The sequence below is a fragment of the Schistocerca piceifrons genome, chromosome 4 (genome assembly GCF_021461385.2).
Source record: "Schistocerca piceifrons isolate TAMUIC-IGC-003096 chromosome 4, iqSchPice1.1, whole genome shotgun sequence".
Classification (NCBI taxonomy): Eukaryota; Metazoa; Arthropoda; class Insecta; order Orthoptera; family Acrididae; genus Schistocerca; species Schistocerca piceifrons.
The window spans coordinates 75,437,428-75,713,540 of NC_060141.1; the positions used below are offsets into that span (position 1 = coordinate 75,437,428).

Here is a 276,113-nt window from a genome sequence, read left to right on the forward strand (position 1 = left end):
ATACTGACAGACAGATGCTTTTATGAGGATAGTACACGCAGTTGGCTGTGGCCTTGATGATAAAACATCCCACCATTTACTTGAACTGGTTTGGGAAAACTACAGAAAACCTAAATTAGGAGATCTGGCCAGAGCAAACTCCATCCTCTCTGGCATGGGATAAGTGTCTTAACAACTGCAGTGACTCATTCTGCTGGTCCCTACTGAACAATGTTCTTTTGTTCATTCATTAGCAAAAGATAATTTATATCATAAAATATAGTTTTGTACTCTTTCTGTGTTCCTTTGCATCTCTCTACGCTATTAATGTACACACTACAGTCACTGATGACTCCAGGACCACAGAAATACCACTATGCCTCTTGCACTCCTTGCAGTATGTTCAGAAAACTGACTCCAGGGCCAAAAACAGGATACTATGTCCTATGCACATTTCCATGTTTTTCTTTCAGAACACCTGATAAACTGAGTGAGCATATTGAGCTCGGAACAATGACAAGACGATATTGTGCACTATAGATGTCAGGCTCATGATTTTCTCGTAAAATACATTATGTAGTGTCCATGTATTTTGATGTGACAGCTTTCTCTAAGTTATCCTCAGTTGTTTAGTATGTAAAACTTTTGAAGTAAGTTTTAACATATGTATTTTAGTAATCTTTTCAATTTCCTTGGGCAGTTATTTGTGTAATTTTATACCCTGATAGAAAACATTGTTTTGGGGTTCTTTGTTTTTTGTTTTTCCGTCAGAAAAAGTAAGTTAAGACTGGCTTTTTCTCCTTAATTATGTATACAACTATTAGCAAAATACTAATATTTACCCTAATATGTACAACAGTTTTGTAGATGTACTTACGTAGTGCAGTAAGGATACCAAGTGTTTAAATAATTATGTACAGTTGGCCTGAATATTAATTTTAGTTGTTATTTATAGAGCTCTTTACTGTAATTTGAAGTTTTGTACGTTTGATCCACAGAAAAGATTACCATAGCCAAGAATTGAGTCTACATAGCTTCTACCATAGATACTGGTTCATATGAATAATAATAATAATTTCATTGACATTAGGCCATTACAATATTAGACAACATCATACTCATAGTATAACATAATAATTAATAATTTAAAAGAATCAACAGGGTAACTGTAGGCAACTTCACAATGACCATCATATCACATCACATCCCATCCCATCAAAACATTCTGCAATGCATTTCAAATAGTGGCATCCACATTGACTATCCCATCCCGTCACCTCACATCACAGCACCATCAAGGTTTCCTGGGAAGAAAGTTTTGATGGTTGACATCATCTGTCTGTTGTTTATCATGGGACCCACAAACTCATTTCCTACCAATAAAGGGCTATGCACAGATCTCCATATTTCATTTCATCGTTGTTTTCATGTTAGATATCAATTGTTTGTTGTTCTTATTTGTTATAAATAGTTTCATTCCGTTACTTATTTTTCTTAAAATTTATAATAAATCACAAAAGATTAATTGAAGCAGTGAGGTTGAAGTATGAACTGTACAGCATGAGTGCATTTAATTATTTGCGTCTACTACATTTAAAAAGTAGATTTTTATACATACTGTTACTGTATTTAATGTATAAAAACCCACTTTTTAAACGTAGTAGAGGCAAATAATTAAATGCGCTCATGCTGTTCAGTTACTGTTACTGTATTTGATCCCCCCCCCCCCATGAACCATGGACCTTGCCGTTGGTGGGGAGGCTTGCGTAGCTCAATGTCAAAGATAGCCGTACCGTAGCTGCAACCACGACGGAGGGGTATATGTTGAGAGGCCAGACAAACGTGTGGTTCCTGCTGAGGGGCAGCAGCCTTTTCAGTAGTTGCAGGGGCAACAGTCTGGATGATTGACTGATCTGGCGCTGTAACACTAACCAAAAGGGCCTTGCTGTGGTGGTACTGCGAATAGCTGAAAGCAAGGGGAAACTACAGCCGTAATTTTTCCCGAGGGCATGCAGCTTTACTGTATGATTAAATGATTATGGCGTCCTCTTGGGTAAAATATTCTGGAGGTAAAATTGTCCCCCGTTTGGATCTCTGGGCGGGGACTACTCAAGATGATATCGTTATCAGGAGAAAGAAAACTGGCGTTCTACGGATCAGACCGTGGAATGTCAGATCCCTTAATCGGGCAGGTAGGTTAGAAAATTTAAAAAGGGAAATGGATAGGTTAAAGTTAGATATAGTGGGAATTAGTGAAGTTCGGTGGCGGGAGGAGCAAGACTTTTGGTCAGGTGAATACAGGGTTATAAATACAAAAGCAAATAGGGGTAATGCAGGAGTAGGTTTAATAATGAAAAAAATAGGAGTGCAGGTGAGCTACTACAAACAGCATAGTGAACGCATTATTGTGGCCAAGATAGACCCGAAGCCCACGCCTACTACAGTAGTACAGGTTTATATGCCAACTAGCTCTATAGATGATGATGAAATTGATGAAATGTATGATTAGATAAAAGAAATTATTCAGGTAGTGAAGGGAGACGAAAATTTAATAGTCATGGGTGACTGGAATTCGACAGTAGGAAAAGGAAGACAAGGAAACATAGTAGGTGAATATGGATTGGGGCTAAGAAATGAAAGAGGAAGCCGCCTGGTAGAATTTTGCACAGAGCATAACTTAATCATAGCTAACACTTGGTTCAAGAATCATGAAAGAAGGTTGCATACATGGAAGAACCCTGGAGATACTAGAAGGTTTCAGATAGATTATATAGTGGTAAGACAGAGATTTAGGAACCAGGTTTTAAATTGTAAGACATTTCCAGAGGCAGATGTTGACTCTGACCACAATCTATTGGTTATGAACTGTAGATTAAAACTGAAGAAACTGCAAAAAGGTGGGAATTTAAGGAGATGGGACCTGGATAAACTGACTAAACCAGAGGTTGCACAGAGTTTCAGGGAGAGCATAAGGGAACAATTGACAGGAATAGGGGAAAGAAATACAATAGAAGAGGAATGGGTACCTTTGAGGAATGAAATAGTGAAGGCAGCAGAGGATCAAGTAGGTAAAAAGACGAGGGCTAGTAGAAATCTTTGGGTAACAGAGGAGATACTGAATTTAATTGATGAAAGGAGAAAATACAAAAATGCAGTAAGTGAAGCAGGCAAAAAGGGATACAAACGTCTCAAAAATGAGATCGACAGGAAGTTCAAAATGGCTAAGCAGGGATGACTAGAGGACAAATGTAAGGATGTAGAGGCTTATTTTACGATAGGTACAGGAAAATTAAAGAGACCTTTGGAGAAAAGAGAACCACTTGCATGAATATCAAGAGGTCAGATGGAAACCCAGTTCTAAGCAAAGAAGGGAAGCAGAAAGGTGGAAGGAGTATATAGAGGGTCTATACAGGGGCGATGTTCTTGAGGACAATATTATGGAAATGGAAGAGGATGTAGATGAAGATGAAATGGGAGATATGATACTGCGTGAAGAATTTGACAGAGCACTGAGAGACCTGAGTCGAAACAAGGCCCCAGGAGTAGACAACATTCCATTAGAACTACTGCCAGCCTTGGGAGAGCCAGTCCTGACATAACTCTACCATCTGGTGAGCAAGACGTATGAGACAGGAAAAATACCCTCAGACTTCAAGAAGAATATAATAATTCCAATCCCAAAGAAAGCAGGTGTTGACAAATGTGAAAATTACCGAACTATCAGTTTAATAAGTCACAGCTGCAAAATACTAACCGAATTCTTTACAGACGAATGGAAACACTGGTAGAAGCCGACCTCGGGAAAGATCAGTTTGGATTCCGTAGAAATGTTGGAACACGTGAGGCAATACTGACCTTACGACTTATCTTAGAAGAAAGATTAAGGAAAGGCAAACCCACATTTCTAGCATTTGTAGACTTAGAGAAAGCTTTTGACAATGTTGACTGGAATACTCTCTTTCAAATTCTGAAGGTGGCAAGGGTAAAATACAGGGAGCGAAAGGCTATTTACAATTTGTACAGAAACCAGATGGCAGTTATAAGAGTCGAGGGGCATGAAAGGGAAGCAGTGGTTGGGAAGGGAGTGAGACAAGGTTGTAGCCTCTCCCCGATGTTATTCAATCTGTATATTGGGCAAGCAGTAAAGGAAACAAAAGAAAAATTTGGAGAAGGTATTAAAATCTCCCATAAGTCCAACCCCTCGTCCAAGTCGTGGGAGATGGGCAACGGCACAAAGTAGGGGATTGCCTTTAGGGGCGATGTACAGCGGGGACTTCGTGTGCCCCAGGACCGCTACGGTAGCTGAGAAGGCCCTATGGGAACCCTGAAACGTGACGGCTAACGGGGCTCTGGTGAAGCTGCAATAGGCCTAGCAAGCCAGTAGTGGATAAATCAACTGCTTTTAAAAAGGGAACATGCCTCGGATCACGGAACGGATTTAAAGAAAACCGACCAAGCAATGGAAAAGGATTACGAGATGGTTTACGGCTGGGCACCTTAAACGTAAGGACTCTAACTGGGAAGTTAGAAGAAATTGTAGAAATGATGGAAAGGAGGAAATTGGACATCTTGGGACTTGCTGAGACTAGGTGGAGAGGAGTTGGTGAAAAACCACTAAGTAAAGGATGTAAACTGTACTGGATAGGGAATGAGAGGGGAAGAAATGGAGTGGCAATAGTGGTCAGAGAGGGTCTGCAGGAGGAGGTGGAAGGTATCAATGATCGAATGATAAAAGCCAGAGTACGGGTGAAAGGAAAAAGCATTGAAATCATCCAAGCATATGCCCCACAGGTGGGGTGTACAAAAAAGGAGAAGGAGGAATTTGAAGATGACATGCAAAAGCAGCTAAATGGAGGAAATCAGATTATAATAGGGGACCTCAATGCACATGTTGGCACAGACAGGAAAGGATTCGAGGAGATAATGGGACCAGAGGGCTGGGGGAACCGAAATAGAGAAGGAAAATTGTTGCTGGAATTCTGCAAGAGGAATGGGCTGGCGATCGCAAATTCCTGATACAAGAAGAGGAGTAGTCACAAAATAACTTGGTACAGTGGGGACTGGTCCCAAACTTCAGTAGTAGACTATGTACTAGTGGATAGGCAGATGATGAGCAGCCTCACAGATGTTAAGGTCATACCATCTGAGGCCTTAGACAGTGACCATCGGCTGTTGGTAGCCACCCTGAGAGAGAAAAAAGATAGGAGGGCAACAGATATACAGGAGAAAAGGTTGAAGACATGGATGCTGAAAGAGGATGAACGGAGGACCCAGTACCAGACACTGATCAGGAAGAAGCTGCCAAAGGAAGATCAGAGAACAGTGGAAGAAGAATGGGGCGATTTTAAGAGGGCTCTAGTTGAGGCAGCTGAGACTGTGTGCGGAAGAACTAGCACAAAGAGGAGAAGTAGGGAAACCCCATGGTGGAACAACATATGTAAAGAGGCAGTACTTCGAAAGAACAAAGCCTTCAGAGAATGGTTCCAGACCCGAACAGAGGAAGCTAGGGTAAAATATAAGGAAAGCAAGAAAGCGGCACAGACCATAGTAAGGGCGGAGAAGAAGAAGTGGATGGAAAAATGGACAAGAATGTTAGAAGAGGACGGTGAAGGGAACAAAAAAGTACTTTACACCATGGTAAGAAATAAGAGGAACGACAGAAGCGAGTGCCTGAGGATCATGGATAATAATGGAAGAGTTGTGGAGGAAATGCATGAGCTCAAAAAGATTTGGAAGGAGTACTTTGAAGATCTGTTGAATGCCGCCAAGCGGGTAACTAACAGCGATGGAGAGCCTAAGGCAGCAGACGATTATAATAGTGGGGAAATTGATGATCTAACATGGAATGAAGTGGAAGAAGCCATAAAGAGGATGAAAGGGGGCAAGGCAACAGGTTGGGACGAAGTAACAGTGGATATGATACGAGCAGCAGGAGAAGTAGGAACCCAGTGGCTATACAGAGTGCTGAGGGTGGTGTGGAAGGAGAACAGAATTCCTGAGGACTGGAAGAAAGGAATTATAGTCCCGATCTTCAAGAAAGGGAATAAAAGGAGATGTGAGAACTACAGAGGAATCACCCTGCCATGCCACTGTGGAAAAGTCTATGAAAAGATGCTTGAGAAGAGAATAAGAAGCAGTATTGAAAGTAGACTGCAAGAGGAGCAGTACGGTTTCAGACCGGGAAGATCAACAACGGACCTCATATTTGCGGTAAGGCAACTGCAGGAAAGGCACTATGAGTACGGGAAGGACTTAATCATGGCCTTTTTGGATATTGAGAAGGCGTATGACAGTATCTGTAGGGACAAGCTCTGGGATGTGCTGAACGCAAAAGGGATAGATGAAGAGATAACACGAAAAGTCAGAAAAATGTATGAGGGAAGTGAGAGTTGTGTGAAAGTGGGGAGGGAACGTACTGCATGGTTCAAGCTGGAAAATGGGCTGCGACAAGGAAGTGCACTTTCGCCTTTATTGTTTATTATTGTTATGGATGAAATCCTACAGCAAGTATCAGATGCAATTGAAGATCATAAAATGAAAGCAGTGCTTTTTGCCGATGACCTGATGTTATGGGGAAATTGCGTGAAGGAGGTGCAAGAGCAGTTAGATGCATGGGAGGCAACGGCAGCACAATATGGAATGCATTTCTCTGCAAAGAAAAGTGAAATAATTGTCACAACAAGGAAGAAGAATAGGCCAAATGTGGATATAACTTGTGGAGGGGAAAAACTACAAGTGGTAGAGAACTTCAAGTACCTGGGAAGCATGATTGAAAGTAAGGGGGGAAACGCAATGGAAATAAATGAAAGGTGCAGAAAAGCAGGGCAGTTCTACAAATGCATTAGGGGGCTTATTTGGAGCAAGGAGGTGCCACAGAAATCCAAGGGAATTATATACTGAACCTACTTTGTCCCCATATTGACATACGGAAGTGAGACATGGGTAATGCACAAAAGCGACAAAAGTAGAATACAGGCTAGTGAAATGAAGTTCCAGAGGAGCAGGTTGGGTGTAACAAGACGAGACAGATTGCGAAATGTGTATGTGAAGGAAAGACTAAAGGAGGAACCAGTACAGGATAGGATAGAAAAATCAAGACTGCAGTGGTATGGACACGTGAAGAGAATGGATGAGGGAAGAATTCCAAAGAGGATGTTTGATCTGCAACTGGAGGGGAAGAGGCCCAGAGGAAGACCAAGAGATAGATGGGTGAAGGGAGTGAAGGAATGTGTGATGAGAAGAGGAGAGAACTGGACGAAGGTGGAAGAAGGGGAATGGTGGAAAGACAGAACACGATGGAGAGGCTTGTGTTCCCGACAGACCCAGCCAGTGGCTGGAAACTGTCCAAGATGATGATTAAAATCCAGGGAGAAGAAAGAAAAACTTTGAGGTTCGCCGATGACATTGTAATTCTGTCAGAGACAGCAAAGGACATGGAAGAGCAGCTGAACGGAATGGACAGTGTCTTGAAAGGAGGGTATAAGATGAACGTCAACAAAAGCAAAACTAGGATAATGGAATGTAGTCGAATTAAGTCAGGTGATGGTTAGGGAATTAGATTAGGAAATGAGACACTTAAAGTAGTAAAGGAGTTTTGCTATTTGGGGAGCAAAATAACTGATGATCGTCGAAGTAGAGAGGATATAAAATGTAGACTGGCAATGGTAAGGAAAACGTTTCTGAAGAAGAGAAATTTGTTATCATCGAGTATAGAGAATAGAAGCTTTCGAAGTGTGGTGCTACAGAAGAATGCTGAAGGTTAGATGGGCAGATCACATAACTAATGAGGAGGTACTGAATAGAATAGGGGATAAGAGAAATTTGTGGCACAACTTGACTAGAGGAAGGGATCGGTTGGTAGGGCATATTCTGAGGCATCAAGGGATCACCAATTTAGTACTGGAGGGCAGCGTGGAGGTAAAAATCGTAGAGGGAGACCAAGAGATGAATACACTAAGCAGATTCAGAAGGTTGTAGGCTCCAGTAGAGACTGGGAGATGAAGAAGCTTGCACAGGATAGAGTAGCATGGAGAGCTGCGTCAAACCAGTCTCAGGACTGAAGACCACAACAACAACAACTGTATTTAATATTTTAGAATGAAATGGATTGCAATATAACTGCAACTTGTGAAGTGAAAAAAGTATGCAGGTAGAATTAGACTGATTGACAGGAGGAATTTATAATGTTGTCAAGCATCTGTAGAGTCTTATGTGGAAATGTACTAAAATCTTCAGATACTACAGATTGTTTGTCTAAACATGTGTTTGTGGCAGGCTTATTTATTGTTTAGTAGCATTCTGGAATGTGTGTGAAACAGTTTTGCAAGTGTCAGTGACAACATTTATCTAACCCCAATACAAATGAGGCGTTTGATCTACAAAATGCCAAACACAAGACGTAAAGAAAACCTACAAACCTTGAAGGGAAAGGTTTTTAGGGATATATGGCTATTGCACAAAAAATTGCACTGGACTAGCAGCTAAATTTAAACTTAAGCCAATTTTCCACAGAATGTGATGGCAGCTTGTAACAGTGTTCCGTTTCATAATTTTTGGTGTAATTTGATGTAACAAATGGAAAAGCTGATGCTTCGACTTTCTAAAATATAGAATGCAGATTTCTTTTCCTCCAGCTCCTGTGTGAAATTCCCCTTCTGTCCCATGTAATGAGATTTTTCGTACGCACACTCTTTTTTGTGTTGTTTTGCATTTCTGTGTTCCTATTCTAATTTACAAGCTATCCCTGAAAGATGCAAATCATTTGGGACCAATAAATATAATTTCATACAAATGTGCACTCTAGCTTTCACATATATAAGATACAAAGTTGTGTTACTGCACTTTGTGGCTTAAGTCATATCTAGATGACAGAAGGCAAAAGGTAGTATTGAACAATTCTGCAATGGCACCTACCTGCTCTGACTGGGGCATAGTAAAATGTGGAGTACCACAGCGCTCTGTGCTTGGTGCCTTACTTTTCCTCATCATTATAAATTATCTGCCATGCCATACGACAAAAAGCTGATAACATAATGATAATAATTAACAAAACACTCAGCTGCAATCTAGAGAACACTGAACTACTGTATTCAAAGAATACAGAGACTGGTTCACCTCAAATGGTCTGTCACTCAATGTTAACAAGACTCAATTCATTCAGTTTCTAACAGAAAATGAAAGTAGGAAAATATTGAAATAAAATGTGTTCACAAAGAAATATTGAGAGTTGAGTTATCCAAATTCCTGGGATTACACATAAACAACAATCTAAACTGTTCAGTTCACATCAATGACTTATGTAAAAGACTGAATTCAGCAGTATTTGCCATTCGCTCAATTTCATCTCTTTGTGACTTGGAAACAATTAAAGCTGCATACCTAAGATATTGCCATTCACTTATGACATATAGCATCATATTTTGTCACATAAAAACCGTATTGTACAGAAAAGAGTCATCAGAATTATGGCTGGAGTGCACCACAGATGCTCTTGCAGAAACTTATTCAAACAGTTTGGGATCCTCACCTGTGATCTCAGTTAATTTTTTCACTAATGTACTTTGTGAGCAATAATCATACCATTACAAAACAAACAGTGAATATTGTGATCATGATACAAGAAGTAAACATAATATTCGCAAAGATATAAAAAAATCTCCGCATTGTACAGAAAGGAGTACGTTATTCAAGCATAAAGGTATACAGAGGGGACCAAAATCCACTTTTTAAAAGTCCATAACTGGCAAACTAACTGACGGAGTTGTCACATCTTTGGTAGTGTAATAGTTTGTAGTTCCGGCAGTCGCCACGCAAGCATTGTATTGAGTTATTTTGTTTTGTCAGATGACAGTCGCCAGATAGTCCATGTTTTGTTCTTAGTTGCAGCTAGTAACTCGAGTAAATATGGCTGGCGCAAAGCTTACATTCTATGAAAGGAAGTCAGTTTTGAAGTGGTATTTCAAGTATGAAAACATTAATGAGGTTCAACGGCAATGGCGAAATGAGTATCAAACAGAGCCACCGACACGTTTAACGATTCGTTGCATTCGTGACAAATTTGAAGCCAAAGGCTGTGTTAAAGATGTACACAACCAACGATCTGGACGACCTGTAACAGTAACAAGTCCAGCTAACTCTCATCGTGTGTTACAACAATTCACTCACTCACCACAGATGTCTGTGAGACAGTGTGCCCATGAAACTGGAGTGAGTCACTCAAGTGTTCAGCGAATTTTGAAGACAGCAAAGTGGAAGTGCTACATCCCACGATTGCTACACGCTATGAACGAGGACGAGCCAGATCATAGAATGAAGCACTGTGAGTGGTTTACTAACATGGTATGCAACGATGAAGAGTTTGCAGAGATGATTGTGTGGTCTGATGAGGCACAGTTCAAACTCAATGGTACAGTAAATCGCCACAATCGCATCTACTGGGCCGCCGAAAATCCGAACGTCCATATAGACAAAGCCGTATATTTGCCAGGAGTAAATGTGTGGTGTGGGTTGTCTCACTGGGACTTGATTGGGCCATTCTTCTTTGACGGCACAGTTATCAGTGAGGTGAACCTTCAGAAGCTTCAGACATCCATTTTACCTGCCATCCAAGACTTCTATGGAGACCGGAAAGTTTACTTTCAACAAGATGGTGCCCCAGCCTACTACCAAAATCGTGTTAGTGCGCATCTTGACGAAAATCTACCAGAAAGATGGATAGGCCGTAGAGGTGCTATGGAGTATCCACCACGTTCCCCAGACCTAACTCCTCTGGACTTTTACCTGTGGGGAACACTAAAGGACGTCGTTTATCGACAAAAGCCACACACATTGGATGAACTTCGATAATCCATCGTACATTCATGTGCAAATATCCAACTGAACACGTTGCAGTCAGTAGTTCATGCCGCAGTTTGGTGACATCATTTGTGTGTGGTGTTAATGGTGACCATTTCGAACACCTACAGTGATATCTTTAGGTTGGGCTTTAAGCTACACTTTCACCAAAAATGAGACAACTCCGTCAATTAGTTTGCAAGTTATGGATTTTTAAACAGTGAATACTTTTTTTTTTAACCCCTCTGTACAATCAATTTCCGTTTCATGTTAAACAAGCCACAGGGGATAGGACTAAATTCAAAAAACAGCTGAAACTTTTTCTTTTGAACAGCTCTTTCTATTCTTTACACGAATTTTTTGTCAATGTGTGACAGTTAATACAATGTGTTTCATTTTAAGCCTATAGGAACTGATTATGTACCTCTGGCATATCAATTGATGACAGAATGCGATTTATATGAATTAGAATATAAGGCTTATAATATGTTTGTGTAATCATTATTACTACTATAATCTGTACTGCTGTTTAAACACTTGAAACTCATGTATCTGTTTATGATTTAGTTTGCAAGCCTCATCGCCATTTAGATATGGTTATTACTGTAATAATCTGATATGTTCTACATCCTAGCGATACGCTCGTATCAAGGATCCATGAAACACGAAAATGAATAAATAAACGTGACGTGACGGGCAATGTCAATGCACCTTGACATTATAATGCCATGACATGACAGTGCCATGACGGCCAGTGTGATTTGACCTCAGTGTTACAGGAGTATATTACAGTTGATAAATTCGTTTATGTAGTAGAACGAGTGGGCAGCTAACCACAAAGATTTACAGTGTGCCTTATATGGAGAATCAGTAATTCCCCTAACAGCTTTATTCTGCAGCATTAAGGCATCATTCACACAACTATAGTTTTCTCATAAAATTATACCATATGATATTAAACTTGGAAAAAGTTAAAAATAGGACTTTCTAACATTTTTGGTACACAGTGAATAAGTCGACTTAACAAATAAATTACTCTTCATAATTTACCATTAATACGAGGGTGGTTTGAAAAGTTCTCAGAATGGAATAGAAAAAAAGTACTTACATCACTGAAACTTTTTTATTTATCAACGTAGTCTCCTTGTAGATTAATGCACTTGATCAAACAATGTTACAGTGCCTCGATCCCATATCGAAAACGAGTTTCCTCCAGGCCTGCAAAATAGTTGTCAACTCCGGCTATCAATTCTTCGTTTGAAGTGAATCTTCGTGCACCAAGAAAAATTTTCAGTTTTGGGAAGAGATGGAAGTCTGACAGGGCCATATCAGGCGATTAAGACGGGTGTGGCAACAACTCATACCTTAGTTTATGTATTTTTGCCATGGCGATGGTACATGTTTTTGATCCAGTGTCAAGAGTCGGGGCACCCATCTTGCAGATAATTTTTTCATTTCTAATTCTTCAGTTAAAATGTGATAAACCCGTTCAGATGACATCTGGCAAGTGTGAGAAATTTCACGCACTTTCAATCGGCGATCCTCCATGACCATTTTTTGCACTTTTGCAATGATTTCTGGAGTAGTGACACATCTTGGCCGACCACTGCGTGGATCATGATCTATGCTCTCCCGACCAAATTTAAATTCATTTGTCCATTAGGTAACAGTTGAATATGAAGGAGCAGAGTCCCCCAGTGTATTCTGGAACTAGACATGAATGTCCTTTGCTTGCATACCTTTCTTTATGAAGTACTTCATCATTGTTCGAATCTCGATTTTTACCATCTTCACTAATCACTACGCGGGAACAACAACAGAGCCACGTCACCGTCCCAGTTCTCTTCCAAGAGCACTGACGTGTCACGTGTTTACAGGTAACAGTCCAATGAATATCACGTGAACAACTAGTTGCGCCAGCGCTGACCTCTCATGGTGATTCCAAGAACTTTTCAAACCACCCTCGTATATTGTACACGTTTTGACGTCAAGACAATTTAATAGAATAACTTGGATCATCTGACAGTCTTTTATACTTAAAACCATCCGATATATTTTCATGCAGCAAGAATACATTTGCTTTAAACCAGTAGGATGCTTGAGCAATTGTCTTTGCAACACAAGGCAGTTTTATAGTTTATGATATCATTGAAGTTGTTTCGTCTGCATGTACCAAAGGCTGGATTTTAGGAACAATAAAAAGATCAGTACAGATCTCTGTGTAACACCTATCATAAACTGTAACTTGTGGTATGCTGGATTATTTCTTGGTCAACACAGAAAACTTGCATACTGTTCTGTAGATACGATTGTAATAGTTCAGGGCGTATCTCTAAAACCGGGTTCACACGTACAACTAAATGTGGCGCCACAGCTACCGTTCCCACAGGACGGCACAAATTTTACGTAGTCGCGCAGCTTTCAACATGGAGTCAACTGAAAACATATGGATGGGTATTAACACAGTCTAATATGTGTTTAACTGTAGTATTGATGCTAGAATTCAGGTTATGGCATTATAGCTGTGGCAAGAGTTAAATGCAAAGAAAACGAAGCGCAAATGTTATACCCAAAAATATATTTCGCGCAGGGATAAATCAGGGGCCACAAAGACAATCACAAAAGAAATAATACTCAGAGGCGAAAATGCCGTCTACTGTTGCCATGGAGGTAAGAATACCTCCATGACTGTTGCTAACTAACCAACAGCTGGCATGTACATATCATCTGGAGACACGTCACTCTTCCAAGAAGCTTACCGTATTCGTTAATGTAGGCATTTCTGGTAAGTAGTTTTCAGTTTAACAGCTGACACATCACACTGCTCAGCTATTTCCCACACATAATCCACAATTTATACTGCACCTGATCTCACAAATCTTGAAGCTCATACGACTCGCTTTTTTTTAAAGATTGGGGAATAGGCACACACACACACACACATACACAGCTACAGAAAACTAAATGTAGGCTGTTGCTCTTGTAGTTCCAAAAGCTGGGAAAGCAGTTAAATGAAAACACACCGGAATCGATTGGAGCACTCCACGATAACAGCGACAGAATGTGAGTGTTTCGAAATACAGCCACCCGGGAGCAAGTGGAAAGAACATAAGTACAACTAAGTTGAGCTTTTAGTGGCAGAGCAAAAGTTACGTCTGTTGCGCTAGAGCAAACTGGCAGGCGACATGTTTGTTGCGTGTGTGAAGTCGGCTGTCAAAAAGTAACTTGAGAAGAACCTATGTCTCTAGTAAACATCGACTGTTATGCACTGATTTTAGAATGCAAACGCAACACCCTAATGACATTCGTTTGTGCTAGTGCCATTTAAAAGGCAAGTCAAGTGGATTTTACAGACGAATTTTACTAACTGTCGGGTCGGAACGCAGAGATATGTAAATATTATGTATAATATCTCAGATACACAGTACTAAGAGTTTGAAACCATATCGCGCGAAGTATTGAATTTGACGCCGTAAATTTGTATATGACAGAGCGTCGTTGACGTGAATTATGAGCTGTGTATTAGTATGTTTTGTATTGATGTACTTGTCAATGTCATGAGATAAAGCGATGGAAGACGGTAACGATTCCGACGCGACTGTGTATGGTATGTTTTGCTATTGCTCAGTTTTGTGTACAGTTTTCTACTTGTTGATTATTCATAAATGTTGTCTTATTCTGATTAACAGATGGAGATATGGAAACGGAAGAAGAGGATTCCGAGGTAGCTGTCGTGCATGAATCTGTTGCTTCAGGAACTGAGGTAAAATCATTTTGTCTTGTAAATTTACTTAAATGAATACCCTCGAAGAAACGTGAACATAGGAAGTGGAATATTTCTGCCAGTAGTTGAAGTACAGCAGGTGCCTACGTGGAATGTTTCCAAAATTGTATAAGTGTAACGTCTCTATACAGTTTGTTTTTTTTTGTGTGGAGTGCTAAGCTCCATGTACTAAAAATGTACCCATTAAGAATGCTAGTGCTTATCAACTAAGGTGAAGATACAACAAAAGAGAAGTGGTAAACGACATGAAACATGTCAAAAATATTGTCAGTAAAGAAAAGAAATAGTGCCACAGAGCAGTTGCTTATCAACAACAACAACAATTGGTATGTGGAAGAAGAATTGCCATATTATAGAAATGATGCTCATGTTATTCAAAATTGCACGTAGTGTAAAAGCAGTGTGCAAAATTTTGGATCATTTGATTTATCAGATGTCATTGTACAGATCTTATGATTCAGGAGAATGTTTAAATTACGTAGACATGCCCATGTAAAATAAATGTCCAGTGGTATCTATAAAAACTGCTTCCCTTGAGGAACCACATTGAATGTGTCATATCTCTCTTGCAGGTTGTTTCCCATGAAGGACCCCAATCAAGTGATACAGGCTCTCTTAAAGCTGATTGTCAGTCAAATGAAAATCAAGCATATGAACATAAAAGTAAGTATCTGTTATTACACATAGCTGGTACTTCTTTCTTGAGATGACTGTTTCATTTTTATGATTAATGAAGTATTTTCTTCTTTAGACCTAATTTTACATAATCATAATTGTAATGCCTTTCTAAACAATAAAATTGTGTAGCTGTCATTTGTATTGCCAGTACCTGCAAGGTGGACATTTTGTAAATTTAATTTACCAATTTAGTTAGTTGACAGAAAATTTTTAGTCTCCTTCTGCCTGAGTTCATAACATGCTAGCCAGTAGTGTCGAATTTTTCTTCACAAATATCTCACGCCAGGTAAAAGTTTACATACAGTAACATTTTTCTGTTTCATAATCATCTGCTAAATAACACCAAAAGCAAAAAACATGATAAGATCTATAGGTAGCCTATTTATCTGCAGTCATCACATTTTCTGGCACTTTATCCCAACCAGTTGTACTAAAAGATGCATTCTGGATTGCTTCGTTGCATGCTTAAGTTTTTGTTTTTAAATCTAAACTTGAGACTCTGAATGTTTTGTGTGTGTTCAACCATGATGTTTGAGTGTGCAGGACGAAGCAGTGATTTTGTGAAGTTCCGGGTCTTGTGGCACAACTGGCTAATAGAATCGAACTGAGCTGCTTTCATGTTGATTTGTTTTTGAAGCTAGCATACCACATTTGTTGCTTTTCATATTTATATTTGTTTATTATGAAAATTTTGTAGTTGAAATGATAAACAACCTTAAAGACCTCTCCGAAACAAGTAATTTTTAATACAGTTTGTTGTGCCAGTGTGTCGGAAAATGTGCTGGTGTATGAATGTGTCACTACGAATTATATGAACATGTCACTACCAATTATTAAGTACTTCCTTTAGTAGACCAAACAAGTAGTTACAACAAATTAATTCCTTCTCATTTATTAATGCAAATTTTGCTTACCTTAATTCATTTGTTTATAGATGAAATCAGTCCATCTGCCCTACAAAATGGCCCAAGTCCATTTCATTTAAATTTGGAGGATTCAGTAGTTATTTTTCAAGCCCATTCTCCATATTTTTGCCTAATAATTTGCACACTGCATTCATGTTGTGCTGTTAACAGACTTGCGGTATGCTGCAACTATTAGTAAGAAAATAAAAACTTACTAGAACATGGGCACGACACATACAAAAAGATACTTGGTAATAATGGTAACACGACATTTTTCACGTGTTTTTGTGCTGTTCATTTGTGAAACTGCCGCTAGGTAGTGAAACTTTGTAATCGTATTCTAATGTTCTCTGTGAAGAAACTCACAAAGTTATTCTTTCAGTGGATTGAATTTCCAATGATATGATCAAAAAACTATCTAAAACATCATCAAAACATTAATACTAAATGTCAATTAATGATGCACCAAAGCATAAAAGTGATATTTGGAGCCTGATTCCATAGAAGCTTCAGCCACTTCCTTCATTTATGTAAGCAGCAGAATGTGAAAATTGTGTGGAAATCTGTAGGTTACCATAAGGCTCTGCTAGTTGGGCATTTAAGGGGTACATAAGTTATATTCTGTAGAAGCAACACCTGTAAGGCTGTATTACATAGAGGTAATAGGCATTGCAGGGCACAGCCATAAGACTAGCTACTATGTGTTTGAGAAATATCAGTCGATATAAAGTGCCAAAAAGATTGACCTTCAGTATTCCCATGGGAAATATTCAAAATGTCGGATTATTTAAGTTATGTAATCATTTATTGAATAATTATTTTAATATATATTTTAGGGCAGCTCCACCTCAGGGCCTTTAGCTATGAGCTGCGCCTGATTATATGTACTGCAGGGGAAACCACAATATCACCACCTGGAGATGTGATTTTGGCAAGGAGCAACATATCTCAATATACATTGGTGAGAATGAAGCTGTCCTGAGAGACAGAAAACAATCTGCTCAAGAAAAATATCTGAGGCAGCTGATGGTGGAATAGTCATTTCTGAAAGAAAAGGTGGAAGAGATGGTACATGTGACAACTGAAATCTGTTTCTTATAAAATAAGTCATTATCAGTCGTAGAGTTTATACGCAACTGTACACTGTCACTCTGATTTTGTCCAAAATTGGTAATCACATTCTTAAGAAAACAGGTGAAAATGCTGTCAGGAGGATTCACAAAAACCTATCCCAAATGGTAAGAGTAATGAAAAAATGCTAAGTTTTTTCCCAGGCATTAATGCTTCATTCTGATAAGACAAAGTTGTGCAGATACTTTTGGGCTGTTTACTGAAAACAACCTGTGAAGGAGAAGGTGGAATGATATTTTATGCTATAAAAGCCCCATCCCTGTGGGAACATTAGAAACTACTACTCTAAAGATTGGAAGATGAAGAAAAATGTTGCCATGTTCTATCTAACTAAAAGTATGTTTCTTTTCCAAAATTGCTATGCCTATTTTAAACTGTCTTTGCAAAATATAAAGGCGAATTTGGAAAACACAGTAGCAAGGTAACACAAAGATACAAAAAATTTTAGCAGGGGATAAATTTGAGGCTCTTTCGGTGCAAATATGGATGTTGCTAGTTGACTTACTAACTAAAACTACAAAATATTGTTACCTTCTTTCTTATACAAAAGTAATGACATTTTAAAACACCTATAATGAAAAGTGTATATCCCAGTTAACACTATGAACTACAGATATATTCAACACTTGTAGAATTATGTTAGGTAACAATGTACAGATCTTACGTAAAATAAGGAAAAGAAAACCACTTATCTATAGTGGATCAATGCGCGGAGCATAGAAACAGGCAACAGAAAACTGCACTTACGTTAGCTTTCAAGCACTAGCTTCTTCTTCTTTTTTTCCCTCAGCGCATGGCTCTCCCTCCCCCTACACGCATGCGCGCGCGCGCGCCCACACACACACACACACACACACACACACACACACACACACACACACACCTGTGTGTGTGCCACGGGGGGGGGGGGGGCGCATGTAATAGTCTTTTTCGTTGTACCTGTCTGCAACTGAATGTCGTATTTACAATGAGTATCAGATTGTCCTTTTCATGATAAAGTTAATTTACAGAATTGGCAGTGGCATTAAAAAAGGGGCCTAATTAGCCTTCAGCCAAAAATCGCTGCCCATACACTCATACCAGGAGAGTTGCTCTCCATTGCCACATGTGGGAATTTGTAGAATCCTAGTAGACACAGTTGTCCTTTTCCTCTGCCATTCACCTTAACAGTCCCTTTGTCTCGCCAAAGGCTGCTTTTGTAAAACTTGGGATCGGTTTCATGTCACATTATGTGTACCACGCTGAATTCCATATGCAATCTTTGTCCTTGAAGTAGGCCTGTACAGTCTTTATTGCAGCTTTTCCTGAACCTTTTGTAGGCTTGTTCTGCTGTTTGATACTCTTTGGATCCTTTTCTTTGAGATTTAGTCACTGACTGCATGAAACATTGTTCGATAACATTGAGATTCTCTTCTGTAGTAACTGATTTTGGCCTATCTGAACAAGGTAGCTCCGCTACTGATCCAGTCTCTACAGATCTTAAATTTAATTTGTGAATACCTTGTCGAGATAGTGGCTGGATATTTGGGAAAAACTCCACAAACACCACTTAAAATATGGTCATGTTTCACCATATTTGCAAATCAAATACTTGCTGTTCTGTAGTTAACTTCCTATTCACTGTTTCTCAGATAACTACAAACCTCAAACTGCTTGTGTCAACTGACTGATGGGTATGATTCACCAGTAGATATCACTGTTGATTACCACTATGCTGGGCAAGACAGTCTAAGGACTGCTAGTGACAACTGACTTATAGCCCATCCTGTATATCATTTAATAGTCAAAAAGCATAGATATGATTCTTTATTTAACTGATTCCCATATAGAGTATTGTGTTAAACATATGTTAATTTCAAGCATGTTAAAATGTTCCTCGTTAATCTTTTTGCTGCATGTGATTAAATCGGCTGTCTTGGTTTCCACTAAGTTCATGAAACTCACCATCATGCTCCATAGTCTGAGTTTTCTTAAGAGCATAATTCTAACGTTGTGAATGCTTCTCACTCACGTTTACAATTGACATTTCTGTAGATGATGACTTGATAGACTAACTGTTGTATTTTCTGTGAAAAAATACTCAGTTTTGATTTGTGTTGCCACTGTAAGTGAATGGAAATAATACTCCAGGTATAACTATCTGGGGAATAGAATGGCATCATAAAAAGAATACCCTTAGTTGTATCTGGGGTGGCTGATTCTGTGAGTATATCAGTGAAAATAAACTTTTTTTTAAAACTTCCTTCAACTACTGATAAAACTTATTGAAAAGTATATGGAATCCAGTTCTACCATTACGTTCATTATCAGCAGTTTCTAAACTTGTACATGCCATACATAAACATTGTGAAATATGCATACACATAATGGAAAGTCCAGGCTGGAGTAATAGTAATACGGTAAGGATAGATTGCTGCTCTCCACCTAAGGTGTTGAGCCGCAAACAGGCATAATGAAATATTTAAGCTTTTGGTCAAGGTTCTCCATCAAAAGTAGAACTCCCACACAACTCACACACGCAGGGGATACTTCATCTGGGCACTAAGGCTGATATTCTAGTATTCTTTTCCATTGTGCGACTTTCTCACCCTTTTTTCTCATGACAGTCTTATCTGTCTAGTATTGTGCAGTTTAAGTTATTAGATGTTCCTGCTTTTCCTAAAGGTGTTGCTTGTGTCTAACTTTCGTGTACATCCTGTCTCTAATTTGAACATGTTTTACATCTTTTGTTTATCTGTGTTCACTGTCATAGCAAGTCAGGCCATCTAGCTGTCCCCCTCCTGTGTCACTGGTGGCTCAGGTTTGCAATAAGCCTTCTTTCAGACTGCTGCAATATTTTGTGGAATCGGTCCCATATCATAGGAGTACTGGTTTCCTGGTGGAGCTCCTGGGTTGGGAAACCTGTGGAGATGTGTGGAAAAGTCTTAATGCTCTACTCTGGAACCCATGAAGTTGATGAATATAGTGGTCAGCTATGTTTCTCCACACTATAGTCACATATTCTAGTTCTGCTTGGACCAGTGTGGAGGAAATGTAGACTCAGTATCTAGCAAGGGTGGAGATGCTTTCAGATGACCACATGCTTTACCCCAATCTTCACAGATGTATGATCCCCAGATCAGGTGCCTTTAAAGGGTTATCCTGAGGTATTTCAGTGTGTGATACCATGGGATGGGGCCTCCCATGATCTGCACAGGTTCAAAATCCAATGGCATTGTGCGCTGTAATTACAACAGCATAGTTCATTGTGACATTAAATTTCAAACACTACTTCGGCCCAGGCCCCTAAGATTCTGTCTGCAGGGGGGCCAAGGATGGACCCCTGTGGCACTCCCGCTTGTATCAGTCTTTCTTTCAAAATGCTGTCTCTGAATGCGAACATTGGAATGCTGTCTTCCATTTGTGAATGGTATGTAGGAAAAATGATTCAGTAAAGCTCCACAAGGCTTAATTTCTGTAATCTTCTCATATGTGTGGAAAGAAGTACTACATGGCCTTAATTTTCTTTGGAAATTTCATCGGTAAATATCTGTGATGCACACCCCTTCTCTTGTAGTGCCTGCGACATACTCTCTTTGAGTAAATGCACTAGGCTTTGTGGGATTTCTCTCCCTCTCTCCTATTAATCACACTTCGTAAGAGTCTGACTGATAAACAATCAATTGAACAGGTGTTTTGTAATCATCTTTGTGGATGAATTAAATTGCCTTAAGAATCTTCCAGTGAACCTGTCCGGTATCTGCTCTTCCTACTACACAGATGTCCAAAATTAAAGCAACAAAAGGAAATTTTGTGTTGTTGATTTTGCCACAAAATGGTATAAACTGGTGATAGTAAAGTAGAAACAATGTAAAGAATACAGAACATAAACAACTGCAACATGCATAATGCTAAACAAAAAGTTTTGTTTTTTCCAACTTAACAGGTTTGCCCACACGACAGCTGGTTAATGTGCTCCGTGTGGGATGTGACCACCTCTGGCAGCAATAAAGGCCTGATGATGTCAGTGCTTGCTGTGGATGATGTCATCAGTTTCATGTTGAGGCAGTAACATTCATTCTTCCTGCAGAGCTGCTCACAAGTTATGGATAGTGGTTGGTGAACACTGACATGATGCCATCTATCTCCCTAGTTCATCCCAGATATGCAGATATGCTCTGCGGGATTCAAATCAGGAGAGGGAGTAGGCTAGACCATGTGTGCAGTATCCTTAGTTTCCAAGAAAACCTCAACCACCCGTGCTCTGTGAGGTCAAGCGGTGTCATCCGTCGGTACGAAGTCCAGGCCCACAGCACCTCCCAACAACCACACATGATGTCCTAAGATCTCATCACGATACCTGACAGCAGTTAAACCTTGACGATTCACCCCACAGTTCCATAAATTGTTAGTGGTCAAAATAATCCCTGCCCACATCGTAGGGGATCTTTCTTGGTAATGGTCTCTTTCCACAAAGGTTGGGTCCTGAGATCATGTCCACATTTCCTCTAGATGCAAATCTGTTGAGAGTAACTCTCTAAACTCTCTAAATCACATTAGGACTCATCTGTAAAATGAACGCTTGCCCACTCTTCAGCTGTCCAGGTGGCACGTTGACGACTCCACTATACATGTTCCCTTCTGTGAAGACAAGTCAAAGGTACGCATGCAGCTGGTCTCTGACAATAAAGGTCACTCTACTGAAGCCTTGTGCACACAGGTAGCCTCGATATAACACATTCGGTTGATGCTGAGAGGACAGAGACCAGTTGCAGTGCAGTACTAAGGCAATACCGTCGTGCCCTTATAGCCAAATAATAGTGCTCTCTTTCTGTTTCACACTTGGTCGTCCTGCTCTGATCTTCAGGATATGCTTTCGGTCTCTATAAACTGTCGCCACATCCAAGAAGCAACAGAATGATTCGCATTAAGTCATCGGGCCACATCAGTTAGCAACTGTCCTGCTTCCATTCTTCCTATGGTCCTCCACTCAGATTCTTCCTATGGTCCTCCACTCAGATTCTTCCTATGGCCCTCCACTCAGATTGACTGGTAGGTGTCTTCTCAGTGCTTTATGCGGTTATTCCACTTTTGATCATTCTGGATGATTATTCACAATTATTTTATGATAGTTACTGTTTCTGTTGACCTGCCAGGGTAGCTGAGAGCGCTAACGCGCTGCTTCCTGGACTTGGGTAGGCGCGCCAGCCCTGGATCGAATCCGCCCGGCGGATTAACGACAAGGGCCGGTGTGCCAGCTAGCCTGGATGTGGTTTTTCGGTGGTTTCCCTCATCCCGCTATGTGAATACTGGGCTGGTCCCCATGTTCCGCCTCAGTTACATGCGTCGCAGACATTTGAAACACGTTCGCACTATTTCACGATTGACACTAGATGCAGCCAGCTGGGGTACACTGATTTCATCCCTGGAGGTACGGGGTGGCGGCAGGAAGGGCATCTGGCCACCCCTAAAACTAACCTTGCCAAATCCGTTCTAACCACGCCGACCCCGCAATCGCTGCAGGACTATGGCGTAAACGAAAGAAAGAAAGTAAGTTACTGTTTCCGTTGATTCGTCACTTATAGCATAAATGAACAGAAGTGGCTCTCTTCATCTATTTATTTGTAATACTTTGCAGTTTTCTTGTGTTCATGGTCAACAGCTAGTACCTGCACCAGTTGTCGATTCTCTGTAGGTCTTCCTACTTTTCATTACAGTGTTCTGACATTGCAGTCTTTCTACACACAACAATACAATCCAGAGTAGCCCCACAGTCTCTCCAACATTAGCCCCAGTTGATCATCATTAATGTAAATAGTAATGGCCCTGGAAGAGCCCCTTGGATAATTCCTGAAATTTCCTTCAAAGTCATCAGTTTTGTTCAGTTAAGGAAGTCCTTTGTCCAGTCACAAATTTATCAATGATATTCACCAAAAGCCTTGTAACTTAAGATGTTATTTTATTTGAAGGCTATAAGTTTCAGCATTTTGATATGCCATCTTTAGGACCCATATGCATCTCTCCAAGTAAATGAAAATGTCATATAGAGCCGTAAATTTCTGGATGTCATGAGCTCAGTCGTTACACTAGTGCCTTATTCAAAGACTTGCTATCAAGTCTTCGAATGAAGCACTAGTGTAACGATTGAATTCATGACACCCAGAGGTTTATGGCTCTGTATGACATTTTTGTTTACTTGGAGTGATGCATATGGGAACTGAAAATAGCATATTGAAATGCTGAAACTGGTAGCCTTCAAAATAGAATAATAAGTTACACAGCTGTTGGTGAATTTCATTGACAATTACTTAACCAGCCGATGTCCCCTGTCAATGATAGACCAACAGAGACAATCACAAATTTGGTTGAATTTTCTCTCTCTCTCTCTCTCTCTCTCTCTCTCTCTCTCTCTCTCTCTCTCTCACACACACACACTCACACACACACACACACACACACACTCTGTAAGCTCTTATTTTGCTCACTAAACGACAGTGCAGAGCTGTATTGAATGCATTGCAGAATCAAGGAATATGGTGTCAACTGGAACTCCTTAGTCTGTGGTGCTCTGGGTCTTGTCAATAAACAGAGCAAGCTGGTCTCCATTTTTGGTATCTGCTGATTTTTTATGGAGGAGATTTTAGTTTCCGATGAGATTTTCATTCTCAAAGAATGTCATAGTGCATGAGCGTAAAACATGTTCCTTAACTCTAAAACATACCGATGTCAGCAATAGAGGCCTATAATACATATTTGTGTGTCAGCATTTCTTAAAAATGGAAATTACCTGCACTTTTCTCCAATCGCTAGGTACTGCTTGTCGCTTTAGTGAATTGTGATTATAATAGTTAATCACTGTAGGTGATCTGCAGTTCGCGGATTTTCTGTTCTGCAATTTTTTATTTCAATACATTTTGGCAGCTGTACAATGACTGAAAGGAGGTATCATATTATGGTCTTCCAAGGTGAAACAACTATGGAAAACTAAATTCAGTATTTTGATCTTCTCTCTGTGATCTTCTTTGTCAGTGAAGGTATGATTGCTGAGTGGCTGAATAAATTATTTTAATCCACTTATTGTTCTTACTTAGGATTTTTAATCAAATTGTTTGGCAAAATATTTCTATGAAAGTCACTGGAAGCTTCGTGCAGCACTCAGCTTTTGCTTATTTTGGCTTCATTCACCTTCTGTTTGTCTACCAGGCTTTAACTCTGCTTAAATCTGAAATGCTTGCTTTGCTTTGACAACAACTTTCTAACACAGCTATTGAACCACAGTGAGTCTTCTCCATCCTTCACAGCTTTGCACAGCACATCCTTGTCTAAGATATATTGTAAAGAATGTTTTTGAATGTTACCCATTTGTATTCCACATATTCGTCCTCAGAGCTGGATATTTTATGTTGACTGCTTGGATACTCCGCTGTTCGTCTCCTGTCACTCTTGATAACCAAAAATATTTTCTTATCTTTTGTAACATTTCTTGTGACACCTGTAGTCATTGATGTTGTCAGTGCCTTATGATCTTAGATTACCTCCCCGATGTCAACTGATTTGAAGAGTTCACATTTGTTAGTTACTGAGAGATCTAAGACATTGCCCTTACATGTGGACACTCTTAACTATCTGCTGGAAGACATTTGGAACAATCTCTCTCAAATCCTTTTATGTGCCATCACTTTAAATTGAGTGAGTCTCCATAACTCCTTCAGAGTAGGGAACTGGGTTGAATGGTGGAGTAGGTAGCTGATCATGACTCTTTTGAGTAGGCTCTTTCCCTCACCTAATCATCTCGGGTCCTCATCGTTGGAGAGATAGCTTCAACGTTCTTCTATCTCACCATTTCTTGAAAGCTTGCAATCTTTTTACTACCTTCCTCAGAGGCAAAGTTTTTGCCCCATGCAAGCTTATGTTCACAGTGTAACGGTTCAAGAATTGCTTCCTACCCAAAACTGTCATTGCTATGAGCAGGAATGTGATTAGCTACTACTCAGATACTGTTTGACTTCAGTGGCTTTTCCTTATTTTCACTTGGATAAGTAATTCTTTTGCCTGGGCTATTCTATGTTAACATCTGTCATACTTCTACATTTACAAGACAGCAGCTTAATTTTCAAATTTTTAAAAATCCTCATGCTTGGAGAATTCTATTTATCATGGTGAACAGTTTTCTGATTTTTTTTTTTTCTTTGTTCGCAATGTTACTATGACACGTGTGAGTTTCGTAGCCTAGAAATTTTCTGGCCCACAGTGAAGTACAGCCTAGGAGGCAACAGATGTATACTACCCTAGCTTCACATCATCCTTAAAGTCAGTGTCACTTAAAAAGGAAGAAAAATGGTGTAAACATCCTTTATACCTCCCCCTATAGTGATAAAGGTTAGAAAAAAACTAGAAAAAGAAAAGCGAAATTTTTGTAGGGGAGTTTCGTCAGCTAACTTTTTTAGAACATCATGTTGGGTTGTCACCTTTTTAGCTTTTCTGTTGTGTTCATAGTTTAATTCTTAAATTCTTTGTGTATTTCCACAGTTTAATTCATAAATTAATTATGTTGTATCATATTTTATTGTGTACATTTTCACAGTCTGTAGTGGAGTAGTCGTTTGTTTGTTAGGGACTGTCAGGATCCATTGATAATAGAAGTCAGCTGTCAGTCTTCGTTGAAGCACAAGGAGACTACAGAGTCACATATTTAGCTTTTTCTGTTTGTTTCTAGTTTAATTTTTAAGCCAGTAGGATGGAAAGAGTGCGTGCATCCTGTGTCCAGCCACAGGAGCCGCTGGCTGCAGTTTGCAAGCTGCTGAAGGTGCTTACAGCCACAGTCAGCCATCTACAGGCTTCTGTCTCAGGGTGTAGCAGTGATGGAGCTTCTGGTGCGTTGTGTGGGACACCACCGGTGTTGCTCATTTCGCCCATGGGCTCTGCTGTTGGGGCATCTTGCAGTGTACCCGTCACAGGGGATCCATTCTGACCGCAGGCTGAGTTGTGGGTTGTAATGTGTTCACGTTGCTTGAGGAAGCAGGAAGTGCATGTAGAGGCTGGCCGTCTGGTCTTGCCAATTCGTAGTAGATTAGTGGCTACACCTTCAGCAGGGTCCAAACAAGCACGGGTGGGATGGGGGACTAGTTATCAGGATCTCTATTAGGTGCATTATGAAGCCCCTTAGGGAAATAGTGTCCAAGGCTGGAAAGAAAGCCAATGTGCACTCAGTGTCTGCTGGAGGCCTCATCAGAGATTTGGAGGAGCCGTGCCTGCAGCTATCAAGTGTGCAAGGTGCAGTCATTTGCAAGTTGTGGCTCACAATGACACAAGTGACGTTGCTTGCCTGGAATAAGCACTTCTGTGGATATTAAGCTACTAACGACGTAGTTGTAAAAGTTGTGCTTATCTGAAGAAAAAGAACAGAATTCTGAGAGAAAAGTTTTTCAGAAAGGCTGCATTTAAGGTTTTCATATCCTGAACCATAAACTTGTACCTAACTTACTAGCACTTTGGAGATGAGGACCTAGGTTGCCCTTTCTCAGCTTTCTAAATGTATTCCAATGTTTCTTACATCTCCTTGTATGAAGATACTCTATGATGGGTGTAATAACACAAAAGACGAAGATGGCAGCACCTGTCACTCATATTGGTGGGAAACAAATACAGACAACACAGAGTGTTACGTGCTTTGCAGCATTCATGTTCATCTTGTTGCCATGCATTGCATCTCACGAGGTCACACGCAGTACAAGGGCAGAAATTGTTGTGTGACAGACACATTGTATTCCTTTCCAAGATGACCTTACTGTACGATTATGAAAAGATCTAGTTGCCAAGTAGTGGGGAAAAATACTACTACTTTAATTTTGCAGATGAGACCACTTTCTGTTCGTGAAATGGAAAGACATGAGGAATGTGTTTCTTTTGATGACAAAACACAAAATGAGGGTATCCACTATCAGTGTCAGAACAAAATTAGGAGTGATAGATAAGATGAAACCTGACTGGTCCTAATACAAATTAGAATAAAAACAAGGCTACTGTGAGCAGATTCCCTTTAGACACAGAGCAAAATAATTTAGGGCAAGAAAGTTTTTTCCATGTTTTAGTGGGTATTTATTATTTATTTATCGTTTGATGATACAGAGCTTGGATCAAATACATAATTTTAAGAGTACACAGTGTAAGAAATGGCAAGCAAAATACAGGTGATGATTGTCTGTTAATATGTTTCGTATGAAAGTCGAAGCCTGCTAGCATCTTCTTCAATTTTTTACTGAATTGGGAGAGACTTTGGTGAACGAAGGAGGCCTGTTGGAATCAACATTCACTCAAAATAGTTTACCGGACAACAGAATTCAGTTTAAGAAATTTTCCTAAATTGCTTCCAAATAGAGAAGTGCCAAAATGGTTTTAAAGGAGATGTGCCGGCTGGAGTGGCCGAGCGGTTCTAGGCGCTTCAGTCTGGAACCACGGGACCGCTACGGTCGCAGGTTCGAATCCTGCCTCGGACATGGACGTGTGTGATGTCCTTAGGTTAGTTAGGTTTAAGTAGTTCTAAGTCCTAGGGGACTGATGACCTCAGATGTTAAGTCCCATAGTGCTCAGAGCCAATTGAACTTTTTTTTTTTTTTTTTTCTTCAAAGGAGGTGTAATGTTTGCCCAAAACGAAGCAAGTTAGTGGCTGGGAAAGTGGCAAGAAAAGATACCAGGTATCACTGTAGATAATGTGATGTAGTACTTAGTGTGAAAAATTTTTGAAGCATTTTGGAAAACTAAGGCAAATGTAAATAAGCAATATCAGTTAAAATAATAAAATTTCTAACAGTTGTATTTTTAGTACCAACCACTTCCTCTAGTAGGAAATTAATTAGGAAAAATAATTTGTTTGGTTGTGAACAAACACTTCATTTTAATATTAAAAAATTGGGACTGCTGTAAATCTGCACTATTTCAAAGAAAAACTGACCGCTCTTTCAAATGCAGTAAACTGACTTAAGTTCTGTTCAGAAAAACTGAAAAACACGGAATGAGCCAGTTGGATGACACTGTAGTTGCCAAATCCTCAGTGTTAAAGTCTATTTGTATTGCCAGTGCTTTAAGCTATCATTTCATTCCAAATTCTAAATTGCTTCATGCCTGTATAGCTATAGTGGATTTTGCTGCTTTCAGTGAGTGTGTGTATAAATGCTCAAATTGAAAAATGTGCAAAGTAGGTAACCTATTTTGTATGAATTGCAGCTTCTGTTTTGTGTCTATCATTATCCAAATAAATTCTATATATCTTCATTGGGGGATTAATCGAGCAATCCTTACAGTATGACATGTTTTATTACCGATGTAAAATACTTTAATTACTGCAATAATCACACATTCTTTCCAGATACAAAAGACGACCTGAATGCATCTGATGATGGGGATGATGGAAGTTTGTGCCCAATCTGCATGGATTTCTGGACCAATGCAGGAAGTCATCGACTGATTTCCCTAAGGTGTGGACATCTGTTTGGATATTCGTGTATTACACGCTGGCTTCAAGTTTCTTGCTCAGCTGGACAGAGGAGATGCCCTCAGTGCAATAAAAAAGCATCACCAAAAGACATAAGATTTTTATATGCTCGTAGAGTTCAAGCACTTGACACTGTAGAAAAAGAAAAATTGAAGTTGCAGGTAGAAAGCTTACAGCAAGAGAAAAATAGACTTGTTCTTGAATTAGCCCAATCTAAGTTGAACCAGGAACTCCACTTAAAGGAAATTTGGGAACTAAAGCGTAAGTGCGAACAATTGCTTTCATCTCAGTCACAGAATGCAGTGCACGGAAGAGAAATGTCAGCATCTCAGAGTAGCTCCCAGAGAAATATACGTATCCTACACGATCGCACCATAGAAGTTTGTAAAAGCGGAGGCTGCCGTGTTGCAGCATTCAGCCCGTGGCACAAGCTTCTAGTTGTTTCGCAAAGCTCTACAAATAATCTGTTTTCAGGTTTTGGTATCAAAAAGATAGATGCTGTAGATTTGCATCCAACACAATTTCTCTTCCTCCATCCAAAGCCAATCAGGGACATGGCATTTCATCATGAAAGAAATGAATTGCTTCTTACCGTTTCTCTGGATAAATGTGCTAAATTAGTGGATATCACAAGTAATTCTGTTGTACATACATATACAACAGACAGTTCTCTGTGGAGCTGTTGCTGGGATGTTAATGATCCAAATGTACTTTTTGTCGGAAGCCAGAATGGTGTAGTGTCCCAGTTTGATATGAGGCAAACGAGTAATGCAGTTGCACGTCATTCTGTACCTGGAGATACATCACCTGTTACGTCATTAGCTGCCTTTCCTGCCAAGGCAAATAGAACCTTGTCACGGGGAGGATTTTTAGCATGTAGGCTTAATTCGTGTTGTTCATACGAAAGAAATGCAGATAATTTTTCAGTGCAACATTTACCTCTTTCTGGACCTTTTACTTCTTTGTGCTATGATGAACACACAGATCATATTTTAGTCTCTACTAGGCCTAATGCAAGGGTTCCAAATTCTTGTCATATTTTGTGTCAGTTTGGGGCAGATGGCACAAGTGCAGTTTGTTGCCCTGTTCACACATTTATGGGAAGTACCACTCAGAGGCTTTTGTCAAGACCCTGCACTGTCTCCGTGCAGGGAGATACACTGGTGGCAGCCCACATTGAGAGCTCAAAAATTGTTGCCGTGTGGAGTGTATCTTCAGGTCAGCGTCTTCTCAGTCTTCCGGCTTCAGAACCTATTATCGATATTTGCCCATTGAACGTGGATGGAATACTTTATTTGTCAGCGCTCTCAGAAAAGTCGTTGCGGTTATATAGTGTAAAGCATACGTGAAAAAAGTTGTGCAAATTCTTACGGTAACTCATAATCTTGTAAATATAACAGTGTGTAAAAGCAGTAATTTTTGATACTTTTGTCAGTATGGTACTTTTTAAAGTATTCTGTGAGTGCTATAAATGTATATATGAATTTTGAAATAAATGTAAAAGTTCAGTTTTAATAATAAATTGTTTCCTAATAGTTAAATGAAATTGTTAAAATGGCACTATTGGATGAATGCCCATTATGAAACAGTTTATTCATAAAGTTTGAAGTTTAAATGTGAAAAAAAACTGAAAAGTACATTATGAAAGAAGCTCGTATTTTTGTAGATTAATTAATTCCAAAACACAGTCTACAAATGTTGATGTACACATCAAAATATAATCTAGGACTATTTCATAAATTAAGGAGAAAAGTTCTATTTTTGTTGTCCAGGTAAGTTGACGATTTCATATTTGTGCAAAAAATTGAATACTTCATGCAAGTGATGCAGACATATGTAAACTGTTGTCAACTATACCTGGAGAACATCACAACTTGCAGACTAAAGTCAGCGTTCGGGGGTGGGGTGTAAGATTTTCTCAAAAGCTAAAATTTGTATGTTATTTCTTGGTAGTTCTGGCCTTAAAGTAGATTTTTGTGTGATGCCCATCATATCATTAACTGAAAGTAATTAAGGCATTGAGACAGACATAAGGCTTCTGTAGGAAACATGGATAGGTGGGATGTATAAATAAATTGTAATTTTTGGCAAAAGCTGACATCCCCAGTGGTTGTATGATTATAACTTTTAATAATCTGATGTACATTCAGAGTAACTGGCAATGTAAAAGATCTGTTTTAGATGTAATAAAACTGATATTGATAAGGAGTGGCCGTGTAGGTGGTGATGAATAGCTAAGGTTTCAGACAGTTGCTGGCAATTAGATGGCAAACTTGAGTTTTGTATCATTGCCGTGGGTGGTGGGCAGATGAATTCTCATTAACATCCTCTGACTTTTGAGGATAGTTAAGGTGGCTGAGAACTTATGAATGAGAGAATATTCAGTGGAAATGGCCAGTAAAGGTAGTAGACTATGTAAAAAGAGAGTAAGAGCTATTTGCAGAAAGCTGAGCTCTTCATGTATACTGACAGCAACAAGGCAGAGTATAGTGTGCACTTCTGGTTGGTATTAGAATGACACTACTGCAGCTAGTAGTCATGTTTGCATTGTATTTGGTTACTGTAGTCCTTGTGTGCTGGGAAATAGCCCCAGATTATTTGAGAACAGCATAAAATGCAATTTGTTACTCGGATGCAGAGTGCAATTATAAGAATGTTTTCAGAGGAAGCAAGAAGTAGCCATTGCAGTAGATGCTGCCATTACTATAGATAGTAAGTAGTTAACACTGCAGGTTTGTCTTTGTGGGATGTAAGTGGAGCAACTGTACTTAATTCCTAGGTATCGCAAGCCGTATGTCGCTATGTAAATATGTATTTCTTATCTCATGTTTGCCTTCCTCTTGTGCAAACAACAGACTGATCGACTGTCAATTAAAACATGGAGATTTTAATGTGTTTGTTTGCTGCTCTCCTCCTGTAAGTGGGTACAATGAAGTCTGATCTGATTTTGGACAGTAAGCCATGTCGCACAGAACTGATTTTTGCATTGGGACGCTGCACCGAGGCAATTAAACATCCTGCAATTCCAATTGCTTTATTATGGTACCTCCCCGTAGCTCAGTACAAGAAGTGCCAACTTGACAGTTACCATTCATCGGACTTCTGCATGTTGTCGCCCCAGAGTGCTGACGGAGCGCAGCATCAGCTGGGCAGTGGCCCGTGATGCATCTGCTCCCGTCAGCAGTGACTTAAGCTCGAGGTGGCCTCAATTAGCTGCAACTGCGTGCATTGCGGGACAGCTTGCACAGCACACGCTGTCCAGAGGTGCCAGGCTGGTGAAGTAATGGCAGTGACCCACAGCCCCTGAGTCATTGCCAGCAAGCTGCTTCCCAGGACTGGTGGCAGCAGCTGCTCTGACACAGTCGAACTGTGGCCATCAATGGTATTCCAATAGTGGCCAAGCAGCACAGCTCTCTGGTGACTGAGCTGCAATATAAAAGTGAGTTCAGTATAATAAGGCTAAATATTTACGTGCTTCTGAGCTGTGCTCATTTGGATTTTGCTATGCCGTGTGGCACATCTATTAAACATTTAGGCGACTGCCAGTGTGGAAAGGCCTTTGTGCCATCTACTGCTCTGGGCACTGCTGTGTCAACTATTTCCACAGCCTGCAAGGCTGGTTTGCGACACAACATAGCGTTAAGCATAACACACACACTTGCATGTGTCTGGCACTGCAGCAGTTCACTTCCAACTTCAGGCATTTACAACGAAACAAGCTCAGTACACTACATTGCCCTCTTCTTTAACAAGACCCAGTCCCTTGGGTCACCTTAAACTATATTGTTGTTGTTGTGGTCTTCAGTCCAGAGACTGGTTTGATGCAGCTCTCTAAACTATATTATACTTAATGCAAACTAGAATGACAAGTTCCTTGGCGACTGGCCAAGGTGCCTTCAGTTTGCTCTTTCACTCAAAATTCCTCTTACCACCACATTTTCTTATGCACTGCTTATCCTAAACTCTGACAGTCCCTTTCTAGCTGAACTAAACTTAACTTATAGTTCCCTCTGTTGCCTCTTCAAGTCCTGGGAATCCAGTGAACTGGGATTTTGAACAGTGGCTGGGATCAAACTTCGTCTCATGTTCTGCTTCTTGTACATTTTTTTTACTGAGTATCCCTCACCTACCATGAGGATTTGCCCATCCTGTCCGTTAATAAGTTTGTCTGTGGACTGAATTAACTCCAGGGTTAAGTTGAGTTGAAAGATGTCAAATTCATGCCTGGTAACACTTTCAAAGTGTCTCTGGTCTTTACAACACAGGCTGTGAATGCTAAGTCCTGAAATTGTGGCAGGTAGATAGAAAGTAGGTCCCACTATCTGCATGATATCCTGTTTATTAGTATTCCACTTCCATCCAGTTACACCCTTTTTGATGACGTGAGCTTACCCTGTTTGTAGTAACTGCCTGCTACAATCACTTTATTGAAGGTAGAGTACAGCCAGCACACTGGAACCTGCTTGAAGTGCAACTCAGCCTGTAATCCAATTAAAATTACTGCATGATTGACTGACTGCAGTGGCCAGGGGCAGTGTTGCCAGTGTGCAATCGGCCACGCTTCACAAGGTGCTCAGAACAGGCAACACAGCAAGCACATGACGCTCGAGAAAGAACTAAGATTGGCTAGAGGTTGGCTCTATCGCCTGACTCGCTGAAACGTCAGTCACAAAGTAATTTTAATCGAAGTGCAATCCTTTCCTAGACTTTGACCCAGCAGTGACTTCACTGCACAAGAGTTCTCACTCTCTCACTACACTCTTTGAACAGTCAATCACATTATATCCCTGTAACACTTCTGTAACACCACTTCTATGTGCTTGCTCTTGTCATCTGCAATTAGCAACAACCACTATAACCTTACCCAGACAAACTTCAACACCCTCTGCTTGATGGGCGTAATGCCCCTCCCTTAATATAATAATTAGAAAACTGTTCTTTCTCGTTGCGACATTGCAGATTAATATCATTTTTACAACAGTGTACTTCCCATTTTAAAAAAGGTAACATCATACAGTTAACACTTGGTTTAAGAATCATGAAAGAAGGTTGTATACATGGAAGAACCCTGGAGATACTAGAAGGTTTCAGATAGATTATATAATGGTAAGACAGAGATTTAGGAACCAGGTTTTAAATTGTAAGACATTTGCAGGGGCAGATGTGGACTCTGACCACAATCTATTGGTTATGACCTGTAGATTAAAACTGAAGAAACTGCAAAAAGATGGGAATTTAAGGAGATGGGACCTGAATAAACTGAAAGAACCAGAGGTTGTACAGAGTTTCAGGGAGAGCATAAGGGAACAATTGACAGGAATGGGGGAAAGAAATACAGTAGAAGAAGAATGGGTGGCTTTGAGGGATGAAGTAGTGAAGGCAGCAGATGATCAAGTAGGTAAAAAGATGAGGGCTAGTAGAAATCCTTGGGTAACAGAAGAAATATTGAATTTAATTGATGAAAAGAGAAAATACAAAAATGCAGTAAGTGAAGCAGGCAAAAAGGAATACAAACATCTCAAAAATGAGATCGACAGGAAGTGCAAAATGGCTAAGCAGGGATGGCTAGAGGACAAATGTAAGGATGTAGAGGCTTATCTCACGAGGGGTAAGATAGATACTGCCTACAGGAAAATTAGAGAGACCTTTGGAGATAAGAGAACGACTTGTATGAATATCAAGAGCTCAGATGGAAACCCAGTTCTAAGCAAAGAAGGGAAAGCAGAAAGGTGGAGGGAGTATATAGAGGGGTCTATACAAGGGCGATGTACTTGAGGACAATATTATGGAAATGGAAGAGGATGTAGATGAAGATGAAATGGGAGATACGATACCGTGTGAAGAGTTTGACAGAGCACTGAAAGACCTGAGTCGAAACAAGGCCCCCGGAGTAGACAACATTCCATTGGAACTACTGATGGCCTTGGGAGAGCCAGTCCTGACATAACTCTACCCTCTGGTGAGCAAGATGTACGAAACAGGCGAAATACCCTCAGACTTCAAGAAGAATATAATAATTCCAATCCCAAAGAAAGCAGGTGTTGACAGATGTGAAAATTACCGAACAGTCAGTTTAATAAGCCACAGCTGCAAAATACTAACACGAATTCTTTACAGACAAATGGAAAAACTAGTAGAAAACGACCTCAGGGAAGATCAGTTCGGATTCCGTAGAAACACTGGAACACGTGAGGCAATACTGACCTTAAGACTTATCTTAGAAGAAAGATTAAGGAAAGGCAAACCTACGTTTCTAGCATTTGTAGACTTAGAGAAAGCTTTTGACAATGTTGACTGGAATACTCTCTTTCAAATTCTAAAGGTGGCAGGGGTAAAATACAGGGAGCGAAAGGCTATTTACAATTTGTACAGAAACCAGATGGCAGTTATGAGTCGAGGGGCATGAAAGGGAAGCAGTGGTTGGGAAGGGAGTGAGACATGGTTGTAGCCTGTCCCCGATGTTATTCAATCTGTATATTGAGAAGCAGTGAAGGAAACAAAAGAAAAATTTGGAGTAGGTATTAAAATCCATGGAGAAGAAATAAAAACTGTGAGGTTTGCCGATGACATTGTAATTCTGTCAGAGACAGCAAAGGACTTGGAAGAGCAGTTGAACGGAATGGATAGCGTCTTGAAAGGAGGATATAAGATGAACATCAACAAAAGCAAAACAAGGATAATGGAATGTAGTCGAATTAAGTCGGGTGATGCTGAGGGAATTAGATTAGGAAATGAGGCACTTAAAGTAGTAAAGGAGTTTTGCTATTTGGGGAGCAAAATAACTGATGATGGTCGAAGTAGAGAGGATATAAAATGTAGACTGGCAATGGCAAGGAAAGCTTTTCTGATGAAGAGAAATTTGTTAACATAGAGTATAGATTTAAATGTCAGGAAGTCGTTTCTGAAAGTATTTGTATGGAGTGCAGCCATGTATGGAAGTGAAACATGGACAGTAAATAGTTTGGACAAGAAGAGTATAGAAGCTTTCAAAATGTGGTGCTACAGAAGAATGCTGAAGATTAGATGGGTAGATCACATAACTAATGAGGTGGTACTGAATAGGATTTGGGAGAAGTGAAGTTTGTGGTACAACTTGACTAGAAGAAGGGATCAGTTGATTGGACATGGTCTGAGGCATCAAGGGATCACCAATTTAGTATTGGAGGGCAGCATGGAGGGTAAAACTCGTAGAGGGAGACCAAGAGATGAATACACTAAGCAGATTCAGAAGGATGTAGGTTGCAGTAGGTACTGGGAGATGAAGAGGCTTGCACAGGATAGAGTACAATGGAGAGCTGCATCAAACCAGTGTCAGGACTGAAGACCACAACAACATCATACAGTATGTCAAAAGTTTTACTTAAGCTGAACATGGTGTCTGCATCCAGAGGCTTTTCTATAGTGTGTTGTTTCAGTATCCATTGTTAGAGCCAGAGTGTTTAGAGACTGGGCATGAAGCAAATACTTTCCTTTGCGCAGAAAATATGGCTTCATTAACAATTGAATAGACTTGATCCTTACTCACTTTCTCAGATTCAAGACTCGAGGTTAATACACACAACTTAAGACCATTCACATTCTTTCACATCGAAATGAGCTACATGCATCTTTAAGCCACCAGCTCTAAGATCGATCTGATGCAATTAGCTAAGGGAACAATAATATAAGAAATACTATTTTTTTTCTTGAACACTCCTTGACATTGAGTCAGTGTAATGCTGATGTGACTTCAGATTTTATATTTTACATCAGATTTCATTTATTAAATATTTCTTGTGAATACATATTTCTTTAAAGATTTTTAAGAATGACTGCTGTTGATAATATTTATAAAATGTTGACAATAATCAACCAGTAACCTTCTTGTCATACATGGATTTCAGTTATATATCAGTATTATAAAAATAAAGATATAAATGGTAACATGTTTCGTTTGCATTTAAAATTGTATGGTAAAATAATAATAAAAAATGTAGGTTTGTTTTTTAGAGCATTTGCTGTTATTTGCAAATTAATCTTCATAGTGTATCCTCGCAATATGTGAACATATCCACACACAAAAAAAAGAATATTTAAGGCAAAATTGCATCCAACGACTGGAAAACTCTGTGAACACCCACAGCTACGGATAATGTAATTTACCTATGGAAATGAATCCACACCTGATCAGAATTTAGATGGTATCACATTTTTTGTTACATGACCAAAAGCTCTGTCAGATCCTGATTTATTACAACATCCCCCTCACACAGAATTTGTATAGCACTGTGTGACTTCAGGTATCACACATGAAAATAAATTGTCCTAAGGAAGATTTTTATCTATAGTTGAATATTTTGGAAGTTGTTTATTCTGGAAACTCTTGTAGCAACAGTGTTACAAAATTTGAGAATATACCAAATGAAGTTATGAAGATATTTGCATAAAGTCATAAGAAAATTTACATCTGCAACATTTTTTTGTGAAAATTGTTGATATTAAAGAAAATAGTCTAATTTCTTGTATGTTTCATTAATAAGAAGTGTGAGGATACTTGACTTCCATGCTTTTTACTTAAATATTTCTTGTACGATGAAAAAGTAATTTTTTGAGTACGAAGGAAAAATTATGTTTTAGAATATCGTTTCATATTTTGGTGTACTTTTGTAATACACTTAAAAGAATTGAAATATTTGATTTTCTCTCTTTGTTTAAACATAGAATAACTTTTTGAAATACCTATAATTTATGTTCAAGATTGTTGGTGGTATTCGTTATACAGGGCGAGTCACTAAGTACTGCCTCCGAAAGTATGATAGGAGCTGAAAAGTTTGTAGGACAAAAGTTGCATGGGACAGCGGGGGCCATGATATGACGTTGGTTTTTTTTGTTGCTAGGTGGGGTCGCTTCAGAGATGGTCAACTTTGTTTTTTTAAATAGGATGCTATAGTTTGGTACTTATTTTCTGATAGCAGCTATCGAGACGAATCCAGTGATGTGTAACATTAAGGTCTTTGAAGGTAAACGGAGGTCAAAAAGGTGGCATTAATGCCCATTTACAGAAGGTGTTCGAAGTGATGACCACTGGCAGCAATGCAGTGCTCCAATCTTATCATGGATTGAGTGGTATTCCTTCTCACATTGGCATTTATTGAAGCACATGCTCTGATAATTCTCTCTCGCATATCTTCAGGTGTAGTTGGAGCGTCTTTATAAACAATGTCTTTTGCAAACCCCACAAGAAAAAATCCAGAGGCGTCAAGTCTGGCGAACGATTCAGCCACGACACATCTCCCCCGCATCCAATTCAACGATCTGGGAATTCTCTCTCCAGTTCATTTCTAGCCATCAGCGAAAAATGTGCCGGACACCCATCGTGTTGATACCACATTCTGTTCCTTGTTCCTAAAGGTATTTCTTGCAATAACAGACCTATGTTTCTTGCAGGAATGTGGTGTACTTCCTACCACTGAGATTTCCTTCAATGAAATAGGGGCCTATAATTCTGTCCTCCAGAATCCCACACCATACATTCACCGACCAGTTTTTGGTGTGCAACTTGCCACAGCCAACGTGGATTTTCAGTTGCCCAATAATACATGTTATGCAAATTGACATTTCCATGGTTTGTGAATGTAGCCTCGTCAGTAAATAGAATCAAATTAATAAATGTGTCACCCCTCTGAATCTGAAGTTGAGCACGTTGGCAGTATTCAATGCGACACATACAAACTGTACCAGTTAATTCTTGGTGTAGACTGATATGGTAAGGATGATACTTAAGGCGATGCAGAACACGAACAACATTACTCTGGCTCATGCCAGATTCCCTTGCGATTTGATGTGAAAGAACACAAAGACCTCAAACCATGGTGGCAAGAGTACAAATTTCCATTTCCTTGGAAGAAACTATCCTTTGCCGAATTTTTTTTCTGATGCGTTAAAGATCCAGTTGTTCTCAATTTATCATACACATATTTAAATGTAAGACATGTAAGGTCAGCATGTTGAGGATATCTTTCAGCTGTCGCTGAATGTCGCTGGCATTCTCCGTAAACGAGAAGCTATCGACTTGTTCTTGATTCAACGATATTAGTCCTACTGTTCCTATAAGTGTTGTACTGTGAAACCATCAAATGGCGTTTGCATGTCAATGGCACGTTGGATGGATACGCCGTATTCGGCGAGTATTTAATCGTGATAAGATTGCAGCACTGCATTGATACCAATGGTCGTCACTTCGAACACCTTGTGTAAATGGACGTTCATTCCACCTTTTCGACCTTCAAAGACCTTACAGTTATACATCATTGGATTCGTCTCAATAGCCGCTATCGGAAAATACACTACTGGCCATTAAAATTGCTACTCCATGAAGATGACGTGCTACAGACGCTAAATTTAACTGACGGGAGGAAGATGCAAATTCTTAGCTTTTCAGAGCATTCACACAAGGTTGGCGCCGGTGGCGACACCTAGAACGTGCTGACATGAGGAAAGTTTCCAACTGATTTCTCATACACAAACAGTAGTTGTACGACGTTGCGTGGTGAAACGTTGTTGTGATGCCTCGTGTAAGGAGGAGAAGTGCGTACCATCACGTTTCTGACTTTGATAAAGGTCAGATTGTAGCCTGTCGCGATTGCCGTTTATCGTATCGTGACATTGCTGCTCGCATTAGTCGAGATCCAATGACTATTAGCAGAATATGGAATCGGTGGGTTCAGCAGGGTAATATGGAACGCTGTGCTGGATCCCAACGGCCTCATATCCTTAGCAGTAGAGATGACAGGCATCTTATCCGCATGGATGTAACGGGTCGTGCAGCCACGTCTCGATCCCTGAGTCAACAGATGGGGACATTTGCAAGACAACAACCATCTGCACAAACAGTTCGACGATGTTTGCAGCAGCATGGACTATCAGCTCGGAGACCGTGGCTGCGGTTACCCTTGACCCTGCATCACAGACAGGAGCACCTGCGATGGTGTACTCAATGACGAACCTGGGTGCACGAATGACGAAACGTCATTTTTTTTGGATGAATCCAGGTTCTGTTCACAGCATTGTGATGGTCGCATCGGTGTTTGGCGACATCGCGGTGACAGCACATTGGAAGCGTGTAGTCATCATCGCCATACTGGCGTTTCACCTGGCGTGATGGTACGGGGTGCCATTGGCTACATGCCTCGGTCACCTCTTGTTCGGATTAACGACACTTTGAACAGTGGACGTTACATTTAAGATGTGTTACAACCCTTAGCTCTACCCTTCATTCGATACCTCCGAAACCCTACATTTCAGCAGGATAATGCACGATCGCATGTTGCGGGTCCTGTACGGGCCTTTCTGGACACAGAAAATGTTCGACTGCTGCCCTGGCCAGCACATTCTCCAGATATCTCACCAATTGAGAACGTTTGGTCAATGGTGGCCGAGCAACTGGCTCGTCACAATACGCCAGTCACTTCTCTTGATGAACTGTGGTATCGTGTTGAGGCTGCATGGGCAGCTGTACCTGTACACGCCACCCAAGCTCTGTTTGACTCAATGCCCAGGCGTATCAAGGCCGTTATTACGGCCAGAGGTAGTTGTTCTGGGTACTCATTTCTCAGGATCTATGCCCCCTAAATTGTGTGAACATGTAATTACATGTCTGTTCTAGTACAATATATGTGTCCAATGAATACCCGTTTATCACTGCATTTCTTCTTGGTGTAACAATTCTAATGGCCAGTAGTGTAAGTACCAAACCATAGCATCCCATTTTAAAAGAAATTTACCTTCATATCTGACACGACCCACCTAGCAACAAAAAACCAACGTCATATTATGGCCCCCTTTGTCCCACACAACATTTGTCCCACAAACTTTCCAGCTACTATTGTAATTCCAGAGTTATTCTAGGTGGCAATAGTTAGTGACCTGGTATAACAGCATAGGTTTAATATGTCACACAAAAAATAAATTAGGCACTCATCTCTATCATTATTATTTACTTTTTATGGCCTTCATTGGACCACTCTAGCCCACTTTATACAAAGAATTTTTCAGTTTCCTGTCAGCCCAGTACTTCTTCATTCTGTCGGATCTCATCCTTCTTTCTTCATCGGAAATCACCCTTGCTATTGTCTGTTTGTTGATTCTCATTTGCAGTCTGGTTTGTTTGTGTATGAGTTTCCTGATTTTTGTCAGTTTTGTTTCTTAGGTCTTCCAGTGTAATATGTAGCTCATCCATATCTTCCTTGATATTTGTAGTCCACTTAATGTTGCACTTAACTATTCCACAACTGTTCTATTATTCTCCTGATGATTCTGTTCTCTGATGTTCTGATTAGATGTCCAAAAAATGAAATGCATTTCTTCCTGATTGTACTCATTACCGGTTCTATTTCCTTGTAGACTGTTTCATTTGTAGCTGCTTTCCCATGTCCATCCTTCTGGTATGATTTGTTGATGCACATTCTGATGATTCTTCTCTCTATTTTGAGTTTTTTGTCTATTTGTGCAGTGTTAGTTGTTTTGAAGATGGTTTCACTTGCGTATGTTATTTCTGGTTGAGTGGCTGTTTTGTAGTGTTTTAATTTTGTGGCTGTTGACACGCTCTTTTTTGTTGTAGGTGTTCTTGGTGATATATTGTGCTGTAGCCAATTCGTTTATTCTGTTATGCAATATTGGCTTTTTATTGAGGTTATATGTTATGATTTCTCCCAGATATTTAAAATTTTGATTTCTTGGTTTCCTATGGCAATTTTATTCATGAGTGATGGGTCAGTTAACATGACGTCTGTTTTTTTCAAAGGATATTCCAAGACCAATTTTCTGTGCTATTTCCTGTAGTGAGATAACTTGTTTGGTTTCCTGAATACTGTTGGACAAGACAACAAGGTCATCAGCAAATCCTAGACAATTTAAACTTATGTTGTCTTTGGGTCTTCCAATTTGGATGTTCTGTGGGTTAGTCTTGTACCTTTCCCTCATTATGTATTCTAAAGCACAGTTGAACAGCAAGGGTACCAAGCAGTCTCCTTGTCTTAAACCTGTTTTTATGATGACTGGCTCAGAGTCTTCCCCCCCCCCCCCCCCCCCCCCCCCCCCGAACTTTACTTTTGATACAGTGTTGGTTGAGGTGAGTTCTATGAATTTAATTAATTTTGTATGGAGCCCAAAATTTCTTAAGATTTTTAACATTGTGGGTCTATGGATACAGTCATATGCTTTTTTACAGTCCACAAAGGTTATTACAAGAGGTTTATTTCATTTCTTGTAATATGCTATGGCTAATTTTAAAGTGATGATCTGTTCTGCACAGCTTCTTCAAGGTCTGAAGCCTCCTTGGTATTCACCTAATTTTCCTCTAGTTGTTCTTTGATCCTTTTGTATAGGATTCTGGAGAAAATCTTGTATGTGCAGTTTAAGAGAGAGACCTCCATAATTATCTGGGATCTTTTGTCTCCTTTTTTGTGGAGTGGGTGGATTATTGCTGTGGTCCAATGTTCGAGGAACTTTTCTGTTTTGCAGATTTTTGTTAGGGCTATGTGTAAGGATGTTCGAACTGTGGTATCACTGGCATATATCCACATTCCTGCAAAAACTTGGTACTTATGCAGTTTAGCAGGTACGGAAAAAAATTATCAATTTTTTTCAAAATTTGATCGATTATAGTCAAATTTGATACGCTGATTACGAATACGATATTTATTTTCGCCCCAGTCAATTATTTACATCAAAAAAATTGTTTTAAATTTTTTAAAATTTTTTTATTTTTCAATATTTTGTCGATATAGTGAATTCTGATGCGCTGATTTCGAATATAACATCCATTTTCATTTTCCCTTGACCGTCGGCGATATCTTCTGCCCGATAAGCGCGGCGCTGCCGATGACGCAACATTGCGTGATACACTAACTAATCAGTATTTTCAAATCATAGGCGGCCGCTGCCGCGGCCGCATTCCAAAAAAAAAAACTCCCAACCTAACCTCAAGTGGGCTACGCTACAGATCACTTTATTTATGAAAATACAAAGTACAATCACCAACAAACTTTACATATTCACCCACAAAGCTCTCCAAGCCAGATACATTTGGAATGAAAAATTTTTTCCGTACCTGCTAAACTGCATAAGTGCCGGAGGATTTAAGGTCGGGACATACATGTCCTGACCGTGTCCGTGCCGAGACCGTCAGAGTATCGGCCGTCACACGGACAACGAAATACAACATTAAAACAAATGTAGCGGGCCTCACTTGACCGGGCCGTGCACGGCGAACGTCAACGGGCCGGGCGGGATTCGCCGTGTTTAATTTTCCACGTGACGGACACGGCCTGACGGTAGAATTCTCTTGTGAGCTGCGCAAGACTGTTCTGTGTACAAAACAAGGATGTGGAACGACTAATAGAAGAAGTTCGTAAGTTTCCTGTTCTTTACGATCAGGGAAGTGAAAACTACAGGAATATCGAGTACAAAGATAGAGTTTGGAAGACAATTGCAACAGATCTACAAGCCAAAGGTAAGATAAAAACTATACAAGGTTTAATACCCGAAAGATATTTATTTACTTTTTATTTTACAAACAGATGTTTGGTTTATGTCATCGTTATATCGCCTCGACGCGCAGGTCGCCGAAGTGGCGTCAAATTGAAAGACCTGCACCAGGCGAACGGTCTACCCGACGGGAGGCCCTAGCCACACGACATTTCCATTTTATCGTTATATCGCCAAGGCGACATGTTCTTGCCATTCCACAGTCCCTTGTGGTGAATTCAGTAATTTTTTGAGTTGTTCTCGTACAGCAAATGCAACATCTGTTGATCTCCCACGAATTCTAGGTAGGTTTCGAAGATTTGATGATCTTCCGGATCCTTCAGCAGTTTCCTTTTCATCCATTCTCTGTTGGGGCACCCTATAACATTCCATTTTTCGAATAAAGTTGTACAGTACACACGCAGCCGTCATTGTAAGGTTATTAGGTTCTCCCAGAAGGATTCTTCTAAATATTCGAAATTTCTGTTGCAATATACCGAATGCATTTTCGGATATTCTTCTTGCCCGACTCAAACGATAATTAAATATAGCCTTGTCATTTGTTAAGTTCCTGCCAGGATATGGTCGCATGAGGTATGTTTTGAGAGGAAAAGCTTCATCGCCTACAATTACCATTGGAAGTTCAACATCAGTTCCGGGACGCTAAGCGTATTGTTTTCCAATGACTTTCCAAGGTTTGAATTTACTAGAATGCCTCCATCAGAGTTTGTTTTCCGTACGCTCCCACGTCTATTGCAACAAAATTATAACATGAGTCAACCAGAGCAAGAAGCACAATGGAATATTTTTTTTGTAATTCCAATAGAGACTTCCTGAGTTGTTTAGAGCCTGTATTGTTACGTACTTTCCATCTAAAGATCCAATGCAGTTTAGAAACACCCATTTTGTCCAAAACTCCTCGGCTGTAGCATTCCATTTTCTTCATTCGGCACAGGCTTCACCTCTTCTAACAATAAATCGATAACAGCTCTAGAGGTGTCATGGACGATGGCCCCAACTGTGGATTTTCCCAACCTGTAGAAAATAGTTTAAAAGGAATCTCCTGTAGCAAGGAACCTGAAAAAAATTGAACTGTATAAGATGAGAAATACTGTATAATCTATAAACTATAAACTATTTGCAGCACTTTAAACCTTGTAATATAAATACGCGGTTTAAAATATTTTTGCTACAGGTGGAACAGAGGAATGCAAAAAAAAAAAAGGTATCTGTTCGTGACCAACTAAGGAAGACCCTGCAGAAAAGGAAAACTGTTCCAGGACAAGCTGCTGTTCATCAACATAAATATAAGTATGAACATCTCTTAAAGTTCCAGCTACCTTACATGGTAGAACGAGAAACAGTTTCCAATGTTCCTTACACGCAAGACAATAATGAGCATAAACAAGAATCAAATACAGATTTCCAAGAGGAGCAGTCTGTTGTTGAAAACGAAAAAGAGTCTATACAAGACGACATTGCAGATGAAGAATCGATCATTAAAACACAGGGTAGTGAAACAGAGAATTTGAGAGCGCACTCGGCGTTCCCAGACGTCCTCAGCTCATTCGTCCATCACTTCAGATAAGAACACGTTTATGAAACCACCACTGAAACGAAAATTTCAGCGTGAGGTTAAACCACAAGAATCTGCGTCAATCCAGCTCATGGCTTACATTTTGGCAGAAAAAAAGCTGAAAAACGGAGAGAAATACACAAACCAGTTGGTGGTTCTTTTGGCTGGTATAGCACCAGCCCTAAAATCGTTGCATCCACTACTTTTTCATCAAGATAAAAGTAGGATTTTTTTCAATTGTACAAGACTTTGAACTGAAGCAACTCATGAATGACGTATCAGTCCATCAGCTCACTCCATCATCCTCCAATTCCTCAGCAAAATCTGTCTCAACACCATATCCTTCACCTGTGGAAAGCAAATGAACAGAACGTACACAGCAGCGTTTGGATCTGCAAAGGGACTCCCAAAATTCGTATATAAATAACCAAAGCCATCATCCTCAAAGTTCCCCTGTATCCTCATCAGCTTCAGAAACTAATTCACTGAATAGTCCTCATTTGTTTTTCTTAGGTAGTAGAAATTTAACTGTATTATTTACTAACTTATGTATTTATCTTTCAGTTTCTAAAGAAATAAAATAAAAATGCTGTCCTTAAAACTTCTTATTTGTGTTCTGTGTACTTTTCTTTAACCTACCTTAAAAAAAACAGCTAGTCGTTCTTTGGGTGAAACTGATACTCTCCATAAAGTGTCGTTTCTTTCTCAGTCTTGGTTCTAGTTTCTTTAAAAGATCACAGAAGGTGTACTGCGTCATCCTAAAATATTCATAAAACTTAGTCTCATAATCTATGAGATGAGAAAATAGTGTTCGAAACTCTCCCTGTACTGGTCTTGTTTTCCACGCACTGTGGATCCATAATTTTCTTCTTCTTGTTTGCCTTCGTTCTTTTTCCTCTTCGTCTAAAGCAAGTGCTGTAAGTCCTAATTCACTACTACGAAAATTAGTGAACATGTTTTACAGCTTTGACAAACAGAAAAACAGATCACCGCGACCGAGTCACTACGAGGAACAACAAAGACATGGACGTGCCCCGGTCATGTGTGGCTCCTGCAGGAATGGACCGGAGCACGGCCATCACTCGTCGGATGCTCGGCCCTGACACGGCCAGGACGTGTGTGTCCCGACCTTTATGAGATCAGGTGGAGTCCTGACGGGTGTGTCTGTATTAATTGCTAGAAGTTCCTGGGGTTTTTCACAGTTCAAAAGTTTACTAAATGCTTTTGCCATGATTTCGGCATTTTCCTTGTCATTATGTGACATTTTTTCCATCTTCCCTTTTCAGCATTAATGTGGGAGGGGCAAATTTTTGTAATGGTCTTCCAAACATTTTGTAAAAGTCTCTGGAATTGGTTTTGTGGTAATTTTCTTCTATTGAGCCGATTAGGTCTTTCTGTGACTCTCTCTTGGTTTGCCTGATAATTTGAGTGAACTTTTTCCTGATATTTCTGAGGTTGGTTACATTTTCTTCTGTTTCGTGTGTTTGAAATTTTAAACATGCATGATGTATTTCGTCATTAATCTTGTCACATTCTGAGTTCCACCAGACATGTCTTTTATGTGGGTTCAATGGGGCTAAATTTTCTGCTTGTTGCCTGAGAATTTGAACCAGTTCTTCTAAATTTTCTGTTCGTTTTATGTTTTGTGTAAATTCACTATATTTATCATTTCTAATTAATTGGTGAGGATCGAAGTTTCTCTTTCCTTTATTGCACTTTGGTTTCTTTTTTAGTGGTGTGAATTTAATTTTGATTTTGACAATGTAATGATGTGAACTTGTACCTACCCCTCTTAATTTTTACCTTTTTCTCTTTTCCTGTGGAATGTATCTTACTTAATTTCTGACTCTTCATATGGTTTTACGCAAGGTGTATTCAACCCAGGAATTTTTAGAATTCCGGGAATTTTTCATTGTTTTAGTTTTTAGTTAAATTTTTGTAATTTTGTCTGCTAAGAACTGATGTCTAACAAAGGATATACTGTATCCCGCTACTACAGAATAATACTGCATCAATGAAACAAAAACAAAAGAAAAAACGAAAGTAAAACTTAAGTTGCAAAGGGAATGGGCCATTTACAACAAAATACAGTGCTAATACGAGCTTCTGCGAAGAGCAAAAGCGTCAAAGGCTGTAAGAAGACTATGCAATGCTTGATAACAAGTTTTCTACCGATGAGCGTGGCGTCACAACTGTTTACATTAATGGTGTGTTCCAACTTTGGTGATACAAGCTGCTTGAGTTTTGAGGTTGGGTGAGTTCATAGTGTAGCCAAACTTAAATATGAAGTGGGAAACGGAGAATAATGTTCGCTTTTTGGATATCTATGCTTTTCATAGGTGTTTGTGGGATTTCACTGATGCCGATTACAAAAATAAGCAACATAATGCTGCCACTGAGACTGTCTTGTGCGATCATAACATAGATGCTTTGACAATATCTGAGGTGCAGGGCAAAATGTATTGAGTTAGCAGCATATACACCACTGAATTAAGAAAAATACAACCAAGCGTAATTCGAGCTGTGGCAATGCTCTTGTCTACAAGACGGCCAAGTTGGTCAACTCCTTGTTAAGGAATATTGTTGACAGGAGGGAAGGCTGTACCAATTCAAGAAGCTGCATTCTTTATTCAGTATTCATCTACTTAAAACGTCACTGCAGTGCTCCCCATTCACATATCTTAGAATTTTGAAATATTGCCACTGTACAAATCTATCTTCAAGAGAGTAGTTTGCAAACCATTCTCTTCTTAATGCGGCTTGCTTCGAATAATGATTGTTGCTAATGTTAATAATTACCACTGTCAATGTTAATAACAATTGGCGTTAATGAAATAGCGTCATCACAGATTAAAACCGTATCTTACAGCATGCCTAGTGTTCTCAGTTGTAATGCATGTAATATGATACGTAATGTCAGTTGTGGCGCTAGTGCTTCATGGATTACAGTACCTTTATTCCTTATCGCATAATTAACTCTATTTAGAAGAAACTTGAACAGCTCTGGTTAGGTTACATTCTAAGATAATTAAAAGAACTTCCTGGATCTTCCGTTATAAATTATTTCAGCAAGGGTGCTGAGCAACCGAGCTGACGTCTTTCCTTCATCCAGTCATGAATCGAAACAGGTTTCTTATTTTGTTTCTTATGCAGTGATTCCACGCAACAAGCTTTAACTCCATCACAACTTGTGCGAGGTGCAGATGCCAGAACTTTCATTTCAGACACGACTCTGGGACCCACAAAACGACGAAACTGAAGTGTGTACTAGTGTTGCCGTGTCTACAGTCATATATGAAACCACTTGCGAGCAACTCATTCCACGCAACGAGTGACGCAACCCAATGTCGTCGTGTGAACTAGGCTTTAAGCTAGTTTACACGACGACATTAGGTTGCGCTATTCGTTAGGTGGAATGAGTTGCACGCAAATGGCTTGATGTTTGACTGTAGAGACGGCGCCACCAGTATACGCTAAAGTTTAAGCTTAGTTTACATGACGACACTAGGTTGCAGGCAACTATGCTACCGGCTACTGCACATGCGTGCCGCACGTTTGCGAATCTCGTTGGTGAAACTAAACACTTTCGGCGTTTTCCTGCTTTGGCGACACTAGTTGCATGAGTTTTGAGGTTGTGTGCTCGTAGAATGTAGACGAACTGAAATGAAGTTGGGGAACAGAGACTAATGTTCGCTTTTTGGGTATTTATGCTTTGCATAGGTGTTTGTGAGATTTCAGTGATGCAGATTACAAAAATAAGCAACATATTGCTGCCGCTGAGACCGTCATGTGCGATTATAACGTAGATAGTTTGACAAAATCTGAGCTGCAGGGCAAAATTTTGAGTTAGGAACACATAGACAATTGAATTAAGAAAAATACAAGCAAGTTTATTTCTAGCTGTGGCAATGCCCTCGTCTACAATACTAAAATCCCATCGTTCGAGTTGGCCAACTCTTTGTTAAGGAATATTGTTGACAGGAGGGAAGGCGTGGCAGGCAGCGAAAGACGTCCCCTCAGGCTGATCAGAAAGCCTCCCCGGTGCGTCTGACAAACAGGTTTCAGGCACTGTCTCTGTCTGATCCAGATGCAGCTCCCTGCCCTGTTTCAGAGGATGATTCTCAGTCTTCAACGTCCAGGCAATCACAGAGGGTGGGTTTATTGGTAGTTGGGAGCTCCAATGTTAGACGCGTAATGGGGCCCCTTAGGGATATGGCGGCTAAGGAGGGGAAGAAATCCAGTGTGCACTCCGTGTGCATTCCGGGTGGAGTCATTCCTGATGTGGAAAGGGTCCTTCCGGATGCCATGAAGAGCACAGGGTGCAGCCAGCTGTAGGTGGTGGCACATGTCGGCACTAATGACGTGTGTCGCTTTGGATCTGAGGAAATTCTCTCTGGATTCCAGCGGCTATCTGATTTGGTGAAGGCTGCCGGTCTTGCTTACGAGATGAAGGCAGAGCTCACCATCTGCAGCATCGTTGACAGAACTGACTGCGGACCTTTGGTGCAGAGCCGGGTAGAGGGTCTGAATCAGAGGCTCAGACGGTTTTGCGACCGTGTTGGCTGCCGATTCCTTGACTTGCGCCATAGGGTGGTGGGGTTTCGGGTCCCGCTGAATAGGTTAGGAGTTCACTACACTCAGCTGGCGGCTACACGGGTAGCGGAGGCTGTGTGGCGTGGACTGGGCGGTTTTTTAGGTTAGAAGGCCTCGGGAAAGTACGGGGTGGGCTGCAATCTCAAAGGGTTCATGGCAAATACAGGATGTGCTTGGATCATGGAACAGTCGGAATTGTAGTTGTAAATTGTTGTAGTTGTGCTGGGAAAGTCCCTGAGCTTCTAGCGCTAATAGAAAGCACAGAAGCTGAAATCGTTATAGGTACAGAAAGCTGGCTAAAGCCTGAAATAAGTTCTGCAGAAATTTTTACGAAGTCTCAGATGGTGTTCAGGAAAGATAGATTAGGCAGAATTGGTGGTGGAGTGTTTGTGTCTGTCAGTAGTGGTTTATCTTGTAGTGAAGTCGAAGTAGATACTCCGTGTGAATTGGTATGGGTGGAGGTTATACTTAACAGCCGAACTAAGTTAATAATTGGCTCCTTCTACCGACCCCCAGACTCCGATTATATAGTTGCTGAACAGTTCAGAGAAAATTTGAGCCTTGTAACAAATAAATACCCCACTCATACGGTTATAGTTGGTGGGGACTTCAAACTTCCCTCGATACGTTGGCAAAAATACTTGTTCAAAACCGGTGGTAGGCAGAAAACATCTTCCGAGATTGTCCTAAATGCTTTCTCCGAAAATTATTTAGAGAAGTTAGTCCACGAACCCACGCGAATTGTAAATGGTTGTGAAAACACACTTGACCTCTTAGCCACAAACAATCCAGAGCTGATAGAGGGCATCATGACTGATACAGGGATTAGTGATCACAAGGTCGTTGTAGCTAGGCTCAATACCTTTTCTTCCAAATCCACCAGAAACAAACGCAAAATAATTTTATTCAAAAAAGTGGATAAAGTGTCACTAGAAGCCTTCCTAAGAGACAATCTCCATTCCTTCCGAAATGACTATGCAAATGTAGACGAGATGTGGCTCAAATTCAAAGATATAGTAGCAACAGCAATTGAGAGATTCATACCTCATAAATTGGTAAGAGATGGAACTGATCCCCTGTGGTACACAAAACAGGTCCGAAAGCTGTTGCAGAGGCAACGGAGAAAGAATGTGAAGTTCAGAAGAACGCGAAATCCCGAAGATAGGCTAAAATTTACAGACGCGCGAAATTTGGCACGGACTTCAATGCGAGATGCCTTTAATAGGTTCCACAACGAAACATTGTCTCGAAATTTGGTAGAAAATTTTATTTTTATTCGCACGAAGTAATGTCCGCTGTCGACAGGGGATCTCAAGCTGATTCCGTATTTCTAGATTTCTGGAAAGCTTTTGACACCGTTCCTCACAAGTGACTTCTAATCAAGCTGCGGGCCTATGGGGTATCGTCTCAGTTCTGCGACTGGATTCGTGATTTCCTGTCAGGAAGGTCGCAGTTCGTAGTAATAGACGGCAAATCATCAAGTAAAATTGAAGTGATATCAGGTGTTCCCCAGGGAAGCGTCCTGGGACCTCTGCTGTTCCTGATCTATATAAATGACCTGGGTGACAATCTGAGCAGTTCTCTTAGGTTGTTCGCAGATGATGCTGCAATTTACCGTCTAGTAAGGTCATTCGAAGACCAGTATCAGTTGCAAAGTGATTTAGAAAAGATTGCTGTATGGTGTGGCAGGTGGCAGTTGACGCTAAATAACGAAAAGTGTGAGGTGATCCACATGAGTTCCAAAAGAAATCCGTTGGAATTCGATTACTCGATAAATAGTACAATTCTCAAGGATGTCAATTCAACTAAGTACCTGGGTGTAAAAATTACGAAGAACTTCAGTTGGAAAGACCACATAGATAATATTGTGGGGAAGGCGAGCCAAAGGTTGCGTTTCATTGGCAGGACACTTAGAAGATGCAACAAGTCCACTAAAGAGACAGCTTACACTACACTAGTACGTCCTCTGTTAGAATATTGCTGCGCGGCGTAGGATCCTTACCAGGTGGGATTGACGGAGGACATCGAAAGGGTGCAAAAAAGGGCAGCTCGTTTTGTATTATGACGTAATAGGGGAGAGAGTGTGGCAGATATGATACGCGAATTGGGATGGAAGTCATTAAAGCAAAGACGTTTTTCGGCGCGGCGAGATCTATTTACGAAATTTCAGTCACCAACTTTCTCTTCCGAATGCGAAAATATTTTGTTGAGCCCAACCTACATAGGTAGGAATGATCATCGAAATAAAATAAGAGAAATCAGAGCTCGAACAGAAAGGTTTAGGTGTTCGTTTTTCCCGCGCGCTGTTCGGGAGTGGAATGGTAGAGATATAGTATGACTGTGGTTCGATGAACCCTCTGCCAAGCACTTAAATGTGAATTGCAGAGTAGTCATGTAGATGTAGATAGCATAATTAACTCTGTTTAGAAGAAATGTGAACAGTTCTGGTGACATTCTAAGATAATTAAAAGAACTTCTTGGATCTTCCGTTGTAAATTATTTCAGCAAGAATGCTGAGCAACCGAGCTGACGTCTTTTCTTCATCCAGTCACGAATCGAAACACGTTTCTTATTTTTTTTTTTTTTTTGTAACAATTCCACGCAACAAGCTTTAACTCCATCGCAACTTGTGCGACGTGCAGCTGCCAAAACTTTCATTTCAGACACTACTCAGGGACCCACAAAACGACGAAACTGAAGTGTATACTGGTGTCGCCGTACCTACAGTGATGCATGAATCCACTTGCAAGCAACTCATTCCACGCAACGAGTGGCGCAACCTAATGTCGTCGTGTGAACTAGGCTTTAGATTCGTATGAGCAGTTGCAAGTGTGCTCTTGTGCATGCGCGGTTGTCGCGTATGAGTAGTACCTTCTCCCGTTTCTGGTTACAGAAGTGAGCTGTTGGCTGTATAACCAAGCAGCCAGGTGCAACCCGGAAAAATTTTACTGGAGTGCCCAAGCTTTTAGATTCGCGCATGCGCCGTCGCAGGCCTGGACCTGGGGAGGCGGGGGACAAACCTGAGTATCTGCCCCACGGGGCAATTTCAGGGGGGGCGTCAAATTCGTATTCTTGAGGGGAATAAACGTCAAAGCATCTAGCATCCAGCGCACGTTGGTCTATCAATTATTCATATGATTTTGAAGCGCATCACTGTTGGGTTTTGAACATTTTTGTACACATTCTAAGTTTATTTCTGAATGAATCATAAGTTGATTTTTGAATGCGTGAATAGTGTACGGGATGTGTCTGCCAGGAGAATCCCTGTCGCATCTACAAATAAACTTCCCTACAGAGAAAAGGGGATGGGGCTATACGAGCTGAGCGGAATAAAGACGACCGGGTGAATGCCGATCGCTGTTTATGTGATTGGGTTTGCGAATTATCAGCGTTGTTATAATTACTAGCGAAATCCATAGATTCAGACTACCAGAGTGAAAATAAACGACGAATGGGAATAACAGGTAAGAAAGATAACGTATTATCTTCTCCATGAATCCAAAAAAATGAAATTGTAACAGAAAAGATTTGGCCAGATCGCTACACTAGTAAGCGCCAGTTGTACAGTCTCTGGCTAGCAACCGCTTAAGTTCTATTCTGGGTCTGGTGCAAAAAACACATTGTACGAACACTTAATATCGCCTAACCGGAAAATAAACGCGGGATAGCTAAACCGGTAACTGTGACAGGGTTAGTGAACTTAACCAGAGAAAAAGTTTTGACACTGGCATTAGTAGTTACAGAATCAGTGATGAGAAGGTTGGTTGTTAGAACGAGGCAGGAGAAAAACTGGGGACACACAAATTGTGGAAGAATATGACGATTCCAAATTTACATAAAAATTTCGTACTACTACTTTTCGATTTCACGCTTGAGAAACTGGAGCGTATGAATGAAATGTGAAACTGTTTCCTAACACAAAGCTTTTTGCTTGTAGTAGACCTAATAGGTATTCGATATTGGTACTTTGTGAATTATATTCTGTCATGTTATCAAAATGACCATTTGTGCCGAAACATTCTCGTTTATTTGGCGTGCGTTACAATTTCTGCAATATTAGAAAGGCCTGTTTTGTTTTATCTGGCAGGCAGTGACAAAACAGAAATAATCAGATCGAGAAACAACACCAGTCTTGGGTACTATCTTTATTAACAGCTTTTTCAGTATTAGACGGCATTTCGATTTTTCATGTAGCACATCGTTTGACGACCTTTTGACGAGATAATTGATTCTTTTGGAGAAAGGAAAGCACGCCATGTAAAGCTGTAGTCAGAGAGAGAAAAATGCTAGGACATAAGGATTGAAGAAATGTGTACTGTGTTGCTTGTCTCTTGTCTTTACTGGTTTTATGTTTCCTATATTTAATTTTATGTCACACAAAAGAGAAAGTTATTAGCAAATAGGCTATAAAGAGTGCAGATCTTCTGAAGAGTTTTTGTTCTCCTGGTTACAAATACTCTCTTCCAGTATAGAGTGAGAATTTTGTTTTATTGTCAAGAGCGATAGAATGTCAAACCGGCCGACTGGAAGCAGGGGAGGCACCACAGGACATCATAATTTCCACTGTCTTGGATATAATTTGATGGCATCAATTACAAAATATACTCGTTTGAATTCCACAGAGCGAAATACAGTGACGTACGATAGAAGAATGCTGTGTGAAGAGGCGTGTCACCGCACTTTGGCACACTGAAGACCAAATAACATGCCTTACATTTCCTTGAACAAGTATCTCTTATTTATCAGACTCTACAGAAAGATATGCGCTACAAAATGATAACATTTTTGAAAAGTCGATTTTGTTTTTTAATTTTTGACGTCCTACCTGAAACGCTCGAGGAAGGATTGGAGGAGGGGGCGCCACTATCTTGTATTGCCCCGGTTCGGAAATGTGGATCTGGTGCTGGCGCGCGTGTTCACGTTTAGTGATTTTGCTGTTTCCTCTTCGTTTACTACTCTCACGTCAAATAAAAACAAAACGGATTTATGTGTCCGGTAGCTGTCAAGTTAATTAAATACCTTTACATAATTATGGAAGGCAAAAATATGTTAATAGTTTCAGGTTTTATTTTATTTCCACCTTTCTGACAGTCAAGCATTAATCGCCTACAGAACAATGAAGTTATTCTTGTCGGTTTGCTGAATGAATTTGGCTTTTATTAATATTTTCCGCGGAGGCAGTCAATTTTATCTGAAACGATGTGTTTAATTCTACGCCATTGGCTCGTTTCAACTGTTCGCTGCATTTCAGGTGCACGACTTCATTTTCTAGCACATATGGCATTATGCCATGACAAAGACCCAAACATGAGATAATACAGCACTGGTACTCCAAGAAACTTTACATCCCTAAAACCACACTGAAAAGCTTAATATCAGGTTGAGGCCAACTTTCCTGGTAATCTGGACATGTTCACTTTAAGCCGAATTGTGCATTTTAGTATGGTTCACGAAATTCTAATGCTTCTGGGGTACCCTCTGACGTCTCTTTTTCTTTTATGACATAATGTAACATCTTTTAATGTTCTAAACGTACGAACATACGGACTTCCCACGTCATCGTAGGTGCACAAGCACGGTGACGCCTGTTATCTGGAACTCTCTGGCAACTGCTGGAACGAATCTATTTCTAACAGGTCAGAGGAAAATATTGCTTATGGTGATTTGAAAAGCGTTACTTTCAAAGTAAATTTCCCTTTATGCAGGATGAACTGTTTGCGAGAATGTATGATAAACTCTTAAATCACAGAGCGCTTGACTTTCATTTAAAGCTCAACTCTTTGAGGACGACCGTTTAGAAGAATTTCTAGCCCAGAAGATTAGACATTTATTTCGTTATTAATAATTATACTGGCACATTTGTGTGATTTATCTGAAAATGTAATGCGTGCAGAAAGGATTAACATTATATGTGAAAGCTTTGCTTTTCTTGGAGCAACACTATGTATGTTAATTTAAACCATTAACTTTTCGTATTTGTGTGTTCGCACTTCTTAACAGTGATGTTGCTATTGGCTGACTACATCACGTGTCCTATACTCTAAATATCGGCTGTCATCCGCTGGCGAGATCACGTGACATGAACTATGCCTGGCTTACAAAAGCGCATCGCAATCTTGATTTCAGTGCTTCGGGAAGTAACATGCGGTGTTTGGTGGTATTCGAATTTATACTTTTGTAATACAAAAATATGCAGCGTACTTGTTGCTACTACCAAAGATCTATCCAAAACGTGTTTTTTTTCCCCCTGGGTTTCGTTTTCTAAAGATCTGGGAAATAATATGCATGTGTATGAAACCATAACTATTCAAAGGATTTATAAGTTATACAGTTCCTAGGGAAAGTATACTGTCACTTAACATGGGGAAAGTGTATTTTTAACCGGAAAAAAATCCGGATTTTTTTTCCCTTGTACACCTGTACACCCTGTAGCTGTTTCCATACATTGTGGTCTTCGCACAATTTGACTTATTAAGGAGGAATACAGTCATTCTTCCTTCACATACAAATGTTTTTATATCCTACCTCTCATTTGGTGTGGATGCTCAATTAAAAAGTAGACTAAGTCACATACAAAAGGATGACATAGTAAAGTTCTCATCACATAGATGCATGGAAAGTGTACTAAAAGAAAATATTTTCGTAACTTACAGAGAAAGAAATCTCTTGTCTCACTTGTTCCCTAACAAACAGCATAAGTGAGGCGTCAAAAAACATGCAAATAAAAATTTCAATCCAGTGCTAAGATAATTGAATAAGATTTATTTATTCTCCCATTTTGCACAAGATGCAAACGCTGCACAAAGGGCAATACAAGGAAAGTTAGTTTCATACTTGGGAAATTATTATAAGAACTTTTATGTTTTGCTTTTCTTTTTACTGTTTATTTATTTATATATTTATTGTAAGTCTAGATGATGTGTCAGTTCTACGTTATCTGGAAAACAATATAATTGCTGCTGTAACCCTTTACAGAGAGTGCACATAATTAAACACCTTGTGCCTCCACAACCAGCTTACAGAGGCTGCGTCACAGACGGCTCAGCAAGTGTGCCTTAATGTACCCAGATTTCATGTGTTTGTACCTATTACTATGTTATTCAATATGTCTGTATTCTCCTTCACGTGGAAGTGAATTAAAAGTTGATTGGTGGGAATTCTAATGTAGTGTTTGTGCAACTTTAACATATTTTGGTGATGAGTGAGGTATTCTACTCAGAAAGTTTAGTTTCATGGTTCACTGTGGCCAGTGTCAGTGGAAGACATTCTTCAATCTCTTGTTGAACAACAGTGAGTTCTCACCAACCAGAAGCAGGCTCTTTCTGTGGCACTAAACAATTTGGCATCTTTGATGATGCACCACTGTTCACTGCCGTTGCCGCAACCACAGTTTCCTCTGTATGAAGATACTCTAGAAAATCGAGACGTGTACGAAAAACTTATTCAGCAACATTTCCAAGCTTTTGGTGTTTCCAATCCCAACGTGTGTAAAGCTTTCTTTCTGTCATAGATTTCTCCTAGTGTTTTATCACGTTGTGTGTCAGCTATCTCCTCTACAGAAACCTGGTAGTCTCTCTTTTGATGAGATGTGTCAGTTGCTCGCTAATTACTGTTGCAGATGTACTCATTATTGCTGCTTGCATTGAGTTCTATTATTGTCAAAAGCAGCCGCAAGACTCCCCAGAGCTTGGGCAGTGGAACTTCATGAATGTAACCGTCGTTGCCATTTTGTTACCTACACTCACTGGGACTCGTATGCTGTTTGATCTGTGTCTACATACATACTACTGTACCGTGCATGGTTGAAGGTAGCTGTACCACCACTACTCATTTTTTTCTCTGCCTATATGCCTCTAAAAGAGCCCTAATTTTTCATGTCTTATCTTCGTGGTCCCTACGTGAAATGTATGTTGGTGACAGTAGGATCGTTCTGCAGTCAGCTTCAAATTCCGATTTTGTAAACTTCCTCTGCAGTGTTCTTCAAAATGGATACTGATCGAACCTACCAGTAACAAATCTAATAGCTCGCCTCTGAACTGCTTCAGTGTCTTCTTTCAATCGCTTTGCAACTTTACACCCAGGTATTTAAACAACTTGGCCATGTCAAGCAGGACACTACTAATGCAGTATCCAAACATGATGGGTTTGTTTTTCTTACTCATTTTCATTAACTTAAATTTTTCTACATTAAGAGCCAGCTGCCATTCATCATACCAACTAGAAATCTTGTTTAGGTCATTGTGTATCAACCTACAGTCCACGTATCTTTGACAACTTCCTCTACACCATGGCATTGTCAGCGAACAACTGCAAATTGCTGCCCACCCTGTCTGCTAGATCGTTTATGTATATAGAAAATAGCAATCGTTCTATCACGTTTCCCAGGGGACCCCTGATGTTACCCCTGTTTTTGATGGACACTTGCCGTTGAGGACAACATTTTGGGTTCTATTTAAGCAGTCATTGAGCCAGTCACATATCTGGAAGCCTATTCTGTATGCATGTATCTTCGTTAACATTCTGCAGTGGGGTACTATGTATAAAGCTTTTCGGAAACCTAGAAATATGGAATTGGACTGTTGCCCTTCATCCATAGTTCGCAGTATACCATGTGAGAGAAGGGAAATCTGGGTTTCGCATGAGCAATGCTTTCTAAAGCCGTGCTTGCTGTTTTGTGGACATGAGCTTTGCGTTCTCTAGGAAATTTATTATATTCGAACTCAGGATGTGCTCTAGAATTATGCAGCAAACTGAAGTTAAGAATAGTGGTGTGTAATTTTGGTGTGAGCTCGTTCTTTTACCCTTCTTGTATATAGGAGGTGCCTGTGCTTTTTTTCCAGTCGCTTGGCACTTTGCACTGGTTGAGAGATTCGTGATAAATGCAAACTAAGTAAGAATCAGTGACGTAGAGTAATCTTTGTAAAACCGAACTGGGATTCCGCATATACCTGGCGCGTATTTGTTTTCAGCTCCTTCTCTACGTCAGGGATGCATATTATTATGTCATCCACATGGGACTCTGTGCAATGGACAAGCGATGGTGCGTTTGTACGATTCTCCTATGTGAACGGTTTCTTAAACGCAGCCTTCCTTTTGCTACCTACTACTGCCAAACCAGACAGGTCAACGAGTGACAGGATGGAAGCCTTAGCCCCTCTTAGCGATTTTACACAGAACCAAAATTTTTTCGGGTTCTCAGCCAGATCTTTAGCAAAGGTAAGACAGTGGTAGCTGTATGTTTCGCGCATATATATTTTCACAGGCGCACGAATCTCTGCTAATCTTTGCGTGTCATCATTTGCGCGCCTCTTTTGAATCGAGAGTGCAACAGCCTTTGCTTCCTCAGCATTTTCTGAATTTTGTTATTAAACCAGGGTGGGTCTATTCCATCGTTATTCCACATACTAGGCACATACTTGTACAGAGCATGATTTACATTCTGTTTAAACTTTGCCCATAATTCCGCTATGCCCATAATTCTGGAACTAATCGATTGCAGTTCAGTATCTAAGTGAGATGCTAACAACTGCTTACCTGCTCTTTTTAGAAGAAACACTCTCCTGGCCCTCTTGGCTGATCTATTAACTTTCGTAATCATAGTCACTATGATGACATCCTGATTAGTAATCGCTGTCTCTGTGTGGACACCATGGGTTTCCAAGCTAGCTGCTCAAGACATTTTCTTGAGAACGTCTACAAAAGTACTTCACAAGACTACCCTTCAATAAATCCAAACATGTCACAAAACGTAACTGCAACCTTTGGCTTTGTGATGATTTTAAAAAGTCTGTAAATTCACTGTCTATTATTGATACCTATTCCATATCCTGTCACGATGAACTGTTATCCCAGCTTTCTGGGGGGCCAACATTTTTCCGAAATAGACTTTTCTAAAGCCCACTTGCAACTGTGTCGTAGTGAATACGCCCTTTGGATTATACCAATACAAACACCTGCCATTTGGTGTAGCTAGCGCTCCTGTTATTTTCCATTGATTTTTGGTGCGACACACAGTCTTTGCACTGGGGTGCATTGACTATCTGGAGAATATTGTGGTCTCTGTTTCCTTCGGGCGCTGTACTCGGTGCTGCAGATGGCCGGGTTGAAATGTAACTTGGACAAATCACAGTTTTTTCAGCCATCTATCATTGATCTCGATTTAGAAGTATCGCTTGCTACCGTCAAGATGTTACACCAGCATGTCGATGCCATTACGACTGTACCGCATCCTATAGATACCAAAAACTTGTTGGCCTTTCTTGGGAAGATCGCTTACTGCCATAAATTTCTTCCTAATACAGCTAAGCCCCTTCTTGCTCTCTTATGTAGAAGCGTTTCTTTTCACTGTTTGCCCAGCTGTAATCATGCTTTTATGCTGTTGAAATCAAAATTACACTCGGCACCTTGCTTCGTTACCTTCCAACCGTGCCAATATCTTGTTTTGGCCACAGACGCCTTCCAGTATGGCCTTGTCGCTGTTCTTGTGCACAAGTATGCCGATGGTCCCCAGTGCCCCACTGCGTACACTTCCAAAACCTGGAATCAGGTTCAACATTTAATCCCAGATAGAAAAAGAAGCTCTTGTCATTGAGTACATGCTCAAAAAATGTTCATGATTTCCTCTATACTTCTAAATTTCATTTGATTACTGATCAATATGCCTCTGTGTTCTCTTTTCTATAATTCAGTGTCTGACCCAGACAAAGTGGCCCATCTCCTGCAATGCAGGGCTTTGTTTTTGTTGCACTATAACTGTGAGTTTCACTTCCACCCCATAGCTCCTGCTACATGCAGTTGTTAGTTGTTGGTTGCCGATTGGCCCCAATCCAGCATTTGATTAGGATGAACTGTTGTTTGCATTTGTATGTCAACATCCAAAACTATTTTTGTATATCTTGTAGGACATGGTCCACAGTACTGTGCAATGACTGCTATGTATCACTAACTATTATACTAGTATCATTAGCAAATAACATGATTCTAGCTTTTCTCTTTGACACCTGAATATCATCAACGTAAATGAGGAACAGCAAGGGGCCTAATACACTTCATTGGGGTACTCCTACTGAGACCTCCCTTGGATATGATCTTAGTTTAATTTTTTGGCTACTATTTGGTGCTGCAATTTCAACCACCTGCATCTTCTTTTCCAGATACGACTCAAACCACTTTTTTACCAGTCCTCTGATACCTATAGCTTCAAGCTTTTCCAAAAGTATGCTGTGGTCAACAGTGTCAAAGGCTTTTGACAGATCTAGATTTATCCCGACTACACTTTTTCCCTCTTCCAATTTACTGATTATTTCTTTTGTGTATTCCAGTACAGTTGTTTTGGTACTTCTCCCAGCTTGAAATCCATGCTGATTATTGTTTATCAGATTGTGGATATTAAGATAATGTGTGACTCTATATTTCACTAGTAAAACGTTAGAGAAAGTTGGGAGAAGTGAGACAGGTGTGTAGTTTTCTATTTTAAGCTTATAATCCTTTTTCAACAGGGGAACGACTTTAGAAATTTTTAGTTTCTGTGCAAACACGCCCACAGCCACTGACAAGTTTGCTATGTGCGCCAATGGTTTCGCTATTTGATTATCTGTTTTCGTTACTAGTATTATTGGCACCTCATCTGCTCCAGCTGACGTCTTGGACTTCAGACTTTTAATCACTTTTAAAACTTCCTATTCGTTTGTTGGGACTGCCATCATACTGCTGGCTGCCTTGGATGCTGCTCTCTTAATCTGCTCCCCAAAATTCCTGCTTAATGTCTGGGGCATATTTAAAAAGTAATTATTTATATAATTAGGCATGGCATATTTATCTACCATTTTATTCTCCTCATCTTTTAGAATAATTTCCTTATCTTTGATAGGTACTCCAGTTTCTTTTCTCACAATTTCCCATGCTATTTTAGTTTTATTTCTGGACTGTTTTATTTCCATGACATTACTTAGTAACTTTGCATTTGCAATTACTCTGCGATATATTTTCCTATACCTTTTTAAATATTCTATAAAATCAATATCTGCACACTCCCTCAACTCTGAATAGAGTTTTTTCATGTTTTCACATGATTTCTTAATGCCAAGAGTCGTCCAAGAACTTGGTGTTATGTGTCCAGTAGACTTGATTCTGGTCAGTTTCTTTGGAAAACACATCTCAAAGTTCATCATATAATTCGATGTGAATACGCTATATGCCTCATCTGTACTTGTTTGTTTCATAACATCTAACCAATTTTCATTTTCTAAGATACTTATGAACTGATGACAGCTGTCCACAGAGAAGTTTATTTTGTAAATATTATTTACACCTTAAAGGGATTTCAATGGTGAGAGCATTGTGGTCAGACAATCCTAAATCTATGTTTGTTATCTCTATGTCAGTTGTTGGCATATTTGAGAAAATGTTATCTATGAGGCTATTGGAGGTCCTTGTTATTCTAGTTGAATTGTTTATGTGTGGTGACATGTTGAAACTCTTTAATATGTCCAAAAATTGCCTTTTTTGTTGACTTTCAACTAGATGATTAATATTGAAATCACCGCAAAGAATAATCACAGTTTCTGTAAAAAATATTTAGCAACAATTCTAATTTATCAAAAAAGACTTCTATGTTCTCACATGGTGACCTATACACTGTTATGACTATGACTATTTTCATCAGGCTATATAGCTGGACAGTACCTGCTTCAAAGAACTTTTCAATACTTAAGTTCTCTGCTTCACATCTCTTTTTAAATTCTAACTCTTGTCTAAGGTAAATACCGACTCCACCACCTTTTGCAATTTTCCTGTTATAATGATTTGCCAGTTTAAATGGATTAATATGAATAATACTAATCATGGTCCCTACATCAGTGTTCAGTAATACACAAGACATCAGGTTGGTTGGTTGGTTGTGCTTGGGAGGAGACCAGACAGCGAGGTCATCGGTCTCATCGGTTTAGGGAAGGATGGGGAAGGAAGTCGGCCGTGCCCTTTCAAAGGAACCATCCTGGCATTTGCCTGGAGTGATTTAGGGAAATCATGGAAAACCTAATCAGGATGGCCGGATGCGGGATTGAACCGTCATCCTCCCGAATGCGAGTCCTGTGTGCTAGCCACTGCGCTACCTCGCTCGGTCAAGACATCAGGTTATTTACTGCTATTTCGAGTTCACAATATTTGTTCTTGAGGCACTGCACATTTAGAGTCATAATCTTTAAAACAGGGGAGTGAGCACCGATGGTATTTCTCCTTTCGTTTAACACTGTTAACTTGGAGTTTTCATTGAGGCCGGGTACCAAAAATCCTGTTGTACCACAGGTTTCTTGTTTCTGTTGCTTTTCCTACTTGAAATGGATGATGCTGATTGATTGTTTATACTAGCTGTGGCAGCTGATGACATTTTAATGTTAACTATAGCAGATGTTGATGTTTTTAGTGCTTCAGCAAACGTTGCTCTTGTCAAGGTTTTCATTTCTTCTGCTTCTGCCTTCATTTGGAGTGAGATTTTAGGAAACTTTTCTGTTGAAATACGGCTTATTTCTTCCAGTACCTTTTCACCCATCATCTTTTTTCCATAATAGTTTCTGCACTGCCCATGCCTCGCGAAATGATTTCTGTCTGAGCTGTTTGCATCTACAAACGTTGCACACTTTAAAGCACAGCAAATATTCTTAAATTTATTATTTGTTGACTTTACTTCTTTGTTTACACATGATTCCTCGATTAGATCATGTCTATATGGCACACTTACAACAAGCCCCTTTAAATTTAGAACTGACAGTTTTTTTTAGAGTTGTTTGAAGTGCCCTTGTCGCCAGTTGGCTTTCATTTTTGTATATGTCATTTGCTCCACGAATTAGCACACAGCATGTTCCAGTCTTAACTAAGTTTTCCCAATTATTTACTATTTCATTAAGGGATGCGCCAGGTTTGACAATGCCTGCTACTCTAAATTGGGACTGCCAATCATTTATTATTTGTGCCACACGCTTCACATGACTATCACCTAATACACAGACTTGATATTTGTTGTTCTCCAAGTGCCCTAGTTCCATTGGCTTCATAGTACACTTTCAAGAAACATTTCTCTCGTTAGAACACACAGATGATCTAGATTCACTTTCACTTGTCTTATTTTTTGAGTTCACATTTCGTCCTGGCGTGTCTTTATCGCCCGTTTTTCGTTGCACTCTATTTACTGACGATTTCATACCGTCAGAAATATTTCGTTCACTACGAGCAGAAATTTCGTTTGAAACGAAAATTGTCGGTATGTTTTCATTACATTCGTTTGTTAAATCGTTACTTTCTGTTGGTTTATCAGTTCCTCTAACTTATTTACGTAACGATTTATAAGCACAAGGTCTTGCTGAAGCGATGCAGTAACACTTTCTTCTATGCAGTTATCGCATCTTGACAAAGCTACCGTTAGTAGATCGCAGCATTCCATGCCAGTCACATTTCGCGTCCCATTCTTCCGTTCCCGTGAAACGCTTTGAATGAATCCATTTTTGCGACCCTGCACATAACCTGATACCTTTGGTGATGTAGTTATTGCACTTTCTACAATTTATACTCGATATGTAGCCGTTTTCCGTGGAACTGTTTATACACACTTCTATACGCGACGCCATCCTTCTCTTCCTATTCGAATGAACCTAGTCACTCCCCTCAGCCATTACACCAAGTAGAGCTTGGTAGCAGCGGGAGATAAGGCATGAAATGTTCCAACTTTAATATGTTTACTGGTTCAAATCCACTACCCTGCTGTGAAGAAACTTAACCCCATAATATTTGTAAACACTACTGGATGGCCAACATCACGCCAGCATCATTTTTTTCTCCATGAACATTTTTTTCGTAATGCGGGAAAATCATAAATACGTTGGAACAAAATCGTGTGCAAATGAACATTATGGACATATGAAATTAGACAAGAACGATAAAAAATGTCGTAAACGGCGTGAAAATATTAATTCCAGGAACGTAAATGTAGGGTTATACTGACTTTTGGCCACTACATAACAACATGATTATTAGACTAGTAAAAAGAAGATGGATTGACAGTGAGAAATAGTTGCAAAAAGATATAAAATGAGAAGAAGAAGACATGCAACACAGAAATTTGAAATTTTTGAAGAAATACTTTAAGAGCATTGTGATCCTGGTTTAGTTAAGATTAGATTAGATTAAATTAGATTCAGTTTTCATTTCATGGACCCAAAATATGAGACTTAACTGCTACCATTCCTCAACATTATTCTCTTGGTCTCCATACAGTTCAGAAACTGTTTCTTCTTAGTCTCCATCCAGTTCAGAAAATGTTTCTTCTTGGTCTCCATCCAGTTCAGAAACTATTTCTATTTCAAAACCAAGCCCAATTTTACCACTACTCTGTTCAGTGCAAACACAACACACTGCTAATAAAAATATCTAAACTTTCTTTGCACTGTAACAAAATGTATCTGGTAGCACTAAGTTTACGTAAATTTTTCCAGATTGCAGTTTGTAACTTTGTTGACCCATTGTTGAAGCTAACATTTGCACAAACTTCCTACTGATGAAGTTTTATTATTGTAATTCTCAGATAAAATGAAAGTACAGTAATTGTTTGTCATGCACGCTTTCAATGTATATTCTGCTCTGATTTCACATCTGCTCTTGAAAATTGTTTTCCTTACAGCTCTATACATGTATACAGCAATTTCTCTACTTTGTACAACAGGTAAGACAAAGTTCGGTGGGGTTGTGTTAAGACAAGCTTTTTGCACAAAAGCACTCCTCATTTCTGCAACTGCATGTTCTTTTTTACCAACTGGATTGGTTTCGCTGTCAGTTTGATTTGCAATGCTATTCAATAAAATATTTGAGTCAGTAGTTTGCTTGCTTGTTTATTCATGGTTAGCTTTCATAGTAGATTCTAATTTCCTAACTTAGAACTTAAATGATCTCTATTTATTTTTACTATACATTGTAGTTAGGTTTATAAAAAGTCACTGTTGGTTTTCATATTGTCCCTATTAGCTTTCATTTCTGTTTGCCTCTCTCCCTGTTCCCCTAATATTACTCGTAGCATCAACAGTATTAGGAAAAGGGTAGGCTGCTGCTCACCGTAAAGGTGAGACGTTGAGTTGCAGACAGGCACAACGAAAAGCCTGTTACAGATATAGCTTTTGGTCAAAGACTGTCCATAAAGAAAATACAGATTCATACAAGTAAGCACACCTCACATACACATGGCCACCATCTGTAGCAGCTCAGAACAGAATGCAACCGTCACATGAACGGAAGTAGCAATCTGGAGTGGGGAAAGAAGAGAGATAATAGATTACGAGTGGGGGGAGAGAAGAGCGCTGTCTGGCAGAGCATGTAGGGACTAGATGGAGGTATGACAAGACTGCTAGCCACAGTATCTGGAGGCTGTTAAGTAGAGAGGTGTGGGAGTGCAAAAGGAGAGGAGTAGGGGAGGGGAATGTGGGTGGTGTGTGCATTGACAGAGGGTGGCACACAATGAGGATGAGGGGACATGAATATGGAGGAGGTGATAGGGTGTAGAGGGGGCAGGAACTGCTGGATGTGTGGACAGTAGGTTACTTAAGATTGAGCCCAGGATAATATCAGGAGCAGAGAAAGCGTTGCAAGGACAACTCTCATCTGCATAGTTCAGAAAAGCTGGTGGTGGAGGGGAGGATTTGGATGGCCTGGGTTGTGACACAGCCATTGCAGTCAAGCATGTTTTGTTCAGGAGCTGCATATCGTGCCACAAGGTGGACTGCCTTGCTCTTGGCCACAGTTTGGCAATGACTGTTCATCCTGGTGGACAGCTGGTTGATACTCATACCAAAATAGAAAGCTGTGCAATGATTGTAGTGGAGCTAATATATGATATTGCTGCTTTCACAGGTGGCCCTGCATCTGATGGGGTAGGATAAGCCTTTGGCAGGACTAGAACAGGAAGTGCTGGGTGGATGAATTGGGCAGGCCTTGCAGCTTGGTCTTCCAGAGTGTTATGGTCCCTTTGGCAAGGGGTTGGGACTGGAGTGGCATAGGGATGGACTAGGATGTTGTCAAGGTTGGGTGGGTGATGAACTCCAATTTAGGAGATGTGGGAAGGAACTTGGCTAGGATGTCCCTCATGTCAGGGCATGATGATAGATAATCATGACCATGGCGAAGGATGTGGTTCAGTTCCAGTGCAGGATCGTACTGAGTGATGAAGAGGATATCCTTTGTAGCTGGTGCTTCAGCACGGTGGGAGCGTTGGGAATGTGTGAGCAAATGGTGAGGGAGATCTGTTTGTGAAGTAGGTCTGGGGCTAGTGCTGTCTGTGAAGGCCTTAGTGAGACCTTCAGCATACTGGGCAAAGAAGTTCTTGTCACTGCAGTTATGCCATCCCCAGGTGTCCAGGTTATATGGGAGGGATTTTTTGGTGTGGAAGCGATAGCAGCTGACGAAATGCAGGTACTGTTGGTGGTTGGTGGGTTTGGACAGAGGTATGAACAGAGCCATCAGAAAGGAAGTGGACAACATCCAGGAAAGTGGCACACAGGCTTGAGGACGACCAGGTGAAATGGATGGGAGAGAATGTGTTGAGGCTGTGAAGGAATGAAGATAGGGCATATTCGCCTTGAGCCCAGAACCTATGAAAGCAGCTATGTAATATACCAGCTCTGCTGTGATTATTGCACAGCTTATTATATTGGTGTGACTACCAACCAGCTGTCCTCCAGGATGAACAGCCACTGCCAAACATGAGTAATTTCAATGGATGCTTCACAAACTGGGCCATCTAGATCCTCCCCTCAATTACATGCTTTTCTGAACTGCATAAATGAGAGTATATTTACAACACATTCTCTGCTCCTAAAATTATCCCAGTCTCAACTTATGATAACCTGCTGCCCACAGACCCTCCACCCAACAGTTTATGCCCTCCCTCCCTCCTATCCTATAACCTCCTTCCTTTTCACATTCCCTCACCCTCTTTGTGCGACGCCTTCTGCCAACACACCCACCCCACTCATACCCTACAATCCCTCCCCCTCCCCTGCACCCCTCCAGCAACTTTTGCTCAATTGACAGGTGCATTCTGGTCCAAGCTGCTGGAGAAGGCGATCATGTGCATGTGAGGTGTGCCTGCTTGTATGAATGTGTCAGTACTACCTTTTCTGAAGAAGGCTTTGGCCAAAAGTCAAATACATAACAGTCCTTTCATTGTGCCTGTCTGCAACTCAGCTTGTCATCTTTATGGTGAGTAGTAATTTGTGCTGTTCCTAATATTATTGATATTCCAGTATTCTTAGTATGTCATTCTGACCAGTTTTTCTTTCAACACATCACATGAGTTGTCAAAAATATCCTGACTCACATCAAAATTCCTTCCTGGCCTTCACTTCTGGCTTCTTTATTTTCACTCATTTTAACATGATTATGAAATACTGTACTCCAAAGTACCACAAAAAGAGCTGAGTTCAGTAAATTCAGAGTGCTTATCTTGCTTTTTTCTTCCATAGTCTTGTGCACAAAGGTCCTCTGGTTTTTCTTGGTTTTCACTTACTCGTATTCCATCTACAAGTAAAATTCTTTTTTGATCTCCAATCAAATATCCACGTCTTTTCAGAGCATTTTACTATGAGAATCATAGATGTATATGTTCTTGTGATGTTTATCTGTAATGAGTGCTTCAGTCATATATGATCATGGCAAGAGCACGGACCTGTAATGCCTCTCCCTTAATACAGCATTTAGAAAATTGTTCTTTTTTTCTTTTTCCTCCAGGACATTGCAAAATAATGCAGATCATTTTTATAGCAATGTGTTTCCTGTTTTAAGGATGGCAACATTATACAGTATATTAAAAGCTTTCCTTTCAAATTTGTGGTGGCTTCAGCATCCAGAGTCTCTTCTGTAGTGCATACTTTTAATAGTAGTTATTATGTCCTGGATATGTAGTGGCAAGGTGTAAAGCAAATAGTTTCTGTTACACAAAAAATATGGCTTTATTCACAGTCACATAGAGCTGATCTCCATTCACTTCCACAGATCCAAGACACAAGAATAATACACACAACTTAAGATCATTTACATTGTTGCACACTGCAAAGAACTTCATGTACTTTCAAGCTACCAACTGCAAAATCAGTCCAGCACAGTTAGTGCTAGGGAACAATAACATGGCCTGATATTTTTTCTCGAAACTTCCAGAACATTTTAAGAGTCTACTCAATGCTAGTGGGATTTCAGATTTTATATTCTATCTCAGATTAAATTTATTAAATATTTGTTGTGAATACGTATTTCTTTAAATGTTTTTAGACTGACAGCTGTTGATAATATTTATGAAATGTTGCCAATAATCAGTTTATTATACAGGGATATCGGGTAGATTTCAGTATTATAAAAATATAAATAGCAGCATATGTTTTGCCTGCATTTAAATTTGTATGGTGAAAATAATAATAAATAATGAAGTTTTGTTGTTTAGTGCATTTGCTGTTAATTATTTGCAAACTAATCTTCATGGTTTGCAAACTAATCTTCGTGGTGTATCCTCACTGTATCTGAACATGTTGATACATAAACAAAAAATATATATTTACGGCAAAAAGGCGACCAATGACTGGGACACTGTGAACATCCACAGTTAGGAATAATATAAGTTATGAATGAAAATGTGTAGTATCACATATTTCGTAATCTGAGCAGAAGTTTTCAGATTCTGATTCATTTCAAGAGATACATATGGAACATGTAACATTGGCACCATACCTGCTTCTCTGCCACTGGAAAGGAGACTGAAATGTACACATTTGCTCCATCAGTCCTCACCTCCATCGTTGCTAGGTTGAAACAGAAAGGCAAGTTCTCATGGATAAGTTCCACGACCAACATTAATTTGGGTAGTAATTCTTTTTGTGCTTTCTGTAACCCCTCCAAGTACTGATATAGTATCAATAAGTTCAGTCGGAGTCACCCTCACAAAGTCTGCTGCGTGGCGTTTCGCAATTACATTTCTTGCGTACTTTGTATACGCTGTTTTCCAAGGACTGGAACCACTTTGGTATTACTGATTACCAGTCCAATATCTCCACTTCGGCTTGCAACGTCTTTATACACTCCTGGAAATGGAAAAAAGAACACATTGACACCGGTGTGTCAGACCCACCATACTTGCTCCGGACACTGCGAGAGGGCTGTACAAGCAATGATCACACGCACGGCACAGCGGACACACCAGGAACCGCGGTGTTGGCCGTCGAATGGCGCTAGATGCGCAGCATTTGTGCACCGCCGCCGTCAGTGTCAGCCAGTTTGCCGTGGCATACGGAGCTCCATCGCAGTCTTTAACACTGGTAGAATGCCGCGACAGCGTGGACGTGAACCGTATGTGCAGTTGACGGACTTTGAGCGAGGGCGTATAGTGGGCATGCGGGAGGCCGGGTGGACGTACCGCCGAATTGCTCAACACGTGGGGCGTGAGGTCTCCACAGTACATCGATGTTGTCGCCAGTGGTCGGCGGAAGGTGCACATGCCCGTCGACCTGGGACCGGACCGCAGCGACGCACGGATGCACCCCAAGACCGTAGGATCCTACGCAGTGCCGTAGGGGACCGCACCGCCACTTCCCAGCAAATTAGGGACACTGTTGCTCCTGGGGTATCGGCGAGGACCATTCGCAACCGTCTCCATGAAGCTGGGCTACGGTCCCGCACACCGTTAGGCCGTCTTCCGCTCACGCCCCAACATCGTGCAGCCCACCTCCTGTGGTGTCGCGACAGGCGTGAATGGAGGGACGAATGGAGACGTGTCGTCTTCAGCGATGAGAGTCGCTTCTGCCTTGGTGCCAATGATGGTTGTATGCGTGTTTGGCGCCGTGCAGGTGAGCGCCACAATCAGGACTGCATACGACCGAGGCACACAGGGCCAACACCCGGCATCATGGTGTGGGGAGCGATCTCCTACACTGGCCGTACACGACTGGTGATCGTCGAGGGGACACTGAATAGTGCACGGTACATCCAAACCATCATCGAACCCATCGTTCTACCATTCCTAGACCGGCAAGGGAACTTGCTGTTCCAACAGGACAATGCACGTCCGCATGTATCCCGTGCCACCCAACGTTCTCTAGAAGGTGTAAGTCAACTACCCTGGCCAGCAAGATCTCCGGATCTGTCCCCCATTGAGCATGTTTGGGACTGGATGAAGCGTCGTCTCACGCGGTCTGCACGTCCAGCACGAACGCTGGTCCAACTGAGGCGCCAGGTGGAAATGGCATGGCAAGCCGTTCCACAGTACTACATCCAGCATCTCTACGATCGTCTCCATGGGAGAATAGCAGCCTGCATTGCTGCGAAAGGTGGATATACACTGTACTAGTGCTGACATTGTGCATGCTCTGTTGCCTGTGTCTATGTGCCTGTGGTTCTGTCAGTGTGATCATGTGATGTATCTGACCACAGGAATGTGTCAATAAAGTTTCCCCTTCCTGGGACAATGAATTCACGGTGTTCTTATTTCAATTTCCAGGAGTGTATTACAATTCACTGATTCTTCTACAGCTTTTGTGTAGCTTGTTACTTCCCCAGTATCTGAAGTAATAACAGAGTAGTGTTTAAAACATATTCTCTAAATGTGCGACCTGTATTGTGTTCCACTCATTTGCTGCCTTGTTTCCTGTTACCCTTTGTTTCGCCACTTCCACTGCGTCATTCATTCTATTGACGTGTTCCTCGTTAGCTCTCCTAAACACCATTTTCAGAAGTTGACTTACTGCATCAGTCCAACCTTCCCTCTTGTATACAGTGTAATCCCCAGACGCTATATCATATTGTCTTTCAATTTCCATTAAGTCCCAGTGTAGTTGTCAACTGCTTCCTCTGGTCTTCTCAATTTGTTCTGCCTTCCCCACACATTAAATATCAACTGTTATACCCAGCAGTGACTGGTTATTACCACACTTCTTGATTAACCCTTTCAGACCCTGTGGCTACAATTGTGTACATTAATTTTCACGACGTCTTAACTGCAATAGAAATATTTTTCCTCAATGGGGAGCTGATGTACACATTTGTTAATGTTCATTCTTTTCACCGTGCACAAGTGCTGCCATCTGTTGTGCAGCGCTATAAACATACCAACAGATTAATGCAGCAGTGCAGAGCAGTTTGCGACCTGGAAAGTACCTGGTAGTCTTTGGTAAGCTATAACCCACAGTATAGTTGTTTTGCATGAACATTGTAGAATGTTCGATTTATTTATTACAACAATCAATATTTCAAAATCAGTTCTTTTAGTCAACAAAAAGAAGCGATGTTTTTCTGTGTGCAGAATTGTAGCCATGAGGTCTCAAGAACAATGTTTTACATAATATTTAGTATCTTGTGTTTCCTTCACATGAAGTGCTTGTTGGAACAGTTTTTTTATCCTGATGATTGTATGTGTTTTTACTGGGATTTATTCAAAACATATTAAGCATGATATGTTACTAGATATTGTTATGAGCAACAATTAGGAAAATAGACATAGCATTGAAGCTCCAGTTGATGACAATGTCGTTAGGTCTACTGTAAATTATTATTTTAGGGAAATACCTACCACTACTGGTATTATTATTTATGAATATTTCAGTCGAAGAAACAATATTTCAACATTGAGCGAGATGCAGATGCCATTTTAGAGATGCTGCTGAATGGAGAGGTGTCAGATTTCGATTTATCATCAGATGAAGAATCAGTTCCTGATGTAGAATACTACTGTACTTCACGAGAGAAGGAAGTGAGAATGGGGACTGACAAAATAAACAGGGGAGAAACCAATGATGAGTCAACTGCAAATAATGAAAGTGGTGTGTGCAGTGACAATGAATGATAACAATGATAGTGATACTCAAGACAGTGATCCACTTACCAAAAATGAGCTCAGTGATGTAAAATACATTTTGTCAGAAAAAAAGGACATAAAGTGGCGTCATCGTCCTCTCTCTATACTGGATTCATATTACGAATGGGAACAATGTATTGAAGAACAGGAAATACTTTTTCCTTATTTCAGCAAGTACATTATCAATAATCTGTTCAGTACTATGGCAGATATGACAAACCTATATGCCTTGCAGAGTGGAACAATCAGCAATTTCAAACAAACTACACCAACGGAACTCTAAATCTTGTTTGGGCTTCATATAATTATGGGAACTCTAAAATTTCCTAGAGTCCGGATGTATTGGGACACAACATTGAAAACGCAATTATTATTGGACAGTATGCCCAGAAATAGATTCTTCCAACTCTGAACAAATGTACATCTTGTTAACAACATGGCTATACCAGCAGACAATAAAGACAAGTTCTATAAAGTTCGGCCTATCCATACTGCCATCCGTAACAGATGTCTGGAATTATCTGTGAAGGAAGAGCTTGCTGTTGATGAGGCAATGATCCAATTCACAGGGAAGCTGCCAGTAAAACAGTATGTGAAGGGAAAGCCTTCTCTGTGGGGTATCAAAATGTACATGTTATGTGGTAAGATTGGACAAGCCTATGATTTTATTCTTTATCATGGAGCATCGACTGAATTTCATACATCTTTGTTGAAGGAATTTGGCCAAGGTCCAACAGTAGTTTTACAATTAGCCCAGAGAATAAAAAACCAAATAGAGCATAAGATATATTTTGACAATTTCCTTTCTTCATACAAGCTTTTCCAAGCATTCAAACAAGAAAAAATTTGTGCTGCTGGAACTGTCAGAGTTAATCGTTTTGCAAATCCTCCTCTAACACCAGATAAGGAGGCAATGAAGAAGGAAAGAGGATTTTCAGAAGAAATTTGTAGCGCAGATGACATAACATTAGTAAAATGGGATAACAACAAAACAGTTGCTCTAGGCTCTAATTTTATTGGAAAAGGAGAAATTGACAAAGTTGAACGCTGGGACAAAAAAGAAAGTAAATATGTTACTATCGATCGACCAGAGATTGTAAAATGCTACAACCATGGCATGGGCGGAGTTGGTCTTTTTGATCAATTGATGCCAAACTACAGAATTTTTATAAAGTCAAAGAAATGGACACTCAGAACTATTTTCCATGCTGTAGATTTTGCTGTGGTACAGAGCTGGCTCGAATATACGAAAAATGCCAATGCAGTTGGTCTACCAACAAAGAAAATAATGGATCTCCTACACTTCCATATGAAGCTGGCTGATGTCTAGTGTTAAGTGGGATGGATACCTTGAATAGAAAACGAGGCTGCCCATCTGCCACACCTCCAGATACACCTGTTTAAAGACAACGAGGAGAAACTAGGCCTCCTCAAGAGATTTAGTATGATGGAACACAACACTTGCCTCTTCATGAAAGTGGTGCACTGCCTACCAGGTACAAATTTCCGGGATGCAAGGGACGTTCACGAATAAAATGTGAAAAATGTAACGTACATATTTGTTTGTCAGAGGAAAAAACTTTTTCCGTTCATTTCATGTCAATTAGAACCACATAATGAACATAACTCCTGACTCATTTCATTTTTAATTAAAACAATGGTGAATTTTGCATTTTTTGTGTGTAAATGATTTCAAATAAATGTGTAATGTTTAAATAAATTAGTTGTGTCTGCTATGACTTCAGTGTTGATTGAGACCCAGTTTACACAAATGTGTACAAAATTTTTTTCGAAAATGGTAACATATTTCTTTTTATAAATGTTGCTTCTAAAATCATTAAAAATCGTCCAAGTCCATTACAGTATTTAAACAAATTTTTGGTCAGTTGTTCGAAGTAGCCACCTTTCAAAACCTTTTGTAATTGTTGGTGTTCTCAGATGAGCACTGGGAAGGACAAGGCTTTGGTAGAGTCAGGAACACCAGGAGTATCAGAGCCAGAGGCAGTCCATATACTGTTGGAAAGTGCAGCACAATTAATAGCAGTTAACAGGGGGCTGTCACTACAGTAAAATACGGATTTGTCAGCTGTGAGTTTAATTGCTTCTTTCTCTGGTAAGTCAACTGAGGATGTTCAAGCATTTGTGAAGGATCTTAGGATTTTGGCAGAGGTGGATGAGTAGCTTGATGCGGAACTTTTGAGGTGAGCAAAATTACGAGGACTTGGAGGAGAAAAATTTATGCTGGTTATACAGAGGCTCTCAAGGGAGCTGAAACATTTGAAGAAGTTAGAAGGAGGTTAGTTCAAAGGTATAAGAAGCCAAACCGTGCCAGACATTTTAGAGAACAACTAGGCTCAGTAACAGAGCAGCATGGGGAATCAGATGAACAATGTGCCAATTGCATGAGGAAGATCAATGGTTGTGTGTATGCATTTTTAAGTCATTTGTCTAGGAGATTGCAAATAGGGGTTCCCGTTGATCTGTGCATAGCTATTAGACTAGACCACCGAATGCGAGGAAATTAATGTGTCAGACAGGCAGTGCTTTCGGCCAATGTAAGGTGATATCGGTGTCGACAAACAGGGCATGTGTGGAAGCAATATCGCCAGCCACAAAACAGTGGGAATAGAGGCGGCGTCCAGCATGTTGGTAATAGTAGTTTTACATGTAGGGAACCAGAGAAGCACAGCAGGCATTAAGCACCAAAGGGAAGTAGCAGGTGTTAAACCTACGGGCATTCCCTGTAAAATTAAATTCTATGAAGTCGCGTGCAGAGGTGTATTGTGTGGTGGAAGTAATTGTGGGAAAGAAGAATTACAAGATGTTGTTGGGCACAGAGGCATATGAGTCACTTGCCAGTGGAGATCTGGTGGAACATAAGCAATGGGACACCCTACAATACAGATTGTATGGAGTGGGGAATGAATGTGTGACACTGTTGGAATTGATGGAGATAGGTATTTGTCTGGGTACACTTCAGTCCAGCCACTGTGTAGAAGTTGTGTCAGAGGTAAGTGAAGGCTATTTATTACTTGATTGTGGGATCAGATTTCTTGCATCAGCATTCTTCCAAAATCAACCTTCGGCAACACACAGAGAAGCTTGACAGAAAGAGATTTCAGTTGGACGAAACTGTTGCCATTGTAGCAATATTATGAGGGGAGTCTATTGAGTAAGGCAAACCGCTTAAACAGCGAACAGTCACACTAAGGCTCGTTTCAGACAACTGTGTACCTAAGGGTACCAGCGAATTGCTTTGTGTTAATGTCAAGTCTAACTTACCAGTCTGGATGTTGTATGTAGTGGAATCATTGGAAACAAATGAAATATTGGATCAGGGAAGTTGCTTAGTGAAAAGACGTGTTGAATGCGTACAAGATATAAATGGGGCAAAATTGGTACCCTGTTTGTGGATAATTTTAGTGCCAATGATTTAAGGGATTAACAAAAGCATTGTTAACTGATAACGAGATATCCTGGAGGAGGAACAGTGGGACACAAGTGATGTCGGCCACAAACAACAGCCAAACATCACTGAAACTGCATTACAAGAAAAAAGTGAAGCATTTACAGGGGTGTGATAAGGAATAGATGGTAAAATTGTTGTTGGAATTTAAGGATTTGTTTTTTCCACAAGAGCTGTTGCCAGCAGCATATATTACACAGCACTGAATATCAACAGTGAACGAATCACCGGTTTACCATAAACCATATAGGGCACTGAGATCCTTGCAGCCGATTCTGGGGGAATTGATCGATCAGCAGCTGAAGAAAGGGATTATTAGGGAAAATAATAGCCCCTTGTCAGGGATGGGGCACCAACCATGCCCAAAAAAATCAATGGCAAGAGTGTAATGAATGCTCACCTGTCGTCAAAAATCGCAGAAACCATAGACTATTTAGGCCAATGCAAGTATAAAACTATATCAACACAATTCTTAGGTATAATTATCATAGATTTTGATTCCCATCACTGTCTAGCCATGTGCCCATAATACGTATGCACAAAACATACTACTTATTCCTTACAAGGTGCTGCTGAACGATCTTCCAAGCTATACTGCATACATCTGACAGGTACTAGCCATTCATGTCCAGCATTACCTCTAAAATATGACTAATCCACCAGCTCCTTACTTTAAATATGAGGGTGGTGCCATAAGCACCCGGCCTGACTGAGAGAAGGCAGTCGTTGTTGAAAAATATATCCGGGTTAGAAAGTATACAATCTATGAAGCACATGTTTCAAGTCTGATGATACCACATTGTATAGCATTTGTTTGGCAGCCATCAATAGTGAACGTTGTGAGTGAACTTGTGAATATGGAGAAAATTGGTCATCATTATTATGTGATACAATTTTTTTTTTTGAAAGGCCTCCGTGCAACCGACATTAAAACTGAGCTAGATTCTACTTTAGGAGAGTGTGCTCCCTCATTGACAACAGTAAAATAATGGGTAGCTGAGTTTAAATGAAGCCTTACGAGCTGGCTACCAATATGATTATCGCAGTGGTCGACCAAATGAGGTGATGACTCCAGCAATGGTGAAGACAATCCACAAAGCTGTACTGGATGATCGTTGACTGAAAGTGCACAAGCTAGCAGACATAGTAGGCATTTCAAAAAGTGCGGTACATTGCATATTATCTGAAAATTTGGACATGAGAAACTGTGTGCAAGGTTTGTGCTGCGTTTGCTCACATTCGAGCAAAAACAGCATCGGGAAGATGTTTCAATTGAGGGTTTAGCAAAGTCTCGCAGCAACAAAGCTGATTTTTTGTACCGCTTCATAACCATGGATGAAACAAGGATCCACTACTTCACTCCCGAGACAAAAGAACGGTCAGAACAATGGACACAAATTGGAGAACTGACTCCAAAAATGACGAAGACCGTTTCATCTGCAGACCAGTCATGGCTTCGGTTTTTGGATGCGCATGGAATAATTTCATTGACTACCTTGAAAAAGGAAAAACTATCAATGGCGAGTATTATGCAGACTTATTGCAATGTTTGGGTGAAGAAATAAAGCAAAAACTGCCGCATTTGGCCAAGAAGAAAGTGTTCTTTCTTCAGGACAGTGCACCAGCTCACAAGTCCGTTATTGCAATGGCCAAAATTAATGGATTAAAGTTTGAATTGCTACCTCACACACATTATTCGCCAAATTTAGCCCCCTTGGATTATTTTCTGTTCCCAAACGTGAAAAAAAGGCTCGGTGGTCGAAGATTTTCAACAAATGAAGACGTGATGTCGACAGTTAATAGCTATTTTGAGGAGTTAGACAGTTCGCATTACAAAAAGGGCATCGTACTTATTGAACCTCACTGGGAAAAGTGTATAGAGCTGGAAGGAGATTATGTTGAAAAATAAATACTTTTTTCCCAAAATTTTTGTGTATTCTTTGTTGGGTTGGGGACTTATGGCACCACCCTCATACAGTGGTTAGCATACTGGACTTGCATTAGGGAGGATGACTGTTCAAACCCGCATCCAGCCATACAGATTTAGGTCTTCCGTGATTTACCTAAATCACTCCAGGCAAATGCTGAGATGATTCCATTGAAAGTGTACGGCCGGTTTCCTTCCCGATCCTCGACACAATCTGAGCTTGGGCTCTGTCTCTAATGAACTCGATATCAACGCGACATTAAACCTGATCTGCCTTCCTTCCCCAGGACGAACAATGACTGAAGAGAATCCTTAAACGTGACAGTAGTGCAACCTTCCCACAAATTGCTGTAGACTTCAATTCTGCGCCATCAGCAAGTGACAGCGTGCGAACCATTCAACGAAACATCATCGACGTGGGCTTTCGGAGTTGAAGGCCCACTTGTGTATCCTTGATGACTGCATGACACAGAGCTTTACATCTCGCCCGGGCCCATCAACACCAACATTGGACTGTTGATGATTGGAAACATGTTGCCTGGTTGGATGAGTCTCGTTTCAAATTGTATTAAGTGGATGGACATGTACGTGGGTATGGAGACAACCTCATAAGTCCATGGACCATGCATGTCAGCAGAGGACTGTTCAAGCTAGTGTAGGCTCTGCAGTAGTGTGGGGCATGTGCAGTTGGAGTGATATGGGACCCCTGATACATTTACATACGGCTCTGAAAGGTGACATGTACATAAGCATCCTGCCTGATCACATGCATCCGTTCATGTCCATTGTGTATTCTGACAGACTTGGGCAATTACAGCACTATAATGCGACGCCCCACACGCCCCAAATTGCTACAGAGTGGCTCCAGGAACACCCTTCTGAGTTTAAACACTTCTGTTGGCCACCAAATTCCTCAGACATGAACATTATTGAGCATACCTGGGATGCCTTGCAACTTGCTGTTCACAAGAGACCTCCACTATTATACTCCTACGGATTTATGCGCAGCCCTGCAGGATTCATGGTGTCAGTTCCCTCCAGCACTACTTCAGACATTATTCGAATCCATACTACGTCGTGTTGCGGCACTTCTGCGTGCTTGAGGGGCCCTACACGATATTGGGCAGCTGTACCAGTATCTTTGGCTCGTCAGTGTAGTTTCGGGAGCCGGCTGGAGTGGCCTTGCGGTTCTAGGCGCTACAGACTGGAACCGAGCAACCGCTACGGTGGCAGGTTCGAATCCTGCCTCGGGCATGGATGCGTGTGATGTCCTTAGGTTAGTTAGGTTTAATTAGTTCTAAGTTCTAGGTGACTGATGACCTCAGAAGTTAAGTCGCATAGTGCTCAGAGCCATTTGAACCATTTTTTGTGGTTTTGGGTGGAATTATATTAACAGTCCTTTCGTCGTCCTAAAGACAGAGCTGTCGTTATGTTTCTGCAAATGATAAGAACACTTCGACTACAAGGTTTTTTTTTGCAAGTGAACAGTCCTTTTTTTTAAATTTGTGGCCGTAATTTGTCTTGATGTTCCTGAAGACAGATGTAAATCTGTGGAAACAGTAATCCACGGATACTTATTCCTGGAATTGTTGTATAAGACTGTGTCAAGGCATTCATTCACTGTACAAGCGACCCTGTCAACCAAGGATATGTGCCTGCCGTCTTGTGCATATGCTACATGCTACATCTACTGGAGGGGTATGCATTTCTCCACCAAACTGGTAAGCTATGAATCTGGCAAATTTCAACATTTATTTTTAAAATACTTGCAGTGTGTCTTAGCAACTACAATTCTGACACTGTGTTTTTTTTCAGGGTATTTTTCCTGTATAAAAATTTCCAGGGCAAGTTTCAGCATGGATTGGGCAGTTCCCTTGTCAGAACCAACAAGTTGCAGTGATTTAGGTGTAAAACCAGTAATCATTGGACAGATGTTAGAAATGAAATATAGTGGCCATTTAGGTGCAGACCACAGAAGGAAGATATTGTACAGCAGAATCATAAATAATGACTCGATCACATTCATTCGTTGCTCTGCATAAGCCAGAGATATTGTGACCTGGCCTAAGTTTGCAGATGCATTTAACAGAGCGATGGTTGTGGCCTGCTACATTGGCAGCCACAGCTGGCCCTCCAACTGTAACAACAGCAGCAAAGAAGGTTCCAACTGGACAAGAAAGGACAGAGGTGACAGACTAGTCCATCCAACCCCAATGTGTCAGAGGGCACTACAAACTTCCAGCTTACTCCAGCATCTAGTGCCCCCATCAAGGTGGAGTTTGACAGCACTCATTGATGCAAGGAACTGACAGAATGGCAGACTGAGGAGTTTTTCTTCAGCAAACAATGTGAGAAAGAGTGCAGGATATTATTTGGTCTATAGTAGTACTAGAATGATTCGTTTAACATGTAGGGGGTGGATTGTAATCTCCAAATTATTGGCTGTTAATATGTTCATCAGCTCAGATTTTGAATTGCTTCACTTATTAAATTCCACATTTAGGTGTCCACATGTAAGAACTGTTTTTCGATTTGTTACTAATTTATTTAGTAAAGTATCAAGCCGAGTGTTGAATTTTTTAGGTGGGTATCTGGAGATCTATATAAAGGTATTACAATTAACTTGAATGCTAGAATTTCTATGCCTGATATTTCAAAATCTTTCTCAGTGTTTGAGGATTCAACATTGTCTAAGTTATTGAACTTGATGTATATGCAGTTCCCTCCATGTGTAAACTGATTTCTACAAGTTTGTTCTGCTAACACATAATCCGTTATTTTCACTGTCTTTAACTCATTTTCATCCAGCCACTGATCAGTTAAGCAAAGTATATTAACATATCTGAGTTCACTTGATAGCAAGATTTCAGGCTCTCTTACTTTATTCCTAAGTGACTGTATATTCTGATGAAGAAGAGTGACTTGGTCAAATTGTAGGTTTTTTTCTGATTGTACTTGGTTGACCACTTACCTTTATTCCTGAATTTACATTATGAGGGAAATCTTCATTCTCATCTAGAAGCGTGAGTTGTTTTTTTCCATTGGGCATAAGAAAATGTCCCGATGGTGAAAAGGGGGCAGTTCTCCATCTCTCTGATCATTTTACTTGTGTGGTTGATGTTGAGGTGGTTTCTGTTTTTCCTGCAGGGACTGCTAGTGGAGGTGGTGTTGATAGGTGCACTAGTTATCCTAATTTGGTCTTGAGGGTTTTTGGGAACAAAAAATATTGTAGATGACATGGTCGCCTTAAATTTCTTCTCACTGGAATTGCTGAACTTCCTCCTGTTGCTGGGGTGGTGGTAGTTGATTGTTGGTGTTCACTGATACATGTAAAATTAGATGTCCTTGGTGATATTTTTGAGAGTGGATCTGCTGATGTTCTTAGTGGGTCTCCTGTGGGTACTGCTTCTGGTTTCCAGTGCCCAGTTCTTCTTGTTATATCTTGAATATCTTCAGGTGTGGAACTTGGTTCTGCTGCTTTTTTTGGGTTAGATGCTTTTGCCAGTATCACAGCCTGGTTTAGTCGATGATAGTTTTGCTTCACTGTGTCTTCTTTGAGTGATGAAGATGTAGTACAGTTCTTTTGTGCAGCTCCTTGTTTATCTTTCATAACTATCGAGTTGGATAAGTCCGTTTTTGCTGCTGATTTTTCTAGTGTTTTCACTGTCATATTTGCTGAAAGGTCTTCACATTATATGTATGTTAGAGCTGGTATTTGCGGATTGGCACCTACTGCTAGATGTAAATGTCTACATAATTTCTCTTTGCCTTCCATTCGCATGTGAAGTCCATGCTTTGTATAATCACTTCTACTGACGAATATATTGATGTCAATTACCATTACATGCTCATAATTTTTTGCAGTCCTCATTGAGAATTCATTCGCAGCATAGATTCTGTTGTTCAGTTTTGGTACATCGTATCTATACGGAATTGTGCACAAGATAACTTTTGTATGGATTGTCTTATGAAGAGAATCTGTTAAGGCCCATTTGAAATCCTGAAATTTCTTTAGGATGTCGTTTGTCCCACCTAGAATGATGACACTGTCATTTTTCTTATATTCTTTCGTCTTCCCGTCTATGTTACAAACCACGCCCTTTAACTGTGCGTTAGGTTTTATTACAGAAGAGATGTAGTGTTTTTGATTTTTAGAACTGATCATAATGTTTGCACAGTGACGACCATGACTGTCAGAAAGAATTAATACGTTCTGTCTCTTGTTTTCAATGTGTATCATTTTTTGGGGCACCGGTCGATCGCTTTTTTTACAGTTTTCATTTGTATTAACGCTGTTCGTTTATCAGGGCACTTGATAAGACAAGCACTTGAGTCCTTCGCTGTAGTATTTTTGCTTCTGATCCACTCATTCTGTTTTTCTTTCTCACTGTTTACAGTTTTTGTAGGTTTTGTTTTGATTGGTGCACTCGATTACAGATAACCTAACAGTTCAGTATTTTCATTTCGAAGTTTAGTTAGATCATTCTTTAAAGTGTTAATCGCTGCTTGCGTACTTATGATACACTCTTTTAAATGTTCAATATCTGATACACATTTTTTACGTGGTATATTTTCACTTTCAACGCCTGTATTTCCGTGTGGTAGAACATTGCGCACATCACACTCGTGAGCCATTTCATTTGGGTTCATATACATACCAGTAGTTCACTATTTCTAGACCGAATTTCCGGACACTTGAGTTATAATATCACGCACAGTGCATTTACGATTGCAATATTCACTGATTTTTACGTATGTCGTACAGTTTTCGTTCAATTTACGTTTACATTTGTAGAGCTAACACACTCACAGTTTACACTTTGTGCCATCTTCAACTATCAACAGAAACTGAAAATTGTTTTACAAACTAATGATCACACTGTGCTGTTTTATCTGTTTACCAATGTGCCATCAACCAAGAATATGTGCCTGCCGTCTTGTGCATATGGTAGATGCTACACCTACTGGAGGGGTATACATTTCTCCACCAAACTGGTAAGCTATGAATCTGGCAAATTACAACATGTATTTTTAAAATACTTGCAGTGTGTCTTAGCAGCTACAATTCTGACACTGTGTTTTTTCGGGGTATTTTTCCTGTATAAAAAATTCCAGGGCAGGTTTCAGCATGGATTGGACAGTTCCCTTGTCAGAACCAACAAGTTGCAGTGATTTAGGTGTCAAACCAGTAATCATTGGTCAGATGTTAGAAATGAAATATAGTGGCCATTTAGGTGCAGACCACAGAAGGAAGATATTGTACCGCAGAATCATAAATAATGACTCGATCGCGCTCATTCGTTGCTCTGCATAAGCCAGAGATATTGTGACTTGGCCTAAGTTTAGAGATGTATATAATAGTGGCCTGCTACATTGGCAGCCATAGCTGGCCCTCCAACTGTGACAACAGCAGCAAAGAAGGTTCCAACTGGACAAGAAAGGACAGAGGTGACAGACTAGTCCATCTAACCCCAATGTGTCAGAGGGCACTACAAACTTCCAGCTTACTCCAGCATCTAGTGCTCCCATCAAGGTGGAGTTTGACAGCACTCATTGATGCAAGGAACTGACAGAATGGCAGACTGAGGAGTTTTTCTTCAGCAAACAATGTGCGAAAGAGTGCAGGGTATGCCAGGAGTGTGCAGAGTCATCAGAAGGTGAGACTCTGCAAGAACACAGGGAGAAGCAGACCAAAGAGTTACGTCTCGACAATGGGCATCAATAACACCACAAATGACAGGCAAATGCACCACATGAAGACGGTGAACAGAAGAAATGTGCCAATAGGATTCTGTGTGTCAACAGTGAGTGTAAGACGGACGTTGTGATCGCTATCTACACCTGTAGCCAGCCAAGCAAGTCCAGATACACATTAAACACGAGGAGTCATGCCAAGTTGCAACGCAGCAGCTTTGATGGCATCTTCACAGTCCTAGATGAAAGTGACGATGCTGCCTTGCCAGCAGTCACTGCAGATGCAGATTTTGTCTACAACACTCTCAGCCCACAACATTCCAAGTGGGAGGATGTGAGATCATCACTACCATCATTCAAGGGACAGATGATTATCACCAATCGTGCAATGTGCCTCACAGTGAGTCAAGTCTGATTTCATTGTGAAATAAGAAGAAAAGAATATGGTGTCGGGTAATATCTGCAACTGCAAAGACTACCTCTGCAAGATAGGTGAAGCAACCCAGTGATCGTTTTACACACTTGCCACACTACACACGTCCAGGCAAATCATCAAGCCTGTTTTTCATAGCTTCCTGCAGATGATACAGCCTGATCACCTTAAAGAAGAGCTGGAAGACCTAGGGTTCGTGGTATGCACCATTGTGATTATAGAATTCCCGAATGCAGGCAAAGATGACCCTCCCCTGCTGGCCACTGCTGTGGACAATTCGGAAAATCTTAAGTTGTTGCAAGTCAAGCTGATGGTTAAGTCAGTGGTCATTGTGGGAACCTTGAAATCAAGGTGAGTGTCGTGTCAATGCTTCAGAAGCCAGTACATTGGGCATGTGGCAGGCCACTGCTTCAAGCCTGACGTCTGTATGAAGTTTGCTGGTGGCCATCCGAGTCAGTGCTGCTCACTTCAAAGAGAAGTGAAGCCGGAGTGTGTGAACCATGGCAGGAAACATATGGCGAGTTATTGCAGCTGCGAAAAATTCAGTGCTGTGTGAACTATCCAATGTGGACTGCCTTACAGGATACCACAGAAGCAAAAGGCAGTCTACTCGTCACTGGCCACGCCCCAGCCAGTGGCGAGATGCCAGCAATACAGAGTGCTCCATCTACCATCTGTATCCACTTGCACCACAGAGTGTGAACAGGGCAGACAATATCATCAGTGCAGAACTACCGCAGACACCGGCCACAGACACAGTAGCTGGGGCTACTGAATAACATCAAAGACAGTGTGCTTGTGCCAGAATGAAAAGGGCAAAACTGAAGGCAGTCAAAGGTGAATGTACAACCTGATTTACGGGGACAAGAAACGCAGGACCTATGTGTTGCAACATTCGCCATAAGAAGCCTACAGGGGATTTCTGCGAAGACTAACCCAGTAGATACACATTGTAGAGGAAAAGTACTGCTGTAGAATCATAAACAATTATTCGATCATGTTGTTTAGAGAGAAATTGTGCGAATTGTACTGTGAAGAAATTTATAAAGCAGACATAGTAGATGGAAGTCTCAGCTATTTCTTATATATTTCTACAGCACTTTGTCCAGTTTTTCCATAAAACCAACAAGTGCAAAAGTGAACAGAAGCAAAGATTTGGGATGGATAACTCCTAGGATTAAAGTATCTTGAAATTAAACATGCCCTATGTTCTTTTACACAATTATGAAGCAATTTACAACTTTATGAAAACGACTTTGCAGAAATTAGCTTTGGTAGAAATGAAGACACACTAGAATCACTGGCACCAAATTCAATGATTACTTCTTCACAGTAGCAATAAACATTGCACCCACTCACAAACAACCAATTACAGATGCATTGGAATTACTATGGTAGACACTGTGTGGCAGGGCTCCTTCTGTTTCTCAAACACTTTCATCGAACGGTTCACCTACCTGTATATTTCTTCCTTCCGACGTCCCTTCACTCTGCAGTAGTAGATGCACGCTAGGCAGTGCAAAGCAGGGTTAATGAAACCATTACCTAATACCTACTACACAGAGGCCGCGTAGCTCAAGTTGCAAATCAGTTCCTGTAAGTTCATTTTCACAAATTTCGAGCAGTAGAAGAACGCAGTTTAATTTCAGTAAGCATTTGAAAATTCTATGAACGTCTTTTCATCCACAAGGAAGCACATGAAATGGCTATCAAGTCCATATTTAATAAGGCAAATGCTCTATCATTCCAAGTTCACCGTCTATACAACATATTTCACACGAAAAAGCAGCCAGAATTTCTGCAAGCCCGACCTGATTAATTTTGCGATCTAACAGTCACTGACCCACCACTATTAGCGAGTTGAAGATTCGGTCATTTCAGTCGTCTTGTATGTTAGAAGTACTCGTATTCCATAAAGAATACTGAATTTGCCACGTGGAATTGACTCTACGACCAAAAGATCACACGCTTGTAAAACTTCAACTAATTAGTTCCAAAACATCACACTTTCCTCAAAATGTTCCTAACTTGAACTGCTTTAGTCATGACATATTCTACTTCTAATGATCTCACTAGCTCTTCATTTTACATACTATTATCGCGGAGACATCTAGCACATTGTTACTTGGAGACAGGTTAGCAAGCGACTGTCTCGATGCTCCTCTCCTCTCCTCTCCACTCCTCTCTGCCTATCTAACTATCTGTACACAGGAACCGCTTAATTCTGATTGGCTACTGACCAGAATCCATCCAGATCATTCTCGCCACAAAACTTTCCTTAGCCAACCACTAATCAGATAGTCATTTACGTCATTACAATTTCAATTTCTTATATATTGTTTCATAAAATAGAACGAAATGCAAAATATTCTTTAAATTAATTTTGAAACTTATTCCGCTTCAGACTTCTATTCTGGCTGCTCTCTTACAAAAGCAAGCACACATCGACGTACGTCGTAAGCATTGTGGTTGCAACACAATTTTCCCACAGTTCAATTTCACAAGGTTTTACATAAAATGACGATAAGTTTTAACGAATGTCCCGCATATACTCTCTCATTTATTCCCATGTATTCACACAACAAAATAATAAGCAAATAATAATTTTGAATGATTTGTATACTACATGATGTAGAGTAATTAAAGTTTTGAAAAGAAAATTCCAGTTAAGTGATTTTATATACTGTGAGCTTTGTTATGACTTCAGATGACACTAAAAGACATTTGGTTATTGTTCCTAACTGAGTTTTGAAACATAAGTGTCCGTTTTAGGACATTTAAGTAATTTTCTCAATCTTCAAAACTATAATAGATAAAACTCTGAAATTTTAAGGTGATCCCTTCCTTAATATGAAAAGATTCCGTACCAATTTTGAACAAAATTGGATTATAATTACGATGGTTTATTTAGATTCGTAGGGGGTATGAATTTCTGTACCAACTGAATGTTACTTGAGACCGTTCTCACGGCTGGTAGCGTCAGCTGTGCTGTGAGTCAGAGAGAAGAAAAAATATAACCATCCTGAAGCCACCGTGCTACACAGCCGTGTGCCTTACTGCATCGAATGTCATCTCGTAATAACTTGCTACATTACAACTACATGCAACAAAAATTTAAAAATATGACCCATAAGGAGATTATATAATTCATCAGACTTTAAAAAAATAGTAAATATACTTCTAGCAGAAAACTAAAATCTCGTGTTGACTTCATAGGGCTACCCTGTAGTTATCTTTGTAATCATTCAATGACTTATAACATATTTCCAGACAAACTTAAATATGCTATAGTAACTCCTATCCATATAACCAGGGTTAAGCTAACCAACTTCAATTTCTGACCCGTTTCACTCCTTCCAGTTATTCTATAAGTTTTTGAAAAAGTGGCACTTGACAGTTTATGAAATATTGAATTGAACATGACTTAATGCCTATCAGTTCAGCTTTTGTTAAGTATTACCCACAGAGGATCTCACAGAACACGACTTGGTAGGGATAAACAGGACAAATTATCCTATTGATGTGTTTTATAATCTTTTCAAAGCCCTTGTGTGGATGACAAAATACTACCAACCAAACTGGCAGTTGCAGTGAGCTGGACTCGGTAGCTTCGTGCACCTTCCTCAACCAATCGTATAGCGCGATTTTGTAAATATAGCACCGTTTCAGTGTTGTCATATCTATACAGATGACTGTTGTTCCGCAGCTGTTAGCATTACCCAGCTGAAAGCTGGCAACAGTTTAATTAATTGTCAGGGATCTTCTTATGCCAACTTAGCTATAGTATTGTGGTATCTACATCTACATCCATATTCCGCAAGCCACCTGACGGTGTGTGGCGGAGTACCTCTATCGGTTTTCCCTTCTATTCCAGTCTCGTACTGTTCGTGGAAAGAAAGATTGTCGGTATGCCTTTGTGTGGGCTCTAATTTCTCTGATTTTATCCTCATGGTCTCTTTGCGAGATATACATAGGAGGGAGCAATATACTGCTTGACTCCTCCGTGAAGGTATGTTCTCGAAACTTCAACAAAAGCCCGTACCGAGCTACTGAGCGTCTCTGCTGCAGTCTTCCACTGGAGTTTATCTATCATCTCCGTAACGTTTTCGCGATTACTAAATGATCCTGTAACAAAGCGTGCTGCTCTCCGTTGGATCTTCTCTCTCTCTTCTATCACCCCTATCTGGTACGGATCCCACACTGGTGAGCAATATTCAAGCAGTAGGCGAACAAATGTACTGTAACCTACTTCCTTTGTTTTCGGATTGCATTTCCTTAGGATTCTTCCAATGAATCTCAGTCTGGCATCCGCTTTACCGACGATCAACTTTACATGATCATTCCATTTTAAATCCCTCCTAATGCCTACTCCCAGATAATTCACGGAATTAACTGCTTCCAGTTGCTGATAAAGGATCTTTCTTTCTATGTATTCGCAGCACATTACACTTGTCTACATTGAGATTCAATTGCCATTCCCTGCACCATGCGTCAATTCGTTGCAGATCCTCCTGAATTTCAGTACAATTTTCCATCGTTACAATCTCTCGATTTACCACAGCATCATCAGCAAAAAGCCTCAGTGAACTTGTGATGACCTCAACCCACAGGAAAAATAATTATCAAAATCTGAACTGTGAAGTCATCCAAAATACTAGTTGGAAAACCACACTCTTTGTTATACTTCTCAATTGGTCATGATCCCACTTTTTTTATGAACTGAAAACTCTAATATTCACGAGAAACTGCTCTGAAATTAACCTGAACCGACAAAATTGTGTATAAATTCTCTGAAACTTCAAAGACGTCTAAGACAATATCTGAAAGGAATTAGAAAAAGTGACAAAATTTCGTGAATCGCACACAACACTGTTAACAATCGCAAGAACACTGAGGGGGGGGGGGGGGGGTTTCACCATACATCTACCCACTTTTGAGTATAACCAGTGTCTCTTAATACTACGACTCGTAGCAATACAATATCAAAAACTTTTATTATTGGGTAAAGAGTCACTACGTGATTTGACAGCTGACATTTATAATTCCCGCTCATGTCGGGAAAAGCACCAATACGGGAATAGCAGCTTTTACGTTATTGGTTAGAATGCAAGCAATTATGGCGGTCGCTGTGATTTTCGCGCGAAGCCATATTTCGCGACAAAATACTCTTATTAGTCACTGTCATATATCTAGTCTCATAACAATACATAAAACTACATAAAATAACTACAATAATTTTGACATGCAATGTGAATTAGTCCTGATGAGAGGAAGAAGTTCATATTTACTGGTGTTTCAACAATCACTACCAGGCAACTTTTAATTCACTGATTGTAATTTTATTTTCGTTAGCAGAAAGCAAACAAGCTAACCAAAGAATTTAATTAAATAGAGTCTGTAATTCTTATACTTTTAATAGAGAAAGAAAGTTTCTAGGTCAGGGGATAGCGTTCGGCGAAATCCCTTAACTTTTTGTTGCATACGATGCGTTGCGTTAGGCAGCACGAAGTCGGCGGGTTACGATGATGAGAGCAGGATACAGACAGTTCCGCTGGTTAATCTTCTCCGGCGAAACGCAAATAAAGTTCCGGCACAGCTGTATCATTAACCCCGGGGTGATTAACAAACCACTAGACGCCAGTATACGAACGTTGTTGACATGTCCTCTCTTTCAAAGTACATGACGTAAACATCGCTCGTTTTTATACTTTATACACTGTCCGTGACGCTATCGTCCATAATTACACGGTTCGTCACGTTCATATAGTCTTAGCCACAAATACACAATTCATAGAATTGTTCTTGTGTGTGAAGCACACTGTAAACAATGTCCACTCTGTTCTCGCATTTCAAACTTCGACAACGTCACTGAAAGCCATTTATATTGCACAGTTAATTAGTCTTCACTTTCACGGCTTGATAGAATGTGATATACAACAGTTCCACCATCCAAAACCAATACCAGCAAAGTTCATTCGCATAAAAGCACAGTTCGAGTCGGCCACAACAAAGTAATGTTAGCGGCACTTTCACAGTCTGGTTTATTTGCTCTAAAGTTTGCTGGCGATGGCATTACCTACCGCAGTGATAAAGCGAATTAACAATCTGATAGTTCGGCGCCAAAAGTTGCGTCTTCAAAGATAATAATCGCAACGCTTACAACTGGGTGTGGTAACGTCTGTGAACTACGTCACTTCCCACGTTTCGCTGTCGCTAGAGTCTAGTATCCACCATCCCCACTACTACGCAACAACCTTTCGACTCTCGACATCACTATGGCTGTCCTCTGTCTATAGACGTTATATCTCTATCGTAAATTACATCAACCTTTATAAATGTTATTGACTGCATTTTTCACAATTAATAATATTCCAAAAGAGAACTTTACAAACTTTACCACAGGTACAAAGCAAGAAACATATTTATCCATTGGCAAACGAAATAATCACAATTACATCTTTACATTTAAAAACCACAGTAGAATGTTACATAATCACAATTATAAATGCCCATATGAACAAAAGAAAAAGAATAGAAATATAAAGAAAATCACGAAAAAAATTATATGCATAATTAGTAATGCCTTCACAAACTTACGATGTTATACACAAGGTCATTTATGTATATTGTGAATAGCAACGGTCCTATGACACTCCCCTGCGGCACACCTGAAATCACTCTTACCTCGGAAGACTTCTCTCCATTCAGAATTACATGCTGCATTCTGTTATCTAGGAACTCTTCAATCCAGTCTCACAATTTGTCTGATAGTCCATATGCTTGTTCATTAAACGACTGTGGGGAACTGTATCGAACGCCTTGTGGATGTCAAGAAACACGGCATCTACCTGGGAACCCGTGTCTATGGCCCTCTGAGTCTCGTGGACGAATAGCGCGAGCTGGGTTTCACACGGTCGTCTTTTTCGAAACCCATGCTGATTCCTATAGAGTAGATTTATAGTCTATAGTTCTTCACATCTGTTCGACGTCCCTTCTTGAAAACGGGGATGACCTGTGCCCTTTTCCAGCCCTTTGGAACGCTACGCTCTTCTAGAGACCTACAGTACACTGCTGCAAGAAGGGGGACAAGTTCCTTCGCGTTCTCTTTGTAAATCGAACTGGTATCCCATCAGGTCCAGCGGCCTTTCCTCTTTTGAGTTACTTTAATTGTTTCTCTATCCCTCTGTCGTCTATTTCGATATCTACCATTTTGTCATCTGTGCGACAATCTAGAGAAGGAACTACAGTGCAGTCTTCCCCTGTGAAACAGTTTTGGAAAAAGACATTTAGTATTTCGGCCTTTGGTCTGTCATCCTCTGTTTCATTACCATTTTGGTCACAGAGTGTCTGGACATTTTGTTTTGATTCACCTACCACTTTGACATAAGACCAAAATTTCTTAGGATTTTCTGCCAAGTCAGTACATAGAACTTTACTTTCGAATTCATTGAACGCCTCTCGCATAGCCCTCTTCACACTACATGTCGCTACGTGTAATTTTTGTTTGTCTGCAAGTCTTTGGCTATGTTTATGTTTGCTGTGAAGTTCCCTTTGCGTCCGCAGCAGTTTTCTAACTCGGTTGTTGTACCACGGTGGCTCTTTTCCATCTCTTACGATCTTGCTTGGCACATACTCATCTAATGCATATTGTGCGATGGTTTTGAACTTTGTCCACTGATCCTCAACACTATCTGTACTTGAGACAAAACTTTTGTGTTGAGCCGTCAAGTACTCTGAAATCTGCTTTTTGTCACTTTTGCTAAACAGAAAAATCTTCCTACCTTTTTTAATATTTCTATTTACGGCTGAAATCATAGATGCAGTAGCCGCTTTATGATCGATGATTCCCTGTTCTGTGTTAACTGTTTCAAATAGTTCGGGTCTGTTTGTCACCAGAAGGTCTAATACGTTATCGCCACCAGTCGGTTCTCTGTTTAACTGCTCTAGGTAGTTTTCAGATAATGCACTAAAAAAAATTTCACTGGATTCCTTGTCCCTGCCACCCGTTATAAACGTTTGAGTCTCCCAGTCTATATCCAGAAAATTAAAATCTCCACCCAGAACTATAACATGGACGGGAAATCTACTCGAAATATTTTCCAAATATTTCTTCAGGTGCTCTGCCACAACAGCTGCTGAGCCAGGGGGCCTATAGAGACATCCAATTACCATGTTTGATCCTGCTTTAACCCTGACCTTCACCCAAATTATTCCACATTTCGGATCTCCGTCAATTTCCTTCGATACTATTGCACTTTTTATCACTATAAACACGCCTCCCCCATCACTGTCCAGCCATCCCTGCGGTATACATTCCAATCTGAGTTTAGAATTTCATTACTGTTTACATCTGGTTGCAGCCAACTTTCCGTCCCTAGTACTATGTGGACATTGTGACCGTTTATTAATGAGAGCAGTTCTGAAACCTTTCTATAGACGCTCCTGCAGTGTACTATTACCACAATATTGTTATTCCCAGCATGGATGGAGTTTTTCCCGTATAACAGAAAGCACAGGATCTCATTCACCATCTGTCTCAAACTGGAAAGCATACCACGTGGTGTCCTACAAGAATTGGTTCTTGGCCCACTCTTGTTCTTAAACTATGTAAAGGATGGTTCAGTAACCATTTGCAGATGATGCAAGTATGTTAATAAAGGGCCAAAATCAATGTTGGAAGACACAGTTAACTGAACAGGCCTAAAACTGATTTAGAGCAACCAGTTTTAAGTTTAATCTCACAAAGACCTCGATTATGCAACTTCAAAATGCAAGATAAGCTTATTTGCATCTGAAGTACATATTAATGGTCATATATTAAATAAATCACTGCATCTAAAATTCCTTGAGGTCCCAGCATGGGCATCTGCAAAATTTTTCCATGAGAAGGTAAGATTCTAAAATGGCAATTTTTTTTTTATATATCCGATTTAGGTAGGTTGGAAAACGTGTCCTGCATCAAGAACTATTACTTACATGACATATAAAAAACTTTTGTCTAGCAATTTATTGTTATCCAATTAAGTAGATTACATTGATACCTAAACAGTAAGCATACTTCAATAGCACATGCAGAATAGATCTTTTATATTGTTAACATGAATATGGATTCCACACTTTTGATTCAGCAATCTTAAAGTTAAATTCTCATATGATTAAATTCAAGGTATCTAATGAGTTACAAATCTAGCTACAAAATATTCACAAAAAACTGTTTGTATTTCGATAGTGTTAGGTTGACAATGAAAATCTAAAATTTAAAGGAGTCAGAATAATGGAGAAAAATTGTGCTGAATATCAACAAAATAGCCAACATCAAATGCCACATTAATGCTCCTCAAGTGGAGAAAAAGGGAATAAACCTTAAAAATGTTTACTCAACTCTGACAACACTGGTTAAATACATAATTTCACAGCTCATCATGTTAATGGATTTATTGCATTACTTTCATGGTTTCTATTTTCCAATTCAAACTGACATATCTACAGCTGAAAAAATGTGTTTTGTAAGCTAAATGCTTATGTTATTCAATCTGTATATTGAACAAGCAGTAAAGGAAACAAAAGAAAAATTCGGAGTAGGTATTAAAGTCCATGGAGAAGAAATAAAAACATTGAGGTTCGCCGATGACATTGTAATTCTGTCAGAGACAGCAAAGGACTTGGAAGAGCAGTTGAACGGAATGGACAGTGTCTTGAAAGGAGGATATAAGATGAACATCAACAATAGCAAAACGAGGATAATGGAATGTAGTCGAATTAAGTCGGGTGATGCTGAGGGAATTAGACTAGGAAATGAGACACTTAAAGTAGTAAAGTAGTTTTGCTATTTGGGGAGCAAAATAACTGATGATGGTCGAAGCAGAGAGGATATAAAATGTAGACTGGTAATGGCAAGGAAAGCGTTTCTGAAGAAGAGAAATTTGTTAACAGCGAGTATAGATTTAAGTGTCAGGAAGTCGTTTATGAAAGTATTTGTATGGAGTGTAGCCATGTATGGAAGTGAAACATGGACGATAAATATTTTGGACAAGAAGAGAATAGAAGCTTTCGAAATGTGGTGCTACAGAAGAATGCTGAAGATTAGATGGGTAGATCACATAACTAATGAGGAAGTATTGAATAGGATTGGGGAGAAGTTTGTGGCACAACTTGATCAGAAGAAGGGATCGGTTGGTAGGACATGTTCTGAGGCATCAAGGGATCACCAATTTAGTATTGGAGGGCAGCGTGGAGGGTAAAAGTCGTAGAGGGAGACCAAGAGATGAATACACTAAGCAGATTCAGAAGGATGTAGGTTGCAGTAGGTACTGGGAGATGAAGAAGCTTGTACAGGATAGAGTAGCATGGAGAGTGCATCAAACCAGTCTCAGGACTGAAGACCACAACAACAACAACAAGCTACATGCTTTGGGTTGATTGGGTAAAGTGTAGCATATTGCCAATACATGACTAAATTAACATGGGAAATCTCCCAACACCATCCTCAAATTAGCCTGTGTCGTTTCTTCAGTTTGCACATCACTGTGGAGCCATGCCATCTGAAGTACAGAATTCGTAGTTCTGTCACTACATGTGCCACTGTGGTGCATGTCATGGAGTTTGAGTAGGCCCTAATTCCAGGATGGTACATCCTGTCTAAGTTGAAATTTCAAACAGTTTTTGTCCCGATATAACATCAAGCTCCGGCACGTCGGCATGGATCGTTACAGCTATGAGAGAACAATTAAGACGATCCCACGACAGGAGCAGCCCCGTCTAGCCGCAGCCACATTAGAAGCCGAGCCATCATCCAAATGCTTTAGTCGTGACTTATGAACTGTTGTGTTTTATTTGCACTGAAATTGTCTATACCAAAGGACATTAATTATTCACATGTCACGAATTGCTTGCGACATGTCTTTGTGAAAATATGAAGTTAAGTATTGTCAATTTAACTTACTGTAATAAACGCTATTAATAAGTAGAGCTTTCTGAGAAAATAGATTCCTAGGCACCCTATATTAGACGAGTGGGCAGGATACGACATTTGGCGACGAGTGATAAGAAAATCCAGTGCCTGGTGGCCACAGAATTTTCTTTTGTGTTTTGCTGGCACCTTAATTCTCTCTTATCTTTACTTTGCAGGGGTTTTTACTTGCTTTAACAATCTCTTATCGCGTTTTTGCTACACAATGTTTTCAGGTGGGCTTTGCAGAAATTTTCTTTGTTTTTGTACTTATTTTTCTTACTTGCCTTGTCTGTTTCTTGCATGTCTCTCTTCCAACATGCCACCCCACCTGTCCCTCCCCCTACTCCGGCGCCACAGCTGCCAGCGTTAGATGCAACACAGCTAATGCAGATGTTTCAGTTCCAGACTCCGCAAATATCTACACTGCTCCACCAACATGGTGCAGCAGCTACTGGCCAACACTGCGCCCCTGATGGAACAAGCAACATCTACAGCAGCTATACCGCCTTTTCGCCAGTTTCATGAGCAAAAAGAGGAATGGTTCGAGTGGTTGCAACAATGTAAAGTCCACGTAATTGCTCACAACGTCCAGGCACTGTGAAACTACCCTATTTCTTGTCCACATTAAGAAGTGCATCCTAACACCACTTCCCAATTGAACTTTTGTATGATCAGGTTGTAGATTAACTAACTATTATGACCAAGTGAATGTGGTAGCAGTTAGGTATCAATTATTTACTTGTAAAAATGGTCAGGACTAACTTATCCCAATTGGGTAACAGATTTGCAAGGTATGACGAGGAAATGCAAATTCAAATGTGCTTGTGGTGCTTTATATTCGGAAGTTATGTTGCGTGATGCGATCGTGTACAGTGTACCTGACGTCAAACTCAGAGAACAGATTTTGAAACAGTCCGATCCATCATTTCAGCAGGTAGTGCAAATACGAGGTCAGTACAATTCAGGTGCCCTGTCGGCCGATAAATTTGAGCAGCCAGCGATTTATCAGGTTGAGTCCCTTGTTTACGACCGGCCCATTTGGCAGCGGCAGCTTGCGCTCTCCATGGCGAGTAAACAATGCTTCACACCCCGTAAACAACTCCCTAAATAAGGAGCTACACTGGTGAACAGAATTAAGTCATGCCCTCTGTGTTATTCATGGCACAAACGCCAAGACTGCCCCTCCCGAGAAGCACAGTGTTATGCTTGTGGAAAGAAGGGTCACTATAATCCGTATGTTTGCAATAGAACAAAGATAAGAATTCAGCCTACTCACAAAAACCTAGTCACAAGGCCCATGGCATTAATGCAGTATATTCAAAGTCTGCACAGGCATTCGCAAAACTGGCACACAAGCAGTTTCTTCAGTGAATCGCCAGTCCAACGAACTTTTTTTTTCAATTGCTTCTTTGTGGTAAATTTCAGTTCGACATGGGTGCCTCTGTTACATCGTCCCACATATGAAATGTTAGGCTCCCCACGCCTGTCTAATAAAACTAGCACGCGACTGATGGCTTATAATGGACAAGATATTCCCGTTCTGGGAAAATATACTTTGCCTATCATGTATCGCTCACAAACATGAACAGTGACTTTTACGGTGCTATAATCATGCAATTGAGAGAACATATTTGGTCTTGACTCATTTGATCAATTTGGCTTTAATATTCAGGACAATGTATTGTCTCTCCTGCATTCCATGAAAAAAAAGTGTAGCTAGCTTGCTCAAAGAATTCCCGAAACTCTTTTCTGAAGGTTTAGGCAACGCTAACAATTTTGCTGCACGTATTACTCCGAAAGACAATGCTCAGCCAAAATTTTGCTGGGCCAGAACTGTTCCCATTGCATTACGGGACAAGGTTGCTGCTGAACTTCAAAGAACTGCAATATAGTGGAGCTATTTCACTCGTATACAAGCTAGTCAATGGGGAAGTCCACTGGTTTTGCTCCCCAAAACTTCAGGTCGCATTCGCCTCTGTGTTGACTTTAAGTCTACAGTCAACCCACAAACTGTGATTGACATTTATCCATTGTCACGCCCAGAGGATCTCATGGACAGATTATGTGCTGGACGCCACTTTTCAAAAATTGATTTGCGTGACGCATATCTTCAAATACCGCTTGATGATGAATCTCAAAAAGTGTGTGTCCCCAATACTCATTTTGGGCTTGTTTAAATATTTGCGTTTGCCTTTTGGCAGTGCTTCGGCACATGCTATGTTCCAACGGTATTTGGAATAGCAAGTGCCAAACTGTTCAAACTATTTGGACGACATTGTCGCAGCAGATCGTACACCTTAAGATCGTATTGCAAATTTGAGTGCTTTGTTTTGTGTGTTATCTGATGCAGGACTAACATGTAGACTGAACTAGTGTGATTTTTTTAAACCTGAGTTGCAGTATCTTGGTCATATCATAAACAGTCAAGGTGTAAATCCTCTTCAGACGCATTTGTTAGTCATACGAGATTTGCCAGTTCCTCACAGTGTCATAGAATTGCAGCCACTCTTAGGGAAAATGAACTACTATATACAATTCATACCCAATGCTGCACATGTTGTAGCTCCATTGCATTTTCGTCACAAGAATGTCCCCTTTGTTTGGACAGATGAGTTCCAAATAACTTTTCAAAAACTTAAAGATGCATTGCTCAGTGATTGCTTATTTCACTTTGATCCTGACAAATCAGTTGTGTTTGAAGTTGACGCTTCCTCTTATGGAATTGGTGCAGTGCTTTCACACAGAATTGGTGATAAAGACAGAATTATTGCTTTCGCATCAAAAGTGTCCCTTCAGTAGTGGTTGTTCACTGCCCAGAATCAAACAAATTCCTGATTGAATATTACTTGTTACTACAGGCAGTTCTGCATCCTTCCAGCAGTTGACAAAGTGTCCGAATCGCTCCCCTATGTTCTTTTCTCAAAAAGTTCCTGTCCCCACTTGACTCCTGAAGTGTTCCACTATTGTTTGCTTTTGCATTGGCTGAAGGCCATCCCCAACAAAATACATTGTTCTTACATCAGTTATTCTCAGATCATTTCCAATAAATAAAGGTAATAGCTAGTTAATAAATAAAAAGCCAGCATTCTTGCACAAGTGTGCACACAATAAATGACAAGTTTTTCATTAAATATTTTTTAAACAATTATTGATGCCTGCTTAGCAGAAGTGGCTTTTTGGCACTCTTTACAATAGTGGTGTCAGCTACCACAAGCGAATGACCACTTTTAATTTACCATGGTTTTTTAACAGCACTTGCAATATACATTTACATAAAGTTACTGGAAAAATAGTAAATTATTAAGTAAATACACAACTATGACAAAATATGAGGTATTCAGGCTGAATTATTTTCATTGTGTTATTGTGGAGAATACAGTGTTCTGACAAACAATCATACAATGAGAAAGATATAAAAGATACATTAAACCAGTAAATAAATTAGATACAGATACATAGCTTTCAGGGATGATAGCTATAGTGCAATGCTATCATCTGAGATCATTTGTTGAAATCACAAAGCGATTAAAAGTTGTTAATTCACATTTCCATTGTGTAAATGTCTTTCACTGTGAAATATTCACTTCTGCAGTTTTAGAGATATCGAATTATTGTTGTGGCATTGGACGCACCACATTATCTGAGATTGCCAATGTTTTCACATTTGTTTTAATACTTGAATGTGAATTATTATAGATTCCCAAAGAGCTGTACAAAGCCATCTTTCAGCTTGTCTGACACTCCACCATTGCTGAAGCATTATCTCCTGCACAAAGGCCATGCAAACGACAGCTGTCCAAAGTCCCAGCTTTGGGAGTTATGTACTTCCAGTGGCACTGTCTGTTTTTGTACCTGACTGACTGAAGCATTATCTTCTGCACAAAAGCCATGCAAACGACAGCTGTCCAAAGTCCCAGCATTGGGATTTATGTATTTCCAGTGGCACTGTCCGTTTTAGTACCTGACTGGTCTGTACTGGTTGCTGCGGCTTGCCCAGCTGTGGTCCTTTGGCTGAGGCTGCCATGTTGCGCTCGAGCCCCAGGCCCACACAAGCAAATTCCTCACCTCCTTACCAACCCTAGGTGGCCAAATCGCCCACCTACATATGCGTAACATTACACCCCCACAACAGAAAAGTCGTTGCAGTACTTACGTTGTATGCTTGCAACTAGACTTGTCACAGGGCTATTAGCCAAAACATAAATTATGAATGGCAACATCATAAGTAACGATTATCAATCATTTATTAAAATAATGTACACAACTATTCATTTTTAGTTAGATGGTACAACACAATACTGCAATAATAATACGGAACACTGATATGTCCTAAAATAGTGAAGGTGGATAACTAATCTGATAGTTGTTCAGTCTGGACTGTTAGTCTATTTGTTCAGGCTAGAATAATGATAAACACTTTGACACCCGGTGTTGGCCGTCCCGTTATCACTCACCAATAGCAACTGTGGATATGCTACAATTGGCGGAATGAAGCTCGGCAGCTACTTTTATCAAAAAATGGTTCAAATGGCTCTGAGCGCTATGGGACTTAACAGCAGAGGTCATCAGTCCCCTAGAACTTAGAACTACTTAAACCTAACTAACCTAAGGACATCACACACATCCATGCCTGAGGCAGGATTCAAACCTGCGACCATAGCGGTTCCAGACTGAAGCACCTAGAACCGCTCAGCCACTCCAGCCGGCTACTTTTATCAGCTGCACCATTACATATGGGCATTAATTATTATCATAATTGGCAAATAGGATAGGTATGTTGTTGATATCCTCATGGAGGTCATTAATGGACTCCAAGAAGAGCAGTGGTCCATGTACACTTCCCTATGCCAGAAAGAATTGCTTCTTCTCCCTGTCAAAGATGTAGTTATTGGTCCTTTCATCTGACATTCCTGCTTTCTCTTACCTGTCTGTCAAGTAAGATACGTTTGTGTGCATTGCCCATAACCCCATAGAATTTTACGTATTCTGTACCTCATGATTCACTAAATCAAAAACTTTGACAAATATCAAAATATCTCAATTGGTGATTCTTTACTGTTGAGTGCCTCTAGTACATAATCAGCAAGTTCTTGTTTTGCTGAGATAGTGGATTTATTTATTTTTATCCCCAGTTGTTTGTGTACTGTGAGCTGGGGGTAGGGGGAACTTTCAAGTTAATGACATTCTGTACTATCTGTTATTTGGTGTTACTTGCTTTTCTCATCATTATCTATATTAAAGTTCCTCTGTTTGGAAAACGAATTTAACAGAAGTTAATAAATAAGACTTTTCTATCTCTAAAAGACAGTGTTTTGTAGTTTCAGAATCATAAATAGCTAGTGTGATACAGACCTGACAAGCAGCTACAAAATGATACACTACTGGCCATTAAAATTGCTACACCATGAAGATGACGTGCTACAGACGTGAAATTTAACCAACAGGAAGAAGATGCTGTGATATGCAAATGATTAGCTTTTCAGAGCATTCACACAAGGTTGGCGCCGGTGGCCAATGTGCCGACATGAGGAAAGTTTCCAACCGATTTCTCATACACAAACAGCAGTTGACCGGCGTTGCCTGGTGAACGTTGTTGTGATGCCTCGTGTGAGGAGAAGAAATGTGTACCATAATGTTTCTGACTTTGATAAAGGTCGGATTGTAGCGTATCGCGATTGCGGTTTATCATATCGCGACATTGCTGCTCACGTTGGTTGAGATCCAATGACTGTTAGCAGAATATGGAATCGGTGGGTTCAGGAGGGTAATACGGAACGCTGTGGTGGATCCCAACAGCCTCGTATCAGTAGCAGTCGAGATGACAGGCATCTTATCTGTAACGGATCATGCAGCCAGGTCTCGATCCCTGAGTCAACAGATGGGGACGTTTGCAAGACAATGGCCATCTGCACGAACAGTTCGATGACGTTTGCAGCAGCACAGACTATCAGGTCGGAGACCGTGGCTGTGGTTACCCTTGATGCTGCATCACAGACAGGAACGCCTGCGATGGTGTACCCAACGACGAACCTGGTGCACGAATAGCAAAATGTCATTTTTTCGGATGAATCCAGGTTCTGTTTACAGCATCGTGATGGTCACATCCGTGTTTGGCGACATCGTGGTGAACGCACATTGGAAGCGTGTATTCGTCATCGCCATACTGGTGTATCACCTGGCATGATGGTATGGGATGCCATTGGTTACACGTCTCAGTTATCTCTTGTTCGCATTGACGGCACTTTGAACATTGGACGTTACATTTCAGATGTGTTACGACCCGTGGCTCTACCATTCATTTGATCCCTGTGAAACCCTACATTTCAGCAGGATAATGCACGACCGCATGTTGCAGATCCTGTATGGGCCTTTCTGGATACACAAAATGTTCGACTGCTGCCTCGGCCAGCACATTCTCCAGATCTCTCACCAATTGAAAACGTCTGGTCAATAGTGTCCGAGCAACTGGCTCGTCACAATACGCTAGTCACTACGCTGATGAACTGTGGTATCGTGTTGAAGCTGCATGGGCAGCTGTACCTGTACACGCCATCCAAGCTCTGTTTGACTCAATGCCCAGGTGTATCAAGGCCGTTATTATGGCCAGAGGTGATTGTTCTGGGTACTGATTTCTCGGGATTTATGCACCCAAATTGTCCAATGAATACCCGTTTATCATCTGCATTTCTTCTTGGTGTAGCAATTTTAATGGCCAGTAGTTTATTATAGAAGACAGTAATACAAGGACTGGACGCAAAGTAGTGGTAACACTACCGTAACATCAAACCAGTGAGTCGACGAGCTGCCATCTCTGTTGACACAACGAAGGCCTGTAAGATGAGTTCGTACAGTGAGCAGGGGCAGTACTCTGTCAATCTACTGCAATGTGCCAACTGTTGAATGTCATAGCAATAGTGCAACTGCCCTAACATCATGTTTACAAAGACAGAGCGAAGTTGTTGGCCAGAGTATGCAAGGGACTGCACGAGACATGTGGCGATGCAGCATTGCCATACAGCACAGTCACATGATGGGTTAAAGGGTTCAGATTAGACAGCGATGCATGAAGTATCAACCTCTGTATAGAATGATTCCATGTGGAAGACAATATAATCCAATTCCTAGATTCCTTGTTGGGCATTGATCACCATGGACTGCAAGTGAGTTAGCAGCAGAAGTCAGAGTATGCCACAAAATTGTGCTCCACATTCTGCATGACGTTGTAAGGCACCGGAAAATTGCAGCATGTTGGATACTCATAAAATGTCTGAGGTGCGACAATGGCACCGCTTTGCCACCAAACGGGATCTGTTGGGCTGGTACTAAAGGGAATGTAATGACTTTCTTCGACGCATTGCAACTATCGACGAAACCTGGATGTGCTGAACCAAACTTGAAATGCCAATCCAAAAAATGGAGGCATCCAGGTCCTGTACACAGCACATTCCAGCCCACCAACTTCAACCAGCACTCAGGTGAAAGTGATGACATTTAATGGAGTAGCACCCAATCATTACACATGGCAATGCATGATGCCACGTCACTGCTGCTGTTCAGGACCTCTGGTGCCATTGGCAATGGGAGAGTATGGAACATCCACCATTCTTGTCTGTCATGAGTCCCTATGACTCCAGTCTCTTTGTCAAAGTGAAAGAACTACTGCGAGAGACCCAGTACGACACCAGAGATGACATTAAAATCCATGCCATAGTCTAGTCAGTACAGGATGTCAACAGAAACAGATGCCTACATGGTATGTGCCGCCTTCTGGACATTTGGCAATAGGTCATAAATAACAGGGGCAACTATATTGAAGGTGTGTAACTATAAGTACCTTTGCCAATAAAGTCATTTCAGAGAAATATAATATTTCTCATTATTTTTTATCCAGCCCTTGTAGTCTTTTATTCTTCTGATTACATAATTATTATTTGGAATCAAACCTGCTGTTAATATTAGATTTTTGAAGCAGTGGATTGTTGCAAAGTTTATCTATTGCCAAATATTAGTTAGCCATTGCACAACTAGGAGCAATTGCAATATTTTGGAACTTTAAATCAGGGGAAGAGTTGCCCATCAAATTGAGATTTGCCATATGGGGCAACCCTGCAACACCTTTCATTGTACTTTGCTGACATTTCAGGTGGCAATAAAAGCCAACTTGTTTTAGCAATGTACTAGTTGCACCCGGCAGCTTATATGTGACATTCTGAGAAATTTAATATATAGTCAGACTGTTGTGTACTTGAATCAATTCTCTCTCATTTCCTGAGATTGCTTAAGGTCAGAGGACAGCACCAGCATGCAACACATTGGCTGAAGGATTCTTGTGTGACAGACAATGGCATTCCCTTAAGGAATAATACCCCGTGCAATGTGCAGGTTGTGACTACTGATGAATAACAAAGGAAGGAACTATTTTAAGACAGTGAAAGTATAATAATTCAAGTACTTTACTGGTGATTTGGAATACTACAAATGTATGTTTTGTTTATTTAGTCTGTTTCGTGTTCATTGTGAGGATTGGAGAATGGACAAATCTTCATGTTGAGTGGCAGGTATCATCATCTGGTAACAGTGCTCCCAAGTCGTCAGTCACAGAAGATAGCCCGATGCAACAAACCAGCCTCTATGATGACAAAAATGAAACTATGATAAATGTGAAATCATATTCTGTATTAGGTTCTGATCTAGCCACGATTGCTTTTGCTTACATATGGATTCACTTGGTTTCATGATATGGCAGCAGGTTGTATATAGTTCTGTGTAAGAAATGTGTCTGATATTCTGAAGAGTAGATAAAGGTGTTGGAGTCATGATTTCTTTTGAAATTACATGAAAGAAGATTTTGAAAAAATTACATAACTAGAAGAGTTGTTAATATTGGTTTAGAACCGAAAACGGAATTATGGCAATAAAGTGGAAGTTTGTTATCTCTGGTTGTAAAAGCTTACAACTGCTGGAAATTAATACTGAATATTTTAATGTTTGTAACAAAATCAGAGGCAGAGATTGTCTGAAAGTGCGAAGTACTATAATTAACTATACAGAACATGACGTGAGCACTAAATTCAAATAACAATCTGCATCTGCTTGAAGGTAACAATTATCTCTGAGTCATTACCTAGTTAATTATGACATCATAGTTATTCATTACATCAGGATTACCAGAATGACAGATCAACAGCTAATTTAAAATTATTTGATATCTATTAAGCCATCAAAGATCCATCATTTAATAAAACCGGCACCCATTAAATAAATCACACTTCTTACAGTTGCAGCATTAAGTGTCTTGCATGCAATCTGATGTATAAAACACACACACACACACACACACACACACACACACACACACACACACACGCGTCTCTGGCAACAAAGTTCGGTGAATAGTCCTGTAATATTAATACAGATGAACTATGAACTTCAGTTACCTTACTGTCTTTCACAATAACCACCTCCCATAACTATACACTGCTGAGTTTTGTCATATATGTCCTGGAAACTTTGCACTAAGTCTTCCTCTGGGATGGTGTTCAAAAACCGCATCATGTTTCGTTGGATGTCAGGAACATCGCCAAATCTCTTTCCCTTCAAAGCGAATCTGAGTCGAGGGAATAGAAAGAAATCTGGAGGATTGAGATCTGGCGAGTGTGGTGGATGTTCAAGTTGCACCACCCCCTTTGTTGCCAGGAACTGTTTGACAATATTGGCTGTGTGTGGGCGAGCATTGTCGTGAACGAAAAACCAGGAACCTTGTTGTGTGTACTGGGGCCGAACCCTGCACAGACTTTGCATGAAATGAGTAAAAATTTCAACGTACCATGCAGCATTCAACGTCGTTCCCAGAGGTAGAAATTCCTTGTGGATAATGCCTTGACTATCAAAAAAGGTGATGAACATCGCATTGATGCACGATTTTTCGGCTCTGACGTTTTCCCGATGAGGTGATGTCAGAGAATGCCATTCCATGCTTTGCCATTTCGTTTCGGGATAGTACCGGTGATACCAGGTTTCATCCTCCGTGACAATGTGGTTCAAGAAATTTGGTGCCACATACACCATTCCGAGAAAATCCTGCCCACCATTCCAAGAAACTCCTGCGATGCCTCTAAACATGTCTGCTTCTGATCATCAATCAAGTGATGTGGCACAAGACTACAACATATTTTCCTCTTCCCTAACTTCTTAGTCAGGATTTGTTACTCGGATTCACAGTTCATCTGCAGTTCATCCACTATCGTGCCCACAATTAATTGATGGTCGTTCATGATTAATGTCCTCACTTTCTGGATATTTTCGTCACTGATGGTGGTCGCCGTCGTCCGCTACGGGGATTATCAGAAACACTTTCGCGGCCTCCTTGAAAATGACCACTCACTCACACACTTCACGGACAGTGCTTGATCCCCATAAACATGTACCAGCAATGCCAGGGTTTCTTTCGGTGTCCTGCCAAGCTTCAAACAAAACTTTAAATTGATTGTTTGCTCGTTCATTGTCCTGCTCTCAGTTCAGAACCAATGCACTAAACAAGTACTTCATCCAACATGTCTAACACTGAACATACACGATGCTCAACTAAACTACCATGGGTGCACATTGTGAACACCAGCTGCTACGCAGGTGCAGTGTTGTGAGTCGCCAGTGTTGCTTGGTCGACTGTTCTGATTTCATTCACCGAACTTTATTGTCAGAGGTGTGTGTGTGTGTGTGTGTGTGTGTGTGTGTGTGTGTGTGTGTGTGTGTGTGCCCAGGATCTCCTCCCAAACCCCTTAACTGATGGTAACCAAATTTGGCACAACAGAAACAGAAGGTCTCATGAGCATCAGCGTGTAGGGTTTATAACCTCCTAGACCGATAAGGGAAAGAGAAGGAGATAAGGCAGAAAAAAAGTGTTTTTTCCGCCCCTGGCATATAGACTGCCCTGAATGACAGGCAAGTGTAGGAACAGTGTTGTCCTGCCATATCAACATGCTCTGCAGAGCAGCCCATGTCAGGGGCAAGAACCAGATTTCCGGGCTCTGGCATGTGGGCTGCCCAGCATGTTGTGTTGGAGTAGTATTGCCTGCTTTACTGACCTACTTTGCATGGCGGTCTGTAGGTGAGGGGCAAATAAATGATTTAATGCGTAGCCTGCCCTGCAAGACAGGTGTTTTGTAGTAGAAGTATTGACCTGCTTTATTGAACTGTATTGCAGGGGCTATATATGCCAATGAGTATGGCTAGAGACAAGTTTAGATAGACAGAGTGAAGAGGAGGAGGAGGAAGAAGGGGGGGCGGAGTAGATGCATGTGCAGGTGGAGGGTGTAGAGGGGTAGTGAGCAGATGGAAAAAGAAGAGTGGCTGGAAAAAATGGACGAAGGGGGAGTGGGCGCAAAGGAGATGGGGGGGGGGGGGGGGGGGGAGATACACAGATAGACATGGGAGGATGAGGGGTGGACACAGAGAGGGTAAAGCGGAGATGAGTTCAATATGTATGTTGAAAACATATGTGGGTGAAGCTAAGGGTTAAAGGGTAGTCAATAATCAATTAAAGGAAGTTGAAGTGCGCATCTACCAGCCCAATGTAGTATACACACTACATCCTCAAGCCAGAATGTTAACTTTATAGTTCTGAGGTACTGTAGTCGATTCCACATGTCAAATAACACCAAATGCAGTGCTTGAAAAAATTGTTACCTGTGGCTGTAATCATATGTGTCACAGTGAACATAATAAGGGCAGTGACTAGAAACTAGCAGTGACTAGAAACTAGCTGTCATCCTAATACAGCCATCCAGATATAGGTTTCCCTCTGTTGCTCCTAAATTACATCAGGCAAATAGAGTACATTTAACAATGGCCTATATTTTGCCCATACTTCTATACTGCAAGCTTGTGGCTGTCTCTATGACCTGATTATTCTGCTTTTTAACCATCCCTCACATTACACATTGATGTGGGCAAAGTACTATTATGCCCTAACCATTAATAGATAATTGAAGAATACCTGATCTAGCACCACGTGACTCATTTATTCTGCATTAAAAGGAACAAGATTTCAATCCGCTGCAGCAGTGGAAGGAAAAAAGCGTCATGCGTCATCATAGGGCTCACAGAGGAAGACTTCCAGCACTGTTTCCATCAATGGAAAATTCACATGGAGCATTGTAGGGACAGAGGAGGGGAGTATATTGAGGGTGGCAATAATTAAATATATATGTTTTTGAAATAAACATTTTTAACTGGAAATTTAATTATAATCACTTTGGATCTGGCTTAATCTTTAACCCTCAAGCAGGTGCGCTGATTTTTGTTATCACGAGCTTATGCACAGTGTACGTTGTACACATGTAAACAATAACTGTATGTTACCAAGGTACCATGTATGAGAAAAATCACGGTTTAAAATTCTTTTACTTTAACAATGATAAAATAAGCTTTATGAGCCAAATCTCTGTTTAATTAAACAATAAGAAAAGAAATTGTCATTATATCACTCTGTTACTGCATGCAACTGTTACCACATGATACTGAGTGATACTGAGCCACTTGAAGCATTAAACCGCACAGCTGCATCAGATTCCAGCCAAAGGCTTATTCAATTACTAATTACCTCATAAACAACTGCCTCACTGTGGGATTGTGCTGTTAGCTCAGAATCTAGAGCATTTTGTTGCGTGGGTTGTAAATTTTTTCTCACCGAGCTCACTGTTTATTTTATATTACTGGAGATTACTTATATGTATGACAACACAGCCTATCACGTGTAAGCTGAAGCAATAATGAAGGAATAGGTATGGGCTCACAATTGTACAACAACAGTGGAGCTGAACAGTACAACTTTGTGTCTGGTTGGTGGACTGCTCAAGGTTTAAGTTAAATGATACCATGTCTCACTATAAGAGACAACACCGAATTTGAAAAGACTACAGACAACAGTAGGCATCATCAAAAACTAAGAACATTTTATACACTGGAACAACGTTAACATTAGAAACCAAATTGAACCTTGTTAGTGATTCATAGATCATTGCAACAAGTTTTGTGGAGAAAAGGAAGAATAATGTACAACAGTCCAGCTATGAAGGCCTATAAATGATGAAATTCTTGAATAAAAAGATATAATGATAGCCTACCAATAGTGCAAAAATTTTTTTCCAGATGATTAACTGAAAGTTTTGGATTAAGTTTATAACAGAAGTGGCAGTGTAGTTTCAGCTCTCTAAGACTGCAGATGTGTGTGCAAGTTGCACTTGCATGAGTGTGTGTGTATGTGTGACTACTGCTGGTGTTTGTGTGTCTACTGCTGACAAAGGCCTTAATGGCTGAAAGCTATGATGTGTGAATCTTTTTTATTGTGCCTATCGTGGCTCAGCATCTCCACTATATGGTGAGTAGCAACTTTCCTTCTCTTGTATTGTAGCAAAAGAATAATATCATATATAGAATCAAACTAACATCTGTATTGTAATTAAAGTCAGAGGTATTGCCTCACAAAGCGCACTCAGATCCCAGCTATAGCAGGATTAACTTGATCCTGTGACAACTAGGTACTGCTACATTTTAGCTCACCTCTGCACAGCACGCATGGAAAATAGACGACAGACAATATTTCTTAGGCATGGTGGACAGTTGTTAATTTCACTGAATTTAGTGACAATAAGAAAGAGAAAAAGAGTAGAAAACACTTACAAAATGTACACTAAGTCAATGGTTTGCATCTAATGATAGGGAATTAATACTGAGGGAAGTGGAATTCAAGGATAAATGTGCTATTAGGCAGCACTTTCAGAATGCTACAAAGAAATATTAACTGTTGGGAAAACTACATGCCTTTTGTCAAGCAGGATTTGTGTTCCAGTTAGCACAGAAGGACTAAGGAAGATTATTCTACCCAACAACTCTCGTTTTTAAAAAGTAACACATTAAATGAGCTACAACATGTGAATAACAAAACATAGTTGGAAAGAGAGCATATTCATGCGTGTTTTATGAGAAAGTGAAGCACCAAAACTCTAAAAGGATTTATTTAGAAAAGATATAAATTCATACACCGAAAACGAATGCTGGCACAGTGAAAGATCAATTGTTGAACACAAGTGCCAATCAGCATTAAATTGTTCTAGACGTTTTGTGAGTGACCGTTCCATTTTTAATAACACGAGTATATTCTCTCTCTCTCTCTCTCTCTAGGCATGTTTCGGATACCACTCTGGCTGTGATGCTAGTTTACCTTACTGGGTAAACTTTCCCCAACATCCTACTCAGTTTTGACACAATATCACTATTCAACAATACAATCAAGTTTTAATACAATTCTTATAGGTTGTTGAGTGCATCATATTGTAAAATTCTGAACTAACAACATTTCAGTCACTACTGTAAGTAGCCTTTATCAGGTTATGTAATACCAATGGAGTAATGCAAATTAAACCAATTTCTCTCCTTAACCAAAAAGGTGTAACACTATGTAATAAAATTTTCTATATGACTGGATGTAAAGATAATGGTAGTTGATGTTTTTTATTGTTTTTCATTTGTGACAGGTTGTATTGGCTGACTGAGCATTTGCAAGTGAGTTGCTTTTTGTGATGTGGTGCTACTGCTACATCCAGTGGCTGTTATGATCGGTCACATAATTTTAAGCCTTCTGTGAGTTTACAGCCATAAATTCAGCGCAGCCTCACAAGCACTGTCTGTCCATGAACTACCTACTTATAGCAGCCAAGAAGGCAGTGGAAGCTTGTTTGCTTTCACCATGGTTTATGCTGGCAGGTTGCTCATCTATCTCAATCACCTCTTGTATCTTATTTAACTGACTGTCTAGCCAGCATGCAAGCCTCCTTGAACTATATATGTTTACCGCATTTGTTTTGCCACCACCAATTTTATTATGTAGCCAGAGACATTCGTGAAATTTGTGCTCTCCGCTGCACGCCAACAGGCTGCACCGTCCCACTGATGTAGGCTATTTCACACACACAGCCGATATCACAAACTTTACATGTGCGCAGAAAAATCTATGGAAGAACAACCATGTCTCTATGTTCATTTCTACAATTAAAGAAAGTTTAATGCACTGTTGGCAAAAAAATACTCCCCACACAATCGGTGACTTCCTGCACGTATAGAAGAAGAATGAGGTACACCTGTTTAACTCATCTTTGTCGCTCATGTTCTTTATACACCACTAATACTTTCTTCACAGCCATCAAGTACATTACTGAAAATGATAGACAGAGATGAGTGTGTGTTTGTCGGTGTGTCATCTTTGAAAGGCACTTAAAGCTTTATGTGCTATCAAATGCACAACTTCTTATGTCTGGGAATAACATAGTTAAGTGAACTGGACAAACAAACATTCTCAAAGATGGCAGTGTCTGTTCATAAGGAGCACATCGTATATGAAAGAACGTTGCCACACCTTAAGCTTACCAGGCACGAGAATAAAACAACTGTCATAACTGTCATTGAGCTGTTTTTGTTACTTTTCATGTGTTTCAGAGCCTGTGCTCAATCTTCAGGGGATGGACAAATCGCATAATTTGTTCTTTCAGTTTAGTTTATTGCCACCATAGCCTATATGGTTTTTGATACGAGAGAAAAAATGAGTACTTATGTTTTTCTCCTGTATTATTAATTAAAAGTTAAGTAACAGGTACAACCTACAACCAATATACAAGCATGTGGAATGGAAAGCTCTCAGTCCACCCTTGGCTATAGTTCTACCTTTTATGAACACTAAAAAGTTACAAAATACTCTCAAAAAACAATAGATGCGTGTATCATAGTCAAGTTGGTTCATACTTTCAATTACAGGTAGCAGCACAATTGTGATGATGGCTTAAAGTTTCAAGCAACAATATTCCTTTTCAGAGTAAGATTTCCTCATTCTGTAGGTTACACATTTCCTTACTATTTTCATTGTTACATTTTATTTTGATATTCATTAGACTTCTGTTTTCACACCTGATTAATTTCCGACAATGTGAGAACTCTCATTTGTTACTGTTTATGCAACCAGGTGGGCAACATTAGAAATACTGTTTAGTGTTATGTTAAGAAACTGGTTATCGGATATGGGAAAGCATTCAGGGCTGTGAGAAAAAAGGTAAATAAAATGTGCTGTATACAAAAAGACAGGAAACAGAGTTTTATATAATAAACAAGAACAGCAGCCAAGAACAGCAGAAGTTATATGTTTAACTTAACAAATAAACTTAAACTGTGTAATCACTGGTATGGAATGTTCTTGTTACAATAAAATGAGGCAGAAATAGCAAATTAGAGTTGCGTGTGTGTATATACAGTAAAACAATACAATCATTTTAATATTTGTGAATCTTATCATTTTCTGACTCTTTAAAAAAATGAGAATATTCATGGCTATTGCTTACAGCATAAACATCTTTACTTTTTTACGTGTAGCACTATCATCGGTAGTAACAACAGTTTCGTAACAAATTTCCAGGAAATTTTTTTCTTATGGAACAAAATTATAATAATTTCTGAGACTATGGTCTTCCAAGGTTTAATCTCTTACTCAACAACTACGTGTGCTGCAACTGGAAATACCTATTTTATTCTTTACATTACAGCAAAATAAAAACTTCAGTGTGTGTGTGTGTGTGTGTGTGTGTGTGTGTGTGTGTGTGTGGGTGCACGCATGTGCGCATGCGCATCACAACTGACATTAGCTAACAGATTGTTGTTATAGTGTTACTTAATTCAGTTTATTTAGTGTACAAATTCCAAAACAAAAAGAAAACTTAAAAATGACAACTTGCATACATGTAAGGTATTATATTCGTATTTACATTTCACATACCCTCCATCCATTTTCACAGTATACATACATTAGTAAACTACTTGACTGCCATGTGACAATGTTCCGTTTCATAACATGACTCGCATAACTGCACTTAAGGATGGATTCCAAAGAGGTGACAATATGAATATAACTATTTCACATCAGTTAATTCTCGTCATTTCACAGCTGACACTGTTAACTAACTGAAGAGCTGTTCTGTGGCTCTCTCGAGATCCCAGTTGTATGACGATAAGGCTACTCGTGCTTGATGATCTTCTATTCCCATATCCGTAAGCCGTCGTATTTTCAAGTCAAAATCTGAATTCCTGTGAGGACCTAGCAAAACAATAGATTAAAAATCAAAAGTTGTACAAAATGAAAATTTTCATAGACATATTTTGCACTGCATCTACCACCGCACCCAATTTTCAACTCTTCTTGAGTTTATGACTTCCTATTTAGCTATATGATCTTGCCAAACAGGATTAATTATTACATCAAACTTTAGAATTAAATTTTTAATAACTGTCCTAAATTATTCTCCTTGATCTTATCGAACAATATGTGCACTGGCTACACTTCACTTCAGATACTTAATTTGACTAATTTAACACAGTTTTTATAAAGCTCGCCACTTTGTGGAAACTGATAATCATATTCAGAATATTTTTTATTCGTAGACACTGCACTTCCTGTACTACAATGGCAATTAAGTTTGGATAATAAAACAAAAATACTGAATACCATAATCATGCATAGTAACTTGGCCATAATATTTAGTTAAACATGACATGAAGAAAAGTGAGACAAGATTTATGAAGCAGACAATATGAATATTAGATTTACATAATTTTTGTGATACTGAAATATCTGCTGATATTCCACTAGTCCTTTCATTTTCTGTATTTATATCACTATTTCAATATTTGTATTTATAAGCCTAACAACGTTTTGATATAAATTATTAAATGCAACTTTTTCCAAAACCTTGGCCCTGTTCAAGCTGCAGTATTTTGCTTTGATACCATCTCTTTCAACCTGAACTACATTTCTTTTAGAGCTCTGGCTTTCAGCAGCATAGAGCTAGTGAAAATATGGGAAAATAATGGGATCTGCTGGATACTGCTTTAAGCAAATGAGTGTGTGTCGTAATATGCCACAAAAGCACCACTAATCATGTGCTGACCATGGTACACATGATGTAACCATGTCAGTGGCAACACATCAGTCGCATCCCTTCCCAAATGATTACCCAAACATTACTTTAACACATTCCACAGCATGCTTCATCCAGGCAAGGGCTATTTGTATGGTTCGAAAACTAACATCTTCACATCAGTGTTAGTAGCAGTCTCAAATGTTTACCTAATGTTCATGCCAATTTCCTTTCCCAAATCACAAATGGCAAGGCTGAGCAAGGCACTTAGCCAAAAAACAACCTACCGAGCTTTGTATTAGTTCTGGCAATTCACTCCTATGACATAACTGTCAAAAAATATTTTGAAAATATAATTTAATTGGGCAAATAAAAGAAATCTACTCACCAAGTGATGGCAGGGAAAAACACATAATTTTTAAGAAAATGTGCAAGCTTTTCGAGCCAGTCCTCCTCCTGGCAGAAGGGTTGAAGGCAAAGGAAGAGGGATGAAGTAAAAGGACTGGTGAGAATTGGGAAAATGGGGGAGAGCTACGGAAAAGTTATCCAGAACACCGGGTCATGGATACTTACCGGATGGAATGAGAAGGTAAGAACAATTGTTGGTGATTGCACTGGATGAGATTTAAAAACCTGAGAATTTAAAAGTTGAAAACAGGAGAATAAGCAAGACAGAGATCACTGACAAAACAGCATGCAAGAGTTGACACAAGCAGAAAGCTATGTGCATTACACATGGTAGAGGTGGGTGGGGGGAATACATCACAAAATAAAGATATGTAGAAAGCAAAAAGGGAGTGAAGAAAGTAATAGTTGTGGAGAAGAAATCCTGAGACCACAGAAATTAACGTAAATGAAGGCTAGTTGGGTGGCGAGAACCAAGCACATGTTGCAATGCCAGTTCCCACATGTGGAGTTCTGAGAGACTCTTGTCAGAGGGAAGAATCCAGATGGCAAGTATTATGAAACAGGCAGCATGGTCTCACCTGCCACTTTGTAGAGCAACAAGATAATGGGTGTTGCCAGTATACACCTTCTGTCTACGCCCATTCATCCTAACTGATAACTTGGTGATAGTCACAACATAGAACCCCAAACAGTGTTTATGTAACAGCTGGTACACAATGTGTCATTCCACAAGTGGCTCTTCCTTTGACAGTACATGTTTTTACCAGTTACAGCGGTGGTGCAGGTAGTGGTAGGAGGGTGCATAGTCAAGTCTTACAGTGGAGACAGACACACATGTAGGAGCCACAGGGTAGGGAAATGGATGCAGAAGGAACATTGGGTCTGACCAGGATATTGCAGATATTGGGGAGACAAAAACAGCTATTCTAGGCATTAAGTCCTTCTTCATACAGGATGGTTACGGGACCTTGGCTGTTCAGTATACAGTGTCAAATCAAAAATACCTTCAGCAGTCTATACTTCCAATTTTATTTTAGTTTTGCTGCCAGTTTCCACACTATACAATCTTCAAGTCCCCTGAGTGACATGTAGGAAGAATCACACCTTTTGTACAATTATTTTTGAAAATGCCATTCCTTCGTTCATCAATTGCACAGTCTGCAGTTGATGAACACAGGGACAGTGTTGTTAAAAAGAAATCTACAGATACCAGTGACTATATGCTGGCCCGTATTTCGATTGTAAAGAGGTGGGATTCTTCCCACACACCAATCAAGGGCCTCAAGATGGCATAGTGTAATGCTGAAACTGGCAACAAAAATAAAATAAAATTGGAAAAATAGACAGCTGAAAGTGTTTTTGATTTGACATTTTATTCTAGGTGTGGTGGGCAAAATGTCAGATAGAATGGACCTCATTTCAGGGCATGATTTTAGGAAGTCATAGCCTTGTCAAAGTAGCTGATAAATACGTTCCAGAATAGGATAGCACTGAACGACAAGAGGTATACTCCTCCTAAGTTGTTCTTTGGAAGGATCAGCAGTACGAGGATTGGATGTGATGGCCCGGGAAATCTGTTTTTAAACTAGACCAGTGGGTAAGTATGTCAATTGAAGGCTAAAGTGGGAAGGTGATGTACCACTGTAGAGGGAATGCATCTAAACAAATACTTTTGCCTTGAATGCCAAGACTGTATAAAAGGGAACGTCAGAAGTGTGTAGCTGACCCTGTATAGAGTCCATAAATTTTTCACATCTTAGCCTCACCATGAGTCCATATGGCAAGGATGTCATCAATGTGTGTAATCCAACACAGGGGCTGAACATTCTTCGATCCCAGAAAAGCTATCTTCAAGCAATCTATGAAAAGGTTATTCAGAAGTATAAAATGGTTTAAGGTGAGCAGAAAGGATGTCATAGATTTGGAATCAGTCAGATGCTGCAGCAGACAGACAATGTACATGGGGAACGTTGGTATAGAGGGATATAGTGTCAATGGTGACAAGCAAGGTGTGAGGCAGGAGCAGAGGGCACACACAGATTTCAGATGATTTAGGAAATGATCGGTATGTGTAATATAGGATGGGAGTCTCTGTACTATAGGATCCAGGTGTTGACCAAATAAGGCAGATATACATTCAGTGGGTGCTTTGAAGCCAGCAACAATGGGAAGACCAGGGCAATTGGGTTAAGATGTGAGTGTGTGGTGTGCGTGGGGTAGGAAGTTCTATGGATTGAGGTGTTAGTCCTTATGAGGGACCTGAGGTTTTAAAGATGGACCATAGGTCTTTTGTTTTCTACCAGTCTATTGCCCCCACCCTCCCTCTCCTCAACACGTATAATGCACTTCTAATTTGGTTTCCACTCTTATGAAGTTGATTTTGTTCTTATGAATGATTCATTTTGTCATAGTGTTAACCCTTCCCTTTTGAAATGAAAGTGTCCCTTTTGAAATGAAAGAAAGAGTACCAGAATACTTGAAAACAATGCCACCTTAATTAAGCTTCTTTACAGGACTAAGATGTATCTGTTACTGAAATCATCTTCAGAACCATACAAACACCCATTCACACAGTCATCTGGATCTTAATTCTCATTAGGAACATCTGAATAATCATCATCAAAAACTTCTGAAAGTATTTCAGATTACATGTTGTTTTGTCAGTAATCTCTCCCTTAATTATTACGCTAACTTTCAGCTTTAAGTTCCCAGATTTTCAAATCTCACCTGGTGCAGTCCCCAGCAATTAGTCTTTCCTTTCCTTCTCGCCCCATCCATTGAGTCTCCCCTGACTCAGGGTCTTGGGTGACTTTCCCATAACTATCCCCATTTCCTAACCTCACTAGTCCTTTTCCTTCTTCATATCTCTTCCTTCCCCTTCAATCCTTCTGCCTGGAGAAAGAGCCACTGGCTCCGAAAGCTCATACATTTTCTTAAAATTTGTGTGTTTTCTCCTGTTGCTGCTAGGTGAGTGGATTTTTTATCTACCCAGTTACATTACAATAAAATATTTTGGTCTTCTTAACAGTTTCCTTTCTAGCCTTAGATTGCACCATAAGCCATCTCCAAAGCAATAGGACTATTTGGTATATCTAGACTCAAGTTGTAACACTTGCAAAATCTGAATTTTTTTCCCCACTGACTTTGAAAGCTTTCATGGAATCCAAGAAAGGATATTGTGTCATGATCATTAGAGATGAAACACAAGCTCAGATTTGGGATAGGATGTGCATGGAAATCGCCCCAGTCCTTTTTGGAAGGAATCATCACAGCATTGGTCTTAACACATTCGAGATGGTGCTCAAGTCTCACTCGTGCACTTGCACAGTCAGTGTCTGAGGAAGACTCTGATGCCATTTCAAACGAATCATTCACAAGGAATCACCTTCATTGGTATTGCCAGAATCAGTTGAAAACACTGCCCCCTTATGCTTCTTTATAAGACTAATGATCATGGAATCATCTTCAGAACCATACAAGCATTCATTCACACAGTCATCTGGATCTTCATTCTCACTACAAACACCTGAATAATCAAGTCAAAAACTTCTGAAAGTAATTCAGATTCGTTCATTCAATCATATTTGATGCATTGACTATTGGTGTAAACACCTAAACAGACAAAGTAGTTAAAACACCTCACAGTAGAAAACATGAGTTACTTCAAGATCTGTCTGTAACGGATGGCCTGCAAAACATGAGTAAACTCAAGATCTATCTGCAATGTGTTAAACAATTTAGGAAAACCACAGGAAACCTAAATCTGGATGGTTGGTCAGGGATTTGAACCACAGTCTTCCTGTATACAATTTCATTCTCTTACCATTACACCGCCTCACTCATTTATCATAATCCAGGCACCTGATCTAGCCCTAATACTGTTGCTCTTGTACCCATTCTCCTGTGCAATTGGCAAACTAGCTGGAAGTTTCAAAATTACATTTCCAATATTGCTTAGTGATAGCTATCACTGCACTGTCAATTGACAAAACTGACCTGCATCAATTTTCATGTTAATTGTAGCACAACTGCCCCCCACCCCTGCCCCTCCCATACAAGAAGTCACTGGAATCTCTGCTATGTCCAATTTTTGACAACTCCACACTTGACTATTTTAGCAGTATAAATTTTTAGTCGGATATCATGATAGACATATGTGGTCTGCCATAAGCACTATGGAACTTTATAGATACTTTAAGTGTTGATGGACAGAACAATTATACTGTTCCAAGGGCTGTTTCCAGTCATTCCTTAAATTAATAAGAACACACTTGCACTGATATTGACTGCAAACTGTATCTTTTAATCAAATAGAATGTGGGATCACACAATCCCTGACATGTAACATTTGCTTGTAATTTACAATAAAAAGCAGTACAGGTCACAATTTCAGCAACTGTTTTTGCTCTATACAACCATCATCAGACCACAGGCTCTGAGAAGTACATTTATGGTAACATTTTTCCTGCTAGAAACCAACATAAATGTAACATAATTACAGAACAATGTGTTTTCCACATTACATGAGGAACTAGTTAATGGAGCTGCTGTGTAGCATCTACTGTTGCCAGTCACACACTGTTAACTAGCTAGCAAAGGCGAGGTGTTATAAAGGAGAAGCCCTACCCACCATATCTCAAATGATATGTAGTACTAATGTTTAACATTAACAAATATTGTGTTTTTAAACAGAAAAAAGTCATAATGTACACAAAAATATGATGTAAAACTGCTTATAATCTACTATTACATTTAAAGACTTTAAAAGTTAAAAAGATTAAAAGTTAAAGATTAAAAGATTAGATTAAAAACTGCCTTCTGGTGTGTACATGAATAAGCTACTCAAACAATGGAAACTCCATGTAACAATATCAACAATGTAGGAGAAAGACAGATTGCTACTTACCATAAAGAAGACGTGTTAAGTTGCAGACAGGCACAATTAAAAGACACTTACATAAAGCTTCCACCCACAGCCTTCATCAGCAAGAGAGACACACACATCATTCATATACACCAAGCACACCTCATGCACACAAGACCACCAACTCCAAGCACCTTGGGCTGGAATGAACTATTCAGAGATGGAGACACTGCCTATGTGTCTAGCACTGCAGCCAAGCACAGTGCAGTTCATGATCTAAGTTCATGGCTTGTAGAAAATAAACTAATACTAAACCACAGTAAGACGCGGTTTTTAGAGTTTCTAACACACAATGCAGCAAAACCTGATGTTTTAATTTGACATTAATGGGCCTATGATTAGTGAAACTGAACAGTTCAGATTTCTAGGTGTTCAGATAGATAGTAAACTGTCACGGAAAGCCAACATTCAGGATCTTGTTCAAAGACTTAATGCTGCCATTTTTACTATTCGAACGGTATCTGAAGCGAGTGCTCGTTCAACAAGAAAATTAGTCTACTTTGCTTATTTTCATTCGCTTATGTCGTATGGTATTATATTTTGGGGTACCTCTTTCCATTCTGAAAGGATATATTTGGTTCAGAAATGGGCGGTTCGGGCAATAAGTGGTGTAAGTTCATGAACCTCTTGTCGACCCCTGTTCACGAGCCTGGGTATTTTGACACTGGCCTTTCAAAATTATATATATACACACAAAATTCAAGCTTTCGCAACCAACGGTTGCTTCATCAGGAAAGAGGGAAGGAGAGGGAAAGACGAAAGGATGTGGGTTTTAAGGGAGACGGTAAGGACTCATTCCAATCCCGGGAGTGGAAAGACTTACCTTAGGGGGAAAAAAGGACAGGTATACACGCGCGCGCGCACGCATGCACGCACGCACGCACGCACGCACACACACACACACACACACACACACACACACACACACACACACACACACACACACACACACACACACACACACACAAGCAAACATTTGTAAAGGCAAAGAGTTTGGGCAGAGATGTCAGTCGAAGCGGAAGTACAGAGGCAAAGATGATGTTGAAAGACAGGTGAGGTATGAGCGGTGGCAACTTGAAATTAGCGGAGGATGAGGGCTGGCGGGTAACGAGAAGAGAGGATATGCTGAAGGGCAAGTTCCCATCTCCGGAGTTCTGACAGGTTGGTGTTAGTGGGAAGTATCCAGATAACCCGGACGGTGTAACACTGTGCCAAGATGTGCTGGCCGTGCACCAAGGCATGTTTAGCCACAGGGTGATCCTCATTACCAACAAACACTGTCTGCCTGTGTCCATTCATGCGAATGGACAGTTTGTTGCTGGTCATTCCCACATAGAAAGCTTCACAGTGTAGGCAGGTCAGTTGGTAAATCACGTGGGTGCTTTCACACGTGGCTCTGCCTTTGATCGTGTACACCTTCCGGGTTATAAGACTGGAGTAGGTGGTGGTGGGAGGGTGCATGGGACAGGTTTTACACCGGGGGCAGTCACAAGGGTAGGAGCCAGAGGGTAGGGAAGGTGGTTTGGGGATTTCATAGGGATGAACTAACAGGTTACGAAGGTTAGGTGGACGGTGGAAAGACACTCTTGGTGGAGTGGGGAGGATTTCATAAAGGATGGATCTCATTTCAGGGCAGGATTTGAGGAAGTCGTATCCCTGCTGGAGAGCCACATTCAGAGAGTGATCCAGTCCCGGAAAGTATCCTGTCACAAGTGGGGCACTTTTGGGGTTCTTCTGTGGGAGGTTCTGGGTTTGAGGGGATGATGAAGTGGCTCTGGTTATTTGCTTCTGTACCAGGTCGGGAGGGTAGTTGCGGGATCCGAAAGCTGTTTTCAGGTTGTTGGTGTAATGGTTCAGGGATTCCGGACTGGAGCAGATTCGTTTGCCACGAAGACCTAGGCTGTAGGGAACGGACCGTTTGATGTGGAATGGGTGGCAGCTGTCATAATGGAGGTACTGTTGCTTGTTGGTGGGTTTGATGTGGACGGACGTGTGAAGCTGGCCATTGGACAGATGGAGGTCAACGTCAAGGAAAGTGGCATGGGATTTGGAGTACGACCAGGTGAATCTGATGGAACCAAAGGAGTTGAGGTTGGAGAGGAAATTCTGGAGTTCTTCTTCACTGTGAGTCCAGATCATGAAGATGTCATCAATAAATCTGTACCAAACTTTGGGTTGGCAGGCCTGGGTAACCAAGAAGGCTTCCTCTAAGCGACCCATGAATAGGTAGGGGGACAAGAGGGCCATCCTGGTACCCATGGCTGTTCCCTTTAATTGTTGGTATGTCTGGCCTTCAAAAGTGAAGAGATTGTGGGTCAGGATGAAGCTGGCTAAGGTAATGAGGAAAGAGGTTTTAGGTAGGGTGGCAGGTGATCGGCGTGAAAGGAAGTGCTCCATCGCAGCGAGGCCCTGGACGTGCGGAATATTTGTGTGTAAGGAAGTGGCATCAATGGTTACAAGGATGGTTTCCGGGGGTAACAGATTGGGTAAGGATTCCAGGCGTTTGAGAAAGTGGTTGGTGTCTTTGATGAAGGATGGGAGACTGCATGTAATGGTTGAAGGTGTTGATCTACGTAGGCAGAGATACGTTCTGTGGGGGCTTGGTAACCAGCTACAATGGGGCGGCCGGGATGATTGGGTTTGTGAATTTTAGGAAGAAGGTAGAAGGTAGGGGTGCGGGGTGTCGGTGGGGTCAGGAGGTTGATGGAGTCAGGTGAAAGGTTTTGTAGGGGGCCTAGGGTTCTGAGGATTCCTTGAAGCTCCGCCTGGACATCAGGAATGGGATTACCTTGGCAAACTTTGTATGTGGTGTTGTCTGAAAGCTGACGCAGTCCCTCAGCCACATACTCCCGACGATCAAGTACCACGGTCGTGGAACCCTTGTCCGCCGGAAGAATGACGATGGATCGGTCAGCCTTCAGATCACGGATAGCCTGGGCTTCAGCAGTGGTGATGTTGGGAGTAGGATTAAGGTTTTTTAAGATGGATTGAGAAGCAAGGCTGGAAGTCAGAAATTCCTGGAAGGTTTGGAGAGGGTGATTTTGAGGAAGAGGACGTGGGTCCCACTGTGACGGAGGACGGAACTGTTCCAGGTAGTGTTCAATTTGGATAGTGTCATGTGCAATGCAGTACGCGTCTCCCTTTAAACTCAGTATAATGCAGTTGACTAGACATATCCTGCATACTTGTATAGACAGACACTCTACTAATTAAAACATGTCAAACAATTTAATAACATCTTACAATAAAACCTGATAACAATTCAAACAAAATGTTGCCATCTGTCATGTATTTAAAAGAACTATTAGGTAGTGTTGCAATTAGTGTAGTACTAGCATGAAAAGCCCAGTTCTCTTGAGCAATAATTATGTTAAACAGGACCCACATGGTCAGACAAGATAGCCTTTATGAAGATACTGCATTGTCTAATCACAGCCTGTTTTACAAGAAGTACCTACCCACTGACATACCAACTTGAAGATAACATGTTTTGATGTGTGAAGAAGTCTGTAACTGTCTGCCGTACATCATCAACAAACAGGAATCATTGCCCCTTCAAGGGTTTTTTTATTTTTTATTTTATTTTATTTTAATGTAAAGAGAGAGAGAGAGAGAGAGAGAGAGAGAGAGAGAGAGAGAGAGAGAGAGAGAGAGAGAGAGAGAGAGAGATGAATGTCTACCGGTATTTGACTTTCGAAAGCCAAGGAAAGGACAACACATAGGTCTTGTTTAGACCCATTTGGTGATAACTTCATCATAGTTCACATTTTAGCACATACTGCATATATGTTTGACAGACAGAATGCCACACTAATCCCTTGCCTACATGCCAGTGCTTCTGTACCCACAACAGAGTCATGCTGTGTTGCATATACACTGCAGCAAATCCCTCAATGGAAACTTTTTGATCCCCCCCTTATATGATAAAAGAAAAGTGATTATAATGAATCATACCATACAAATATAATAGTTTCATAACAATTCCAAAAGTTATACTATTTGCTCTAATCTATTCCTTATAAATTTAATAAAATAGCATCTCATTATAAAACCACATTATTATGTGCACACACTGACACAAAAAATTGGTTAAAACTATGTTGCTTTCAGTGTGTCATACTATTTACATTAAAACATTTTCAAAACGTAAAATACACATGATATTTGTTAATTTTAATCATTTATATTACTGATCACATGAGGAACAGTGGGCAGATCTTCCCCTTTGTAACGTCTAGCCTTTGTTAGCTAGTTAGCAGTGTGCAACAGGCACAAGTAGGTGCAACACACCAGCTCCGTGAACTGGCTCCTCATGTCATTCGGGTAACACATCATTCTATTTTCTATCATAATTATGTTGTTTTTATGTTGATTTTTAGGTGGAAAAGTTTTGTTATACACGAGTCATTATACAAGGTGTCCCATTTATCTTGACCACCCAAAAAATCTGTTTGACCAGATGCAAATTACAAAATGTTTCAAGCAAATGTTCTTTAGCTGTCAGGGGGACATCAATCAGCATGATTGCCTTCATTGTAGCTTTGTTTTTTTACAAAGATATGAACAGTGGTAAGACTTTTTTAAATGGCACCCTGTATTTTTTATTTGGTAATTCATTTCCTCTTCTAAAGACCTATTCAAAAATGTATCACAGTGTACCATTCACTGAAACACAACATTATTAATTACATAACACAACACTGACTTTGAGCCCAGGATCACAAACTCGTCCACTTGCTGGAGTTGTCAGAAAACAAATGAAATCCAAGTAAAAGCATAACAGAAAATTGACTTTGACTCTCCTGCACCATTGTCCAGGAGTAGAACATTCAACGGTGCTCAAAGTGGTGACCCTGGACACCAATACACTGGTGCACTCGTTGAATGAAAGAATTATTTACTGCTTCCAGTGCCACCTGCTGAAGAGAATTACAAGCAAGCATGATACATTCCTGCATCTCCTCTGGAGTTGTTGGAATATCATGATAGACCATGTCTTTAATGCATCCCCAAAGAAAGAAGTCCAGAGGATTTAAATCCGGAGATCTAGCAGGCCAAGTAACTGTTCCTCCTCTAACAATCCATCTGGTAGGATACCTTTGATTCAGAACATGACGTGCACCCAAGGCATTATATGCTGGACATCCACTGTGTTGAAACCACATAAGCAGTCTGGTTCTTAACAGCACTTCATTCAGAGGAGGAGGAAGAATTCATCCATGCCGTTTAGACTACCATTGACGAAATAAGGGCCAATAATTGTGGTACCAAGCGTCCCGCACCAGACGTTAACTCTCCATTGACACTGTTGTTCCACCTGTCTAAGTGGGTTGTTGCTGGACTAATAATGCATGTATCTTGTATTTACCTGTCCTTTGTTTGAGAAGGAACATTCATCGGCAAATAGAACATTGGAGAAGTAGTTTGGGTTGGCGAGGATTTGCTGCTGTGTTCACTGACAGAACTGTACATGATTCTGGAAATCATTCTCATGGTATTATTGATGTAAGTGTACATGGTAAGGATGGAACTGGTGATGTGTAACAATGAATGTACACTGGTCTTAGGAATGCCAATCTCGTGTTCAAGCTGTCATGTGTTCACATGTAGATTCATAGCAACGGAAGCAAGAACAGTAATTTCGGCAGCTTCATCTGTGCGAGTGCTATGACAATTGCGCTGTCGTTGGTTGAAACTTCTCGTTTCCTGAGGCGTCGCAGCAAGACGAGAAAACAACTGTCGGGAAGTTGGGTTCTCGTCAGGATATCGCTGTCTGTACAATTCTGGTGCCTGCGTAGCATTTTGTCTACCTTCAACAACAACAATTAAAGAAACGTTATGTCAATGCAGTTTGTAGAAAGGGCAGCCTTTACTGTATGCCTACTCTACACGACAGTATTTAAAAGGATTAAACTACTGTACTAAATGTACCCGTACGTAAGAAAACAGTACTGCAATTACTGTTCTGCTAAATTACATTCCCCATAGATGAGTAGCATTTCTACCTTCTCTTCGTTGGTGTACATTCTACTCACACAACTCTTCAACTGACGATGGTTGACAGAATGACGGATATGCATTCTACTTACGTTTACATTTGTCCTCTGTCAACATCAGCATGTGGATGTGTTCCATTACCCCAAGTATCTGCACTAAGCGCTGGGGGCATTAATGTCAGTGTTGTGTTATGCAATTAATAACGTTGTGTTTCAGTGAATGGTACACTGTGATACATTTTCGAATAGGTCTTTAAGAGAGGAAATGAAATACCAACAAAAAAATACAGGGTGCCATTTAAAAAAGTCATACCATTGTTCATATCTCTGTAAAAAAACAAAGCTACAACGAAGGCAATCATGCTGATTGATGTCCCCTTGATGGTTAAAGAACATTTGCTTGAAACATTTTGTAATCTGCATGTGGACAAACAGTTATTTAGGGTGGCGAAGATAAATGGGTCACCCTGTATATGTTGTACATTTCAGAGTCTCTGGAATGAAGGTCATACAGACCAAAGCCAGTTATGAAATTAAAAATAATTAATTTATTGGGAACTGGACTGCTTTTTATTATACATATTAAGCATGATAGCATGTTCCTAAATAAGAGAAAAAATATATTAACTTACTTATACGCACAAGAAATTCGCAGTAATGTACCAACGAAATGAAGCAGTATGTGTAAAATTCCCTCAAGTACAAGCTACAAGAGATTATTGTGTAAACAGTATATTGCCAAGCTAATAAAGGAAGCCAGTTTCACTGCCTTTACACTCAGAAGGATCTGTCCTTTTGTTGAACTGCAGCTTAAAATGTTAGACTAATTTGTAAACTTCCACATAGTAGTGCCTCAGCAATAATTCCTGGTATACTGTACATAAAAATCAATTAGTATACATCATTTTAAATGTGGACATTGATAACACAGTGAAAGGTTCGTAGCCTACCTCTCAGTGGCCCCTCTCAGAACTCATAAAATCTTAATGTTGATTTCCAATATGTACACTTTTTAGTGGCACATAGGGCTAAAATTTAGGTCCATCTAGGCTGTACTATAGCACAACACTAAATATAAAAATCAGCAAGCCAAACTGGCCATGGTAGCAGCATAGTTTCATTTACACCCGAAAAGCAGGGGTTGGGGGGGGGGGGGGGGTTGGGGGGGGGTAGCAATAAAGGATATACTCAAGTACTCTTGCAAGTGGAGTCCTGGAACACACTACACACCTTTCAATGTCCCTGAATGAAGTGCTCATTAAGAACAAGAACAGAAACAGAAAGTATAAGGGGCATTCAAAAAGAAACGAGCCGGAGGCCTAATTACAGAAACCAGTACCTGTATGTTTGAAGTATTGACCCTGGCTGTTGAGACACTTGTCCCACTGTGACACAAGGCAGTGAATGGCTGTCTCATAAAATTCCCGGGGCTACAGTGTGAAGCAGTTCCGCATGTACAGCTGGACATCATTGTCCAGAGGAGATCGGGCAAGGTTATGCTGACATTGTTCTTTGACCAAGATAGCCTCCTTCTGATTCACTTCCTGCAGCTAGGGACAACAGCGAATGCCTAGCATTACTCGCAAACCTTGACCACCCTTCACCAAGCGATCATGTCAAAACGACTAGGCAATCTCGCCGATGGGGTCATTCTGTTCCACGACAATGCAAAGCCTCATATGGTCAACACAGTTGTGGTAGCCCTGCAGAAATTCAAATGGGAGGTTCTCTGCCACCCACCATACAGTTCAGATCTCTCTCCCCATGATTATGCCATTTTTGGTCCCCTTAAAAAGGCTCTGAGGGGGCAAACAATTCACCTCAGACAACGACATCCAGCTGTAAGTGCGGAACTGGTTCACATCGCAGCCCCGGGACTTTTATGAGACAGCCATTCACCACTTTGTGTCACAGAGGGACAAGTGTCTCAAGAGCCAGGGTCAATACTTATAACATACAGGTACTGGTTTCTGTAACTATGCCTCCGGCTCGTTTCTTTTTGAACACCCCTTATATAATATTTCTCACATTAGCTGCTAATGACATTTTGCTGACAGTATCCATCAAGCTATCTTCCCTGGTGATACTGTTATTTCCACAGCTGAGACTGTTGATTCATTGTCTGCTGTTTCAGTAACGGATGATGAAGCAGACTCTTTGTTTGAATATGTGTAGACTGATTTTGTTGTATTTTGAGTTTCCTCAGTCATCTAAGTCACGGCCAGTAGTCATCACACATATTTTTGGCATAATGAACAGCCTTTCAAGTCTTTTACTGTCACAACATTAAATACTAATGTCATGGCAGTAAGTGTAAACTGAACATGTGGGTTAGTCATTAGTGTTGTTGGCTAGCAACACTGAGGTCCTGGTTTTAATCCCCACTGACATCTACAATTTTTTCCAATGGAAAGGTCTGGATGGAGGTCCATTCAGTCTTATGAGGCCACGTGAAAAGCTACCTGAATAAAAGCTGTGAAATGGGTGTGCAAGTCACCAAAGTAATGTTATATCAAAACGCTTGCACCAGGTAATGTGACACAAAAAGTTTATTTATGAGCAGCACCATCAACAGCTGTTAATTTTTTGCATTAAGAGAGTGAGCAGCTGTCTGTTTACAACTACGGAATTCATTCTTTGAATGACTTCAGACTAATTCGGTAGTATTTAGGATTTGATAGTGTGGTGGCATTAGGCAGGGAACAATTCTGTTGCAAGATTTTGCCGGTGGAATAAAGAAGAGGGTGGTACCCCTTACTTAATGCCAAAAGTTCCCCTTTCCTTCTCTCTATGCATTTTTAACTTTTTTCCTGTTGATTTCTACATGACAGTCACAGTAAAGAGCATGAAACGGAAGTCTGTGCTGCAAATAACGAAATGTTGCCTTGGCACTGACATTTGACAATAACTGTTGGACAATGTCACTTTTCAACATTTATTCACAGTATAGTGTATTTGAAAAATAAAAGACTCATTTATTCAGCAATCTTTCAAAATCAAACCCCACAGATGGAACACTTTTTTCTCATATTTTCTTTGCTAGCCTGTTAGCCCAGATCTACTCAACAAAAGGTGTGAAATTTTTGTAAAGACAGTTTTCTTTGTATTGTCCATAACATAACCGAAATTGCTGTCTAATAATTTACGTATCTATATCATCAACGGAATATTTATTGTGTACATTTTACTTGTTCTGATTTGTGCCAGATACCTGAATCCTGCTACACTCAGCTGACACTTTCACTCATAATAAACAAACATAGTTTGTTATCTTGCCTGGTATAAGCCTTTTGACATAATGCTACTTTGGTGACTTGCATGTCCATTTGGCTGCATTTATAGTCAAGTAGCTTTTCAGTTGGGCTCATAAAGCTGAGTGGATCTCCTTTCACACCTCTCCCCCAGGAAAAAACGGAAATAGTCAATGGGAATCGATTCTGGAACCTTGGCATTACTAGGCAAAAAAGCGCTAGATCACATAGTCAACTTGCCTTTACTCCTGTGATATTAGCTTTTACTGTTGTGGTATTAGAAGATATGAAAGACTATGTACCATGGCAAAAATGTGTGTGACTACAGGAAAAGACATACTTTGACAGTCATAGAAACAGAATATAAAAATATAAATCAGCATAGTCTCTCTCCTTCCATAATTTGCACACAAATGACTAACTTACCTTTTGTTTGCCAACATTTGCTTGCACTTTCTCTTGCTTATCACGCCTCTCTCGTTTTCAACATTATTATGACGTTAACAGCAATTTGTTGCGGCTTCCCGGGAAGGTATTTTCCGCAATCACTTTTCACACTTCCATTACAAGCTAACAACGCACACTACTTTGAATTGGAACTTGATTGTACCTTGTCATGTGACCAAATTAGGTCCTCCTACAGCCGGGTAATAGTTTGAATCATGCCATAAAGTTCGTATTGTATTCTGTGTACCGGTTAACAAGTTCCCTACCTACACATGGCAGGAAACTGGAAATTATTAGTAATTAAAAATAGCATAATAATTTATCAGCTGTTCTAAAACCAACATGTTTTCTTGGAATGTAAATTTACCCTAGCATTGATGGGAATAGGGAACTAAGCCCCTATTCCTATATTCATGTGAAGTACAGAGTGGTAGACAAACCAAATTTACAAGTAGAATCAGAAAAACAATTATTACTGTTCCACCAGAGTGCCATTTTTGTTTACAGCACATCTGCTAACGTATTTCTTTGATGTATTGTAGAGCTCAATTCATCGAAAAAACCATGGAACAACAACATATGAGAGAATCAACTATGGAACTAACCATCAACACTAAACAATGGCAACATGAAACATATTCAGCTTGGCTCAGAAATGGTATTGATATTTTCAGTGAAATTTTATTTTTTGTTAACTTGGTACATATTCAGCAATATCTTGAGTATCTGCAGAATAGTTTTATTTATATGGCTCATAAATGTGTGTTGTTAAAAATCAATAAATTGGAATACAATGTAATTGCAAAATTATTTGTTATCATCATTTATAAACTACATAAATTTGCCCATATTTTTAAAAGTTTACAGCCAAGACCGGAAAAAATAATTTTACTTTTTGGAAAATTTTTGTGTTTTTTTCCCAATTTCAATGTTATTATCTGATGGCTTATTTTTCAATTATATTCTTTATGTTGGTTGTGTTCCATTACTTTTCGTTATTATGATTCATAGGGTTAGAAATCTGGAGAAAATGCTGTCTATGTGTTTACACGAGGCTTAACATGATATTCTCAAAAACAGCTTTCAAATACAATAACTACTACATCCTCTTTCCTTATACACAGAATGTGGACGGCATCTGCTACCTACTTTATGTGGTTGCACTGAAAAACGCAATACCAAAAAATTATTAATGTAGAGTAATGACATCTCAGGAAACATTTGTCTAGGTAACATACTTAAGTAATTAACATTGGAAAATCTGTAAGCACAAGATAAGTCATTACAAATGTGAAACGCTGTGTAACTGCCACAATATTGAATGCAAGAATATAAATGTGCATAAACTGTGCTGTACAGGTACCAGATGTCAGATCTTGGGATGGAGTTTCATGCCTGGTGCAGTTGGTTAGCCAGTGAAGGGATGATGAATGCTGTTTGAGAATGACACTGGAGTTGTCATCTGTTGATGTCCCATATGTCCTCGATTGGTGACAAATCTACTGATCAAACAGGTTACGGCAACATGTCGGCACTCTCAGAACGTGTCGGACTACAATTGCGGTATGTGGGCAAGTATTATTCTGTTGGAAAACACACCCTGGAATGCTGTTCATGAATAGCAGCACAACAGGTCGAATTACCAGACTGTACAAATTTGCAGTCAGGGTGTATGGGATAACCACAAAGTGCTCCAGCCGTTATAAGAAATTGGACACCAGACCATAACCCCAGGTGTAGGTTGAGTGTGTTGTACAGGATGGCAGCCAGTCAAGAAATGTTTTAGGGAATGGTATAAGAAATTTATTTCAAAGTTTTCTCCCAGAGTAATTCACACCGTGTCTACGTGACACAAGTCGTTTGTCTTTCGAAACTGAGGCAGTTCTGTCCAGTTAAAGCTGCCGAAAGGAGACACCCTGAGCCCTCTGCTGAAACTGCTAGTGAATTCATGCCAATAGCGTGCGCGGGATACCAATCACACGTGCGGACGCCGGAGCGTCCTGCGGTGCAGAACACACTCGCTTCTCTCTCTCGGAATCCAGACATCGAGGAGCACAGACGTCTTCTCGGAAGGCAGAGCCTCTGGCTCTGCTATTCGCAACTGGCCACCGACATAAGTCAAAATGAACCGTTTCCCATTTCATTTAATTGTTCAACCTCCTAGACTGGCCTAAACCTGCTAACTTCCGACCACAGGTGTGCCTTTTGTACTCCATATATTGAAATACATCCTCTCTATTGTACTTAATTCCCCGTTTTGACATTTAACGGCAGCCCCGGATGCCCACTCTCTAATCCTAACTGCTCGACCTACTGCACCCTGTCGTCACGAGGCGTACGTAACAACCGCCTCCCCCCCCCCTTTCCCCAACCTCGCATACATTTACAATCAGTGTCAGAAGTGCCCGTACACTCTACAGTGTGTACCACGCAGACAGGTCGGTTGCAGGCCTCCAACTAGTCTCCTCCTAACCAATTCACGGCCATCAATGGCGCTGAGGCAGAACCGGCTTTCATCAGAAAACACAACAGTCCTCCAATAAGCTCTCACTTGACACAACTGAAGTCACAAGTAGCGGTGGTTTGGGGGTCAGTGGAATGCAAACTACAGGACATCTGGCTCGGAGCTGTCCTTGAAGTAACTGATTTGCAACAGTTTGCTGTGTCACTATTATAGGATTTGGATTGGATTGTTTGGGGGAAGAGACCAAACTGCGAGGTCATCGGTCTCATCGGACTAGGGAAGGATGGGGAAGGAAGTCGGCCGTGCCCTTTCAAAGGAACCATCCCAGCATTTGCCTGGAGCGATTTAGGGAAATCACGGAAAACCTAAATCAGGATGGCCGGACGCGGGATTGAACCGTCGTCCTCACGAATGCTCAGATTGGTGGTGCAAATGCAGTACAATGTGCCAGAGCCACACGACAACCACGACGGTCTTCACTCTCTGTAGTGCTACACGGTCATCCCGAGCCCGGTCTTCTGATGTCTGTACATTCTCGTGACCACTGCTGCCAGCAATCACACGTGGTGGCTACATTCCTGCCACGTCTTTATACAATATCTCAGAAGGAACACCCGGCTTCTCGTAGCCGTATCGTGCAACCTCATTCGAACTCAGTGAGGTGTTGAAAGTGGCATCTTTGTTGCCCTAATAGCATTCTTGGCTGACATCAACTCACCACGTCCTATCTCAAAGGCGTCTAACACTCACAACCGTTGCAGTGTGAATTTGAAGTAAATCTGATTTGCATTCTCATAGTGGTGCTACTAGCACCGTTCTCATCCAACTGGTATGAAATTTTAATGGACATCATCTTTCAAATGTAGAAATAAGCTTACCAACTTTCATTTATGTAGCATCCTTCTCGGTGACGGGATTTTTCCCCCGTCAATGTTTGTGTATATTAGCAAGTAATACACTTCAGGCCAGACTGACATTTGTTCCGTGCTACCTTCGAGTTGGAGCAATTTTAACGGTCAGAAGTGTAATTTATTTTCATTATTGAAAAAGAGAACCTTAAACCTTATTAAATTTACTAAATTAAAGAACAAATAATGCACCAATCACACACTGTTTAAATTCATATACAGTGGATGTTCCTGAGACATACTGGGTCTCACCTTTATTTATTCAAATGATGTAGGCTGAAGCAATGAATTAAAATTTGGACCAGCACCAAGATTTGAACCCAAGTCTCCTGCTTACTAGGCAGATGCGATAACTGATGCACCACACTGGCACTTTGGCTACCACAGCTGCACAGATTATGCTAGTATGTCTCCTTCCCCGAAACAAAGTCGAATTCGTGCCTCGGCCCATAGCTATTCCCCTTTTTAAACTTGCATCAGTATTGCAGAGGTTCTCCAATATTGAAATAGCACCTTAGCAATGAGAAAAATGGAGTTATCCTGTCTGTACCTCAGGCGTAGCTGGTATACACAGTGCTAGCGTGACTCAGCGGTTAGCACATCAGTCTAATAAACAGGAGATCTGGATTTGAATCCCGGCACCGGTGCTAATTTTAATTCTTTTCTTTGGCCTATATAACTGATGTTTAAAGTATTTCAAAAGAAAATATTGTCACAGATCCCAAGTTTCAGTCTAAAACATAATGCCGTCTAATTGTCAACACTGTGTTACCATATAAAAATGCTGCTCGGACTCTAAACTTTGCCTGTCATTAAATTTGGAACGGATTTGTATACCTTCAGAATATCTAGATTGCAGAGACCTGCCATACTAGAGATACCGCAAGCTCTTTGCCGTGTCATCATTAAAAGAGCTCATCATTATCATCATAAGGGTGAAATGACAACCTTGGTCTGTGAACACGGACTAGTATCAATATGTGGTCATTAGAGTTGGCAACATTCTTTCACCTCTGCCTGAAGTCTTTGTCTTAAAGTTTCTGAAAAGTTTGCTAGTTTCTAGCTGGTGTGCCATATGTGAGCTTTTTCATATTCATACCTGCATGCTACAAAATTATCGAGTTTTACTGGTGCATCACATTAAAGATCTCTCCAAAAGATGCCATTTTTGCTATGATTTGTTGTACAAAAGCACTGGGAAATATGATGACAGACAAAACTGTTACCAACTGACACCATACTATGTACTAATTTTTTTTTAACTGGAAATGAACAGTCATTTTAAGGTTATAATTGGGTCTCAAGCCTTTAGGAAAAATTCAAGATCCGACTCCAACATTAATTAATCATCAGTTACTAAAATTAGTAAACTGCTGCCTTCACATTTACAAAATTTCTACACAGCAATGGGTAAAATGACAAACTTCATGACATTTTGTAAAAACTGCTGATTTCATGTTATTTGCCACATTACCATTTATTTAGAATTTTCCTGTCCCTATTTTTAAGACGTCTGCTCCTCCATTTTCAACAGTTACGAAGTGACCAGCAAAATTCAAACATTTTCATACTTCTCTTGAAGATGAACCACACAAAGAGAGTTCGAAAACTGCAATCAGTCGTGAAAATATTGAGGAATTTCATTAAGTGGCATTAAATGGGCACCAAGTAATTTGCCCAAAATCACCAATACAACTGCCATATATAAAGAAAGTGTACCATAAACTTTGTAAGTATTATTAACAACAATTAAGCTTTGAGCAACATTGTGGGTACAACATTTGCTTAACGCTGACCACAAAAGCAAATACAAAAATAAATTTTGCAGCAATGTTTGGTCTGTTTAAATAAAAGAACCTGCAGATTTAGTGTGCCAATTCATTACTATGGACAAGACATGATGTCAACAGAGAGAGGAACTGATGCAGTGGTGAAGTAAGAGACCCTCTACAATTAAGGGTGAAGTTTATTTCATCTGCCAGAAAGTTATGGCAAGCGTTTTCTGGAATGTAAAACAAATTCTTTTTACTGACTAACTTACAAAGGATGAAGCAATAACTAGCTAGTATTACACAAGTCTTTTGACACAACTATATTTTTAAAAAGTATGCAAGAAGAGACCTAGATTTAGAAAAGGGGGAAAAATAAGCATCCTTCAGGAGTATGCAACTGCCCACAAATGTGCTTCGGCAATTGGAAAATTTACAAGGATACGGCCCAAAAACAACTCAGGTCATAAGCGCCCATGTCATACAAGGTTAACATCATACGCTATAGACACAGCGGAGACCCAGAACCAAAGATTAAATGTCCTCCACCATACTGCTACTACGGATCAAAAATAAAATGGGGTCAACAACCTGCACATCATTCACTAAAATGGCCAATAATTCATAGAGTAAACATACATTAGAACGTAAGTTGTTAAAACAAGGGCATTCGGCCAGGAAATGGTGAACCGTCAAAGGCTGAGGACAATGAGCACAAAGTGGTGAGAGATCACCACTTAACAAATAATGATGGCTAGAAACACAATGCCCAATACACAACTTAGCTAAAATGATCTCACAGCGAGAGGACCGAGAGGAGGTCGGCCAAGCCGCTGGGAGAGGTTTAATTCCCTGGAGAGAAGACCAGTGGTGATGCTGAAGTGACACCACCTGCCAACAAGAAGGCAACATGGAGATGATCAGAAAGGATGGAAGAGCTAGCAGACTGAGGTAGGAGGACTGCAGCCTTCGCAGCAGCCTCATTTGCCATCAGACCCGTGTGACCAGGAACCCACGTGAACATCACAGCGGCTCCCTAAATGGAAGCTTTCTTGAGACTGTTTCACTAAGATATACACTATGTACAACACACAGAGGCTCTGACGGACACAGAGAGAGCTGGAGCATGTGACACTTAAAAAGCCTGTGTCACCACATACACTGAGTGACCTGATAGAGGGCAAAGTGCTCTGCTGTAAATATTAAGCAGTGTTCTGGAAGCTGATGCCAAAATTGGTCGATGCCAAAATTGGTCGATGCCAATAATGAAGGCATGCCTGACACCAGTCAGTCTTAGAGCCATCAGGGTATATGAAGGTGCTATCGTTAAGTTGGATGTGAAGTTTGAGAAACTTACTGCGATAGATCGAAGCCGGAGCAGCTTCCATAGGAAGCAAATGAAGTTCAAGATGAACAATAGCTGCTTAGCTGCTGCATGAAGCCAAGGTGGTGGAGGGTTCACACCCATTGGGAACATGGCAGGTAGGGTGAAGTTAAGCTGCCGGAGTAGGAGCCGAAAATGAGCTCTGGGAGGTAACAGAGAACAGGTATGCACCCCATACTGGTGGTCAAGGGAGTCATCAAAACAGGAGGCATAGGATGGGTAACCAGGCATGGCGGAAAAATGGAATGCGTATCTGCTGAGAAGAACATGATACTGGTATGGCAGCAGTAGTTCAGTAATGTCTGTATAGAGGCTCTCAACCAGGCTAGTGTAAAAGGCGCCAGTGGCAAAACGGATTCCATGATGGTGGATTGTGTTTAGAGGCTGTTAAGACGGATGGACATGCACATGCACATGAATAAACAAAACATCCATAGTCCAGTTTCAAACGGACAAGGGATCAGTGTAAATGGAGGTGGGTGGTCCAATCCGCTCCCCGGGAAGTACCGCTAAGGGCACATAGGACACTGAGAGACCAGGTACAGCAAGTGGCCAGGCCAGACATGTGGGATGACCAAGAAAGTTTCCCATCAAGTGTGAGCCCCAAGAATTTTGTAGTTTCAGGAAATGGCAGAGCAACAGGCCCAAGATTTAAAGATGGTGGAAGAAACCCACTGTGCTGCCAGAAATTCAAACAAACGGTTTTGTCAGTGGAAAATCAAAAGCCACTGTTGACGCTCCACAAGTAAAGACAATCGAGACATCGCTGAAGACGCTGCTCAAATGGACGTGTCCTTGGAAAACTGCAATAGGTTGCAAAGGTGTTGACAAAAAGAGAGCCGGAGATGCCTGGTGGGAGTCAGGCCGTAATAGGGTTAACGGCTATAGCTAAGAGGACACACCCAGGACAGAGCCTTGAGGGACCCTATTCTACTGGATAAAGGTGTCCAAACAAGGCCAAACCAACACATATCTTGAAAACTATGTCTTTTAAAAATTCCAGAAGGAAACAGGGCCGGCAGCACTAGAAGACCCACGTGTATAATGTATGGAGGATACCAGTCCTCCAGCAGGTACTGTAGGCTCTCTCCAAATCAAAAACATGGCCACAGTCTGGTATTTCTGCAGAGAACCATTCACAACACGGGCTAACAAAGTGACGAGATTGTCAACTGCAGAATGGCACACTCAAAATTCACATTGAACAGCGGTTAGTGGTTAGCGAGACGTGAGCCACTAGACCAGCCAGCCATGATTCATATATTCAATCAACTTGCAAACACAGCTGGTGAGATAAATTTGGTGCTAGCTAGAAGGATGGTGTTTGTCATTGCCAGGCTTAGGAATGGGTATGATAGTGGCTTCATGCCAGCGTCTGGGAAACAAGCTATCTGCTCAAATGAGACTGTACGTATGAAGGAAAAAGTGCTTGCCTGCAAGAGAAAGTTGCTGCAACATCTGAATGTGAACACTGTCGGGCTCTAGGATCGGGATAAAGTGAGAGCATGATCTAGCTCCCTCATAGTAAAGGCTGCACTGCAGCTTTCACGATTCTAAGAGGAACTGACTCCTTTCCAATGGAGGAAGGTGGGGTGATACGGATGGAACTTGAAATCTCCGCACAATAGAGGCCCAAGGGGTTTTAGATAGCAGCAGAGTCCACAATGGAATCATCTGCTATCTACATCTATATCTAACTCGATACTCTGCAAGCCACCATACGGTGCTTGGCAGAGGGTACCTTGTACCACTACTTGTCATTTCCTTTCCTGTTCCATTCGCAAATAGAGCGAGGGAAAAAGTGACTATTTGTATGCCTCCATATGAGCTCTTAATTTCTTGTATCCTATCTTCGTGGTCCTTACGCAATATTTGTTGGTGACAATAGAATTGTTCGGCAGTCAGCTTCAAATGCTAGTTTTCTAAATTTTCTCAGTAGTGTTTCTTGAGAAGAATGTCACCTTCCTTCCAAGGACTCCATTTGAGTTTCCAAAGCATCTCCCTAACACTTATGTGTTGTTTGAACCTATCGGTAACAAATCTAGCAGCCTGCCTCTGAATTGCTTCGATGTCTTCCTTCAATCGGACCTGGTACAGATCCCAAACACTTGAGCAGTACTCAAGAACAGGTTGCACCAGCATCCTACTATATGCAGCCTCCTCTACGAGTGAACCACTCTTTCCTATAAGTCTCCCAATAAACTGACATCGAACACTCACCTTCCTTACCGCAGTTCTCACATGCTCGTTCCATTTCATATCGTTACATTTAAGTGACTTGACTGTGTCAAGCAGAACACTAGTAATACTGTATCCAAACATTACAGGTTTGACCTTTCTAGTCATTTGCATTGACTTACATTTTTCCACATTTAAGGCTAGCCGCCATTCATCACACCAAATGGAAATTTTGTCTAAAGCTTCGACACCTTGCCACACACCATGGCATTCAGCAAACAACCGCAGATTGCTGCCCACACTGTCAGCCAAGTCATTTACAGATATAGACAGCACACCTCACATCACAGCATGCCTCAGTCCAACAGGGACCGGGCTGTGGATACAAGGGTAGAAAAATGGTAGACGGTGTGCACCAGCAAAATGGAGTCGATCATGTGAGGTATCATGAGACAACACGGTTGAAAAGGATCGAGTCGAGGAAGGAGAAGACCACTTATCTTCGTTTGATTTCTTTGAGCCTTTGTGTTGGTAGATGAAGACTCCGAGGTTTGTTGGCTGGAAGGATGTAAAAAGTTGTCACAGGAGTATTCCTTTTGTCCTTTCCGGCCTGCCAGTTGTGTAGCAGGTGATTTTGTTGCCTGAGACTAAGATTTGGTGGCTTGTTGCATTGCTGGAGGAAAAGAAGATGGGGCGCTACTGTGATACTGTATGATTTTACAATGCAGTACCGAATAGGAGGTTTCAGGTCTGTTTGGCTATGTACTTCGTGGAGCAAGGTGTAGCAAGAACCATACTATAAGTACCGGATGGTAAAATGCAGTGGCAGTGTAAGATACTTTTTCCTTCACCTGGATCTCAAGGATGGCCCGCTCATTGAGATAGATGGGACACTCACAGGATGAGGCAGCATAATCTCCATTACAACTGATACAGTGGGGAGAAGGAGGTGTGTAATCACCCTCATGAGCATCCCACAAGTAACACACATGAAAGTGTTTTCACAGGACATGCGAGTGTGGTTGTAATGTTGACACTGGTAACAACGCATTGGATTTGGAATGTACGGTCAAACTGTGATGATTTTGTGGCATCGAAAGGTCATATCGACCATGAAAAACATAATGTTTGGGACTCAGATCGCTCATCAGAGCCGCCATGTTAATTCAGTCTGTTCTTGTACCTTGTACCGTGTGCACGTGTATGATCATTGTCAAAATATACACTACTGGCCATTAAAATTGCTACACCACGAAGATGACATGCTACAGATGCGAAATTTAACCAACAGGAAGAAGATGCTATGATATGCAAATGATTAGCTTTCCACAGCATTCACACAACGTTGGCGCTGGTGGCGACATCTGCAATGTGCTGACATGAGGAAAGTTTCCAACCGATTTCCCATACACAAACAGCAGTTGACCGGCGTTGTCTGGTGAAACATTGTTGTGGTGCCTCGTGTACGGAGGAGAAATGCATACCATCACATTTCCGACTTTGATAAAGGTCAGATTGTAGCCTATCGCGATAGCGGTTTACTGTATTGCGACATTGCTGCTCGCGTTGCTTGAGATCCAATGACTGTTAGCAGAATATGGAATTGGTGAGTTCAGGAGGGTAATACGGAACGCTGTGCTGGATCCCAATGGCCTAGTATCACTAGCAGTCAAGATGACGGGCATCTTATCCACATGGCTGTAACGGGCACGAACAGTTCGACGACATTTGCAGCAGCATGGACTATCAGCTCGGTGACGGTGGCTGCGGTTACCCTTGACGCTGCATCACAGACAGGAGCGACTGTGATGGTGTACTCAACGGTGAACCTGGGTGCACGAATGGCAAAACATCATTTTTTCGGATGAATCCAGGTTCTGTTTACAGCATCATGATGGTCGCATCCGTGTTTGGCAACATCGCGGTGAACGCACACTGGAAGCGAGTAACCGTCATCGCCATACTGGCATATCACCCAGCGTGATGGTATGGGGTGCCATTGGTTACATGTCTCGGTCACCTCTTATTTGCATTGACAGCACTTTGAACAGTGGACGTTACATTTCAGATGTGCTACGACCCGTGGCTGTACCCTTCATTTGATCCGTACGAAACCCTACATTTCAGCAGGATAATGCACGACCGCATATTGCAGGTCCTGTACAGGCCTTTCTGGATACAGATTATGTTCAACTGCTGGCCTGGCCAGCACATTATCCAGATCTCCCACCAATTGAAACGCCTCGGCAATGGTGGCCGAGCAACTGGCTCATCACAATACACCAGTCACTACTCTTGATGAACTGTGCTATTGTGTTGAAGCTGCATGGGCAGCTGTACCTGTACACACCATCCAAGCTGTTTGACTCAATGCACAGGCATATCAAGGCCGTTATTACGGCCAGAGGTGGTTGTTCTGGGTACTGATTTCTCAGGATCTATGCACCCATACTGCGTGAAAATGTAATCACATGTCAATTCTAGTATAATATATTTGTCCAATGAATACCCGTATATCATCTGCATTTCTTCTTGGTGTAGCAATTTTAATGGCCAGTAGTGTATGTATGTATAGATGTAAATGGGGACAGTTTATTCTGTATACTGCTACTCGTATCCTGTTCCCGTACTGGTGACCCCGAAGTTTCTACGTCTTCCGCAACTGGTATTGTAAATCAACAGGTTATGCGCACGCCAGCATGGCCACCTCACCCAATGCTTTGTTCGAAGATTTGGAAGTACAACAACGATTTTTGAAATTTTTGAAAACATATTCAGTGATCTTAAAAATGGTTAAAATTAAAACACTGTTGATCACAATCTTGTTAAAATATTTTTTTATTGGAGTGAGTGACCGGTTTCGACTCTATGAAAGAGTCATCTTCGGACTCCGGAGGGGTGGATAGACACTGCTAGATGAGTTCCGTCGACCCTCGACGCTCGTGTAACTACAGTCGACGGAACTCATCTAGCAGTATCCATCCACCGCTTCGGAGTCTGAAGATGACTCTTTCATAGAGTCGAAACCGGTCACATACTCCAATAAAAAAATATTTTAACAAGATTGTGATCAAGACTGTTTTAAATTTTAACTTTAAGCACAACAATGATCGCCGGACCTCTTCAGTCCTTTGCCAACGACCAGTTCTACATTACTTTACTGTGTTTCGCGATCTCCAGCCATGTTAACCTCAAACTTTGTCGCTCTACAACGGTCGAGTGCTACAACGCTAACACAAACAATGGACTCATGTTTCGTGTCACCGGACTGTGCTCGCCAGCATGTGAAGTGTGAAGTGCATGATATTCAGAACTGTGTACCTACCGATCGATCGTATAATGCTCAAAGCGATCTACGTTCACACATGTACTTTGACTCTCAACGGGCTGCAACAACAGTTACTGTCGCACTGTGTGCAGTGCTGCCATTATTGCAAAATGCACCCGGCCACTATCAACTGCGACCTGTTCTGGGTTTGCTCACTGGCAGACTAATCAAGATCATTTTAGTGCATACATTTCTCCAAGCTCACTCCCCAAACCGGTTGCTCAAGTTTTCGACCACGTTGGTTCAAGTGCATCATTCGGTGCTTCGCCTTCCAGTGGCGTCTTAACCATACCGACGTGACTTCTCACAAGTTCCACTGGTCAGTTATAGTGCGACCTCACGGGGCGTGTTTTCAAATATTTCCGGGGTGGGTCAATTCAAATCAGCGCCTGTAGCCTACGGCCCAGTTTATGGGACCCCAAAGCCTACTGTGCAACCCCACATTCCCGTGGTACCAACCGTGTCAGCCGCGTAGTATTTTTGCAACACATCGAGGACAATGCAACTTGCCGTTGCTACGGACGTTTTTGCCAGAAACACAGCTGTGCCGGCCCTCTGTATAACTCTCCTGTTACAGACCAGCCGGTTTTCCAAGAGACACCAAAACCGCCTTCGTCCCCTCCCCCAGGTCGTCTGCTGAAGCTGCCACCTTTGTACGAGGACAATCCAGTGTCATGGTTTGAACTGGTCGAACATCTTTTCGAGTTGCATCACGTGTCCAAAACAACTCTAAATTCCTGTGCCTCGTCACTCACCTCCATGATCATTTGGACTTAATTTGCGATCTCCTCCTCTCGCCACCGCCTCCACCGAAATACGAGTTCACGAAGAAGACAATCACAGAACACTTTGCCTTCTCACTATAAGAATCAATAATCAAGATCTTGTATGAGGAACCCCTGGGGGACTGAACCCCATCACAACTCTGGCGCTGCCTTCGGCTACTTGTGAATGAGCATACCACGCCAGACATCACACTGTGTGAGGTATGGTCTGCCAAGCTGCCTACTGACCTACAGATCCACCTGCTACCACACTCCTTCGAGTCAATTGGCTCTCGTCTCCACATCGCAGACCAACTGTATTCCATGCTATGACAATGCCAGCTGGCAACAACTGCTCCCATTTACCAGCCGCCTGCTAGCAAAGGCAGGGCTTGCTCCGTCTCCACGCCTTCTACACCGCCTGACAGCATCCGCTCGCTCTCTCCACCATCCGAGCACTCCAGGATCGCCCAAGCACCATATGTGCTGGTATACATGCCAGAACAAATCAACGAGGACAAGCCTCCTCTACTGCCGCTGTCACCACCACCAGCACATCCGGCTCATCTGTACTGCTGGTACCACAATGTTTTCGGCGATAATGCTAAGAAGGGCCGGTACCTTGCCAGAAGCCAAAACGCTGACCTCAGCACCTAAAAGAGGCCGAGTCCTGGGACAAACATCACAGGCGTCCTCATACATTGCACTCCGTCCACTTGTCTGCCTGGCCGAGAGGTTGTTTGTACGTGACTGACATTTTGTCACGGCTCATTTTCGTAGTTGACATCGATGACTCCCCCCATCTTTTCACCAACGAGGTCACTTCTACGAGATGTCAATGCATCAACGTTACAAAACTCAGGCTCTGCCAAAGTTATGGCGCACCTATCTCCTTCTCTGGGTTTTCCGTGGACATTCTACATTGCTGACATCGATGAACCAATTCTCGATATGGATTTTTTGTCCCATTACTAACTCTCTCCGAATGTAGTTCAGGGCTCAGTGCTACACCATCCCACTAACACTGTGATCCTGCACTTATGTTCCACGCTCTGTTTCCCTCGCGACATGTGAGTTAGTATGCAAGTGCTCCGCCCTCGCAGGCGACATTGCGACCTGTGTCACTAACCTACTATCAGAATACGACTCGGCGGCACAATTCCGCCGGGAAAACGATGAGCTGAAACAACGCATAGCACACGCTTACAACAAGCTCATCACAGCTAGTACCTCGCTGCGAAACTGCAGTCCACAGTTCCGCCACCTAATCGAGCTTCTCCAGCAGACACGAGCTTGGACATTCATCAGGTTAGTCCAAAAACATTAATTGCATGTAACAATTCGTGTCTGGTAGACTCCGCACCCCCGACGCACTTGCCACATTCAGACAATGCGTCTAATGACAGTCGTGTGTGCGATACAACCAAGCCCACTGCGCAGGCAGCAGCCCCGTGTGTTGACAAACATTCCCCCCTCTCTCGCACGACAGCCAAGTGCCTCTGCGGTCATCAATGTTCCATGTGCGACGTCATTGCCACTCTCGCCAGCGCTGGTTACCAAGTACAAGATTGACAGTAGACAGTCGCCGAGCATTCTGACCCGCTCTGCACTGCGAGCACAGCCGCCCTCTCCAAACAAGCGCACGCCGCGCTCACATACTAGGCATGTGACTTTCAGGCAGCCCTTTCCCACTTGCACTAACAGCTACACCCCTTGTCTAAAAACTTCGGTGTGCAGTTCTTGGTTTCTTCCGTCACTAACGGAATGACACACACAATAGTTACCACTGCCAGCTCTCCTATTAGGCAGAAGGTTAGACACCTCAACCCTATTAAGTTGTGCGTGGCCCAGCAGCAAATTAACAAACTTTTGGAGGTAGGTGTTCTGCAACTGTCAGACAGCAACTGGTCTTCACCAATTCACCTCGTCCCCAAACATGACGGTTCTTACCGAATGTGCGGCGATTACAGACGTTTAAACGCTCGTACCGTCATGGACAACTATCCCGTGCCTAACATAAATGATTTCACTCATATGTTATCGGGCGCTACAATCTTCAGTGTTACTGACTGTAAACGTGCCTACCACCAGATTCCCATAGCGCCAGAAGACATCCCTAAAACAGCTATTATCACGCCGCTTGGTTTGTTCCAATACAACTTCATACCATTCGGCCTAAAAATCGCGGCGCAAATGTGGCAGCATTTCACTGACTCCATCTTACGACAGTTCGAGTTTTGCTTCACATATCTGGACGACATACTCATTTTCAGCAAGTCAGCTGAGGAACATGAAAATCACTTAACCATGGTCCTCCAGATCTTGAACTCCAATGGCGTCGAGGTCAAAAAAGACAAATTCCAGTTGTGTCAGCCTTTTGTCACTTTCTTGGTTTACATCATCTCCACTGACGGAATACAGACTCCCAAATCTCGCATGCAGGCCATCACTTCACTGCCGCCCCCAGCTAGTTACAAAGAACTCTGACTTCTCTGGGCACAATAAATTACCACTGTCATCACCTGCCCTCTGCTGCTGCCGTGGAGGCCCCGCTGACAGACTTGCTGTCGGGTAAACAGACTTCAGGACTCAAACCTATTCACTGGACTGCACCTATGCTGGAGGCTTTCAATGCATTAAAGACTTCTTTAGCTCACACCGTGACACTCGCCCACCCCCACTCCACGGCTGAGTTGTTCATCACTACGGATGCCAGTGACATCGCACTGGGAGCGGTACTACAGCAATGCAAGGCAGACATGGTTACCCCTCTTCATTTCTTCTCTAAAAAACTATCAATAGCTCAGAAGAAATACTAAAATTTCAACAGAGAACTCCTTGTCGTCTACGAGTCCGTCAAACACTTCTGCCCTGACATGGAGGGTCACTCATTCTTCATCCTTACAGATCACAAACCCCTCACAGATGCTTTCTGCAACCGCCCCCCCTCCTGCCCGGCATTTCCGCCACTTTGATCTAGTCTCCCAATTCACAACTGACATTCGCTACATCAAAGGAACGGACAACATCGCCGCAGATTTTTTCTCACAGATCAATATTATTTCACGCATCATTGACTTATCCAACCTGGTCGCCCTACAAGCCTCTGACAAGGAATCTCAAGCTCTCCTCACAGACCCTCAAACATCCCTTGTGTTTACCAAAGCTAAATTCCCCGGCGTTGTGGATGGGGTGTGGTGCGATTCTTCTACCGGTACCTTATGCCCATTATTCCCACCCTCCCTCCGCTGGCAGGCCTTCGACGCTCTGAATAACCTTGCTCATCCTGGTGTCCGCGCCACTACAAGGCTTGTATCCAAGCATTTCATTTTGAAAAATATAAAACAGGACTCTCAGACCTGGGCACGCAGCTGCATTCCCTGCCAATGCAACAAAATCAGCCACCACCCCACCCCACCACTGGGCAAGTTCAACATCCCCCCGGCAGATTTTGTCATGTACATACTGATCTTATAGGTCCTCTTCCATCGTCGGAGGGCCACAGATACATTCTATCCACAATCGACCACACGTCCGGCTGGGTAGAGGCAGTTCACTTACCTAACATTACTGCCGAGACTGTAGCCAAGGGTTTTATCTCCTCAAGGATTGCTAGGTTTGGTTGTCCGACCACCATCACCACCGACCAGGGTCGGCAGTTTGAGTCTTCCCTGTTCACCATTTTATATAATGTCTGCGGCATGAAGAAAATTCATACCACAGCCTACCACCCACAAAGCAACGGGTTAGTAGAACGGTGGCACCGTACTCTAAAAACTGCCCTCAGGTGCCATGACTGCCTCTGATCTGAAGCACTTCCATGGGTGCTGGTTGGCCCCCGTTCAACTTTCAAGTCCGATCTACAGGGAACTATCTCAGTATTAGTTTTCGGGGAGAACCCCATCCTACCAGGGGAACTCATTCAGCCTCTGGTACCCAAAGATTTCCCCCCCTCCCTGGATTTCATAAGTCGCATGGGCACTCACTTAAATCATGTACACCTGCACCCACCTATCAGCCACTCCCCACCAGACACTTGTGTGCCAACCGCTTTCAACACTTGCTGCCATGTAATGTTGAGAGATGATTCGGTCCGACAACCTCTGCAACCACCTTATCTCGGCCCATTTGAAGTCCTCTGGCGGGGCGATACAACTTCCGACATCATCGTCAAAGACAGTTTGCAAACTGTTTCGTTACCCCGACTCAAACCAGTATTTGTGGACCCTGACGCCCGAGGCAAGATTCGAACCTGCGACTGTAGCAGCAGCGCGGTTCAGGATTGAAGCGCCTAGAACTGCTCGGCCACCACGGCCGGCTGTAGGTTTGTGAAAATGGAATAAATAAATAAATAAATATAAATCAAACACTAATGTCACTATATCAGCCCGCACCATCATAAAAAATATAAATCTTGCTCTCATTAGTGTTGCTCAGCAACATTTCAGGATCTGAATTCAATATACTATTTGTAGAAGATGATTTTTAAACTAATAAAAGAGGATGTAAAAATGAATTATCAATACAAATATATATTATTGAATAGCTGCATAGGTTTGTACCTTCCAAAGAAATGGCTATAACTGTTCTGCTGCAGCTTCGAGGCTGGACCCAGTGGATGAGATTTCTTATTCTCATTTCCAATGATTACAATTGCAAGATGAGAAGAGTAGAGGCATAGGAAAAAGAGTGGATATGCAAATAATATAGGATAGAATAGTAATGGCCAAAATGACAAAGGCTAAATGTAACACAAGAGTACCAAAACTGACTTAGTAGTTTGAAAATGTGCAAATTTTAAGTGTGGCACCTTGCAACATTTGACATGTTACCATGAGCATAGCAGATGGATATTCCATGCAAAAGGCACACTGTAAAGACAACAGTCATAGCCAGAGAACTGTGTAGCATACTGTAATGATTACACACTTCAAGAAAGTCTATTTGCATTATTGTGTTTGTTGTTCTCCTAACATCTTATTTATTGTATGTTCTGAAAAGTTTCAACTGTGGGCAACAAACTGAACACTACCAGCATGTATTCAAGAAAAAGTTTTTGAATTTACTCACTTGTAAAGAGCAATTCTACTCTATGATTCAGTGTTAATTTTGCTTTTTTGCAAACAACAATAACTCGGATATGTTATACTTATTATTTGTGGTATTGTACACAATTTTGCTAGCACATAATGTCAGACAAACTAGCCAACGTCTAGTGTATGTTAATTGGAATGGAAAAGTTTAGTATCAAATGAAACAGAAACATCATAATTGTAAATATCTAAAACTAGCACACATAGCTGAAAAATAAACAATCTTATAAACATAACACATTTAAAGATATTTCAAATAACGAGTTATGTATGTGAGGCTACTAAAAAAGATTGGGTCTTCATGTATATAACACAGAAAATAATTTAAGCCATATGATTTTAAATTATATAAATAGTTCATAGACTGTAATATTATATTTTTGGAGGAATACTATCTTAGAATATGGTTTGTTGCTGTTTCTGAATAATTCATGTTTGTTACCTCCAGCATAAATGAATGTCCAATGTCGAGCTGTTTGTCTAAACATGTCCTGATTTTCTTTGAACTGCTTTGCTACAACAGCATCTTGAGGATCATCTGGCTCAGCTGCAGCCAGAAGTGCCTGAAGGGACAGCAGAACTGTTCTCAGTGTCATTGCAGCAGCCCTGAAACACAAATGTAGGATACCACAAAGAAAAATAAATGTGTGTAGTACAGTGAACTAGCTAATACCATGGACTTGCAATGACTACTGTAGACATGGTGTCACCTATAATTACATTGGTGCATAAGTTCACAGCATTTTTGTTTTGCACATTGGTATTTTGGTTGCTCTGGGTTTATTTATCGATTTACATTTTTTATTTGTAGTTCACTGTTGCATGAGTTTACATATTGTCATTCTGTCATTAGGGAATAGTGAGTGGAGTTGTGGCTGCCAGAAAATGGAGTGCCAACTGGAGAAATTGGAACATTTTGGACACACTCTTCTGTTTAAGTTCCAAAGAGATGAGACAGCAGCTGAGGTAGCCAGAAACATTTGCACTGTGTATGGAGGTAATGCAACTGGACAGAGCATGGCAAGAAAATGGTTTTCATGTTTTAAGGAGGTTTGTTTTGACATTAATGACTCTTCAGTTCATGAAGACCTTGTTATTATTATTATTATTATTTGGGTTGAGGAGGGCGCTCAACATCATGGTCATCAGCACCCTGACAAAACAAATCAGCGTGCAAATCTCATGGGTGGGTTCAAAGCATGCTGTGGAGGTGGTTCAAAAAGCAAGTGTATGGGTACTGCATGCTCTAAGCTAAAATCACAAAAATCAGCAGGTGGCCAATGTGCTTGCTCATCATTAATTGTCTCATGAACAACACTTAACATTCCTTTCGTGTATCATTTCTGGTGATGAGAAATGCTGTCTTTGCACTAATATAAGGAAAACAAAAGGAATGGTTGAGCCCAAACAAAGAAGCAACTCCCCATAAAAAGACCTACATGCACCCGCACAAAAGGTAACATCATGCATCTGCTGCAGAAGCGATGATGTGGTGTACAAACTGCTTCCCTGAGATGTAACCATCTGCTGAAATTTATTGTTAAAAACAGACGCCTCACAGGTGCAACCCAGAAACAATGACCAGGAAGACAGCATGAGGTGATGCTACTCCACAATAATGATTGCCACATTCCACTAGACTGACAAAAAACACTACACAGGAGTTGGGCTGCGAAGTCATTCCCCACCCACCTTATTCACCTGATCTTGTGACCTCAGATTTTCATGTTTTCTATTGAAAAACCTTCAAGGAACTTCATTTCCGGATGAAAATGTGCTCCAAACTTGGCTCGACGAGTTCTTTGCCTCAAAACCTTGTGATTTCTTGAGTCGCATAATCTAAAAGTTAGCCCAGCATTGGCAGATTGTTGTAAACGGTGGAAAAGAGTATATCAAACAATGGAAAACCCATTATATCATGACCAATGTCTCTTATGTTTATCTGTTGTGCTTATTAAACTTATGCAAAAATGCTACAACCTTATGCATCTACCCAATAGTATGTTTTTATGCCATTATATGCTTCAGAGACCAATGCAAGTTCTATATAATTTGTCTTCTTTCTTTTTTGCCCATGAAGCTGTTGGCAACACTGCATCCATCACAAGCTCACTGTTTGAAATTGTTGATATTAATTTCCAAGCTGTTATTACTTGAGTGAAAGATGGGACAAGTGTTCAAAGCAGTTTTGTGTAAAAGTAGGGAAAACTTGTCTAGAATTATTTGAAGTTCTAACGCAGGCTTACACAGATGATGCTCTAGGTTAATTGCAATGTTACCAATTTTTTTCCAGTTTGAAAGTAGCTGTCACAAAACTGAAGGTGACTTAACCAGGAATACATTCAACTCCCAACTAGTGATGCTTAATAGTGTGCTTCCGGGTATTCTGCAGAGTTGCTATTTCTAGTTTCTGTACAATATTTAAACGACGGGCCCAGTCGCCTTTGTCACAAACTGTGAGTTTTGCTGTTATGTGTACTCACTGCCTGGACTCCAACCATACTGTGAACTGATGATTTGCTCTTTGTTTTTCAGAGGTCACAGCAGTATTCCACGAAACACAAATTCTTCCAGCATTTTCCTACTCTGGTGGGTATGGTGGCCAATGAGATTTCAATACATTGAGTGCCAGACCCCAAACGTTATTTGAACTGAAACCCTTTATCCCTGCTAATTAGGTTTTCCAATGTCTATATTTTGATACTCCCCTTAATTATGCTGTCCCACAAACTTTGTGTTTGTACCGTAATACTAGTCAATTCATTCCATAATTATATTTGAGGTAGTGCTTGGTGGCAGTTGATTTGATTCATTGTCTTAGTCGCTAATGTCCCTAGCATCTTTGTTTGATTATTCGGATAGTCTGCCACACTTAAGACATGCCACATTCATTGGGAAGTGGTACACATCCAGCTTTCAGAGGCCTAGATTGTTTTTAACATTACAAACAACGCTTTTTATTTTAGCTGAAGAGAGCAAAATACACCGTATGTCACGTTTCACTCGATGCTGGGCTGGGTCGGTCATCAAAATACTGTGCAAAAAATGGAAACAACAAGTCAGCAAAACATCCGGACACACACTATTAATCAGTCATGCCAAGAAAACCTGAGAGGTCATAGCAGTGCTTAGTGTGCCAAGAATCTGGAGCACACTAACACTTGTCTGTCAGGTTGCATGCAGAAATTGTTGAAATCTCAACTGGTTCTTGTCATAAGTTTTAACTGAAAAAATGAACATGCATCAAGTTCTAGCAAAGTTGTTCTTTGTTTGATGACGTAAGAGCAGAAGGAATTTTGAGTTAATGCTTGCAAGGCTCATTCTCCTCCTCCTCCTCCTTTCTATTCTTTTGTGACTCTACACCTCAATGTGTGATCATTGCCCTCTTCAACAATTTTCCAGTCATTTGCTAGAGCTCCCCCCCCCCCCCCCCCCAATCCATTTTTCAGAGATTCTGACTGCATTCTCCCATCTAGTTCTCAGCTGACTGTACTCTGAATTTCCTTGTAATACCTTTCAGGATACTTCTGCATCACTCATCAAAGGTATAGTTTCCCACTGTTGTTGAAGCCAGCATGTTCTCCTTCCATGTCTTCCTGGCAGGCACATTTTTTGTTTTCTGTTAGTTGATGTTTAATCTCATATTTATGCTAGCCTGTTAAAGGGTGACTCTTCCACTGCCTTTCGGGTTCTTGCCACTATACCCATGTCATCTGCATAAGCAAGCATCTGCACTTATTTATGGAAGATCGTCCCCATTAAAAATGTTTGCATCTCTCCCCACCTTTTCCAGAGCAGCATTAAAAAGGAGACAGGCCAATGCGTCTCCGTGCCATATTCCATTTTCAATGTTTAGTGTATCAAACATCATTCTTCTCATTCTTATGCTCCTTTGTGTCTCACTCATTGTCATTCTCACTAGCCGTACCAATTTTCTATGGATTCCCAATTCAGGCAGGGCATGATATAACTGCTCTATTATCTATACTATCATATGCTGCTTTAAAGTCTGACCCCGGCAGCATGAGATGGTGGTCGTGTGTGTGTGTGTGTGTGTGTGTGTGTGTGTGTGTGTGTGTGTTTACTTCAGAAGATCTTTTGGCTGAGTGCTTACTTGTTTAGCAGTGTTTTTGTTGTGTGTGTCTGCAACTCAAGATCTCCACTATATGATGAGTAGCAATGTATTCTTTTCATAATACTGTCATTATTCCATGTTGGATTTTCCATTATTTGACATGCTGCTTTAAAGTCAGTAAAGAGGTGTCTCCTCTAGAATTTGCCTTAGGGTACACATATGCTCTACAGCTGACTTTCTTGGAGAAATCCATACTGATATGGCACCGTCTCTCTCTGAATTACTGGGAGGACATGGTTGAATAGCATGCTGAAAAATACTTTATACTCCAAGTTAAGTAAAGAGATCCCCCTACAGTTATCACAGTGTAACTTATCTCCCTTCTTATATATGGGGCTTATTATTCCTTCTTTCTAAAGCTGGGGCATTTTCTCCTCTTCCATTACTAAAACAGCCATCTTTGAGAAGACCCATTCCAATTTGCTACATCCTTGCTTAAGCAGCTCTGCTGGCATACAGTCTGTTCCTGCTGCATTGATGTTTTCTAGATTCTTCATGGCAGTTCAAATTTCTTCTAGCTTTGGTGGATCTATGCTATCAGAGTAATTATCTCTGTGTATCTCTGTCTCTTGATGTCATTATTCTGAAGTTGAAGAATTTTTTTGAAGTGCTGGCGCCCCTCTTTCACGTCTCTCTTTCCCCCTCAGTTAAAAATTTTTCGTTTCATCTTTTTTCAGGTTTGTTTTACCACCAAAGGTTTTCCATGACGCATTTACTCCTCTGCACAATTGCCTTGCCTCACCCTTATTCCTCAGAAGCCCCGTTTCTTCAGTCTTTGTTTCATCCACTCTCTCTCCTTGTTGTTTGGTGGGTGCTCTATTCAATCTTCCATTTTTCTTTATAATCTTCAACCATACTTCTTGTACACTGTGACTGTAGCATCCTTTTATATGCCATGTTCTTTTCTTCAATTACTATTTCGCATTCGAGACGAAACCATCTTATATGGCTTACTTCACTTCCCCCACATTTCATTTTATGATATCTCCACTGTGCTTTTAATTATTCCCTATATTTGATGTTATTGCATTCTCCAGATTTTTCAAATATCCATGATTTCCTCTGCTGGTACTGCTCTCTAATTCAGCCAATTCTTGAAGTGCTATATTATATTTAGGCGTACTGAGTCATGTTCCTTGCACTGCATTGGAGATCCTAGCACTCACTCATGGCTATACTGGGAAATGATGCAACTCTTTATTTGAGCCTCTTAAGGCTCCTCACATCCAATAGAACTGATCTGTGCCCCAAACCTATAAGCACATGGTCAATTTGACTTATTACGTTTCCATCTGATGATATCAGATGGAGTAGTCTGTTTACATTTTGCGGCATGCACTGCAGCTGTAGCGGTTATAAGCTAAGTACTGACAAACTTATTTGTGTTCTGTAATACAGTTATTAAATTTAATAGATTTCAGCGGTGTTGCGTGTCGTTTGTGGCGAAATAACGACTTAATAAACTTTTGTAATCGTTCGCCTCGCTGTGTTTTAGAGTGTTTTCAGTGCGTTGAAGTCGTTAGTAATTTTCGTGCTTTAGTTTTCAACTGACCTTTATTAATCTTTCTAGTGAAATATTTCAGTAAAATTTTCATATAGTGTTTTAACTTCACTTAGTGTTACAGTGGTAGTTTAATTTTTTGGTTGTAGCTAATAATTTTGTGAAGTTTTGCTGGTATTGGTATCGGCTGTGTTGTAGTAGTATTAATACAAGTAGCTGCTTTCTTAGTAGGCAGAGAATTTCGAGACCATTATTGTTAGTTCTTAAATAGTTCTACTGGTGTAACTGAACTTTGGTAATTTAGACGTATAGTTTGTTTGTTTTTTTTCAGTAACTGTAAAATTTACGAGTGAAAAGTGTGGGCTCTGTCGTAGGTTTGCGAGTAGTGGATTGCGGTGTGGGATTTGTTCAAAGTATTTTCATTGGGGGGGAATGCAGTGGGGAAGCCAGTGATCATTTTAGGGAGATCCTCTCCTGGGAATGTAGAATCTGTAGTAGAAACAAGTTAATAGAGGAGCAGGAGCGTAAGATCTGTGCCCTTCAGGTGCAGTTACAATGCGCAAAATAGGAACTAGATAAGTTGAGGAGGGCGAAGGGTGGTGAGGAATGGGAACTGGCAGTTGGCAAGAAGATAGCTAGGAAGAGGAGGTACTCAGACATTACTTTGCATACATGCAATAGATACAACCAACTGTCAGAGTTGAGTGGAGAGGAGCTCGTGTAGCCGTAGATGTAGGTAGCTTGCAGCAGTCCTCAGCAATTAGGAGGCCTAGGTTAGTTGCAAAGTCTAGCAGAAAGAAAGTTCTGCTGCTAGGTAGTTCCCACGGTAGAGGTGTGGGCCAGCAGCTGCAGGAAGTGTTGGGCAGTGAGTACCAGGTCACCAGCATTGTGAAGCCTAGTGCAGGGTTGGCTCAGGTGACTGAAAGCATAGGAGAGTTATGTAAGAATTTTACAAAAGAGGATCAGGTAGTGATAGTGGGTGGAGCAGGGAACAGTCTCGATAGGGACGGGGAATATGATGTCAGTGGTGACTTGGTTAAGATAGCTACTCAAACTGGTGGTACTAATGTGCATTTCGTACAACTGTTTCAGCGTCATGATCAGCCTCACCTTACTGTGGCTGTTAGGCGCGTTAATGTGGGGCTGGGGAGGGCACTGATGGCGGAGGGCATGGATCACATCTCAGTGGTGCCAGTTGGGTCTATCAGTAGATGGGGTTTCACTAGGCATGGCCTGCACCTCAATAGGTATGGGAAGGGAGGCTGGCTAAGCTTATAGGTGACAGTGTAGTGGGTGGTGGTGGTGGTGGTGGTGGTGGTGGGTGGTGGTGGTGGTATCACTCTTGGAAAAATTCCTATAATAGTTGGTGTTAGGTCTGCACCTTTTTTAGACTGAAGTCAGCTGATAGGTATACCTGCTTAAAGGAAGTGCCTCTAACTAAGGGCTCACCTCCAGAGGATGTAATACTTCCAAGTAGAGAAGGAATTAGCATATTTCATCAAAATATAAGAGGTATTAGAGATAAAGTTAGTGAACTGCTAATAGATGTTAACTCTGATATTATTGGTATATCAGAGCACCACTTAAATAATTTGATAATTCAGAGGCTTCCTTTACCAGGCTACAGATTAGCTGGCTGTTTCTCAAGGAGTTCCTTGCGGGGTGGGGGAGTGGCTCTGTACGTAAAAAACAGTATTTCATTTGAGTCCATAGACATATCATGACACTGCACTGAACAGATATTTGAAAGTTGTGCAACATTAGTTGAATTTAGTGAACCTAAACTTCTAATTGCTGTTGTTTATAGGTCCCCTAACTCGGACTTCAGAGCATTTTTGCTTAAGCTAGAGAAGGTTCTTGATTCACTTTGTAGGAAGTACCAGAAAGTAGTTCTATGTGGTGACTTCAATATTAATTTTGTACATGATTGTGCAAGAAACAGGATGTTAGTAGATCTCCTAAATTCATATGATCTGATGCAAACTGTGTTTTTTCCAACTAGGGTGCAGGGGAACAGTAGCACAGTCATAGACAATATTTTTATTCATTCTTCATTACTAGATGGGCATTCTGTTAGTAAAAGGGTGAATGGCCTTTCAGACCATGATGCACAAATTTTAACACTAAAAGGTTTTTGTACTCTTAACCAATGTCATATTTAATTACAAACTACGTAGGAAAGTTAATCCAACAGCAATAGAGAGTTTTTAAAAACTTGTCAAGGAACAAGAGTAGCAAGATGTTTATAGTGCCGATAATTTAGATGATAAATACAATGCTTTCCATAACACATTTCTCATGCTCTTTGAGAGTTGCTTTCCATTAGAACATTCTAAATGGGGTACTAGCAGTAATGGACAGCCCAGTTGGCTGACTAGTGGGATAAGGATATCATGTAGAACAAAGCAGGAATTATATCAAAATGTTAGAAGTAGTCACAATCAAGCTACCGTAGCCCATTACAAACAGTATTGTAAGATGCTTAAAAATGTTATTATCAAGGCAAAAAGTATGTGGTATGCAAATAGAATAGCTAATTCACAGGATAAAATTAAAGCCATATGGTCAGTTGTGAAGGAAGTGTCTGGTCAGCAGCACAAGGTTGACAATATAAAGTCAGTTTGCAGTAATAATATTTCTGTTACTGATAAATCAGATATATGTAAGTATTTAACAACCATTTTCTGAGCATTGCTAGTGAATTAAATAAAAATTTAGTATCTACAGGAAATCATATAAATTTCTTAGCAAATGCCTTTCCGAGATTGACGTCTGAAATACTCCTCTGTGATACAGACAAGAGGGAGATTGAGACAATAATCAAATCACTGAAGACTAAGGACTCTCATGGTTATGATGGAGTGTCTAGTAGAATATTAAAGCACTGTGCTGCACATGTTAGCCCTTTATTTAGCCATATTTGTAATTTTTCCTTTAGGAATGGTCAGTTTCCTGAGTGATTAAAGTACTCAGTAGTAAAGCCGCTTTATAAAAAGGGAGAAAAGGATAATATAATTTTAGACCTATTTCTATGACATCAGTGTTTGCAAAAGTTATTGAAAAGGCTGTGTATGTAAGGTTAATTGATCATTTTATATCACACGATTTGCTATCAAATGTACAGTTCGGCTTTAGAAGTCGTTTGACAACTGAAAATGCTATATTCTCTTTTCTCTGTGAGGTACTGGATGGGCTAAACAAAAAGTTTCGAACGCTTGGCGTATTTTTTGATTTAACAAAGGCATTTGACTGTGTTGATCTCACAATATTGCTCCAGAAGTTGGACCATTACGGAATAAGGGGAGTAGCTCACAATTGGTTCACCTCTTACTTTAGCAACAGGCAGCAAAAGGTCATTATTCACAATGTTGAAAACGGCTGTGATGTGGGATCTGAGTGGGGTACTGTCAAGTGGGGGGTGCCCCAGGGATCAGTGTTGGGGCCGCTCCTGTTCCTTATTTATATAAATGATATGCCCTCTAGTATTATGGGTAAATCTAAAATATTTCTGTTTGCTGATGACACTAGCTTGGTAGTAAAGGATGTTGCGTGCAACATTGACTCAGTTTCAAGTAGAGCAGTACATGACCACAGTTCATGGCTTGTAGAAAATAAACTAACGTTAAATCACAGTAAGACTCAGTTTTTACAGTTTCTAACATACAATTCAACAAAACCTGACGTTTTAATCTCACAGAACGGGCATATGATTAGTGAAACTGAACAGTTCAAATTCCTAGCTGTTCAGATAGATAGTAAGCTGTCGTGGAAAGCCCACGTTCAGGATCTTGTTCAAAGACTTAATACTGCTATTTTCACTATTCGAATGGTATCGAAAGTGAGTGATATTTCGACACGTAAATTAGTCTGCTTTGTTTATTTTCATTCACTTATGTCGTATGGTATTATGTTTTGGGGTAACTCTTCCCATTCTAGAAGGATATTTTTGGCTCAGAAATGGGCGGTTCGGGCAATAAGTGGTGTGAATTCACGAACCTCTTGTCGACCTCTTTTCACGAGTCTGGGCATTTTGACATTGGCCTCTCAATATGTATATTCCTTATTGTCGTTTCTTGTTACCAATATTAGTTTATTTCCAACAATAAGTAGCTTTCACTCGGTTAATACTCGACAGAAATCAAACCTCCATTTGGATCGGACTTCCTTAACTCTTGTGCAAAAAGGTGTGCAGTATACTGCTGCATCTATTTTCAATAAGCTGCCACTCGATTTCAAAAATCTTAGCAGTAATCCACGCACTTTCAAATCAAAACTCAAGTGTTTCCTCATGGGTCACTCCTTCTGTCGAGGAGATCCTTGAAAAATTAAGATGATTCTCATTGTATTGCTGATAGCGTTTGCTTAAACTTATGGACTGATTTTCTTTCAGGTTCATGAACATTTATTTTTATTTGTTATTACTTTTTATGTTCATGTACTGACATGTTCCATGACCCTGGAGATTTGCTCCGCAATTTAGTCCTACGGAACTTGACATTTAAATAAATAAAATCAGTGCTTCTTTGTGTATATCTTTTTGTGGGAACAGTATTGAACCCACAACCACATTTTTAGATGCTGCAGATAATATAAATCTTGTTCTGCTTGAATGTTTGACGTGAAATCTCATTGTTGCCATAAAGATCTGTTCTTACCCCACTTGAGCATTTAGATCACCAGCTACTATTTTAATGTCATGGCCTTGATGGCCATCAAATGTTCTTTTCAAAAGTTCAAAGAATACTTTTTGCTCTTCCTCCTCAGATTCTTTGGGTGTTAATTATAAGCACAGAATTTGCCCTTTATCTTGAGTATTGATAACTTTGGCTAATACATGTAAACAAATGTTTTAGTTGGTTATGTGACAAACTCTTGCTTCCTCTTGCTGCTGCCTTAAAATATATGATTACCTTCCTCTTTTATAGAATCCTGCTTCCAGTCCACCTTACTTCTTGCACCACTATGATTATCTGTTTCAGTTTCGTTATTTGATCCAACAACACTCTCAAGGCTTCTGGGCATTACGTAGAACCCACATTTCATTTTCTCTCCCCAAAATTATTTGTCCATTATAGTCAATACTTTCCATGCCAAGTCCATCATCATTAATCTGTTCACCTTTCCTTCCCTGAAATTTCACAACATGCTCCCCCCCCCCCCCCCCCTCCCAAGCACGGGTTGTCAGTCCCATGTCCAACTTCTGTCAGAGGATGGTTGATTTTTTAATCAGGGTTTCCTTCCCTTAGCCTTTGGAGAACTAAAACCATCAGCTCTTTATTAACCTCAAGGAAGAGGATGCCTCTTCTGCTGGCCATGTCATTTCAAAGGATTCCTTTTCCACCATAGCTGCCATTGGTGTCTTCGCTGTATCACTGGCTAGGAGCTCTTATTAGGTACTGTCATCTGGGTTTGCAAGGGTCTTTGTGAATAATCTGACAGTGGTAATGCATTCATATACAGTTTCATCATAGGAGAGAGAAGTTTTGGGTTTACAGCTGCAACACAGAGAGAGAAGTCTTACCATCACAGTGAGATTGCAAAATATCTCATGAGGGCATAATCAGCATAAGTTTTAATTTAATGTCAAAGTGATGCTCACTCTCATATTCCCCCACAAGGAGAAATGATCATCATAATAAAATAAGAGAAATCAGAACTCACACGGAAAGATTTAAGTGTTTTGTTTTTGCTGCAGACTTTTCGGGAGTGGAAAGTAGAGAAATAGTATGAAAGTCGTTCAATGAACCCTCCGCCAGCCACTTATGTGTGAACTGATGAGTAGTTGTGTAGATGCTGACATAGAACTCCGTCACTTCAACAGTTCTGTGCAGAAGATCAGGCGACTGTCCTGCCCAGCCCATACAACGATCCATGAAATTTTTTTTGTTTTAAAAATAACTGCTGAAAGGACGCCCTTTGAAACCATTGATGACATTAAGGAGAATTCATTGGCAGTGAAGAGAGTTCCAAAAAATGCTGGTCAGAACAGAAAGGCAAAATGAAGAAACGGCTTCCAATCTACTTTTAATATATTATAATGGCATCAAGAGCCTGCACAACCAATGCAATTATAAACATTCCTAACAACACATTTTAAAAATATTTATCTATTGAAAAGGTTCTATACTGAATATTCTGGATGCACAGTGCTCTGCAGCTTGCGTAAATTTCATGAATGATAATTTTTGTACATTCAGATTACAGCTGGCAATTTATCTTTTTATATTATCACTGTATCACTACTCTTACCTCTCATATTCACATATGTTGAGTGTCAATAAAACAAACTAACCAGTTACCACTCATCAAAATCTACTTACAAACACCTGGTTTTTTTACACATTCTATAGATCATATTCACAATCAAAATTATGACTTGGAATTTCATTACTTACTGTTATACAAGAGGTTTTTGTGAGACGAGATATAACTTCAAATTGTTTTTAGCGAATTTGTGTCATTTGTCAGAAATTTTTAGTTTTACCTTATGAAATTCAGCTACAAGGCATATACTCTTACAGCTTTTGTCATATTATTTATAATGCAAAAGTGTTCTTGTGTCATTGATAGTTCTGGATATCTTACTAATTTTTCTTTCCTGAAAATGCTCTTCTGCCAGTAGTGACAAGTTTTCTCTGGTAATTTTTTAATTTAGTACTTAATAACTTTTTGTCAACTAATTTTCAAAACAGATCTACTTGTATGACGAAATCTGAAAGTACTACCGACATTTCCAACATTATTAATTCAACGTTAATTGAAATGTAAGATTTGAACATTCTGCCAACATTGAGGTCATTACAGGTTGTGCACCAGCATAAGAGGACTAATTTTGGAGGGCAGGAATTTGCTCAATGCCCCTCATCTTCTGCCCCTCCCCCTCCTCCTCCTTCCTCCCCCTCTCCTTGTCCATCTCCTCTTTCTCCCTTTCTCAGTCCATCTCCTCCTCCCTCCCTTCGCCTCCTCCTCTCCCCTCTCTATTGTGCTGTGAGTGTATGTACTTAAACTAGAAAAATGAGCAGTAGTATGAAAGCTAACAAAGTTTCTATGCTTCTGTGTCTATGCACAACACATTAATCAGTTATGTGTGAGAAATTGCCTTTCCTCACATTTATGTATTTCTGAATTTGCTACGTGCTGCACTGTGCTTCAGACGTCACAGAACAGTGTGTTTTAAGTAATATAATTGAACACTGTGAATCACATAAAGGAAAGGAAGTATAATTTTGAAAGATATAATCTGAGGAGTGACTGGCACTTAGTTGGCATCTGCTGGTAGATTAAGATAAAAATTGATACATTAGCCAAAAATGGTGTAATTTCATTGGTAATTTTCACCACAGCCATCTGAACAAACTCTGATGACAGCATCTGGGAATATTCAAATTTAGAATGATAAAACTTTTAAATACAGACGTATCCCTCTCATGCTGTTTTACAAAGTTGAAATTAGTTATTTTTAAAACATCCGTCTACAAACACACACACAAAAAAGAAAAAGAGTCAAGTTCATGATTGGGCGGTAATGGAAAAAGCTAAAAAAATTACGATATATTATCTGCAAAATATAGTTTTGCAATCTTATAGGTGACTGGCCACGTCATATGCAAGAAAGCTGAACAAAAGGGTGGTATAAGAAATGAAGTAGAATATCTTTTCAGTTCACAGATTTATTCAGTCTGTACACAAATTTTCTTTTAAGAATATACCTATGACACTCTAAAGGAGGTCAGTGTTAGGAACCCAAACAAGATACGGCAACTCACTGAAAATCCTCCTTTGATGTGAATTCCGTGCCAATCACAAACTCTTTCAACAGTCGAAGCAGATGGAAATCACTGGATATAGCACCAGGGCTGTTGTCAGGGTGGCTTTGTATCTCCAAACAGTGGCACTGTAACAAGCCACATGTGCTGTTGACCAAGCATGCCTGGGCATTATCGTGTGATAACACAATGATTTGTTTGTAGCAAACTAAATCCATCTTCAAGAGCTGCCTCATTGCAACTGCCTCAATCTGTTGTAATGGTGGACAGTTACTGCTCTATCTTGGTGAGTAAACCAATGAGAAACATATACTTATGATCCCCGAAGAGCATCAGCATTATCTCCATTGCAGTGAGAGAGGATCCTGAACTTCTTGAAAGATGGAGATGATGTATGTTGCCATCACAGAAGCTTGCTGCATCATTGGTATCATATGCTGCACTAACATTTCATCCCCTGCAACAATACAGTGCACAAACTGCACTTCCTCCTCATGGTATAGTATCAAGTACATGACAGAGAATCCCATCGTAGTAACTCTTACCTCATGCAAGTTACCTTGGAGCTCTGGATGAATATTTTTCTCTTTTATCAGCAACTTATGACAGAAGTCTTATTCTGCTCCCAGCAAGATGTTCATTGTCTTACCAATAATAGTAATATTTTTTTTTAGCAAAATGAAGAGGAACATTACCTTAGTATCAGATTTCATATAATGTCTTCTCTGGACTAAAAGTTTTGAAATTCTAACAATTTAAAACCTCTCACTGTGTTTCTGGATGCAATATCTGATGGTACATAAGTGTCTATAATAAAGATGTAGCCAATCTGTCCTATTGGTTATGACACTCTTATAGTACAGAAAATGGGAGTGATGTGTTTACTATCATAACTGCATTCAGTGTCGCATTGACTAAATGACACACATTTCAAGAAAATACAATAAAATGATTTTTTTTCCAAGTTTGTAAAACCAGTTCTCCTAATAACAGCACAAGACAAGTGATATACTGGAAAAAAAATCATAGTTTCTCTAGAATTGCGTGTTGCAACACCAAATTTTAAATTCACATGTGCTATAGTGGTGTAAATAGTTATGTAATAGATTCATACGACTGCAACGTAACCTCCTCAAAAGGCATGCTTACTCCAGCATTACATCCATTGAAACTGTGTTGTGCAGAGGTATTATCTTTCCCACAGAAATCATGAACTGCAGTGTTTGAGTTTTGAATTGTATTACGACACTGTGTTCCACCTGAACTGATGGATGGAGAGAAGGCTCAAAAGAGCCATTTCATCTTTTTTTTCCCTAATATCTATTCTGAATACTTTCAATTTTTATCGGCATGGCGTATGTAAAAACGACAAAGTAAATGCAGTGTGAATACAACTTAATAATGGTATGGGTTTGTTAATTTTTGTTGAGACTATATTTGGTGATGGAAAGACAAGGATTCACAACAGAATTTACAAAATGTTTTCATGCTAATAATTGTGCATATTATTTTCTGTGATAAGACATATGCCATTTAGTGTCTTTAACTGTCAAATCCACATTAATTCTACAGCTTTGGGGCAACTGCTAAACATCTGGCATGAAAAAAACTTCTCAGATAAGACAGAATTAATGTATAAAGAAGTATTTGTGAAGAATCTGCACTGATACCAATAATCACGTTACTATGTGTCCTTTTTGACATCATACAGTATCAACCAAATGTATGGCAAGACAGAGGACTTTTTTTACAAAAAGTATTGGCTATATCATCCTCAATGGTGGAATCATCAAAGCTGAAAGTAACATCGAGCATAATTAAGGAAGTGTGGTAGGGCAATTACTATTCATTATATAAATGATTCACTATACAGCACCAATTATCATCTCTGGCTATTCATGAAAGAATACTACAAAACTAATGATGATACAGCTTATTAGCACATGGTGCAAAGAGTGGCAAGTGAGTTTCAACACAAACAAACGAAACATGATGAACGTAAACAAACAAAAACCTGTTCTCCGATATAGATTATATGATAATTGTCTAGAGCCTGTGAATACTGTGAGGAAAGCAGATGCCATGGCAAAGTTAATTGGAATAAGCCTTAAATAACATAATTACGAAAGTGGACTCATACGAAACATTCGCCACACAAAATCTTGAATGTTGCCCTTTCATCTCTGATTCTTACCCAAAATGAATAATAGATGAGGTGAAAAAAAGTTCTTAAAGGAATCATTTGATTCATTTAAGGGTTGAATAATGGAAGGAGTAAAGGTAACAGCTCACCATATACATAAGGTGTAGAGTGACTGAGAGCCAAGAGTGAAAATGTTGCTAAACTTTTAGACAATGTCCTTCTCCAGATACAATCTCTACAGAACACACATACATCTGCATGGTTACATTTTACTGGCTGACTATTGGGAGACTAAGACATGCAGGTATGCAAATTCTGTATTAGCTCTCAAAGAGAAAACTGCCCAAAGCTTTAGCAACAAGCTCAATTTTGTTTATGTATCTACAGATCACTCAATGCCTCAACTATACACCTTCCAATATTTATATTCCACTGATGGTTTTCATTTACTATCATTATAGGTCTGATTAATCAAAATTGGGGTAGGAGACTGCTGTTAACCACGAAGCCACCCCCAAAGCAAATAAATAAATAAAAAATACTAAGATCTGCACAAATATCACCAAATAATGTCAATGTTACACTTAGAGAAATTCAGAGACTTTCAAAGGCATACTGTTAGTTGTTGTTCTTACACCTAACCTATTCACTAGTAAAATAGGAGTGGACAGAAAGGAAGAGAGGTATAAAATTCATACACTTTGCACCGTTTTACTCACTTCTTTGCGGAATATAAACGTAGATGTAAATGCAGTCTCAAATTTCAAAAAGGTGGGAAAAATATCCTCCAATTCACTCAAGTTACCTATTGAATCATAAGTTAAAAGAGTCCCTGTGATACAATTTGTACAATGTTATTACATTTTATATAAAATTATTGCACATTTTATTTTAATGTTATTTGAATCAACTACGTTAATGAAAGTGATAAAGAAATACATACCACTGATCTTTTAATATGTCCAAACATATTGCACCTGTTACAGACGATATATTTGGGTGCCAGATTTTTGTTATAAACCGTACCTGGAATAAGATAAAAATTTATAATTACATTTTCAAAACAAGAAAGTCAAATTCAATGTAAAGAGAGCTTCAAATATAAAGTTTTTATTGTGCGATCGTGTGTAGGTTTTAGTAGTTTCGACAGTATTGAGCTGCCACCTTCAGATATACAGTGTACAGGTTAAGAAATCATGCTGTCCAATAAACCTCATGTTTGTTTTTGTGCCATCATAATGGACTAAAAAAAGGTCAGTAGAACATTAAGAAATATAACTGTGTTCACATGGCAAGACAAGAGTCATTTAAGTGTGGCACGTCAAGAAGTATTGCATGTGCCTGGGTTGGCTGCAGGCTGGGTATGTAGCGGCAGCCGACTCAGGCACATGCGACACATCTTTGTGTATCACATTTTTATAACTCTTGTTTTGCCGTGTGGACTCAGTTATATTTTTTATGCTCTACTTTCTTTTTATTATGAGTCCATTATGATGGAACGAAAACAAATGTGCAGTTTACTGCATGGCATGATTTCTTAACTTGTAAACTGTTCATCTGAAGATAGTAGCCCAGTCCTGTCGCAACTAGTAACCCAGTGTACCTATACACGATCAAGACAATAAAAACTTCATATTTAAAGTTTTCTTTACAATGAATCATTGATCACTCTCCAGCCATCGATGTCAGTTATTTATTGAAGTGAAATTCATATGCTTACCAGTAACGAAACTAGATATACAGGGGTTGTTTGATAAGTCTGGTAAATTTCGATGAAAGAATGTAACATTTTTCTTTGCACCTTCAATGCTGGTTAGCTTGTTTATTCCAAAGATCGTATAAAGAATTTCAACAATGTACAGTTCATTGTTGACAGCCATCTGAATTGGTCAGTATGTCAACTGCGATTGAAATGAAGCAAATCAAGTTTCATGTTGTTATTAAAAATTTTCATTTGAATGTTTGGACTGCCACACAAATCAGAACAGAACTGAATGAAATTCACGCAGACTTTGCACCATCATTGAACACTATTTACCTATGGATTACTGAATTTAAACGTGATTGGACAAGCACCCAAGATGAAGTGCACTCTGACCGTCCCACTGAGTCACCATCTACATCTACATCGACATATATACTTCGCAAACCACCCAACGGTGTGTGGCGGAGGGCACTTTATGTGCCACTGTCATTACCTCCCTTTCCTGCTTCAGTCGCGTATGGTTCGCGGGAAGAACGACTGCCGGAAAGCCTCCGTGCGCGCTCAAATCAAATTTTACATTCGTGATCTCCTCGGGAGGTATAAGTAGGGGGGGGGGGGGGGCAATATATTCAATACCTCATCCAGAAACGCACCCTATCGAAACCTGGACAGCAAGCTAAACTGCGATGCAGAGCGCCTCTCTTGCAGAGTCTGCCACTTGAGTTTGCTGAATATCTCCGTAACACCCTCACACTTACCAAATAACCCTGTGACGGAACGCGCCGCTCTTCTTTGGATCTTCTCTATCTCCTCTGTCAACCCAACCTGGTACGGATCCCACACTGATGAGCAATACTCAAGTATAGGTTGAACGAGTGTTTTGCAAGCCCAGCTCCTTTGCTGATGGACTAGATTTTCTAAGGACTCTCCCAATGAATCTCAACCTGGCACCTGCCTTACCAACAATTAATTTTATATGATCATTCCATTTCAAATCATTCCGTACACATACTCCCAGATATTTTACAGAAGTAACTGCTACCAGTGTTTGTTCCGCTATCATATAATCATACAATAAAGAATCCATCTTTCTATGTATTTGCAATACATTACATTTGTCTATTTTAAGGGTCACTTGCCACTCCCTGCACCAAGTGCCTATCCGCTGCAGATCTTCCTGCATTTCGCTGCAATTTTCTAATGCTGCAACTTCTCTGTATACTACAGCATCATCCACGAAAATTCGCATGGAACTTCCGACACTATCTACTAGGTCATTTATATATATTGTGAAAAGCAATGGTCCCATAACACTCCCCTGTGGCATAACACTCCCCTGTGGCATGCCAGAGGTTACTTTAACGTCTGTAGATGTCTCTCCATTGAGAACAACATGCTGTGTTCTGTTTGCCAAAAACTCTTCAATCCAGCCACACAGCTGGTCTGATATTCTGTAGGCTCTTACTTTGTTTATCAGGCGACAGCGCGGAACTGTATCGAACGCCTTCCAGAAGTCAAGGAAAATGGCATCTACCTGGGAGCCTGTATTTAATATTTTCTGGGTTTCATGAACAAATAAAGTGAGTTGGGTCTCACACGATCACTGTTCCCGGAATCCATGTTGATTCCTACAGATTAGATTCTGGGTTTCCAGAAATGACATGATATGTGAGCAAAAAACATGTTCTAAAATTCTACAACAGATCGATGTCAGAGATATAGGCCTATAGTTTTGAGCATCTGCTCGACGACCCTTCTTGAAAACTGGAACAACCTGTGCTCTTTTCCAATCATTTGGAACCTTCCATTCCTCTACAGACTTGCTGTACATGGCTGTTAGAAGGGGGCAAGTTCTTTCGCGTACTCTGTGTAGAATCGAATTGGTATCTCGTCAGGTCCAGTGTACTTGACTCTGTTGGGTGATTTCAGTTGCTTTTCTATTCCTTGGACACTTATTTCATGTCATCCATTTTTTCGTTTGTGCGAGGATTTAGAGAAGGAACTGCAGTGCGGTCTTCCTCTGTGAAACAGCTTTGGAAAAAGGTGTGTAGTATTTCAGCTTTACGCGTGTCATCCTCTGTTTCAATGCAATCATCATCCCAGAGTGTCTGGATATGCTGTTTCGAGCCACTTACTGATTTAACGTAAGACCAGAACTTCCTATGATTTTCTGTCAAGTCGGTACATAGAATTTTACTTTCGAATTCGCTGAACGCTTCACGCATAGCCCTCCTTACGCTAACTTTGACATCGTTTAGCTTCTGTTTGTCTGAGAGGTTTTGGCTGCGTTTAAATTTGCAGTGAAGCTCTCTTTAATTTCACAGTAGTTTCCTAACTTTGTTGTTGAACCATGGTGGGTTTTTCTTGTCCCTCACAGTTTTACTCGGCGTGTACCTGTCTAAAACGCATTTTACAATTGCCTTGAACTTTTTCCATAAACACTCAACATTGTCAGTGTCAGAACAGGAATTTTCATTTTGATCTGTTAGGTAGTCTGAAATCTGCCTCCTATTACTCTTGCTAAATAGATAAACCTTCCTCCCTTTTTTTATATTCCTATTTACTTCCATATTCAGTGATGCTGCAACAGCCTTATGATCACTGATTCCCTGTTCTGCGCTTACAGAGTCGAAAAGTTTGGGTCTGTTTGTTATCAGTAGGTCCAAGATGTTATTTCCACGAGTCAGTTCTCTGTTTAATTGCTAGAGGTAATATTCGGATTGTTCACTCAGTATAATGTCACTCGATGCTCTGTCCCTACCCCTCATCCTAAACGTCTGAGTGTCCCAGTCTACATCTGGTAAATTGAAATCTCCACCATGCTGAGGAAATTTGTGTGAAATGTATTCCAGATTTTCTCTCAGTTGTTCTGCCTCTAATGCTGCTGAGTCGGGAGGTCGGTAAAAGGAGCCAATTATTAACCTAGCTTGGTTGTTGAGTATAACCTCCACCCATAATAATTCACACGAACTATCCATTTCTATTTCACTACAGGATAAACTACTACTAACAGTGACAAACACGCCACCACCGGTTGCATGCAATCTATCCTTTCTAAACACTGTCTGTGCCTTTGTAAAAATTTCGGCAGAATTTATCTCTGGCTTCAGCCAGCTTTCCGTACCTAAAACGATTTCAGCTTCGGTGCTTTCTTTCAGCGCTTGAAGTTCTGGTGCTTTACCAACGCAGCTTCAACAGTTTACAATTACAATAACGATTGCTGCTTGGTCCCCACATGTCCTGACTTTGCCCCGCACCCTTTGAGGCTGTTGCTCTTTCTGTACTTGTCCAAGGGCATCTAACCTAAAAAAAACTGCCCAGTCCACGCCAAACAACCCCTGCTACCCATGTAGCTGCTGTGTGTAGAGGACTCCTGACCTATCCAGCGGAACCCGAAACCCTACCACCCTATGGTGCAAGTCGAGGAATCTGCAGCCCACACAGTCGCAGAACCGCCTCAGCCTCTGATCCACTCGGCTCTATACCAAAGGTCCGCAGTCAGTTCTGTTGACAATGCTGCAGATGGTGAGCTCTGCTAGCGAGACTGGCAGTCTTCCCCAAATCAGATAGCTGCCGGAAGCCAGAGAGGATTTCCTCCGATCCATAGTGACACACATCATTGGTGCCGACATGAGCGACCACCTGCAGATGGGTGCACCCTGTACCCTTCTTGGCATCCGGAAGGACCCTTTCCACATCTGGAATGACTCCCCCTGGTAGTCACACGGAGTGCACATTGGTTTTCTTCCCCCCCCTTACAGCCATTACGCACCTGACGTTGGAGCTTCCAACTACCAGTAAGCCCACCCTCTGCGATCGCCCGGATCTTGCAGACTGAGGGGCAACCTCTGGAACAGGACAAGCAGCCATGTCCGGTCGAAGATCAGTATCAGCCAGAAACAGAGCCTGAAACCGGTTCGTCACACAAACTGGAGAGGCCTTCTGTTCAACCCTCCAGAATGTCTTTTGCCCCCTGCCACACCTCAAGACGACCTTCCACTCTACCACGGGTGAGGGGCCAGCCTCAATGTGGGCAGTATCCCGGGCAGCCACAGGGGATGCGTGGGACAAGCTGGCCATCCCTGACAAACCCCCGTCCGGACCCCCACAGTGTTGCCCATTGGCAACAGCCTCAAGCTGTGTGACTGAAGCCAACACTGCCTGAAGCTGGGAGCGAAGGGATGCCAACTCAGCCCGCATCTGAACACAGCAGTCGCAGTCCCCATACCACAAAGGAAACCACTGAAATATCCATGATATGGTAATTCAAGCCACCAAATAGAAATTTGAACGATTGCCAAGACTGTAGGCATCTCAACCGAGCCATAAAGAACTGGCTAGGAAGAAGGTATGTGCAAGATAGGTGACACAATTGCTCACACTCAACCAAAAGTGCATACAGGACAACATTTCAACATAACATCTGGCAATGTTTAATCACATCTGCAAGACTTTTTGCACCTATTTGTGACTGTTAATGAAACCTGGGTCCAGAGACTGGTGAAAATGCACCAAAGAAGGAAAAGACTATTTTGTCAGATAAGGTGATGGCCCCTGTGTTTTGGGATTCCCAAGGAATAATCCTCATAGATTACTTGGAAAAAAAAAAACAGAACCATAACTGAACCCTATTATGCTCCATTGTTGGATCATTTGAAACTTGTGTTGGCTGATAAAAAAAACCAAGGTTGGTACGCGAGAAAGTACTCTTTCACCAGGATAATTCACCATCCAATACATTAGTGATAAAAATGGCGAAAGTGCATGAACTGGGTTTTGAATTGGATCCTCTATCATCATATTTACCAGACTTTTCCCCCAAGTGACTTCCTTCTATTCCCTAGATTGATACTTTGACCTGCTGGAAAGAAATTTTCATCAAATGAGAAAGTGACAGTTGCAGTCAACAAGCTTTTTGCAGAGTTCGACAGAACCTGATTTTCCATTGGGATGTATATACCACAAATGCTGAGAAGTAAGGTGAGTTGTTTATGAAACAAACATTTTTTTCTTATAGCAACAAAAATCATCAATTTTTGACAATATAATGTAATTGGATAGATAAAAGATCTACTCACCATAGATAAAAGATCTACTCACCAAACAACGGCAGGACAACACTTATATACATAAAGGTTTTATGTACGCAAGCTATTGGAGCCACTGCCTCCTCCTTCCAGCAAACAAGTTGAAGGGGAAGGAAGAGGGGTTGTGAGGTAAGAGGGGAGTTGTGGCGCCCTGAATACATTCTAAGTTCGGAGTTGGCGTGGCCGCACAGGCCGCTCGGCAGGCCGACTGCATGGTGCCTGACAAGAGGGGTAGCCCCAGTGTGTGGTCCAGGGTGCGCGTGGCTGGGAATTCCATGGTGACACTGTGTTGATGAAGGAGAAATGCCAGGAGTGTCAAAGATGGTAGACTTTGTGAAACCCTAATGGCAGACATTTCACAGTTTGTATACAAATTAATAGTAGCCAGATGAATCATGATACCTCAAAAAAGAAACATGTACATTACCATTATTTTCATGGCGATTCTGACAGTGTAATCAGATTTTCAATATCTTTATTAGTTTAAAGTTTAGTATCTGATGATAAATTATACAAGTAACATCCAGCAACGAATTTCCAAAATCTAAACAGTTCATCCGATTTTGTCAATCGATGTGTCTTTAGAAAGCTATTAGTGTAAACCTAAATTGGTATAAATTACAGGCATGTAACTTGAATAGTACACGAGTTATTGGAGGTTCAAGTGGCCAATTACTATCTATCGTGTCAGGCCATAAGTACTCCACAGTTACACGAAAAAACGGTAGCAGCATGCTTGTAAATATATTAATTCATCTGTGTCTTTGTTTACATCCAATATATACTATTCCTGAAGAAATTGGTCAATTATTTACTGTGCTTTAGAAAGCAGAGAGACATTACGTTACTGGCTTACTTCTGTTCTATTCCTATGATATATGTTTATTTAATTTGTTTATGTATTTAACAATGTGTGTTAGAGCGTGTTTATGGTCCAGCCATAGGAATATTTATTTAATTTGATGATATTTAAATGTAAATCCAGTATTTCAATTTTGTTTCATTATGTTTGTGAGTGTGCGTTGGCTCGGAGACAGGGCGGGAGCACTCTAGCCAATCACAGCGATCATTTCCAAAAAGGACACGTGGAGAGACTGTATGGAAGTGGGGGAGGGCGCAGTTCTGAAGAGTGCGGCACGATGGACAGTACGGGAGAGGACACAGGAGAGTCCTGGATGGTACGGCGTGATGGACGCACGGTCGTAGGAAAGACTTGGAGAGTGGAGCAGTTTGCAGAAGATAGAAATATTTTGTAGTGCAGACTTTTGCACTTGAGGGACTTCCGTGGCTTCTGCAGTGAAGACGTAGTATGCGTTTGGAAGTGAATATCTCGTGAGCTACGTTGTTGTTCATAACTAATTATGTGAAGTAGGAATCTATTGTTTCCCTGTTATTCAACTTATATTTTATTTAATTACTGGGCCATCGACACAGTAACAAATGGCGTTCCTTAAAGGTACTTCTGCTATGGCACTCATCATTTTAAGTCATTAAAATAGTACCTGCAGGTTTTATTTAATTGCAATCTTTCATTTATAAATTTATATATGACATTCATAATTACGGAATGGAAGTTTGTGGTGACTGTTTGGGGAACAGAAGAGTGGGGATTTCTTAGATATACGACTAAATTTCACAATTGCCAAGTGATAGGAACCTTCAACAATTTGATTCATGTGCATATTCATATTGTATACTGTAGACTCAGTAGTATTTGGCTTGTAATGCAGCAACTATGTATCCTAGCCCCTAGACAACAAAACCAGTCAAAACTTTTAATACTTCAACTCTGAGTCAGAAAGTACATAGTTGAGGGCCACACATTTCAATTTTTTTTAAGCCCACAGGGTGAAGGGAAAATAACTACATAAGTTTGGGAAAATGGGTAGAGTTGAGAAACGTCCTCCAAGAACTCCAGGTCAGGGGACACTTACCAGACAGGATGAGAAGGAACAATCAGTATTTTCTTCTCATCCCATCTGGTATGTCTCCCCTGGCCGTGGGTTTTCCGAACTCTACTCTTTTTCCTAAACTTCTCCAGTTCCTCTCCCCACAGCCCCCTTCGTTCCCCTTCAACCCTTCTGCCAGAATAAGGAGCCAATGGCTCCGAAAGCTTGCATACGTAAAACATTTTTTAGTATATATGTGTATGTGTTCTTGCTGCCACCTGATGAGTAGAGTTTTTTATCTATACAGTTACATTGTCAAAAACATTCTCTCTTGCTTTTTTACCCGACATATCAAACCACCCTCATATAGGCATTATCCAGCAATTATGTTTTTGTTCATGTTTAATAATTTTCAAACACAAAGAAGTTTCAGGCTGCATTACATCTCAGTAGATGTGGAAACACTGCAAATACCAGGAGGCTATATAAAAAAAAAACCCAACTCTCAAATTCAATTGTGGGGCTTGTCATCATGCCAAGGAGGAAATAAATTATCTACCGAAATTTATTCATTTAGGTTTAAACTATATTAATTAATGAGTTAGAATTATGATAATAATACTAATATGTAAGAATGCAGAGACTGATGGCGCTAATATTGAATAAAATGTTTTTGGGTTTCCAGCTGTGTCCAGTGATTAAAATTACATGAGTTTTAGGCCAAGCTATCCTTGGACACTGTCAAGTGGGCTGCTGATACTCTCTTATAAGCACTAGCTGCCAGCTTTGAAGTCACTGCTGCTTGCAGCATCATCATATGTGGGCACATGTTGGCTCAGTGATCTATGTGCCTGCTTCAATCACACAATCACTGGATCCTACGCTGCACTGAGCTGCAGCCACTGTCTCTATTTATGGTGTTATTGGTGATTATTTTTTCAATGGCTTCTTTAATTGCACAGTCCCAGAAGCCATTAGTGTGAGCCATGATGGAGGTTTCGTAAAGTTTTGTTCGGTGAATGTTTTCTAAAGCATGCTCAGCTAATGTGGATTTCTCGGGGGTAGCATAGACTATAAAACCTCTCGTGTTCCTTCCTGAATTGTTCCACAGTGCTTACTGTTTGCCCTATGTAAAACTGGCTGCAGTGGCGAAGTATCCTGTAGACACCAGGTGTTCTGATAACTGTTGTGTCTTTAACCAGTCTCAGTAACTGACAAATTTTTGTCAGAGGCCTGAAGATATTTGATCTTGTATCTTTTCAGCACCGGATTTCTTGCCAGACACTGACACACAGAATGGCAAGAAAGCTCATTTCCAATCCTGATTCTCGACAGTGATCTTATTGTGATTCTCGTTTGATATCATTTCATTTCTTTAGCAAACACTGTTGTCGTCGTTCCTGAAGATCTTATCTCAGCTCGTGGGGCAGGTGGTTGGTGTCTGGTCTTGTTCTTCCTTGATGCATCAGTGTTACTGCTGTACCAGGTGGTGATGGCTGATGGAGTGCAAGTTCACATCAGTGAGGTAAGTTTTCTATACATGCTGTGGCAAAGCCATCCATTTCGTCTGTAACAGATGAGGATGAAACAGAAAGGCAGTGCATTGTCTTTTTCTATCTACATGGTGAACCCAATATTACTGTAAATGCCATTAAGGCATTCCAAGAACACATCAAGTTTCTCACATCCATGGGGCCAAATGATGAATGTGTCGTCAACATATCTTAAGACACAACTAGGCTTTACAGTGTTGTTTCTAAGACAATATAGTCAAAATTCTGCACAAGGAGGTTTGCAACAGCATGAGCTAACAGGCTATCTGTTGCAACACCTCCCATATGATCGTAATACAGGCAATTTACTAATGTGCTTATCAAAGACTCTTTGGACCTAGCATCCCAGTTCTTTGTATTTGAAGTGGTTGAGCTATTTAGGCACACTCTTAGGTCATCTTATTTTTTGTGCTACAGCCAATATTACGATCAGATGGACAATGTTGCAATGGGTAACTTGTTGGCGCCACCTGTTGCAAACCTCTCCATGGAAAATTTTGAAGATATTGCCTTACAAATGTCACCATTAACGCCCAGTTGTTTCTTTCAGTATGTTGATATATTTGGCCTCATGGACGTGAGAAACTTGAGTCCTTGGAACAGGTCAATGCCATGGAGGTAGAAAAAGACAATGCATTGCCCTTACTAAACATCTTTGTCTGTCACAAATGAAATGGATGGTTTTGCCACAGTGTCCACAGAAAATTTACTTCACTGATATGTACTTGCATGACATTGGCCATCATCATCCAGTACAGAGGCATACTGTGTTATAAACATTGATGCATCGGGGAAGAATTATATCAGATGTCAATAACCTGCACAACAAATTGAGCCAAATACATAAGATCTTCACAAACAATTGCATATCGCAAACAAAAATCACAATAAGGGGCACTGGAGAGTAGCAGGAAAGGAAATGCACTTTTATGCCATTCTGTGTCTCCGTGTCAAGCAAGAAAGCAATCAGCTGAAAAGACACAAATCAAATGACTAGGCCTCTGACAAAAATCCGTCAGTTACTGAGACCAGTTAAAGAGACAGCATTTCTCAGAGCACCTGGAGCCTGCAAGATACTTTGCAAGTGTGGCCAGTCTTACTTACATTGGACGGCAAACAGAAAGCACTGTGGAACAACACAGAAAGGAGCATGAGAGGTTACATACCCTACACTATCCTGAGAAATCTGCTTTAGCTGAGCGTGCTCTAGAAACATTTTCACTGGATAAAATTTTACAAAACTTCCATCTTGTTTCGCACTAACGACTTCTGGGACTGTGCAGCTAAAGAAGCCATTGAAATAATAATAATAATAATAATCAATAACACTCACAATAGTGATGGTAGCCTGCAGTTCAGCACTGCATGTGATCAGCGATCGCTCAGTTGAAGCTGGTACGTCGAACGCCGAGTCAATATATGCACACCTATGGTGATGTCACATGCACTAGTGACTTCACAGCCAGAAGATAGTATACAGGTTGTCCCATTTATTTTGACCACCCTAAATACCTGTTTGTCCAGATGCAATTACAAAATGTTTCAAGCAAGTGTTCTTTAGCCATCAGGGGGACATCAATCAGCATGATTGCCTTCGGTGTAGCTTTGTTTTTTACAAAGATATAAACAGCAGTGTGACTTTTTTAAATGGCATCCTGTATTTTTTATTCAGTAATTCATTTCCTCTCCTAAAGACCTATTCAAAAATGTATCACAGTGTACCACTCACTGAAACACAACATTATTAATTACATAACACAACACTGGCTTTGAGCTGGGGATCACAAACTCATCCACTTGCTGAAGTTGTCAGAAAACAACTGAAAGCCAAGTAAAAACATAACAGAAAATTGACTTTGACTCTCCTGTACCATTGCCCAGGACTAGAACATTCAAAGGTGCTCAAAGTGGTGACCCTGGACACCGGTACACTGGTGAACTTGTTGAATGAAAGAATTATTTACTGCGTCCGGTGTTGCCTGCAGAAGAGAATTACAAGCAAGCATGATACGTTCTTGCATGTCCTCTGGAGTTGTTGGAATATCATGATAGACAACATCTTTAATGCATCCCCAAAGAAAGAAGTCCAGAGAACTTAAATTCGGAGACCTAGCAGGCCAAGTAATTGTTCCTCCTCTAACAATCCATCTGGTAGGACACCTTTGATTCAGAACACGACGTGAATGCAAGGCATTATGTGCTGGACATCCCAATCGTGTTGATATCACATAAGCAATCTGGTTCTTAGCAGCACTTCATTCAGAAGAGGAGGAATAATTCATCTGAGGAAGTTGGCATACTCTGTGCCATTTAGACTACCATTGATGAAATAAGGGCCAATAATTTTGGCACCAAGCATCCTACACCAGACGTTAACTCTCCATTGATGCTGATGTTCCACCTGTCTAAGCCATCGTGGGTTGTCGCTGGACCAATAATGCATGTTCCTTGTATTTACCTGCTCTTTGTTTGAGAAGGAGCATTCATCGGTAAATAGAACATTGGAGAAGATGTTTGGGTTAGCGAGGATTTACTGCTGTCCCCACTGACAGAACTGTACACGATTCTGGAAATCATTCCCATGGAATTATTGATGTAGGTGTACATGGTAAGGGTGGAACCGGTGACAAATAAGAATAAGATGTACACTGGTTTTAGGAATGCCAATCTCGTGTTCAAGCTGTCATGTGCTCACATGTGGATTCATAGCAACAGAGGCGAGAACAGTAACTTCGGCTGTTTCATCTGTACGAGTGCTACGACTATTGCGTTGTTGCGGGTTGAAACTTCCTGTTTCCTGAAGCGTCGCAATAAGACGAAAAAACATCCATCGGGGAGATGGGTTCTTGTCTGGATATCGCTCTGTACAGTTCCACTGCCTGGGTAGCAATTTTACTACCTTCAACAACAACAATAAAAGAAACGTTATATCGATGCATTTTATAGGAAGGACAGCCTTTATTGTGTGCCTACTCTATACAACAGTATTTAAAAAGACAAAACTTCTGTACTAACTGTAAAAAAGAAAAGAGCTCCAACGAAGGCAATCCTGCTGATTGATGTCCCCCTGACAGCTGAAGAACATTTGCTTGAAACATTTTGTAATTTGCATCTGGACAAACAGTTATTTAGGTTGGTCAAGATAAATGGGACACCCTGTATATGAGAATATACCAGCAGCCCACTGGCAGTCATAGCACTTGACAATGGCCAAGGAGTACCTGGCCGAAAGCTTGTGCAATTCTAATCACTTGATGCACCTGGAAACCCGAACAATTTTTATTCATAATACTAATATAGTTACAAAATAGACAATAATACTGTACAGCTTGGTATCTTTGTAACATCAGGGTTCTGCACTGGAAATTTTCCTGTGGCTATAGTGACAAGTCTTCAAGATAAAATATCGTTTTGGAAACAGGGATGTTGTCAAACACATTAAAATCATGCATTACATCAAGAGAACAAGAACTGCTTGGATTAAAATTGATGTTGTAGCATACTAAGCCACTATGAAAAAAAGTGTCCAGGCTGAATGTGGATGCCAGACTTTACACTCTACTGTGAGAAAATAGAACTTGATGATCCATCAGAGATGCTCATAATAACCAAAAGGTATGACAGCTTTCCAGTGTTGGCACAGACAATGTCTAATGTGTTGCATTCTGAAGTACAACCCTCCCTACTGCAAAAGTTCAGAATACCAATTCTGAATACTTTTGGCTGCAATCTCTCTATACATGTGGTGATTTTTTTTTTTTTATACTAATGCCGCAGGATATGCCTGCAGAATGGATAGAATATGTATTTTTCCCAGATAATGTTGTTAAATTACAAGTAATGAAATTTTTCTTAATCTAAGTAGCTATCACTCAGTAAATCATTAAATGCCTTCTTGCTATTACGCTACATACTAACTTTTATATTTTTTATCAACGTACAGTGGCACTTTGCTTAACAAACACCTCCCATAATGCGCAATTCACATAACAAGCAAAACAAATTCTAAAAAAATGACTCACTTAACAAGCAATGTTTCGCATAATGAGTGACAACAATTTAAAGCAACATAACCAGCTGTTCACGCGCAGCAGGGGAGATGTTCAATGACACGAACATCTTTCATTGTCGGCAGCGGCATATGAACAATGTCGTAAGTACGTACTGCAATCTGGATTTAGTGCTCTTTCTGCTACCATCTTAGTACAGCTTGTGATCACACATTTTTCTAGACTTGTGATCACACAGAGTTTTTGTATGCAAATTTTAATAACCTTCGTTGATATGTCACTGAAGATAAAGTCACAAGAAGATGAATATAAGAGAAAGAAAATTACCTTAGAAGTGAAATGTAAAATCATTAAAAAAATGAGAATGTGGTGAGAGGGTTGCTGATTTAGCACACACATACAATCAGTCTACACCAACTATTTGCACCACCCTCAGGAACACGGACAAGATTAAAGAGACAGCTGCTTCAAATGGAGTGACAAGAGTACCTAAACAACAGTTTCGTACTCTGGACAAAGTCGACAGGTTGCTCCTTATATGGATAAATGAAAAGCAATTGCAAGGTGACACTATTAACGAGAATGTCATCTGCGAGAAGGTGAGAATGATTTTCAATGATCCTCATTAAGAAGACGCCAGGCCCATCAGTGGCTGAAGAAGTGTTTAAGGGAATCCGTGGGTGATTCGAAAAGTTTAAGAGAAGAAACATCATCTACAGCTTTTGAGGCAAGGTGAAGCACCCAGTTCTGACACAAAGGCAGCAGAGAACTTCATCAGCAACTTCAGAGGCTCGTAGATTCTGAGGGTTATTTGCCGCAACAGGATTTTAATTGTGAAGAGATGTGCCTATTCTGGAAAAAGATGCTGAAGCACACCTTTATAAGAGCGGAGGAGAATGCATTGCCAAGCCAATGAAGGACTGTCTCACACGACTATTTGGTGCCAATACAAGCAGCAATTTGAAAATCAAACCACTACTTAGAATGAAATTTTTACTCTACAGCGGAGTGTGTGCCGATATGAAACTTCCTGGCAGATTAAAACTGTGTGCCGGACCGAGACTCGAACTTGAGACCTCTGCCTTTCGCGGGCAAGTGCTTTACCGACTGAGCTACCCAAGCATGACTCACGCCCCATCCTCACAGCTTTAATTCCGCCAGTATCTCGTCTCCTACCTTCCAAACTTCACAGAAGCTCTCCTGTGAACCTTGCAGATTTAGCACTCCTGGAAGAAAGGATATTGTGGAGACATGGCTTAGCCACAGCCCAGGGAATGTTTCTAGAATGAAATTTTCACTATACAGCGGAGTGTGCGCTGATATGAAACTTCCTGGCAGATTAAAACTGTGTGCCCGACTGAGACTCGAACTCGGGACCTTTGCCTTTCGCAGGCAAATGCTCTACCATCTGAGCTACCGAAGCACGACTCACAGCCGGCCCTCACAGCTGTCTTGTTTGGCATCATAATATTAGAGAATTTAAATACTATCTGTAACCTTTTTCCTCAATCTGTTGTCACTCACTTCTAGCACATACATATCAAGTTGTCTCCCTCCTCTTTCTAGGTGACTGCTGATAATCACATCATATCTACACACAAAATACTAACTGAATCATAGCTTTCTAATGCAAGGAAAAACTACTGTCACAAGGTGTTTCTTTTGCTGTTTGTTCTACTTATAAAGAAAAGAATTTACAGACACTTCATACTATTTCAACACTAAACTCAACTTATGATACTCAGAGAATTATCATCAGATTTTATCTGCAAATACACAGAAACTGCAGTAGTCAGACTACCAATACATTTAATTCAGTTGGTAATAGGAGATTTCATGCCCAAGTGGGAAGAGAAGATTAGTACTGTCCAACAACTGGTCCTGATAGTAGCCATGAAACAAGCAGAGATACTTGTGTCAGGCTGATTACCTTTGCCAAAACAAGGTGAATGACCATTAGAAGCATGTACTTCCCCCAAAAATTAGCACATAATGTTACCTGGATATCTCCAGACGGAAGTATGATGAACCAGATCGACCATGTTCTGGTTGAGGACATCATAGCAGTATCGAACATGCATAAACTTTTTGTGGGGCAGATATGAAATCAGAAATTTTATGGTGGTAGTTGAACTATGTCTGAAACTGTCTTATCAAGTAACAAAGTAATGCTGAAAGGATGGTCCACTTTGATAAGGATAAATTGGAAGATGTAGAAGTGAGACAGCACTGTCAATATAAAACTACAGAACAACATACAACATCACAGTATCCTAAAACATGGAAGGTGTACGGCTAGCATCACTGAATGCAGTGCTAACGAGTGCAATTGAAAAGCTCATTTGCCATCCAAAATGCAGGGAATCTGTAGAGACCAGATCAGTGAAGACACTAAAATAGCTAGAACAACTTTTGTAAGATGCAATGATGGCTTATTATAAGGCGAGGCATTAACACCCATCAGTCCATAAGGGAGAAGAAAAAGGAACACCATGAAAGTCAGTTCATAGCAGTCAAAGAATCAAAGCCATCACACTTCTTTTTCTGGGTCCCAAGATTTGCCAGGGGTATCTACCAACAACATACACTGGGTCTGATGAATGTGACAGGTGAAGTCGTACCACCATTGGAGCTGCCAAGACTATTTTAAAAACATTTTGAGAACTTACTGAATCATGGCATTCCAACAGTGGTGGAAACACAGATACAGGCCCAGTTTGATAGAGTGGAAATGCCTGAAATCAGTGTTGTGCTAAAGGCCCTCAAGAACAAGGAGGTAGTGGTATCACAGCTGAGGTGCACCGCCTGGGAGATGAAACATTGCTGGATGCTCTGAGTACATTATGGACAGCAGGAATAATTCCTGTAGAATGGAAGGGAGCAATTACATGTCCCATCTTCAAGAAGGGTGATGCTGCACAAGTATCCAAGTATCAACGGATTTCATTACTTGCAATTGGTTATAAAGTCTTTACAATGCTGTTGTTAAACTGCATGAAACATTGGCTGAAGGAATTTTAGACCTCTATCAATGTGATTTTGTCCCTGGACAGTCAACTACTAACCACATATTTACCTTGAAGTAGTTGATACAAAAATTTTATATGTCTGATTGGGAATTACATGTCATCTTCCATTTCCAGCAAGCTTATGATAGGATTGAATGCTCCATGTTGAGGAAAATGTTTGAGGAATTTCACATCCCACAGAAAAACTCCAACCAACTCCAGTTTGCTACTCTCAATCAACTTGTCAAATACAGGTGGACAATTAACTACCACCACCATTAAGTAACTGAAATGAAATGAGACAAGGAGATACATTGGCACCAATACTATTCAACTTGAGCTTGAAAAAAGTAAGCTGTTATAATGCTTGAAGCAGCGAAATGGAGATGAAGGGAGCACACACAATCCTGGGATTTGCTGCCGCTGATGAGATTCTTGGTGATACCCTGGAGTAAGAACGTGCTGATACTTCCCAATTTCTCCACAATACGTGGAAACTGGGCTTGTGGTGAATGACGATAAAACCACATATCTTGTTGTGTCACAATGTCAAGCTCTCTTTCCTTACATTGTTGTTGATGGGCATACCTTTGAACAAGTTAAAGACTTCAAGTACCTGGGGGTTCCATACTGACTAATAAGCGAAGTGACAAAAAAACTGCATCAATAAATAATCAACATTAATAAAATTTTCTTTAGTCAGAAAAATTAATTCAAGTCACAGCTGAGGTCACAGAAGAATAAGATTCGGCCATACATAACACTAGTACGGCTGGTACTTTTACATGTTGTGAAACCTGGGTGACATCAGCAACATTTGAAGAAGCAATCTGTAACTTTGAGAAGAAAGTAACTCAAAAGATCTATGGATCCTTCCAAAATACCACAGAAAGTAAATGCGAATGAAGAATGAAAGATGATTTGCACCAGCATTTTGGAAAACCACACATTGGCCAACTATTAGAACGAAAGATGCTACAGCGGTTTGGCCACATCCTGTGAGCCAATAACTTCCTCCCATAGAAAGTCCTCCATTCTGAAGCTGCTAAAGGGATGTCTAAGGATGCAATGGAAGTATTGAGTATTAACAATTCTTAAAGAAGTGAAGCTGACAGCAGTGGAAGATGAAGTTACAGACCAGAAATGATGGACTGCCATCTGCAGTAGATATCTACTCTGCTGTAACTGATTGACCTCCTTTCTAGGGTTCCATCCATCAATCTGTAAAAACAGAACTCTTATAGGACAACTTTGTTGTCCCTCTGTCTGCCTGACTGACTGTTCCAAGCCCGTTTCTCACGGGTATGGATAGATGATTCAAGTTGAAATTTATGTCACAAACTGAGGTTCATGGTTCCTTCGCAGTCTCAAAGATTGAAATTTATAAGTCAATACAATCAAAAGATACAGCCAGTTATGTCACATATTTTGATACTCATAAACTCACTCATCAAAACATACAAGGTATTTCCCATTGACCTAGAATCAATGGTATTTGGCAAGAAGCAAGGTTTCACAGTACTAGTGATGGAAACAATCCGAAAATTGTTAATCTGAAATTATATTATATGAAAAAAATATTTCTTCCGACACTTGTTATCTGACATCAAACTTAAAATTAAAACAACCAGTAGTTCTGCATTTAAGAAGACTGTGTTGCAATGGTAAAAATCAAGCATCAGGCAAGGAATGACTTTATTGCTCACATAATATGTTTTGCAATTTATCCATTATCAGATATCCACACATACAACTTTCAATTCTATATAACAATATTATGAAAATGATAGTTGCTATATTAGGCCGAGTCACAGATAGGCACAACAGAAAGACTGTCGGAAACATGACCACAGTCTCTGGCAGGTGAAGCCAGACTGCGAGCAGCAGCAATTGATGCGAGAGGCAACTGGGTGGTGGGGGTAAGGAGGTGGCTCGGGCGGGGAGGGTGAGGGAGAGCAGGGTGGGGGTAGAGGTGGGGGTGGGGGATGGAAAAGTACTGCTGGTGGGAGCGTACAGGGACAAGATAGAAAGCTGGTAGGGAAACTAGGTGAGGTTGGGAGACTAGACAGAGGGCAGGGGGGGAAGGGGGGCGTAGCGGGAAAGTAAAGAAGTAAAAAGATTGAGGGTGTGTTGGTGGAATAGAGGGCTGTATGGTGCTGGAATGGGATCACAGAAGGGGCTAGGTGGGTGAGTATAATGACTAAAGAAGGTTAAGGCCAGGACAGTTATAGGAATGTAGGATATATTGCAGGGAGAGTTCCCACCTGCATAATTTGGAAAAGCTGGTGTTGTTGGGAAGATCCAGATGGCACAGGGTGTGACAGTTGCTGAAATGAAGAATGTCATGTTGAGTGGCGTGCTCAGCAAAGGGTTTTCCAGCATCTATCCATACCCGTGAAAAAGGGGTTTTGAGAAAAAGAGGTTTTGAACAGTCAGTCAAGCAGACAGTTTTCTTGGCTGACGAACTGTGGCCAAGAAATAGATGGAACAGCTCCACTGCTGAGCACGCCGCCCAACACAATATTCTTCATTTCAATGACTGTTTCACACCCTGTGCCATATGGATTCTTCCCAAAAACACCAGCTTTTCTGAATTACGCAGGTCAGAACTCTCTCTGCAATATATTCTACATTCCCCTTAACACTCCTGGCCTCAACTTTCGTTAATTATTGTCCTTACCTATCTACTCCTTTCCCTATTCCCATTCCAGCACAACACAGCCCTCTATTCCACAAATGCACCCCAAGTCTTTTTACTTCTCTCCTTCTTTTAAGCTAACTCACCAACCCCGCCAAACCTCCTGACTGCACCTAGCTGAGCTGCCCTACCCACTCTCCACCTCATTCCTGTATGCTCCCACAAGCAGCACTTTTCTGTCCCCCACTCTTAGCCTGCAACCCTCACCCCGCCCTAGCCTCCTCCTTACCCAAAAACACGGTTGTCTCTCTCATCAAGCACTGCTGCTCACAAGACTGGCTTCAGCTGTCAAGAGACTGAGGTCGTGTGTGTGTGTGTGTGTGTGTGTGTGTGTGTGTGTGTGTCTCTAATTTTTGATGAAGGCCTTGGTGGCTGAAAGTTCACTTTCCAACAATCTTTCAGCTGTGCCTCTCTGTGCCTTAGCATCTCCGCTATTTGATGAGCAGCAAATATCCTTTTCATAATCCTGTTACATTCCATCCTGGATTTCCCATTTTTTAAATGCTATATATTACATAACTATGAAAGAACAGTTCAATCTTGTCAGCAACAAATCCTGTACTATCAGTAGAAGGGATACTTTTGAAAATAACCATATTACATATCAACACTGCTGCCCTGCTATAGTGCAGCTTCTGTACTGCCACTATACCCCTTATTATATTGTACAGTTTGTTTAATATCACTTTAATATTAAAGCAGGGACAACTTTTACAAAAGATATTATTAAAGCACTCAGTACACTATCAAGAATTTTAGAAATAGTTATTTTATTATTTATTTATTTATTAACTTATTTTATAAATAGTGTTTTCCAAAAGATCTTTGGCAACGATCTTTTACAAAATCATATGAGTCAAACCAACTGAATACGGTTGAGAACCGTAACTGCCACACTATGGCATGAGGCAGCTTGACAATAGCTGCTTCACATGTAACATGTGGATCATACCAACCAGCTTCTCTGAAACAAGCATATGGAAACTGTAGTTTTATGCTTATATCACACTATTTTCTGTGTTGTTTCCTATAACATCCCCTACCATTCCTGAGTGAGAACCTGTCACTGGGGTGTCACAATCTCCATTCTTCTGCTCCTATCCACCTTCATGCCATCCAATCTTTCCTTATGTCTTTTTTCTCTCCCAACCCACTTGCCACCAGACCTGTCCATGCTGAGGCCCTTATAATCATAAGCATGTAAACTAAGCATCAACTGAAAACATAACACCTTAGCCTGCTTTTGTATTGAACTAGTGCATATCATTCCAGGTAAAAATACAGTTTTTTAGTACACAAAAATACCTTTGGGGGATTAAATGGATAAGTTTCTGGTACTTTTATTTCCAAAACAAAGGTTCCACCTTCATATGGTGTTTCTGGAGGACCTGCAATTTCTCCTTTCAGTTCAGTGTAATTGTCATTCACTAGTTCCACCTTTATCGCACATTTTGCAACCTGGAACAACAAAAATTCACATCAATGAACATAGCTTTCCCTCCACTGCATTCAGTAGTATATATTACACACACTTATGTAAGGATGATGATGTGTTTAAAGCTATTAAACTACTGGACCATCAGTCCATTCATTAAATAAGAGAAACATGTAAAAAGGTAAAAACAGTGCGGGCTTGGTGGTTCCAACTATACAAGCAAGTCAAAGAGTTTAAAAAAGAGTGGGACAGCAGTTGTAATATGATAAGTAAAAGAAAACAGGGATAATCCAGTCACCATCTTGCACAAGAGGGTCTAAAGGCATGTCAAAGTAAGGGAGGAAGAAATTAACCTGCAGTCGCATGGGGGTACACGCCACAGAAGGAGGCACACTCCCCCCGCCCCTCCGCCCACAACCAATCCTAACACTGAAAGTGGGGGAGTATTATATCTTCCTAAGGAAATGCAACACTTTGGTAGTGGCAGTCTTGTCATCTGCAAGCATCTGAGGTAGTGAGGTAGGCAAGCTGAAAGAATGTCGCAGATTGGCCAGCAGGGCACACGCAACAAGAACATGTGCTATCGTCAGCAGACTACCGCAACTGCTGTGAGGAGGATCCTCCAGATGCAGAAGGAACTCATGGGTGAATCTCATGTGGCCGATGTACAGTCAGCAAAATGGCATCTTTCTGGGAGGCCCGGAAAGATGTACGCCACATGTTAGTGGACCCCTTCATCACTCTTAACTTGGTTTGGGTCATAATAGTCTGCTTTTCCAATTCCCGGTGCCTCAAAATATTGCACCAAAGTTGTAATAGCAAGTCTGTCCCTGGTATTCCAGGGATTTGATGTACCGGAAAGCCTGAGATATGCCAAATAATTCTGCAGCTTACACACTGCAGGCACTTGGCCAAGTGGGCTTCCCATGTCCCATTGCATGTCCAAAAGAGTAACCATTCCTTTCATTGAATTTTTATGTGTCAGTGTAGATGCACACCAAATTAGAATAATTGTACAGCTCACGGAGGAGTGTCAAGAGGGAGACCTAGGAAAACAGACTAGAGGAGGCTGTTGGAGATCATTCAGTAGAGTATCTAGTTGGATCTCAGCTGGTCTACCCAATTTTGGGCAGTGTGAAAACAGTCTGAACTGTTGGCTGTAGAACAGAGTTGAGTGACATGGACGAGTACCATATTTACTCGAATCTAAGCCGCACTTTTTTTCCGGTTTTTGTAATCCAAAAAACCGCCTGAGGCTTAGAATCGAGTGCAAAGTAAGCGGAAGTTCTGAAAAATGTTGGTAGGTGCTGCCACAACTAACTTCTGCTGTCGAATATATGTAGCGCTACACAGGCATGCTTTGTAGGCACAAAGATAAATACTGGTGCCAAAACCTCTGTGTCAGTAAATAAATTAAAAAAAAGGTGGAAAACGAGCTTTTTTTCTCCGCCTCGAGTTTCGACCACTGCATTTTCATACGTTATCCAACGAAGTAAATACAAATTCCGTATTATTCATCTTGGAATGTAGCAGAATTTCAATGTACTACGAAAATCCTACTGGCAAGACTGTTTGGGATGTTTATCAATACGGCCAACTTTACGTTCTGAATTTTTTCCTACCTGTGAGAAGAGATGGTTGCTAATAGGAACCTGATGAAATGTGAATCACAAGCAGTATTCTCTTCACCATAAGAATAATACGAATATAAACATTTTGCCATGTATTCTTTCGTGTTTGCTGCTATCTCATTTAAATTCTGTCTGCCTAATAAACTATGAAACTAGAGTGAGACAACAGCAAACGCGGAAGAATATACGTATTGTGTCATGTTTATATTCGTATTATTCTTATGCCTAATAGTGATACAGTCAGAAATGAAGCACGGCAACTGACTAGATTCTTAAATCTAAGATGACTCTAATTTCTGTGCAGAATTTGATGTACTAAAGAAACAGCCGCAATGATTTTCAAACGGAGAATAATTTTCGCCAAACTCTCGTTCAGAACATGTTCTATCATACGCAGTGTATTATTTGGTTCTTGTTGATCATTATCAAAGAAAGCAGCAGTGTAAGTAACAACAAATAGCAGTCTCTTGCCATTGTTTCGCTAATGAGATGATTCCTCTCTCACTTTTTTTTATATTGTAAGCGGCGGTAGCGCGCACAAAAGCAAGCCATACCACGAGCGGCGACAGGCCATAAACACGCACTATCAGAATGTGACAAACAATGCATGACACATTACAGTAATGCATTTTCAGCTTAGAGTGACATAAACACCTATAACAGAGAAAACAGCACTTATCAGATCAAAGCAAAATAAGCAATCAAATCAAACCAGACGAAGCACGTGAAAAAGGAAGGGTACTCGTATAAATACGGACGGAGCGCCTGACGCATAGCAATGGCTAACTGGTAAAGCTTAACTGCTAAGCTTACGACTCGAACCAAACTACTGTAGCTGTATCGTCATTCGTTCGACCTAAATTGTGTCTCATATTACAATGGACCAATTTTGTTTCAATTTGGAGGTGCGGCCTAAAACTTTTCTCTCCCCTTGAATTTCGAGTCTCAAATTTCAGGTGCGGCTTAGATTCGGGAAATTTTTTTTTTCCTTTATTTCGAGACTCATTTTTCAGGTGCAGCTTAGATTCGAGTGCGGCTTAGATTCGAGTAAATACGGTAGGCATCTGACAGGTTGTGACTATAATTGGCCAGATGCTGCTGTCGTCTAACCTGCAGTGGTGGGACACTGGTTTCCACCAGAAAGCTGTCAACAGGGTTGCCAATTGCACGCCAGAGTGGTGAACAGGGTTCAGCAAGCTAAGTACGGATGGTGCAGCCAATCCATAGGCAACACATCCACTATCTAAGTGGGATAAAATCAATGCTTTGTATAATCTCAGAAGAACTATGTAATCCGCACTCGACAAGGAGTCACAAAGAAAATGGAGAGCTTTAGCTCCTTCACGCAAGTTGCCTTGAGCCGGCAGACAAGTGACAGCCCAGTTAGCTTGTTGTTACATAAAATACCTGAGAATTGAAAATATTCAACGACTTCAAGAAACTGATCACCAAGATAAATTTCTGGGTGCGTGGTGTACAGTCCGGAGTTTGCAAAAATGCTCAACTCATGATTTTGCAGGAGAAAATTGATAGGTGTGATTCAGGGCCCAGTCATGACAGCCCCCTGAAGTTGGTGCTCAGTGGTGTGCTTTGATGCAGTGGCATAGTATGGGCAAAGAGCACCTACATAGAGTCACACACAGACTGTGGGGCCTAATGCATTTACGATACCATTTACGGTGATAGAGAACAGCGTTATATTCAGAACCGTTCCCTGAGGGACTCCAGTTTCATGAACATATTGGTTACTACAAGTCGAACCTATCAGGAACCTAAAAAGTTAGAGGGATCGGGAATTCTGGATAAAAATGGGTAAACTGCCCCGTAAATCCCACTCGTGCAGTGTAGATAGGATGTGATGTCACAAAGTGGTACCGTATGCCTTCTGTAGGTTAAAGAGCATAACAATCAGATGTTGGCAATGTGCAAAAGCACTGCACACTGTAGTTTCCAGGTGAAGCAGATGATCTATGTTGGACCAGAAATTTGGAATTGTGATACATACCCTACAGCTTCAAGGTGCCAACAATAACAGTGGTTGACCATTCATTCGAATAGCTTATACAAAGCCCATTCGTCAGAGGGATTGGCTGGTAGTTAGTTAAAATATGTGAATCCTTTCCCAGTTTCAAGACAGGAATAGAAATACTTTTCCGTCATACAGAGGGAAATTCTCCTTCCTGCAAAATACGATTAAAAAGCCTGAGGAAATGTTTCATGCTGTTGGCACAAAGATGCCTGAGCAATTGGTTGTGGATTTTGTCGAGTCCAGGGGCCTATCTCAAGACTCTGCCAAAGTGCTGCAAAACTATAATTCACTAAAGGAGATGCTGTGCATGGAAGGATAGCGGGAAGTGCTCAGTTAGGTGTCAAGAAAGGAGGTTGGCAATTACTGCAAGCAGACAATTCAGCAAAGTGTGCCACAAAACTTTCAGCAAGTACTATGGTACCAGTGCAGATGTTACTATTGACAAGGCTGCCAAGACCGTCGTGGGTGGTGGATGGCCAAAGCATACTTATGATGATGGAGTGTCAGATCGGATAGATGAGACATATTGCTCCCAACACTCCTGCTTCCTTTTCTTTATTAAAAACAGCTTTTCGCCAGGACACTCTTGAATGCTATTAAATTACCCACTTAGAGATGGCGTTTGTGCCATTGAAACGGCCTGTGGTGTTCCTTGATAGCTGTGGCTATATCTTAGGACCACCATGGCAATGGCGGTTATCAAGATCAGCTGGAGAAGTATGCTATTGTCACTGCTGCAGCCTGACTAATATGAGGTTCATTCAAATGAAACCTGGTCAGTGCGTCTACCTTTGCCTTACACACAAGGTGGAACCACCTAACTGTGGTTACGGTGGCGCCACCTACTGGTAGAGACTGACGTGTGCACACCTTTTGATGTTGCATAGTGCCAGTGTAGCGTCACGCCGAAGAGAAGATGGTTACACAAGTTATCATCCACTACTGAACATGCAGGAAAGTAAGCAGGAAAAATGAGGAGTAATTCAATTTTTGGCGGCGGAGGAAGTTGGAGGCCGTGTCATGTATCGATGGATGAAGGCTGTGTACAGTGAGTACAGTCTGATTCATTCACCTGTTGTGGAACAGCACAAACAATTCCTTGAGGGGCACCAGTCACAGGAAGACTATGTTTGTCCTGGACAGGCTCATCGTGTCATATCGCCGGAAATGGTTACAGAAGTGAATGCTTAAGCTTTGGACAACTGCAGAATCACAGTGAATGAGATCCAGCAGTTACTGGGTATTAGTGTGGGCACTGTCCACACCATAATGCATCAGCACTTGAACTTACGAAATATCTGTGCACAGTGGTTTCCCCAACAGCTGACCACTGAAGATCGCAATACCTGAATGGTGCCAACAGTTTTGGCAACTATTTTTCAATATGTGTACTGTGTATAACTACATTTTTGAACAATCGAAAGTCCAGGATGGAATGTAACAATCCCAGAGAAGGAAAGTTGCTACTCACCACATAGTGAAGATGCTGAGTTGCGATAGGCACAATAGAAAGATTCACAGAATCGTAGCTTTCAGCCATTAAGGCCTTTTGTCAGCAGTAGGCGTGCGCGTGCGCACGCACGCACGCACGCACGCACACACACACACACGCGCGCGCAAATGCAACTTCCACACACGTCTGCAGTGTCGGGGAGCTGAAACTACATTGCGAGCAGCAGCACCAGTGCATGATGGGAGTGGCGACTGGGTGAAGGTAAGGAGGAGGCTGGTGCGGGGAAGGGGAGGGACAGTATGGTGGGAGTGGCGCACAGTGAAGTGTTGCAGTTTAGACGGAGGGCAGGAGAGAAGGTGCGGAGGGGGGAAGCGTTAAGTAGCGAAAAGGAGAGAAATAAAAATAAATTAAAAGACTGGGTGTGGCGGTGAAATGACGGTTGTGTAGTGCTGAAATGGGAACAGGGAGGGGGCTGGAGGGGTGAGGACAGTGACAAACGAAGGTTGAGGCCAGGAGGGTTACGGGAACGTAGGATGTACCGCAGGGAAAGTTCCCACCTGCGCAATTCGGAAAAGCTGGTGTTGGTAGGAAGGATCCATATGGCACAGGCTGTGAAGCAGTCATTGAGATGAGGGGTCACTGAGTAGGACCTACTCAACCCAACAAGTCACCTTCCTAGATGTTGACCTCCACCGCAGAGATGGCTACATCAGTACCTCCGTCCATATCAAACCTACTAACCACCAGCAATACCTCCACTTCGACAGCTGCCACCCATTCCTTACCTTCCGTACAGCCTAGCCACCTGTGGTCGTCACATCTGTAGTGATGAGCAGTCCTCCTCTATATATACCGAGGGTCTCACTGAAGCCTTCACTGACCGTAATTATCCTCCCATCCTTGTACAAAAACCACTCTCCTGTGCCTCATCTTTCCAGTCTCCCACCACCTCCCAAAGTCCCATAGTCCAGCCTCAGAGGAGCATTCCCCTCGTAGCTCAGTACCATCCAGGACTGGAGCAACTGAATGACATTCTCCACCAGGGCTTTCATTACCTGTCGTTGTGCCCTGAAATGAGAAATGTTTTTGTTTTTTTTTTTGTTTTGGTTTTAGGGCGCAAAACTGCTATGGTCATTAGTGCCCGGTCTGTGACTTAGGAAAAGGTAAAAAACGAAAATGGAAACCAGCAGCAATGGGAACGAAACTCAAAAATTGGAGAAACTAAAAGCAGAAGGAAAGCTTAAAAAACCACTACAGAAAGGGGTTGGTTGTCCCCAAAAAGAGCTCCAAATGACTGACGTCATCTCACTGACACTAATAAACTCGAGAACGCGATTGGCTGAGCGCGTGTCATCTGCTAAAATGGACGATATTTCAGGCGACAGCAGTAGACGGGTGCGTAACGGAGTAAAATAGGGGCACTCAAGTAAAAGGTGTCTTACTGTCCACAGCACAGAGCAGTGGGGACAGAGTGGGGGAGGATCACCGCTTAAAAGATATCGATGACTAAAAAGACAGTGCCCTATCCGGAGCCTAGTTAAAATTACCTCCTCCCGACAACGAGTTCGGGAGGAAGAGGTCCAAGCACAGGGAAGAGCTTTCACGTCCCACAATTTATTATGTGGAAGTGTCGACCAATGTGCGTGCCATAAAAGAACAACACGACGACATAAAACACTCCGTAGATTGGCGAAGGGAATCGTGCGAATAGCTGGCCGAAGGAGAGATACTGCAGCCTTGGCTGCTATATCGGCCGCCTCATTTCCACAGATACCAACGTGTCCTGGGATCCAGAGGAACGCCACCGAGACGCCCCCCAAGTGGAGCAAGCATAGGCAGTCCTGAATCTGGTGGACCAGAGGGTGGACAGGGTAGAGAGCTTGGAGACTGAGGAGAGAGCTGAGAGAATCTGAGCAGATAATATACTGAATCCGCTGATGGCGACGGATGTATTGGACAGCCTGGAGAACAGCGTAAAGCTCCGCAGTATAAACCGAACACTGGTCGGGAAGCTGAAATCGATTTGGGGTGTCGCCAACAATATAGGCACTCCCTACACCAGACGATGTTTTTGAACCATCAGTGTAAATAAATGTGGCTTCCTTCATTTGTGCACAAAGAGCAGAAAATGCTCGACGATAAACAAGTGACGGGGTACCATCCTTGGGAAACTGACAAAGGTCACGGAGCAGGCAGGTCCGAGGACGGAGCCAAGGCGGTGCTGCACCCCAAATTGTCAAGAAAGTTTTAGGAAAGCGGAAGGAAAAAGAATGGAGCAGTTGATGGAAGCGGACTCCCGGTGTTAGTAGGGAGGAAGGGCGGCCTCCATACCCTAAATCCAAGGAGGTGTCGAAGAAAATGTCATGGGCCGGATTAGCAGGCATGGAAGACAAATGGCTAGCATAATGACTCAGAAGAACAGCTCGCTGATTGGACAGCGGAGGTTCAGCAGTCTCAGCATAAAGGCTTTCCACAGGGCTGGTGTAAAAAGCTCCAGACGCTAAACGTAATCCACGGTGGTGGATAGAGTCGAGACGCCGAAGAATAGACGGCTGAGCAGAGGAGTAAACTATGCTTCCATAGTCCAATTTCGAGCGCACTAAGGCGCAATAGAGGCGGAGAAGGACCACTCGGTCCGCTCCCCAGGAGGTACCGTTCAGGACACGGAGGGTGTCGAGGGATCGCAGACAGCGAGCCGAAAGATAGGAAACGTGGGAGGACCAGCACAGTTTTCTGTCAAACACAAGACCCAAGAATTTAGCGACGTCCGAAAACGGAAGGTTGACAGGTCCTAGATATAAGGAAGGTGAAAGAAACTCCATACGACGCCAAAAATTAACACAAACGGTCTTACTGGCAGAAAAGTAGAAGCCTGTTTAGATGCTCCAAAAGTGGAGGCGATCGAGACAGCCTTGAAGACGTCGTTCAAGAAGGCTGGTCCGTTGAGAGCTGTAGTAAATCGCAAAATCGTCCACAAAGAGGGAGCCGAGACATCAGCAAGGAGACAATCCATAATTGGATTTATGGCAATGGCAAACAGTACAACACTTAGCACGGAGCCCTGGGGTACCCCGTTTTCTTGGGAGAAAGTACGGGAGAGAGTAGTGTCCACCCGCACTTTAAACGTGCGCTTTGCCAGAAATTCGCGAAGTAAAAGGGGCAACCGACCGCGAAAGCCCCAAGAGAACAGTGTGCGGAGGATGCCTGTCCTCTAACAGGTATCGTATGCTCTCTTCAGATAAAAAAATATTGCTACTGTTTGGAGTTTCCGGAGAAAATTGTTCATGTGGAGAGAGCAACAAGATGGTCAACTGCAGAACGATGCTTTCGGAAACCGCATTGGGCAGGTGTTAAAAGACTGCAGGACTCCAGCCACTAAGCTAAACGGCAATTCACCATACGCTCCAAAACCTTACATACACTACTCGTGAGAGAAATGGGGCGATAGCTAGAGGGGAGATGTTTATCCTTTCCAGGTTTTGGAACAGGAACGATGATAGCTTCCCGCCATCGTCTGGGAAAAGTACTGTCAGTCCAAATTCGATTATAAAGGCGAAGGAGTTCCCGCATGGAGAAAACAGTATTGTAGCTTTCGTGATTTTGAGAGGAGAAAGCATGATGTCGCACTTCTGCTGCACGTTTCTTCGGCAGAAACACTGGCGGGTGATTTGAAGAGCTCGAAATCTCAGCAAAGTGTTGACACAATGAGTTAGAAATTGCGACGGGGTCCACTAATGTATCATGCGCGACAGTGAGCCCAGAGACCGGGGAGAAACTAGGCGCACCTGATAACCGTCAAACCCGACTCCAAACTTCCGAGGAGGGAGTGAAGGTGTTAAATGAGCTAGTAGAGAAGTCCCAGCTTGCCTTCTTGCTATCGCGGATGACGCGACGGCATCGCGCACGGAACTGCTTATAGCGGATAGAGTTGGCCACAGTAGGATGGTGTCTGAAAACGCGAAGAGCACGTCGCCGCTCACGTACTGCGTCATGGCATGCCTCGTTCCACCAAGGAACTGGGGGGCGCCGGGACAATTCGGAGGTGCGAGGTATTGAACATTCCGCAGCTGTAAGAATAACATCTGTAATATGAGTGACCTCATCGTCGACGCTAGGAAAGTGACGGTCATCGAATGTCGCTAGAGACGAAAAAAGTGTCCAATCGAGAGACGAAAAAAGTGTCCAATCGGGTTGGGCAAACTTCCAGTGTCGCGGGCGCATATATGGCAGTTGTGGCTGCAATCGAAGGACACATGGAAAGTGGTCACTCGAGTGTGTATCAGCAAGGGCGAACCATTCGAAGCGCCGAGCTAGCGGAACAGTACCGACCGAAAGGTCCAAATGAGAGAAAGTTGTCATGGAGGCACACAAAAATGTAGGGTCCCCAGTGTTGAGGCAAACAAGATCCGCTTGGTGGAAGACGTCTAGCAATAGTGAGCCATGCGGACAAGGATGTGGAGATCCCCAAATCGGGTGGTGGGCATTGAAGTCCCAAACCAGCAAATAGGGGGGTGGAAGCTGACCAAGAAGATGAAGGAGATCAGCTCGTGCCATTGGTGTGGACGATGGAATGTATACAGTACAAAGAGAGATGGTGTATCCAGAAAGGGAAAGACGGACAGCGACAGCTTGGAAGGAAGTGTTTAAGGGGATTGGGTGACAATGGGGCGTATCATGGAGAAGAATCACGAGTCCTCCATGTGCTGGAGTGCCTTCAACAGAGGGGAGATCAAATCGGACTGACTGAAAATGGGGGAAAACAAAGCGGTCGTGGGGCCGCAGCTTTGTTTCCTGAAGACAGAAGACGACAGGCGAGTAGGATCATAAGAGGATCGTCAATTCATCCTGATTGGCTCAAATGTCGCGCACATTCCAATGGATAATGGACATAAGGTGGACAGAAAATGGAAGAATGTGACCAAGGTTGCCGTCAACTCAACGACTGCTCAGAGCTTGCGACCAACAGCGTGGAATGGCACTCAGCCGAAGGCAGAAGATCCTGATCCATAGGTTGTTCAGGAGCAGCTCCTGCCACCAGCGATCGGCCGGTTGATCAGCCGCCAGCAGTGCGCCTCAGCGACACAGAAGACGGCCGAGGGCGGTTACCGCCAGGTGGTGCTGTAGATGAGACACGCCCTGGCGGAGAAGGAGAGGAACTGGGTTTCTTGTTAGCCTTCTTGGAAACATGATGTTTAGATGAAGGAGGAACCGATGGTTGTGAAGTTGGGGTACGTAAAAAATCTTCACGAGTATACTCTTTTTTGGAAGCCCGGATGTCTGACTTTTGGGAACGAGATTTAGCAGAACCCGATGAAGGGTGAGCCATAGAGTGAGCAGGCGAAAGTGGGGAGGCTGAACGGGTGATCTTTGGGCTGGCCAATCTGACGACCGTGTCACTAAATGTGAGATCACTAGTCTGCGTGGCCGCCTCCTTTGTTGGCCTACCACAACTCAGCATCTCCGCTATATGGTGAGTAGCAACTTTCCTTCTCTGGTATTGTTACATAACTACATTTCTGAGTTAATAAAATCACTACCGTTACTTTACACTAGTGACTAGGTTTCATTTGACTGCCCCTTATAGTAGTATTAATAATATCCTTAGCACTTTGTCGATATCCGTTGCATGACTGGCTACAAAAGTGGCTGTACAGGAGAAGGCCTCCCAGTCAGCTTTTTGAAGTGACCAATGTGGAGCATCTTCCAGATGTGTGAGTGGAGAGCGAGAGGTTGGTTGGTTGGATTGGAGAAAGGGACCAAACTACGCAGTCATCAGTCCCTCCGACCTTGGAATAACTAAAACTGATAAAACCTCACACTATAAGTGGGAACTACAATGGCCATAAAATTACAAATTATTGACAGAGATGGGCGGAAGAAGAGAGGAGGGAAAGAAAGTGACTAATGAAAGGGGCATGAAGGAAGAAGCACAGGTAGACAAGGTAGACACTCAAGATAAAACAGACCCCATAAAGAAAGGAATGGGAGGGCAGGGGGGCGGGGGTGAACCAACAAGCCCAGTCGATGCCAGTCCAATCGAGGCGGAGGGAGGAGCAAGATGGCCTGCCATCCCCTCCACCCACTGATAAGGTTGAATGTCCCACCCCTAAATAAAGTGATACAAACCCCCATCATGAAGAAATCTTAAAACTAGATCAGCTGCTGAGGTATTGCCAGCTAACGCCAGGAGTAGCGAGTCAGCAAAGCTAAAAGTCTGTCGCAGGGCGGCGAAGTCCAGCAAGAGGTGGACCACAGTCAACATTGATCCACAATGACAGAGAGGAGGTCCTCACGACGTAGGAGATACCCGTGAGTCCGCCAAGTACGGCTGATGCAGAGCCGGCAAAGGACTACAGAGGCTTTACGAGAGACCCATAAGGAGGACTGCCACATAGTTGTAGAATCCTTTATCACACTGAGCTTGTTCGGTGGTGAAGAAAGTCCCAAAACCTGACGACGTAATGCCGAGCAAAGGTCTATTTCCGGAATGCCAACAGCAAGAAATGGTCCTTTAGTAGCCAATTTAGCCAGTCGATTGGCAAGTTCATTGCCAGGGGTCCCAACATGGCCTGGGGTCCAAATGAAAACCACTGAGCATCCACGTTGATCAAGTAGAGAAAGGGAGTCCTGGATAGCTAAGAACAACAGGTGGTGAGGGAAGCAATGGCCGATAGCTTGCAAACTGCTCTAGGAGTCACTACAGATAGTGAAGGACAGTCCTGAGCAGAAGCGGACATTGTCCAGTGCGCGCAAGATGGCTACCAATTCTGCAGTAAAAACACTACAGCCATCTGGCAAGGAATGAAGTTCTGCGTGTCTCGCATAGGTGTAAGCATAACCAGTGTGACCAGCAACCATGAAGCCATCAGAATAAATAACTTCAGAACCCTGGAATAAACTGCGGAGACAGTAGAACTGGTGGTGAAGGGCCTCCAGAGGGACAGAATACTTTGAAGTGATGGAGAGATGATCAAGACAGAGCTGTGGCCGAGAGATGCACCATGGATGGGTATGTGCGTGAGCGGAGAAAAGAGGCGGTAAAGGGAAGTGCTGCAGCTCATAAAAGAGCGACCGAATGCAGGCAGCCATGGTAAGCCCACATCGTGGCAGCTGCCGCGGAAGGTTGATCTCCGTGTCTGGATAAAGGAGACCATTATTAGGGTGCTTTGGGGTGCAGCGAATGTGGAGCGCATAAGATATCAGCTGTTGTGGCGCAAAACTCACAGCGGTAGAATCCCCGCCTCTGCAAGAAGGGTAATCACGGGGCTAGTAAGGAAGGCACCAGTCGCAAGGTGTATCCCACAATGGTGGATGGGGTCTAGGATCCGCAATGTCGAAGGTGATGCAGAACCATAGACAGGACTCCCGTAGTCTAAACGTGAGTGGACCACTGCTTTGCACAATCGCAGGAGAATAGAGCGGTCGGCGCCCCAGGTGGTATTGCACTGAAATCTAAGAACATTGAGATGTAACCAACACATCCTCTTCAGCTAGCAAAGATAAGGGAGCCATGACAACCGGGCATCGAAGACCAGACCCAAGAAGTGCTGGGTGTCCACCACCTTGAGGGATTGGCCACCAAGGAACAGGTCCGGATGGGGATGGACGGTACGGCAACGGCAGAAATGCATGACACACGACTTGGCCACCAAAAACTGAAAGCCATGGGAGAGAGCCCAAGATTGCACCCGGTAGACAGCGTCCTGCTTAACCCAAGATGGAGGAAGCGATGTAGATACAAAAATCGTCAGCATACAAAGAGGAAGACACTGTCGGCCCAGCAGCTGCCACTAGTCCATTAATGGCGATGAGAAAGAGAGGGATGCTCAGCACGGAACCATGTGGAACCCCATTTTCTTGCCAACGGGAAGTGCTGTAGGAGGAACTAACTTGGACCTGGAAAGAGCGACAAGAAAGAAAGTTAAGGATAAAAACGGGCAGGGCACCAAGAAAGCCCCATTCATGAAGAGTGGTGAGAATGTGGTGGCGCCAGATGATGTTGTAGGCTTTATGCAGGTCAAATAAGACTGTAATGAGCTGTTGCCGATGGGCAAAATCCGACCGGATAGCAGACTCCAGGTGGATTAAGTTATCAACCATGGAGCGGCCACAACGAAAATCATCTTGAGTCAATGACAAAAGGTCGCGGAATTCAAGGATGCAGAACAGCCGCCGAGTCGCCAGGTGTTCAAGGAGCTTGCAGAGGGTGTTGGTAAGGTTAATTGGACGGTAGATATCCAACTGAAGAGGTGCCTTCCCCAGCTTCAACACCGGAATAACAATGCTTTCCTGCCCCTCACTCCACAGACAGTTGAAAAGGGTCAGTATAAAACAGTGGCCAGCCACTGATAAGAGTTAGAGCATTTGGTTATGTATCCGTTCCAGTCCAGGAGCCGTGTTGGGACAAAGAGCGAGGGCGCTGGCGAATTCCCACTCGTTAAATAGGCTCCAACCAGTGAGAAATAAAAGACAAAGGCGGTCGTTCCGAGCGCTCTTTCAGGAGGAGGAACGGGGGCGGATACTGAGTCAATGCAGAGGCTTCGGCAAAGTGTTGAGCAAAATGATCTGTTATAAAGTTGGTATGGGTAAGGACAACACCACGCACAGAAATTCCTGCAGCACCAGTGGGAGGACGATGGCCAAAAATTCGCCTGAGTTTCACCCAGACTTGTGAAGAAGGGGGTGTGCGGTCCTATGGCAGCCACATATCATTCCCAGCAAATCCGTTTCTGGAATTTGATTACGTAACGGGCCCAGGTGCGGAATCGTTTCAAGACCAGAAGGAGAGGAGTAGAAGGCTGCCACTTGAAGCGTTGAAGAGCACAGTGGCAGTCTTTCATGACCGCAGCAATTTCCAGAGTCCACCAAGGAACCATCTTCTGACGAGGGAAACCCAAGGAAGAAGGGATGGCTGAAACAGCTGCAGAAAGAATGGTGGCAGTCAAAGTCTGTGTAAACTCATCAATGCTACTGTGTGGTAGTACAGGAGGGATGGTAGCAGTGGAGAAGGCACCCCAATCAGCTTTAGAGAAAGTCCACCTGGGAGGGTGACAGCGTGCGATATATCGTCACCGCAGAGGGGATCATTGGTGCAGCGGGAAGACATGTGTCCAAACTGTAAGCATTTAAAGCATCTTATCAGTGGTGGAATGTAAGGTTTTAAATCAAACCAATACACCATCACCCTTAGTTTCTCTGGAAAGGTATCCCCCTCGAAGGCCAGGACAAAGGCGCCTGTATCAGTGCAATTCGTTTTAGGGCCTCACTGTACACGGTGGATAAATTGGACTCCACCACGCCACTCGAGGTTTGCACGGAGCTCCTTGTCAGTTTTGGGAAGAAGATCCCAGTGGGATATGATGCCCTGTACTGAGTTCAAAGATTGGTGGGGTGCTAAAGAGACTGGGATGTCACCTTTTTTCTTTTAGGGGCGCGCAACTACAATGGTCATTAGTGCCCAGGGCTTCAGTTTTTTTTTTGCTTTTTGTTTTGTTTTGGTTTTAGGGCGCAAAACTGCTATGGTCATTAGCGCCCAGCCCGTGACTTAGGAAACAGTAAAAAAACCGAAATTGAAAACCAGCAGCAACAGGAACAAAGTCATAAAATTGGAGAAACTAAAAGCAGAAGGAAGGCTTAAAAATCCACTACAGAAAGCGGTTTATTGTCCCCAAAAAAAGCTTCAAATGACTGACGTCATTTCACTGGCACTAATAAACTGGAGAACGCGGTTGGCTGGGCGCGTGTCATCTGCTAAAATCGACGATAGATCAGGCGATAGCTGTAGACGGGCACGTAACGGATTAAAATAGGGGCATTCAATTAAAAGGTGTCTTACCGTCCACAGCTGAGAGCAGTGGGGACAGAGTGGGGGAGGATCGCTGCTTAAAAGATGTCGATGGCTAAAAAGACAGTGCCCTATCCGGAGTCTAGTTAAAATTACCTCCTCCCGATGACGCGTTCGGGAGGAAGAGGTCCAAGCGCAAGGAAGAGCTTTCACTTCCCACAATTTATTATGGGGAAGTGTTGACCAATGCGCGTGCCATAAATGAACAACACGACGACATAAAACGCTCCGTAGATCGCAGAAAGGAATCGATGGAATAGCTGGCCGAGGAAGAGAGACTGCAGCCTTGGCTGCAATATCGGGCGCCTCATTTCCACAGATACCAACGTGTCCCGGGAGCCAGAGGAACGCCACTGAGACGCCCCCCAGGTGGAGCAAGCGCAGACAGTCCTGAATCCGGTGGACCAGAGGGTGCACAGGATAAAGAGCTTGGAGACTGAGGAGAGAGCTGAGAGAATCTGAGCAGATAACGTACTGTATCCGCTGATGGCGGCGGATGTAGTGGACAGCCTGGAGAACAGCGTAAAGCTCCGCAGTATACACCAAACACTGGTCGGGAAGCCGAAATTGATTTGGGGTGTCGCCAACAATATAGGCACTCCCTACACCGAACGATGTTTTCGAGCCGTCGGTGTAAATAAATGTGGCATCCGTCATTTGTGCACATAGAGCAGCAAATGCCCGACGATAAACAAGTGTAGGGGTACCATCCTTGGGAAATCGACAAAGGGCACCGAGCAGGCAGATCCGGGGATGGAGCCAAGGCGGTGCTGTACTCCAAGTTGTCAAGAAGGTTTTTGGAAAGTGGAAGGAAAGAGAATGGAGCAGTTGACGGAAGCGGACTCCCGGGGGTAGTAGGGAGGAGGAGCGGCCTCCATACCCATCAAAGGAGGCGTCGAAAAAAAGGTCATGGGCTGGATTAGCAGGCATGGAAGACAAATGGCTAGCATAACGACTCAGAAGAACAGCTCGCTGATTGGACAGCGGAGGTTCAGCAGTCTCAGCATAAAGGCTTTCCACAGGGCTGGTGTAAAAAGCTCCAGACACTAAACGTAATCCACGGTGGTGGATAGAGTCGAGACGCCGAAGAATAGACGGCCGAGCAGAGGAGTAGACTATGCTTCCATAATCCAATTTCGAGCGCACTAAGGCGCGATAGAGGCGGAGAAGGACCACTCGGTCCGCTCCCCAGGAGTTACCATTCAGGACACGGAGGGTGTTAAGCGATCGCAGACAGCGAGCCGAAAGATAGGAAACGTGGGAGGACCAGCACAGTTTTCTGTCAAACATAAGACCCAAGAATTTAGCGACGTCCGAAAACAGAAGGTTGACAGGTCCTAGATGTAATGAGGGTGGAAGAAACTCCTTACGTTGCCAAAAATTAACACAAACGGTCTTACTGGGAGAGAAACGGAAGCCGGTTTCGATGCTCCAAGAGTGGAGGCAATCAAGACATCCTTGAAGACGTCGTTCAAGAAGGCTGGTCCGTTGAGAGCTGTAGTAGATCGCAAAATCATCCACAAACAGGGAGCCCGAGACATCAGGAAGGAGACAAGCCATAATTGGATTTATAGCTATGGCAAACAGTACAACACTCAGCACGGAGCCCTGGGGTACCCCGTTTTCTTGGGAGAAAGTACGGGAGAGAGTAGTGTTCACCCGCACCCTAAATGTGCGCTCCGCCATAAATTCGCGAAGAAAAAGGGGCAGCCGGCCTCGAAAGCCCCAAGACAACAGTGTGCGAAGGATGCCTGTCCTCCAACAGGTATCGTATGCTCTCTCCAGACCAGGGCTTCAGATTGGGCAGCAGAAGATGTCTTTATGAGCAAAGAATCGGGCCACATTTTACTCATGGATTCCATTTCGCCATACTTATCTTCAATCGTCTCTTTGAAAAACAAAGGCTTGGTCGTGGCAAAACTTTAGCCATCTGTCCTGGTACAAACCAGGTACCGAGGGAAAAGTTTCAACCCAAGCCGGTGAGCTTGAACCTCCTCTCAGGGGGTGGCCAGGGAGGGGAAGGCTCAGAAGAAGGAGTGTCACGTCTTCTATGATTCTTAGAGACAGCCACAGAATGGCCACGATGCTGAAGATTTTGTTGCTTCATGTGCAAGGCATCTGCCCTAGTACCACCCACTCCGACCAGGGGCTCACCCCGTGGGCCCCACCCAGCCACAGCAAGGGCCATCTGGCACGGCGGCCATTGCCGGGAGTTCTGATGCCCCAAAGTGGCGAGCACTGACCCCTTGGCATACAGGAGTCATTAACAGCTCAGGTACTAGCAGTGTGATCCCTGTGCTGTCAGGGGGCTCAGCCAAGTGGGTACTTAACAGCCCCACCACATGGACTGGCTACCATGCTGGTGACCTAGCAGGTAGGGCGCCAAGTTGCAACGGGAAAAGGGAGGGATGGGGTAGAGGAGCCTGCACCATGGAAATTAGGTTGCGAGTTCATCCCCAAATGGCTCACACTGAACCAAAAATGTTGTAAATGGATGTCAAGCCCCAAAGGGACCAAAAATGCTGAAAAGGAGATGGAAACAGCAAACTAAACAACAGCACAAACCAAAACCAAGCCGTGAGGGTAGCCAGGTCGATATAAACAAGTCCACCAAGAGGGAAAGGAGGAGGCAGGGAGAAAGGAACAAGGACAGGGAAGGAGAGGAACAGGGACGGTAATGCAGTCTGGAAAGCTGGAAAAAGGAAGGAGACTGCAATAGCTTGGGCCCCGTGCACGCCACACACATACCCTGTGGGGAGGGGGGGAGGCGAATAGGAAAATGGTTGCTGTCCCTAAGATTGCCCTGGACGCAAGACTGAATCAGAGGTAAGATACTTGGGCTGCGAACTGCGAGATCGATAGCTGAGTATGTCCAATGGGCCACTCTGAAATGTGTTGTTTCACTGTTGAGTAGGCAGATGTCCACATCTGAAAGTAGGTGTTTGAATATTCAGCCTATACGAGACATAGTGCCACCACCCCACAGAGGATTATGGAAGTCACCAAGTAAGAAGAATGAGGGACGTAGCAGTTCCCCTAACTTCAACAGCTCATGATATTAGAACGGTCCATCTGAGGGTAAATACCCATTACCTACTAACAGGAAGACACTAATGGCCACAGCCTCTAGTGCAGTGGTAATTGGCATCTGCACACTGAAAATACCAGAGCGTTTGAGAATACAGACCAGATCGGATACTCTCTCGACATTAATGTGATTGGTTAAGTAGGGTTTGTAGTTTTTTCAGAGCTGGGAGGTGTGCTGTCACAATGAGTGTTCCTGAAGTACTACACCATTACAGAATAATTAGCCAGTAAATAATTGAGTTCAGTTAGATGGCGATAGTAGCTGTTAAATTTCCATTGAAGGAGTGTTGGAGTTAGGTCCGAGAAAGTGGTGAATGGAACAAATGGGTGTGATTACTTCGTTACCAAGTGGCAGTCTACCTGATTGTGTGATCTGTGGTCATGGAGTATAGGCTCAACCTTTGCAGGCGTGGGGAGCAGAACACCCAAAGCCTCAGAAAGTAGTTTACCTTTGTGCTTATCCTTTTTATCCTCGTGACACTTCAATTTCTGTGAGAATTTAACCATTTTATCTTCCAGGTGTGAAGAGGACGTATTGTACTTTGGGCCACAGTCTGTGGCTGCTGGTCCTCATCCAGAAAGGGGGCCATTGACACATCAGTCACAGAATTTGAGACCATAGCAGTTGGACGAAGTCTTTCAAAATTTTTCCTTGTATCTTGATGAAAAAGGCAGTCAAGTGTTTTATACTCCTGAATTTTTTCTCCCTCTTTAACAATGAGCATTGCGGTGAATGAGGAGGGTGCAGTTCTGGACAACTGACACACTGAGGGGACTGGTCACAAGGGCTGCCCTCAAGGGATGCCTGTCCACACGTCCAAAGGATAGCCCCATTAGAACAGTGGGAAGACACATGTCAAAACTTCGGCACCTAAAACATATCATCGAAAGAGGAGAATAAGGTCTGACCTCACACCTATAAAGCATGATGTCAACCCGCTCAAGTAAGATATTGCTATTAAAGGATACAATAAAAGCTACAGTGTACACTGTATTATCCTTGGGTCCATTCTGGATGCGGCAATCAAAATTGATTCCATGCCACACCAAATTAGTACGGAGCTCCTCATCAGTTTGTAGGTAGAAGATAACACCTTGAATCCTATTGATCTGAGTATGAGGAGAAATGTGATTGGTTTATCTCCTATCTTGACACATGCCTGAAGTGCCCGTGATTGGATGGTGGGCAATGTTTTGATCAGCAAAGATCCATTTCCCATCTTCTCTTCTGCTGCAACCTCCCCAAACTCATCTTCTATATTCTCATAGAAAACAGTGGCTTCATTGTAGTGAAAGAGCCACCATCTGTTGGGAACAAGCCAAGACCTCTGCAAACTGTCCACTTCCATTTCACCTTACTTGGCTTTCGTCTTGAAGCATGGACAAAGACTAAACCTCTGCTTTAAAATCACTGTTCCTGACTGCTGAGATGGCCAAGTTTGATCCATGTCATTGCGAGTCATCCGCCCTGATGTCACTCACTCTTATGTGAGGATCTCGCCATGGCAAAGGCCACCTGGCTCAGTAGCCGTTGCCTGGAGTCCCAGTAACCCGAAGTGGATAGGCACCTACTCCTTGGTTGACATGTGAAGGTTACAGCTCAGGCATAGGCAGCGCAATCCCTGAATTGTCAGGGGGCTACCACCGAAAGAATACATGACAACCCCACCACAACAGACTGGCTACTGCACTGTATTTCGGGTGCAGAGGTAGATCCACTTGACTGGTAGTTACGTCATTCCATCTCAAGTGATCATGGGTCTCCCCACTCCTTGAACTTCAATTTTCGTGAAATTTGCTGTGGGTGTACAGCTATCCCAGAAATAAGTCTGTGTAAAATTTTATATCATAAGCTTAAGTATATGAGAAACAGTGGCCTTCTATAAGGCTAGCTTTTTGATGAAGGTGTGTGGAAATGAACAAAAATGAAGCTCTTTTATTACAAGTCAGAAGCAAGTAGGAAACACTTACTTTCAGGGCTTGGATAACTTTTGGCTGTGAATCAGAAAAATACATGTGACAAAATGTAAACAGATTAAAGTGATTAAAAAAGAAAACCTGAAGAGAAAATGCACAGGTTTTTGACCCTCTTCGGCATCATATATCTCAGGAAGAAAAAATGTAAAAGAACTACAACTTGGCACACTTGTTTTCAATGGCAGGGACTTGGTTCTATAAGCATATTTTCCTGCTTAGTCATTTATTTCTGATTATACTCAATCAGAAACTGGTGTTGCATTTAAAAATTACAATAAATGAGTGAAATTCAGATGAAAATATTGCAAAAGGGCCATTTCTGAAATTCTTCTTTCCGAAGCAAGAATGACAACTGGTAGATTAATGCTGGTGTCCCAACTAACAATGAAAACAATGGAAATTTGATGACTCAACCAGTTCAAAACCATTAATTGAGTCTGCTTCTATCCCTATCCTGGAAGTAACCATGTATGGTTGGCACATTGTCAAACATTGCTCATCAAGTTACATGCAGATGGTTGTGTTTGCTTGTTTCTTCATCGAGGTTCCAAAGCCTCAATTGGGTTTCTTTCCATGGTTCCTAAGCCGATATGTGGGTCTCTTCATGTGGATTCCCAAGCATGTGCTATTTAAAATTACTACTTCATGGAATTCAATTGTTCTTCAGTACCGTTCAATATGGCTTCTGGAAAATTTCCTGAACTCTTGGTCTAGTTGCTGAAGGTTGGTTGGTTGGTTTGGGGAAGGAGACCAGACAGCGTGGTCATCGGTCTCATCGGATTAGGGAAGGATGGGGAAGGAAGTCGGCCGTGCCCTTTCAGAGGAACCATCCCGGCATTTGCCTGGAGCGATTTAGGGAAATCACGGAAAACCTAAATCAGGATGGCCGGACGCGGGATTGAACCGTCGTCCTCCCGAATGCGAGTCCAGTGTCTAACCACTGCGCCACCCCGCTCGGTTAGTTGCTGAAGGCACTGCAATATTAATGACCATATGTTGTTTAGAAATCCAGCATTTATCTTCTCTTTCAGGTCTACAAAATGAGCAAGCTGGAGCAAAAGGGTGCATGAATTTGATCAGAGCATTGTGTTCTTCAATATCAATTTCACACATTATCAATCCACCAGCGATTGTCATTAATGCAGGTGATGTACTGGCCAGGAATACGGCTTAAATCTGACATAAAAGCCAAACTAGCATCAGTTGATCGGTAAACAGAGGCCACAAAAGAAGTTGTACCACTGGCAATCTGGCTAACTTGACTGTGGTTCAAATCCATTGGCAAAAATTGGTGATTTTCGTGAGTTCCAGCTAAAGTATGGCCATTTGCAAATTGTTGTAGCTTTCTTTTGTCTTCTATTTCTTGGCATCAGTTTGCCAATCAGTACTGTTGCCTCACCTGAAACTGTACATTTAGCAAACTGTCCCATCTTGTGATGATAACATGTTGCACATGATTTTTGTTGAAGTTCAACCTTACTTTTCATCCCTTCACTGAATCGACTTTAAGATACAACAAGGTGTCCTTGTGGAGAAACGTGTACTCTTTCCAGTGGTGCTAGAAAGAAGAACTTCTGAAATGACCCTTTTGCAATATTTTTTCCTGAACTTTGCTCACTTTCTGCAGTTTTATATTCGGCACCATGGTTATAGCTGAGTTATGTTCCACAGTGCTTAGGCATGAAGATGTACAGACAGAATATCGTCCCAGGCACTGTTAATGGATGTGCTAAGTTGTTGTGCTTTTGTGTTTTTTCTTCCAGAGATATCTGACTCCAAAGTTGACCACAAAATTTAAATGTTTTCTCTGCAGGTTTTTTGGGGTAATTTGATGCATTATACTGGCTCGCAAAGCTTTACATACTGCCAAACTGTGTTTTTCTGATTCAAGGTCAAAAGTTGTATAGGATCAGAAAACAAGAGGCTCCTGGTTGCTGTTACCTTGTATTAAGAAAGGTTCAAAGATTGATGTTTGCTCACTTTCGCAGCACCCTTATCGAAGAGCTTCTCAAATATAGGGCCACAGTTTTCAACATATTGGGTATTATGAGATGGAATTTTGCACAAGTTCATTTCTACGGCATATATGTATACACAATAAGATTGAACAAAGCCGTAAGTGGAAGATTGGGAAATTTTTGAAAAATGTGATTACTTGGGATGGAACCACCCAGATGCAAAAGATAACAGCGCACAGTGGAGAGTTAATGCACCACAGTAAGGCATCCTTCTCCAAATGATGTGCACTTCTGTAAAATTTGTGGACGTGAAATCCAAAATGGGGACCAGCAAGGAGCAAAAACCTTCAGAAGCCCAAACAATAGTCAAAATACCAAGGTAAAAACATGAACAAATAAACAGACTCTGATTAGTCACCTCTTACCACCAGCAAGGAAGGGCCGCGGGGTCTATGGGAGGGGGGTAAAATAAGAGTCACTTCATCTGACATAACCTGAAAATACTGGTGAACACACCTACAATATAATTTTTTAATGGAAATGTGCACCAGAGACACAATTGTTTAAGTAGTGCTTGTATAATTTGTGAGAGTGTAGTTTGGTAAATGAGTAGAGAAGTGCCAGACAACAGATTCAAATGTCTGGGAAGTAATGGCTTCTCTGGCCAAAAGTTTGGTGTTTTCATTCCTGTGTGACCCACATGACTTGTGACCCAGAGAAAGAGCACCGAGCAGACAGTATGATTAAGTTCTGAGAGTGGATCCTGAGTAGCACATATTGCAGTTTACATGGGAAATACTAGTCAGTGGCCTGGAGACTGCTGATTTCGAGTCATTACATATTAAAACATAATCGAGTGAGGCCTGTAAAATAAATTGGGGGTCTCAGTTAATATCCATCACCTCCATCGTAAAAACATTACATGTTTCCGGCAATGAACGGTGTTTCTGACCAGAGGAAGATGAAAAAGCATAACCTGTTCTATCAATAGTTTTAGAGCCATCAGTGTAAAAGACAATAGCACCCTGATACTCCCAAAGAACTGACCGAAACAGATGCTGAAAAGTCACAGTGAGACAGACTTCAGGTCCTTAAAATAGATCAGTCCTAATTTGTGGCCTGGGCACCAATCAGGCGGGTGCACGAGAAAACATGGGGGGCACACAATCCCACCAAGGGCAGGTGTCAGTGGTCGATGAAACTCGGATGCAAAAAGAATATGAGGAAATTGTCGTGGTGAGTGCATAGGAAAGTAAGAACTGAAGAGGAATGATCCGCACTTCAGCAAGAAGACTGTCTATGTGACTTGTCCAGAGGGTGCCGGTGGCCAGTCAAACTCCACAATGCTTACTGGGTCTAATAATTTCAAAGCTGAAGGCATCATCGAGCCATAACCGTGGCAACCAAAGTCCAAGTAGAACTGGACCAGAGCCCACTAGACACATGGAGAGTAGTACCACACGCACACCAAGTAGTGTGGGCAAGGAATCAGAGAGCGTTAAGCTTTCACATGCAGATAATCTTTTATCTGATCAGTATGGGGCAGCCAAGTAAGCTTCTTGTTAAAGAGTAGTCCCAAAAATCTGAACTGTGCCACAGCATTCAAGCACTGTGAACCCCAGTACAGTTCTCGGTCAGGATGGACTGTGGTACTGCGAAAAAATGCATGACACTCTTTCTGCAGGAGAGAACTGGAAACAATGGGAAAGGGTCATAAGAGAACCCCATCAGATGGTGCCTTGAAGTTGGCATTCAGACACAGCTACAGAGTGGGTGCTGTACCAAATGCAGAAAGTGTCAACACACAGTGTGGGGATGGCCAGTGGCCTGGCAGAGATGACTAGCCCAATGATGGTGATGAGGCAAAGTGTGACACTCAGCACAGAGTCCTGCAGGATGCCATTCTCTTGGATCCGTAGAGAGCAAGGTGAAGTACCAACTCTACGCTGAAACAACCACTGGGATAAAAACTGAAATTGGTAGGGAGTTCTGGAAGCCCAAGTCATGGACGGTAAGTAAAATATGATGCTGGTAGGCACTGACTTACATCTTATGTATGTCCCTTGAAAAATGAATGATAACAGGATACTGAAGTTATAAGGAAACATTTGCAAGGACATGTGGAACAGAAATAACAAATAAACCATTGAAAGAAACACATTTTAATTTCCACATGAGAGGACTGTACTGCGTCCCATGCTTATACTCAAGGTTACAAATGTTGCTGAATGTGATGACCATCTACATCCATGATGGCTTGAAAGTTTGTATGGGTACCACTTCACAATTGTTCATAGCACTTCCGGAAAGGTGGACTAAGGAATGTTCAACTGTTGTGACACAGCTTGTGCACTGCTTAAGACCACACAGTGAGTCCAGCATTCTCAGTCATGGTAACGGTTAACTTCCTCAATAATTTGTGGCACAATTAGCTGTTAGCCTCTTCCATGAGCAATTCCCAAATCTCCAGTTAATTAGAACTTCCAAATCACGTTCTTCCAACCCAGTGTGGTAAGAGGACCTCTCCATATTCCTTTAACACATCAATACTTGTGAAGAGCTATTGCTGTTGTTTTCATAAAATAGCTTTGGAAGTAAAGCCCTGATCACCCTCTCCAGACCTATGTTGGTTGGTTGGCTTAAAAGGGGGGGGGGGGGGGGCACCAAACTGCTAGGTCATCAGTCCCTCATTCCGATTAAAATAATTCCACAAGGGTGGGCGTAAAATAATCGAGACATACAAAACACAGCTGGGAGAAAGAAGAAAACCACAAGAATGACAGAAGAGCAACAAACACTAAAATGGACAAAATGGGACAAGAAAACCACAGAGAGATGCAAGAAACATGTAGAAGAGATCAAAACAAGAGAGCAAATTACCATGGCTGGCTGACAATGAGAATAAAAAGGGGAAGCCAGCCACTGTGCAACACGTTAAAACCTCCACCCTAAAAGCACTAAGGTGGAGGACAAATAGGGATACCACCCTCACGAATAAAATGTAAAACTAAAGCTGCTGTTGAGGCATTGTCACCCAACACCGAAGGTAGGGTGCTGGTAAAGTTAAAAGTCCGTCGCAGAGCAGCTACAAGTGGGCAGTCCAGCAAGAGGTTGACGACCGTCATTTGTGAGCCACAGCTGAAACCGAGGTGGGTCCTCACGACAGTGGAGGTAATCATGCGTTAACCACGTATGGCCAATGCGGAGCCAGTGGAGGACAACTGATTTCCTGCGAGATGACTGCACGGAAGACTTCCACACATTCGTAGTCTCCTTAATGACACGTACTTTGTTCCGGATATGCCCATCTCCAGAAGCGATTTCTGCCTAGCCTGTTTGGCCAGCCTGTCGGCAAGCCCACTGCCTGGGATTCCGACGTGTCCTGCAGTCCACACAAACACCACTGAATGACGGGACCGTTCCAGAGCACTGATGGACTCCTGAGTGGACACTACGAAAGGACTGCGAGGGTAGCACTGGTCGATACCTTGTAGGCTGCTCAAGGAGTCAATACACAGCAGAAATGACTCGCCAGGTCATGAGCGGATGTGCTCAAGAGCACAAGGTATAGCCACCAGCTCGGCAGTGTAAACAATGCAGCCATCTGGCAGGAGTGCTGTTCTATATGTCCTCCATGAACACACTCAAAGCCTACATGACCATCAGCCATCGAGCCATCGGTGTAAACCATTTCACGGCTCCAGTACATGTCGAGAATCGAGGAAGAGATTGTGGAGAGCTGCAGGGTTAATGGAGTTGTTAGGGCCATGCAAAAGGTCCTAAAGAATCCGCGGCCTAGGTGTACACCATGGAGGTGTACATGAATGGACCTCGCGGAGAAGTGGTAACGGGAAGGACTCCAATTCATACAGAATGGAGCAGACATGAACCGCAATCATAAACCCTGACCTGGGCTGCCGATGCGGGAGATGAACCGCTGTGGTTGGGAAAAGGAGAAGGTAATTCAGATGCGCAGAAGAACTACGAACATCTGCAATTTAACTGGCCAGCAGCTGTGTACGCGTAACCTTCAATGGAAAACTCCGGCCTCCACCAGGATACTGGTCACCAGACTCGTTCTAAAAGCTCCCGTCACTAGGCAAATGCCACAGTGGTGCAATGGGTCAAGTAAACACAATGCTGAGGGTACCACAGAACCGCCCTCCCATAGTCAAGGTGGGACTGAACAAGGGCTCTGTAGAGCTGCAGCAGCATAGAGCGATCTGCACCCCTGTTGGTGTTGCTCAGGCAGCGGAGGGCATTGAGATGCCACCAGCACTTCTGCTTAAGTTGAGGAAGGTGAGATAGCCAGGTCAGTCGGGCGTCGAAAACCAGTCCTAAGAATCGATATGTCTCCACTACAGTAAGGGGATCATCATTACGGTAGAGTTCTGGTTCTGAATGAACGGAGTGACACTGACAGAAATGCATGACACACAAATTTATGGCTGAAAAATGGAAGCGATGGGGTAGAGCCCATGACTGCCCCTTGTGAATGGCTCCCTGTAGGCGCCGCTCAGTGACGCCAGGACTGGAGGAGCAGTATGAAATGGGCAAGGCATCTGCATACAGAGAAGGTAAAACTGATGGCCGTACAGCTGCTGCTAGACCGTTAATAGCCACTATAAATAGAGAGAGACACAATAAGGAGCCCTGCGGAACGCCATTCTACCGAATACGAGGAGAACTATGGGAAGCACCAACATGAACAGGAAAGTATGGGACACAGGACGTTTTGGATAAAAATCGGGAGCAGTCCCCGGAGACCCCACTCATACAATGTGGTAAGAATATGATGTCGCCAGGTATTGTCGTATGCTTTACATAAGTCAAAAAAGACGGCAACAGGATGTTGGCGTCTGGAAGAGGCTGTTTCGATTGCAGACTCGAAGGACACAAGATTATCAGTGGTAGAGTAAACCTGGCGGAAGCCGCCCTGACATGGAGTCAGCAGGCCACGTGACTCCAGGACCCAACCCAACCGCCGAAACACCATACCTGTACAAAGAAACATGGTGAGGCTGAAGCCCCAGTACAGTGTGTAAACTTTTAGATGGCACACCTCTCCCTAGTCCTGAATCTGTAGAAGTCGGTAAACGTCGGGAGGCTTCGATAGGCACGTAGTTTCGACTGCTGCCAACATTAAGTAGGTGACTGTGTTGTACAAGGTAGCCATTGTCGTCTGCTTCATTATTGTTTTGCGCTGTACTGTTCTGCGTGTTTTTATTGTGCAGTTGTGCTAAACATTATCAAAATGAGTGAAGAGGCAGTTGCTGGCCCATCTCGGAAGTCGTCAACAACCCCTACCGGTAGGCCTACGGTTAGAAGGAAACCAGTATTACGTAGCGATGCTCGCAATATTATATTGCGTGTGATTGAATGCTGCGAAAGGGAAAGGGAGCAGAAAAAATTGCTTCACCCCATTTACAAATCTTCAGTGAGACTGCTACATACACAGGACAAAGCACGCGTAGCATTGGAAGATTCAAACAGTTTTCCAAGAATCATCCTGGCGTATCACCACAAACGCCTGGCAAGAAAAGGTGAGTTTCCATTTCAGATATTTTGTTTGCGATCACTTTGAAGGAGCCCCCTATTTCGTCCGAATTACCTTATATTTAATTTTTCCTTGCTACTGTATTGCTTTGTTTGGAAACACCACTGGTTACTGTATTATTTCGAAACACATTCATTTTACAGTACATTTCCAAATTCAAAAAAATACGTGCAGTCCAGAAGGCATTTTCTTATAAATCTTTCTCTCTCTTTTAACTTAGGAAAAGAAGTGGAGAAATCGAAGTAATGATTGATGATTTCAACCAGCGTGTTATTCGCGACACGATAGCGGAATTTTATTCAGTGCGGAAGATTGTGCCGAGCCTGTGAACACTGCTTCCAGTTTTGCACGACAAAATAGGCTGGAAGTGGAGTATTGTTTCGCTGAGAAAAGTACTTTTGTCTATGGGATTCATATGGCGTAAGTTGGAAAACAAAAGGAATGTGTTGTTAGAACGTCCAGACATTGTGCACTGGCGATCTCGTTTCATTGTTGACATGAAGAACTTCAGGAAAGCAGGCAGAGAAATATTTTATCTCGATGAATCGTGGATCGATAATGACTTAACGTTTCATAAATGTTGGTAGAGGAAGGGTGACTTACGTGAAGAGAGTGTCGGTGTCACTACATGGGGGAGCGCATAGTAGACACACACATACACACGTGTGTGTGTGTGTGTGTGTGTGTGTGTGTCTACTATGCGCTCCCCCATGTAGTTTATATATAAAGTCTGCTTGTGTCTGTATATGTGTGGATGGATATGGATATGTGTGTGTGTGTGTGTGTGTGTGTGTGTGTGTGTGTGTGTGTCTACTATGCGCTCCCCCATGTAGTTTATATATAAAGTCTGCTTGTGTCTGTATATGTGTGGATGGATATGTGTGTGTGTGTGTGTGTGTGTGTGTGTGTGTGTGTGTGTGTGTGTGTGTGTGTGTGGGCGCGCGCGCGCGAGTGTATACCCGTCCCTTTTTCCCCCTAAGGTAAGTCTCTCCGCTCCCGGGATTGGAATGACTCCTTACCCTCTCCCTTAAAACCCACATCCTTTCGTCTTTCCCTCTCCTTCCCTCTTTCCTGATGAGGCAACAGTTTGTTGCGAAAGCTTGAATTTTGTGTGTATGTTTGTGTGTCTGTCGACCTGCCAGCACTTTCATTTGGTAAGTCACATCATCTTTGTTTTTAGATATATTATTCCTACGTGGAATGTTTCCCTCTATTATAACTATATATATATATATATATATATATGTGCATGACGATTTCAGTTTCGTTTACGAACAACATTTAAAGCGAATTTTACTTCCAAGCCTTTCGTCTGCTTTCGTGTCAGCTTAATGCACAATTTGTAGTGCCAGCACTGCAACTGGTAGGCGTGCCTTGTCCCCTCCCCAACGGCTCCTCTCCCCTCGCCAGCCAATGCTTGCTTCCTCCTCTCCCCGCACTCCCCTCACAACTCTGCCGTATTACAGTTAACACACTGTAGCTATCCACGTCAAGTGGGTTTTGACTGTGTTTGAGCACTGGAATGATGGTACTCTCCCACCATTGCGATGGAAAGACACCATCACACCAGATCCAGTTGAAGATGACAAGGAGATGTCACTTGCAGTCAGATGAGAGATGTTTAATCATCTGACTGTATATCTGATCCGGGCCAGGAGCTGTGTCGGGGCAATGTGCAAGGGCACTGAGGAGCTCACACTCTGTAAATGGGAAGTTTTAGGGTTCACTGTGGCGTGTAGTGAACGTGATGACTTTCCTTTCCATCCGCTGTTTGAGGATGCGAAAGGCTGGAGGGTAGTTCTCCGAGGCAGAGGCTCGAACATAGTGCTCAGCAAAGTGCTCAATAATCGTGTTTGTGTCGGTAGATAACCTGCCATTGATGTTAATGCCAGGGACATCTGTTGGGATCTGGTACCCAAAAGGCGTCTGACCTTTGTCCAGACTTGGGAAGGTGATGTATAGCACCAAATGGTCGATTTGTATCTCTCCCAACACTCCCGTTTCTGTCGTTTTATAAGCACGCAAACGTGGGCACGGAGCCGCTTAAATCCTATTAGGTGCTTATGGGAAGGGTGCCACTTATTTCGCTGTAGATCTCGCCGACGCTCTTTCATTGCCTCAGCGACTTCCAGTGACCACCAAGAGACTGTCTCCCACCGGGGGCACCCTAAAGAGCGGTAGATCGCATTTTCCGCAGCAGAAACAATCGCTGTAGCGATCTGCTCAATGACAACATTGATGGCACCATGTGGGGGAGATTCAGCGGTGACAGCAGAGATGAAGGCTTCCCAGTCTGTATTGTTAAAAGCCCATCTGGGTAGGCGTCCGTGAGCATGGTGCCGGGGGAGTGACAGGAAGATGGGGAAGTGGTCACTATTACACTGGTCATCATGTGCTCTCCAGTGGATAGATGGGAGAAGGCCAGGGCTGCAAACCAAGAGATCAATGGCCAAATATGTGTCATGTGCCACACTGGAATGTGTAGCGGCCCCAGTATTTAAGAGGCAGACGTCAAGTTGTGACAGTAAATTTTTGACCTCCCTACCACGGCCAGTAAGCATGGCGCCACCCCACAAGGGGTTATGCACATTAAAATCTCCCAAAAGTAGGAAATGTTTAGGGAGTTGATCAATCAGTGCAGTTAATACATTCATGGGTACTGCACCATCCGGAGGAAGATATACGTTGCAGGCAGTTATTTCTTGCATTGTCCTTATCCTGACAGTCACAGATTCAAGAGGGGTTTGAAGGGGCACTGTTTCACTACAGACTGAGTTTAGGACATAACACAAACTCCACCTGACACTCTATTACAGTCATTACAGTTCGTGTAACATCCCTTATAGCTGCAGAGGGCAGGGGTCCGCATTGCCGGGAACCAGTTTTCCTGGAGGGCAATGCAGGAAGCAGGTGTAAAGCTTAACAGTTGCCATATCTCAGCCAGGATGTGGAAAAAACTGCCACTAATCCACTGGATGACTGTGATCAAGAGACTGGAAAGGCATAAAACACTATGAAGCTGGCTACGCCTCAGGGTCACCTGCTGCCACTATATGGGTACCTGTGTGATCGACATCCATTGTGTCTGAGGGCCCAGCGAGATCTAGGTCCTCAGCTGACGGCAGAATCTCCACCTCATCCTCAGACACAGAGCTTGTAGGTAGTGATGGTGTGTCACCGCAGTGCCTTGGTTCTTGGGGGTCTTTTTCTTTTTAGGTTTCTGTCGCTGCTCCCCACATTGGTACCGCTGGGAGGGCTTCACCGATTCAATCTCAGGAACTGAGGATGACTGCGAAGCCCTACGACCAGCTACCTGTGGTTGCTGCAGCCACTGGCGGGTGTCAGCTTTGCCCCTGGTAGGAATCTGGAAAGGGAGTAACCCAAGGGATCCATTCCTGGCAAGAGGAACCAAAGAAGACTTATGCTTTTCCAGCTGAAAAGTGGGGACTGACATCTAGGAAAGAGGGGGGGGGGGGGGTGTTGCTCCTGAAGTAGGTTGTGCAGGAGCAACAGGGAGGGAAGTGCCCCCCACTGTCAAGGGGGCAGGTGGAGTCTGATGGCTCCGAGAGCCAACTGTACGCAGCGGAACAGAAGATGGTAGAAACACTGTCGTAGCGGCGGCATAGGATGACGTCATATGCACAGGATGTAGCCTTCTGTTGTGTACATAGTTCCGCGTAGTCAGCGCGTACACAACTTTCCAAATAGAGCGCGTCCCGCTAAGCACAACAGCGCAGGCGCACCGATCGTCTGTCTCCACACTACGGGATGGCGCTGTCTAAGAGACGGACCAAATTCTGCTTCCGCCGATCCGCGTATTAATATGAAACGCAGCCAATGAGATTGCTGCTAATGTAGAACCTTTCTCCTCACGGATCACACTCGCGCAGTGATACCTGAACATGCGAGGTATTATAATGAGTGTACAGACCTCCGATTAGTTAGTCTGCATTAGTCTGTAGTCAAGTTTCAGTCTGCGCCTAATAAGATTACCATATTCCTGTACATAGCCATGAAGAGAAATGTATAGACACTTTGTCAAGTATCAGAGATATGTGAGAATAAGATTAACGTACCAAGACCAAAGGAACTTCAGATTGTCGATTGTAAACAGCATCCAGAATCAAGTTAAGTAATTTCTATGCTTTTTATTATTTTAATAAATGTGTGTAAAAATTAATCAAGCTCTGTTTAAAGTTGGTCACCGTCAATCTGCTACTCTAAGCACGCAAGTGGCATTTATATCGTCTGACCTAACGGCAGAAGATAAACACGCCATGATAAGACCACGAAACATATTGCTGACACTCGCCTACTTCGTTAGAGCGACAAGTCAAATAACATGACGGTGTGTGTACCAAAGGTCTTACAGTACGCACACCACACCTTCTCTCTGGAGAATCCTGCAGTCTGACAAGCAAGGCGAATGGTGCTCTCCGCAGTTGACACAGATGGTAGGTGGGGTACAGGGAGTATTGAGATGTAAAGACGATCCACAGTCCCAATGAATGGCGCTGGAAGTACAGTGGGAAGACATGGCCGAACTTCCAGCACTTAAAGCATCACATCGGGGGAGGGATATATGGCTTCACATCACAGTGGTAGACCATCACCTTGACCCTCAAAGGACAAGATGAAGGCACTGGAGCCAACCTGATTATCCCTTGGACACCAGTGGACGCGCCGAATGAAACGGACACCTTGCCGCTCTAAATTGGTGCACAGCACATCGTCAGACTGCAAAAGAAGGTCCCTTTGAAATATGATACCCTGGACCATATTTAAGCTCTTATGGGGCATGATGGAAACAGAAACATCCCCAGCTTGTCACGGGCAAGTAGTGCCCATGACTGGGCAGAGAATGCTGTTTTGATGAAGACCGACCCTGACCGCATTTTGGACAAGCCCTCCATCTCCCCAAACTTGTCCCCTAAATGCTCCACAAAAATCAGAGGTTTCATTGACAAGAAAGATTCCCCATCAACTCTCCTTCATTCAAGGTACCGGAATGAATAAGCTTTGCTGCCATCCTTAGCCTGGTGTTCCTCCAATGGTGTGGCCAGCGGGAGGGGGACGATTTGGGTTCGTGTTTCTTAGCATTGAAGTTAGACCTTGACCACTTGGAGACTGCTGATGTTCGTTGACCACCAGCAAGGGATGACGTACTACACTTCACGGCGTGTCATCCACCCTGATGCCACCCACTCTGACCAGGGGCCCTCCCCACAGGCACCACCCAGCCGCAGCAAAGGTCACTTGACAGGATGGCCACTGCCGGGAGTCCCAATGCCCCAGGGTGAGAGGCATCTACTCCTTGGCAAACATGGGGAGTTAATGGTGCAGGCAATAGAAGAGCAATACGTGTGGTCAGGGGGCTACAACCAACAGGGTACAGGGCAGCCCTACCATAATGAGCTGGGTACCGTGCTGGATACCAGGCGCAAAAGAGCTAAGAAGTCCATTATCAACAAATTTTGAAAAATGGAGGTCAAACCCTACAGGGGACCATCAAATAAAGGCCAAAATGTTCGAGACTCCTTTTAGTCGCCTCTTATGAGAGGCAGGAATACCTCGGGCCTATTCTAACACCCAGACCCGCATGGGGGAGTTTACTGATGGCTATAAGAGAGAGTGTAGGCTCAATACTGTGCTCTGAGGATCACCATCTCTTGGACCTATGGGGAACTGAGGGATGCACTGACTACCACACATGAACAGTAGAGGAAACAAAAAGTTGTGGTAAAAGAAATTGGTAAAACATTCCAGAAATCCCAACCGTGAAGAAAGGTTAAGATGTGGTTGATGCCACGCAGTATCACACTCCTTATGCAAAATGAAACAGACAGCAATCAGATGATGGTGTTGGAGGCATGCAGTATGCCATTCCCAACTATATTAGGTGTTCAGTTATGGGCCAGTCCTCCAGGAAGTCACACTAATGGGTGGACAACGGGATGTGTGATTAAAGGGTACAGCACAACTGATGTTCCAATTTATTGAACAATTTGTGTAAAATTTTTGTAAGACTGCTTGGTCTGTCGCTGTCAATGGTAACAAGTGTTTGCATGGCCTTGGGAGTGGGATGATGGTACTGCCCCATCACTTAGAGGAGAATTCCTCTCTAACCAGATACGACTGGTAACCATAATTAGGTAGCATTTATGATCCATTCTGAAGTGCAAAATCATCTGACTGTGAATTGAGTCACGGTGTTGTAGATTTAAAACCTACCTGTCAGACATTTTATGTTACTGGGCAGTGATCAAACATTTTAATTGCTGCAACTGAATTCCTTTGTGAGCCATGGGCAACTTAATAACGGGTAATAAAGGTAATTTTTTCCTGTAGTGAAAAAGTATGGACATCATTGTTGTTCTCAAACTGTGATGGATTATTTATTCCGAGTTTCATTACCAAATATATGTATTATGACAGTGCAGTTAAAATGCCCAACTCCTTGATGAGTTACCTATATGACAACTGTGAGCGAATACTGTATATTACTCTTACTACCCGTTTTTGTGCAATTAATACTTTCTAATGGGTTAGTTAACACAGAAAATAGTTGCATAATATGTTACTGAGCAGAAATATGCAAAATATGTCGGGAAGTTTATTTGTTTGTTTCCAAGACTAGCAATTATATGAAGAGCATACACAGCCGAACTTAACTGTTTGTGAAGCTCAGCAATATCATTCTTCCTGTACAAGTTTTCATCAATTCATCAATGTGTAAGTGTCCACCAAAAAATTTGGAGCATTCTACCCTATTTGCCGACTCCAATTCATGTGCTACATCAATTGTTGGTATGACTAGCTGTTGTACAGAACTGAATATACTGTGTTTCCTCAAAATTTAGAATGCCCATTTTCAGAGTACTACTTATATCTGAAAAAGATCATTAACAATCTCTTTTGTGACTTGCTCTCTTCTGGCATTTATTATAACACTAGTACTGTCTGGGGAAGTGGGGGGGGGGGGGGGGGGGGGGAGGGAGGCTTGATTAATAGTGGCATGGAAGTGACAAGTACATCAAAAGTGATCACCTTCACAGAGATTTTTGCGCATGAGAAGTGCCATGATCTGCACTAAAACAAAGTGGCAAGTGGTTTCATCATTGAGTTTAGCGGTAGAAATTAGAGAGTAGCTGCTCCATCAGGAGACCGCTTCCAGACTGCCTGATGCTCCCTCGCACTGAAATCCCCAAGTGGGTGGAAGACTGGAGGGAGTTGTTGCCCTCTAGCTGATCACCTCAGGATATTATTTCTCTATCAAAAGGTGCATTAATATTGTGGAAGGTGAAAGTAATGGTTAACTGAACCACCACAGCGAATACTGCTACAGATACAAAAAAGGCACCTTCTCGCTATGAACATCAGTGAGAAGGAGCGTACAGAGTCCTCCTGATGGCCCCCTGTGTGTGGCACAGTTTATACCTACTGTAGGAACAGTAATTTATGAGGGTAGGATAGGGATTGGTAGAGAGCAGTTTTTCTTATAGGGCTATGCCGACTGTCAACAGTAGGAACAGTAATGTATGAAGGTATAGGGCTATGCTGAATGCTGACTGTCAAGTAGGATGGCAATAACTGTTGCAGTTCAGAAAGATGTCAATAATACAAATTAAAATTTCACTGAATGATCACTCTGCGGTTGGGTTTGTTGAGGATGGGGGAGGACCAAAATGGTGGGCCATGACCCAGAATAGCAGTTTGCACTGATTGAGATGGTAAAATATGTACGCGCATGGTGTGCAAATCAGGTGAGATAGAGGCTCCAGTGTCACACAGGTCATCGGAATCGCCATCGGCTTGAACTTTTAAAAATATTCTCAGAGCTGACAAGTGTGGGTGCAAATCTGCAATCAATGAAGAATGTGGCACTCCGTGGTCCACTGGCTCTTTGAAATTGACTTCACACTCCACCTGGTCTTAAATGTTGTCTTGCTGAGTCTCAGGAAACACTGAAAGAGAAACGTGATCAGTTTTGGAGCTCACTTTAAACTTGTTCCTGTTTTTGATTGGCTGTTTAGCATTCGGGACAGGTGATGATGCTGCATTTTGAATTACAGAATTTTTCTTTACTTTTTCTTCTGGTCAAGTATGAACAGTGATCTTCATAGACACAGTTCTCTGGTTGTATCCACCAGTATTTTTTACAGTCTGATTACCTACAGATGTCTTAGGAGTGCACTAATTTGTTGCCGAGATGAATGATTTTATATGTCTAGGTTATGTAGGGAGGCAACAATTTCGTTGAGACATCAAAAAACCAATGAATGGGAATATAAAATAAAGATTGTGATAACAGATTCATCTGTAGCGTACACAGGGATTTACAGTCACTCCACTGTGAAGGAGGCATTCAATATAATAAAGAGATTATTATGTGGCACACTAGACGAAAGTCTGAGGTACAGACTTGGCAGGTGTTTTACCTGGAGCGTGGCACTCTACAGGGCATAAACATGGACAGTGAGATGAGATAATGAGAAACGGCTGGAAGCATTTGATATGTGGGTGCAGTGGAGAATGAAGAGGATAAGCCGGGTGGAAAAGTACGTGTTGGAAATTGTTGGGGAGAGAAGAAGACTGATACATGTTATAAGAGAAAGGAAGAAGAACTGGATGGGACATTCAATGAGGTGGGAATGCCTACTAACAGACACTTTGGAAGGTCTAGTTCATGAGAGGAGACTGAAATCAAGGAGGAGATACAAGACGACAGATGACAAAGGCAAGTAGAAATTACGCAATCTGAAGAGGATGGCAGAAGACGGAGTAACTTCATTTGAAAATCTGCCTCTTCTTGGTGAAAAGTCTGCATTTTATAACAGGGATGCCTCCAACGAATATTTCTATGCACAATGTTTGCAAGTATCATACATCAGCAATGATAAATGAAGGGGCTCCGCTCCAGACTTTATTTTTTTTATCAAGGGGGAAGAAACCTCACACTAAAGGTCCTACTGGACCTTACAGCCTTAAACATTCATGGGAGAATATGTACACAAACTGGAATATGTTACTTTTTTCATACAATGAATAAACAATACAATCTATTAAAATACAGAGCGCAACTGTATAAGATTAGAATCAGTGCATGTAAATGGATATTACTGCAGCAATCACAAATGATTTGTGATGAGTAACAAAGCTACTTAAAGTGGCTAGTGTTACAACACACAGTGCCCAACGAGTGAAAGGGTTAACATTATTTCCGATATGTAAGATCAAGAAACTTGCACGTCTACCAAGTACACGACTGCCTTGATTAAAAAATGACAATGAACTTCAAATCTTCACAGCGTTGTAGCTCCAAGAGTCAATGAACGTCTGCCTGCAATACCATAAATAACAGTTCCCGACTTAGTGTGTGAGTTTATAAATAAAATGATCACGTGGCTACATCATTTCATCCCATAAGGATCAAGTCTTCTCTACAGTAATTCACTTTACATAAGCAACATGAAAAGCTATATATACGACTAATACTATATGGACAAAGAGGTTCCAACGCACCAAAACACATGATTGTAGCCAATGTTAGTTCACTAAAAAATATAAATTTCATCTCTTGCATCTGTTTACACGGCGACTGAACTATCAGGAGCACTTCTAGCGATACGTACGAAAGCGCGTTAACAGTGGATTTCCTCAGTGTCATATGCCGTTCTATAGTTCCATATGTTTCCACAACTATGCACTGTGATCTATTAACACAATTAGGCATGTTGCTCGCCACCCTTTCACAAATAACTCATGATAGAATAACTCCTTTAAATCCATTGCGTTCCTGCGTGTGAAAGTAGGTCAGCATACAAAAACAAACTAGGTGGAGGTGTATGACACTATAATATCCACAGACTGTAAACACAAATTGGCAAACTTCAGTTCTGATAAACACATCTCAAACAATATTCGTCATATATTAAACACAACTAGAATTTACCTCTTCACTTTTAATGACTTCTTTGAATTCTCGCTTGATTCTCTGTGCAGCAATGTTCGCCATTTCAGAAAATTAAAATATACATTAACCTGGTCGTTAATCACACAGTTTAAGATACACTAAATAATTTAAACACGCAACATCACCCAACGAACAACTTCCACTACACATAATATTTTCTGCAAGCACAGATACACGCTTAGCCAAAGATGTATGCAAAGATGATGTATCGGAACACCAAACAAATGCGTAATCGAAACAATATTCCTCAACATTTCTAGAAACAACCAAAATTAACACCTATCTTTGTTGATAGAGGCAACGGAATAAACAACGATATTCTGAAAAGCAAATGTGTTGCTATAGAAATGTAACTATGAAATAGGGCCTTATCATGCAAATAAGCCAATTGTTAAATGAATTAAAGGTAATTCACACTAGACGTCAAAAGAATAAACGCCAGGCGACGTCATCCTAAACTAAAGACAATGTTATTTCACTTAGCCCAGAACCAAATGATGAGAGGGTAGTTCTGAGATATCACCCACGATTCAAAGTGTTGAAATACTGTATCAGAATTGAGGTACTAGCATCATAGCGGATGTCCTCAACAAAGTTTCCATGGTACACTGCTTGGAAATGAAACTTCAGAAAAAGTGCCTTCCAGACATTTTAAAACATTGACGTTTATCTGTTAGAGAAAATATGGACATACAAACACACCAAACAACTTTTAGAAGAAAGAGTTTTTCTATCTTATCCAGTGTATTCGCCGTTAAAAAAAGGTTATATACGGCCAGTTCCCAGTTCACCTGGCCATCGCTTCCCGTCGCGTTACATCATGGCACCGTTTCCGCACAATGTATTCACACTGTCCGTCACATCATGTCACGTCAATTCGTTTAATCCAGTACCAAACAATGGAAGTTAGGTTATACGTTACTATCATCTATACAAAAAGTCGGAATACAGTATCGGTATTGAGAAACTAGTAACGATGAAGCTTATTAATGGCCAAAGCAAACTTCATAAAGTTAGTTCCTGAGCAGTTTTCCGTGGTAAAGTGCTGAAACTGAAGCAACATTTCAAAACATTGACATTTATTTTCTAGCGAAAACATATACATACAAACACATCTAACAATATTTATATGAGAATAAATAGAGCCTGTTTACCTTGGTTATTGTATTTTTTCATTACATAATTGTAACATCATAAAACAGCTACATATTTCACCTTTATTAGAGATGACTTAAAACGTTATTTAATTAAAACTCTTTCACAAACGTATGTTCTTACTTGTATAAAGTGTGGGAATAAGCTCTGTTGAGCTATTGTAAAACCTAAATAATTTTCACTTTCGGATATCTGAGCTCATGGAAGAACACTCTATGGAAAAAATGATCAATTCGTCATAGGATATTTGCAGTTTGTAACGAAAACAAAGCACAAAAAGAAAATAAATATTAAGAAGACACAAAATCACTACTACAACATGAATGAGTGTGCCGAAAATAGGTTAACTTCCGATGTTAGCAGTTTCTTCTGGAAAACACCTGACAAGATGTGACGGTCGGTTAACGGCTTTTGTGAATGTTGCCACTTGAAACTCATTGTGAAATGCTTTAGCGTGACGTGTCGACCAGTGTAGATTGGCCTTTAAAGAAAGCTATTCGTCAATTTATGTTCTTATTGATGCACGGTGCAGGCTTTTCGTTATTAAAGATGTAATAAAACCTAAACATTTTTTCGCTCCCAGGTACTATTAGTATATCTAGCGACTTCTGTGGAAGAACATTCATGGAAAAAGTATCCAAGTCGTCACATTCCACCTCAATCCACTTAGTCAAGTGTGACTTTTTCAAAGTACTTTATTTAATTTATCCACATGTCACTTCTCCGAATTTTATATGACCACCTCTAGGAAAAATACTGCCCTATATATGACAAATTCAGTTGAGGTATGATGATATTTGCCTCATCCAAGGACAGCATTCAGTGGCATTTGTGGAGTCCTCGGTAAAGCGCCTTGAAGACCATATACCAAAATTATTATACTCTTTATGAGAACAGTTGGCAACTAGAGGACCCAGTCAAGTCCGGTCTGTGGAAGGTCAAAAACTGGACAGCTGAAAGTATTTTGAAACTATAGTAAAGAAAATTATTTAAAAAGTACTTTTCTGTATAAAACAATACCTTTGAGTGCCATCCTTACCACTTTTAATAGCACTGTACAAGTAACTGCATAACTCATTTGAGTTCTTAATGATTAGTATGTAGATTAAGTACATAGTTCCTACACTGTGTATGCAGGAGGGTGCACTGGAGAGAGGGAGCAGAGGGGAACAAGCTGGCCGGCCAGCACAGAGAGTTGTGTTGATCTACACAAAAGCTCTGTACACCTAAAGGCAATAAAAGAATTTTATTTAATGAAATAGGAAATTTACAAATCGATCTTTGGCAACCTATGAAGCCTATTTTAATCAGAGCAGGAATATTCAATTCGACACAGTTTTTTGTCCGTAACTCGAATGAAAGCGTAACGCCGCTTTATGAAACTGTGATATGAAATGTCAATTTTACCTTTCAGGCAGGTGTACACAGCAGCGGCGGCCTGTGTCGTGGAAGCAGTTGCCTTACAGAGCATCAGCACGTGCTTTGTACTGCACGGTGGTATTTTTATAAAGGAGGAATCCAAATAAATAAACAAATTTTTATCTTCACTTCGTCAAGAGTTGTTGCAATCCTGCACAGAGCTTTGTTAACTGTTATTGTAATGAAAAGAAGCTTATAACGTTTCTCTGCATCTAATTGGATCCCAAAAATCGTAAAAAGATAGTAAAAACAGGAAGTTTTTGATTGAGTTGATGGAACAAAATTTTTTAATGCTGTGTGATAGGCTTGGAGCTGTTCCATTTAGCCTTATACGCAACAAAAGTGTCGCTTGAGTTAAATGTGCCAATTTAAAGTGACAGCACCGAATATCTCATCAACAGTTCATGTAGTGAAACTCGTCAAAAAAATCTCTAGGCATATCAACATTCTTTCAAAAAAAAAGCATGGTCTTACAAAATCGCTCTATGACCAGGCAAGCAAAATCTTCCGAAAAAGTGTTGCGCGTTTGTTAGGCTCTTAATGAACACCAGAAGCCATTTTCAGATTCTGAGATAGTAAAAAAAATCTTATTGAACATCATTGCAGCACTTTTTGAAGAGAAAAGGGATGTTGTTGCAGTTCATGGTATTCATTGTCAGCAACAGGCAATACAAGAAGAACTGAAATTTTCTACACTACATCTACATATATGTAGATACTCCATAAGCCACTGTACTGTGCATGGTGGAGGTTACCCTGTACCACTACTTGCCATTTCCCCTCCTATTCCACTTGCAAATAGAGCGAGGGTAAAACGACTATCTGTATGCCACCATAAAAGTCCTAATTTCTCATATCTTGTCTTCGTGGTCCTTATGCACAATGATGTTGCCGGTTCTCTAAATTTTCTCAACAGTGTTTCTCAGAAAGAACATCGCCTTCCCTCCAGGGATTCCCATTTGAGTTCCTGAAGCACCTCCATAACGCTTATATGTTGTTTGTACCTACTGGTAACGAATTAAGCAGCCCACATCTGAATTGCTTCAATGTCTTCCTTCAATCCGACCTGGTATGGATCCCAAACACTCGAGCAGTACTCAAGAATAGGTCGCACCAGCATTCCATATGCGGTCTCCTTTACAGGTGAATCACTCTTTCCTAAAATTCTCGAAATAAACTGACATCGTCCGTTTGCGTTCCCTACCACAGTTTTCACATGCTTGTTCCACCTCATATCACTTTGCAGCATTGTTGTTGTTGTTGTTGTTGTTGTGGTCTTCAGTCCTGAGACTGGTTTGATGCAGCTCTCCATGCTACTCTATCCTGTGCAAGCTTTTTCATCTCCCAGTACCTACTGCAACCTACATCCTTCTGAATCTGCTTAGTGTATTCATCTCTTGGTCTCCCTCTACGATTTTTACCCTCCACGCTGCCCTCCAATACTAAATTGGTGATCCCTTGATGCCTCAGAACATGTCCTACCAACCGATCCCTTCTTCTGGTCAAGTTGTGCCACAAACTTCTCTTCTCCCCAATCCTATTCAATACTTCCTCATTAGTTATGTGATCTACCCATCTAATCTTCAGCATTCTTCTGTAGCACCACATTTCGAAAGCTTCTATTCTCTTCTTGTCCAAACTATTTATCGTCCATGTTTCACTTCCATACATGGCTACACTCCATACGAGTACTTTCAGAAATGACTTCCTGACACTTAAATCAATACTCGATGTTAACAAATTTCTCTTCTTCAGAAACGCTTTCCTTGCCATTGCCAGTCTACATTTTATATCCTCTCTACTTCGACCATCATCAGTTATTTTGCTCCCCAAATAGCAAAACTCCTTTACTACTTTAAGTGCCTCATTTCCTAATCTAATTCCCTCAGCATCACCCGACTTAATTAGACTACATTCCATTATCCTTGTTTTGCTTTTGTTGATGTTCATCTTATATCCTCCTTTCAAGACACTGTCCATGCCATTCAACTGCTCTTCCAAGTCCTTTGCTGTCTCTGACAGAATTACAATGTCATCGGCGAACCTCAAAGTTTTTATTTCTTCTCCATGAATTTTAATACCTACTCCGAATTTTTCTTTTGTTTCCTTTACTGCTTGCTCAATATACAGATTGAACAACATCGGGGAGAGGCTACAACCCTGTCTTACTCCCTTCCCAACCACTGCTTCCCTTTCATGTCCCTCGACTCTTATAACTGCCATCTGGTTTCTGTACAAATTGTAAATAGCCTTTCGCTCCCTGTATTTTACCCCTGCCACCTTTAGAATTTGAAAGAGAGTATTCCAGTCAACATTGTCAAAAGCTTTCTCTAAGTCTACAAATGCTAGAAATGTGGGTTTGCCTTTCCTTAATCTTTCTTCTAAGATAAGTCGTAAGGTCAGTATTGCCTCACGTGTTCCAGTGTTTCTACGGAATCCAAACTGATCTTCCCCGAGGTTGGCTTCTACTAGTTTTTCCATTCGTCTGTAAAGAATTCGTGTTAGTATTTTGCAGCTGTGACTTATTAAGCTGATAGTTCGGTAATTTTCACATCTGTCAACACCTGCTTTCTTTGGGATTGGAATTATTATATTCTTCTTGAAGTCTGAGGGTATTTCGCCTGTTTCATACATCTTGCTCAGCAGATGGTAGAGTTTTGTCAGGACTGGCTCTCCCACGGCCGTCAGTAGTTCCAATGGAATATTGTCTACTCCGGGGGCCTTGTTTCGAGTCAGGTCTTTCAGTGCTCTGTCAAACTCTTCACGCAGTATCATATCTCCCATTTCATGAACAGATATTTAAATGACTTGACTATGTCAAGCACGACACAAGTAATACTTTATCCAAACATTATAGGTTTGATCTTCCTACTCAGCCGCATTAACTTATATTTCTCAACATTTAGGGCTAGCTGCCATTCATCATATCAATTGGAAATTTTGTCTAACTCATCTTGTGTCTTCCTACAGTCACTCAACTTCGACATCTTACCGTACACCATGGCATCATCAGCAAACAACTGTAGATTGGTGCCCATCCTGTCTGCCAAATCATTTATGTATATAGAGAGCAACAGCGGTCCTGTCTCACCTCCCTGGGGCAGTCCTGAAGATACCCTTGTCTTTGGTGAACTCTCGCTGTCAAGGATAAGATATTGGGTTCTATTATTTAATAAGTCTTCGAGCCACTCACATATCTGTGAACTTATTCCATATACTAGTACCTTCGTTAACAGCCTGCAATGGGGCATTATGCCAAATGCTTTTCAGAAATCTAGAAATATGGAATCTGCCTGTTGCACATCAGCCATAGTTCTAAGTATATGGTGCGAGAAAAGGACAAGCTAAGTTTTGCATGAGCGATGTTTTCTAAAACCATGCTGATTCGTGGTTATAAGATTCTCAGTCTCAAAAAAGTTTATTATATTCGAACTGAGAGTATGTTCAAGGATTCTCCAGCAAACGGAAGTTAGGGATACTGGTCTGTAATTTTGTGAGTCCATTCTTTTACCTTTTTTATGTACTTGAGTCACCTGCGTGACTTTGTGCTGGGCGAGAGATTGAAGATAAATGCAAGCTAGGTAATGGGCCAATGCTGTAGAGTACTCTTTGTGAAATCGAACTGGGGTTCCATCCTGACCTGGTGATTTATTTGCTTTCAAATCTTTCAGTTATTTCTCTATGCCAAGTATGCTTATTGCTATGTCATCCATACAGGAGTCTGTCCGATGGTCAAACGACAGTATGATTTTACTACAATTTTCCTGTGTGAACGATTTCTTGAATGTGGAATTTAAAACTTCGGCTTTCGTTTTGCTATCTTCAATGCCACACCAGACTGATCAACAAGGAAATTCTCTGCCACATCTTTTGCGAAAGTGTGACGGTGGTAGTTGTCGTAAGCTTCGCGCAGGGATCTTTTCACAGATGCACAAATCTCTACTAACCTTCACTTGTTGTCATTGTTGCGTTCCCTTTTGAACTGAGAGTGCAACAGCCTATGCTTCCTCAGCATCCACCAAATTCCTCTATTAAACCATAGTGGGTCTTATCCGTCATTTAACCACTTCCTAGGTACATAAATCTCCAGACCAAGATTTACGATCTGCTTAAACTTTGACCATAATTCCTCTACACCCATTTTACTGGAACTAAGTGAGGCCAGTTTACCAGTTTACTGTCTAAGTGAGATGTTAATAACTGCTTATCTGCTCTATCTAGCAGAAACACTCTCATAGCCTTCATGACTGATTTATTAGGTTTTGTAATCTTAGTTGCTATAATGACATCATGATCCCTAATCCTCATTTCTATAGGTCTGGCCTATTTGTAGCTACTAGGTCCAAGATATCTCCACTACATGTGGACTGCTGAGCTAATTGCTCAAGACAATTTTCAGAAAACATATTCAAAAGTATTTCACATGACTGTCTGTCTCTACCCCCTGCAAAGAATCCATAGACATCCCATTCTGTACGAGACAGGTTAAAGTCCCCTCCAAATAGTATTGCATGAGCTGGGTATTTACGCACTACAGACCATAGACTCTCTCTGAACGGCAGTAGAACTGTCACAGCAGAATCGGTAACCAGTAACAACATCCAGTAATTAACTTAGCTTCACCTACACCTGTTATACACGACCAGATAACTTCACTGCTATTGTCAACTTCGCCCTTAGTAGAGACAATATTTTTGTCAATTGCAATGAACACTCCCCCACATATGGCCTCTAACACGTCTTTCTGATATACACTACTGGTCATTAAAATTGCTACACCACGAAGATGACGTGTTAAAGACGCGAAATTTAACCGACAGGAAGAAGATGCTGTGATATGCAAATGATTAGCTTTTCAGAGCATTCACACTAGGTTGGCGCCGGTGGCGACACCTACAACGTGCTGACATGAGGAAAGTTTCCAACCGATTTCTCATACACAAACAGCAGTTGACCGGCGTTGCCTGGTGAAACGTTGTTGTGATGCCTCGTGTAAGGAGGAGAAATGCGTACTATCACGTTTCCGACTTTGATAAAGGTCGGATTGTAGCCTATCGCGATTGCGGTTTATCGTATCGCGACGTTGCTGCTCGTGTTGGTCGAGATCCAATGACTGTTAGCAGAATATGGAATCGGTGGGTTCAGGAGGGTAATACGGAACGCCGTGCTGGATCCCAATGGCCTCGTATCACTAGCAGTCTAGATGACAGGCATCTTATCCGCATGGCTGTAACGGATCGTGCAGCCACGTCTCGATCCCTGAGTCAACAGATGGGGACGTTCGCAAGGCAACAACCATCTGCACGAACAGTTCGACGATGTTTGCAGCAGCATGGACTATCAGCTCGGAGACCATGGCTGCGGTTACCCTTGACGATGCATCACAGACAGGAGCGCCTTCGATGGTGTACTCAACGACGAGCCTGAGTGCACGAATGGCAAAACGTCATTTTTTCGGATGAATCCAGGTTCTGTTTACAGCATCATGATGGTCGCATCCGTGTTTGGCGACATCGCGGTGAACGCACATTGGAAGTGTGTATTCGTCATCGCCATACTGGCGTATCACCCAGCGTGATGGTATGGGCCGCCATTGGTTACACGTCTTGGTCACCTCTTGTTCGCATTGACGGCACTTTGACACTGGTCGCTACATTTCAGATGTGTTAAGGCCTGTGGCTCTATCGTTCATTCGATCCCTGAGAAACCCTACATTTCAGCAGGATAATTCACGACTGCATGTTGCAGGTCTTGTACGGGCCTTTCCGGATACAGAAAATGTTCGACTGCTGCTCTGGCCTGCTCATTGTCCAGATCTCTCGCCAATTGAAAACGTCTGGTCAATGGTGGCCGAGCAACTGGCTCGTCACAATACGCTAGTCACTACTCTTGATGAACTGTGGTATCGTGTTGTAGCTGCATCGGCAGCTGGACCTGTACACGCCATCCAAGCTATGTTTGAGTCAATGCTCAGGCGTATCAAGGCCGTTATTACGGCCAGAGGTGGTTGTTCTGGGTACTGAGTTCTAAGGATCTATGCACCCAAATTGGGTGAAAATGTAATCACATGTCAGTTCTAGTAGAATATATCTGTCCAATGAATACCCGTGTATCATCTGCATTTCTTCTTGGTGTAGCAATTTTAATGGCCAGTAGTGTACGTTCCACGCCTCTCTAAGTACCTCATAGAGAACTTTCCTGAAGGGCAGTAAATTTGGGAACTTTATTATGAATACTTCGACAGTTTACTAATAAAATTTGCTAATAAAATTTGTATAGTCTAAGTGTTCTTATTCTGAACGCCATTTGACTTCCCTTGCTGTTCATCAGAGCACCTCAAACTACCACCTAGCGTAGAAAACCCTCAAGTACTCTGCAAGTAGAGTAGCTGCTTCCTTTGTGTAGTGCACCCCCAGCCTATGAAGATGAGTCCTAGAAATCCCCACACAATGACGAAGGTCTAGAAATCTCCAGCCAAGACCGTCTGAGAAACGACGAAACCTCTGGTTGAGTGATAAAAATTTTCTCAGGCTTCCAGCTGCGTCCAGTGGTTCAAAATCCACGAGCTTTCGGCCAAAGGATCCCGATCAACACCAAGAACGATGCTGCAACATGCGAGCTGTGCTTGTATCCTGCACGAGAGGCCTGGAGTCTTTACCACATCCACTAGCTGCCTGTACGAACTGAGGATTGCCTCAAACATTAAACTTAGTTTGATCGAACTTCTGGAGAGGACACCTTGCGACACCATAGCACTTGAGGAATCATGTGACTTTTTAAGGAAGAACAAATGTCTACTTCCGCGCTATTTTTCAGTGTTGAAAGTAAATCATTTAGGGAAGAGTTGCTAGCACTATTGCCGTTTAAAGACAATACCAGTCACTAGTTATGATAAAATGATGTCTGTTTCAACTAACGGGGCTCCAGCAATGACAGGCAAAAAAAAAAAAAAAAAAAAAAAAGGAAAAGGAAATAGTAAAGAGAAACAAGGATTGGACTGCCTGTACAAACAGAGGATCGCCTCAAGCATTAAAATTAGTTTGCGTGAACTTCTGGAGAAGACGACTGGCCACACCATAGCACCTGAAGAATCATGTGACTTTTAAAGGAAGAACAAATGTTAGCTTTCGTGCGATTTTTCGATGTTGGACATAAAGCATTTAGTGAAGAATTCCTAGCAATATTGGCATTTAAAGACAAGACTGGCGGAAGAGATTTATGCAGGACTTTAGATGACATCATCACAAAACCACCAATTAGTTATGATAAAATGATATCTCTTTCAACTGATGGGGACACAGCAATGATAAGTAAAAAAAGGAACTAGTAAAGAGAAACAAGGACAAGGATTCTGTGCTTCAATCTTATCAGTGCATAATTCAGCAAACAACTCTTTGCAAAAAAACTTGGTGCAACTCTGAATGAAATAATCGACAGCTTGATCAAGTTGATTAATTTTATGAGATCCTGGGGTTTCTGCTCTTCCGTACAGACAGTTTAAACAGTGATTCAGCGCATACTCACTCACCACAGGACAACAATGTTCTTTCTCTAAGTGAAGGTCAAGTGATTGAACGTTTTTAGCAAACAAAAAAAGAAGTAACCTCTTTCATAGACAAGAAGAAGGAGGTATCAATATTCTATCTGTGGCTTTGCTGAAAGACATTCTGAAATGTTCAAATGCGCCCAATACTGAGCAACAAGGAAATGTGAAATCAATATGTGATCTGACGCAAAGTGAGTCTCCTTGAAAAAGACAGTGCAAGTCAAGAATTTATTCACTTTCCATCAATTCTTGAATATAAAACAAATTCTGAAATAGATATTGAAGTATTTTCAGATTTTATGTCAGGTCTTGGGAACGCATTTGCAGCAGGATTCTAAGATTTCACAGAGGTAGAGAAGTTGTCGCGATTCTTAAAACTGCCTTTTGAAGTTTTTTCTTTTGAAGTTTCGTCCTTAAAAGCCTTTCCTCGAAGTGGAGAATTGGACTTGAAGAAAGAAGATTTCGCAGAGGTAGAGTTGTCGCGATCTTTAAAATCGATTTTTGAAGTTTCTTCTTTTGAAGTTTCGTCTTTAAAAGCCTCTCCTTGAGGTAGAGAACAGGACTTGAAGAAAGAAATTTCCTTGAGTACATATAAAACTGCAGCCAGCGAAAAATTTTGGAGTAAGCTTAATTTACAAATATTAAAGTTGCAAAAAATTTGCCATTTATCTGGCTTTGTTTGGTTCCGCATATGGTTGTGAAATTTTTTTTCAAAAATGATCGTTTTGGAGAAATAGCTTCGCTCAAGATAAACAGCTGCCTACCATGAATACACTCTTCGCATGAGATGCTCACCACATGAGCCCAACTTTAAGAAAGTGGCTCATGACCACAAAGGTAATTTCTCCCATTGGGTTTAGAATACAATTGTGCCTACCTATTGCATTTCATATTATTTTGTGAATGAAAATTAAAATAAAAATTATTAAGGAATACGAACTGCTTGTTTTTGTACCTCAATAAAAATTTTCAAAAGAATCCAGACCACCTAAAATTACTTGCTGACCCTGCTCTATAAGGCTGATTCACACTACAAGTCAACAGAATAGAGTGGATCTTCATATTAAGTAATGTCATTGTCAAATGGTGGAAGGTACACACTAGACCAAATGTCAACACGGCATCATTTCCCTCAGCTCAGTACCAAATGGGGAAAGTGACGTAATGAGATAGCATCCTCAATAAAAAAAGCTGGAGTATAATATCAGAACCAGAAATAACAATGATAAATTTTTTTAGTGAGCAATGCAAATATCATAAAGGATTTGTTGAAGTTTTACATGGCAAATTTCTAGAAAGTGAAATAAGATTTTAAAACGTCAACATTTACTTCCTTGCGAAAAGTTATGCATATAAACACATCAAGCAATGTTTATAAGTCCACTTTCCTTACGCATTATGATTTTTTTCTGCCCAGCGATTAACATCAACTGTACTTTCCTCTTTGAATTGAGCTGACTTTTAACTTGATAAAAAGTCATTTAATTAAAATTATTTCATCAGTTCACATTCATATTTATACAGTGTATGTTTTGGCTCTGTTTGTTATTGCTGTTGTGGTCTTCAGTCCTGAGACTGGTTTGATGCAGCTCTCCATGCTACTCTATCCTGTGCAAGCTTCTTCATCTCCCAGGACTTACTGCAGCTTACATCCTTCTGAATCTGCTTAATGTATTCATCTCTTGGTCTCCCTCTACGATTTTTACCCTCCACGCTGCCCTCCAATACTAAATTGGTGATCCCTTGATGCCTCAGAACATGCCCTGCCAACCGATCCCTTCTTCTAGTCAAGTTGTGCCACAAACTCCTCTTCTCCCCAATCCTATTCAATACCTCTTCATTAGTTATATGATCCACCCATCTAACCTTCAGCATTCTTCTGTAGCACCACATTTCGAAAGCTTCTGTTCTCTTCCTGTCCAAACTATTTATCGTCCATGTTTTACTTCCATACATGGCTACACTCCATACAAATACTTTCAGAAACGACTTCCTGACACTTGAATCTAAACTCGACGTTAACAAATTTCTCTTCTTCAGAAACGCTTTCCTCGCCATTGCCAGTCTACATTTTATATCTTCTCTACTTCGACAATCATCAGTTATTTTGCTCCCCAAATAGCAAAACTCCTTTACTACTTTAAGTGTCTCATTACCTAATCGAATTCCCTCAGCATCATCCGACTTAATTCGACTACATTCCATTATCTTCGTTTTGCTTTTGTTGATGTTCATCTTATATCCTCCTTTCAAGACACTATCCATTCCGTTCAACTGCTCTTCCAAGTCCTTCGCTGACTCTGACAGAATTACAATGTCATCGGCGAACGTTAAAGTTTTTATTTCCTCTCCATGGATTTTAATACCTACTCCAAATTTTTCTTTTGTTTCCTATACTGCTTGCTCAATATACAGATTGAATAACATCGGGGATAAGCTACAAACCTGTTTCACTCCCTTCCCAACCACTACTTCCCTTTCATGCCCCTTGACTCTTATAACTGCCATCTGGTTTCTGTACAAATTGTAAATAGCTTTTTGCTCCTTGTATTTTACCCCTGCCACCTTCAGAACTTGAAAGAGAGTATTTCAGTCAACATTGTCAAAAGCTTTCTCTAAATCTACAAATGCTAGAAACGTAGGTTTGCCTTTTCTTAATCTAGCTTCTAAGATAAGTTGTAGGGTCAGTATTACCTCACGTGTTCCAATATTTCTATGGAATCCAAGCTGATCTTCCCCAAGGTCGGCTTCTACTAGTTTCTCCATTCGTCTGTAAAGAATTCGCGTTAGTATTTTGCAGCTGTGGCTTATTAAACTGATAGTTCGATAATTTTCACATCTGTCAACACCTGCTTTCTTTGGGATTGGAATTATTATATTCTTCTTGAAGTTTGAGGGTATTTCGCCTGTCACATACGTTTTGCTCACCAGATGGTAGAGTTTTGTCAGGACTGGCTCTCCCAAGGCTGTCAGTAGTTCTAATGGAATGTTATCTACTATCAGGGCCTTGTTTCGACTTAGGTCTTTCAGTGCTCTGTCAAACTCTTCACGCAGTATCATATCTCCCATTTCATCTTCATCTACATCCTCTTCCATTTCCATAATATTGCCCTCAAGTACATCACCCTTGTATAGAGCTTCTATATACTCCTTCCATCTTTCTGCTTTCCCTTCTTTGTTTAGAACTGGGTTTCCACCTGAGCTCTTGATATTCATACAAGTGGTTCTCTTTTCTCCAAAGGTCTCTTTAATTTTCCTGTAGGCAATATCTATCTTACCCCTAGTGAGATAAGCCTCTACATCCTTACATTTGTCCCTGCTTAGCCATTTTGCACTTCCTGTCGATCTCATTTTTGAGACGTTTGTATTCCTTTTTGCCTGCTTCATTTACTGCGTTTTTATATTTTCTCCTTTCGTCAATTAAATTCAATATTACTTCTGTTACCCAAGGGTTTCTACTAGCCCTCGTCTTTTTACATACTTGATCCTCTGCTGCGTTCACTATTTCATCTCTCAAAGCTACCCATTCTTCTTCTACTGTATTTCCTTCCCCCATTCCCCTCAATCGTTCCCTAATATTCTCCCTGAAGCTCTCTACAGCCTCTGCTTCTGTCAGTTTATCCAGGTCCCATCTCCTCAAATTGTCACCTTTTGGCAGTTTCTTTAGTTTTAATCTTCAGTTCATAACCAATAGATTGTGGTCAGAGTCCACATCTGCCCCTGGAAATATTTTACAATTTAAAACCTGGTTCCTAAATCTCTGTCTTACCATTATATAATCTATCTGATACCTTCTAGTAACTCCAGGCTTCTTGCATGTATAGAACCTTCTGTTATGATTCTTGAACCAAGTGTTACCTATGATTAAGTTATGCTCTGTGCAGAATTCTACCAGACAGCTTCCTCTTTCAGTTCTTACCCCCAATCCATATTCACCTACTACTTTTCCGTGTCTTCCTTTTCCTACTGTCGAATTCCAGTCACCCTTCACTATCTGATAATTCCTTTTATCTCATCATACATTTCTTCAATTTCTTCATTATCTGCAGAGCTAGTTGGCATATAAAATTGTACTTCTGTCGTAGGCGAGAGCTTCATGTCTATCTGTTTGTTATTGTAAAAACTAAATCCTTTTCTCTATCACATATCTGTCCTCGTTTATAAAAGAACAATCGATGGAAAAAAAATCAAGTCGTCATGGAATATTTGCCATTTGTCACGAAAACAAAGCCAAATAACAAAATAAGAAGAAACAGAGGCACATAATTCACTACTATAACACGAATGAGCATGGCGAAAATACGTTAATTTTCGATGTACATCCCACCAACGTCAAAATCGAAAGCTTCTTCCACAGAAATTTTAAGAGGGTCATGACATGATGTGATGTAAGGCTCTGTGCCGTTGTTGGGAAGTAGAAATGCCATCATCTGAAATGAATTGTGGAATGTTCTGATGTGATGTGATTCATAATTGGTCAAGTGGAAATCAGTCTTTATCCTGAGTTACTTACTAGACATAAAAAATCAGAGTAACTATGAACTGTGAGAACTAAGTCAAGGCAGAAGGTACTTCACCTCTTGGGAAACTTGCTTTGTCCATCATCAAGAGAAGGCAGACGCATAAGGGAGGGTCTATTAATGGTCCACAGTTCAAACATACAGTGATGTAAAGGAATTAAGCTATAAACGATTATTGGAACCAGCAAATTAGAACCATGTCGAAACTAGGCCACCGACAAGTCAGTTGCAGCTGGTGAAGGGACTGCATGGGCAGAAGCTTCGCAATGCTTTTGTGGAGAAAGACTGCAGTTGATGCTGACATGTGGCGCAGGAATATTGCAATCCAATTACGACAACCAGAAGGTCACTGACGCGTCCCAGACAATTTGGCGCTACACGTTAGCTTATTTAACAGCACAAATCAGCAAGGAGAATCAGTATTTAAATACATGTGAACCAGCCTGTCGTCGTCAAACAGCTGGGCGGTGATGTAACATTGAGTCTTTGCTGCTCAATGCCACGCTTCTGCATCAGCCAGGACATGAACCACTGCCTGACGCCAAAGCCTCTGGGAGTCAGGGGTAACCTACAGTCGGCCACCACCCTGGGAGTGCCACGAGAGGATCCAGCCATTACTGCTCTCGCTGGGATACCAGGCATGTTCTGTGGCGTGACGTCCCAGTAGCCGCTCCCGCCAGCCACACTTAATACAGCCAGGAACCATGGGAATCTGAAGGCACGGCAGCAACAGCAAAGCAGCAGGACGCGCTGTCAGTAGTCGGAGGCCATTGCTACTGGAGGACACTCCCTCATATGCTCCAAGCTGCCTATTAATGATTGTAGACAAGCCTCAGTAAAGATGTCATTGTAACTATCGTCATTCCTTTGGTTGAACGAAATCCTTTCGGAAAAGAGGATGCTAGCCTACACTAAGCTGTCAGAGCTGTCATGTTGTAACTGGTATCAGACCTGCTGAGAATGAAAGTAAAGAAGGAGATGGACAGCCAGAAGACTGTAGCCAGGATTTTGGATCTTCTGGAACAGAGATACCCTGTACAACAAAATGAGTAAGTGCTGAACTCAAAGTTTTGTTTAAGCCTTTATGGTTGTTTTCCTATCATATCTTCATGCTTTCGTTTTGGGTATGCTGATACTTGGGTCTGTAATAAGTAGGCAGTATAGAGAAACAAGTTTTGGCTCAGGACACTGTTCAGCAGTCATTAAATCTGGTAGCTCAGTTATGTTCAGAATAAGGGAAAGTAAGAGAGAAAAGAAGAGAAGGAATGCTTCCTAGTACCAACATCGTTGCATTGGTTACAACATTTTCAGGTAAATCAGAGGAAAATCTATTTGTATTTTTTGATAATTTGGACAGAACTGCAACATTGGGAAATTATAGTAATGACCAAATGTTGAGCGTAGTCAAGCTAAAACTAGCAGGATACACTAGGACATATGTGATGTGCCACGAAAAATTAACGGAAGCACAGCCATTCGATATTTTCAGGGAAGGGTCGGTAGACACATGTAAGAGGAAGAATAAACAGAGATACTATCGTTAGCAACTAAACAGTATGTTTCAAAATCATGGGGAGTCAATAGGGAGTACTGTAGACAGTGTTCACAAAATTCAAAAAATCACAGATTTAATATGAGCTCACAGAAGTTGCTAATGCCAACAAACCCATCTTGCAGAAAGCGTTTCTAAGGTCTTACAGCCAGAAATACCTCCGAGGAGTTCGGATGAAACCACCAAAGACAATAAACGAAGCGGCAGAAACAGAATTACTGCTAGCCAAAATTGATGAGGTCACCAAGCCACGAGAAAGGAAGGTTGTATTTAACACAGATGGTAAATGTTCTAGATGTCCCAAAAAATGGCTCTGAGCACTATGGGACTTAACATCTGAGGTCATCAGTCCCCTAGAACTTAGAACTACATAAACCTAACTAACCTAAGGACATCACACACATCCATGCCCAAGGCAGGATTCGAACCTGCGACCGTAGCGGCGACGAGGTTCCAGACTGTAGCACGTACAACCGCTCGGCCACTCCGGCCAGCTCTAGATATGCACATATGGTGAATATGAAAGTTTATTGCAGAGAACTGCAATGCTGTATATATGGATGGTTTGGACATGCTGAGCAGAACTGTAGTGACATAAATTTGCAGATGCATCGAAGACAGTCACAGGACAGACCTGGCAGCTCGCAGTTAAATGGAGGAGGGGGCGGTGTGTCCATTGTACAGTGCTTCCAGTAAAAGCGTAAGTGCGAAATCAATAGCACACATTTTTCTTGACCATCTATTAGATACTGGATCTCATGTATATGTGGTATGTAATGGTACATTCGGTTAAGTGAAATTAAATCTGCCAGATTGGACAATTATGTGGCTTAGCTGGGAATCACATAGCTTAACTCGGTACAACGGTAATAGGTTTCTGAGTGGGGAAGGTAACGTCCGGGTTGATGTAGACGTTCTTCCCATGGTCGACAGTGGCTGTTAAGTTGAGGTTATCATGTATAGCAGGACGGTAATAACACATTTTAGATGTCCTTTATACATTTATTTAGAAATGAAGTAAGCGAGAACAACATGGAAGTACAAAAGTTGCACGCTGAGAGAGTATAGAACAAAGGCAGTCAGAGATGCTCAAGTCCAAAGACATGGCGCTTTACGCCAAAGGCGCCACAGGAGCCCCCCCCCCCATCAATGTGGAGTACGGCGGAGGGAAGCTTCCTCACTCGAACTCGTAATCATCGTGCCAGCACGCTGGTTGAACAGTTGAAGATGGCGTCCAGCGTGAAAAGTGGGCGTGTCAGAAACCGAGCTGCCAAAGCTTCATGCATCGAACAGCTGTGTAGGAGGCGGAATGTCGCTCGAAGTGTCTGCAGCGTCGGGAGGCGGAGCGGCAGCAACAGCATGCAGATCGGAATCGTCGGAAAGTAGGTCGAAGAGGGACCACGCTGGTTTTAAGCGGTTAACGGAAACTGTTTGAGTTTGCCCATTTAGATGAATTATGAACATATTCACTCCACGATGTAAAACGTGGTGTGGGCCCAAATAAAGTGGTTGCAAGGCCGCTCACACAGAGTCGTTGTGCAGCATCACGAATTTACATGATGCAAGCTCCTTTTGGATGAACACCGGCAGCTTGGACTGTGGGCAAGGCAAGGGGGTGCATGTGAACGACGTGTACACGTACCCGTTCCACAAGGGCCGGAATATCGATGGCCGTAGCCGGCGGTGTGTCCTACACGTACTCTGCTGGAAGGAGGAGGGGCTCTCTGTATAGAATCTCCTCCGGCGATGCATTCAGGTCTTCCTTATGGGCAGAGCAGATGCAGAGTAAGACCCAAGGGAGGGCCTCAGATCATAACCCACCACAGCACATGAGTGCAGCTTTGAGAGTTCGGTGCCACCATTCGACCAGGCAGTTTGACTACAGGTGATAGGATGTGGTGTGTAATTTGGCTACACTGCACAGCTCGCACAGTTGAGCAAAAAGTGTGGATTCGAACTATCCTCCCTTATCAGTAGTGAGGGAAAAATGGCAACCGAACTTCGCGACCCACGAGGATATGAAAAGAGCGAGTGATGGTCTCTGCAGTTATGTCAACAAGAGGGACTGCACAGTCGATCATAATAACATGTATTTTTGCCCCTCGGATGTAAGGAGTGAACCAACCACTTCAATGTGGACATGTCGAAGGCGACCCCTTTGGATATCGAACTTGCCCTGTGGAGGCTGCGCATGTCTGCCGACTTTACTAAGCTGGCATGGCACACACATGCGGGACCACATGCAGCAATTGTACAGCATGCTGGTCCAGACTAAGCGTTCACCACTGCAGTTATCATGTATTGTAGGGTGGTAATAACACGCTTTAGATGTCGTTTATACATTTATTTAGCACTGAAGTAAGCGAGAACAAGATGGCAGTACAAAAGGTGAGCGCTGAGAGGGCATAGAACAAAGGTAGACAAAGATGCTAGAGTCCAAAGATATGGCGCTTTACTCCAGAGGCGCCACAAGGTCATTCTCGATTTAGATTTTCTGGTTGTACGTCACGCCAAAAATTGACTCAGAACGTCATATAGTGAACTAGATGGGGCATCATTTCATCTTGGCTGTGTGGCCGGAATACCATTGCTGTCAGAAGTTTCACTCCTAGAGCAGGGGCAGCCACCTAAACTGCATAGAAGGTACTTTAAAGTCAACTCACAAGATATCATACCAGAAGGTACTGGAAAGATAACTGGGGTTGATGTAGGTACTGACATGCCAGTGAATACTTTGTGCATTGTTTGAATCTTTATCTGGAAATGGAAGCTGGACAAGATGAAGCGTTTTTCACGACTTAGTTTGCCTTAAATATGAGAAATTGAAGGAAGCAAAGTAGTTCCTGTGAGTATTGATAACTTTAGTCTAGAGAGGGGACAGCTATCATGTGGTACCCTGATAGCTAGTTCAGAAGTACTAGATGAAAATATACTGGAAAGGATTTCATGTTAAATAGCCAATACCATGACAATCTGTCAGTTTGACCACATTGAGAAATAAAGTAGTACGTCTATCAGGATAGGAGAAACAAGACATGGAAAGACTTTTCGAAGTAACCATATCGTGTTCCTCAAACCCTACAGTATGTCACAGAATACTTTATAAGTCAACAGCTTCAAGATATGATCACAGAAAGATGTAATAGCCCTGGTCATCACCTGCCGTAATTGCACAGAAAAAATTGCCAGATGGCATCAAAGCATATCGGTTCTGTTCCGACAACCTCTGCATAAATAAAAAAAAACTGTATCAGACACCTACCTGATGTGAAATGTATCAGAAACATTCCATAATTTTGGTCAGTGTCGATATTTTACAACTATGAACCTATGAAGTGAATGTCAATTAGAGGAAGTCCAGAAGATCGTCCAAAGGCAACATTCTCAAGCCCCTCTGGTCATGTCTTATAGGCTGAGAAACACACCACACACTTCCCTGTGATTATTAGATAGTGTGTTACAGGGACTAAAACTGAAGCAATGTATGGCCTATTTAGATAATGTAATGGTACACTTGAAAGATATCCAGGAACATATAGTGCATTTAGCCAAAGTTTTTGGTCGTCCATGTGCAGCATGGTAAACTATTTCATTTTACAAGAAGTTCGCTTCTTCGACTGTATTATCAGTCAGAATGGGACTCACACTGATCCATGACTTGTTGACGCCGTAAAAAATTTTCCAATACCTACTACAATAAAGGAATTATAATAATATTGAGCTCTTGCTAACTTTTATGGCAAAAGTTACAAAATTCGCCGAAATTGGAAGACCCATCACACAAAGAAAGGGATGAGATTGTGAAGCAGCTTTTCTAATACTAAGCGATTTATTGACATCTTGTCCAATTCCTGCCTTTCCAGATTTCCAGAAACATTTCTTACTGTCCTGTGACTTGTATTCTTACCCTCCCACACACCACTACTAAATTTTTCTTAGTGTCTTCATTACTTTCAAAAGCTTCGAGAGGTATAAGATATACAAAAGAGTCGTAGACTCACCTCAGATGATGTTGCCCGCAGCTGGCAATGAAACGTCAGGGAGAAGTATTTCTACTATTGGACCACGGCCTCTTAGCCCAGAAGTTTTAATTACTGAAGACGCCGCCCGTGAAAGCCTACACGCTATGAAAAGAGAAACTATTTTATTTATCTTCAGTTTCTTCTAATATTCTTACAGCAGAAATTTTGATCTAACGTTGTGGGTTTCTGATGACTAAATAACTGATGAAAATTTGTCTGTATATTTTTTTGAATTTTATTCTGTGTCACATTATTAAATGTCACACTGCCTTTACAGTTTCCAAATTTAAAAAAAACAATAATTACATTGTTGTTGACAAACTTAGAAAAACGTCTACTTCCATCAGAGCCATGCTCACTACTCTTTACATTCTGCTGAACTCACAATATTCCAAAGAGTTTGCAAAACAAAAGAATTTACAAACTTTCTTGACAAAAGTAGTATCTATACCACATTATATCATTATCTTATAAATGAATCTAGAAATAAATTTAATAATTTGCACTAGACTGTGCAATTAATAAGATAAGTTTCAAGTATGCCAGATATTTCACAAAGAAAAATAATTTTAGCTGTATCGATTGTAACAACTTAATTTCCTTTCATACATTTTAGCCTGAAATATAATACATCGTATGCAAAATCGAATGAAATTCTTTCAGTGAAACAGCAGTGAATGTTCACCTATACAAGAATCAACAGTATTCATGGTATCAGTCATTTCTATAAAAAAGGTAGTGTTACAGGAGGGTGTTCCTTTACAGACTCTAGCAGTTTAGCCTTATGTTGCGTCTTGAGTCGGAAATAAATGCAGGAACACCACGTAGAGTGTTCAACAACGGAAAAGAAATACTGGTATATATATATATATATATATATATATATATATATATATATATATATAGTATATTAACTATATATATATGTATATATATATATATATATTTAATATACTACTTGGATCTTTAAGTCGTAATAACCATATGCATAACATCAAAAATAAGAATGTTCTTATTCATTCTAAAGTAAAAACCAATCTAGCACCACTCAAATGGTTATTAGTACTTAAACAACCAAGTAGTAGGTTAATTAAATGGGTATTGCATCTCAGTGAGTTTGGTTTCAAAGCAATACAGCGTCCTGGAAAGTCACACACAAAAGCATATCAGCTGAGTGGCAAAGTATGTGTCGTGTAAGGAGCTGGCATACACAAGGGTTGTTGTATATTGACGACTTAATGACTTGTACGTTGTTAAACTTAAGGCTGCTGGAAGTCATAGGAAATCAGAGACACAATGCGGAGAGCAGGCAAAAGTGGCAGCATATAGGTTACTGAGTTAAATATTAACACTAGAGCCCTGCATTTCAGATGTGCTGGCAGCTGCCCCAGAGGAGAAGTTTCAGTTCAGAAAATTAACTGGTGGCTCTGTCCACTGCCTAGACGCTGTTGTAAGGCGTCACAGTAGAAAATGGCCACTGAAGGGCACTTCTCAAGAGAGGCAGCAATTTTGATGCTCTTGAGAGCTGCAATGTCAGTGAGTTGACACAGGTTGGAATGCTATTACGGCTGCCCCACTACCAAAATGACGGAGGGCGGAGCCGAGTGACGTAACACACTGTTATTGCTGGCCATAATAGGAGTTGTAGCGACGTTTAGCTTTCAACTAAACGCTTTTGATACCGAACTTTGAGTTTGTTAATGAAAAATCTAGGTGCATCACTAACTTCCAAGTAGGAGTAGGGGAGGAATCTAAATGTGTTTGGTCAGGTTGGTCCATTGTTTTTTAAGTGCCTATAGATAGGTGGGTCGACTACAGGAAGGGAGAAATAGTGCACCGCCACGATTACTTAAAAACCCGTGTTTTTGTACTAAGAGAGAGTTCTCAGTCAGTTAACAGGGAAACTGACTCCGTGTCGGTCGTGGCCAGTCTCAGTAAGCCCCACCATGTCTGTTTTTATCGCTTGGAGTGCTGCTCTCAAGTTTGTACTTAACGTGCTGCTAGTGTTCGCTACTTCTGTTAGCTTCAGATACTGACTTCTGTTGTGCAACTTTTCTTTTCTGCTTTTTAGAGTTAGCTTTCAGTGTAGTAGTTAGTCTGATCGCAAATAAAGAGCGTTAATTAGAGCCCTGAATTCCACGAGTCTCCTGCTGCAAGAGTCCCCTCTCACAGGTGCACCGTGACAGTGTTTGGCGTTGATCCAAGTCATCAACCCGCGCTCACTGGGAATTTATCTTTCTGCATTTGCTCCTCATCGCTGGAAAACTGCAGATTAACCTCAAACCCACTGTCTACCCTCTATCCTGTGTGAGGACACATCATGATAGATGGATCAAAGAGCAAAGCAAAGACCCTGATTATCTGTGGTTTCACCAGGCAGTCGCAATTCAGCATGGGAGATGGAGTTTTGGACAGGAAGACAAGATGGGAGCTATGCGTCGTAATGCCAGAAATATTATGAAACAAGATGCTGGGCAGGTCCACAATTCCATTTTAGCAGGTCATGCTGGTCACAGGGAAACAGAACACAGAGTAGCAGAAAATTACTGGTCGGTCACATGCAGATAGAACTTTGATCTTTACATTACGATTTGTATATCATGCAAGCAACCGACAGGGCTTTCACCAAAGGATTACGTTACAAAGGCTACCCAAGATAGATAATCTATTTCAAATGATACGGTTGGAAGCCCTCATATCATCTGTGCCAAATCATCTGTGCCATACACCAGGAGAAAATCGATATGTTTTGACGATAATATATCATTTTTTAGGTTTCGTTTCCACGATAGCCATACCAAAATAGCAAGCTAAAACAGTCGCACATACAGTGATAAACCACTGGGTTCAGAATGCCTGAGACAGTAATAACTGACTAAGGGGCAAACTCTATGTCTGATTTAATCAAGCAGTTATTCCAGTTATTATACATTAACACACTTTGCACTAATGTTTTACATCCACTGGCAAACAGTCGAAGAGAAAGCGTTCGTCAGACGATTGTGAAGCTGTTAAGCTAGTACATTAACTCACGGCATAACAACTGGCATGTTCTACTTGTGTACGTTTTGGGAGTGTACAACTAAAAAAATCTGCAAGAGCACATGATTGTCCCTATATGAGGTTTTTTTTTTTTTTTGGTCAGATGATGCCATCTTTTGAGTTAATAACCCTCCCCCAGGAAAAGGTGGTTTGGCAATCAATGAAATTTTTTTTTCTAAAAGAGTGAAAAGCACTGGGTAACAGGTGAGAGAGGTGAACACCAAAGCTTTTTAATGACAGGACATAACCATCTCGTATGTACCAAAAGGAAAAACTAAGAAGTTAGTGACACACTATCAGGATCTTTTTCAGGTTACAAAAATGATGGAATCTGTTAACGTTAATCTCCAACTTCCAATTTGCCCTATGAGAGTCCATATCAGTCAAATTCGTCCTTTGAAGGACACCATAGAGTTGCTGTCTCCACTGTCAGCAGAGTCATCGAAAGAGGGGAGGGAAAAATCTCGGAAAAAGCGAAAGGATAGACAAGAAAAACAAGACAGCTATCCCAACACCTCAATACACACTTAGGACACGATCAGGAATAATAAAGTAACTATGAAATTGCAAGATAACTATGGATGCAGTGTATTTATGAAAGTTTTCTTACTAATTATTTGGACTATTTATATATTTTATGACTATATTGATTTTTTAGCAAAGAATAAATTGTAGAGGATGTTATTTTCGTGAAGGAGGCTCATGAGTGAAAAAAAGAAAATGTTTGGTATAAGTTCTAGGCTGAAGGAATTTGGATGAAACTTGCGTGCAGTGTTACTAATGGCGCTTAAGCTGACAGGAAAAAAGGCGATATACATTTGTGATAAGTTATTTATTTTGTGAAGAGTGGATCTACACTGGTTATAAAATGGTTCATATGGCTTTGAGCGCTATGGGACTTAACTTCTGAGGTCATCAGTCCCCTAGAACATAGAACTACTTAAACCTAACTAACCTAAGGACACCACACACATCCATGCCCAAGGCAGGATTCGAACCTGCGACCATTGCGGTGTCGCGGTTCCAGACTGTAGTGCCTAGAACCGCACGGCCACTACAGCTGGCCCACACTGGTTATATTCTAGGACAAGTCAAACATCAATTAACAGCACTTGTTACGAGCAAGGTCGACAGAGTGGCACACAGCTTATAGAACTGCACCATCAGAGGCTGTTCAACAATGGCAGCGAATGTGACACATCCGGACCGATCTTCCAATTACCCACCTCCATAACAGGAACCACCATCCTAAATATAACCCATACATCAATTCATATACCCAATCCACCCCTTGAGATTTTGCCCATAGAAGGCCTCACCTCGCCAAATAACACATTATACCTGGCCCTGCTCGCCTCCCTAGATCGAATGTTATCCTCACAGCAAGGCCGCACGTCAGTGGAACACCTGTTGGAGCATGTAACAAAGTACCACAGCCTGTACAATTTTCACAGTAATTGGAATCACATACTATTAGTTCCAGCAGGAATTAGGGCAAATGCCATCCCTGTCAACCTCTAACCTACAGGTTCAAAATAGTCACAATGGTACGAACCAGAAGAAAATTGACAGGGGACAAATTGCACCATGTAAAGATAAGTGCTAGTGAAGTCGTACGAATAACGTAGAAAGTGATATCGTGAATGGAGGAGCAAATATAAAGTGTAAATAGATGCAAATAAATTAGTGCTTTCATTTAAGTAAAATTCGAGGGAGAATTTTCTTTGTAGCAGAGGAGAATGTAAAAGGATAAAATTATAAACAAGTTTTGGAACGAGCAGGGGAAAACCATGTCGAAACTAGGCCATCACCAAGTCGTTCACAACTAGCGAGGGGACTGCGTGGACAATGGTTTCACAATGCTTCTGTGACAACAGGCCACACTTGTCGCCATTGCGTAACGCAGCCTGCAGGAGTGTTATAGTGTTACAAACCAATTACGACAGCTGGGAGATGGAGGGGGGGGGGGGGGGGTGCGCGACACGCTAGCCAATGAAAATACCAAAAACAGCACGGAGAAGCGGTATTTAACGACGCGTTATCCAGCCCATCATCGTTAAACAGCTAGCCAGTGATGTGACATCGAGGCAGTACTACCCCACACTGTGCTGATGGTGCAGACGCTTCTGCCTCAGGCAGGACATGAGTCAGTGTCTGGGCTCCAGGGGCTGCCACACACTTGGCCGCAAACCCAGGAGTACGATGGGAGGATCCAGCCATCAATTCTCTCGCCAGGATACCAACAGAAGCCCACTACACTCCACGCCCAGGAGTCTGCTGCATCCGACGTCCCCATGGTCGCCACCACAGTACATGGGAACCCTGTGATGCAGCATTACAACAGAGCAGCAGCACATACAGTCAGCAGCCAGAGGCCGTCACCAGTGGGGGAGACACTGTTCTATTTTCCACACTGCCAATTAATGATTGTAAACAATAAAGAAACCATTGCAACCATCGTTAGTCCTTCTTCAGCAGAGAATCCTAGTCCACATTAAGATATCAGAGGCGTTTCGTTATAGTGAAAAATGACACCCCTTAGGGAAATGGCAGCAAGGTACAGAGCAGAGCACTGGGTGCACTCAGTTTGTATGACTGGCAGACTCGTTCAACATGTTGGTGAAGCTATTCCACCATCCTTTGAGGGAACAGGGCGCATCCAGCTTCAGGTTGTGGTGCACATTCGAACAAATGATGCCTGCCACCTGGAAAATGATGTCATACTTGGAACATTCAAGTGACTGTCAGAGAAGGTTGAGAAGACCAGCTTTATGCATGGAGTTTCAATGAAGCCCGCAGTTTCCTGCATTGTCTGCAGAACTGATCATGGCCCCCTGTTTCTGAGTCGACTGGAAGGACTGAACCAGTTGCTTTGAAGGTTCTGTGTCAAGCTGATCTGTGACTTTCTGTACTTGTGGCGGAGGGTTGTGCACTGCAGGATCCTCCGAGATGGGTCAGGTGTGCACTACATATCAGGTGCTGCCACCAAGGTTCCTAACCATGTGTGGGCTGTACACAAGAGTTTTTTTAAATTAGGAACTCTCCATCTAGCCCAGATAACCACAGTTGCAGAGAACATAAGTATTAATGCAAGATACAAAGGAATACCCCTTGCAACTAAGTACCAAAGTCTGAAATGTTCCTGATAACCAGTGAAATTCAGGTAATATATTTTCAGAAAGCTGGTTACAAACAGAAGTTGGTAGCAGTAACAGTTTTGGGGAAAATTCAAGTGTGTACCAAAAGTATACACTAATGCTAAATGGAGGTAGTTTATGTAATGTAGTAGACAAGACACTCAAATCCATCGAAATAGAAACTGAAGATGCATGCTAGATTTTTTGAGCAGGACTTAGTGCTGGAGGGTGGGTGTAAAATTGTAATTTGACCATTCTATCAATCACCAGACTCACCTCCTCGTGCAACAGAAAATTTTAAAGGGAAACTTCAGTTAACCAATTACTGTAATTATTGGTGGAGACTTTAATTTTCCAACAATTAATTGGGGAAATTACAGTTTTGATAGTGGTTGGCATGACAAGACATTCTCTGAAACATTACTAAATGCCTTCTCTGAAAACTTAGAACAGATGGCCCGAAACCTCACTCATGATGGAAATACAGGATGATTACATGCTGTTCCATGTCAGACATGCTGACTGTGCGGGGTCTCCCACAGTCAGTCTTCTGAGGAGCAGGGGTACCTGTGTCTGTCAGAAGCTGGAGAAGTCTGCTGAACAGCTTGTCAGAGGGCACTTTGCGCTGTAGATATTTTTCAGAGGACATGAGCTCACAGGCTGCGTCCATTTGCTAAATCATAGCAGAATATCATATCTGCCATTTCACTTAGGATTCCATTGCTAACAAGTGGTGGAAGAGAGAAAACGTAAATGTACTGCATTATTTGTACCTACAAACAGCGGTATAACAGTTAACACATAAGTGAATCCACGTTTGGTGGAAGGTAAAACACCATGGTACATATCCAGGGTTGACAAGACTGTACAACAAGGCACACAAACCTGACGAAAACTAATGTTGCCTACAACGTGACTCGAACCACAACAGCTGACTAAATAACACCTAACGGTAGGTATAGTACTATGAGTGGGACATCATAATACCCTGCAGACATATTTGACGGAGCGCCATTGCAACGACTGTGCTAATATCTGTAACCAAGCATCTCGCTGTCCTTCCTATAAACACTTGTTTATTTCGGAAAGCATGAATTTCCAGACCCATGTTCATTGCACATTTTTCCTTGTTTCGATGATTACTAATATCTCTTAAACCATTCGATATTTCTTTTGAATACCCTATATACAGCATCCCTTATGGGTGTGGGCGACAGTACTTGGGGCAAAAATAGCACTGCATCTCAAGACCCTGCATTTAACATATTAGACATGTACGTCTGGGGCATGAAGATAAATCATCAGTGGTAGAACACAGCCCCAACGAAGGACAAACGTTCGAATCAGAGGAAACAAAAATGTTGCGTTGAGCTAGAGGCTTTTGGAAGTGAGATAAGACTCCATGACAGTCCTGTCAACAGAGATGAGAGCTATCAGTTAAGCTGGGTGTGGAACCATCACTAGCAGCTATATAGAGACGACCACCGTTTAGCTGTACACATATGGGATGCCCCCACAATCTCGACACTTCGCCCAAGGATTACGAGTGTGATAGTCATCAAAATATTGTTGAATTTCGATGCAACCATCCAGATGTATGCTCAAGAAGCTTTCATCGCCAATAGAAGCATTTACAGACAACATAGTAATTAAAGTTCTTAGGGGTTCATACAGATGGAAACTTAAACTTGAAAAATCATATAGCAGTCCTTCCAAAACCTTTCAGTTCCAGCTACTTTTACGATAAGAATAATTGCCAACTTTGAGGGTACAAAAGTCAACAACTTAACATATTTGTATGTGATCATTCAGTGGGGCCGGCCGCTGTGGCCGAGCGGTTCTAGGCGCTTCAGTCCAGAACCACGCTGCTGCTACAGTCACAGGTTCGAATCCTGCTTCCGGCATGGATGTGTTAGTTAGGTTTAAGTAGTTCTAAGTATATGGAACTGATGACCTCAGATGTTGCGTCCCATTGTGCTTAGAGCCATTTGAACCATTTTAATATTCTGGAACAACTGCTCACTTATATGGAAATTCTACATTGCACGAAAGAAAGTAATTAAAATTATGTATAGAGTTTACACTTGTACATATTGTAGCCATCTCTTTAAGTAGCTGAGAATATTTACCACACACACACACGTTACGTCCAAAAACTTCAGAGGCTGAGTTTATTCCTGGCGTATAAGTGACATCAATACAGTAACTATGGTGGTAGCTTGAACTAAAAACAGTGAACAACAGCTGGCAATGTTAAGTAGCCGATGTGTGGTCATAGTGTGTCATAAATTACAACGGAGCAAAAATCGAGTGTTGAAGACATTCTCCATAACGTTTTGAAGCAGAGAAACGTGCGTGCAAAATTTGTATCGCACATCTTTGCTTCTCAACTAAAACAATGTTGGACACATGTTGCGACTTGACTGAAGTGTGGACAGTTCTTTTCTGGAAAAATTGTTACGAGACTTGATGTTGTCAATGTGAAACTACCACAACATGACAAAGTGAAGGAAGCCACACAAAGGGTTAACGTCTTGATGACATAAGTGACATTTAAACCTTGTGACTGTTTCACTTGAGTGTATGAACATTCTGTCCATTGTACTCGAGCGGAGGAAAAGTATGTACAACACCTGAAGCACAAAAACCACCATCTAAACTTTTCTCTGCTTTTTATTTTTCCAATCCTAATACATACATCAGTCCAAAAAGTTTTATAAGAATATATATATATATATATATGTGTGTGTGTGTGTGTGTGTGTGTGTGTGTGTGTGTATATACAGGGCTATTACAAATGATTGAAGCGATTTCATAAATTCACTGTAGCTCCATTCATTGACATATGGTCACGACACACTACAGATACGTAGAAAAACTCATGAAGTTTTGTTCGGCTGAAGCCGTACTTCAGGTTTCAGCCGCCAGAGCGCTCGAGAGCGCAGTGAGACAAAATGGCGACAGGAGCCGAGAAAGCGTATGTCGTGCTTGAAATGCACTCACATCAGTCAGTCATAACAGTGCAACGACACTTCAGGACGAAGTTCAACAAAGATCCACCAATTGCTAACTCCATTCGGCGATGGTATGCGCAGTTTAAAGCTTCTGGATGCCTCTGTAAGGGGAAATCAACGGCTCGGCCTGCAGTGAGCGAAGAAACGGTTGAACGCGTGCGGGCAAGTTTCACGCTTAGTGATGTGAAAGATTCAGTGTTTAAACCTCCTCTACCAAGAAACGTGCCAGAACTGCGCGCTCGCATCAACAATGCTTTCGAACTCATTGATGGGGACATGCTGCGCCGAGTGTGGGAGGAACTTGATTATCGGCTTGATGTCTGCCGAATCACTAAAGGGGCACATATCGAACATTTGTGAATGCCTAAAACAACTTTTTGAGTTTTTGTATGTTTGTGCAAAGCATTGTGAAAATATCTCAAATAATAAAGTTATTGTAGAGCTGTGAAATCGCTTCAATCATTTGTAATAACCCTGTATATATATATATATATATATATATATATATATATATATATATATATATATATATATATATATGTGTGTGTGTGTGTGTGTGTGTGTGTGTGTGTGTGTGTGTGTTTCAAAATACTGTTTTGTTACAAAGCAGAAATGAATTTTCTCAAAGGCCTTTCAGCCAGCACCAACACAAGGATAGGCAGGTCAACACCCCATGTTGTAATGAAAACGACAAACAGGCAGAATACTTACATTGTGGAAAGCAGAAAAAACCAGGGAGATATTACTTCACCACGTTTGAGTGAGAAGCTTGAATCATAAATTCACCAAAACGACCTCAGCAAGGAGAAGACATCACTTCATTCTATCAGCAAAGTTTGATTTCATAATAGAGTATAGCTTTCATGACAACATCTATCAGCCAGAAAAGGAATAAGCTGAAGCTATGAAAGCCATTCTTTCAAAATAGGGGGATGGTGAAGATCACTGACGCATCTGGAGAAGTAGGCCACATTTGGTCATAGCTGGCCAAACATAACATCATTGCCTCAGACAAAGCAGTAATACTGTAAATACTCAGGCTTCCGAGCCTCAAGCTCCATCTTTACGTTGCAGTACACCAGCTACAAGGCTGAACCTTTGATGTACTGGTACCACTCGCTGAGACGACTTCCATCTTCGAGACTGTCACGTGCGTGGGCTGCCATACTCGTTCACTGTCAGTTGCTGACCTGTTATAATCACTGACGAGAAGACTCGGAGACTTCTGTTTCCAACTTGCTGAGTCAAACTGGTAGTGTTTGGTGCACTGTCCATCTGCCCAATATACAGGAGGCATGCTAACAACCGCTGACCCTGACTAGTACCTGAAACAATCATTGACATCTTCACCCTTCCTTAATGAAAGGCTAAGGTGTTGCTCATCTCCACACAGTGCAGAGATGCTGAGAGATCAACTGAGCAAAGCTCTTCAATGACTATGAGACTGCTCTGATAAAAACACAGTCTCTCTCCTGGGCATCAAGTCCTGTTGTATGCACTACACTAATCTCCAACACACCTGACACCATGATTATGTGAGCCAGACGCCAAAGGGCGGCGTCTTCCACGTTTTGTTAAGAAAGCGTCAACAAGTTCTGATGACATGCGCTGCACTACCACCAACCTGAGCGCCAACACAGGGAATTACATATAATTGTAAATTTTGATGTAACAAGTTCTTGTTCCGCTAATGTTGTAGCATTAGCGCCAATACACCGGTCGGTGTGCTCCACCACACTCCACATTCTGTTATCCCAACTGTCATCTCAACCCAGGTCCCTACAAAATTGGCGTCGGAAGTGTTTGCGTCTGCCGCCGCCGCCGCCGCCATAGGAGGACCATGTCCCTAGCAGCATCGGCGTCAGCAGGTGGGATTCCATCTCAATACCATACAGAGTGGCGAGTGAACGTTTTTCTGTTGGGTTTTCTAATCGTGTTCTTGTTTGTAGTCATGTCAGGTAGCAGGGACGTTTATTCCAATCACAGAGTGCTTTCATTGAAATAGAAGGAAATTCCAGGCTTATCATAGATTAGAGGAAATAACAGGGAACTATATTTAACACCAGTGAGGCGCAAACTTTGTAAGCCATGAGTTTCCATGAATTAAGTTACTATCAGTTATGGTGAAGATTTACGCACATAGCGCAGGACTGTTGTAATATAAGTGAACACTGATAAGCCAGAACATCATGATCACGGTCCACAGCAACGTTGGATGCTGACTGGTGGCGTATCGGGCACTTGAGTCAGTAACAAAAACATGTAAGTGGAGTAGACACGGACAGTGGATCATCCTAGGGAACATATGGGCTGCAAATGTAGAAATACATTGAGTTAAACGACTTTGACAAATGGTAGATTATTATTCAAATGGTTCAAATGGCTCTGAGCACTATGGGACTTAACTTCTGTGGTCATCAGTCCCCTAGAACTTAGAATTACTTAAACCTAACTAACCTAAGGACATCACACACATCAATGCCTGAGGCAGGATTCGAACCTGCGACCGTAGCGGTCGCTCGGTTCCAGACTGAAGCGCCTAGAACCGCTCGACCACTCCGGCCGGCGATTATTATTAAGCAGAGCCTTTGGGCGAGTATCTCTAAAACGGTGAAGCCAGTCGAATGTTCACTTGCTACTGTCGTGAGCATCTGCAGGAAGAGGCAGAAAAACGCTGAAACTACCACTAAGCGCTAAATTGTTGGACGCCCACGACTCTTCACGGAATATGAAAATCGGAGGCTTCTCTGCTCTGTAAAGTGGGATGGATGGTGGTCTGTGGCATCTCTGCTGAAAGAGCACAAAGCTGGTGCAGGCACATGTGTTCGGAGCACACCATTTAGCGTACATTATTGAACATAGAGCTTCACAGTAGACTACCCTTATGTGTTCACATGACGACCCAACGACATCTTCATTTAAGATTGCAGTGGGCGTGGGATCATGGAAATGTGTCGGCTCTTCGGGTGAATCGCATTATTGCTACACTAGATCGATGGTCGTCACCACAGACGCTGTCATCGAGATGAATGGCGACTCGAAACGGGCAGCGCGCTATGTATGCAGGCTGAGGGGAGCAGTATTATGCTACAGGAGAGTTTTCTCCTGCGTTTGCAAGAGACATATAGTAATCGAAGACACGCTGACAGCTGTGAACCACCTGCATCCCTTCATACTTGATGTCCTCCCCGAAGACTATGTCATCTTTCAGTACTATAATTGTCCGTGTCTCGGAGCCAGAACCGTGCTACAGCGGTCTGAGGAGCAGTATAATGAATTCACGTTGATGTCTCGACAACCAAATTCGCCAAATATACGAGGCGTGTTTTTTAAGTAAGTACCGTTTTGAAATTTAAAAAAAGACGTGCTATCTCAATAATTTTATTTTTACATGAAACCCTGTACCTTAATCTACTTTTCTACATAATTTCCGTGAATATTGAGGCACTTGTCATAGCGTTGTGCCAGTTTTTGAATACCCTCCTCGTAGAAGTCTTCCGCCTGACTGCATCACCACTGTTTTGACTTCGCCCAGGTGTTTCTTCAAGTGCAGGAACAGATGGTAGTCACTGGGCGCAAGATCGGGGCTGTACGGAGGATGATCTAGTTTCCCATCGAAAAGATGTGATGAGATATTTGGTCTGATTTGCCACATGCGGACGGGCATTTTCTTGCAGCAAAACGAAGCCTTTGCTAAACTTGCCACGTCTTTTGTTCTGAATTGAACGGCGCAGATTGTGCAATGTCTTACAGTAAGCTGCTGCATTGATTGTCTCATTGCGAGGCAGAAATTCCACAAGCAATACTCCTTTTCTGTCCCAAAAAATTGAGCATATGATTTTCTGGGCAGAAGTTGTTTGCTTAAAATTCACTTTTCTGGATGAATCTCAATGCCACCATTCCATGGACTGTTGCTTTGATTCTGGTGTGACGTAGGCCACCCATGTTTCATCGCCTGTAACAATTTGGCTTAAGAAGTCACCACCGTCATCGTACGGTTCAAGGAAAGTCAATGCACTGTCTAAACGTTTGGTTTTGTGGGCATCCGTCAACATTTTCGGTACCCAACGTGAGCACAATTTACGGTAATTCAAGTGCTCGGTCACAGTGCCATACAAAACACTACGAGAAACCTTGGGAAAATCATTCCGCAAGGAGGAAATCGTAAAGCGTCTGTTTTCTCTCACCTTATTGTCCACTTCCTGCATTAACAACCGAAGGACGCCCACTCCGTTGTTCATCATGCACATTTGTGCGGCCATCTTTAAATGCTCTCACCCACTTTCTTACCATTCCATCACTCGTAAAGTTTTCTACATAAACTGCACAGATCTCACGATGTATATCGATCGCTTTTAGGCCTTTAGCACTAAGAAATCTTATAACAGCCCGTACTTCACAGTCGGTGGGACTCACGACTATCGGAGGCATCTTAAAAACTCAGTACACAACATAAACAAGGAAGAATCAGACTGTAATGGCGTCAGTGTGTAGACAACAGATGTAGGTGCCCAGTGCACATGCGCAGAACGCCGGCCTCTGCATTGCGGCCGCGGTGTGGTAAAATGGTACTTACTTAAAAAACACGCCTCGTAAATCTTATGGAACCCATCTGGGTTGTTATCGGGCGCCATCACCACGTACGTAAATCAGCGGCATGTTATTTACGCGAATTACGTGACCTGCGCGTAGGCGTCTAATGCCACATACCACCACAAACCTACCAACAAACTGTCAGATCCTTGATAGGCAGGGTCAGTGATGTATTTCGTTCCAAAGTCAGACAATGAAGCCATTAAGCAGGTGGTCATAACATTTTGGCTTATCACTTAAGGTTTCCCCTATTTTTCTTTTGTAATGGCAGTAGCGGAATGCGAAAACTGTGGAAACATGTGCTGTTACTACGTTTGAAACTATTACTGTTTTAAGAGTGACTAAAAACGTACGAACAGCAAAAAGAGGACGTGCATAAGCAAATGGAAACCTTACATGCTGCTTTACAGTAACTACATTCAGTGTGAGGAGAAACAAAAATCAGGTTAAGTGCATCCTGCCCTTTTGTCGATCTATCAGTAGCAGAATTAACAAAGCCTTTTTCCGGAAAAACAGCGTAGAATGCCACTGTTTTCATTAGAGATTAATTAGCCACATGTTTTGCGAGGTGCCGGGGCTAGCAGTGTATTTAACACTAAATTCTTCTAGAATCTACATATGTAAATGATGCTCTAAGCCCCCCCTATTCTAACTCCGACTTTTGCTGTTGCACAAGGATTAAAAAAAATACGCGAACTGACTCTAATCAACTCTGCCAGTGGAGTAGAAAAGAGTTTGGCACCTGCAATAATTTAATTTGATAAATAAGTTAAATAAACGATGGTTTCATTAACATAGTGAGGAATGATAGGGTTGCTCTACCGATTAACAGGATGAAAGTTCTGTCCAAAATAACAATATGATTTATTAAGACTAAACACAAAATAATAAACAAAAACACATGAAACATTTACAATACATCAAATTAACAGAATGAAAGTTCTGTCCAAAATAACAATATGATTTATTAAGACTAAACACAAAATAATAAACAAAAACACATGAAACATTTACAATACATCAAATTGGCTCAAATTGGATACTCAAACAAACGCTGTGAATGTGAAGTTGTGCCTAAACTAGATTGTGAGGATTATGACGAAGTAGTATGTGGAGCCAATTCCTTGCAACTCAAATCTTAAGAGAAAACACATAGCCAACCCAACATGAATTGCTGCTACCCAAGACAGAACAAAGTTAGAAAAAGACGAACAGGCGCGCTCTGCTGAGCTCTGATTATCACCTAGGAAAATCCCTGTCTGCCGGTGCTGCGGACATACATTACCAATCTGTCTTCTTAATTGCAAGAACACGATTTGGCGTACCGGAGGCGATGGCTGGTTGCTTCGATGGCCCGTCGTGGTGATGATAACGTCGCGAGTATAGCCTGAAACAAATTATCCTGGCCTGGTTGTCCCAGACTAAAGACTTCCTAGCAATACAAATACGCCTCTGAGGGAGACGAAGAAAGCTCGCCACACAATCACTGACGGTACAGTGATTGATTTTAACAAGCGAAGTCACCCAGTAACTCCGATACAGTCAACATTAGCCAAAACTGCTCAAGATAGACAACATAGGCCTCTTGTACACAGAACGCTCAATTGCCAACTGTACACGGGAAGTTACGTTGAAGTCGAAACTTCAGCAACTTCGTCAAACAGTTACAATTAAATAAAAGTATATTAGGCAGCCCACGGAAGGCAGGCTGACCCGAGCAGCGAGAGCTGTCTTGTAACCTACTTCCACCGAAAGGCGAGAGACGACTACACACAAGAGCACCCGTACAGGCCGAACATACAACATTCCCGCCCCCACGACAGTGGCCATGGTTAAACGTTCCAATCAGCAACTCGAAAACCGGCGGAAAATTCCACTCTATTGCCGGAGCACTACCATTCCACCAATGGAGATTCTTGGCGCCAATTTCTGCGCTGATTTTGCTACGTCACGGAGCTATGCCCTGATCGAGCCAATCACAGTTACTATTTTTCAGAAAGCGCGGGAATTTTCCCGCCACAACTGCCTGGGTACACAAGTCATTCCCACGCCTCGCTGGTAGCCTGCCAGAAACTGTGTTCGCTAAGTTTCTGCGAAGTAACGGAACCTCTAGCCCAGCCGCTACTTCAGGCCCCTGCGGGCGTGTCTCTTGACAATGTCGCCGTCTGGAAAGCATTCACTCGACTCCCTCACACTCGTCGGCTTAACCCTCTCGAGATCCACAGAGCCCGCCTGTCATCGGACCACCTGGTTGACGAGAGACGCTGCGTGGGAAGTCCGCGTGTGAAGGAATAGCAACTTTTCACCGCATGCAATTAGAGGTGAAAATCGTAAGATAGAAATATGAGAGGGGGCTCATGCCACCTCTCAGTTTGCACATGGCTTACTTATGGCTAATGGGCGAAGTTAAAGCATGCGGTACTTAGAACGCAGGAAAGTTCCAAATAATGGTTTGCACCAGCGCTATCGGAAGCAAAACAGCATTTTTTGTTTTTTTTTGTTTTTGAGAGGGAGAGAGAAACTGAGTCTTTTAGAAGAAGAATGAGCCAGTGGAAAATTTTTCGGACAGAATGAGGGAGATTAATCAACAAACGTACAAGCTGACACAAAGAGTGGAAACTGAAAATAACGCTCTCGGTGTTTTCTTGTGGGATATTTCAGCCGACATGTCATGCTGAGTCAGGATGGAGGATTCATCTGACCTGGCCAAAGCTATCAGAATTGACATACGATTGGAGGAAATATGTATTGCTATGACTGTTGGGACTTGGCCTTTGAATACATGGTTACAGACGTGGATGTAAGGGTAATCTGCAGAAGAAATGATGCCAACCAGATTGTTATAAGTGTGGTAAAGTCGATCATAAGGTGCAAGAGTCCAAGAATAAGAAACAAGGAAAACAGAGAGAAAGCGCCTCTTAAACACATTCCCAGTAGAACGGGAAAGTGCACACACATATCCACAGACAGAATGAAGTATAGGGCAAGGACCGTAAGTATTTAGTAGACAAAGTTGTGCATGTGTCAGTCATTAGTCTGGACTTCTTGAGGAGGAAGAGACTTACGTTTCCATGATATAGGTTGCATGGAGTAGGGAGCAATGACATAAAGTCTTCAGCAACAACACAACTTGACTTTAACGTTGGACCTAAGACTTTTCGAGAATATGTGGAAGTGTTGCCAAATGTTGCTGAAGGTTATTCTGTGAGTCTCGGACTAGACTTTCTCGATAAACGTCAAAATCTATCTTGCGTGGTATAAAATTGAACTCAGTGGAACTTTGTTTATGCTGGGAACAACAACTGCAGGTGAGGCAATGTTGCAAGATACAACAGTGATGGAAATGTCACCAACTGATCTGCTAAAATGTGTGCTAAAGGTTGGTTCCCATGATAATATGGAAAGCTTGTTTGCATTCCCATAGATGCTGATGTGCCCTCAAGAAGTGGTGTGTGTTCGTGTGTGTGTATGTGTGTGTGTGTGTGTGTGTGCGTTGGTAGAACCAATATGAAACAGACTCAAACAAAATGCATTGTTTTGCATGCAGAAGTGTAGCATGCATTAGTAAATAAATGGATAATTTATGGTTACTTTGAGCCTAGATAATTTTATCATCAGTCGCCCAAAGGGCTTAATGATTGCCAATTTAGATGCTCTTTATGAAGAAAACATTGATAGGTCATTTGATGACCAGATCCACTGGCAAACTGTTAATGCATCAGCATTACATAAGAAAGAGAATCACTTACAAAGAAGTGATAAACAAGCGATGAAAGCTTTGTTATTATGATTTTCATATTTATGTAACTCAAATAGTCCTCTGACTGTGATTCCTGTTACGCAATACCATATAACCATATACAACAATACTTTTGTCTATAGAAAATCATACCATCTTTGTAGTACCTCGAGAATTTCTGGGTAAATTCCAGAGACCCTCGTATTTCCACCGTCTCGAACACGCGTTATTTTAGAGATGAGTGTGGTAAAGTAGAACTGTGTCTACTGCACCACAATTATGTGTGTGCAGGACGGACGTGTACCGGACGGATGATCGATGCGGTCCGGTAGTCACCGAGCCCGCCTAAGACATTACACGTCCAGCTCAAGGAATAAACGCGCAGTAATCCGCGCGACGTCCAACATTATTGTGTGAACATTTGAAAGCTGTTGAAAGAAGAGAAGAGACAATTACTTATTCATTCATTCTCTTACTTTCGTAAGGTCCGGACAGTTGTCTTGTTAAACTTGGAGAGATTTGTAGCCTGCATTTATGGAAAAATGAATGTGATAGTTTCTGACGAACTGGAAGGTGTCGAGCTTAGGAAAAGTGTTTTAGCTGTATGAAAACTGTTGTGTGTGATGAAAATACAGTGAGAGTGAATTCAAAGTATTCTAGAGTGTACGGAGTTATTTTAAAAGTATAAAAAATTTCTCCAAAGAAGCATCTTATCTTTGTAGAAGAAATTGCGCAGGACATCGCAGCCGGCTATCATGAAAAGAAGATCGGCGAAGCAACTCCAAGTAAGTTCGATAACCAAGGGGGAGTGTGAGTCTTCCACACCAGTACCACACTGCCACCCTTAATCACTGGGAACTGCTAGATCTTCCGAAGCATTTGCAGCTGTTGAGGGAAGAATTTATTGACCGGTAAGTGGTAGAGGGAATAACAGAACACATAGTGATAGTCCCTGGAGCGCAAGTATCGTCATCATCCCAAAAAAAGTCACAGGATGGTGCTAAGAAAAACAGATTCTTTTGCAATTAAAGATAAGTGCATGCCAAAAAAGTTACTGACACATCTAGTGTCCCGAATATTACAGATATATTACATAACCTGGCTCAGTGCAAATTCTTTCTTTAAGAAGTGAGTACCCCAACAAGAAGTATTTCTAGAAAACAGACCAAAAAGTACTGTCACGGCACCATCAGGTGATTACCAGTGCCAAAAAATGCTATTTGGACTTAAAATGCACTGGCTACATTGCAGAGACTGTTAAATGGCGAATTTCACGTATCGAAACCTAATGCACACTGAAGCACCAAAGAAACTGGTATAGGCATGCGTGTTCAAATACAGAGATACATAAACAGGCAACATACGGCGCTGCGGTCGGCAACGCCTATATAAGACAACAAGTCTGGCGCAGCTATTACATCGTTTACTGCTACTAGAATGGCAGGTTATCAAGATTTAATTTAGTTTGAATGTTGTGTTATAGTCGGCGCACAAGTGATGGGACACAGCATCTTGGAGGTAACGACGAAGTCAGGACTTTTCCATACGACCATTTCACTGTGAATATCAGGAATCTGGTAAAACGGCAAATCTTCGACATCGCTGCAGCTGGAAAAAGATCCTGCAAAAATTGGACTAACGATACCTGAAGACAGTCGTTCCACGTGACAGAAGTGCAACTGTTCTGCAAATTGCTGCAGATTTCAATGCTGGGTCATCAACAACTGTCAACGTATGGAACATTCAACGAAACATCATCGGTATGGACTTTCAGAGTGGAAGGCCCCCTCGTGTACCTTTTATGACTGCATGACACAAGGTTTAACGCCTTGCCTGGGCCCACCAACACCGACATTGAACTGTAGATGACTGGGAAAATGTTACCTGGTCGGATGAGTCTCGTTTCAAATTGTATTGAGTGAATGGAATTCGTGAAACGTTTAGTTGAAGTATGACAAAGAATAAAAGGAGCCAATAAAAAAGCTTTAGAACATCAGGAACAGATAGGTCAACATATAGAAAAGCTGCCACTATACAGAGTTGGTCAGTGCTTACTATTAATCAACCAATATCCACCAAAAGCAAAACTAAAAAGTTTCCCACTATGTCCCATAGCCTGTACCAAGTCAGTGAAATGGCTTCACTGTTAAATGTTTAATAGCAGTTGCTAAAGAAAACATCTGGTATTCAGATAAGCCAGGTGCAATCATTTAAAGGAGTTGTCAAGACTTTATCACAAATTCCTTTATTAGTACTACCCTTAAGAAAATTTCCAAAAACGATAGAAAACAGGTATCTGGTGACAATAAGCTACACACACTATGCCTTGCACACTTAGATCACGCAATAAGAAGTTTGATCAAATATTTTATGTTGTTTTAGATTCGCTATACATTCGTTAACTTTAAGTATTACTGTGTACTTATTGTATTTATTGATGTATCATATATGATAGGGTTCAGAAGTTTGTACTGAGTAGAGTAGAGGAATTAATGAAACAATCCTTCTTCTTACGTGATGCACCAGTGTGGACATCCAGGAAGGTTGTAGCAGTCCTGATAATGATTCACTTTATTAACGAAGCAGTGCTTAATACAGTTCAGAACCAGCTGCACATTTCTGGGATATTGTTCTCCAGGCAAACGGAAGTACCATTAAGTAGTCATTAGTGAACATTAAAACTAACTTTTGACATATGACACTGGGTTATTTTCTGGGGTAACTTAACAAGTGGAGCTAAAGTTTTCCTAGCACAAAAACGTGCAATACGAATTATTATTGATGTGACCTCGAGAACATCCTGCAGAGGGCTGTTTAAGGAACTGAGGATATTAACTGCTGCTTCCCAACATATTTATTCCTTAATCAAATTTGTCATTAAATATATGTCTTTTTCAGACTAGGAGCTCAGTTCATGGAATGAATACTAGAAATAAGAATAACTTTCAGATAGATTTAAAGACTCTTACTTTGATTCAGAAAGGCACCCACCATTCAGCAATACACATTTTCAGTAACATGACAGCAGCCTAAAAAGTTTAAGTAATAATAAAGTTCAGTTTGAGAAGAGTGTAAAGGATTTATTGGTGGCCAACTCCTTCTGCACCATTGATGCATTTCTTAGCAGAAATGATTGATATGCGCATATTATTAATAATATTACATAATGTAAATATTGTGTACAATCTGACTTCTGTACAAATTTGGTGCAGTAATGCAAACATTATAAATATGTGCTGCAAAATGTCTTTTGTTTTATTTTTTCTATGATGATATGTGGCTACAATAGTGCAAGAATTATCACATGCAACCAAAAGTACTGAACATTGAATACAAGATGACAAGTTTTATATCCTTTTAAATTTAAATATGCTTAAGATTCTTTTATCGATTCCACATCCAAAAGGGCAATTTAATTTGGGATATGTTGAAGGTACATTAGCATATCTGTTCTTATTTCGTAAATATTTATTGTGTATTCTTGGTGCAGTAATGCAAACATTATAAATATGTGCTGCAAAATGTTTTTTGTTTTATTTTTTTCTTTGATGATGTGTGGCTACAATAGTGTAAGAATTATCACATGCACCTAAAAGTACTGCACATTGAATACAAGATGACAAGTTTTATATCCTTTTAAATTTAAATTTCTGGCACAACTTGACTAGAAGAAGGGATCGGTTGGTAGGACATGTCCTGAGGCATCAAGGGATCACAAATTTAGCATTGGAGGGCAGTGTGGAGGGTAAAAATCGTAGAGGGAGACCAAGAGATGAATACACTAAGCAGATTCAGAAGGATGTAGGTTGCAGTAGGTACTGGGAGATGAAGGAGCTTGCACAGGATAGATTAGCATAGAGAGCTGCATCAAACCAGTCTCAGGGCTGAAGGCCACAACAAAACTTGTTCTCCAACGTGTTCCCAAAGGATCTCCTCATTATTGATCATTTCGAAAGAAAAGTAGATGGAACGCAATCTACGAAATAAAGTGTATTTGCAAGTTACAGGAGTTAGTTACGGATTTACATAAGGGAGGAGAGAACGAAAATGTTTATGAGGAAATAGACAAAAATTACAAGCTAAGACTGTTTTAGGTGAGAAATTAACAGCACAACTAAACTAACTGACAGAAACAGTACCACAGACATCAGTCAGGAGAAGAAAAGGATATTGTATGCGGGACAGAAGTTGTAAAAAATCGTATTTTGCATGGCAGACAATGAGGAAATACAAAATTAAATGATACACTAGAACAAATGTAGGAAAGGCCAAATTCCTCTAGAATTACAGTTAGATAGTTAATTATTTAGTCTCATGTTGCAAGGATTATTTCCACAATAAATTGTAATTATGTGGAATGAGGCATGTTACATATACATGTCAAATTAATTTTTAAACATGGCTTCATGCTGAACATTTATCTAGTTTTTTCCTTCCTTTCCCATTATTATCTAAAGATATGAGTTAGCATTTCTTACCCACCACCATTTGCACATTACAGTAACAGAAATCCATCTACAGAACAGAAGTTGTCAAGGAGAAACTTTTTTAGTTTGTTTTCAAATTTTACTTTGGTGTCTGACAGACATTTTATATCGTTGGGTAAGTTATACAAATTTTTTTTGTAGAATTATGCACGAATTTTTGTGCTAAAGACAACTGTAATATAGAGTAATGAATGTAATTTTCCCTTCTGGTATTGTAATTATATTGTAATTATACACTGAAGAGCCAACGATACTGGTGCACCTCCCCTATATTGTGTAGAGTCCCCACGAGCACGCAGAAGTGCCACAACATGGCGTGGCATGGGTTTGACTAATGTCTGATGTAGTGCTGGAGGGAATTGACATCATGAATCCTCCAGGGCTGTCCATAAATCTGTAAGAGTGGTGGAGGGGGAGGGGGGAAGGAGACCTCTTCTGAACAGCACATGGCAAGGCAACCCAGATATGAATTATATTCATGTCTGGGGAGTTTGGTGGTCAGAAGAAGTGTTTAAACTCAGAAGAGTGTACATGGAGCCATTCTGTAGCAATTCTGGACGTGTGGCATGTGGCACAGTCCTGCTGGAATTGCCCAAGTAAGTCGGCATGCATAATGGACATGAATGGATTCAGGTGATCAGTCAGGACGCTTATGTACGGGTCACCTGTCAGGGTCGTGTCTAGACGTATCAGGGGTCCCTTATCACTCCAACTGCACAAGCCCAACACCATTACAGAGCCTCCACCAGCTTGAACAGTCTCCTGCTAAAATGCAGGGTCCTTGGATTCATGAGGTTGTCTCCATACCCATACTAGCCCATCCGCTTGATACAATTTGAAACGAGACTCATTCGACCAGGCAACATGTGTCCAGTCATCTAGAGTCCCATGTCGGTGCTGGTGGTCCCAGGCGAGGCGTAAAACTTTGTGTCATGCAGTAATCAAAGGCACACGAGTGGGCCTTCCACTCTGAAAGCCCATATCGATGATGTTTCGTTGAATGTTTCACACGTTGACAGTTGTTGATGACCCAGGATAGAAATCTGCAGCAATTTGGAGAAAGGTTGCACTTCTGTCATGTGGAACGAGTGTCTTCAGTCGTCATTGGTCTCGTTCTTCCAGGATCTTTTTCCAGCTGCAATGATGTCAGGGAGTTGATGTTTTACCAGATCCCAGATATTCACGGTACACTCGTGAAATGGTTGCACGGGAAAATCCTCACTTCATCACTATCTCGGAGATTCTATGTCCCATTACTTTTCCGTCGACTGTAACACCACATTAAAACTCACTTAAATCTTCATACCCTGCCATTGTAGCAGTAGTAATGGATCTAACAACTGCGCCATATATAGGTGTTGCCGACCGTCTTCTACATTTTTACATATCTCTGTATTTGAATACACATGCCTATACCAGTTTCTTTGGCATTTCAGTGTATATATAATTACTGATACAGATTCAGATAGCCGTACCATAGGTGTAACCTCAATGGAGGGGTATCTGTTGAGAGACCAGACAAACATGTGATTCCTGAAGAGGGGCAGCAGCCTTTTCAGTAGTTACAGGGGCAACAGTCTGGATGACTGACTGATCTGGCCTTGTAACACTAACCAAAACAGCCTTGCTGTTCTGGTACTGCGAATGGCAGAAAACAAGGGGAAACTACAGCCGTAATTTTTCCTGAGGGCATGCAGCTTTACTGTATGATTAAATGATGATGGTGTCCTCTTGGGTAAAATATTCCGGAGGTAAAATAGTCCCCCATTCGGATCTCCGGGCGGGGACTACTCAAGAGGACGTCGTTATCAGGAGAAAGAAAGCTGGTGTTCTACAGATCGGAGCGTGGATTGTCAGATCCCTCAATCAGGCAGGTAGGTTAGAAAATTTAAAATTGGAAATGGATAGGTTAAAGTTAGATATAGTAGGAATTAGTGAAGATCTGTGGCAGGAGGAACAAGATTTTAGGTCAGGTGAATGCAGGGTTTAAAATACAAAATCAAATAGGGATAATGCAGGAGTAGGTTTAATAAAAAAATAGGAGTGGAGGTAAGCTACTACAAATAGCATAGTGAACACATTATTGTGGCCAAGATAGACATGAAGCCCAATCCTACTACAGTGGTACAAGTTTATATGCCAACGAGTTCTGCAGATGACGAAGAAATTGATGAAATGTATGATGAGATAAAAGTAATTATTCAGGTAGTGAAGGGAGACGAAAATTTAACAGTCATTGGTGACTGGAATTCGATAGTAGGGAAAGGAAGAGAAGGAAAACTATTAGGTGAATATTGAATGGGGCTAAGAAATGAAAGAGGAAGCCGCCTGGTAGAATTTTGCACAGAGCATAACTTAATCATAGTTAACACTTGGCTCAAGAATCATGAAAGAAGGTTGTATACATGGAAGAACCCTGGCGATACTAGAAGATTTCAGATAGATTATACAGGATGATTCAAAAAGAATACCACAACTTTAAAAATGTGTATTTAATGAAAGAAATATAATATAACCTTCTGTTATACATCATTACAAAGAGTATTTAAAAAGGTTTTTTTTCACTGAAAAACAAGTTCAGAGATGTTCTATATGGCCCCCTCCAGATACTCGAGTAATATCAACCCGATACTCCAACTCGTTCCACACTCTCTGTTGCATATCGGGCGTAACAGTTTGGATAGCTGCTGTTATTTCTCGTTTCAAATCACCAATGGTGGCTGGGAGAGGTGGACGAAACACCATAAAACACCATATCCTTAACATACCCCCATAAGAAAAAATCGCAGGGGGTAAGATCAGGGCTTCTTGGAGGCCAGTGATGAAGTGCTCTGTCACAGGCTGCCTGGCGGCCGATCCATCGCCTCGGGTAGTTGACGTTCAGGTAGTTACGGACAGATAAGTGCCAATGTGGTGGCGCTCCATCCTGCTGAAATATGAATTGTTGTGCTTCTTGTTCGAGCTGAGGGAACAGCCAATTCTCTAACATCTCCAGATACTGTAGTCCAGTTACAGTAGCACCTTCGAAGGAAGGTGACGCTGACGCCTAGTCAACAGCGCCTCAAGCGAACAAATGTACAACTAAATGAAACTTTATAGCTCCCTTAATTCGCCGACAGATAGTGCTTAGCTCTGCCTTTTGTCGTTGCAGAGTTTTAAATTCCTAAAGTTGTGGTTTTCTTTTTGAATCACCCTGTATAATGGTAAGACATAGATTTAGGAACCAAGTTTTAAATTGTAAGACATTTCCAGGGGCAGACGTGGACTCTGACCACAATCTGTTGGTTATGAACTGTAGGATTAAGCTGATGAAACTACAAAAGGGTGGGAATTTAAGGAGATGGGACCTGGATAAACTGAAAGAACCAGAGGTTGTAGAGAGTTTCAGGGAGAGCATAAGGGAACAATTGACAGGAATGGGGGACAGAAATACAGAATAAGAAAAATGGGTAGCTTTGAGGGATGAAATAGTGAAGGCAGCAGAGGATCAAGTAGGTAAAAAGACGAGGGCTAGTAGAAATCCTTGGGTAACAGAAGAGATAATGAATCTAATTGTGAAAGTATCTAACCAAAATTGTTGCCTTTTATTCTGTGAAAGTATCTGTGATAAGATTGTTCTGAATTAATTATTCAGCAAACCTGCATCTGATTGCATCTGTGAACTTGTTTCTTGCACTCCTCCATTTTGCCAGAAATGCAACATGTATTTGACTCAGCAATAAAATTTAAGAGAATAATGGCATTCAGATGGTAGTGGAAAATTAACTTTTGGCCCTGGTGTTTACTTGGTTCTTTCATCGGTGGGTAACTGTACTCTACTACTCATTTTCATATTCAATTTAAGCAAAGGATTTGGATTATGATTCAGGCTCTTAGACTGAAACACAAAGTTTATCTCAATACATATATTGTTAAAATTTTAAGTCATACACAAAACCCACATTTCCAACATTTTTTGTAGCACGAAACAATCTTACAAAAAATTATACCAATTGCTTACTGTGTCAAACCTTCGACATACAAATCCTAACTCTGAATATTATCTAACAAAACCAATTTGAAATCATTATATACCTTCTCTCATTTACGTGCCAAGGTTTGGTCTGGGGCAGCGAGCGCGACCTACCTCACAGCTGTCACCACACGCCTGCTTCCTCCAGGCATCTACCTGTGACTTCTCGGTTTTTTACTGCACATGCCCAACTTTCTTAACCATCAAAGAACCTTCTGCTCAAAGATATTATACTCGTTCCACCTTGCAGTTGGCAACTACCGACTATTTTCTGGAGCTACCCTGATCAGACCTTAGCACCTACCTTTCAATTGATGAAAAGAGGAAATACACAAATTCAGTAAATGAAGCAGGCAAAAAGGAATACAAACGTCTCAAAAATGAGATCGACAGGAAGTGCAAAATGGCTAAGCAGGGATGGCTAGAGGACAAATGTAAGGATATAGAGGCTTATCTCACTAGGGGTAAGATAGATACTGCCTGCAGGAAAATTAAAGAGACCTTTGGAGAAAAGAGAACCTCTTGTATGAATATCAAGAGCGCAGATGGAAACCCAGTTCTAAGCAAAGAAAGGAAAGCAGAAAGCTGGAAGGAGTATATAGAGGGTCTATACGAGGGCGATGTACTTGAGGACAATATTATGGAAATGGAAGAGAATGTAGATGAAGATGAAATGGGAGATATGATACTGTGTGAAGAGTTTGAAAGAGCACTGAAAGACCTGAGTCGAAACAAGGCCCTGGGAGTAGACAACATTCCATTAGAATTATTGATGGCCTTGGACAGCCAGTCCTGGAATACTCTTTTTCAAATTTTGAAGGTGGCAGGGGTAAAATACAGGGATCGAAATGCTATTTATAATTTGTACAGAAACAAGATGGCAGTTATAAGAGTCGAGGGGCACGAAAGGGAAGCAGTGGTTGGGAAGGGAGTGAGACAGGGTTGTAGCCTCTCCCCCGATGTTATTCAATCTGTATATTGAGAAAGCAGTAAAGGAAACAAAAGAAAAATTCAGAGTAGGTATTAAAATCCATGGAGAAGAAATAAAAACTTTGAGGTTCGCCGGTGACATTAGATTAGGAAATGAGACACTTAAAGCAGTAAAGGAGTTTTGCTATTTTGGGAGCAAAATAACTGATGATGGTTGAACTAGAGAGGACATAAAATGTAGCATGGCAATTGCAAGGAAAGTGTTTCTGAAGAAGAGAAATTTGTTAACATCAAGTATAGATTTAAGTGTCAGGAAGTCGTTTCTGAAAGTATTTGTATTGAGTGTAGCCATGTATGGAAGTGAAACGTGGACGATAAATAGTTTGGACAAGAAGAGAATAGAAGCTTTCGAAATGTGATGCTACAGGAGAATGCTGAAGATTAGATGGGTAGATCACATAACTAATGAGGAGGTACTGATTAGAATTGGGAAGAAGAGGAGTTTGTGGCACAACTTGACAAGAAGAAGGGATCGGTTGGTAGGACATGTTCTGAGGCATCAAGGGATCACCCATTTAGTATTGGAGGGCAGCGTGAAGGGTATAAATCGTAGAGGGAGAGCAAGAGATGAATACACTAAGCAGATTCACAAGGATGTAGGATGTAGTAGGTACTTGGAGATGAAGAAGCTTGCACAGGATAGAGTAGCATGGAGAGCTGCATCAAACCAGTCTCAGGACTGAAGACCACAACAACAACATCATTACTGCTTTTGAACTGCAGTGGATTTTTTTACAACTAACTTCATGAGAGAATAATTATACTTTGAAGCAGCAGACAAAATTCCCTACTCTTTAAACAGACGTCTACAACATGATTGTGGGTGAGCACCAAGTGTTATTCTTACAGCACGTTTTCACACAATGACAACTTTCTTTCTTAAAGATGAATTACCCCAGAACATTATTCTGTTTGACATTATTGAATGAAAGTATGCAAAATATGGCAAGTTACTGATTTATCTTTCCCCAATATTCGCAATGATTTTAAATGCAAATGTCCTCAATTAAGTTATTTTACGAGTTCCAAAATGAGCGTTTTTCAATTTAAAGTCTCGTAAATATGGACACTTAAGAATTTTGTAGTTTCCATCCTATTTGTTATTTCCTTGGCATGTGTTACACTCATTATTAATGTAGCACCCCTAGTTGTGGAGAACTGAATATGTTGTGCCTTTTTAAAATTGAGGGTGAGACCATTCACAAGATAACAGTCAGTGATACTTTTCTGTATGTATGCCTCGATTAATTGCAATACTAGTCTCATCTGCAAAAAGAACTAATTCTGCTTTTTGTAAATTAAACGGAAGATCGTTTACCTATATGAGGAATAATAGTGGCCTAATATTGAGTCTTGAGGAACTCCATACGTAATTTTTCCCCACCAGAATAATGCCTCCAGACTACATTAGTTGAATTATGAAGTGCAACTTCCTGCATTCTTTCGGTTAGATATGACAACAGAATGGCGTACTATGCAGTTGACGAATATGGAACAGAATGTGCATTAATATAATGGCAAAAGAATTCACAAAAAAATTGTGAAGTATACTGTAGCAACTTGGTAAGAAATCAGACTCGATTTAGTGCATTATGTGGGAGAATGAGTATAGTCAGACCGTTTCTTGCATTGGAATTGGCTTGATGGCGCAAGGCTAGAAACAGCAACACTGCAAGAAGCAGTTTATAATGCTATGCTTTGACATCTGAGTTCTGCACTGTTGCCTCCAATGCAATCACCAGCAGGATTACGGCAGGCACAAAAAGAATTCCCCACAGAACTACAACATGTAGTAACTCTAACCAAGATAAACCTAGCCTTATTCTACCACATTGCATCCATTGAAGTTACTTCAGATAGAGCAAAACTATCCATTCCATTTCCAATAGTGTTCATGAATGCATAATACCAGTATTTTACCATTCACCCTCGTCTGATTAAATGGGGAACTATCAACAAGAGGATCCAAATACAAACGCAAGTGTTACTAATCTCACAACAAAGATGAGCTTACGTCCTCATGTCATTAGCAGAGTTACAAGATTTTATAAGAGAAAGCATCAAGATATGTACAGCCAGAGTGATACAGACTAACGTACAGGCATGTGAGGCACAGTTGTTATTAGGGAAAATAGAAGTATTGGAGTATCAAAGAGAAGTGCTAACCCCAAAACCATATTTCCATAGAAGAAGGGCACATTGAATTTATTCAGTTTTCGCACCAGAGCATGTCGTTTTAAAACTGTTGCCAAATGAGACCCATGGGCAAGATCAAAGTAAAACTACAGAGCAATGGTATATTATTACATGGTACAGTACAACTTGTGATATAGCAGGAGCACAATTTCGTCTTTCAGCTACTATAACAGGTATGACCTAGATCCAGTTTTAACGATCTAATGGTTCTGGCTGGAAAACCGTTAGAAGTGTTACCTACACAAAACCTACTGTTCCTTAACAGCACCTTGACCCGACCTACTGCACTGACTAGATGAGCTGATAGTGTTGTAGACAGGACAAGCTTAGCCACAACAAATGTTCCAGCATATTCAGAACTATAGAGATAAACAATGGTATAACATCACGACCATAAGCATTTCCACTACCAGTGCTGCCATGGTTCTGTTAACAGTTTGTGCATTTGTAATTTGTGCATTTGTAACGGATCCCGCCGATTCCACGCGTGACCGATTCACCTTTGCATTTTAAATGAGCGAATCGCGTGTAATCGAACTGTTCTTTAGCGTTACGTAGCAGGGAAATGAAAGCTTTTTAACCATGAACATGACAATATTTAGCGATATTAATCAATAATATTGCTTGAAACTGAATTAGTAATGTGCTGAATAATTTTTGTACCTTACCTGAAGTGAAAATACAGCGTTGGCCGCGCTATGCGCCGTGAACCCGGTTGGTGGTTGAATTTACGACACCACGAGCGTGTACCGCTACCCGCCATGACTGAGTCACGAAAAAGAACTGTCGACCCTCCCGCTCAGATTACGTGCCTCTCCTCAGAAAAAAACTGGTTTTAGTTAGCCCAGTAGAACTTTTTTTAATAAAACTGCACTATATTTCACTGTTTTTACTAACATTAACAACAATCTCTACCAAAATTTTTGACACGTGTTACCTAACAGAATATTATTGTTAGTAAGGTACCTATTTGGGATTTAAAATTCGTTCCAAAGCGAAATGTGGATAATGGGCCTCGATTTTCAGGATGGGTACATCACACAAGTTATTATACACACAACACTTTATTTGGCCTACATGGATTTGGTCTTATCCACACCCCTGTGGCAAACAGCTTTCAGCTATGTAGCCTTACCTTACAACAGATCCACTGAAAAAAAACTATATCTATGAAGATTGTTTTGGTCTCTAAAGAAGCAATTTAAATGGAACGACTTTCTTTCAGGTTATATTTTTTAATATGTCTGAAGTAAATTTATATTAATGACTTTTGTGGCAACAATTTTACTTGGAAACAAGATGGAGGCAGACTGAGGTATACTTACAGGGCTTAATGGCTGTCATCTTTATTTTTAATAATTACATAAAGCTAATATTCCGCTGAAGCAAATTTAAAGATAAGAAATCTCATAAAATAGAACTTTATAATGACATATCCAAGCAACCACACTTATTATCTCCTAAAAATGAAAGTGGACAATTATCCTCGGAAATCACTTTTATACAACACTGAAAGATTGTCCTAACGACAAAATTAATTACGATCCTTTTGACTCTACAGGGTGACACCAAATTTACATTTAACAAAATGGACAGGGAATTTTGGATCTGTTTATGACTTTGGGGAGATTAATTCTGACAAATACTCTTAACTAAATTATATTCAAACTTTTACAACTTGGGGCTGACTGTGACATCCTGATACACTGCTTTGTTGGTTGTAATTGTATCAGTGTTGACGTTGTTGTTTGCTGAATGAAAATTTGGATAAGCTCTTCACTTCTCCAGTAATGGAATTAATCTATAACTAACATGCACATGTGGTAGCCATGTTAACTTTCTATATCATCAGCTCCATATTTAGTCATGTAAAACCAGTCGGATAATCTTGATTTTTAACACAAAATAAAGTGGGGATGACTTGAGGAACTATAAGCCACTGCCACACCAAATATTTAGCACTTTTACACTGAATTTTTACCATTTAAGTTTCACATTGCCAGACATGGCATGCCGCAGTATGACACCACCAAGGCTCGACTGCAACCGCACCTGATTTTCTGCTCTTTTTCTCCTTTTTGCTGCTCTCGCCAGGGTCATCCAAAAGACTGGCGGTCGAAAAGCCATAGGGGCTTCCCTACCTTCTTGCTTCAATTCGTTTAAATGAATTACAGGTTCTAATAGCCTTGGAATGTTACAGTAGATACATTTATAAATTACATTCATTTCCATACTTTATTCTCCATAAAATTGTAATGTTTTCAAAAAATACACTGTCCCTCTAACGAACATCTATCACAGAAATAAAACTTTTACATCTTGACATCTTTATAGGGGTTCCTTTAACACCAACCTTCAGCATAAGATCGATAATCTTACTGAGTCAATTTTGATTTGATGCAGTTTAAGTAATTTTTTTAGACATATCAATTTGAGTTTAACTGTAGCATCACACATTCTACCTTTGCCTGAGGTGTAAAACCACTCATCCACCTTAATCACCAATCCATTAAATATCTGTCAAATGGCTAAACAGTATAATTAGGAACTGTAACATTGTGTAAGACATTGTGCATGACAATAAACTTGTGCTAGAAAATGAAGACTTGACAGAGACAATATAGCATTAAGAACAGGCCAAAATCCATTGTCAACAAACTTCTCAAATGTGTGGATAACAGAAAATTGACTGTATGTAATCACCTATCCAATACACATTTTCAGAGATTGTTTCAGAATCACACTAAGAACAATTCAAGCCAATTTTCTGAAGAACAAGGAAATATTACACAGCAGACATGTAGTATGGGCAAATATAAAATTTTTTCAGAGACCTCTCTGGCCATCTCCAAGCTAAGGCAAGCCAGTCCAATGGCCCGTGTCGCAACAAAACGACAAAGATGCAAAATTCTGGCAGTGTAGAAAGCAAATCATACTATGAAGATATTGCCTCATCTTGCATGAGTGAGAGGCTTGATTCATAAAATCAGCAATATGACCTCAATGAGGAGAAGACATCATGTTATTCTAATAGCATGGTTTGGTTTTATAAGAGAAAGTACAAATTTCACAAGGACACCTATCAGCTTGTTGATATGGTCGAGAAACAATATGCTGAAGCTATGAAGCGCGTTCTTGCGAAATAGAGGGATGGTGAAGACCAATGGTGAGCCCACGATAGTAGGCCACATTCGGTCATTGCTGGCCAGACATGATGTCATTGTCTCAGACAAGCAGTAATAAATACTGCGACCTCTGAGCCTTGGTCTCCATCTTTACATCGCAGTGCACCAGCTACAAGGGTGAGCCTGTGATGCACTGCTTCCATTTACCAACATGATATCAGCCTTCGAGACTGATACCCATCTAGTCTGCCATACTCATTCGCTGTAAGCTGCCGACCTCTCACAACCACAGGTGAGAAGACTTGGAGACCTCTGTTTCCAACTTGCTGAGTCAAACTAATGGTGTTTGGTGCACCGTCCGCCTGTTACAATACACAGGAGGTGCGCTAACCTCTACTGCCCCGTCTAGTACCTGACATACTTAGCCTTCCTCAGTGGAAGGCTATGCTGTCGCTCATCTCCACACCACGCAGAGCTGCTGAGAAATTAACAGAGCAAAGCCCTTTGATGTTTATGAGAGTGCTCTCACAAAAATGCAGTCTCCAAGCTGGACAGCAAGACCTGTTGTATGGGCTATGCTCATTTTCAATGCAACCAGCCATCTGTTGGACACAATTTTTATAGGAGCTGGATGCTGCAGGGGCAACTTACGCCAGAGACAACTGAGACGTCGTTAGCAACTCCTAAGTCAGTGCTCTGCACTGCTGCCATCCAGGGTGCCAACACACAGAAGAGAATACGATTGAGAACTTAAATACAACAAATCCTCGTTCCGCTAATGTTGTATCATTAACACTCATTGCACTGACTGACCTGTTCTACTACATTCCATGCTCCATAATTCTGAAACAACAGGGTTCTCAATTCAGGCCTCTAAAGTTTATTTACAAGTATATGACATACAAAGGCAGGTAATATGTGGAAAGATAGATACATTAACCAAGGTTCTGGTACATTCCAAATAACCAGGGGGTGCACCCTACGTCAAAGTTAGATACACTTACCAAATTTCTCATACATTCTTTAAATGTTCAATTTATGCACCTCTGGTCGCCCAGTACACAGCCAAACTGTAAAGGCAGCTCCATCCATACATTCACCAACACGTTTCTGTCAATGTCCATCATAGCGGCAGCAGCAGCACCATTACGTGAACCAATCAAGAGACACTCCGGCTGGAAATATTGAGTTCAAGAAGAAAGGATGTCAGACTTGAACAAGAACTTTTAGAATGCCTTATAATTTGTGCAGATGGGGGCTATCCTTTAAGTGCCTTTGACTTGCGTTGTTTCACAAAATATCGCTTGGACAGTGAGTGCAGTAACGTAGATAAATTTAAAGACAGTATGCCTGGGTATGAGCGGTTCTTCGCTTCCTAACTAATCACAAAAATAAGCCTCCCCAATGCATGTTTCAGAATACTAAAAGGAGCCAAGCACAAGTGTCCCCAGCGATTATTGACATTTTCTTTGATGAGCCAACAGCACCAATGGAACGTACTTCAGCCAGTGTATCATCACATCTGATAATAAACTATGACAAGTCTTCACTCTCTGACGACCCAGGCCGATGTAAACTTATTTTTAAAAGGATTTGCATATACCCAGAGACGATGATGACTCAAAACAATTCGAGTGTATCTGTCATGTTTTCTGCATCTGCTTCTGGGATGCTGCAGCCCAAATGTAATTTACACATCAGTATATATGTATTTGTTGTGGACTGAAGGTGGCCCTCCAGGTGCCTTCTACAATCACAATAAGTCTGGTTGGATGGATGGAAATTGCTTCCTCGACTGGTTCCAGAGAGTCGTAATACCTTACTGTCGTCTATTTGAGGGAGGAAGCTGGTGGTAGATAAGAATTTAAGTTCTTCTCTGCTCCAACGATTGTCAAGCTATGTGAGGAATGCAGCATCTCGTTTGTATTCCTTCCTGCAAATCGACGCATTTGACACTACCATTAGCTGTTGCCCTCTACCAACCACTCAAGATAAGCTGGAGCAAAGTTATTGAGAACAGTAAATCAACATCAAATGTCAAAAGGAGAGCATTTGATAAAAAGTATATTCCTTTCTTCTGAAAAAAAAAACATTAAATTTAATGGAAGAACCGCTAAAGGATAATATCCTATCTGGCTTAAAAAGGAAAGTATATTTCCCCTTAACTAGGAATTGGCAACTTGGCAATTGAACATAAAGAAAGTGAGGGAATCACCGAGCCAACGACTGCAACAAACAGTCTGACAGAATTCTTAAAAGCAAGGCATAAGGGGAATTATGAGAGCAGACAGGAGCGAAAAAAAGAAAGAAAAAATGCAGAGACTGGCTGGTCCAGTTGGTCGCAGTATTACTCTAACGGACTTTCATAAAACCAATGTAGATGATACACAACAGTTATCTGATGATGAAGAAGAAACTATTCCAAACGACCTAGACTCTTCTGCAGAAGATGCACAAAATGGTGATGCAGCCACTGTAGATAATGAGATAAACAATTCAAAGCAAGCAGACTGGGTTAAGGTCAAGTTTTCTTGTGATAAATGTGTGAAGGTGTTTATTAGAAACGTTCTTCAAGCTGATAAGGAGAATGGACAATACAATTGAATGTTTCTTCAGCATTCGATCAAGTGCTCAAATATGTTTGTTTTTTCCTGATGTGACTGATGATTGTGTTTTCTCAAAAGCTAATATTTCATTTTCAATAAACTTATATTTCAGTTTCAATAAACTGCCAGCAACCATTAAAAACTTGGTTTCAGATAAAGCACGTTTTAAACAGAGTTTGAAAGATTTTTTGACAGACAACTCCTTCTACTTCATAGATGAATATCTAAACAGATCTGTTAAGTTAGCTTAAATAAAAATATCTGTTAGATTTCAGTTTTGACAACACCTGGTCACAACAGTCAAGATTAGGTATTTTGTATACGATAAATTTGTTAATAGTGCATAACAGTATTTCATTCTGACAGTGTGTTAATTCTGTAAATATTAGCTGTTCCAGTTTACTATATTGTATTAACCTTTTTCGACTGTCTCCTGACATATGATGAGGGTAGTAAGTACTATATTCAAATGTTTTATGTTTTTATGTTATACTTTCTGACATGTTCCACACCTACGAGAATCATCTCATTTTTTGGGTCTATGGAACGAAAATTGAATCTAATCTAATCTAGTCTTGGTGTTTGCAGAAACTAACTGTGCGAAGAGGGCGTCAAGCAAAAACCAATTTTTGTAATGACTGATTTGCTTGGTTAGTCAGTTTGGTGATTTTTATGTTAGCCTTGTTTCGTATAATTGTAAATTTTATTGTAAAAATTATAGTTATGATTTTAAAATAAATAAAATTTCATTTGTATCTTCAATTCTTCTTTAAAAAGATAAATTATGTCCTTATACAACCCACCAGATATTTGGATAGGGAACACAATGACAAACAAATAGCTATTTTTATATATA

General features: G+C 41.3%; 2 protein-coding genes across 2 annotated transcripts; one reads left to right on the forward strand and one right to left on the reverse strand.

Moving 5' to 3' along the window:
• The first annotated feature begins 14,009 nt into the window (after positions 1-14,009).
• LOC124795111 (E3 ubiquitin-protein ligase RFWD3-like) lies at positions 14,010-30,256 on the forward strand. Its single transcript, XM_047258964.1, has 4 exons — positions 14,010-14,419; positions 14,502-14,575; positions 15,169-15,259; positions 28,655-30,256. Exons 1-4 carry the CDS (start codon positions 14,383-14,385, stop codon positions 30,127-30,129), a joined length of 1,677 nt encoding a protein of 558 aa, XP_047114920.1. The 5' UTR covers positions 14,010-14,382; the 3' UTR covers positions 30,130-30,256.
• Positions 30,257-110,924: 80,668 nt separating this feature from the next.
• LOC124795400 (ubiquitin-conjugating enzyme E2-22 kDa) lies at positions 110,925-220,288 on the reverse strand. Its single transcript, XM_047259416.1, has 5 exons — positions 220,082-220,288; positions 182,464-182,616; positions 162,152-162,234; positions 146,106-146,269; positions 110,925-111,929 (listed from the first exon to the last, which is right to left on the reverse strand). Exons 1-5 carry the CDS (start codon positions 220,142-220,144, stop codon positions 111,793-111,795), a joined length of 600 nt encoding a protein of 199 aa, XP_047115372.1. The 5' UTR covers positions 220,145-220,288; the 3' UTR covers positions 110,925-111,792.
• Positions 220,289-276,113: the final 55,825 nt, after the last annotated feature.

Excerpts from the sequence above, each read along its gene's own strand:
- LOC124795111 (XM_047258964.1), top strand. The coding sequence starts at position 14,383 with ATGGAAGACGGTAACGATTCCGACGCGACTGTGTATG. Across the intron at positions 14,420-14,501 it reads TTCCGACGCGACTGTGTATG|ATGGAGATATGGAAACGGAA; the intron begins GTATGTTTTGCT and ends TCTGATTAACAG. Across the intron at positions 14,576-15,168 it reads CTGTTGCTTCAGGAACTGAG|GTTGTTTCCCATGAAGGACC; the intron begins GTAAAATCATTT and ends TCTCTCTTGCAG.
- LOC124795400 (XM_047259416.1), bottom strand. The coding sequence starts at position 220,144 with ATGGCGAACATTGCTGCACAGAGAATCAAGCGAGAATTCAAAGAAGTC. Across the intron at positions 182,617-220,081 it reads AAGTCATTAAAAGTGAAGAG|GTTGCAAAATGTGCGATAAA; the intron begins GTAAATTCTAGT and ends TTGTTGTTCCAG. Across the intron at positions 146,270-162,151 it reads GACATATTAAAAGATCAGTG|GGCTGCTGCAATGACACTGA; the intron begins GTATGTATTTCT and ends TTTGTGTTTCAG.